This window comes from Marmota monax, unplaced genomic scaffold (assembly GCF_021218885.2).
Source record: "Marmota monax isolate L192 unplaced genomic scaffold, Marmota_monax_Labrador192_F-V1.1 WCK01_AAM20220418_F8-fsc00022, whole genome shotgun sequence".
Taxonomy (NCBI): Eukaryota; Metazoa; Chordata; class Mammalia; order Rodentia; family Sciuridae; genus Marmota; species Marmota monax.
Genome location: NW_026695215.1, coordinates 6,530,725 through 6,790,474, shown reverse-complemented (window position 1 = coordinate 6,790,474; position 259,750 = coordinate 6,530,725). Strand labels below are relative to the sequence as shown.

The window sequence follows — 259,750 nt, the reverse complement described above, 5'->3', positions numbered from 1 at the left end:
CCTTGAGGGTGAACCCACCACACTGCTTTCTTTATGTGACACAATGAAATTTTGGCATATTAAGCAAATTGACTTGAACCCCCCAGAAGTTTACCAAAAATTTCTGGCGAGAGGAAGACACTCAGACCTGCAGAAGCAAGGAGGCTGCAGATGAAGATCAGGCCTCTGATGGGAGAGCCACCCACATAATCCCAGGGTCACTGCCTCTACTAGAGCTCACTCGGGCTGTGACCTGGCCACGCACCAGCCTCTGTGGAGGCTTCAGCCCCTAAGAGACTTCAGTTTTCCACCAGCATGTGCCCAAAGCCTCAGGGGTTCCCTACCCTCCCATGTCCAAAACACAATTGCACCTATTCCCAGGTGGCTGTGACAGAGCTACAGATAATTGACTGACAACCAGACATTGATCTCCAAGATGTGTCTGGTGGTGTGCCCCGGAGCTCTGCTGCACACATTTTAATCAACAGTCTGGGTGAGGACACAAGGTGCATTTGCTAGATGTTCAGAAGCCACATACCTGAGTGAGACCACCAGTAAGAGGGTCACAGGTTCACAGTTCACCTCACCAGTGATGTAGATTGATGATGGCTAAGCCCAAGCCACTATCACATAGAAAACATTAGAATGAAATGCTATTAGGCCAGGAAGGACCAACAGTAGAAGAAGGGCTGGAGGGGGACTTGAAGGAAATTCAAGAGAACAGTCCTGTGATTGTCACCGGCCACACATGCAATCACAGCCAATGCCTTGGCACAGTCGGTTAAAAGTTGAACGCACCTATAGGAGGTCCAACACCGAGTGTCCCCTTCTGTTCTAGACACTTGTGTTGAGTGACACTGACAGATTGCAGTGTGAGCCCCCAGGGCATCAGGACGCGGGAGGGTGGCACCTGGGACTGCTACAAACACTTCAGGAAACCGCACCATTTCACCCGCAAAGAGAAGACAATTACAGGTCCGGTGACAGCGCCCTGCTGGGCCCAGGACCTCCAGCTTTGAATCCAAAATAATCTGTGGCAAGACAGGATGAGCTGGCGGCCCCAGGACAAGGTGAGAGTGGGTCAGAGGCACCAGGACACACTGAATCGGGTCACAGACTGGTTTCCAAGCCTGGGAGGGATGGTTCTCAGCTCCACTGCATTGGGCCAGGGCGTCTTCAGCAGCTGCCCAGGGGTAGAGTGGACCCAAGAAAGGGACAGCCCTGAGGCTCCAAGGAGCTTCCCCAGGTGAATGGGCATTGAGGCAGGAGCTCCTGACACCCAGAATCCAAGGACTTTGAAAACACACACACATCCACACACTCTCATCATGTGCTCTTAGAGGGGTCTGGTGTACTGTGCACAGCAGTGTCTTGTTGCATCTGACCAGGCCCCTGAGAGCCATGACTCATTCCTCCTGTAGGGAACCCCGGGCCCCGTCCCCTTGCCGGCACTCTGACCCCTTCATGCCCAGCCCACCTGGAAGCTGCAGTTCTGGGGAGGGGCAAAACTGGATGATGCCCAGATTCCTGCCACTCCTGGGTTCTGTATTCAGTGGACACTGTGGATGGGTTTCCTAGTAGTGGGAGCTGTTCCCTTGGGCACTCACCTGTCCATACTAGTGTCTCAGGAGACCTAGAAACCCACCTCAAACAAAATGAGGAGACACAGGTGAGGAGCAGACCTGTTTGCAGCTCCAAAGACTCAAGACTTTAAGAAGGAGCACCACGGAGCAGCTCTCCCTGCTGGGCACAAATGACCTGTCGAGGTCCAGGCATCCTGCCTGCCCTGGGGCGGGTGCTCAGGACATAGTGGTGGTGGGGACACTCATGTGCCGCTCCCTGTCCAGTGAATGTTTGTTTTCCACATGAGAGCAGTTCTGGAGCAGCTGCTGCTAGGGTGGCTATAAAGAGGCAGAAAACCCACTGGGCCTTGGCAGGAGCCCTGTCACTTAGCATGGGGCCCCAGGACATTTTTGTTTATGAGAAACAGCACAGTAGGATATAGAGACTTTTTTTCCCTCAAGACTTTGGTGGAATTAGCATAACTGTTGCAAAATAATGTTCTGCCAGGACCCTCTGTCCTAAAAACAAAAACAAAACAATTGCCGATGGTGCCAAGAGGAGGCAGTACATGGTCAGCTTTTTCATCATTGTGACCAAAAGGCCTGACAAGAACCATTTCAGAGGAGGAAAAGGTTATTTGATGCTCATAGTGTCAGAGATCTCAGTCGGTTGACAGCCAACTCCGTTGCTCTGAGGTGAGGCAGAGCATCATCTCAAAAGTGTGTGGAAGAGAAAGGCAGCTCAGGACATGGAACCAGGAAGCAGAGTGAGCACTCCACTCACGGGGTCAGAATATAAACCCCACGGCATGCCCCCAGTGACCGACCTCTTCCAGCCACACCCTGCCCACCTACACTCACTACCCAGTTAGTCCATCTAAGTGGAGGAGTGGCCTGATGAGGTCAAGGCTCTCATAACAATCATTTCACCTCTGCTCCTGTTTGCATGGTCTCACACATGAGCTTCTGGGAAATCACCTCACATCTAGACCATAACTCATGGGCTGCATAGGGGTTGAGAGAAGCTCAGAGCCAGTCCTGCTTGCAGGCTCTCTGTCTCCTGGAGCTGAAAGATGCCCATGATGTACCTTCCCACACCTCCCACAAAAGCACCAGAGGTGAAGAAACACAGGAAGATGATTTTCAGCATCTTGCCCATAGATGCTGAAGTCTGCTCCCCTGCATCAGCATCCCTGGGAACCTTGCCAGAAAGGCAGCTCCTTCAGCCTCCAGAGCCTATTGACTCCAAGTCTCTGGGGTGGAACCAAGGAGTGTGCCTTACCAAACCCTCCAGGGGAAGTTGATGCAGGCTCATATTGGAGGACCAGTGGCCAAGATCAAGGTCAGCAACAGGGGAATGTTCAGGAAAAGCCACCGGTCTATGGCTTGCTAACTTATCACAAAACAAATACTAGAACCAGTAGAAAGCAGACTCCGTCCCCTGGATCCTGTACTACCTGAAGTGCTTGGAGAGAGTTCAGGATATGAGATGAACTGGGAAAGTCTTCTATGTGCCTGCAATGACAGTTTTATGTTTTTGTTTTAATAGGAGCATCTCTGTATGTCTGTCCTGAATGTTGTAGCAAGAAATGACTTCCGGCAGCTGTGGTCTGAAGAGGAAACCTCACTTCCCAGCCCTGCCTCCCCTCCCCTCTGTCAGGCTCTGGACTTGTGCTGGCAGTACCTGGAGCTGTGCAGGGACAATCCCACACCTGAGAGCAGGACAGGCACCAGTGACTCTGCCTCCCTGAGGAAGGGCAGCTGGGGGGGCATGGGGGGGCAGCAGAGGCCTAAGGGAGTTCCAGGGAGGGGTCCTGTGTGCGAGGCATCTCCTGGAGAAGCCCCTATGACTGAGTCAGTCTCGGGGAAGGTGGGGACCTGGTCCGCCAGGAGAAAGGGGAGTGAGAAGACACGCAGAGAAGGAGGAGTGGAAACGCAGAAGTGCCCCCAGGAGGCCTCCTGCGTCCTCCGGGTCCCCAGTGTCGCCCCAGATCAAAGCTGAGCCTGGCCTGTGCCTGGAGCCCCTCCCAGGGAACCTGGCAGCGCTGTGGAAGGACAGTGTGGAGGGAAGTGGGGACAGGAGCTGCTGGAGGCCAGCCCACTGGGCATGAAGGCCAGAAGGAGAAGGGGGAGGAGGGAGGCCGGAGGGGGCAGGGAGATGGTGATGGAGGAGGGAGAGGACTCAGCGGTTCCCACAGGGTTTTCCTCTCTGTAGAGTGCTGAGCCCTGGACACTGAAGAATGGAAATGCAGGCTGGGTGCCATCTGCCGCAGGCTGTGCGGTGTCCTTTCCATGGGGCTAACCCACACGAACGTGTCTCCAGACAGCCCGTCCTTGGACTTCCAGGGGCCACTAGCCTTGCTGGTCCAGCTAGGGCTGCAAACTGGCCTGGAGGGTGAGGGCTGGCTCTGGGTGCTCAGCACAAGTGGTCACGTGTCATGGTTCCCTCACCTCCAGTGGTGTCCCATGCAGCTTCTGTGTGAAATCATTGTTCTGCTGAGTGCCTCTCTTTAATTGCAAAAAATAAACTGTAGATGAAGTTTTGTTGACATTCTGAATGGTTCTGAAACATTTTTAATTTAAAAATAAGAAATGAGGGGCTGGGATTGTGGCTCACCGGTAGAGCGCTCACCCAGCAGGGTGGGATCCGGATTCGATCCCCAGCACCACATAAAAAAATAAAGACATTGTATTGTGTCCATCTACACCTAAAAAATAAATTAAAAAAGGAATGATTTATTTGCAAATATAAATCTTGTCCAACTTTTTGGCACTAAATATAGGTACAAGATTTATTGAAAAGTTTTGGTGATTACTATCATTGTTATGGCCTCAGTTAATGAGGCAAGGCTCTAATTTTAGCATGGTCTATGTTAGGGGCAAAATAGTGTCCTCCAGAATTGATGTTCTGAATTCCTAATTCCTAGTACCTCAGAATGTGACTATTTGAAGACAGCATCTTTGGAGAGTAATTATGTTAGAACAAGGTCGTTAGGGTAGTCCCTAATCCAAGTAGCCTGGTGCCGCAGTCTGGCTGGGCACAAAATCACGAGCCACTCAAGCAGGAACAAACTTTATTTTTGAAACTGCTGCCAATGCCCCGTACGCTCCTGGGAAGATTGCCAACGGACCCCCGAAGCATTCTCCCGGACCCCCACAGGAAGTCCCTCCTCTGGAATTCCTTCCTACCGCATTTCCCCAACCAATGGGAACTCTCCAGGAGTCCCGTAGCAGGCCCAGGAATCTAATATCCATAAGAATGCAGATCTTAACATAATCATATCATCTCAATGGCTTGCTGGCGTCACCTTTCAACCAAAAATGCCATGCATCATATTACTTGGCTGTGGCTCTTAGCATCTCCCCGCTTCTGTTTAATTAAGCAACAAGCAATGTGGCTAGGGACCGTGCCTGTTAGGTTTGTCCAATTCAACATATGGTTCTTACCCGTCATCGGATGAACTGACCTCTAGGCGTCAGCCTCCTGTCTTAGGTTGATACCACTGCAATTGGGTCATACCTGTCACTGACTACCAGTCCAGCATATAGCCATACTTGTGGATAGGCCTATGCACCAGTGGGGGGGTGAGGTTCTTAGCCTCACCTCTGTTGGCCCCCAAATTTGGCCTTGGTGCTAGTGGGGGGGTGAGGTTCTTTGCCTCACCTCTGTTGGCCCCCAAATTTAGACCATCACTAGTAGAAGGGAGGAGGATACAGAAATGCCACGACACCAAGCCAATTGATGGCTCCTTAGGAAAAATTGCATCACTGGTGACACATCAGCAAAGATACGCCAGCACTACCATAATTCGCTGCATTAACAGATAGTTCACAATGCATACAAGTGATATATAGTCCAGGCAAGTTCTGTAAGCAGTTCAAAGCGGAGGAATCTATCAATATGTCCATTTCCTCCCAAAATAAATCGACTCATTGATTGAGCATTACTTGTTGAGTTATTATTCATTGATGCATCAGTTTATATAGTTTGTTGTGATAACTATCGAAGAAGTTGTAGTTTGGTTTCATCTTTGTCTTCACCGGCACTGGGATGAAGATAGGAATTCTGACAATGATGCTAAAAAAAAATTATGTAACATTACAACAGGTACTAAGAAAACAATTTTCTGAACAATTTACATTATCCTGAACAGAATTATTAAATATAATGAAAAGGAAAGGTGAAAGTAAACAAACAGATCTGTTAACCTCCTATTTGTTCACATATTAAAACAATCCTCAACAGCTGTTTACCCAATTTAAGTTAAACCATTAAAATCACGTGAATAATAAAAAAAAATTTGGATCCATTTATTCATGAGCACTCCTCATATATGATATATGGACATACGCACATACAGACATACAACACAAAACAGAAGTGTGCACACATAACATACAACACATAAGACAATAGTAAAGGCCTTGTAGCTTTACACAGGTGAAATCTCCATTGCAATGTTTAAAAACTCCAGTCAAAAAATAAAACTGATCAGAAAAACATTAATTTAGGTCTGTATGAGCTCAAAAATAAAATAGAACTTTATGATGTGGGAAAAAGCAATAATAAAATAGATATTGAAAAAAGCATCCTGGTTAATCACTGTAGCAGATGTAAGAATAGCCAAGCTGGAGCTCTGGATATCAGCTGTTATGGATTTGAGTCAAATCATCTTCTTTTTGGTCTGTAGAAATTGTTTTGGTTAGTTTCTCTGGAATCCAAATCAGCTGCTGTTCTCCCTGTGGAAACACACAAACAGAACCCCAACTCCAGACAATCACTGGGTCAGGACCTTTCCATTGTCCTGTTAGAATATCCTTCCAAAGTACCTTAGGCTTATGTACATTTTTTGGATAAAAATGTTTTTCTGCAGCACTAAGCCCTGATGAATCCAAATTTAAAAAGTTTAGAGTAAAAAGGGTTATTTTAAGTTTATCTTTGGGGGATATATACCCCTTTCCAATTCCCTCCTTTTGTTTTAATAAGTACATTTTAATAGTTTGATGAACTCTTTCAACTATGCCTTGTCCCTGTGGATTGTATGGAATTCCTGTTATGTGAGTAATGCCAAATGATGATCAAAATTGTTTAAAAGAGGTAGAAGTATAACCAGGACCATTATCTGTTTTTAACTGTTTTGGAACGCCCACAGTGGCAAAATTTTGTAAGCAATGAGCTATAACATCTTTAGTTTTTTCTCCAGCATGAAGGGAGCCCATCAAAAATCCGGAAGAAGTATCAACTGTAATATGCAAATATTTTAATTTTCTAAATTCTGGCAAGTGTGTGACGTCCATCTGCCAAATATGGTTAGTTATCAATCCTCTAGGATTGACTCCAAGATTAACTTGTGGTAAAAATGTCACACAATTTTGACATTGTTTTATTATATGTCTGGCTTGTTCCTTAGTTATTTTAAAACACTTTTGTAAAGTATTAGCATTGACATGGAACCTTTTATGAAAATTTATAGCTTCTTCTATTGTGGAGAAAATATGTATGTCATGTGTAGATTTATCTGCTAATTCATTGCCCAAACTAAGGGCTCCAGGCAATCCTGTATGTGCCCTGATATGTCCTATAAAGAATGGATCTTTTCTGTCCCAGATTAGACTTTGTATAGTGGAAAACAAAGAGAAAACAGTAGAAGAAGGGGAAATCCTACCTGCATCTTCAAGGGATACTATAGCATACTGACTATCAGAAAATAAATTAAATACAGAATCTTTAAACATCACAAAAGCTTGTAATACTGCATTAAGCTCTACCTTTTGAGCTGATTGTTTGGGTACTAAAAATGTAAAAGTTTGATCAGGGGTAACTACTGCTGCTGTACCATTATTTGACCCATCAGTGAATATATTTGGAGCATTCATGATAGGGGTTTTTCTTGTCATTTTTGGAAAAACTACAGGATACTTAGACCAAAAAGACAACAAAGGATTAGATGGTAAGTGATTATCAAATGAAACATTAGATTTGCACATGATTATTGCCCAGGTATTTAACTCATTAGCTAACTCATCAATTTGATCCATAGTATATGGAGTAATAATTTTATTGGGAGAAATCCCAAACACTCCCTTTGCTGCTCTTATTCCTTTGAGTATTAATTGTCCTACAGCCTCAGGATACCTAGTAAGAATAGTGTTAGGAGAATAAGATAAATGTATCCACAATAATGGACCTTCTTGCCAAAATACTCCTGTAGGAATATTTTTTTTTGGTAGTACAATAAATAATAAAGGCAAACTTATATCAATTCTATCCAAATGCATATTTTCCATATATGTTTCAATGATTTTTAATGCCTTTCTTGCTTCAGGCGTTAACATGCGGGGTGAATTTGGATCTGATGGACCTTTTAGGATATCAAATAAAGGTCCTAGCTCTCCTGTTGGTATGCCTAGATAAGGCCTTATCCAATTTATGTCTCCCAATAACTTTTGAAAGTCGTTAAGTGATTTGAGTTGATCTACTCGTATTTGAATTTTTGGTGGACAGACCATGGTTGAGGATAATAGAACTCCTAAATAATTAATTGGAAGATTTAATTGTACTTTATCTATTGCTATCTCTAGATTATAATTTTTTAATAAATTTGTAAGTGTGGCATAACATTCTAGCAATGTGTTTTTATCTTTATGTGCCAATAACACATCATCCATATAGTGAAATATTTGTAGTGTAGGATTTTGATTTCTAAGTGGCTGGATTGCTTTGTTAACATAAATTTGACACATAGTTGGACTATTAGTCATCCCTTGAGGGAGTACTTTCTATTCATATCTCTGATCAGGACCTTCATGATTTAGTGCAGGGATAGTAAATGCAAAACGTGGACTATCCTCAGGATGAATTGGAATTGAAAAAAAACAATCTTTAATATCTATAGTTAAAACATACCAGGTTTTTGGCAAAGCAGACAACAATTGGGGAATCCCTGATTGAGCAGGTCCCATAATAACCATCTCATTATTAATGGCTCTTAAATCTTGCAATAATCTCCATTTACCAGATTTCTTTTTAATGACAAAAATGGGAGTATTATGGGGAAATACGGAAGGTTGTATATGTCCCTCCGCTAATTGTTGTTTGACCAGGTCATGGGCTACTTGTATCTTTTCTTTAGTCAGGGGCCACTGAGGAACCCACACTGGTCTGATTTCCAAGTAATTTTGATTGTCTCAGTGGCCCTTTCTGAAAACCCAATCCATGTGTATTTATTCCTTGATCTATTTGAATTGGTGCTGTCATACCTTGTTCTTGTTCTGTTAATCTTTTTTCTTTCCTAAAGTCTTGTCTAGCCCTAGTAGTGGGCGCGTTAGGATTGATGTTAATTGTTAATGTCAAACCTAATTGATCTAGGACATCTCGTCCCCATAAATTTATAGGAATATGATCCAATACATAGGGCTGTATAGTTCCTTCACATACTTCAGGATACTTCCAATCTAATACCATCGCACTTCTATGGGGATTAGTTGCCACTCCTAGGCCTCGAAGCGTTTGAGTGGCTTGTTGTAATGGCCAATGTTTTGGCCATTCTTGACGAGATATGATGCTAAGTTCAGCTCCTGTGTTCAGTAGCCCATTAAATTCATGTCCTTGAATATTTAGTTTTAGCATTGGGCGAGAATCAAAATTTAAAGACAGCATAGCCCAATCCACACCTGTGGAGCCTAATCCCCTGGAACCTCTTTCTACAGAACGACTGGAAAATTTATCATGCAGGCTGGGTATTATTAATAACTGTGCTATTCTATCTCCTGGTGAAATTACTGATATACCTCTTGGAGAACTAGCTATAATTTTTATTTCACCTTCATAATCAGGATCAATTACCCCAGGACTTATCATAAGTCCTTTTAGTGTAGAAGAACTGCATCCCAATAATAAGCCTACTGTTCCTTGGGGAAGAGGTCCTTTTACTCCTGTGGGAATGATTTGAACTCCCATCTCTAGAGTTAGTACTGCTCTGGCAGAGGTGCAGATGTCCAACCCTGCGCTCCCTCTAGTTTGTCTGATGAGGGATTTAATGGATAATGTGTCCTGGGCACTACCCTGATGGTGTTGCTGGGTTCCTCCATTGCTCCATATATTTGTGGTTGTGGGCCCTGGAGCATTGGGCCCCCCAGTCCATTTTTTGGCAATGGAGCCTGATGCCTTTCTCCACGATATCGTGGGTAAACACTTGGTCCTTGTCCGTTTTTTGATAACAGAATACCCTCTATGGTGGTTTGAGAACGGCATTCATTAGCCCAATGTCTCTCTCTACGGCATCGTGGGCAAATACCCGGTATTCTATTCCTTTGATACCTAGCTTTGTTAAATCCTCCTCCTATGGGGCAACTCCTTTTAAAATGTCCTGTTTGTTCACAATTGTAGCATGTTTTTGGCCTAGCATCTAAAGCCTGTTGTACTGCTGCCAAACTTGCCCTTGTTCATTAATGTCTCTACATAATTTAATATATGTGTTTAAATCTTCATGTCTCCATGGTCTAATGACCTCTCTGCACCAATGATTTGCTTGGTCATAAGCCAGTTGTTTTATTAATGGCATTGCTTGTTCTGTATCCCCAAAAATTCTGGAAGCTGTTTGAATAAGCCTATCTACAAATTCAGCGTAAGGTTCATTAGTTCCTTGTATTACCTTAGATAATTGTCCTTGTAAATCTCCATGCCCCTGTAAAGTTTTCCATGCCCTAACCGCATCTACAGCAATTTGTGCGTATACGCCAGGATCATATTCAATTTGTTGCCGTTGACCCTCATAAGGTCCTTTTCCTAACAACATATCTAGATTTCTTTGAGGGTAACTGGCTGCTGCATTTCGCCTAGCTGTCTCCGTGCAAAATTCCTCATTGGCAACCTTCCATAACAAATATTGTCCTCCATTTAGCACAGATCGACACATGTTAGCCCAATCTGCTGGCGTCATGTCCAAGTTGGTAATGGATTCGACCATGCTCACAGTGAAGGGTGCTTGCGGACCATAGGTTGTTACAGCCTCCTTTAATTGCTTCACTGTTTTGAAATCTAAAGCGTGGTGAATTCGTTGCCTTCCTGCCTGCTCAAGTATAGGGCATGCTAATCTTTGGGGTCCTGCCTCAGGATTCCGTCCATCAACTATGGGAGTTGAGGGCCACTCAGCTGTAGATGGAGCAGTTGGTTGAATTACGCCCTCTGGTGATAGAACGGAGTTAGTAGCAGCCTCCTGTTGTAGTTCCCCCCCTGATGGTTGTTTGTCCTTTAAGCTTTCTTCCTTTAAATTTTCCTCTGACTAGCTCGAGAGACCTTCTCTTTTGCTTGACCTCACATGTTTTCTACCATAGTCTGGACCTCTAACAATTTACTTAACAGTCTTTCGGTTTGTTTTTTACTAATTTCTAATCTACTATAAAGGTAACGCAACCCAATAAGATAATATAAAACAAAACCGAAACAGAATGAAACAAAAACAGAAGAAAAAATCATTGTATCAATTTTCTCTTTCTCAGGGCCCAACAACTTCAAACCTTGAGCCACCCATTTTTCCCAGTTTGCCTGAGAAAGTTCTAAGGATAGGCAGCTTGAAACAAAAACAAAATAAATCAAAACAATAACACATAGTTTTTTGAAATGGTCACCCATTCTCTCGCCTTCCCTCAGGGGCGAGCAATTTTACTCACCTCCAAGCTTCAGGCGTCACGGGCCACCAATTGCCGCATTCTGGCTGGGCACAAAATCACGAGCCACTCAAGCAGGAACAAACTTTATTTTTGAAACTGCTGCCAATGCCCCGTACGCTCCCTGGAAGATTGCCAACCGACCCACGAAGCATTCTCCCGGACCCCCACAGGAAGTCCCTCCTCTGGAATTCCTTCCTACCGCATTTCCCCAACCAATGGGAACTCTCCAGGAGTCCCTTAGCAGGCCGAGGTGGACAGCAGGAATCTAATATCCATAAGAATGCAGATCTTAACATAATCATATCATCTCAATGGCTTGCTGGCGTCACCTTTCAACCAAAAATGCCATGCATCATATTACTTGGCTGTGGCTCTTAGCAGCCTGGTCTTCTCATAAGAAGAGGAAGTCAGGACACAGATGCAGAGGGACAACCATGGGAAGACACAGAGGGAAGGCAGCCGTCTGCAAGCCCAGCTCACAGGTTTCGCAGGAACATAAGGATGCCTACACCAGATGTTGGACTTCCAGCCTCCAGAACTTTGGGGAAATAAATTTCTGGTATTTTAGCCACCCAACCTGTGGCGTTTTGCTATGACAACCTGAGCTGACTAATACCCTGTACAAAAGACTGCCACGTTGGCCTCACCTGCATTGCCCTGGGGTAGGTGTGTGTACTATCCAAAATATTTCCAGCTGTGTGCCTTCTGGAGCACATACTGATACTGCACCATCCCACCCACTGGAGAACATAGGCCTGGGCCTATCACATACTGCAATAAAAGGTGAGCAGAAGCAATGGGGGTCACTCCTGGAAAGGGACTTTGAGACTTAGCATGATTTGCCCCATTCTCTTTTCCCCTTGGTCTTAGGAATAAGGAGTACTCAAGAAAAGGATGCTCCATCAGCCTGGCTCATGAAACAAGGACAAGGAGGTGCGGTGGAGGCCCAGTGACAGCACAGACAAGCCTTTGTCATGAGCCCCGGGATGCAGGTGTTGTACCCCAGCTACCACAATTAAAGCATGATTCATATAATTTATCAAATTTCAAACATACAGTTGCTTTATTTAATTCAAACAATGGGCATATCAATTAAAGTATTGTTCTTTTCAAGTGTGGAATTTTAAAAACAAATTATCTGCTGGTCAGGCCATGTGTGGGCCCTGCAGGATGGTATGATGGCAGTGCAGAAGGTAGGAAGGTGTTTCCAAGATTAAAGAAAGGGTGGTTATAGTACATACCTGTAATACCAGTGGCTGGGGAGGCTAAGGCAGGAGGATCGCAGACTCAAAGCCAGCCTTAGTAACTTAGCAAGGCCTTAAGCAACTTAGTGAGATCCTGTCTCAAAATTAAAAGGTCTGGGTAAAAACAATAAATAAAAATAAAAATTTCAGTGGTAGAGCACCCTTGGATTCAGACCCCAATACCAAAGAAAGAAAGAAAAAAAGGATTCTTAGCAAGGCTGTCGGCCCTAGGTACACATAGCCAGAAGCCAGTAAAACCACTGTGCTTCAAGCCACAAGTTCCCTCTGATTAACATGCAGTCCACCTCATATCCAGCATGCTACCCAGAGGAGATGAAGCCAGATTGGGTATCTGAGCTGGGACTAGACCTCACTCCTTCTGACCCAGATCAGAACGCTTTGCACTGTGCTGTCCTAGTCAGTCCTTTAAGAGTCAAAAGCTAAGATACATCTTAGCCAATAGTGCCTCCTTATCCTGAAGCCTGATCCATTATTTATCTGTGAAAATATTTTCATGCCAGCATTCATTTAGAAAATAATTTGCACGCAGTTTGACTCATCCTGTGCCCTTTGGGCACTTCTCAGCCCAGGTATGCATAACTTCCAAGACCACCCCAAGAGTAGGTGCTATGGCTGGTCTTCGAGGTCCTCCTCCTTTCTCTTCTGCCTAAGGAAACTTCCGGATGGCAGCATCCAGCCAACTGCTGCCCTGTCTGGTCTTCCCCCCAGTTGTCCCCTCGAGGCCCCTGTGCCTTCCTGGAACAGATGCCCCTTGCTGGCCTCACAACTTGCTGATAATTTCAAATCCCCGCAAGTCCAGCTTTTCTTGATTAGCTCCAATTTGAAGATCCACCCACAGCATGGTTGCATTCCGAGGAACTTGACCGACCACATCTGTATATATTTACATGTCCTAAGTCACCTAGGTGATGTGTAATGTGTGTACTGTCAGTGCTCCTGTTTGTCCTCATCATCACGTGCATGCCCTGTCAAGCTCCCTGTGGAAGGAATGGCGAGGAGGAGACAAACAATGTGGGCCTTCTAGTCCCTGGTCCTGTTATTAGGCCACCACATGTGGGTAGAGGCCGGCTGTGTGGCATGAAAAGTTGGTTTGAGTTTGCCCTGATAACAAACTATGCAAATTTGACCTGCAAACACTAATGTCATAAACAGTTTCATCACTCACTCCCTCCTGGAAGCTCATGGCATACCAGCATTAGCACTGTTAATAGATTTTTTTGTTACAATTTTCCTTGAAGAATGCAAAATTCCAAGTATTGTTGCCAGAAAAAAATAACTTCAACATTCCTTATTTCATTCTGATGAATACAGAATCTCCTTAACCAGGAAAGAATGGAGTTTATTATTTTGAGATTTATTTAAATGCCCTATGACTGGAACATTAAAGGTTCCATTTTATAATCTATTTGTCATCTCAATTTGTAGCTCACCAAGGAGGATGTTAGTTCATCCTTGGAAGGGCAAATGTCCTGTCTCAAGCGACTGATCAAAAACAAAATACCTTTCCAAATTCACCAGAAAACGCATGATTGAGCTATGAAGACATTGTGTTCTTAAGGAGTGTGACATACCAAGGATGAGGACTCACTTTGGAAAACTGCAAGATCTAACACAAGCTGCTGGCCATTTTCATTTCATTACATTTAAAAAACCATCTGTTGGCCATTACATGTCCAAATGGATTTGTCAAATCCTTACAGCAGAAGCAATGCTCCTCGAATCCATCTGGCCTAAATCACTGTTTCAAATGTGAACGCCCTGCCCACCTGGTGGGTTTTAGGAGGATCATTTTGTGCCCACAGATTAGAGATTTTTGAAACTGCTTCAGCTGAGCAGCATCTCACTGAAGAGCACTGGAGCAAGAGGGCCCTGCTGTGTGCTGTTGCCAACAGCCAGTGTGGACCCCCCAGAGCACCCTGAATGCAGGACCTAGCAGCTCTCACCTTCCCCTCTCACAGGGTGCAGGGGCCAGGCTGCCCAGTCCTCCTGGACCACGCACCAGCCCCATATGGCCTGCTGACAACTCACGCACATTGGCATGTGAATAGAGGTCTTGGAATCAGGACTGCATCACATGCTCTGGGTCCCCCACCTCAGCCAAAGAAGCTTTCATGGATGGTGACAGTGACAATCAGCCACTCTCCTCTGCAAATGAACTTTTAGTTGGGTACTAAAGGTTGTGTGCCCCCTTCAGTATCCCTTTCTTGAAATCATCCAACTCCCTTGGACTCTCTTGGCTTCTTAATCTCACCCTTCAAGCCCACCTTGCTCCAAGACCATCCCAGAGGGCCAGACTGAGTCTAAATCCCTCCCTTAACCCCCACTGGGAACACAACACTAGGCAAGTTAGTTAACCCCTCTCTGATCTCCAGCTTACTAAGCTGTGGAGACTTATCAGATCATTCTCGGGGTAAGCACCTAGCACCAAGACTGAAACATAGGGCCCCAAACTCACTTTCCCTTTCTTCAAAAGAATCATGCCATGAAAATCATTTGTTTACAACTGCACTGTAGAATATAGTGGTCACCAGCCACAAATGAGTGTGTATATTTCAATCAGCTGAAATAAAATTATAGTAAAAATTTTTTAACCACCCTTGTCACACTTGAAGGACTTGGTGACCGCATGTGGCTTTCATTTCAAAGTCCTGCTGGACGTTGCCAGCTGCCTTATCTGATTAGATTCTGAGGCTTCCTGACACATCGAAGCCAGTCTCTTCTCAATCTATGGCATGTGAAATCCTTCCTGATGACAGGAGTAAACACTGCCACCGTATTTTCTGTGACACTACTAAAAAGAGCCTTGTCTCCAGTTCTGCATCCCCAAAGAATTTGGTCCCTCTGGATTCAGGTGGAAAGGTTCCTCCTTAACCTCGTGGGTCCAGAAAACGTTCCTGAGCTGTTCCACCAGGGCCCAGGTCTTCCAAGGCCTATCCAGGGGGTGGGGGTTGAGCATGGTGCTGGAGGCTCCAAGCCCTGGCTCTAGGCAAAGCACCACCTCCCTGCAGCATGAGTCTCAGGAAGGTTACAGGCACCATATTTAGGACACTGGATCCCCCATGATTCCCAAGCACCTCACAGGAGAGAACAGGAAGTCAAACATGGCTTAACAGCTGGCTCCACTAAGGGGGCCTCTGCCCTACTGTGGCAGTCAAGCCTTCCTATGGGGTGCAGGGGAGGCTCCATGCAACTGGAAACATGCCCTGGGAGTGTGCAGGCTCACAGGGCCTATCCTAGAGAAGCCAAGGTCCCCAGAGAGACTGTGTCATGCAGGCGAGGACCCAGGCAAGCTGCCTTTTCTCCAGTGTTCTGGGTTCCAGGGCTCTGAAATAGAATCATCCTCAACTGAGCTCCGGCTAATGGCCTTGCAGTAGTCAGGGATGGGGTGTCCATATCTGCCAACCTCCCCTACCTTCACCTCAGCCAGGGAGAAGAATCCAAAGGACACAGAGCCTCATCTTTTTTAATTGCTAAGAACTGTGTAGCCCAGCAGTTTCCAGTCCCTGCTATACCTTCATCTGTGAAAAGAAATCCACAGGGGGTGACACTCTTTTTCAAGATAATCTGTTTTTTAAGTTAATGGCAATAACAATGGGGCCATGGATATGGCCATTATTGTGTACCAGGCACAGTCCTGATACTTTACCTGAGTATGGAGAGGGCACACCTGACCCTCACCACCCACTCAGTGAGCCATGGGCAGGCCAAGCACCCCTCAGCCCACAGGAGGGGCCTGGGCGCCTGGCTCCTGTGCCCTGAGCTGCAGCACTACCTCCAATGGTAACAGGAAGGACCCAGAGTTAGAGTCAGCCCTTCCCTCCTGTCCCCTCATTCCCCTCTCTTGGGCAGCCACAGTCAGCTGGCTCTCCTCTGCTCCTCCAGAGACATCACCCAGGCACCAGCCTCACTCAGGTACCACAGACATGCTGTCTCCTAGCAACTGACAACTTTGCTTTTCAGCCCCCAGGCAGGTGCTTACACTGGTGAGAAAAGTGGAGAAAACTCCAAAGTGTCAACTGAGGGTCCTAGACCTTTGTGAAATGTCCATTCTATTGTCTTCTCTGGAGATGGCTCCCAATCATGGCCCAGGCTACAGTCTCTCACGGGAATTCCTCTTCTTTCCCCAGGGTCCTCTTTCCTCTCTCACCCCTGTGTCGGTCTTCTCTCAATCTTAGAGTCAGGCAGCAGGGTCTGCAGAGCTAAGCAATGGTGCTAAATGGAGACAGACACTTGCCAGCCAGAAGCCTCCGGTGCTCAGCCAGGGTCACAGCTTGGGCCAGCCCTACCCCTAGTGAGGCTCTACAGCCAGGCCAAGATGCTGGGGAAAGGAATGGAACCTCCAGTTGGTGGAGTCTGAAGATGGTGGGCCCAGCTGTGATTTCCAGAGCTGCACTTGGCTTCCCCCAACCCCCCAGCTCCTAGCACAAACAGACTCCCAAGGGCAACTTTGAATCTGTGGTTCCTGCCAATAGTAACTACATCAGCAATGCACTGGGAACTTCCCAACCATGTTACAGGCAAGTTGGCTTAAACAATATAGCTGGCTTACTGGTTCCTACCAATGTCCACAAATAGAGTGGGCTTCAGAGGGGTTGGATCCAGTGGGTCCGTAACATCCCCCAATGACCCGCCTTCCTTCCATGCCTCTCTCTGCCTCCAGTAGGCCTGCTGCATCCAGGTGTCAAGAGAGGAAAGATGGCACCAGAGGCTCTGGGGACACAGGCTTGCTCTCATGGGAGAGAAAGGAGGGGGAAGCACCTGCTCTGGGGAGGGCAGAGCTTCTCTCCCAGCCACTTTGAAAAGTCCTGGTTCACACACCAGGGCACAATCCTAACCTATCCCTGAGCCCCCAGTGAACAGGAAATGAAAGTCAGAGACCACGGGGGCGGGGGGTGGGGGGAAGGTCGGGTGGAGAGCATTGGAGAGAGGTTGAAAAATGGAAATCAGCGCACCATCTCCAGGAGGAAGGGGGACAGCTGGCCACACCTGCTCTTGGAGGATTCTGAGGGCCTGAGGCTCATGGGAGCTGGCTCCTGGTCCCCTTACTCACTGCCCATGAGCCAGGAATACTGGGAAACTAGGCCCTTCTCCCAGAACACCACGGCTGGGACTGGGTCTCCTGGCAAGAGTACTTGCCCAAGCACCTGCGGGGTGCACTGGGGTGAGCCCAGCAATCAGAGAACAGGCAAATCCAGTCCTACTTTCCTTTGCTAGAAGCTATACTGTAGGGAAGGGAGACTGGACCTGAGGCAAAGAAGTGTGTGGACAGCACGGCTCAGAGGGAGGAAGAGGAGCCAGACTGTGGCGATGTGTCACAACCCAGGTCCTCCCGTGTTTCTGTGCTGCCATCCTTGGAATGACTTCTCCCTCCGGCTGCTGGGAAGACAGGAGAATGTTCAGATGTGACCAGGCCATAACCCATGGGCTATGCTCTCTCCATTTTTTCCTCCCTCCAGCCAGACCTCCTGGCTCTTCTTCAAGCAGGCCCAGGGGACTCCTGCTCTAAGCCTCGGCACTTTTAGTTCCTGCCACCTCCTTGGTCTTCCTGCCTGCATCCTCCTGGCTCTCACCTTCTCCAGGTGTCCACACTAAGATGATAACCATCTGACTCCACCTGGCCTTTCCGCAGCCATTCGTCTCCACAGCTTGCAGCTGCATCTAACATGGCCCCTCCTGCCCAGATGTGCTCCAGGAGAGCAGAGGTGTGTGTCTATCTGCTTGCTCACCCTCATTTTCCCAGAGCCCAGGGGAGTTGGTGTTCCACGAAGACCTTCAGAAGGAAGGAAAGACATGATGGACAGACAACATCCAGCGGAAGGCAGGGTGTGGGATGTTTCCAGAGGCTTCCCCTCTCATCCAGAAATGGCACACCTGGCCTCAACCACAGCAGTGCTGGTGGGGGCGGAGAACCCTGAGTGCCCTTTAGTACCCCTTCTACCCGATCCCTCTAGTCTGTGGTTTAGAAACAGGAGCTACCTCATCCCTGCACCGCCTAGGGCCTGAGCCAACCCACACCCCACTGGAACCCGGCTTACCCCTGCCTTTGAATCAGCCTCACGCCGGGTTATCAAGACTGTTCTAAAGGCCTTGACCACCTCCCTGCTGCCCACTCCTCCCTCTGCGCCTCTCCCCCTCACTCCAGCTCCAGCCTCTGGCCGCTTCCTACACTACTGCTCTTCCAGTCCCGCTGCAGCCGCGCTTTCCTCCGCCGGCCTCCTTCCCCCCACCCCACCCCCCACCCCCCCGCCGCAGGGAAGTCCCAGCCCCACCCTGGGAGAGTCCCAGCAGGCCCAGAGACCCAGGATCGGGAAATCGCGGCAACTCCGGGCAGAAATCAGGCCCGCCCCCTACCCCTCGTCTGTCCGCTCGCTTGTCCGGGCACACGCTGGGCCCGCGCCGTGGAGGCGCCACCGGGCCGCACCGGGCGGGGCGCGGGAGAAGGGAGGGGCCGCCGCCGCCTTATTTCTGCTAGCGCAGCCCGCCAGGCTACGAGCCGGGTCGGTCCGCGTCTGTAGAGCCCCGCCAGCCCGCGTCCATGAAGCCCCGCGGGCAACCCCCTTCCGCGCCCGGGCCCGCGCGCCCCTACGCCCAGCCGCAGGCGCTGCTCTTGCTGCTGCTGCTGCTCACACTGCCGGGCGCGGCGGTGCCTCTCCAGGACCCCGCGGTGCCGCTCCAGGGCCCCAGGGGCACAGACGGCCCCGCGCCACCCTCGTGGGCGATGCTGCAGCAGGCGGCGCGCGTCGCGCTGCACTTCTTCAACTTCCACTCCGGCTCGCCCAGCGAGCTCCGAGTGCTGGCCGATGTGCAGACAGGCGGCTGGCAGGTGAGTGGCGGCGCCGAGCGGGAGGCGCTGGGAGGGAGCGCGATCTCGCGGAGTACCGTCGGGCTCCGGGCGTGGAGCGGTTGTTGGCGCGCAGAGACCGCGGAAAGCTGGCGCGTCCTCAAGGTGTTTGGCTCTTTCCCAGGTCCCGGCTTTTGACAGCAGTCACACCTGGGTGAGAGATGCACTAGGGAAACTGAGGAAGAGGCCCAAGCCCAGCACTGACCTTTTCGGGACGCACTGAGGGCACGACCCACCAGTGGCTCCCCGCCAAACTCTGATTTCCAAAATCTGAGTCAGTTCCCATGCAGGACCGCGAAACTCTTGATAATTTCAAGCCACCAGCAGGGCTTCGGGATGATTTGGTTGGAATTCACACATCCATCTGGGCAGGAACCTTCCAGCGCTGGGATCCGCTAAATCTGATGGGAGGGACTGACCCCGGCAGGGCGTACTTTTCTACGTGAATGAAAGATTGGGAATTTCTCCTGGTTGGTTGCTTCCGTTTCAAGGAGCAGGCTCCAGGTATTTTCTGTGTGGAGCTAGTGGCTTTCTTCACCAAACAAGATTACAGAAGTTAAGCAAAGTGGCCCTATCTAGCAAACCGCAAATATTCCATGAATCCTGAAGACACACAAACAGCCTCAACCTAGAATTAAGTGTTGGATTTAAACAGGTGGGTTTCAAATTGAGTGGCAGCAGGATCTTCGTTTAATTGCCCCTGGCCTGGCATCAGAGGGTAGGAAATGGCTTTTTGGAAGCCTAGCCTTGGTTCTTTAAAGACTTCCTCCTGCACCCAGTTGGGCTAACTTTATTGAATGACAGAATCAACTTGCTGCTAGGAAAGGGCACCCTATTTTTGTTACCTATTTTTAACCATCTTCTCTGCCTCTGGGACACAGAAGTCTGGTTTTTCTAGTCCAGCAAAGACAGGGGGAAAAAAAACTTTGAGCTCTTCATCAGGGTGGGAGAGATGCTGCCCCCACCCAAAGGCCCAGAGGGACCCTAAAAATGTGCTCTATGGATATCAATGGGGGTGATTCCCTACAGAAAACCAAGCTCATATTTCTAGAGTACACCAGCCTTCAAGTTTCAGGGATTTAAAAATAATAATTTCGTGCATTTAGTCATCCCCTTGAAAATAACATTCTTGGCACCTTTCATAAAATAATTAAACTAACTCTCAGCACCTGAGTGAGTTAAGTAACAATGCACTCCCTTTCTCTTCCATACAAGACTGCACTACTGCTTTTCATCTGTAGTAGTGTAATGGTTCTGAATTTTAAAGGTTCTCCTCAGAGGGGGCGCTGGGGAAGAAAGGAAGGAAATCAATGGATTAGGGCAGGCAGGTGTGCAGTAAAATCTTTGAGAAATGGCCGCTTCTTATTGTCATCAGTTTACCTACCATTTCTTCCCTGGTGTAAAATATTTGCGTGGCTATGGCCACCAAGGAAAAGAGGTCAGTCAGGAATCTCGGGGTGCTGTAGGGAGCCCTGCTCGGCCGCCACACAACCTAGAGACAGTCGTGTCAGTTTTCTCTGGCCATTTCCCCATTTGGAATGGAAATAATTCGTGCTCTGCCATCCTGCAGGGTGGTTTTAAGAGTCACGACAGAGGATGTGTGTACACTGCCCAGGGTCTAGGAATGTGAGTTATCACCACAGGGGCAGCGCTCAACCCACAGTTGTTTCTTGACACCAACAGTGTACTAGGCTAGACATGGTGGCCCTGACTCAGACTTGGGGCAGTGTCCTTAGGGAAGGCCTCTGAGGTCCGATTAGTTCTGAAGCACTGAGGTGCCTGTGTGAGGAGCAAAGACAAGTCCCGTGCAGCACCCAGCACGGTGGCTCGAGGAATCTCTGCCTTAGTAAGGACAGCAGTTGTGGCACGAGCATGAGGGATAAAGATGCCCCTTCATCCCATCTGTGCATCAACTGAGAGCTCAGTGCTGCAGTCAGGACCCACCAGAGCAAGCAGGTGGCCACATGCCACTACAAGATGAGAGGCTGAGGCTAAGTCAGGGTTTTTCAAACTCAGGGCCCACTAGTGAGTGATAAACTCAATTTACTAGGTCCAGGTGTTTGGGTTTTGGTTCAGGGATTGAGCCAAGGGCCTTCTATGTGCTAGATACATACTGCACTACTGAGCTACCCCCCCCCCCAGCCTTGTTTCATTATTTTTTTATTGAAATGATTAGAAATACAAATACCTTGTGAGTGCATTGCAAAAGCAAGGGCGAGTGTTGTCTCGGAACATTTTGGAATGTGGATGTGTGTGTGTGTGTGAACGAGGTCATGACGACGATGTCCTGGGCAAAGTTGAACAGCCGCATACCAAAGGGTTTCAGTCCCTCCAGCAGCCCTGGAATCACTCCCCTCTGGGATCCTGCGGCAAGCAAGGGCCCTCATTTTAGAAACGCCGTGGACCTCTAGTGGTGAAAGGCGGTACAGCACTAACCCTTTAGAAAAGTCAGAAAGCCGCTCAAGTAACAATTGCCCGAGGCCCTCTCCTAGCCTCAGGCCACCTTTCTTGTGCCAGTGAAGCTTCACGTGGCACAGGCTCAGGCCCACAGGTAGGGCGGTGGGAGGCTCTGGGTGGAGCTGGGGTGGATCTGCACATCCTGGCCAGCTGGGTCCCCTTCTACCTCCAGGGAGTTCTAGAACCAACACACACACACACACACACACACCCCGTGTGCTCTCCCTCTCATTAGAGGCTGACCCAAGTTTTCCTTGGTGACCTCCTGAGGAAGTCCGCTGGCTGTGGAATCAGATGCTATGTGTGAACTGGTGTTGGAGGGGACCAGGACCAGTAGTTGGAGACTTTGAAACAGCTGGCCAAAGTGTGTGGGTAGCATGTGTCACACCCAGGCCTTGTTTCCATTTCAATTATAATTGCTAAGGGTAAATTTATGGTCTGTTTTTTTTTTTTTTTTTTTTTGATAATAGGGCCTTGGCCTTTAATTGGAGCTCCTAGCAAGGAAACGTCCCACAGGGGATCATCTGCGATGTCCATTTTTGTTGACAGTGGAGTGAACACTTGCAGATAATAAAATGGCATAATCTTCTACTTATTCTTCCCTAGCTGTGACTCACACATTCCTGATTCAACAGCTAAGTTTAGACTCTTGCCTCTATCTATTCTTTCTAAAGCACTGAACTTGGACTTTGTGGACATGACTTTGTGGACTCTTACCAATTTATGTCGCATTTAATCAAGTGATTAGGTGATACGTTCGGCAGGCTGAGCAGGTCTGGAGGAAGGTCAGCCACCCGAGAGGCCAGGAGTCTAAGCCCTGGCCCTTCCAGGGTCAGCTACCCTGGATCTGACAGCAGAAACCCAGGGTCACAGGCAGGAGAACACCAACTTTAAGAAAGGCTTTATCCTGGCGAGTCGCTGTTGGCAATGAACCACCCCAGTCCTGTTCTCTTTAAAAGTCCTCTCAACTTTTAAAGCTCTTCAATACATAATCATCAGATCACAGCTTCCCTTGAACTCTTTGCTCCATTAATGTCAATAATTCAGAGGTGATCATTCAGGATAGGAAAGCTATACATTATGTAGGCCACATAAGCAAGAACTGGAGCATTAGAGGCTTCAACCCTGATGGAGGAGAAAAGACAAATTCAAACACATAAAGTGAGATGATCGTCTATTTTCTGTAAGAACAGCTCTTCCTTGCTTTTAGAGAGCCCTTGGGAGAGAACAATGGGAAGTGGAGGCAGTCATGAGAGGAACCATTCTCTTCAGGCCCCAGGATCTTCTCAGGAGTGCTGGGCACAGCCCAGAGGCCCCTTCTACCCAAGCCCTGGGGCAGGACATGGAAGCACCCTCCTGCCAAGGCCCTGGGGCACAGCACACAGGGGCCCCCTCCTGCCCAGGCCCTGCTTATGCTGAAAGGCATAGGTGCATCCAGTTCCTCCACCACCTGCCCTCCTGGTCTGCAGCTCTGCTGGCAGGGGTGGGAGAGACCAGCAGGCCCTAGGGTGAAGAAGCTTTGGCTTCCCTGGCATTTTGCCGGTCACCCAATCCAGATGCACCAGATGAGCTAGTTTGTAGGAATGTTTTAACCTCTTCTAACCATCTTCTAATAAACTTTTTAAACCACATTTTTTTTTAAACCAGTCTACATTTTCCACTTGGCTTTCCAGCTGTGGAGCTAGGAATGGTGCAACCACAGGGCATCAGTAGCCCCCAAGGACAGACCAGGTGGCGATTGTAACCACCAAGAGTCTGGTGGGGCTCCAGATTCTTCTGCCCCCAAATGACTACCATAAAGAGGCTTGAGGCTCGGGATGTTAAATATGCAACTCTCTCCCCTCTCCCAAATCCAGCCTGATCCTTGCTCAGTCACTGTTGGCAATGAACCACCCCAGTCCTGTTCTCTTATGCAGCCAGGACACTTAACAGCCCTTGTAATGGTGCCTCAGTTGAATGCTTTAGAGCCAGTCCCGTCGTGTCTGAGGACAGCAGCCATAACAAGGGTCCACTCTAGGCTGTGTGCTGTGGTTGTTCAGGATGTCTCCAGCCAGGGAAGTCCAGCATGCATGCGACTCTAGGAGCACACCAAGTGTAAGGACCCAGTGGTGCTGACCTGCAGTGCTCCCCATGATACTTGGGAGACTCTTGAATTTTCCCCAAAGTTAAAACCCATCTTTTAAATAATTTCCTGGGGCTTGAACCTTTCCAGGTCTGACCTGGGATGTGGGTGTTTTGGTTTTTTTGTTTTTTTTTTAATCCAACCTGGATAGTTCCCTGGTAGGAGAAATGGGTATGATCAAGTAGGGTGGTGGCGATATCTTAGCTTGATGGAGTCATGAAGACATGGGTCACAGGTGAGAGGTTCAAGTCCACAGATAGGAGCCAGATTAGAAACCAATAGTAACAAAGCACCTTGTTAAAAGGAGGAAAAGACCTGCCAATGGAAGCTGTTAACCTCATGCCAACCAGCTGGAGCAATTCTTGTTAATCTACAGCAAAAGCCAAGGCTAAGAAAACTGAGAAAGGTAAAGGGTGGCAGTGCCAAAGTGTCACAGTACATAGATCAACATAGAAAATAAGAGCCATTGATCAGCCAGTGGTTGGTTCCTCAAGCTTGGCTGTGTGCAGATTAGTCAGCTGAGACTCCTCAGGGAGTTACCCTTGGGGATTAGTGAGAAGCCTCTCCACTCCTTTTATTTGAATTAGCCTCCATCTTTCTGACCTGATCATTTATTATATACACTGACTACTACCTGTCCTTTGCTCCAGTTTGAAGGGTTTTGTTGACCCTGTGTGGCTTCCCTTAGAAACATTAGGGACATTTTGTGTGTGTGTGTGTGTGTGTGTGTGTGTATGCTGTTGTTTTTACCAATTTATAAAAACATATAATACTCAAATATGTTACCTATGGAATTTAAGAAGTCATAAGTACTTGAATTTATGTTTAGCAGTTGATATTTTAGTGTCTTAACTTTGTAAATTAACTAAATGTCTTTTCTAGGCAATTTAAATTGAACTTTCTTTTAAAAATGTAAGCTGGGGCTCAGTGGTAAAGCGATTGCTTAGTATAGGCGAGGCCCTGGATTCAATCCCCAACACCACCTAAAAATAAATAAAGATATTGTGTCCAACTACAACTAAAAAATAAATATTTAAAAAAGTGTAAGCTATGTGGACTAAAAAGCATTTTATCCATTTATTAAATATATGAGTATTATCTATAATCCAATTTTTGATACCATGCACATGATATATATGTAGATATAGCATACAATATACAGATGTATACAAATATAGAAAAACCATCAGGAAACAGATTTTGCAGCTTTTTTCTTGAATAAATGACCTCTGAACAAAGACAGTAGAATAAACAGAGGATTAAAAACTCAAGTTGGACAAAATAAGACTGGAACAAAATGTATTAATTTATGTGCCCAAGACCAAATGTGAATTTATCTTAGAAACCACAGGCTTAAATGAGACAGGGGTTTGAATTTTAAAAAACGACATGGCCATAATTACTCCCAAGCTGTTATTGTTGTCTTTCAAACCATTCCTTGTTCTTCCCCCCAAATGACATCTGAATATCTGTTGGCTTTGCCCTAATTCCTTCCTTAACCTGGCTCATGAAGGACAAGGGCAGGAGGAACAGTCGGAGCCGCTGAGGCTGGCTGCGATTTTCTCCCCCGTCATTGCTGGCATGATTCCCTGAGGTACAGTCAGGGAGTTTTGACCTTGAAGAGGCCTAAAGTTGGAGTCAGAACACTGAAGGCTTTGGATAGCTTCCTGAGTCCAAATAAAACAACACTATTTTATCATCTCTTGGATTCTTTTTTCCTGGAATTTTAAAAATATTTTAACACAAGACCCAGAGTGTATCTGGAGAAATTTCTGGGTTTTTTCCCCTGCCAGCACCCTTTCTCTAGACTAGAGGTTTTGAAGCTGAGCTTCCCATATGTGACAGTTCCCACCCTGAGGTGGAATTGCTCAGTGAGGAGGGGACACATGCACACTTTTGTGCACCTGGCCACTCTCTTCGCAGAGATTTAGGTGCCTCTTAGCATCAATGGTAGGTCAGTAGAAGCCCCTGACTCGGGCCAACCCTGAAGAGACGGACTTTTGATCTCCTAGTAGCTATCTTAAAGCTTATGAGGTCACCTTGGAGCTATCTTAAAGCTTATGAGGTCACCATGGATCTGCAGTCACACACACCCCAGAATTGACAGGCCCCCTAGTAAGCAAATCCTATACTGAGTGACACTGTGGTCCCTGGGAAGTGGTCAGTTTCCCCTTCTGCCATAGGGTAGAATCTGGCAGATGCCCCCAGGATGTACCAGTTTGGTGGCCTTCCTTCTGAGTCATTTAATAAGGTAATGAGAGCCAGGGCCAGCTGGAGTGAGAGTCAGGATCTGGCAAGTTGTCAGGTGGCACCTTTCTGTCTGTCACTAGGCTGGTGTCATGGCCTTCTCTAGTTCCCCGACAATGTTGACACAAATGGCCAGCTTGGTTGTCAGTTTCCCTGCCAATGCACCAAAATATGTTACTGAAGATTATGGCACTGGAAAGGAGATGTAGGAGAGCGAGGTTTACTCAGCACAGGTGCAGACTCAGGGAATCTTCCCCAGAAGCTGAGCATTGCCTCTTTGTTTTCAGGATCTTTTACACAGGACAGACATCTGGGTTCTCATGCAAGTAACCTTGATGTCGCCCTCTTTCTCCAAGCAGCTCTGGTTCCTGCCACAGCTGCTGAGCAAGCATGAATACAGCAGCAGAAATGAGCAGGTCGTAGCTATTAATGAGATAAAAAGAAACAGGAAGGAGTTGCCACTTGACCATCACTGCTACAGCAAATTGCCACAAACCCAGGGGATTAAAGTCGTACAAGTTTATTCACTTGTAGTCCTGGACATCAGAGATTGGCAATGGATGTCCCTGGGCTACAGATAAGGTATCTATGGGGTTTCTAAGGGCCACCTTCCTCTCCTGGGTTCATGGTTCTGCCCCATCTCCTGATTGTGCCCTGTCTTCTTCTGAGGACCCTGTGATGGCCCTGGACCTGTCCATTTCCCGGTCACTAACTTAATTGCATTGGCAAATCCCTTCTGCAGTGTAAAACCTGGGGATTAGAACAGGGATGTGTGTGAACATTTTTTATTGGTGCGTTATAGTTGTACATAACGGTGGGGTTTGTTGTTACATATTGGTTCTTGCACACAATATGGCAATATAATTTGGCCAGTATCACTCCCCTGCTCTTCCCCTCCCCCATCCCTGCCTCCCAACCCCTGGTCCCTTTCCTCTATTCTGATCTCCCCTTGATTTTTTTCATGACATTGTTCCCACCCTTTTTTTAAAAAATTTTTCCTCTCTAGCTTCCACATATGAGAAAACACAGGCCCTTGCCCTTCTGAATTTGGCTTTTTCAAGTTCAATTCATTTTCCTGCAAATAATTTCATTTTTCTTTATGGCTAATTAAACTTACTGGTGTACCTGTACCTGATTTTCTGTATCCATTCATCAGTTGATGGACATCTAGGCTGGTTTCATAGTTTGGCTATTGTGAATTGAGCTGCTATAAACATGGGTATTCATGTATCATTATAGTATGATAACTTTATTTCTTTGGGATAAATAAAGTCACATGGTCGTTCCATTCCTGGTCTTTCTGAGGAACCTCCATACTGATTTCCACTGTGGTTGTACTAATTTACAACAACCAACAGTGAGTGTAAAAGTGTTCCTTTTTCTCCACGTTCTCTCCAGCATTTGTTATTATTTGTATTCTTGATCACTGCCATTCTGACTGGTTTAAGATGAAATCCATGTACTTTTGATTTCCATTTCCTTAATTGCTAATGATGTTGAGCATTTTTCATAAACATTTGTTGGTCATTTATATTTTGAGAAGTACCTGTTTAATTAATTTGCCCATTTATTAATTGGATTTTTTGTTTTTGCTTTTTTTTTTTGGTGTAAAGATTTTGTTCTTTAGTTATACATGATAGAGTATAATGGAGTGGACCTTATTCTAATTAGGATCCCAGTCTTGTGGATACATGATGGTGAGATTCACTGTGGTGTATTTGTATATGTACATAGGAATTTCCTTTTTGAGTTCTTTACATATTCTAGATATTAACCCTCTGTCAGAAGAGCAGTTAGCAGTTTTCTCCCATTCTGTTGTAATTTTCTTCATATTCCTAATTGTTTCCTTTGCTGTGCAGAAGCTTTTTAGTTTGATGCCGTCCCATTTATTAACTCTTGGCATTATTCCCTGGGTTTTAGGGGTCCTATTGAGAAGGACATTGCCTGTGCCTGTGTGTTGCAATACCTGTGTTTTCCTTTAGGAGCTGCATGGTTTCTGGTCTAATTCCCAGGTCTTTGATCCGTGTGAGTTGATTTTTATGTAGAATGAGAGTGAAGGGTCTAGTCTCATTCTCCTACCTATGGATAATCCATTTTTCCAGCACCATTAGTATTTTTTTCAAGACTGTCTTTTCTCCAGTGTGTGATTTCGGCTCTTTTGCAGGATATGGCCATCTGTAGGGGCCTTATTCACCCAACGAGGGCTCTGACCTCTGCCTTGGGAAGCGACTTCCCAAGCTGCCGACCATGGCTTCTGCTGCTCCCACTCTTGCTGGCTGGTCTCTGAGGCTTTGGTACCCTCACATCCAAGGCTGCCCTCTACCTGTGCCTTGTTACCTGGCCCCTGGCTGCTTTGACCTAGCTCTTGACTGAATTTCCACTCTGTGGGTGTGGCTGCCTCTCCCAGACTGGGTGGTGCCAGTCCTCACATCTGTCTCCTCCCTTGCACTAGCCTGGTCCCTGCTAGAGATGCATGTTAAATATTTGTTAGATGCAGGAACAGTAGTGGAAGGGTGTTGCTACCATGGGGCACAAAGAGAAGGAGATGCGACAGGTCCCCTCACTCCCCGTAGGAGAGGAGGTGGCAGGTCACCTGTCTTATTGCAGCTCTTTCCACAGTTGCCCCCGGCCAGCTCCCTTCTGGAGCCCAAGAACTCACCCCAGACTTGGCCAGGCAGGGTTCACACAGTATTCATTCTCTCCACAGCTCTTCAGCTGGTAGGAAGTGTCCACATGCAGAGATATCCCTGGGCCCAATGGATCAGGCCTGGCCTGACTTTTGTAGCAAAAGCTGTATTTACTTTTCTGGCCTTGCCTGAAAGAAGGAAAACTAATAAGGTAATTCCAGGGTCTAATGCAATAAACTGAATGCTCTATCTGTACAGAACCTAAGAACAGAACAGTAATTTTTATTCACAAATGAGTTGTTTGTCTCCAACTGAGCCTGACTCATATAGTAACCTTATAAAATGAAAAAGTTTGCCTTTACTGGAATAGCATGATATTTGTTCTTTTACCAAATATGTAGGCTGGAGGGGACATTTAGAAGCTGTGTTTGACCCCTGGGTTTCAGGGTGTGTGTGGGGGAGATTAGAATCCCTTGTGGGCTCTTAACATAGACTGGCCCTCACTACCCACCCTTCAGCATGGAAATGTGAAGTTTAAAGTTGTCACAAGACAACGGGAAGGGACCAGCACAGGGAGGAAAAAGAAGGAATGTTTCCCCAAAGCATGGGGCTCCCTCCTTTCTGAAGATGAGCTTCCAGGGGACCCTGACTCTGGAGACTGGGGGTCAGTGATGTTTTATGGCCCCCAAGGGAAGGCCCACCCTGGCTTCCCTAGCACATCATTCAAGTGTCTGTGTTCTGAGTGAGTTGAAAGGGGGAGCTGGGTTGTAAAGTGTGGTCTTAGGGGAGAATAGGTATTTATTCATCCTATCTTGGATAGTGTCTAATGTAAAGATAGTTCAGACACATGGTGGAGAAAAATCTTTGATCCATAAGAATGAAGACAGTTTTGTGTTTTATGATAAACATTTAAAAAAAGACGAATTTGTAGGGCTGCTATTAGAACATGCAGTTTTGACTCCTTGATGTACACACAGGCATCATTATGCAGCAGGTTCTCCCACTCCGTGGTTTGTCTTCCTGTGGTTTATTATCCATACAATTGCAAAAACGTTAAATGGAAAATTCCAGAAATGAACAGTTCACAAGTTTTAAATCGTGTCACTCATCTGGAAGAGCATAATGAAATCTCGTGCTGTCTTTCTCTGTATGGACCATCCTGTTGGGCAGCATGTCCACACTGTGTATGTGACCACCTGTGAGTCATGTCACTCTCCCAGCTATCAGATCAGCTGTCACAGTGATGTATTCAAGTTATTACTTAATGACGCCAAAGTGCAAACTCTTAGTACAGTATATTGTTACAATTGTTCTATTATTAGTTATTCAGCATTTTCCCAAGTCACAGAAACAATATATTATATTTATAATGGGCAAATTTTAGATGGTGCCCACAGTCAGAGGCTCTCAAAGTCCCTCAAAGGCTGTCTGCCAGGCTGGGAGAAACCAGCTGTGTTTGGTCCAAAGATGTGGTACCTCTGAAGAAGGGGGAGCCATGGATGCAGCCCCAGCCAGAGGCTGAAGGCTTAGGAGCTACTCACCTCATTGGTGAGAGGCTGTGTCCCAGGCGGAAGAATCTGGAGTGGATGTCCATGGGCGATGGTAGCAGTAAACACCTATTCCTTCAAAGAGAATCTGACATGTGCGTGTGTGAGCGTCCCCTCCTTTGCTCTTTGTTCTAACTGAGCCCCCAGCCCTTAGATGGTGCCACTCACATTCACGGTGGGCCTTCCCAACTCTGTTTGCTGACCCACATGCCAGTCATCTCTAGAAAGACCCACAGAGACACACCTAGGGATGTACTGCTCAATATAGTCAACAACTAAGATCAACCACCAGGTATTAATCTCTTACTGTGCCTAATTTATAAATTAAAGTTTCACAGATAGGCAATATTTACTTGTCTATCTATTCATTTATCTTTGTGGTGCTGAGGACTGAACCCAGGGCCTTGTGCATGTGAGGCAAGCACTCTACCAACTGAGCTATATCCCCAGCCCGGCATTTATTAATAGGAGAAAATGTAGTAAATAAAGGATTTGTTACTATTCACCATTTCAGGCATCTACTGGGGGTCTTGGAATGTGCCCTGCAGATAAAGAGGGCCCGATGTGTAGCAAAGTACCCGTTTGTGCAACAAGAAGCAAGGAGTAACGTTCTTTCAAAAATTATTTTAGCCCAGACTGCTTTCTTCAAATGTTTCTTCTCAAAAAAGCCCACGTGCCAAGTGGCCAGGGGCCCATCAGCAGTGCTGCTGAAGCCAAGGGCAGCCCTACCTGCTGCCCTTCTGAGGGTTGTACCCGACTGCCAGAAGCTCCAGGCGCCTGTGTCAACCAACTTTGGGCTGCTTTTCCTTTCACAGGGTGCTGATGGCACCTCAGCCTTTGGAGAGGACGGACCCTCTTGTCCTCAGTTTCCCACTTAGTGGCTCAGCTGTGTTCTAGTGATGTTCTGGGAGCTGCTCCACTTCCCGTCGTCCCCGGGATGTCAGGCTCCACTCAGCAGTTAGAGAGATGTTCTCATGCCATCCCTGGGGCCGCAGCCTCCCCTGGAGCTTAATGAAATGCAGGCTGTGCACCCGACCCCAGACCCCTGAATCGGCACTCTGGGGGAGGGCCCGCGCTGCTTTAGCAGGCCCTCTAGCGCATTCTGCTGCACACCCTAGTTTGAGACCCTCTGGTCCCCACTCCCACTGTCATCTCAAACCAGGTTTGCCTGCACTCACCTGCTGATGTCCCCAAGCTGGGCTGTCACCCCTATTCCTCACACATGCTCTCTGCCTTTCCTGGCTTGTCTCATCCTGGTCCTTTCTGGAGACTCCCCACAGCACAGGGTCTTGCTTCCATTTGTAACCTGTCTGAAAGGGTCTGTGCCCAGGGGCTCCTTCTCTAGCCTCAGGGCATCTTACTTCCATCTCTAATGGATTGTGTCTTCCAAAAAGAAACTTTAAAGTGGCAACCTCAGTGCTTGTGGGCACAAAGAGAGTCTCTGCAATGAAATCAAGTTACACGAGGTCACTGCATTAGTGTGGGCTCTAAATCCGATGACTGGCTTCCTTACGAAAAGGCCATGTGAAGATACAGACACAGAGGGAAGAACAACACTTACAGGCTGACGCAGAGATCAGAGAGATGCAGCTGCAGCCCAAAGAACACCAGGATTAGGAGCCACCGTCCGAAACCAGAAGAGGCAGGAGTCCAGTGGGAGTCTCAGAGGGAGCCAGGCCCTGTGACCCTGGATACTGGAAGCCTGGCCTCCAGAACTTGGAGAACATGTGTGTTGTTTTAAGCCATCTGTTTGTGGTACTTTGTTATGACAGCCCTAGTAAACGGATACACAGCCCTTCCTGACTGTGGTGTTCCCAGAAGGCGGTGGGGGTCTTGTCCAAGGAGCCTGGTTCTAAGCACAGCCCTAACCCACGGGGGCAAGCAGCAGCTTTCTTTCTGCCTTTCCTTAGGCTGGGATTGCTGGGCCATATGCACAGTCTCTGCTGTAGGCAGGAAGGGCTGCCGCTCTGAAGACAGTCTTGGCTACGGACTAGCTCTGGGCCTTTGGGCAGTTCCGTATTTTGGGGCAAGAATCTCATTTTCTTCACCCTTAAAAGGGGGTTAACAGTAATACCTACCTCAAAGGGCTTTATAGGAACGAATACATGGGCACCACACCATGTCAGGTGAGGCATGGGACAGCAGAACATGTCCGTGTAGCCACAGATCCCTCTACACGTAGAGCCATGCATGCCCTTCCCCTGCATGGAGAGGTTCTCAGGATGGTCGTTCATGATGACTCTGCAGTGGCTGGTGGGGTGCTTGCTACTGACTTGATAAGGACATGAGGAGCATTTCTCTTTTACCAAGAAATAGCACCAACCCTGAGTAATGAACCCCGTCCTTGGAGGCCAAGTTCCATAGACACTTTCTCAAACAGGGTTTTGAAAGGGGCCTGGCTCCTCCCAGCGGACCTGATGGCAGGTCCAGCCAAACCTGGCCTGCAGCACCTGTGTGGGGGAGGGGTGTGGAAGGACTGCCAGGGGGTTGAGGGTGCTCGCCCTGGGGGTGTGCTGTGGAGCACTCCTCTTGTTGGCCAATGGGACCCCAAATTGAGGAATCTAAAGTAAACAAAACACAACCTGGGTTAAAATCCTGAACCTTGTCAGTGTGGTCCGTGACTGAGGGCACTTAGCACTGGGCTACTGCACACAATCCTTTGCACACAATGACAGAGAAGCCTGCTAACGCTCTCCTCCAGGTCATGCCGTCACATGGCCACTTGCTTTGTGTGCAGACTTTTTCTCAAGTGGAGGATCATTCTGGAAAAGACTAGAAACAGTGTGCCTGGCTTCTGGCTTGCTCACCTGTGTGCAGGTGGACCCACTGGGTGGTGTAGGTGCCAGGTGTCACAGTTGTGTTTCCTGCCATAGCCATTCCCTCAAGACTGTGGGGGCTGGTCTCTCCACTGCCCTGTGGGGATCCAGCTCCTCAAAAATGCTTCTTCTAAAAGATGGCCTTGAACATAATAGGCTCACTTTGCACCGTGCGACTGTTGTAAACTGATTCAGGTCACAGTGGATGGCCACCAGGTGAGGCGAAGGTCAGCTGGCTCCACCTGGGAGACCCCTTCCGGGTTCAAAACCCCACATGGCAAGGAGATAGTCATGCCCTCAAAACTAGTCACAATTAAGAGGGAAAACAGGAGAACCCTTGGAAGTTCTGGCAGGTCAGCCACGCCAAGTTATTCTGGACTGGATTCACAGTTCTCAAGTGACTTTGCAGCTTTCTAAAGGTCTGGGTCTGAGCTTGGTGGTGCCAGAAGCTAAATCCTGGGTTCAGGGCCCATCACCATTTTTGGCCCGTGGAGGATCCTCTCCCGCGTGGGAGTTTGCTCCCTTGCACGTGCGTCCTCTGCCCCCAGCTGGCAACACAGCCTCCTGCCATGTTGCCGGGTACCATGCTACGCGTGCGCTTTGCTTAGTAGTTTTGGTTCCGTGGCATGTGCACAAACTTTGCTGTTTTCAGGACTGACTTGAGTCACTGTGCACATGCTGGTTTGTTGCCTCAGCTGCTCAGCTCTTCATTTTAGCGGCTCAGGCCCCAGGGTGGATGCAGGCGGGCCCTGCTGCTAGCAGAACGCTTTGGGGAGCATCCTCATGGGAGACAGGCCCTGTTTTTAGTCAGCTTTTCTGCTGCTGTGACTAAAAGACCTGACTAGAACAACTTTAAAGAAAGAAAGGTTTATTTAGGGGCTCACGGTTTCAGAGGTCTCAGTCCATAGAAGGCCAGCTCCATTCCTTGGGGCTTGAGGTGAAGTAGATCATGGCAGAAGAATGTGGCAGAGGGAAGCGGCTCACATGATGATCAGGAAGCAGAGAGAGACTCCACTCTCCAGATACAAAATGTATGCCTTACATCATCTCACACATGAGCTTTTGGGGGATACCTCACATCCAAACCATACACCCTGGCATGCTGGCATCCTAATTCTCTGGATGTGGCCTAGAGTGGGAGTTCTGTATTGCAGGTGTGCCCACGTAGGCTCTACCTGGCCAGGTGTGCAGACAGCCCCAGCAGCGGGTGAGGGCCGGGAGCCCTGAGGCCCGGCCTCTCTGCCAGTCCAGTAGTTGCACAGCGACACTACACTGCTGCTCTGATCTGTGTCCCTATCATCTCTGTTTCAGCAGCATTTCTGAGCATTGAAGGCAAGCACCCCTCATGTGGAGTTTGGGACAGGCCTTGGCATTGGCCCGGGAGGGTGCTTGCTATTGCTCTGCCCCGGATATTAATGACGTCTTAATCACTGACATAGCACTTTGTTATTTCTGATCTTGATTGGGGATATGTTCTGAGCACTGGGCCACTTTGTCACTGTGTGAACATCACAGTATCCTGGCGCAGACTTAGATGGTGTAAGGTGATGGCTCCGTGTGTCTTCTTGATGTGATCGAGAGATGCATAAGCAGGAGTCGTGGAGGCTGTGGCTGTGACACGGCTGACTTTCATGAGTGGGAGCAGCACATTTTGAGATGATGAAGAACAGCAGGCACTAAACCAGCAGGTTGGGCATCCCCACCATGCGCTGCCACAGAGTGGGTCTGTCACACCACGTCACCACAAACACCTGGGTATCATGTCCCAGTCGGAGGGATTTTTCAGCTCCACGATCACTCTGCAGCACCATCCCTGCATGTGTGATGCTCGCTGGCCAGAATGTTGCTACACGGTGCACAACTGCATATAACTTCACTTTTGACCTCCTCCTTTTGTATGTGCGTGCAAGGTGCTGGGAATGGGGCTCGGGGCCCTGCATGTGCTAGGCAAGTGCTCCACCACCAAGCCATACCCCAGCCCTCACTGTTTACCTGCTAATGGGTCCCATCTGTCTGCCACGCACTCTGTCCATTTCTACCATCCCACCTTGGCTCACGGTCCTGCCCCTCACCTGCCCCCCACCTAGCCTTCTAATCTATCCACACCCCCTCTGGACACCTCTTCACTCCAGCATCACTCCTCCATGCTCCAGCAAGATAATCTATTCAAAGTCCTTCTTTCTAGGCCACGGCCTTCCTTTTCCTTCAGGACACAATCCATCCCACCTGGTCAGCCTCTCCCCACCTTCTGGCCACTGGCCCCACTGCGGCTCCTCAGGGACATCAGCCCTGTTCCTTCAGTGTGGAATGGTTTACCAGCTGCCCCAGCCCCAAAATCAACTCCTTAGAGTTCAACTCCATTGGCACCTCCCTGGTCCCTGCCCTAATCAATTCTCTGGTTATCCCTTCATGGCCCATGGCCAGCCACAGTCAGCTCTGCAGTGGCCACTCATGGCCTTCCCTAGATCACAGGACAGGTGCTACTGCTCTGCCCGCTGTACTTCCTGCACCTGGCACAGTGCTTGGAGTAGGGGGCACAGTGCTTGGAGTAGGGGGCACAGTGCTTGGAGTAGGGTGTATACTGGTAAACCCTGGGGTGCACGGAGTATTTTGAATAAGGGCAAAGAGACACCCAGCCTTAAAGCCAAGGAGCATGAGACACCATGTGCAGACAAAGGTGGCCCTGACTGGCGCTGAGTCCTTGCAGGCCCCAGGGAACTTGTAACTCTGAGGAAGGGAGGGGAGGCCTTTGGGGGAGACAAAAGAACTGCATCTGAATAAAGTAGAACCAAAAAATACAAAAATCCTATTTTGGATGAAATGTGGACACTTTTTAGAGTGTTGAACTAAAACAAGGAAATCAGCCAAGAAAATAGCTTTTCAAAAGAACAGAGTTCGATCCTCAGCACCACATTAAAAAAAATAACAAAAGGTATTGTGTCCATCTACAATTTAAAACAGACAGACTCCATACTGCCTCCGCCCAGGTTAACCCAATTGCTTCTTTCCCTACAAATTGGTCCCAGAGACCCCACTTTGCCTCCATGGGTTTCAAAAGAACTGCCAAGCTACATGACATCTTCAGTTCTCTTTCCAATATGAACAACTATCTTGAGAATGAGGAGACACTGGTGAGCACCCTTGTGTGAAGTCTGGGCCAACTCCTCCCATCCCAAGCACCTTCCCTAGGGAACCACGTGCCACCCCAGCCCCGTGCCACCCTCCTAGTTCTGCTGCTTTTACATACACTGCATCCTCCCGCACATTCTCATGCATAAGCGACCCCACACCAGAGAGAAACTGTCCAATGTCTCCAGCAGCATGGTCTCACTCCCAGCTGGAACAGGAATGTAGAGCCCCTCCCATGCAGAGACAAGGCAGGGCTGGGAAAGCCTGGGTGTGCAGCAAGCCTCTGGGGCCCAGGAGCTGAGGACGAGCCTGAGAACTGCCAGCTGTGAGCACCGGTGCGTGTAGGACCAGTGTGGCTGGGCATCAGGCTCAAACCCACTGTTCTGGGTTCTTCCCCTTTGGTGGGCGCTGAGGCATCTTCCCTGCAGAGGCCCTGCGGCTTGGTCCAGCAGCTGCCCTGCAGGCCTGCCCTGCTCATGGGGTGTTGCAGGGGCAGGCAAAGTAAAGCAACCCCGGGGGAGTCTCTCACTGCTCCTCTTGTCCCCAAGCTTGGACCACTCAGGGGTCCAGCACGGTTCTCCTAGTGTCTCAGGACCACAGATTTTAATAAAAATAGAGACCACACATTGACCTACCTTGGCCGACGTTTATGCCTCATCCCACTGGTCACAACACCCTGTTTACTGTGGCTATTCAATGCAGCTCCCATGGGCTTGGGATCCAGTTCCAAGTCCTCATTAAAAAGTGAGGCTCCAAGGGCTGGGGTTGTGGCCCAGAGGTAGAGCGCTCGCCTAGCATGCATGAGGCACTGGCTTCGATCCTCAGCTACCACATATTTCCACCTATAACTAAAAAATAAATTAAAAATAAAAGCCTCAAAGGCCCTTTCCAGCCTCACCATCTCAAGTGCCACCTTGCCCTCCGTACCCGTGCCTGGCATTCTCCAGCCTCCTTGTCCAGGTGCCAGCCCAGTCCTCCCTCCCTCCCCTGCTTGACCATGGCCAGCCAGACGCTTCCTGAGCGCACCCACTGCACCAGGCAGGGCCTTGCCCCACTCATCAGCCACACTGCCAGCCTGGCCTGCTGCTATCCACCTGCCTGTGTCCACTCTAGCTGCAGGCCTACTAGGGAAGGCTGACAGGAGGCTTGGTTTCTCTGCATCTCCTCAGTGCCTGGCACAGCGGGGGGATTGGGGCGAGTGAAGAGACTAGAACGTGTGTTTTGTGAACCAAGGTCAGTGCTTCACCTCATACCAACATGAGTGAAGATGGGAATGAGCCCAGGCACCCTGCTCTAGTGCCCAGCTCTTGGGTCCTGTCCTCCCTCCCAGCAACTGCAGTGGTATACATACACGTTTGAATATTTTCTATGTGAATAGCTGCCAACAAACCTTATCCCTCCCTTCTCTACCGTTTCCCAGTGTTTTAAAACAATCTTTAGGTAGAAGTCATGATACCTGTTCTATTTATAAGACAACCCTGTTTGGTTATTGTGTTCCTGGGTCAGATTTAAAAAAAAAAAAATGATGTTTACAGAATCTAATTTAATCAAGACTGCATGAAATAACTGCAGCTCCATGGAGCACAGAGTTTCCTTCTATAGGAAAAAAAAAAAAAAAACACTTAGCTGAATGACCACTTTGCTCTCTTAAATAAAAAATAATGGCAGATAATATAGGTTTTAAGTAGCTGAAACTGCCCCAACAATATGGGGATGGATACTACCAAAAAGTTGGCATTGGACTCAATATTCAGAAGTTTAAAAAGGCTAAAGATGCATTTCAAAAGCTCAGACACGTACCTGCCTGTAAGAACACTGGCTCGCAGCTTTCTGTGGCTATGACAAATGCCCGAGATGATCACCTTATGGAGAAGGAAGGTTTATTTGGGCTCATGGTTTGGAAGATTCTAGTCTACGATCCGCTGGCCCTGTTGCTTTATAGCCTGTGCTGGGGCAGCACATAGTAGGAATGAAAATGGCCAGGGATCAGAGAGGAAGAGAGCACCCCATAACCAGAAGACCTCCCACTAGGCCCTAACCTCCCAATGGCACCTCTCTGGGGACCAACCCTTCAATATATGGATCTTTGGGAGACATGCGAGATCCAAACTACAGCAGAGACATAGTCACATGAGGCCATTCCCAGTGTTGTCCAGGCCATCTCGCCCCCAGCCATGGACCTTCCTTGCCCACAGGTGCCCTTGCCTTTCTTTAGGAGGTGCTTGAAGGCACCTCCTAAGTGGCTTCTAGACTACCCATCTCTTCACCTGTCACCTCCTGAAAACATGTCCTTACACGTTTACTGTGTCCATGTGACTGAGACTGGCTCGAGGGAGAGTCCTAGTCTTTCTGTGGCCCCAGCAGCCCGGCCAGGGAGCTCTAACTATCAGGGTGTGGAGGAATTCAGCACAGCTCCCTGTACCCGTCAGTGCCTGTCTAGTTGCTCTTACAAAGTCAGCTTCCAGAAGAACATACTGCGTCCCTTTTCTGCCTCTCACTGTGTGTCAAACTAGCAAACTGGGTAGCAAAAAGAGTTTGTAAAAAAATTCAGCAATAAAAATGTTTTCTTCAGGTATAATTGTCACCATCTGCACGCCATGCCACCCTGAGAGTGCAGTTCTTGGTCATGCGGCTCAGCGGAGCCCCCACAATGCTAAGATGATTTCTGTATTTCAGGTGGATCCACAGAGGGGCTATCACATCAACCTGGTGTTTAGCACAGAGTCCTACCACCTGCAGGTAAGCGGCCAGATCAGTGAAGGGCCCTGCTGGAGACTCCCGTGTACAGCCTGGGAGCTCTGTGCCACTTTCCTCCTGCCTTATTATAAAGACGACAAATGATGAAGAACAGCGCCAAGCAGGAGGGAAGGATCCAACTACTTCAACTTCATGGCCCTATGCACGCACATCAGATCACACTGCTCACTCCCCCTTCCCTGGGACCCCCTCCCACACCTCAGAGCCCTGGGGATGACTCACTCTAAACATCAACTTGTCCTTTTTTGTAGTGTCTGCTGGTGACATTTCTGGTTGCCAGGCCGGCACAGCCTGAGGCCGATTCCAGGATTTACGCAGAGGCATCCTATGAAACACGGTGGTCCCTGTGTGCGACAGACACTAGCCTGCTGCAGTTCCCACCAAGCAGCTAACATTTGCCAAGTTTCCTCTGCCCTGTTTTCAGGAAGAGAGTAAACAGAAAATTTAAGTGGAGATTAGAGCCAGATGAACTTCATGTGCTGGGCAGGCTGGGAGGCAGCAAGGGACATGGGGGAGACCAGCCCTGACTTCTCCAGTGGTGCTCTGAGCCAGGCAGCCTGGGAAGGACAGGCAGTGCCTGGCATCAAAGTATCGCAGGGAGGCAGAGCTTCAGAGTAAAGGCATGATTCTATACTCCAGGCTTCTGGATAAAGGCTCACCAGAACCAAGTATGCCCTGACTTTATTGACTGCAGGACTCAAACTGTACAAGGATTAGGAGGAAGCATGTGAGCTCTCTATTGCAAAATGGTTAAAGCTGAAGGGAAACCAGTTACTAGATTTCAAGGAGCAATAGCATGCCACCACTGCACCCTGTTGTGCATCAAGGGAAGAGGTCTTCCATCTTCACCAGGTGCTTTGTTCCCTGAAGGTTTGTGTGGGGGGGAGGGGGAGTGAACAAAGCAAAGGAGGAAAAGCAATGCCTATTCTTTTTCTCCTTTCTGAAAGGACAACAGAGGAGCCTCAGAGAGCCCTGTGGCACCTATCACACCCTCCTCCTGAAAGCCCTGCACTATCTTCTCTGTCTGCACCTGTAATTAGCATCTTAATGCACCCAAGATGCTCTCTCAAAGCTGGTACTCACAGGGGAAAGCAGCCCACTGGAAAGCCCACCATGATGTTTTGAGTTGGTTCTGGAAATAGGCTTTCTTAGTAGATCCACCTCTGATCTTCCTGTGGGCTTTGTTTTGGTAGTGGTTTTAACTGGGATTCTTCCCTGTTTAAACTTTAGAATTGAAGAAGTCATTGCATCCACTTTTTAAGGAGAGATTCTGACTAGGGGCCCATGGCTGGTATGAGGCCCACAGAGTGCCTCAAACTCTAGGCCTGGTGCTGACGGTATGATCAAGTGCATTTTCTGGGAACAGGGTCCCTGGCTTTTATTATCAGGTTAAGGAATCTGTGACCTGAAAGGGTGAAGAATGACTGACTGCCCTAGAAATGAATCATACCTAATGTTTAACTGAAACTGTGATGTCTCTGAGCTGGATAATTGAGAGTGCTCCCAGGACACCCAGTAATCGCCACTTACACATGAATGTGGATCAGCGCAGTCCAGGCAATTGGTCAGCCCAGGCAGAGGACCAGTGCCTCCACCTCTCGACTAGATCTAGAGCAGCACAGAGGGGTTAGTTCAACCTCAGTAAGTTGAACTAAATTAGAAGTGCGCTCAAATCCTGGCTTACCACTTACTAGCTGGGAGACAGAAGACTTCTCTTTAAAATTTAGCATCTTAGTCTTTAAAACTAGAATGAAAGGAGCTAATTCATAAGACAGCATGACGTTTTTTGTTCAGAGGAACAGTCTCAACATCCAGCTAAGCATTACGCTGGTCCACAGAAGAGGGCAAGGTATTTGCTACCGTACAGCTGGGTCAAGCAGTGCTCCACAGACAGCACTAGGCCAAAATTATTATAAAGATGTCAAGTTTAGATGAATGCAAAGTGTGAAAGTTCACTTTCTGTAAAGCCAGGGCACTCCTGGTGTCACGAGGGGTTGTCAGTCTTGTGAGGGTGGGGCGGTAAGTGACCATCCTGCTTAATGTCACCATCTCTACTTCAGGACGGTAAGCCACGCTTGGGGAAATGTTTTGCTCAAGTGTTTTTCCAGAATCAGAAACCCAGACCAGCCATCACCATGACCTGCACAGGGCTCAGTGAGAGAAACAGAACACTACAAGAGGATCACCTGCTGTACGAGCAGCTGAAGCAAATGAAGGATGCCTTGACCGTGGGCGGCATACCTGGTACGAACCAGTCTTTACTGTCCAGTGTTCCTGACTGTGTAGTCACTGAATCTTAGAGAGCGCTCATTTAAATGTATCCCTAAAGTGACTCTTCAACTGAGCTCCAGATCATGACACGCCTCCTCAATTAGAATTCCGAGGTATCTTTTTCTGTTCTTCATCTCAGTACAACAGAGTAACTACTCCAGAAGCTGGGAGGCCTCCGCCCGCCAGCTCCTGTGAAGCAGGGCCCAGGAAGAACTGAGCCCCAGGTAGGGGGTAAAGGAATCTTTTCCACAGAATGTGACCTGGGGTGGTTTTCAGGGTACAGTTCAGAACTTGAGGGGCCCTTCCAGAGATCTTTGGTGGCAGCCTTGGAAACTAGGTGAGAAGCCACCCTCCTGTCTCCTCTCTGCCCTGTGCAGCAGGCAGGCAAGTGGCTGTCTCTGGGGTGCTGGATGAAGCCCTGATTATTTAATTTCAGGGCAGTGGCTAATGGCAGTGGTGCCGTCTCTAATGGCTGAGCCCCGCTCTCCACAGTGACTCAGCTGAAGCGTAGCAGAGCTCATTTGTCCAAGTACTCAGTGTGTGGGCAGCAGCTGAGACTTGGCACTTACTGGCAAATCCAATTTCTAAAACCACGAAAGTCGTCTCTCGACTCACACTTGGGCATCAAGCTTGCCATCTGACCCCTACTCCCTACCACACACACCCTCCCCCTTGATTTGCTCATTTGCCCAGACACCCCAGGCTGGCTCCAGAGGACTGCAGGCTCCAGGCCCAAGGTGTCTGTCCGCATTGGCTGGCTGGTACTGACCAGATGCTCTTGAGAGCTAGATGAGGAACACTGCTTGTGTTCTGAGATTCAGAGCCATGGATGATTCTCACACAACAGTTTCCTGACAATGTGGATTGAATGCTGTGTCAAAAAATTATGAGGAGCAATTCCAAACCCAAGAATGTGTTTCTACTTGGTGTCCCTGAAATAACTGAGCTAATGACTAACATTTAGCACTTAGTTGTTAAGGGATATTTTCCCCTTCAGTTTGGGAAACGGGGCTTATCTGGTTTCCTTAAGACACAAATTCAAAAATTATACAGGCCTTTTTCTTTGAATATTTGCACAGGATCACTACATTTGGGTTACTTTTCAATAGCACATGCTACTGGCTCTTGTTCAGTTAGTGAGTCCTGTACACACATAAGAGCTTCCATAACTTTCTAACAATGTGCTACTACGAACCTTCAGGAAAATCCTAAGAAGGCGCCTGCTCATCAACAGTACTTGCAAGCTCTGCACTCAAGACGCTTATGTGCTATGTATAGCCTGTCCATGGACCTACAATTATCTACTTTAAAACCACAAAGGTTAGATAAAGTGAATAGAGTATGGTGATATCCCTGGAATGTCTAGTTCAGACCCTAACAGATTCTGTTCAGTATTAATCAGTCCATGATACTGGGCTACTGTGCATAATTTTTAGCTATGAGGATCTAACTTTGCTCCACATTGTTTTTCCCTTTAAAAGGCAGTTATCTTATTTTTATTATAAGTGAAATTGTCACTTTCTCTAACGAATGGGTAGACTCCCCATAGGTGATCCCAAGCACACAGGAAGAACCTACAGAGCCAAAGCCCCTCTGTGTGGGGAGCAGTTACCTTCTCCACATCCTCGCTGGCCCCAGTGTCCAGTGAGACTTCTCTATCTCCAAGGGGAATGGATGTGATGTCCCCAATCTAAATTCATAGCATTGTAAGATGAACCTGAGAGGGTGAGCTGTGAGGGGGAGGTATCAGTCAACGAAGATGAGGGGGAAGGGACCTTAATAAAGCAAGGGAACAGCATCACCAACAGTGCTGTCCTGAAATCCCAGTTGGTCAGCCACTCAACATGGGGCGAACAGAAGTCCCTTCATGAAGGTGTGTGCAGCCAGGAAGCACCGTCTAGAACTTCCTTTCTGCAACAGCCTTCATCAGGTCACATCACAGCTCCTGGCATCTGGAGTTCGCTTCTGCTGGCTAGCCTGAGATGCCTGCACATCCAGACACCCCATCGTGGTCTCTCCCAGTTCCCTCCTTTAATTGATAAATTCTTGATTCCAATTTTTCTGCTGCTTCCGTGACTATGCCCATCAATATCCTCCTTATCTCTGAAGCCTCCTTATCTCCTTATCTTGCAATGCCAAGACTGACCAAGGGCTTCACCTCCTTCCACACACACTGCCTCTTCCTGGCCAGTTTCTGAGCTATGTACATAACAGAAGCTGCTCTCTCTTGGGTCGCTGGAGACCACCAGATCACCAAACCAGTGGGCGTCCTTCTCCTTGATCTGGCTGTGGCATTTTATGTCATCTACTCCCACAGCTCATCTCACACTGTATTTAATAAGCCTAACACTCAGCTTGTTTCCACCCAGAAGGTTTGCACTTCTGGTCATTTATTTGAATATTACTCCTTTCCTGGAGTTTGGCGACTGGACTCTTTGGTCACCTTTTAACATTTAATACCTGGCCACCATTTCTGATAAAGCCTACCTCCAGGAAGTACCCTGGACCCACCATCAGCATCCTTCATGCCCACAGGGCTTCCTCCAGGACCACAGCAGGAGCCTCCTGTCCAGTCTGTAGATTTCAGTCACCCCTATCTGTCCTGTGACAGAACCAAGTTATCATCCCATGCCTACAACTCAGTGCACACCCCTGGTACTGCATGTGCGGTCAGCGCGTTTTATATTCTTGACCCTGCCCATGCCCTCCTAGCTTGGGGTACTCACTAGCTTGTGCTCTTCCCACCTACATAGGTGACAGGAATCCACAGCCTGGTGAAATCTCATTTCTGTAAAGCCTCCCCCAAACCTCTCCAGTCCAGAGAAACTTCCCTCAGAGCACTGCTCCTGCCTGTCTTAAGGAATACATGACTGCATCTCTGTGCCACCTGAGTGGAGGCAGAGACCCATCTTGTCTCACACAAAGATAAAAGGAGTAATCCTGGAGTTGCCTATCATTTTAAGCCAGCCAAGCCAAGGACTGTCAATAAATGGAATTTACACAAAAATTATTCAGCCAAGAAGAATGAGTTTCCAAATCAGCTTATAGGCATCCCTCACATATTGTGCTATGACTATCTTAATAGACTGTCTCCACATACAATGATGATTCATGAAAGTTATCTTCTAAGTTACTGAGATTTGAGTTTCTAAAAGTCATGAAAGGTAATAATTGTTTTAGTCAGCTTTTTTGCTGCTCTGACTTAAAGACCCATCCAGCACAATTGTAGAGGAAGAAGAGTTTATTTGGGGGCTCACAGTTTCAGAGGTCTTAGTTCATAGAAGGCCAGCTCCACTCCTCAGGGTTCGAGGTGAGGCTGAATGTCATGGTGGGAAAGGGTGGCACAGGAAAGTAGCTCACATCACAGTGATCAGGAAAACAGATTCCACCTGCCAGATACAAATATATATACCCCAAAGCCACACCCCAGTTCCCACCTCTGTCAGGAACACCCACCACTTTAGCCACCACTCAGTTAATCCCATCAGGGGATCAAATCTCTGATTGGGTTGACTCTCACAACCCAATCACTTCTCCTATGAACCTCTGGCATTGTCTCACATGTGAGCTTTTGGGGTACACCTCATGTGCAAACCAAATCAATAATCATAGCAGTCTCATATCAAGTAGGTTTAAAAAATGTCTTCCAAATTATAGATTTTTGGGTGCAAAACCAATGCCACAGGAAAAACCCATCTGATTTCTTCAAGTGTTCAAAAGAAGTGGCAGAGATGCTGCCAATCACTGATTAGATTTAAAGCCAATGGTGAGAGAAAGCCATTCAGCAGACGAGGAAGCAATGAGTTTGGAAAGACCCAACCACCAGGTCATAAGGAGATCACCAGCCTTTTTTGATCCAATGAATAATGCTGCTCCCCTAACAGCTTTAGGTCAACTTTCAGCATCATTACAGCCACCGAGTTGTTTCCCAGTGGATGTCCGTGGCTAGGTGAGGCCCAAGTCTCCAAGTCAACACAGATGCCAGCAATCGCAGGTCTGCCCCAAGGTCTTGCTGTGAGAGATGACCTGATATGACCAAATCTGAACCTTAATCATGACTGAAATTCTGAATTTTATCTAAAAAAAATGCCTTAATATGCTTTTTCCCCCCTCTTAGATGATTACGGAAATATCGATCCCTCAGTGAGACCCATCTGGGACTTGGCTGTTCTTGGCAGCTCTTACGTGATGTGGGAAAGGACCACCCAGTTTTCATACTACTACCCGTTACAGCTCAGCAGGGTGAAGCAGTGGGTAAGGACTCTGAGGCTCCCTGGCACCCGAGACCCAACAATTCGGTGTCCTTGGACCGAAGTTGTGTGAATCATCTGCATCTCATTCACTCAACAGTACATGAATGCCTGCAGCAGGCCAGGTATTATTTAAGGGACTGAAGATGTGACAGTGAGTAGGAACAATGCTGTTGCCCTCACTGAGAAGAATTCAGGGAGAGAAGACAGTGAACTCATAAGTATGCTTCACATGTATAAGTGCTACATAGAGAAGGCAGACAGAGGTTCTGGGTCTTAATAGGAGACTTACTTCAGCCTGAAGTGAGGCTGAGCTGAGCAGAGGCCCGAGGGAGCCCAGGGGTTTCAGGCAGAGGTGTGGCTGCTGGGATGGAGAGGCAGCGGTGAGGTTGGTAGGGATGGAGTGAGAAGGAGACTGTGCAGGGGACAAGAGCATGGGGAGGGCAGCTGTTCTTGCAAGGCCTTGGAGGTCATTAGAAGAGTCTGGAACTTTGCTCTTTCTCCTATTAGCAGAAGAGTGACACAACCCCATTCATAAAGGACCATTCTGGCCACTACATTGAGGGGCTGTAGGGAGGCCAGAGAGAAGCAAAGACCAGTGCCTACTGCACTGATGGAGGCGAGGCCAGCGTGCAGTGGAGATGGTGTGGAAGACTGCTGGGATCTGCTCCTGGGCTGGACCCGAGAGTCAGAAAATGATCAGCTTCAGGATGAGCTTAGAACTTGGGCCTAATTCTGGAAGGATAGGGTTTACATTTTCTGATTGGGGAAGATTTGGGGGAAATGATCTTGAATTGTGGTATGCTAAATCCTGTAGACAGGTAGAGAGCCTGGGCAGTCACCTAGACCTACAGGTCTGATCGGGGAGGAATGGGCTGGAGTCACGACCACATAGGGGTATATGAAGCCACAGGGTTGGATGAGATCATGGGCAGTAGGGGAGACAAATCAGCTGCTGAAGGACTAAATCCTGGAGCCTTGTAACCTCCGATCTCAGACAGGAGTAGAGTTTGCCTAGAGACCAGAGGATGGCAGTGGGGTGCTGGCAGGAGGTAGCTGCCATGTGGGAGCCAGCTGCCCTTCAGTGCCAGCTGGTTCCGTCTCCTCACTGAGGGGCAGTCGTCAGCTGAGAGCAGGCCCAGAGGAGGTACTGAGAGTGTCGGGGCACTATGAGCCCCTCAGGTCCTGCAAGGCTTGGATTCAGAGGACCAGTTTCTTCTGGGTGGGCATGGGTGCAAAGGGAGCCCAGCACTGAATTTAACGATGCTGGGATCTTCGCCAGGCAAGATACGGCAGAAGGCGTGTATCCACAGAAAACAAAATCAACTTCCCTGAGAGGCAGGTGGAACTAATCGGAAGTACCAATTCTTAAAATTCTTTTTTTTTTTTTTAGGGGCCTGGGGATATAGTTCAGAAATAGAGTCCTACATAGCTTGTGCAAAAGACCCTGGACTCTATCCCCAGCATTATAAAAAAGTTAAAATAGTTCTCAATAATTGCTAAAAAATGAACTTTGACTTTTAACTCACATCATATACCAAAATTAAAATTCATTTTTTCATGGATTTATCCCTGGATAAGTCATCAATGAGTTCTCTGAGTACTAAGATTTGGCCAGCATGAGTCAGCATTTCAGCATCTGGAAGTTTGGTGTGCCTTCTGAAGGCCACTTTTATTTTCAACCACTGAGCCACATCCCCAGCCCTGTTTTGTATTTTATTAGAAACAGGTTCTCACTGAGTTGCTTAGTGCCTCTCCGTTGTTGCTGAGGCTGGTTTTGAACTCACAATTCTCTTGCCTCAGCCTCCCCAGCTGCTACAGGTATGTGCCACCACAACCAGCTAAAAGGCCACTTTTAACGGCCCTTCTTTACTTACTTTTTCTTCTCCTTACAGAGTGATTTTTAATAGAAATCACCATCTAGTTGATGCTATGTGACTACTCAGGATACAGTGTTAGATGTAAGTCTGACTCACTGCAAGTGCGACAGTGGAGACATACATGAAAACTACACTATTAAAAAGAAAAAAATGAGGGAGAATGGTTACTAGAAATTTTAGATTTTTTTTTAAACCCTGTGAGGTTTGAATTTTAGATAAATATTTGAGTAAGCAACTGACCTGGTCACCCAAGGCAAATCATTTCATCTCTCAGGTTCTACAATGAGGACTAACAAAGTGATTGAAGCCCTTAACATCAACCTAACCTCACCGGGCAGTGTGAAGTTGGTGTCCAGTTAGATGGGCATTTCATCTTCTTTTAGGAGTTCTCTTAATGAGAAGTACTGTCCACACACATCCACAGATTTTCAAATTCTGCTGTTCAGTGGCCACCAAGAATTCCCATATCTTTCAGCAAAAGCAGCAACATAAGTAAGAAGCAAAACAAGCAATATTTTTAAAAGCTCTAAGAAAGGTTCTAGGGGACAGAAACAGGGCAGGTAAAGCCAAAATGTAGAGGCCAGAAGTGACTAGAGGTACTCAAAACAGCACAAGAACTCTCCCCATGGGGTCATCATCTTTACACTGGGGGTTAAACTCACCTTTCAATACAACTGTGCAAGGGCATGACAAGTTATAAATGCACAACCCAGGTGAACAAGGCCTCAGTGAGAAAAGAAAGGAAGAATTCAAAAGACAGCTATAAAATGAGACCCACCTCACTAAAAATTATATCTTTAGAATTGAAGAATCCATGTTGTCCCTATACCACAAGGACTGTGTCAAGGACAAGGGAGACGCACTGGCTGGGAGACAGAGGGACTTCCCACGCACTCAGCCTTGACCTCATGCCTTCTAAGCTGCTCCACTGGCGCCAGATTGTGTAAGCATCCAACCATATAACCAGCAGCATGTGGCTGCCACCAGTGTGACTCTCCAGAAGCCACAGGCATGTTACAGCAACATCCCATCCACTAACCTGGTCTGCTGAGAAAGCTACTTGCAATGGCTGATCTGAACTTCAGCCTCCTCCCTATCAGATGGGAGGTGGAGGGGACAAACACCACATCCAGGCTGTTTCCAGGAAGATCAGAGTGCTGAGTGATTAAAAAATACCACACTAAATCACCATCAATTTGGACTACAAGGATTTGGACAGAAGCCAAAGAGATTGTTCTGAATAATATTAAAAATAATGACTTCTTGGCAGAGCTTGACCGAGCAGGGGTGGTCCCATCCTGGGTGCTCTGTGCTCTGCTGGACTGGGAAGTGCAATGTCCTCCCTGTAGTTCTCCAGGGGCTCTGCTCTGTAGACTGGGTCAAGGGTGCTTCCTCCTACAGTGTAAAAGGTGTCCCAACAACTGCGTCAAGGAATTCTCAATCAAACGCACAGGGCTTCCAAGAATCATCACCTTTTAGACTTCATCATAAACTGAGTGCCACTGAGTCAATAGCAGGATGGTGAGTCAGACGGAGTGCAGGGCTAGCATTTGTTCTAAGACCTGTCTCTTTTTTGCCTAGGATCTGGAGACTGCCACATTTTCCTTCAGAAATGCTACTTTCAAAAGCAAAACAGATACTGTCCTGAACAAACACTCTAAGTTTCTAAGCAAAACCAATTTTTAAATTATAAAAAAACACAGTGAACAGGCCTTGTGCAGACAGCACAAAAGCCCAATATATTACATGGACAGCAGCTGGTGTGAAACATCCCAGGAGAGAGCCACTTCCTTCCAAGGTCAAGACAGTCTCCAAATGAAGGTCAAACAAGGCTAAATATACCCCCAAAGAAATACCACCAGCCTGACAGTCATCTGCTGGTGTCTGTGGGGAACAGTTTCCAGGCCCTCACCACATACCAAATACCATGATGTTAAGTTATTTATATAAAATGGCTTGGCATTTGCATATAACCTACATATATAGCCTCGTATACTTTAGTCATGTCTAGATTTCTTTTGGTAGGTAATACAGTGACATGTGAATAGTGTTATACTGTAATGTTTAGAGAATAATGACCAAAAAAAGCCCACATGTGTTTGGTGCAGACACAACTTCAAAAACCATTTTGACCCTTGGTTGGCTGCATGCCTGGATACAGAACACCTGGATGTGAAGGGCCGACTCTATCTGGAACTTCCTGTAGCTTGTTCTCTCCTGAAAGACATGGAACTTTCTCTGATGAGTTCCCAGACTTGTTGCTCCGTGTCAGACACCTGCTGTGAACACTAGTGGGCACGATGCCAGGCAGGGGAGGAGCCACCACGCAACACAAAGCAGCACTACATGAAAAGCAGTCTACCTGTGATTCACTCAGGCAGGTTCTGCCCCGCAGCACCCTCCACACCTACTCACACTCCTGACTTGGAAAACTCCACCAGTGCAAAATTAACTTTTTTTGTTTTGTTTTTGCTTTTTCATAGTCTCAATAAAAACCTGGTAGGATACTAAAACTATATTCCAAATTGAAGGTTTTAAGAAATTCTTCGTGTCTTCCATTGTTACTAGTAAAGAAATAAGTACACTTGACATCAAAAAAAAGGAAATGTCAAAAAGAAAACAGAAAATTGGCTTGCTTACTAGTAAAATGCATAGAAATCACATAAATAAAAGAGGTGAGGATAAGTGCTTGTCCACTGAGAGGCCCCAATACTCTGGTTTACAAAGGGTTCCGGTACATGACGAAGGTGGTTTGGGGAGAGTCATCTGGGAGGGATGGAGAACCACACAAGAATGTGTGCGCAGTGCCCAGCACAGGACCGGGCACAGAACAGGGTCCCTGGCAGACACTCCAGAAATGCTGGCTGCCTTTCCCTGTGCTGCTGCCTGGGGTGGCAGGGCTGACCCAGCAGTTTGTAGTGCACACAGGAGCTGTGCTGCCAAGAGCCAGCCTACCCCACAGACCTCGGCCCTTATCCCAAATTACAGTATCAGAAAGAAAAGTGATAAAGACATCCGACCAGCATTTTGTGCTACTCAGTGATAAAACCAAAGGGAGAACCCACACCTTGATGCACCTTGATACAGAATACAATGAAGGAAATAGGGCTCAAATCTTAAGGCTGCAGAGAGTAAAGGTATCCCTCCAAACCAAGAATATGTGTGTCCAAGCTCCCCATTCTGTTATACTCACTCTGTTTTTTTCCTCCAGAAAACCAGTGATCACGCAATTGACTTCGATTACACTGTCCTGCTGCATGAATTCCCAACACAGGTAAAACACAAGCTTGTACAGAGAAGTATTTCTACCTTAAGTTCTGTGCGGTTTAATATTTTATAACTCTGTGTCCTAGGAAATCGTTCCCTGCCATATTCACCTGATCTGGTACCCCGGCAAGCCACTTAAAGTGAAGTACCGGTGTGAAGAGATGCAAACCCCAGTCGAAGCTTCTTCTGGAACTGAGGAAGGATCTGCTGTGGCACCAACAGAATTTAGTAATTTCTAAGAAACAAAAAGCTGATTATACCAAATTCTAGACAAAATGACTTTCCTAGCCTAAATAATTACTTTAGTTCTGGAGCCTGTGACTATCAGCAAAAACTCAAATGTATCAGCTGCTGCTCAGCTGGCCTGTGTGGTCTAGCTCTGGGCTGCAGGGGCATGCTGAGCTCTGCTCATGCTGGGCACCCACTAGCGGGCTCCTTGGAGTTTCAGCCCTGGAACGTGAAATCCAGGCAATAAGTACCTGCTGCAGAGGCTGATAATTATTAAAACAACAACAATGGTTTCAACTCTGAATTTGCATTTCTTTACTCTTCTTAATATACTGTAATTATTTTATGTTGCACAATTGCTCCTATCCTGTATGTCAACAAGTATATTTTCAGTCAAAGAAAACTGTAGGGAAAATAATAACTGTTTAAGGAATTCCACTGTTTTGTTACTTCAAGCAAGTATTCCTTTTTAACTTGGCATCTACTTTTAAATAAATGTTCATAGTTCTAAATAATAAAATGTGTTAAATGTGTTTGCAGAGATTTGTATGCATAGGCAACATTTATGCTAAGCTGAAATTAAATAAAAACCTTAATATTGCTTGATTCAAACTTTAAATAATACCATATCTCACTAGATCAAGTGGCTGCCTGCAAATACACATTAACTCAAAGTATACCAAACATTAACAATCTTCATTTACAAGGACAATCTGGATCCAGAGTTGGCCTAAGTAATTTATAAAAGCAAACAACATGTACCATAATCAAATTCAGTGGAGTACCTGCCCGAGGCAGGAAGAACTGACCCAGGAAATATTACCATCATTGCCTCTATGAATTATTATAATGTAATGGAACACTTCTATCAGTGTCTAGAACCTTAGGCCAGGTTCCTCACTCAATAATTGATTAGGAAGCATCAACCTTAAATTATAATAAAATACATACACAACTTGACTCACAATGGGGTTTTTACATTGAAAACTCCATTGTAAATTGAAAACACCACAGGTTTAAAATGTGTTTAATACACCTAACCTACCAAACACCCTGGCTTAGCAACACTATACCCTGTAGTGCCGGCTCCTGTACCACCCAGCATTTCAAGGGGGTGAGCACATGCCCACTGCCAGCTTGGGGGAAGACCAGAATTCTACGTATGGCTTCTCTCCAGGGCATATCACTTTCACACCACTATGAAGTTGAAAAACCCCAAGTCGAACCCGCTCAGTCAGAGTGGTCTATTAGTCTGCACTATTGGATAACTGGAAAAACTGATATAAAAGACAAAAAAAATAAGGACTCTCATAAAGATAAGCGGATCTAATTTATGTGTTTTTCTATTTAAAACCCCAACTTCGCATTTACCTTCCCCAGATCCAACTGTTTTAAAGCGTTCTAAGTACTCTGAAGCACTGTACTCGGTCACTTAAAGGCAACTCAGGCCCTCCCGACCTATGCAATAAAAACAAAGAAGTACTTCTTTGAAAATATAAAAACAATCTACAATGTTTAATCACGCCAAAAATCAAGAGAGAAACTTCTCTAACCAAAGTTCTTTCCCTAAATCATCTTCAAAAGTAGCTCTCAAGAGCATTATTTTGCCAGGTGTGGTGGCGCCTGCCTGTAACCCCAGCGGTCAAGGCAGTAGGATTGTGAGTTCAAAGCCAGCCTCAGCAACTTAGTGGGGCGAGACCCTGTCGCTAAAAAAAAAAAAAAAAAAAAGAGCCGGGGATATGGCTCAGTGATTAAGTGCACTTGGGTCATCCCACGGTAAAAATACAACATCATTATAGCATACTCCATGTCCTGTGATCTTCAACTTCTTTTAGTATAGCATTAGGGACTAGAAAGGGGGAAATCAGTGGTGTGTCGGCTTTCTCCAGGTCTTCACTGGCAAAGGGGAATTTCCATTAGTGAGATCAGTCTCGCAAATGTGACCATAATTCAACCAGGGAAGGATTCTAAGGTAACCCTCGAACAGACTCTGCTTTGGTGTAACAATTATGAAGGGGAATCACACAGGCAAACAACATACAAACACAATTACCTCATTTACAAAACTTATGAAAGCTAAACCAACTAAAAATTTTCTCACTATCATCATTAGACTATTCTTTCTGGCACAAACTCTAAAACTGCTGACTTGATTTTTCTAACTGATTTTACTAGCTAACTACAGAGAAAAATTACTGCATTTGGTTTGGCATAAAATGAAAACCTAAGTACCCTAAGCTGTCTTTCCTTATGAGTGTGAAGCCCTGATGCCAATGATAATACCATCCAACACCACATTCACTTGTCTGAATTCTTCATAATTTTCAAAAACTTAAAGACATGCAAAACGGAGCCAGGACTTTCCCTGTATTCTACTTTATCCCACTAGGTTTCAGTTTTCCCACCGGAAGCATCAGTCGTTACAAGTGACAACTTGCTAACAAGTTCTTCTGAAAGTCAAGGGAGGCTTTGTATTTTGCACTTAGACATCTACATCTTAGTTTATCATGCTCATTTTTCCCAGATTAGAAAATTCTGACCTGTTCTGTGACCTTTTTAGCTTTCGGAGTACAAAAATCATCTCATGCTCTCTGGCACTTATTTGAATGGATAAATGAGTAAATGCTCACCTAAGTTTCCCGAGAACACAATTAACTGATTTCAATGATGCATTATAGTGCTATTTATCTGAAATAAGTGAGCAGCAATTCAAGCTTCAACTCAACAATCTGTAGTGCCAGCAATGCAAATGGACTACATCCCAGAATGTCTCAGCTTACTCCTTTCTGGGACTGCCAAATTTAAGACTCACTCCAATTTCTAAAACATGAAAAATCCCAAACTTCAGAACTGATTCAATTTTAGTGATTTTGCAAACTACACAGTCTAAGAATAAGCAGTGAGGAAATGAGTAACAGGAAAAAAAAAAAGTCTTAAAGTTATCAAATGGTGAACCAATAGTCTAAATTCTTATATCACACAAAAGAATATTAATAATATGTCACATCTGAATTGCAAACATCTTTCATTTCCTGTCTTGGGTGTAAGTGCAGACCATTCTAGAGTTATCTTCATCATTGAATGCATTTTGGAATCATCTAGAAAAGTTTCAGAGTATTTAGCTTTAAGCTCCCCGGTGATTTTAGGGTGCAGTCAGGCCTGGGCACCCGAGCAGTACCTCCTCGTCTGTGCCTACCAGCTGACACAGCAGTGCTGTCTTTCCTTAAGTCAGGCAGCAGTTACCTTCACAAGAGTAATATAGCAGCTCTCATTTATGAATACTCTCATTAATCTTTCCCATTCTTCTCACTTTGGTTGGCATGTAGTGTTTACTAACTACCACTAAGCTAATGAGTTAGCAGGGACTGTGGGTTCTGGTCCTGGAGCTGTCTCCACAGGGTGCTGTTCAAGACATTCCCCTAAGCTGGGACGGTGTCACTGCCTATGATATGTTGGTGATACATTAGATACCTAGAGTCCTTTTTGACACTGCAACTTTATAACCAGAATATTTAACAAATTAAGGATGTATCCAAATTTACCCATCTTTCTGATATTCTTAATGGCCAGATGTACCCTGCTATAACTTGTGTATTGGCTCACGCAGAACAGTATTCAAAATCATCAAGAATGGTTCAAGGTGCTGACCAAATGCCTCAGCAACCATGTTTTCCAGGCCTGATGCCACTGAAGAAACACATGTTCGTGGGGAATGTGCTTCCTCAACAGCAACCAAAGTATACATTTTAACACTTAATGAGCTGTGTGGGCTTGCAAAAATTTACCTTCACTTTCTCTATTGCAAAAAAAACTCTCTCATGGGGTTGAGAGAATTAAATTAGGTAATTCATTTAACAAACTACTCAGCAAATGTCTTGAAAACATGTGCTCAATATTTAATCCTTTTTTTTCAACCTAGAAATCTTAAATTATACAGTCCAATCTATAAATCAAAAAAACCAAAAGCACTTAAAATCAGTTATTTCATTTCTATAATCCAGTAAGGAAAAAGACTAGGAGATGTGTATAGTATAAGATAATTTTTGGATTAAGAAATTTGGGATAGTATGGTGAACTGCCTGGGAAAACCTAACTTATTGTGGAAACCAAAGCTGAAATGTTTGTTCTCTCACAATCTCAATGAATATGTGACAAATTCTGGTAGACTCAAAATTCAACTAGCGTTTACTAGGTGAGTGAACTGACAGGGCAACAATTCTGTAAATCATACTTTATTATTTAGGGCTACAGAAACATTTAGGTGAACACAATCCAGAACAGCACATGTGAAGGTCTATTTTACTTCAGAGAGGACTGCAAGTAACATATGTACTCCTAAAACAGAGGCAGTTACAAATGTGCAGAATCCATAAACTGAAGCAATCAGCCATATATGAATCAGCTGTTCCCTAGCAGGGACATATGACATGCCCTCTTAAACAGGATGGCTTGCCCATTAATGACATTATCAAACATTATAATGTACAAAATTCACTTGCAAGTCTTCAGCAACATAACTTAAAAATTCAATGTAGGAGACACAGACAATAAAATTATTGTTTGACAAACAAACTGTTAACAAAAGTGTCCATTGCCCATTGCTGAATCTAGATGGAAGGTACATGGCTGTTCCAATTCCAACTTTTCCATATGTTGAAAATTCTCATGAAAAAGCAAATATGGAAAGGAGGTTTATACACCTATTCTAAGTTTAGGAGCATAATTGAAATTAATCCCTTTCTCCCTTAAATAAATATTAAGTATATTTCAGGAATATTTTATTTGATTTTTCAATGAACTACAAAACCAACCAACAGAGTTGAGACATACATAGAATTATCTTAGAATATATGTAATAGAAGCTCCTGAATGTAAAATAGGAAGTGCTTCTAAAACTTGTTTCAACAACCTGATTTCACTCTGCTGGAATTCATCATATCTAAGTCTTGCATATTCACTTAAAGTTACTAAACTCACAACAAGGAAAGTCAGTTCTTGGCTTTTCCTTTTTTTACAGGAAGTTGACCTGTTGCTTCCAAGTGCTTATTAATGAGGTCTTCCTGTGTGGAAGGTAAACATGGCTGGTATCTGCAATATTCCATGGTGTATTCTCCTTTTCCCTAGGAATTTAAAAGGCAGAGAGACAGAACAGAGAGACTTTTTTTTTACAACTATGGAATCATGTAAAGCCAGAATCTCATAAATCTCATCACTGTGTAGGATGATCTTTTGAAGAGCACTGTGGTAAAGATAAACACTTGCTTACCTCTGTGCAAGACCTAAGTTCAGTGGAATAACCAAACATATCATTCAGAGGGACCTAAAAACAAACGATAGATGTTATTAGCATTGCTTGCTAAAAAATACCTGAGAAAAATACAGAGACATATTGGCTACTTAATACCTTAAATTTGGATTTCAACTCACTTCTTTTGGTTTAAAAGACTTAAAAGCCAAAAGAAAACCCTTTTGCCTTATTCCAGGCGGAAACCCTATTTGAAAATTGTTTCACTTGCTGGTCACAGCTGGAAGCCAATTTCTAGTTTCACAGAACAGACACCACTGATGGCCTTTCCTTCCTCATCTCACTCCACCCTGTCCCCGGCTCAATCACTAAGAAGTGATCCTTCTGTGGAAATGTTAATGTAAATTTCCGCTGGATGCTGGCTGTGTTTCTTCTGTGGTGCTGGGGAGTGGATGAGGCCTCATCTGTGCTGGGCAAGCCCCAGCACTGAGCCACACTCAGCCCTGGGTTGGCTCCTGGTATGTCGTGTGCTGGTGGCAGTATAATACAGGGGCTTTGGAAATATGACAAGTATTCCTCTCCAGACTTAAATCAAGACAGAGAGGCAAGGGAATTAATGTTACCCCAACAAGCTAGAGAGCACATCATAAAGCAGCTATTCAAATAAAGCTAAAAGGAGGGAAAAAATCTACACCTAAAAACCAGGCATATGCACAACAGGCCAAGGTGAATGCATCTTATTTTTGCTTCTGCACTTAAGAATTTCTCTAGCAACAGATTACAGAAATTCCCAGATATATATAGGCAAGATTTCAATACAGAAATGTGTAAATTTGCTCTATAATCTCAAAAAACCAAAGCTAAATGACTTCTTTCTGTGGGTAAAAAAGGCAAGACTATCAATAATCAATAGTACTTACATCCGCATACAGTGTAAAATAGTCCTCAATTCCGTCTTGCCCTGTGATTACTCCATGCCGCCGGTTAATTCCTGCAATTACTGGTCCCTGAAATTCATTTGGGGCTATAACTTCCACAGACATAACAGGTTCAAGAATACACAATGTTGCATTTGCCAAGGCTGTTAAACAAACAAACAAAATCAAGTGTATTAGCAATTAAACAAACTGGACACTCTTCCCTTTCCAGCTTCACGAAAGAGGAGGGACACATACACAAATGATGTGCTTCAAGTATCTGGTCTGGACTCATTTTTCTGGTAGCAATAAGTCATTTTTCTGTGTGGAAATTCCAATAAGACAACGTTTAATTCTAGTATTAGAGTTTCCATTACAGTATTTTTATTCTTAAAACTCATTTATCAAATGCTTTATATCAGGTAAATTATCCCGTTGCTCATTTCTCTGGAGATCTTCAGGGATAAAGACATGAATTGGTAAGTCTCTAACCAAAGAAAACCCAAGCCTTCTTGTTTGTTCCTGGCAGACATTATTTTTTACTGTAAGAAAAGAGCAGTTGGGGCTGGGGTTGTGGCTCAGCGGTAGAGCACTCGCCTCGCACTCTGGAGACCCTGGGTTCGATCCTCAGCACCACATAAAAATAAATAAGTGAAATGAAGGTATTATGTCCAACTACAACTAAAAAACAAACAAACAAAAAACCATTAAAAAAAAAAAAAGAAAAGAGTAGTTATCGCAGGGTGGGAGAGGGTGCAGACTGTGCCCCCCATATGCTTAGGATAACAATCAAGTCAAGCCTCACCTCTTTCTTTTTCTAGGCTAAATGATTCCACCACCTGATTGAGAATCAGAAGTACACGTTTACAGCTTCTGCTCTACCTCAAACAAGTCTATATGCCTTCTGTAAAAATAGTCTGCTCGGGTCTTAAGCTTCTTCACAGACAAAATAAAGATCCTAGGCTAGATGTTAAGAACCATTCCAGTAGTAAAAATGTGTATTTGTTTTTTATCCCATTAGATAGATAATCAGAATACTTCTTACAGTTACAAATGCTGACTGATGTTTAAATATAATATGGAAAAAAGTATAATAAAACTTCAAATATTTATACTTACTTTGGAAGTTATGCTAGTGCAGAATAATGTTGTAGCCTGATTGGCTACATGACGTCCAAATAAGGCTTTAAGCAAGATAGAAAAGTTGACAAAGAAAGTGTTTTGTTTTAAAATTAAAGTTTTAAAAACTTTTCCACAAGAATTGATTTAACTAGCAAATCATTCTTGTAAATTCATTAACACAGGACCACCAGAGACCAAGATCGATGTAAGCAGCAAAGAGGCGTTTATTGCGAGCTAGCTCGGTCCTCCATGCGCACACAGCAACTGGTGATGCTGAGAGGCCCCGAGCCCAGGGTTTGCAACAGTTTTATACACTCTTTGGGGAAGGCAGGGACTTCACATACATCATAGCATCTCTTAGCAAATCATCACACACCGCGGGAAAATCATAAAACAACTCTAAAACATGATTAGCACATTCACTGGTGGGAACAAGTTGGGTAAGGGTGATTGGTTAGTACAAGAGGGGGATTCGTTTGAACTGATAGGTTTAAGCCACGAGGGGAGTACATGCTGAACTACACAGTTTCCCAACATGTTATCAACCACCATAAACTACTGGGAGGGTCACCTGGCATCCCAGGTATTTCCCTGTCTCATGCTAATTGGTGGTTGCTATGGGTCCTCATCTAGCCTGACTGAGTCAGGGACACCTGGCTCCACAGATCTCTCCTGTTATTTGTAGATAAACAACTCGGCAAGGTGGGTATGTGCCTAGGAGTGCTCTGTCAGTTTTTCTAAGGACAAAGGTCATGCCCCCTTCTTTGAACAGGCTTTGCTCTGAGGTAGAGGCTGGTTTCTCATTAGTGCTCCTTCCCCCATTTGTCTTAGGGACAGGATGTGGCTCTGGTAGAACACTTGCCTAGCATGACCAAGGTCCTGGATTCCAAACAATCCGAGCACCGCAAAAAAAATAAAACAAAGACACCCCTGGTTTAAGTGCAGTAACCACAAGAACAGAATGCAACACACAGCTCTCCTTGGTGTTGGGGGGGTACTGACACCCTGACCCCAACGATTCGCGAATCCACAGATGGCTGGTATCTGCACGCCACCGGAGCACATCCTCTCACTATTGCTCAATCACCTCTACATGACTTACAACACCCAGCACATACCGCTAAACCACGGTACCGTGTAGGAAGCAGACAGGGAAAGCGTGTACCTTTGTTCAGAGCAGCTCGAGCATCCCAGGCCTGGCTGCATAGTACAGGAACAAAACCTGGGACAAATGATGCTGGAGCTGCGAGGCTGAGGGCTGTCAAACAGTGGGAGCACACAGCCCACCTGGGACTCACCCACCTGGATCCGGCACAGTACTAAAACTAAACACAAAGCAAACTCAAGTTGTCCTTTTTCAGCTTTCTAGAATTTTTTTCTGAAAAGTTTTTTTCAATCTGTGGTTTGTTGACTCCACAGATACAGAACCCATGGATACAGGTGGCTGGCAGATTTCATATTTCTTAGAAATATTAACTTAAAATCATTTTCTAGCTCAAAACTACCTTTGACTAATAGTCTCAATTAGTGAATTTTCTTGTGAAAAGAGGAATGCCTGAACTCACAAAAATATTACCAACTGACAAGTTACACTAGCTTGGCTCCGACAAACCCCACAGACACCTGAATCAGACGGAGAACCCCAGGCTGCAGGCACAGCTTCATTTTTATATTTTCTTTGGTTAGCAAAACAGTAGCGTCTCCCTGGCTCTGAAGACACATAATTAATACAGAAAAGGCGCTCAGAACAAGAGCAGTGAGCAGCTGTCCAGACTGAATTACACACTGCCCTCCATTTCAACAGGTCAGTAATGTAGAAAGAATAGACTGTCAAGGGTTACATTTTGAAGGAAAGGGCCATGTTCAGTGCCCATCACCCAACTGTTGAGGGTGGCCTGTCCAGTTCTGCTCGTATTCTTTCACCCTGTTCCTTCCATTTAACTTCCTGTTGTGTCCCAAATCCATCTCCTGATTCATTTCCAACTGAACCTTGCCCTTCTGCCTTCCTTTAGCCCTGTATCAAAAGACTCCAGAGCTAATATCACCCTATCAGTTTTCAAAAGCCACATGGCAGTGAAGTCCTAAAAGCAGGTTCACGTGGTCTGCAGCTTCTTACAGTATGGGGTCAAAATACTAATGTCATCATAGGACCTTTTAAACCAAAGTGGTGGATAGAGATGGTCATGTCTCCACTTCAACCCACTTGTGATCATCCATAATGCCAGACCAGTGCTAATGCAGCTGTGTGAGCAGGCAGTGTGGCCCGGGTTTAACTTTAAGCTCCACCACTAACCAGCATGTAAGCCTGGGTCTTCAACTAACTGCTCTGAGTCGCAGCCTTCTCAGCTATGAGATCACTGTGATATGTGGCCATTCACCTTCCTAATTCATGTACTTCACATAATCCACAGCACAGTAAGCTAAGCAAGCTATCACTGTTATTATGGCCACTCTGGAGACAACTAGTTGGGGAATGGGTGGCAAGGCACAATACTAGGTCAAAAGCAGTATGACAGGGAAAGGACCTGGCATTCACTATGCCCAAATATGTACATTGATATTTTTAAGTTCATCCCATTTAATATTTGGGAATTTTCACCACCCAGCAGGCTGGCGAAGCTCACATGATGTGCCCAATGCCACACAGTAGATAAGATTCAAACTCACAGCTGGTGAGCAATGGACAAGAGCAGGACACCGTGGTATCAAATGAGCTGGCAATGTGACTTGGCTGGGCCTTTATTTCTCTTGCAAAGTAGCTACAGGTTCAGAGCTTCTTTTAGAGAAGGAAAAAAACACTGGCCACAAAATGATGGCAATGGTCACATCAATAGGGAGAAATAGGGCCAAACTGAACATCCCATTTCACACTTCAGATTTCAGTTACATCATTGCTTAATCTCAGGATGAAGTTTAAAATCTGAGTCAGACCAGAATACGTGAAAATCCAAACTGTTTTTCTTCTAATCTTAATACATAAAATGTATTACACTTTGCCATCATATAACAATAACTTATAAGAAAACACTATTCTTATATTAAGCTCACTTACTAATGTTTTCACATGGAAACTCTGATATGGCATTCAACAGAGGTATGTGTTAAAAAGTTGGTTTCTGTTACAAAATTTGGGAAGAATTTCCTCATAACTGATATTTTACATTTTTATCTCTTTTAGGAATGTAAGTCTATTTTAATTTTTATTCTATGCCAATGTTTAAATTTTATTTAACTTTAGTTGACAAATAATAATTATGGGGTAAAATGTGATGTTTCAAACACTTTTATCTTTCAATCATGGAGAAACAGGGTCAGATGAAGAAACACCAAAGCCATTTGTTTATCATGCTGGCCCCTGCTCACCTGCACAACCTGGGAGGAAATAAAGCCTCTCAAAGCATCTGTAATTCAGTGTTTTCCTCTGCACCTCTACTAGATGGCAATCATGTTTAATGTCAAGGTTTTCCATAGATATACATGCATATCATGACATAAACACGTACTTATTATATTTAAACATAGAAGCAGGTAACAAGAATGGTGTTCTTAACTACCATCTGGCTTTCTGAAGCTACTCCTACCAGGAAAGCCACCATGACCCAGTAAGAGCCTCCACAGTACACGTGTTTGTTTTCACTGTATTTCTAAAACATATAAAAGTTTTAACTAACTTGTCAGTTGAAGGCTTATTAAAGTGGTCAAGACTTAGAGGCATTTTAATAGGAGTCATACTTAATAAATCCAATTTTTTGTGATTTTTCCTGTTTCCATCTGACACAATCTTGAGATTGTACCAAATTTCTATAATACAGACTGCAGAGGCATTTTTAATAGAGAGCTTATATGAAGGAAATGGAGAGCCCTTTTTCAATTTTACAATGGGACACTGGAACATAAATTTCTAAAGGCTCCTATATAAGTGAAGAACAATAAGAAATGAGCAACCTTCTCCAGCCTCAGCCCCACACCTGATCACAGATGCAAACTGAGCCAAAGGCATCATACAATCCAAAATTCATACAGAACCAATCAGATCCTGACTTACAGACTGTTTAGGGAATGGGACTGTGACTAACTCTCTATTGTCCATTTCAATCATCTTTGATGAAAATATTTGACATTTTGTGAATCACAATTTTCCTGTGTGAAGACACATCGGGACATTACTAATGAATTACCAAATAATGGCAATGGAAGAAACAGAACAGAGAATGAATTTTCTGGCTCAAGGACATAATTTCAAAGTTCCTTTGTTGACACTCTGGAAAGCAGTATAGAGATTCCGCAGAAAACTTGGAATGGAACCAGCATTTGACCCAGTGAACCCTCTCTTTGGCACATACCCAGAGGACTTAAAATCAGCATGCTATAGTGATGCAGCCACATCAATGTTTAGAGCAGCTCAATTCACAATAGCTAAGCTATTGAACCAACCTAGATGCCCTTCAACAGATGAATGGATAAAAAAAAAATGGTATGTATATACAATGGAATATTACTCAGCCATAAAGAAGAATGAAATTATGGCATTTGCTAGTAACTGGATGGAACTGGAGACTATCATGCTAAGTGAAATAACAATCCCAAGAAAACCCAAAGGCCAAAAGTTCTCTCTGATATGTGGATGCTAACACACAGTAAAGAGGGGAGAGGGAAGAACAGAAGTTCACTGGATTAGATAAAGGAGAATGAAGGGAAGGAAGGGAAGGGAAGGGAGAAGGTATGGAATTAGTAAAGACAGTGGAACAAACTGGACATAACTTTCCTATGTTCATATATGAATACACGACCAGTGAAACTCCACATCATGTACAACTATAAGAATGAGAAATTATACCTCCTGTATGTATGTCAAAATATACTCTATTGTCATGTATATCTAAGGAGAACAAAAACTTTTTTTTTTTTTTTAAAGTTCCTTTGTTGAATAACCTTGATAACAAACTGCTATGTTATCATTTGCTTTCTTCTTGCTGAGGATTCTAGTTCATCAGTTTTAATACATGTATTATTCTCTGGAAAAGGTGGATAATTTTAGCAGTTTAACAAGAAGTTTGCATTGTGAATAAGGTTTACTGAGTTCTTTCAAAATCTTCTGCTATCCTTAAAATGCCTAAAAGCCTTGCTTGCAATGTGATATAAGAAAAATAAACTTACAAACTTATGAACTTCTTGACAATTAAATAAATCAACAAAAATAGTCTATAATTAAAATATTTTTAAAACATTTCTTAGAATTGTGAGCACTTGTCTTCTCTATTAAAAATAGAACTTGATTATTGATGAATTCAAACGTGGAAAAAACCCAGATGATTTAGAAGAATTAGGTAGGCTTTGAATGCGGTAATCAACCCTCACGTCAACTCAATTCTATAAATATTTGTCCATTACCTACCGCATCCCTTGGTTGTGGTATGTAGTGTCTGGGTGGAAAGACTAAGGATAGCATTGCTTCCTGCAGGTCTACCAGAGGGGACAGACTCGGCACGGTTGTGGGCGCTGGAAGGCAGCTTACCTTGTTTCAGAGCACCTTCTCCAGCTCTGATGAAAGAGATTTCGTTGGAATCGACCATGTGGTGTGCTCCATCCTGCAGAACAAACCGGAGCCCAGAGAGCTTGTGACCAGAAAGAGGGCCCTTCTCACAGGCATCCAAAAACCCCTGTCAATGAATGAAAACAACTTTTGGAAGGAGTGGATTTCACTTCAAGATGCATTACCAAAAATGTCAAATGAAAAGATGCACTAGTCTGTTCAGAAGTGCACTGTTCTTAGGACGTATGCCATGTTTCATCCCTCAAGAATGTTAAATCAAAATATTTACTCATTAAGTGTCTGTACTATGGCATCTAGATGAGCAAGCCCTTGGAAAAGTATATGACTTCCAGGTGTGAGCTAGCTGGAGAGGATGCTAACAATCACTTTCTCACAGCCCCGCCTTCCAGAATCCCTCAACCCACAACCCATGGAGAGGCAACAGCATGATCCTTGATTTTATACAGAGGAAACAGAGGAAGAGCAAATCTAAGGAACCTCCTAAGAGAAACCTTGCATCAGCTTTGGTGTTTACCTCACAGCTGTGTCTGAAGCCCCTACTCACCCTATCTCTGCTATGCCTTGAGGGCGCTTCACTATGTTGTAAAGACACAAAGTGTAAAGTCAGACCATGCCAGTAAGAAGTGGCCTTAAAAGGTTATTTTACTTTTCCAAATGCAACCTTTTAAAAAGCCAGTTTCATTGATATATATAATGGATACACAATAAGCTACACGTATTTAAGAGTAAAATTTGGTAAGCTGGCAATTCTTTTTTACCTAGTCACATAAAACTCCTATAATTGAATTAGTTTTCCCTGTCAAGCCAATCACATGGCTGCACATACGTATATTTCTGACATTTTAAAACTGTGAATTGTGTTTGATAAAAAATACCTAAGCTCTCCTTCACCTATGTTAGAGACAATGTATCTTGAAGTGTGTGAACAGTCTTGAAGTAAGAGTGCAGTGCACAGTACACACCACCCACCAAAACACCACCACCATCACTAAAGCTAAAAGAATGGCCCATTAATAAGGATTTTTAAGTTAAAAGGTTAAAAAACAAACAAGCAAAACCACTCAGAACCCATCTGGCGATCTGGACAGCAGAACACCTCATGATTCCCCAGGATGCGAGAGTCTAACATCTCAGTTTTGTGAAGGGGGGCAGGTTCAAGTATTTTTACTCTCAGTTTACAAATTAGAAAACTGGTTCTAACACTGAGCCCAGGGGCTCACTGATATGCAAGCAGCAAAGATGACCCAGTGCCCAGGTGTTCAGCATCTTAATGTCATTCCACTACAACAGGACGTGAACATTCCATAAATCCCTAACGACCAGAACAAATGTCAACTGCTGATGTCAAGCAACATAGCAGCTTCCGTTTATGAAGAAAAATATGATAACTACGATTAAGAAACAAATGATTTCCCATCATTGCCACAGCACATATCCATATTGTTTGAGCTCAGTGAGCTAAAAGTTTCACATCAGAAGTAAAGCTGAACAGTCAGTCAGAGAAGCAGGCCTGCAGCCAAAATGAACAGGGTGGACAATATACCAAAAGAGAAGTATGATTCCATGCTCACTGAACTGATTTTAATAAATGAAAACACAACACAATTTTGTGAAACGCACCTTTTCTACAGCAGGCACAAACTGCTTTGGAACATTTGACCCAAATGTTTCATCTGAAAACTCCAACTTGGTGTAGTTCTCTGGGTCTAGAGGCTCCAGCACACCTATCACTTTTCCAAACTGGCCTGCACCGCCTGATTGCCTCTTATGGGTAAACTCGAACCTGGAAGAGATTTAAGAGGCAGAAAACCAACAGAGCATTACATGATTACCAAAATGGAGTTAACTCCTACTAATTCAAATGGAAAAAAAAAACATATTTTTCTGTATACAATCAATGCACACTAAAAAAAAAAAAAGGTAATTAAGAGTCCAGCTGGAGGCGCTTGTTCTAATAGCCTGCATTCCAGGGAGCTGCCCACTCTGGAACCCCTCCTTCCCTGGAACACAGCCTTTTCTGCGTCTCTCACTGTGGACAGCTGATTTACTCAGGTCATTCCTATCTGACTTTGCTATTTAGGCATATAGATTATAAGGGTATTCATTCCAGATGGAATAATCAACACCTGAAAATGATTAATGGCTAAATGACAGCAACCAACATAAATAAGTTATGAAAGTCACTTCAGACACAAATCTGCGTCTGCTGCAAATACAGCATCACAAATACGGTAGAACAAGCATTTTATATACATATTAAAATATGTAAACACAGGCTATTTCACAGGAAAAACACTTCATGAGTATGCCTGCAAATAATTTATTGCCTTAACCTGAAGCCCTCCTCAAGACCATGGATGGAAAAGGTCACTTTCAAGAGTATCTGCAGGTAAGTGGACACGAATGGGGAAGTACTCTGGGTACAGGTGGAATAAATATCAGCCTGGCTAGGAGATGCCAGCTTGGAACAGGCCACTTTCCTAAACAGTCCACATATGAAGAACCCGGACTAGCCGCCTCTCAATGATCTTCCAGCAGTCAGGGCCTTCAGGATGGCTGAAGGGAAAGTGGGAAAACAACTGCCAAATCACCATAGAACAGCTTCGAGGGGATTTCCAAATCCACAGCAAATTGACACACAGACATAAAGTTTACTATGTGACATTTTAAGCCTTATCTTCAATTTTACATGATAGGACATCAACACACACTCTCCATCTGTACTGTCGGCACAGTGATCACTACCCCTAGCTACTTACACATCACAATTAAATAAAACAAAAAAACTCAGCTTCTCAGTTGCACCAGTCACAACCCAAGCCCTCCACAGCCCCACATGGAGGGTGGCCACTGTCAGGGACACAGAACACTTCCAGAGATCTACTGGGCAGCAACGCTCTGGAGGACCAACTTGCAAATGAGGAGTCCCACAGTTTCAGGGACCATGTCTGAACTTGTGATTGAGAGGCTGCGGAGCCATGCAACATTGCAGGACTGTGCTAAGCACTGCACATGGACGGTCCCCCTTGTTCTTCACTACATACATACCCATGAAGCAGGTGCTCTTTAATCATCACTCTACAGATAAGAAACCCAAGGATCAGAGAGGCTAAGCTACTAAGAGGCACAGCCAGGGCCTTTGAACCCAAAACCGATGCTCTTAACCAAGTACTCTTCTAGAAGGCTAATGATATAAACTGATAACCACTCATCTTAAAACATACGAGGAGGCACTGCATGAAGGAAGATTTTGCAGCAGTTTAGGTAAAGATACTGAAGAACAGAAACACTCTAAACAGACATGGTGACAGCAAAAGAGCCCTGCCCGCAGTCAGACCATTGCACGCTGTGAAAGGCAAGGTAGTTTTGACAAAACTTCAGTCTCACACTTAAATTAATGTTAAATTAGAACTATGTTGGTTTTGCTGTTTATCTCTAACCTATAGACTTGTTTTGACTTTACAGTCATAATAAAGCTGCAAGCCACAGCCATTTTTACTTAGTTTTATGCTTATATAGTCACATAAGATTATAGTATAATCTACCTGATCCCAGAGAATCATAAATCTTACTTTGAATCATAAATCTACACATTATTCAAGTCTGAGGATGGACTCAGTACTAACCATTAATGAAGCTATAAAACTTCAAAAACCCATTTTTAAGTAAAAGAGAAAAGAATCTCTATTTCCATTTCAACCAATTAAGGTGAAGTTCTAACCATAGGCCTGATGAAAAGGAACCTTACTTCCTGATCTTCAGCAAACCCAGAGAAATGCCTAAGGTGCAAATCTTTTAAGGTGGCAAAAGGAATAATTTCAAAAAACTGGATAGTGGAAATTCACTGCCTTCTAAAAGCTCTCCTGTTGAAGCAGCTGTGAAACCTCACTTTTGTCAGAGCTACTTCAATGCAGTCTGTTGTGTTCAGTTTTTAGGTATGTTTCAGAGCAAAATTTTCAAAGTGATTAGAGTCAGATGCATGGTGTTGTATCGAAAACCTCATCTAAGATCAGCAAAGGAGGAGTGGAGTGCAGGTGCATCTCCCCCTCCCCCATCCAAATTACTTAGTCCCCAGTTTAATTCTATAATTTGTAGTCTCTCATACTTGAATTTGGTTAGACCTGATCCAACCCCACAGAAAACTGAGAAAGAAGGCGCAAATCACACTACCTGTGACACCTCTGCAACCTGCCCTATGTAAGGCCCTGCTGTATTAAGAAAGTTGTGCTCTAATCTGAAAGAAAAGCAGGCAGACAGTCTCTTTTTTTAGTCTAATTCTTACGAGTTGCAGACTAATAAGGAAATTCATTAAATGGTATTTGAGTGCTAGACAAAGACAGCTTTTCAGAGCATAATTCAGTGCTGCAATCTTTTAATTTTATATCTAGACGCAGACTACTTAAGAGGCCCCAGCAACGCAAAGGCCAGAGAGCCCTGTTTGCCTAAGGGTTTAGGAGAGACCAAGTCCCCGCAGCCCTTAGCGCCCCAACTCCCTTCCTCCCGCCTGCAGGCGGCGCAGGCCTGGCAGCCGCTGGGCGGGCGAGGCCAAGGGGCGGGGCCACGGCAGCCTCCTAAGCGGGGAGGAAGTAGAGGGCAGCGCCCGCGCCGCGCGCCCAGCCCAGCCAAGGCAGAACCTTGCAGCACAGAGCTGGGTCCAGGCAGCTGCTTTAACATGGAGATTCCGCCAGAACACTACGCGGCCTCCAGGGCGGTCTCGGTGGCCGAGAGCTGCATCAACTACCAGCACGGAACCCCCCACCAGGTGTTTCTGGTGCAGAAGGTGGAGGAGGCCCGCTTGGAGGTGAGTCCAACAGGACCCAGCCAGATGTCGGGTGGGCAAGGTGGGACCCGCTGGAGTGGTAGTGAGGAGCGAGTCCCGAGAGGGGTGAGTTGCGCAGGAACCGCCAGGTGTCCCTGGGGCAGACCCAGGATGAGGGAGCCTGGAGGTGGGTACTGCGGGGGTGCAGGCCTGGGCCCTCTAGCCCCCAAGTTAACGTTCCTGGGGTAGTCTAAGCTCCAGTCCCTTCGTTCGTTCTCTTCCTGGTAAGGGAGAAACGCCAATACCATTTCAGTGCCCACCCTGACAAGGAAATAGGGAATTACAGCTGACTTTAACACTTTCCCTAGGGGACACCATAGAAATCATTCAAAAAAAAATCTTAAAACTGCTACTGTTTCTTATCTGCTAATCTACCTTCCAAAGGACTCCACTGCCTAAACTGTAAGACCAATCCTTATTAGACCCTTTGACCAAAATGAAGGGGAACACCAAGAGCAAAAGAAGCTGACCTCCAAAGTCAGAAAAGAAAAGCCTCTGAGCTGAGCTTGGAGGTAACCACCATCACATTACATGGCTGCCTTTGGGCTGCTCCGGGCTGAAGGGTGCAACTGGAGGATGCTCGAAGCTGCAGCATGCCCACCTTACTATATTTGGGTAGTCCCTCATTTTTATTTATCAGATATAATTTTTAACCACTGATGGTTTTCAGAGCTGACAGGGAATAGATTCTACTCCAAAACTGCAACAGATAGTACAAGTAGGGTAAACTCCTAATCTGTCTCTTGACTGACAAGTATCTAAATGTTTGTCTTACTCCTGTAAAAAACTGTTGAAGTACCATTTTGCAGGGCCACTAATACACAAGTTAAAACAGTACTTAAGTACAGCGAGTCTCCAAACACTGCAGTAATCTGCCTCAACATGGAATCCATGTTCACTGACTCGGAGGGCACCATGGGCTTTATGAAAAGTCTTTTAAAAGGTATATCCTATTTGTCATCTTTAGATTAAAAGCTCTTTGAAAATTATTTATGTAGAGAATTAAATTTTACAGATCTAGGGGTTGGAGTCTGATGATGATTAAAAAGTGAGCTGTGCCCTTTTTATTTGTATACTTCTCTTCTACCCTTGTCCTAATCCAAACAGACTGGACAGAGAATCTGCTCAATTAAATGTTAACTGGTGACATGCCTCTCTCAAGATGCATGGCTTTAATCATGCCCCTCACCAGCCAGCCCTCCTCTCCCCATTAAAGAAGAATGCATTTCCTAAAAATGTGACTATTTGACTTATTTTCTTTTTTACACATTTTCTTAAATTTAGGATATTCCAGGAAGAGGACACAAGTACCACCTTAAATTTTCTGTGGAAGAAATGACACAAAAAGTAAGTGAAGGGGCTGGGATGGTGGCTCAGTTGACAGAGCATTTGCTTAGTATGTGTGAGGCACTGGGTTCAATCCTCAGCACCACATAAAAATAAAATAAAGGCTTTGTGTCTACAACAAAAAAAAAGTTTTAAAAAGTGAAATATCCTTTTGTATAAATGTTATTCTGAATATTTAAAATCATCTGTGTTGATCAAATCTATAGCATTTTAGATTTTTACTTTTTTTAAATTGTTGTGAGATCCTTGACTCCTTTTGTAAACACTGACCATCTAGTCATATGGTCAAAGCTTACAAGGGCCAGCTTTGTAAGCTTACTCCAAAATTTACTATCTTTGTGTATTCTGATATACATCCTGAATTATTTCTACTGAACTATTTAGAAAACAGACTATACTTCAGTTCAAATATATTAAGAAGTTACATGCTCACAGGCAGCCTGAGTTTATGTCCAACATGGCTGAGTGAAGTCATTTACTTTCCAGTCCTTTTGCCAGCATTTAGAGAAGGCAGGCAAGTGCTTTCAGGTATCCACGAGCAACACAGTGACCAACTGATACCACTGCTAAGGCCCTTTGTGGGGCAGAGAAATTTTAAATAATTATACATGTGTCGAATTATTTTAGAAAATTTAAAAGAAACTGCAATTTGCACCATAACCATCTTGGAATTTTTAAAACCCTGCTCTTTTTTGAGTCTAATTATGAAGAGATACAGACTAATAAGGAAATTCATTAAACAGTATTTGAGCTACTAGACAAAGACAGCTTTTCAAAGCATAATTCAGTGCTGCAATCTTTTAATTTTATATCTAGACACACACTGCTTTATCTGTGTTTGAAAGGAAATTATTTCAGGAGCAGGATGTTAAGAGTAGTGGAAAAACTTAAAAAGTAACCAGTGTTGGGTTGGTATATAAATCCAGATTAAAATCTGATCTCACAAATGGATACTCCATTAATACTGAAATATACTCAAAGCTTTAGGTTTAGGATTTGTAAGATTGTGATACTTAAAAGTTGTAATTAAAAAATCCACTTTAGGGTACTTGCCTGTTAACTTTAGAAAAGGAATAGGATAGGCCCAATTAGATGTCTCTGAAATCAGGCACTCTGGGTCAAGTCTGAAACCCCTTTAGGGTTGATGCTCTAAAGCCATCTCACAGAATAATCAGTAATTTATGCCATCTCTACATCCGGATCTTTTGCAAACATGTTTCCAACAGCAAGTCACAGTGAACTGCACAGCTGAAGTACTTTACCCTCCAGTGGGACATGGCACTGCACCAGAAGTCTCCTTCACATTTGAAGGAGAAACTGGGAAGAGTCCAGATGAAGAGGATAATACATTCTATCAAAGACTCAAGTCCACAAAGGAACCACTAGAAGCACAAAATATCCCAGGTATATATAGGACATAGAAAAAAATGTTAAGATTAACCTCTATGCTCAAAATTGTCAGATGTTAACCATGTTGGAAATATCCTGGCTTTGACAACAAGATTAATTTCCAATGAAGCCAACAAAAAAAAGAAGCCTTGGAACTTTAGAGATCCATGGCTTAATTATTTTCTGCACAAATTTGAAGAAAACTAAGACTTAAAAAATCTAGATTTTTTCAAAGGTTAGAACTGTATATATGATATAATTACATTTCTCATGTCTCCCCACCAGACAGTTTCGGAAATGTATCTCCACAAATGAATCCAGTTCGGCACTTAGCCTGGGTTGCCTGTGGTTATATAATATGGCAGAATTCTACTGAAAACACATGTTATAAAATGGCCAAAATTCAAACTGTCAAGCAAGTGGTAAGTACTCTCTATAAAGCACATTATTGGCAGGATGAATGCTGACTAAAAGTATTGCAATTCACAGTTGGACAGTATTCTAGTCATTTTGCATTTAACATAGTGAAGCTGATGTTTTGAAGAAGTCAATCCTGACTAGAGAATATAAAGAGTTGTAGGAAGAATCCAAAGAACAGCAACCGAACCAGTCACGTGGTTGGGTTGGCCAACAGACGCAAACCACAGGCCCCCTTTGCCTCCAAAGTTGGGCTCCTCTTCCCAGTGCCAGGTTAGTCTGCATTCCCTGGGCACATGCTGACAAGGAAGCATAACAGCAGCAAGGCAAAGTCAAGGGTCTCGTAATGAGCAGTACTTAGACTGCACCTTCCCAAGGCACCGCAGTCGTGATGGTTCTTCACCTTTCATGTTGGCTTGAAATATAGCTCTGATGCTTCACTCAAACCCTCTTCTTGAGCAAAAAGGTCTGTAGAGTTTTATTAGTAGAAGCAAGACAGAACCCCAGGCACCCAAATCCTTGCAATGACTGTCTTTAACGTGCTATGCACAGGTTCTCAGAACCACCTTCTATGGCAGTCACGTGAAGCTGAGCTCTCAAGAACAGTTTGGCACCCAATACACGTTATTCCCTTTAGCAACCAAAATTCATGTTCCCATCACTTGTGCACTATCCTGGACTCTGCTTTTGTTCTCTGCTGAATGCTGGTGCCACTGGTACTTAAGAGATATGTCTGGCCTTTTCCCCAAGGCTCAGCTTGAAGAGCAGAAGCACTGCAGTCTCTGTGAAGCCTGCTGTACTGCCTCTCAAATAATTCCACTACTTGCTCCTGAGCTTGCTGCAGTTTTCTTTCATAACCCACTTAGTCACACTTTACAACCTCACATCCTGTTGCTAGCCTTATGTTTCCTTACGTGTGATATGACATCTATTAAGAAGTACATCTTTCTAGATCTTAAAAAAATCTATGAATAAATTCTTTGATTTTAGCTTTATTAAGTGGTTAAGAAGAGAAAAATTTCAACTAGAACCTAATGGGAATCAAGAAACACAGAATGCAAAGAAGCCACAACAGTTTGAGTCAGCTCTATGAGAGAAAAGGACTTCCCTGCTGACTTGTTTCAGCTTGCTGGCAACAAACTGTGAGGCAGCTGGAGCACCTTTTCTCTGCAGGCTTTTGTAACCACTTTAGGCAACTATGGGCACTGGAGGGCAAGATGCCCAATTACAGTACTCAGAGTCAATGCCAAAAGCCCAGCCTACATAGCACAACATTTTGAGAAACAGATTTCACAGACATCAACCCTGCTTACAACATTCCCATAAGGGTACCTAAGCTTCAGTAACTGACTCCAGGTACAGAGAGTCCTAAAATCATTACTGTGATTTTTCAAGCCAAGTCTTTAGTAATATGTGTACAAGACAATGTTGGTAGTTTGACAAAAAACAAAAACAACAAACTCCTGAAACCCTTCACCAAATGATGATTTTTAAAGTATTAATGAAAATCTCAACAGAGGGGTTTAATCACAGCTTTACTTTCTATATATTATCTATCTTTACTTATTAAGATCCAACATATAAAAACCCTTATGTATGCACTATTCTTTGCTGATACTGTCAAAGGAAGGATTACTTGAAGACACTACGAAGAGAGAAGAGTATGCTCTTATCTGACCCTAGGCCACACTGACAACCACATTTAAACAAAGGAGCCCCAGGAGCTGTGCTGCACCTTGGACTCTAGGGCTTGGCTCAGCACGTCACTCCTAAGCCTTACAGAGACATGTATGGCACAGCAAATCTCTGGTGATGGTTTTAAACTGTGCAAGCACAGCAGTTCTGTGTGGCTGATAAATACTTTTTATTCCCAAAATAATAAAGAGTATGGAACAAAAGTTTAATTATAAAATGAGATGACCACACTGATTATATATTACAATTTCCCATTTTCTAGAAGAGAATCTCTATCGTAAAAATTGGCTTCTTAATGTGAACATTCATTGCTATGGTTTCTCTTAAGTGATAATTTTATCAACAACAGAAACACTAAAGGTTCTTAAGTAATAAGCTACACAGAATAAGGCTAAGTGGCTACCATAACATGGAAGGTAAAAACATACAAACAACTTTTAGAGTAACAAATAGAATAATCATGACTTTAAAATATAGTTTGACAGAATGCTTATTTAGAAGACTACTTTTTGTCAGGCTCAACTGAAATAAATCATGACACCTTTTTTTTTTAACCTAAGTGGGAATATTATAATCATCTAATAATCAAAGCTCATTTTAAAATTAAAGCTGCAGTTTTAAACACCAGGCTTTTGTTTATCACAGCAAAGGAACGATGACTTCATTGAACTAGACTACATCATCCTGCTTCATGACATCGTATCGCAGGTACAATATCACTTGTCTGTTCCATGTCTTTCAGAGCCACAGTAGGTTTTATTAATTCTATATCTAACTCAGAATCTGTGTAGACTCAGACAGGGACTAGGCTGAAACAGATTATATTTGTAGCAATCTAGCCTGCTTTTTGCTATTCCTCATGAAGACTGTGTTGTCACCAACAAAGTCTAAACCCACTGTATCTTCTGAATTGTTCTCTAAAATTTATCATACCACTACTTTTCCTTACTTCTAGGAGATTATCCCCTGGCAAATGCAAGTTCTCTGGCACCCACAATATGGGACAAAAGTAAAACATGACAATCGTCTCCCAAAGGAAGCACAGCTGGAATAAAAAGACCCTTCCATTGAGATGGAGTGCAGACATGTCTATTAATGATGTGCAAGTCAGTCCTCACTAGAATCTGGCCTGGGGGAGCCAAACAAATCCTGAAGTACCATTCTATATAATGTCATGCTTACAGTATAGAACTGTACCGATTCCATAATAAAAAATACTACTACATAAAAATGTCTTTATACCAATAATGATTTTGTACATCTCATAATTAAGTTACAGTTTCACTCTCACAGTGTATGATTACATTGCATACTTACGGGACAGGGGCAGTAATGGTCTCTCGAAAGGCAACTTTTGGCTTTCCTGTGATACAAGGGCAGCCATATTCTCTTTCCATTCTCTTTTTTAAAAAAAAAAAAAAAAGGGAGGGGGAAGATTATTTTTTTTGGCATAATGAAATTTTTAAAATGAACTGAAGAAAAATCCTAAGCAGCTTAAACATCCGAGTAGCATTCACTTAAATATAACAGATCTTAAATCACTGCAGTGTCTCATTAAGGATTAAATATGTGATATTTAATGCTTAATTTATACTTACTGCCAATTAATTTATCTGCTAAAATCTCACCACTATTCCATATTTTTCTGTCAGAATTTTCTACCTCAGCTTCAAAGAAATGGTCACTCCATAATTTCCAGTGACATATCTTTTGCTTTCATTTACATGTACATGTATGACCTTTCCCAGGAACATTCTTTAACTATCCTACAATGGTCTTTAAGCACGGACTTGAGAAGAAATGGCCTAAAGAGTGGGTACAACTGCCAGTAGTCTCCCAAGGCTAGGACCAGAAATTTTTTGACCTAGATGGATAATCTTGTTGCAAATCCTCTCAGCCCCAATTCTAGAACTCCACAATACTGAACAACTGAAAGCAAAAAAATAACTGATACACAGTGGAAGAAACTGTACACCACATGTGGATACAAACCAGAGTGAAACTTGGAGAAGCATGGAGTTTACAGTCATTATACTGAGCATTACTGACTTAACAGTAATTACATTACCCCACTTAACTTCCTGGTTAGTCATACCTGAGCATAGATTTCCAGGTGTAATTCTCCCATTCCAGATACAATAGTCTCTTTGCTCTCATTATCAAAGTGCACTTTAAATGTGGGATCTTCTCTTGTAAACCTGCCAATACCTTTTGAAAATTTTTCCAGATCATTCTTTAAAAGAAGGAAGAAAAGTCATGTGTTTTACAGAGCACAATGAGCAATGGTATTTTTTGAAAGAACATTACTGAATGAAATCAAATATGCCAGCAGTTAAGAAATAAAGATAACCCTTACCTAGCTCTATTCCATGCCTTTTTTAAAAAATATGAGATTGAACACCACACAGCCAGACATCAGTGAATAACCAGCTAATAGGATTCTCTCTTCATGCCAAGACAGAGAACAGGAGTCCAAGACTTAACTCTATGCCCTTTCCTATTACACTGCAAAAACTTCACATGTGTAAAGCTACTCATTAAGTGGAAAGAGACTTCTGTTACATTTTAGAAATGCTACACATCAAAAGAAAACACTCAGCATATCTACCAAGACTCTCTCATAGATTCAGGAGGACTGACTGACTGTTAAGGCCAATAGTAAGGTGAACGGCACACTGAGACTCCCCCTTTCAAAATAGTCTGCTTGGATACAGTAAAATGCACCTTTAGTCCCTGATGTAATTCCACATGGTGAGCAGAATAACAGATCTGCAAAGATGCCCTAATCCTCCCAACCTGTAAATATGTTACTTCACATGGCAAAGAGGATTTTGAAGATGTGATCAAGGTTGCAGAACTTACAATAGGGAAATTGTTGTGAATTACCTGGGTGGAGTAAAGTAATCATGAAGACCTTTAAAAATGGAAGAGGAAGGCAGAAAGGAGGTTGGGTAAGATGAAGTATGGAAGAAGAGGCAGAAAGCTAAACACAAGAGGGACTCAACCCACTGCTGCAGGCATTAAAGATGAAAGAAAGCCATGTGTCAAGGAAGGTAGGCAGTCACTAGAAGCTAAGAATGGTCCTCAGATGACAGAGGAAATGGGGACCCCAATAATATACCCACAGGAACTGGATTCTGCCCACAACCTGAGTAAGCAAGGCAAGATACTCTACCCTAGAAACTCCAAAAAGAACACAGCCCTGTTTGGTTAACTTAGCCCACTGAGAACGTGTCAGTCTCTGACCTAGAGGACTGTAAAGAGTACATTTGTGTTACTTTAAGCTACTAAGCTTGTGGCAACCTCTTATGACAGCAACAGAAAACACGCGCCACACTGCCAGTATTCACAGCCACTGTTTCCCACATGCCTGGAGCTGAAGCATGCATTCTGCACATTATCTTAAACCTATCCTTGATGCTGAAAGACAGAACTATTCATCTTTTACAGAGGAGGGAACTATGTACAGAGAGGTCAGGTTCGTGGCAAGACTGGGACTAAATCCCAGGTTAGGGATCAGGTTGGTCTCTTGCCTTTCCCTGCACCAGCCAAATACTCTCAGCACAGTGGAAGCATCTTTGCTGCACTATCTGTGCCCCCTACCCACTTCCTACCGACGATGTCTCATGGCTTAATGCAGACACTTCATTATTTGGTTTGAAATAATTTACTCCAGCAAGCAGACACTTTTCCAACTTTTAAACATATAAACAACTCCAAAAAAATTTGGATTATGGATGCATTTGAATTATCCGGTCAAATGTTTTACATAAACTCTGGACTTTGGGATGAAAACGCATAATATGTTTCATTTCTAACCTCACTTTTCCAAAGGGAAATTTTGACAATCTCAGCAAAACACCTGGAACAAATTATGACATTTACTAGGAAGGAGGAAAGGCTGCACCTCCTGGAGTCTCTGGGAATAGGCAACCATTTCATGTTTCTTGCCTCCTCTACTTTCTCTTTTCTACACTGAGAAAAGAACTAGAAAACCTCATGATTTCTCAAACAGGTGAAGTATGGTCTCAGTCTATGTACTGAGACCTATGAAACCTTGAGCCCCCAAATAACATTTCCTCCTTTAACTGTTCTTTTTAGTTCTTTTGGTCACAGCAGTGAAAAAGCTGACTAAAACATCTACCCAACATGCACACGTACTTTACAATGGGTTTCACTAAAACTCAGGACAAATATTCTTATTTCCCATTTTTCCATATTTTAAGAATGCAAGAAGGAACATCAACCACTATGACATAATAAAGAGCTATAAAATAGTCTGGTGAGTATTAAAATACCACCATTTTCTTAAAAAATACTGAGGAATTATTGCCATCACACTGATAAATTTAAAAAGAAAATCTTAATATCAAAAGAGGAAACAGACCATTAGGACTGCTGTTTATCACAAGATACAATGTGTATTCCAGTACAAATTAAAAAAAGATCTCAAGTTTTTATTGTGATATAATGAACTTTAAATCAAACTCCTACCTTGTTAGAAGGCTTCATTGCTATTGAAATGACAGGATCAGGAACATGAATTGACTCCTAAAATATTTTTTAATAGAACAGAGAAAAATTCAAAAACTGTATTAAACAGTACAGGATGGATTCATTTAATGTGCTACATTACAAAAGGACAAACACCAGACAACATCTTTAGCCAGACAATTTATATCTTGGTTGGTTTTTATGCTAAAAAGGGAAATATATTAATGTAATATATTAATAAAGCTATTCACTAATATGATGAAACCATGAGCCCCCAAATAAGCATTTCCTCCTTTAACAGGGGCTGGGGCTCAGTGGTAGAGCACCTGTCTTGCACGTGTGAGGCAACGGGTTCGATCCTTAGCACCACATAAAAATAAATAAAGATATTGTGTCCATCTACAACTAAAAAAAATTTTAAAAAACACAGACTTCTGGCATGCAAATGATAAAAAGCTTTGAAATGGAAGAGCTTACCATAGAAAGGTCACTGTTCTCTTTGGTTGTGAACGTGTCTCCACTAGCACAGTCAATGCCAAACAAGGCAAAGATGTCTCCAGCATACACTTCCTCAACATCCTGAGAAAAGAAGCAATACAAATCAAGACACAACTACAAAGTAACTGCACAAGAAAAACTACAGAAAAACAAAGCAGAACTTCCTTCTGCAGAGAGTAACCCATGCAGCACCAACCACCAATCATGCCAAGACAGCTTCTACAGGGTCTTTACTTAAGTACACCTCAACAGACAAGATTTTCCCCCTAATGGAAAACTCAGAGCTATGGCTTCATCACCTGAAGGATCTGAAGTATTCAATTAGTGACTGTGCCTCACAATTCTAAAGTTATTTTTAAAAAACAACTGGGGTTGTGGCTCAGTGGTACAGCACTTGCCTAGCATGCATGTGGCACTGGGTTTGATCCCCAGCACCACATAAAAAAACTAAATAAGCAAAATAATAATACTGTGTTCATCTACAACTAACAATATTAAAAAAAAAAAAGTTAAAAAGCATGTACTATCTGTGCTACCAAAGTTAGACAATGAGATCATAAAAACAGGCATGTACAAGGAAAAACTGCAAAGGAAGTTTTGCAAACAAAGGAAGCGAATGGAGCACACTATACTAAAAATACATTAAATTTCTCACAGAGGCGATCAGTCAAAAACACAGGAAGGCTAAGAACCAAGTCCAGCTGCCACGCTTCCTAGCAATTTCCTCTGAGATTGACAGTCATACACAACAGCTATGGAGTGGTGATGCAGCCTTGCGTCTTGCTTTGATGACTACAGAGGGGTATGTATTTTCTTGAAAAGGCTATGACAAGCACTCATCCTCCCAGCCTGCCCCCTGCTGCCTATCTCACAAAGCAGCAGAGATTTCCGACTTCAAGTCAGCCTATTCCTCTTCCCAAGAGAGATAAAAGTCATGGCCCCTCCCCCAAAATTCCTAAGATTTTGCTTAGACTGAAGAATTTCTCCAGGAACACAGGGCTGGACGGTGGAAGAGTGGGAGTGGGTGCAACCTCATGTACTCGGGGTTTCTGCCAAGCCCTAACCAGAAGGACTAAGAAGACTAGGACAGATTCAGAGCCAACTCAAGCCCAAAGTCAATGACCCAGACTCGACCCTGAGCAGATTTGACCACATGGCCCTGCAAGGGGATCTACAACAAGACTGAAAGCTCTAAGGTTAAACAGGTCTTTCATACCACCACATTTCAGAAAGTGAACATACTGAACCATGTGGAAAATCACATGAATGTGCAACCCTCACTGATCTATAGGAACTACATTCTGCTGTCCTAAATGCCTACCTAGTACCCTCACTGCTGCTCATGAGGAGAGTGCTGCACCTTGTGTGGAGTCCTAGGGAACAACCTGTCCTTTCACTGCAACCTGGCCATGGAAGAAACTCACAACCAGTGGCAGGCAACAAGCCCCACACCTGCCTATCTGGCTTACAGCAGCACACTCCTTCAGAGACAGCACATGCAAGGAAGACGCGTGTATTCAACCAGAGGTTGTTTCCTAACAGGGCGGGGGCGCCAGCATAATTGACTGCTTCCACATGGATGGTGCACACCCCTCACTTGCCTCCATCATGTCAGCGTGCATGCGCACTAGCCGCTGCACCCGCACTCTCTTTCTGGTTCTCGTGTTGTAGATGGTGTCACCCTTCTGTAGCAACCCCTGGTAATTGCGGACGTAAGTTAACTGTCCAAATCGACCCGCCTAGAAGTCAAGATGGGGTGTGGTAGAAGAATAAAGAGAAACGTAAGAGTCAAAATCAAGAGAAAAACTTCTCAGCTACCTGCAAATACTTTCAATTTTAGTAGCCCATCTTACATACATATCAGTTTATCATCTCAAATTACATGACACTGGCTTGGAAAACAAAAGATATTAAATGGTTGCTGCTGATCCACCTTTTGGTATCATAACCCAGAATACTTTTTATATTTCCTCTGAAATAAAGGTTATTAGCAAAGAAATTTGTTTATGTAAGGAAGTACACCTTTGCCTTCTAATATTATTTCTTAAGTTCAGTTTAATACTCTAAGACAGGAAACAGAAATGAGGCATAATTACTGAAAAAACAATTAAAAAAACCATAAATGGCAGGAGCATACTACATATCTAAAGACACCTTTGGTAACCACATGGAAAAAACACAAGAATTCTGTGAAAGGACTGAGTACACTAACACTGACCAAGTAAATATATATTTAAAAGCTGCCAGTTTTTACTAAGTTAATTTACAGGCTTAATACTATAGCAATAAAATCCAAACAGATCTTTAAAATTTAGTTTATTATTTAGATTTTTGGTACTAGGAACTGTATCAAGAGTGCTCTACTACTGAGCTATAGCTCCAGCCATTTTTAAATTTTGAAACAATCTAAGTTGCCCAGGCTGGCTTTGAACTTGTTATCCTCCTGATTCGCCTCCTTAGTTGCTGGGATTACAGGTGTACACCACTGTAGATTTTTAAAATTTGAGTAATGATTTAAAAATTCACTCAGTTAAAAACAAATTTTTCAAAACTATGGTAAAAAGAAAATAACCTTCACTAATATAAAAATGCTAAGTGCTCAAAAAGTACAGAATCAGAACAATTAGACTTAACAGTCCATAAGGTACAATATAAATATTTAAATATTAAATGTTTGTCAATAGATGATAAAGGAAACATGATGAATCAGTGGAAAAGAAAGAACAGAATTGTTCATAAACTGGCAACTAGACAACTGGTTTCTATTTGGAGTCAGAAGAGATACATTAAAATCTAACTCACAACATACACCAGAACCAAATTCTAGCAGGATCAACAATGGAAAAACAAAACCATAAGAAAGCAAAGGAAACAAAAGTAAACACTGACAAAATATATACAAAGAAGAGGGTTTCTAATGTTAAAAATGATAGAATGACTAAAGAAAAAGACTGATATATTTGACTATAAATTTTAAACTGCTAATTATTTTTTAAAAAATCAACTTCATTAGAGAAAGCTGGTATAAATAACACATGTGACTCCAATAAGAAAAAAATAGACAAAACAAAAAGACAATTAGAAAAGAGAAAATCTAACTGCATTGTAAATATACCATTGAGAGTTCTTTGTCAGTGGGAAGTAGCGCAAGATGAACACTACATGATTTTTCATTAATTAAATCAATAAAATCATAATACTCTGTACTATAGTCACTGAAATAACCATAAATTCTGAGAGTGTGAAAGCAATCTGAAGCAATCTGGTAATATAAACTAATACATTAAATATTAAGATTTTTTTGTAAGTTGAATTCAGTAATTACTCTTCTAGGAAAACTTCTCACTGCAATGTTACATTTTAATTTAAAATTACTTAAACTATTTTTAACACTTGCAGCCTATCCAGTATTTTCCCCATTAAAAATATTAAGAACAGAAGCAATACCCCAACAAAAACACATTTAGCACTGAGCCTTGGATTCTAATACTGCTATCCAGAAAAAGGAAACAGGACTCCTTGGAGAAATGGCTGCTTTTAGGGCTGGGCATGGAATATACAAGACAAGCCTGAAGCACCCTGCAGTGACAGGAAGTCAGGAAGTGTTCAACACAACAAAACACTGGAAGGGGACACTGGAGCCAAGTGCAAGAGCTCCCTATGGCCAAGCCTGGCCAATCTGAGCAACAAAAATAACATATTAGGGATTATAACTTCAAGTACAAAGTAAATATCCATTAAGTTCATACCAATAAAAATAAGTGACCAACTGAATAAATAAATAAATGGGGGAGAAGAGCAAGTCTCCCATACCGAATTCCAACCACCCTATGTAGATTCTATTCTCTTAAAGATGTAGAGGGTAATTTCCACCCCAAAGTGTGAACGGAGAGGGACTTCTTCTAAAGAGTGCAGTAAGAAGAGCAAAGAATCAACTGGTAGCAGAGAAACCTGATAAACCCTACCCCAGCTAACATAGACAATGACAAGCCATGGTGACAGTCTGTGCCCTTAATGTGATGTGACAAGAATGACACTCTATCTTTGCAGTCATCCTCCTATAAACATATGACCCCCATCTAATCACTAAAGAAACTCAGGGGGCAGTCTACAAAGCATTTGACTAGCACGTCTCAGAAATAGCAAGGTCATAAATAAGAGAAGTCTAAGAAGCTGTTACAGTCTAGAGAAGCCTAAGGAGACGTAGGACACATGATGGGACACTGAGATAGAAATAGGACATAGGCAAAACCCAAGGACATTTGAATAAAGCATGGATTTTATTTAAGAACAATATATAAAATACTGGTCCATCAGTGGTGACATCTTTCCATGTCAAAAAATATGCATCTAAACACAATTTTTAAAGTCTGAGTAATATTCACAGTAAAGATATACCTCAATTTATTAGTTGAACTAGAATTCCTGCATTTTCAATTACTTCTAAGAGTTCTATTTTATCAACAAAGATGTGAGCAAACTAGAGCTAATATTAGCACATGACCCTTCATGAGTTCCTGAGGACAGATTCCCAAAAGCAAACCCACTGTTATTTACAACAATGAAAGCCTGGAAACAAAAATGTGCAATAATTACAAAATTTTAAGCAAATGATAGTATATCTAAGAGTATTAAGTTGCCATTTAAATGTTTAAACTCTTTTTTTTATATTTATTTTTTTAGTTGCAGTTGGGTGCAATATCTTTATTCTATTTATTTATTTTTATGTGGTGCTGAGGATCAAACCCAGGGCCTCGCATATACTAGGTGAGTGCTCTACCGCTAAGCCACAATCCCAGCCCCAGTGTTTAAACTTTTAAGGGCTGGGGTTGTTACTCAGTGGTAGAGCCTAGCATGTTTGAGGCACTGGGTTCAATCCTCAGCACCACATAAAAATAAAGTCATTCTGTCCATCTACAAAACAAAAAAAAAAAATTTAAATGTTTAAACTATTTATAGAAACATGGGTCATATGTATTATGATGTTAAATGAAAACAAAAGTTATAAAGTAGTATGATACATAAAAAATCTATTATTTTAAACCACAACGAGAGGAAATGCTTCTAAAAACACGGGACTGTCAACCCAAGAACTTCTGAAATTCCTTATTTGTTCTTTCTACTTTTCCTGTTTTCCAAATCTTTCATATGAGGTATAGAGTCATTTTGTGATAGGAATAGAGCCTAAAAGAAAATAAAATTCCTACTGACAGAAGTTAAATACACTAGAAAGCAACTTACCTCAAGTTTAAAAGCCAGGCCTACAAATGGGTGGGAGTTATCCCTTTGGGAGTTCATTAAGATTTTGGTTTTCTCTTTTGAGTCACTGAAAATAAAATAAATATAAATCTATGGAGTAAAATATTTCAAATTTATTTTATCAGCGTATTATCCAAGAAAAAAGCACACATGACATTTCTGACCTCACCCACAATAAAATTTTACTGAAAGAGATCAGTAAGAATTAAGTACTTAGGGCTCAGTTTCTACATAGAGATAGGACCGGAGTACACTAAAAAACTGAAAAGGTTTGATACAGAAAGAAAAATAATAAATAAGAGCTTAAAAAAAGTTTATTTCTTAAAAATATTTCTTAAAATTAGTTCTGACTGGGATAGGGATGTAGTTCAGAGGCACAGCGCAAGCCTAGCATGCATGAGGCCCTGGCTTTGTTTCCTAGCAGGACAACAAAAAAGAGTGTGTGTGTGTGTGTGTGTGAGTGAGTGAGAGAGAGAGAGAGAGAGAGAGAGAGAAAGAGAGAAGAGCTAAAAGGAGCTGGTCTCAAATGAGAAAATCTTCTAATAATATAAAGCTTGAGAGACAGACGGTACTTCTAACTCACAAACATGATAGGAACTTGAATAGCAAACATCTTTCTATATCCCAAAATTGTTACCCAACTAGAACTGTGATCAATTTTTGCAAATTATGAAACAAAGTTATAAATGTGACTAGAAGACTCATTCTTAGGGTCTGAAGTTTTTGCATAAATTAAGATCCAAGTGCCAAGACTTACTTCTCCTGATTGAGAACAGCATAATTCGGGACCTCCGATGGATCTGGGAGATATTCTAGAACCGCATCTAGAAGAGGTTGGACTCCTTTGTTCTTTAAGGCACTTCCCAAGAAGACAGGAGTAAATGATCTATTTAGAGTAGCCCTTCGGATTGCAAGCTTCAAAAAATGAAAGAAAATTAATGATTCATTCATGTTAACATTTCATTTTGTGCTTCAGGGCAATTACAAACCAATAAATGAATAAAGTGAACTGACACTCTTCAGAAGAGTGTTGACTCTAGTGGAGACCAAAACCAGGCCCCAATAACTTATAACTTAAGGTCAAAATACAATAATAATAATTCCCTTTTTCACACTTAACATTCCTGAAATCACTAATTTTTTTAATCAACTTGTGATTTGGCAAAAAAGTATGTACACATAGAAATTAGATCAATGCAAACTGTATACTAATAAATGTGTAAAACAGAGGAAAAGGCAATACATATGCAAAAAAAAAAAAAAAGATCTATTCGCAGGTAACCTATTTTAAGGAGGCACAGAGAACTGGGCAAATCGGAGAAGACAGAAGGGCTTTTACTAAAAGCCTTTGAATATACTTTTTTAATTAAACTGTATGAAAGTAATATCTATTTTTAAAAAATTGAATATGCACAGAAAACAAAACTGTACAAACCACTCATAAATGAACAGGATAGTAGCAGACTCTAGAAAAAGGACTCCTCCCCCACCCCTTGTGCAAGCCCAATAAAGGTGTTCTGCAGGCTGAGCGAGGGCTGCTCTAAGGCGACGTGGTGGAGTGTTAGCTCTAGCAGCTGGAAGAGGCCAAGAGTGCAGCGGTTGCAAATCGCCATGGCAGAAATATGGCAGCATGCAATCATTTCTTAGTCGTCACAAAAAAAACACAGAACTGGTTACCCCAAGACACTTCAAGGAGAACATGTACAGACATGATTTCTAAACATTACTACAAGGAAAAGCAGCACAAGAGCTGAGCACAATAAAAGAGGGTATAAAAAGAGGCAATTATGGCTGAAAACTGTCTGAAAGCCTCACTTCTGCTCTTGTTAGGAACCAGAAATTGTTAGGTCACTAACTACTTAGGCTACATTAGCTACCATGAGCTACCAGGTCACATCTTTGACTCCCCACTTGCCCCAAATATACAAGTACGGACATAAGGCCATCTTACCATACTTACTTTACATCTACAGAACAAAGAAACACATGAGAGTGGTAGGTAAATAGAAACAAAGAGACTGAAACATGCCCAACAAAGTCTGTTTTCCCCAGTGCTTGTTTTCTTAAGAATCACTGCTGCCTCTCCATGTTCTTGGTAGCACATCCTACCACAATCTGGAAACAGAGGACACCATGTACACTGTGCAGCAGAGTCAACAGGACCACAGCCTTCCCGGCAAAGGCTGCCTGCAAGGCTGGCCTATGCCTGCTCTCTGGGAACTCGGATTTCAGGAGGGTCCTCACCATTCTCAGAACTGGCAAGAATGATTTGCTGTGCACAACATGGTGTGTGCTAAACACTTGTTTTCTTTATGGAAATTTGAGTTATGGGTATGAGCTAGGTAGAAGGTGTTTATGCAAGGCACCCTGTCTCTAACGAGCTTCCCTAATGGCCACACCCGTGCCAGAGGACCTCAGCAGTCCTGGGTAATTCCACTGGGAGAGGACACTGTTGGCTACCCATGGCTTCATCTCATGTGCCATTTTCCTGGGCTGAATTTGCTATGTACCCTTTCACAGGAAAAGTCACAGTAATGATGACTATGTGCTGAGTCCTGTAAGTCCTAGTGAATCACTGACCCTGGGAGTGGTCCCAGAGAGCCCTTTAATAGACTTTAATAGTTTTGGGGAAAACTAACTTCAGTCTTTTTAAAAGTTGTAGTAAAACCTACATAAGATGAAATTTACCACTTTTACCATATTCAAGTGTATAGCTTAGCAGCATTACATACACTCACCAGGTCATACATCCATCCCTACCATCCATCTTCAGAACTTTTTCATTATCCCAAACTGAAACTATATCTATGAAACAGTAACTCCCCACTAACCCTCCCACCAGCCCTGCTGTGATAGAGGTGGAATGACAACCTATCTGTTCTTTTGCAACTTGGCTTATTTCATTTAGAATGTTTTCAAGACTCATCCATGTGGCAGCATGTACCAAAATTTCTTTCTTTTGTGTGTGTGTGTGTGTGTGTGTGTGTGTGTCTGGGGATTGAACCTAGGGCCTTGTGCATGCGAGGCAAGCAGTCTACCAACTGAGCTATATCCCCAACCTCCAGAATTTCACTCTTTTTAGATCTAAAAAAATACCACATTTTGTTTATCACTCATTCACTAAAGGACATATGGAATATTTTGCCTTTTGGCACTTCAGGAGTGCAGCTACAGTGACTGAATATAACTGCTTGAGACCCTTCTATTTCGGATATACCCCCAGAAGGAAAACTGTTGGATCAAATAGTAATTGTCTTTCATTTCTGAGGAACCGCCATGCCATTTTCCGCAGTGGTGCACAAGGGTTCTAACCTCCACATCCTTGCCAGCAGCTCTTATTTAGTTTGTACTGCTTGGAATAAGACCCATCCTAATGGGTATTAAGTGGAATCTCATTGCTGTTTGATTTCCATTTCCCTAATGATCAGTAACGTTTAGCATCCTTTCTTGTACTGACCATTTATATATCTGCTTTGGAGAATGTTTATTCAAAAAATGATTATCGGTCATAGACAAGAATCTCCCTATTTTTATAGAGCTAACAATCAAGTGAAGGAAATAATAAGGCTTCATGCAATGTTTCCCAATATTACAGCAGTGTTACTACCAAGAATGACCTGTTAATACTTAGCAACCTCATATCTTAACCTGTCTTACTGCTATAACTTTTTAAAAAAATATATTTACTTTTTAGTTGTAGGTGGACACAATATCTTTATTTCATTTTTATATGGTTCTGAGGATCGAACCCAGTGCTTCACGTGTGCTAGGAGAGCACCCTACCTCTGAGCCACAATCCCAGCCCCTGCTGCTATAACTTTTTTATATTTATTTTCTCTTTTTAATAAGGACATAGCCAAGAGGTTGACTGTTTCAGTATCTTTTTTCTAGAACAAATTATGACCCCTTTCTCATTTGAAGACATTACACAACTAGCTACTTTCAAAAAAAGTAATATGACATGCCAAATACTGTTCAAGGAAGCAGATATGTTAAATAAATTTCACTCATATCTTGTTAATAAAACCTGTGCATAAAAGCATCATGTGCCCTCCCCCCAAAAAAGAAGGAAAAAACCCTATCTGCTAGTATAAGAATTATATTGATCCTTTCTTTCTTTTTGGAACCATGAATTGAACCTAGTGGCACTTAACCACTGAGCCACATCCCCAGCCCTTTTCACCAAGTTGCTGAGGCTGACTTTGAACTTGCAGTCCTCTTGCCTCAGTCTCCTGAGTTGCTGGGATTACAGATGAGGGCCACCACACCTGGCTAAGAATTATTTTGAGAGAACTTGCCTTTAAGTCAGAGATGGAGGGGACTTTCTCCTCTAGGAACAGCTCCCCAAGCTGCTCATCTGAGTTGGCAACACATTCGATCAGCTCCTGCCGGTGGTCTGCTGCAGCAACCCTCAATTCAGCAGGAATTTCACCATATCGAACAGTCTGACTGAGAAAAGAAACGTTTCACTTAGTACTTTAATGGTATTCAGTTAAACATACAAAGCACCATTGAGAAGATATAATTAATGGCTAATACATTTTTTATAGGTAAGGAAAAGCATGATATATTTGTATTCAATCAGCAAATATGACTAATATGTCTTTAAAATTCATTCAGAATAGTGGGCAAAGGTACTTTAAACAGCAAAGCAACTTGCTCAGGGTTGCACAACTAGCACATAGAGGAGCCAACATTTAAAATAGTCCACTATAATGACGGAAAAAACCCTTCATTTTTTAATAGAGATCAATTCTACTTTTATGTCAGCAAAATTTTACAGAAGATTATGCTAAATGATATAACGCAAAATCCTTCCCAATTTAATACAAACTAGTCTGACCTCATTCTAGAAATCCAAAATGAGTATATACTATAAAATCAAAACAATCACTTGGAAATGTATCAACTAAAGCAAACATTAAACTTCTTTTCAATGTAGTTACAGAACCCATTTTATTGCATCCTAACTGGAAAGTACATAATCTTGATTTTTATGTTTGAAGTCCATCTGAGCTCTTGAAAATCCTACAAACCATAAACTTGTTTATCAGAACATCACATTCTCTAGCAAGCAGGATTAGAGATCTCACTCTACTCCTTTTTTAAAAATAACAACCCTGACTACAGTTTGTAGTAAGTAAGGTGGGACAACATGGCATATTTCCATCTTGAGACCTGTCTCCACTCTAGGCGCAAAGCAGATAAAATCACCAAAAAAAAACAAAAAAAAAACTTGCAAAGTCACCGTATTTGCTTATTTAACAACAGTCTGAAAGTTTTTCAAGGTGTTTATAAAAAATATAAAAATTAATGCAAAAATAATTAGCTTTTAAGAAAACACATTCTTTAAGACAAAAGATAACTACAGTTAGAAAATAATCCTTAACATCCTGAAGAACACCCTTCACAGCCTTGGATCTTGACTCCTTCATCCAGGCAGGCTCCACAGACTTCAGCCTTCCCTGCACCTTCTGACAGACAGACACCCCATGCACATTGAGAAGCCCCACCTGTCATTCTGATGTAAAAGAACACAAAAGGACCTCTACCTGAGAAACAGCTACCTGATAATTCCTTGCAAACTCTAGGAAGTGGACTCCTTCACTCATTCAAAAACGCCTTTCTGAGTCCCTGCCATGAAAAAAGCTGGACTGTAAAGCAATAGCAACAGAACCTTGGGCCTTATGTTAAGGATGACAGGTCAATGCAGCCATCCTCACTTAGCTGTCACATAGGGAGAGGAACCTTCTTTTCTGGGCAGCCTGTATCCTCTTCCTGCCTACAAGCTGGCTGATGAGGACAGAGTTCACAGTTCAGGATCGCAGTGTCACTCCCCTACCTGTCAGACCTGTGATTCTAACTTCACAGCAGAAGGAGGAGGTCCCTCAAGCAGCAGCAGCTCTGGAGAAGCTACCCCCTACCGGGCTTGCTCCCCAGAACACATGACTCTCCATATCACCAGATCTGTATCCTCAAAGTGTGATCTGTAGCAATACAGTAGTGCATTGCCTGAGAACTTTCCAAAAATACAAATTCTAACCCCAACACCAGAGCTACTAAATCAGAATCTCTGGAGGTGAACCCAGGCTACCTGTTTTAATGAGTTCTTGATTTGTATGAATACTAGGATGTGATAACCACTGGAAAATGACAGTAGTGTGCAGGCAGAAGTCACTGAAATGTTGACTAAACAAATACAACATGGAAAAGCTACCAAGCTGGGCAGAGTGGCACACACATTCAGTACTTCCAATTACTTGGGAAGCTGAGGCAGGAGGGTCCCAAGTTCAAGACCAGCCTGGGTGACTTGGTGAGACCCTGCCTTAAATAAAATAAAAAGGGCTGGGATATAGCTCAGTGGCATAGGGCCTCCCCAGCATCCATGAAGCCCTGGGTTCCATCTCCAGCACCACATGAAGGAAAAAAAGTTATAAACTTGCTTCTTGCATTTCCTAAACCACATTCACACAATTGTAAGTTTTCACATATGAACTGTTTTACCTTTGTAATACCATGAAGCAGGTACAGCAAATACTTAACAATCCTTATCTCTCCCTATTTTTACCACAACACCCAAGACACAGCAATGCTGCCTTTTAAGTCCACAGCATGAGTGAATGAAGGGACCAATGAACTAGAGGGAAAGAGACACTAGCAGTTCAACCCAGAAGCGCTCACCCTGAAAGCACCCACATGTAGCAACATGATTGGAGCAGTTGCCCGAAACCTAACATGCTCTCTGTCAGAATGCACACCGAGAAAACCAGGACCAAAGGAACTAAAATATAGTCCCTCTGGAGAATATTCTTCCAGCCACGTTTCTAAAATATGTTTACTGTACGTTTAAAGAGCATACTCTTGCCACTTTGGTGTTTTCTAAAGTATACATAAGGATATATTTTTAGTTAGGCACGGAGGCGCACGCCTGCAATCCCAGTGGCTCAAAGGGCTGAGGCAAGAGGATCATAAGTTTAAGGACAGCCTCAGTTACTCAGTGAGGCCCCAAGCAACTTCACAAGACCCTGTCTCAAAAACAAACAAAAAAAAAGGGGCTAGGGATGTGGCTCAGTGGCTGAATGCCCAGGGGTTAAATCTTCAGTATCAAAAAAAAAAAAAAACAAAGAGTGTCTTTTTAGCACTTACCCAAAGTCTCCATCAAAAAAGATGGCGCGTTCCTCGATGAGATCTATAATTCCTCGAAAATTACCCTCCAAACCAATGGGTATTTGCACAAATGCTGCATTATGACTTAGTTTAGACCTGAAAGATAAAAATACCCTACTTACTTTTCTTCTCTTAAAATCTCTTTCAAGTAACAAATGTAAAAATAAATCAATGGCAGACACTGTAGAAACGAGAAGGGTAACATCAGCATTTTAGAAGAGACAAACAGTGAGAGAGGACTGGCAGCCAGCCTCCAAGAGCTCAGGAAGCCCACAGCCCTGCTAAGGCAACAAAAAGAACTCCAGAGCAAGAGGCTTCCCACCGCATCTCCTGAGCATGCAAAATCAGAAACACAGGGAAGAAGAAAAACAAGGGGCTGGCAAGGAAATTGAAGGATGGTGGAATAGCTGAGCCACCTCTCATTCTTAGATCCTGACAGCAAAACTAAGTGCAGCTATCTGCAGAGAGAATTTTCATAGGACACACTCATCATAAGTCTGTCCCCCAACCAGGCACAGTCACTGATAGGAACTGCACTGACCTGGCAGGATTCCCAGGGGAGAAGAAACGTCTAGCTGCATTATGGAGCCTGGACTCTAGACTTGGATGGGTAACTATGGGAGAGAATCTGAGGATTGCTACCTGAAGGAAACTAAGAACTTGTGAGAGAAATACAAACTCAAGAAACAGCACTAACCTCCAAAGTTACCAGAATAATGAAAACTAAAAATTTGTGAATTACCTCTATTAAAAGTGTTCCAATAAACAAGAAAGCTTATAAAAATTAACTACATAATTGCTGAAATATTTTCAAAAGATAGGCTAAATACCCAGCAACTTGGGAGGCTGAGGCAAGAGGATGGCAAGTTCAAAGCCAGCCTCAGCAGTTGAGCGAGGCCCTGTCGCTGGGAATGTGGCTCAGTGGTTAAGTGCCCCTGGGTTAACCAGTACCAAAAAGGGGGCGGGGGGCTAAATACTCAGAGGGACACAGATTAGTATCAAATTCACAAGCTAGAATATTAACCTTAATAATTCTCACATGTTGCTGGGTATGGTGGTGAATGCCTGTAATCCCAGCGGCTCAGAAGGCTAAAGCAGGAGGATCACAAGTTCAAAGCCAGCCTCAACAACTTAAGGGAGGCCCTAAGCAACTTAAGGAGACCCTGTCTCTAACTAAAATATAAAAAAGAGCTGGGGATGTGGTCCAGGGGTTAAGTGCCCCTTGGTTCAATCCCCAGAACCAAAAAAAAAAAAAAAAAAAAATTCTCTCATGATCCAGCACAAAATAACAAAAAGCTTGATAGAAAAGTGAAGACACAGAGGCCAAATCTAGACATTCCAAAATCAGCTTAATGAGTTACAAAATGAGAAAGTAGATAAATAGGAGTGGAGCAAAGAAAGAACCAAAGTAATCAAAAAATGATGAAAGACAATTTTCTTGGGAATTCAGGAAGACTTGGTAGGAAAAAAATCCATGTGCAGCTCAGCCCAAGAAAGTCAGGACAAAAAGTAAGAACATTTAGTTTTTACCAAGAAAACATTACAAACAGCCCCCAAAAGAAAAACATGACTTTCACTTTCTCAAATACGTCACTCCCATTCAATTTTCTGTTTCAGATACATCACTCTTAGCCTATCCACACATTTACCACCTGCACCCATTAGCTGTGCTGTGAAACTTGAGCAGGACACTACGGCTGCACTCACATGTCCACAAAAGTGAAAAGCAAGCCCTTCACTTGAAAAGCCAGGTGAAACACACCATAGGAAACATGAAAAGCCAGGAAACGTGAAAGGCCATAAGCACCACTGGCCACAGCTTGTGCGGGATGCCTCACTGTTGTCTTGCACATGCCTTATCATCAGAAAGCAAGGGGACTGCGTCTCTGTGCACACTATGTAAACACATTCACTAAAATCTATCAAAACCCCCCAAAATTAAAACAGAAAGTGACCCTTCAGGTTGTCTTAATAGAATGCAAACTACTTCTAGAACCTAGATTACACCTTCACTAATTACAGCAAAGCAATATCAACTGCCAGATATCTTCTGAAGTCATCTTTAACCTCCCCAGAGTTCATCATTTTTCCCCCATTTCACAGAGAAAGTGGCTGATAAAATTACACCATAACCCAAACTAATGAATTCAGTGCTTCATTTACTAAGTTACTTACAGACATGTTTTTAATCAAGGAAAGCATAAAGACAGAGCTTAGCAACACGCTATGAACGGACCTTCTGGAAGCAAAGCTAGCTGTCCAGATCAGGACACCCTCTCTTCTGAGGCTCAGTACCTCATTTGCTGCAGGGCCCTGGCCGGGTTGGAGCCCATCCGGTCCAGTTTGTTAATGAAAGTTAAAAAAGGAACACTGTAGCGTTTCATCTGACGATGGACAGTCAAGGTCTGGCACTGTACCCCTCCGACGGCACAGAGAACAAGGATGGCGCCATCCAGCACTCTCAGAGCCCTTTCGACCTCTATCGTGAAGTCCACATGGCCTGGTGAGACAAAGCAGCATGTAAGACGGTGAAAGAGTGGTCTGAAGTTTTAATCCAGGCACTATTAAAAGGCTCTGTAGCACTGTCGGCTATGTAAGTCTTCTAATTAGAATGCAGTTTCCTCTGTTCACCAATGCCATTCACCCCCATCAGGTCCAGAGAGATCACTCCTACAAAATATAAGGGCCTGGGCAACTGTGGAGTCAGCTACAATCTGTAAAAGGCAAGAACTTAATACTCACATGTATGTGCACTATTTTTCAAGGAAATCAACAAGTGCTTCAGGTCCCACATCTATTTTCTCTAATAAGAAATCATTAGTAATATTGATTTAATTTGATACTCAAAATTAAACTGGGTCAGAGTAGAAGAAGGAACCAAATGTGCTTCTGCAACAGAGCTACAATAAAGGCAAGACCCTAACTCACCAGGAGTATCTATGATGTTGATGTTGACATCTTTCCACATGGTATATGTAGCTGCTGACTGAATCGTGATTCCTCGCTGTCTCTCTAGTTCCATGGAATCCATGACTGCACCAACTCCATCTTTACCTTTCACCTAAACACAAGTATAACAATTCAGACTTCTGTCTTTGCATCCCAACAAGGAAAGCGATCTCTACTGAAATGGAAACAATATACAGTTAACTTGGACAATTTTCAGACATCTAACAGTTAAACTACAGCATCTCAAAAAGTAGATAATAGTCAGCATGTCTTAACAGCCACAAAGCTGTCCTCCTTACTGCTAGGACAGACCAGGGGAACATGCCAGTCTTAGAAATATCCTTGCTTGGGCTGGGGATGTGGCTCAAGCGGTAGCGCGCTCGCCTGGCATGCATGCGGCCCGGGTTCAATCCTCAGCACCACATACAAACAAAGATGTTGTGTCCGCCAATAACAAAAAAAATAAATATTAAAAAATTCTCTCTCAAAAAAAAAAAAAAAAAAATTCTACACAATGTGAAATCATAAAAAAAAAAAAAAAGAAATATCCTTGCTCCCTCTGCACAGCTCCTTCCCACCAGCCCTACCTCAGTTCATCAACAGGTGTTAATCCTTCCCAGTTCTGCCTCAGGTGGACAGAGGCATTCATAGGAAGGATTCTGCTCTTGAGAGTATGTAATTTAACAAGATACTCTTCACCTGAAGAAATAGTTCAGGATGGAGAGTTAAGTTACTCCATGCTACATGTGTTCAGGAGTCTCAATTTTTTTTTAAATACATTTTTTCCAACATTTATTTTTTTAAGCTCAAACTATATGTCATTTTAAACCCATGTGTCCATTTAACATTATAAATGTCTACCCATTATTAAAAACTATATAAGAACTATTTTAACAGTTGCTTAAGAATAGATTTTATTGGTTTAACATTCTTAAAAGATAATCTGCTCAGGATACTAACAGTGACAGTCTCTGGAGCCAACATGGGCTCTCGCCTCTGTGTATGTGACTGTGGTTAAAAAGCCAATGTTACTGCTCTTCTTATTCTCTCAGGTTTTATGAAGTTCACTAAATCATAAATATAAGACAACTAAAACCAAGCTCTAATTATCTGGCATCAACTGTGAACCACATACCTCATGCATCTTTGCGATCCTGCCAGTATAGTACAGCACCCGCTCTGTTAACGTGGTCTTCCCAGAGTCAATGTGAGCGGAGATTCCGATGTTTCGGATTTTTTCATTAGGAATTATCCCTGATGAACACCATCGGCAGGCCTTCCAATTAACCTGAAGAAATGAAAGGGCTCAATTCAATGCACTTTTTAGAAGGATAATAGGCAATTAAAATGAAAGAATGGTGGGCATCTTTCCTCCAAAGAATTGCAATGAATACAAGAAATCCTGGAAAGGCAGAAGGGGAAATGTTTAAACCTGCAACACCAAAGAAGTAGCCACAAAAAAAGGCAAAGAACATATACTCTTTAGAATTAGCTAAATTAAAACAGAAAAATACCTTTGCCAAATGTTAGCTTGGAAATACATTGGAGCTGCTTAAAATAAAATCAGAAAATAGCTCCTAAAACTATTTAAATACGAAATAAAGAATTTAATTTAAATTTTCCATTAATTTTCTCTCCTTCCTCTTCACTGTGGCTCACAGCAAGGGCGTTTTGAGGATTTACAATTCCAAGCAGTAGCTTCAAGGCAGCCCGGCAAAGGCTCCAGATTTTCTCTACAAAAAAATAATGAAATATTTTTAAAACTACACTAGCAAGGGGCGGGACACTGGACTTCATGGCCAAAACAAACTTCTTCCTACAGAACTGCACATCCAAAGTGCACAGCAGTCACTTCTGCAAAGGAGGCGGCAAAAGGACTTGGAAAAGGTGACAGCCTTGCTGATCCACAGAGAGCGAGTGACCCGAGGCGCAAGGACAGGGCCGGCTGCGCCCGGGCCCGCCCGGCCCCACAAGCTTTAGCGTATCAACCTGAACCTTGGCGGACACGGACCACGGAGAAGCGCCTGCAGCGGAGCGCAAGTCAATAACCCAGGCAGACGACCGGGTCAGGCGCGGGGCTTGGGCAGCTCCTGGGGACCGAGGGGTCGCAGCCCGGGCTCCTCCTGAGGACCGAGGCTGACACCCCGCCGCACGTACCTGCCTCCCTCGCCGGCACAGAGCCGAGGCGGCACGCACCAGCAGCATGCTTAGCGAACCTAAGCCCGGTCCTTCAGCACCGGCTCCCGCAGGAAGTCACCACCGGCGGCTCGGCAGAGCACTTCCGGGGCGAAAGCACGGAGGCGCTAGGTGCGGAGCCTCCGGCAGACAGGCGGCTGCGCCCTCTGCCGCCTGGAGGAGGAAGTGCACCGCCCGGCGCAGAGCCTAGTGCCCGGGGAGAGAGGTTTAATCCTGTAGAACTAGGACGGGTGCGAAAGACAAAGACTTTAAACTGGGCTGTTTGTATTCCCGCGTGGGGAGGTGTTCATAACAGAATTTAAGTGAAAAGAATGTCAAATTGCCCACGAGGTTCGCGCAGTGTTATAGATTCGCGCGCGCCTGAAACGTGCCTGTGGTCGAGCCCCAAGAACCTGGAGCAAGAGGTCGACTACCGACTGCAGATTACTGCTCTTATCTCACAACGTTGCATTGCTCCCAGTTGTCAGCTGCCTGCCAGACCAGGTGGAAGGCGGCGACCTGCAGTTCAGGTGCCACCTTGCGTCTCCAAGGACGTGGCCTGATAGGTCCAAAATTCTGTCTCAAACCCTCCCAGCAGCCTTCCTGGTGCAGAAGGAAATCCTCCTGAGGCTCCCTCCACACTGCCCCCCTCCCTCCTCCTGCTGCTCCCAGCCCTGACCGTCCCCTCTCTCTCCTCCTTGTACTCCAACCCTGTCTCCTCTCCCTCCTCCTTGTGGACCAGCCCTGTTTGTGGACCAGCCCTGTTTGTCCCCTCTTGCGGCAGTCTGGCTAGGCACAATTCAGGAGCCACTTGTCAAAAGAAACAAACTTTATTTTTAGAACCACACATGCCAAACCACACAGCTCCTCAGGAAAAACCTTCAGAGCCCAACTGCCACCACTGGCTTCCCACAAGCCTCTCAACCTCCCCCACTCCTCCTGCTCTTGAGGCTGATTGGCTGGGTCGGGTGGGCAGAGCCAAAAACAGTCCCCCAATGAGCAGCTCCATGGTCTGAAAGGGTGGGGAAACAGCCCAATGAGCATCACCGCAGAGGAGCCAATCAGTTGGCAGCTAGAAGTTTGCTGGGGCCTCTGTGAGCCAATCATCAGCTGGCAGCTGGAAGTTTGCTGGCAGCTGGAAGTTTGCTGGGGCCCCTTCGGCTGTGGCTCTCAACACCCTCTCCTTCCTCCTGGCGCTCCTGTGGCTCTGAGTGCCCGCCTCTGCCCTGGCTAAGGCCCAGTGACTGATGGCCCTCTTAAGTGGGCAGAGGCCTCTCTGCTGAAACTGCTCAGCCCAGTGAATGCAGGGTTGCTCTTTGCTCTGCTTTGGTGCAAGTTCAGTGTTTTCCTTAACAAGTAGATTTTTTAAAACCTGGAGAGGCTTCCTGGAGACTGGACAGCTCCCCGCTGGCACCTTCCCAACACCTCACACAGGCTAGGCAAGTACTCTTTATCACTGAGCCACAGCCCCAGTCCTGAATCTGACCCTTAAATCAGTAGTGGTTCCCGGGTTTTGTTTTCCTTTTGCATTTTGTCAATCATCGACTGGGTGCTGAAAGAGTCCTTTAATCCAGAAGTGCCACAAAAGCACCCCCTCCCCAGGGGGCAGAAGCAGGGAAAGGCTTCTGGCTCAGCCCTATGGGAATCAGAGGGCTTCCCCCAGTGAGGTGCCATCTCTGGTCTCTACAGCTGCAGTCCTCCTAGTGTTTCCTGACCCCATGGTCTTCAGGCACACTAGTCAGGTGTTTTGTAGAATGTCCCCACATACATTTTATAATTTCAACTTGCACAGAATAAACAATAGCCTCTGTAGAATAGGCAGAATCTTGTGTTTCTCGTTTATGCTGCGGTCCAGTGATTTAGAGGATGATTTTGAAGTCTCAAGGTTCATCAAAAATTAATACAATTCTGTATCTAGCAATGTAGAAACAAGTCTTTTTTTTTTTAAATAAAATCAAGAATGTCTTTTTTTAATTCTATTAAAACCAAGGGAACAGTTTACCTCCGTGGCTGTCTCTGCCATTGATCACAAAGGGATGGAGAGTGGCTTTGGGACATCTGCTTTTGGGAACTGAGGCTGTGGCTTTTTGTTATTGTAATTGTAGATGGACAGCATGCCTTTATTTTATGTTGTGGTGCATGAGGATCGAACACAGTGCCTCATGCATGCTAGGCAAGAGCTCTACCACTGAGCTACAGCCCCAGCCCTGTGTGTCTGCATTTTTAAAGCAAACTTCTGCCTCTACTTTCAGCAATTTAAGCTAGCATACAATGCATATAAATTAACTCAAAAAGTTAGCTTAAATAAAATATTACTCAAGTGCTATGGCTTTTATAAAAAGACATTTTACATTTATGATTTACACTAGACAAAAATGAGTGTTAAGGGCCTGGGGTTGGGGCTCATAGGAAGAGCACTTGCCTAGCACGCATGAGGCCCTGGGTTCAATCTTCAGCATCACATAAAAATAAGATAAAAGTACTGTGTCCACCTATAACTACCAAATATTTTTTTAAAAATTAGAAAGGAGAAAGATCAGTTTATATTAGTTCAAATGTTAGTGGTCAAAGACAATTTCTATAAAAAATAATTATGCACCTGTCGCATACTGTTGAATACTTTGTTAGCAAGTCTCATGTTTGAACAAGTGTAAATACATCAGGTGATCATTCTCTCTCTTTTGTCTATGAGAAATTTTCCACAGTTGGGTTCTTTTTAGGGCCCAAGTAGGACCATTGAAAAAAATCTTATATACCTGAGGCCACATACAGAACATTGATGATTTCTAAATGTCACATTTTATAAATGTCCTCTAAGAAAACATTGTGGCTTAAGAAGAAATATAGGTTTACTTCAATTTTTATTTTCATAGCAAGTAATTTGTGTTTTAGTCAGCTTTTTGCTATTGTGACTAAAGGATCTGACCAGCACACCTGCAAGGGAAGAAAAGGTTTTTTGAGGGCTCATGGTTTCAGAGGTCTGATTCCAGAGAAGGCCAGCTCCATTCCTCAGGGCTTGAGGTGAGGCTGAACATCATGGCAGAAGAGCGTGGCAAAGGGAAGCTGCTCACATGACAGTGATGTGGAAGCAGACAGAGAACTCCACTTGCCAGATACAAATATATACCTCAGGGTCACGCCCTAATTCCCACCACCTCCAGCCACACCCCACCACTTCAATTATCACTCAGTTAATCCCTATCAGGGGATTAATTCACTGATTCAGTTTAGACTCTCACAACCCAATCATTTCTCCTCTGAACCTTCTTGCATTGTCTCATATGTGAGCTTTTGGGAGACACCTCACATCCAAACCATAGCAGTGGGGAACAAAGTTCTGTGAATTCTCTGCCATGTAATGGGAAGAAATTATACTATTAAGCATAGTTTATTAAAATGTGTTTTCAGATTTGAACATAATTGTTCAAGTTATCAATGTAATGATTTAGGCAAAAGGAGAACAATGAAAGTGTCTATTGAGATTCTGTTGTTAAGTCAATTTAGCAAGAGTGTTACTTGAAAAGTTATGGCTTTTGACAACTTCCCAGTATGTTCTAGAATATTATTATAATATGTCAGTATAATAGAGTATGTGTAAGATTATGCCAATTAATTTCAGCTATAAAAATGAATTAACACATTTGAATTTTAGTGACTAAAGGCCTAAAACAGATGAGTAAAACAGTCAACTGTTTGTGGGAAAGAGCAGAAATGTCAAGGGTAAGCATACAACAAAGCAAAGAATATAATGTCTGAATACAATACTCATGTACATTAGTAATTTAAATTTTAAAATTTTCTTTATTTTTTTGTATACTTAGGACTAAACCAGGGACACTTTACCACTAAACTATGTCCCCAGTCCTTCTGTATTTTAAAAAAAATTTTGAGACATGATGGCTTCACTAAGTGGCTAAGGCTAGCCTTGAACCTGCAAGCCTCCTAAGCCTCCCAAGCCTCTGAGATTACATATATGTGTCACTACAATCAGCCAAAATAGTTTTTTTTAATGAACTATTTATTCTTTCCCTTTGTCAAAATAAGAGCTGATTTCTTATATAGCAGCACTACTAGTTTATATTATTCTTTTTAAAGCCTTATGCTAGCTGGCATTATAAAATTAGCTGATATTATGAAATTTGAGATAAATTATTTAAATCTTTATTAACATCACTCAAGCACAGATGTCAGAAGACAGTGGCAAAGTATGGTGCTGGTTTCACAAGAGGAGACTGGCCCACGTTTACTGCCCGGCACCACGACGTCATTAAAACAACCAACACAAAATGAGTCAAGAGCATGGCTGTTTATTTTTTGTTCATTTTCACAGGTGATCCTTTGATGTTGAGTTTGTCTCCAAAAACTTTTGGTTTTCTTCCACTTTCAAGGGCTGGACTATGATGAGATTTATCCCTGAGAAATGAATACATGCATGTTGATACCACTTTTAAAATGCTCATTGTTTTTTGAGTCATTGCAAACATGTTTAAAAACCACTGTAACTTAAGAAAGCACTACTTCATTGAACAGTTAAGAAAGCAATAGCTGTTTACCTAAGATCTAAGTGTTTGCAATTTAACAGTACTGTTCAATATGCAGCCACTAGCCACATTTATATTTAATTAAAAATAACTCCTCCGTTGTGCCAGCTATATTCCAGTGTGACTTAATAGACACATGTGTTTAATAGTTATAATATTGCACAGTATAAATATGTAACATTTTCATCACTGTAGAAAAACATTTTAGACAATGCTATTGGGCAGTACTGGTTAAAATGCTGCTGATTAGGGCCACAGATCTATAAATCATCCATAAAGAGTATATCTTCTCTAATTGGGACCTGGATTTCATATTCAAACTTAGCACTACTCGATTTTTAACCATCAAATTTTAAAGTGGGACAGATATTATCTAAAATTAAGATGAGAGCAAGTATTTAAGCATTTAATAGAAAATACTAGTGCTCTGAATTCCTGAGCAAGTACTTTACGAGGTCTGGTACCTGACATTCTGCACAAGGTTCTGGTTGGCTGGACACCACTTGTCCTGTGGCATAGGAAACCTCTGCCTTCTACACAGCCCTCAACAGTGTTCTGCTTGAAGGCCTGGGGAGGCCGTGCTCTCTACAGGGTAATTTCAACTAGGAATTGGGTATCATTTCAGTTTCCTCCAGAGAACCAACTTCCATGGTAACTCCAGAATATGTACTAAAACCTATAACTTTTAATATATGCTTTATGAAATTTGAGATAAATTATTTAAATCTTTATTAACATCACTCAAGCACAGATGTCAGAAGACAGTGGCAAAGTATGGTGCTGGTTTCACAAAGGATAATTTTTTCCCAGCTATTCCAAAGGATAATTCAAAGAAAGGCTAAATTTTTTGCAACATTCTTCCAAATTATCTAATACACATAAAATGTGGTATTTCATATACTGTCATTACATATTATACGTCTCTAAAAATTCATTTACCATAAATACTAAATTTTGAACTTTTAGGGAAGTTAATCTTCCCTAAAATAGCTCTCCCTCTCCTTTTATCATCCCTCTAGATGCAAATATCTTTAGCTCCTGTGACATATAGGACTTTATCCACATCTAGATTAGAATTCATTTTGCAAGAAGAACTGCATTATAGTATATCAATTTTCCTTAGGAGGATTTTGGCCTCTGTCTTCTGAAGTGTAGATTGCTGGTGAATTACTAACCATACAATGCTAAAACAGTAGGTTTTTTAAATACAAAGTTAAACTTGTAATGAAAACTCAGACATAATGTGAAATTTTTACATATTTTAGGAACAATACCGTGCATACAACTTGGATGTCAGAACTTTCTGGTAAGAGGTACAGCTGCCTAACTTTCCCTTAAAAATGCACTGGGAAAATGGCCTTTACCTTCTTTTCACCTCCCGGGGTCCTGCATTCTCGTGACCGACGCTGCGCATCCTGGTGTTCTCCACTTTGTGTGGCCGCCCCCCAGGGTTGTACTTCAGGACCTCAGTTTGCCACTCATCATCAAAGGCATGTGCATCACCTGCATTGAAACCAGAGCACAGGACAGTACTTGTGTGCAGCAGGGGCAGTGGGCTCCAGGAGGCCAGGGCTGCGCCAGGTATGTGGCCTCAGTCAGGGAGTCCCCGCCCTCTCCCCTTAGCTGAAGGCTGGCTTCCCTGGACATCCAGCCCTGGCCTGCCGCCTCTGGGGTAGCTTTCTGTTTATCATCTTCCTATCCAAGGGCCTCTCTGCTCTGCTGTCCTTCCCCTAAGAGGCTCCTCCCTTGGCTCTTAGCTTCTGGTGTGAGCAGGTGACCCAGTCTCCACAACCTCCAGCAGAGGCCACAGCTCCTGTTCTTCCAGGGTAGTGTTTTCCTGAACTATAGTTTCTCCAGCATGTTGATTATGTGAAATTCTCTGTGTATTTAAATGGTAAAATTACAAAGATTACAATTTCAAAAAGGTCAAGATATGGAGGCTTCCCTCTTATTGCATAATAATGGCTTTATCAAACTATCTCAAAAGAATTTTTTCTAAAATGACTTAATTATTTAAACCCTATACTATAAAACATTCAGAATACTTTCTGAAAATAGGAGATGAATACAATTAAGTTTAAGTAGTTTCACATTTAAAATGCAAAAGCTGGATTATTAATATTGACTAAAATAAAATTAAAATTTGTTAGCCGGGCACAGTGGGGCACAGTGGTGCAGGCCTGTAATCCCAGTGGTTCAGGAGGCTGAGGCAGGAGGACTGTGAGTTTAAAGCCAATTTCAGCAGAAAAGCTAGGTGTTAAGCAACTCAATAAGACCCTGTCTCTAAATTAAAGACAATATAGGGCTGGGGATGTGGTTCAGTGGTTAAGTGCCCTAAGTTCAATCCCCAGTACCCCCCCCAAAATCAAAATTTGTTTATTAAGATTGCTAATACATTTAAATATAATAAAAACTTTAATAAGAAAGGGTAGGATACTGGAAAGGCTTAAATGCACTGAAGAATGAATATAAAATCAAGAAAATGAAAATATCTACTTCATATATATGCATAATATTTTATATGGCATATACCAGGAATTGAAATCTTTAGATCTAACTGCTCAAAATGCAGAATGGTTTAAGTAAATGATGGTGAATTTGTGATTAACACTTAGGTAACTACGGAGATGTTTTTTGAAAAAAAACACGATGGGTGGGTGAGTTCAGATACACACACATAAGCTAGGTGGTAAAATGTAACCTGAAAAATGTGTGTGCATTTGTGTACATAAAATTGCTGGAAGGAATTCATTAAAGCATAGCTGACACTTATATGGGGTTGGGTTGTAGATGATTTTTATTTTTACGTCATCCTTTTCAAATGTATTTCCTTGATAATAAAACATATCTAAAAACTAGTTTTGCCTACTGATATTATTAAAACATAATTCAAAAAGTCCATTTTATAAGACAAGAAAAATAAATGAGACTCCGCATTGCCAAGAATCCCTGTAAAAGAGATGTGCCGTTGACGGCTGAGACATAGTCCTATTGTATTCGCTCCACATTGGTCATGAAGCACAGCTCAGGATGTGCTGTTCAGAGAAAGCCAAGTCTGCACATGCAGCGCTGCTTCCCTGTGGGAGGCGGAAGCGGCCTGGCCACTCACTCTCGCACATGTTGAAGAACTCCTGGTTGACCTCTTCATCCCCAGTCTTGGTGTTCTTGCACTTTTTGATGACGTGAGCCCGGTCCTGGATATGATGGCCAACAGCCATCTTTTCTAGTCCCCTGTCAGTATCTCTCATTGCTCTCCTGGTTTCCTTTATCTGCAAAAAATGAGGGGGAAAAAGTGATTTTGTTATTACTTAAATAAATACAGAAGAGACGGCTTTGACATAAATCTCCAGAGGCACATAGCTTATGGAGATGGGGCCACAGAGTCATACTCCAGAAGTTCCCAGTAACCACTCAGTTCTGGCCCTCCCACCAGGGGGGCAATAAAACTGGCATCTGGTTTCTGATATTTCCTGAACTGCTGAAAATGAAGACCCCAGAACAGTCAGAACCAATGCAATTTAACCTTTTTCCAAACTGTAACCAAATGTTGAAACAGAGGATGCTCCAATTCTGTAAGTACAATGCCTTCAAGGGCCTAATCTTTGGCAGTATAACAGAAGTTAGTTCACTGCCCACCTAAATAAGGCTGCTACTCACTCCCCAGGCGGGCTGACAGGCTTGAATCTCATGGTGATGATGCTCTCAGCTCTATGGAAGGGTCAGCACACTATTTATGACAGCCAGTGACAGCAACATGATTGCTGTGAGACAGCCACGATTCTACTGTTAACATTGAAGATGTTGCTGCTTTCAGCAATTGAAGACCAAAATGTGCACAAAGCATATGCTGAACCCAGCAAGGGCAGCACAAAAGGGCGGGGTGTGTGTAAGAACTACAGAATGAATCACCTCACTTCCAGTAGAGTCTGGTGAACCTCAAGTTTTATTACCAGTACCAATAAGGACACAAAGAAATGGGAATTCCCATGCCAAAGTTTGTAGAACCCAACAGTTTTGGTCACTGTGGGATAGCAACATGGTCATTTCTAAGATAAGGAACACACAGAAGTTGAAATTTAAAAAGCAAGGCTACGGGTATCAACTTAATAACCTCAGAAGCTGCAGAGCACACATGTAGCGATGATGCCACATGCAGGAAGTACAGGAACCTGAAAAAATAACCCATTGTATTCTATGATGCCTCCATAAATAAGAAAATTGTAAAACACCTATGTGAATGACAAGCCAGAAAACAGATATCTCTTGGAGGAAGAAAGAGGAAAGGGACCTCTGGAGGACTACATTGGAAGCTTTACTTAGACAACTTGAGGCAAATGAGAGAAACATTGTGGTTTGACTAAGTGGGGTGGCAGGAATAAGGTAACCATCTTATGTCCTTTCTGTAACTTAAAATATTTCATTAGTTAAATTCATTTACTTCAAATAAACTGAAAGTAGGTAATTCATGACACAAAGGCTTCTTTTAGTGTCCCTCGTCAATATGCAAAGGTAATAAACATCAGCAGACACTCAGGAGAAGGGAGTCACCATCATGGGGCGCCAACAAAGCACCAATAACTGAATGCAGCCAAGCTTCACTGGCTCCCAGCGCCACCACAGCCCCAGCCCGCAAGCCCACTGCACACAGCTCTGAGAAGGCGAGTCAATACGTACTCCTCCCGGAGCCATACGGGTCTGAGTGGAGGCCTGGAAAACCTTGGGAGGCTCATCTCCTACTTTGGAGTATGTCATCACTGAAGAAGAACAAAATGAATGTCCATTTGGATCCATTGAAAGCTGACCCTAGAGGCAAAAAGAAATATTAAATTCAGAGTCTAGTCAAATTGAAAGAATTAATGCCAAAGGGTCCAAATAAGTAACAAGACTAGCTCTCAACTCTACCAAGGTTTCTACAATACCAATATGGTTTATCCAGAGGGCACCCAGGGGTCCTAACATCCTTCACTTTTTGATACCAGTTCCCTTTCTCCTTGCAAAGAACAAGTGGTCCACTTGAGTCTTTGGGTCTCTCCGGCTCAGATTTAAGTAAAGATGCTGTGCCCTTGAAGCTCGAAACACATCCCAGTCAGTGGCTGACCCTCCATGCACTCCTGCCCACATGGGCAACCATACATAGGCCAGGAAGTTTGACGCCCTGCATGGGTACCAGTGTGAGACTCTAGGAAAGGACTGATGATGCCTGGCTCCAGGGCACCCTGAAACAACCCAAAGATCGTGTGCCTCAAGTCTTCTTCAGAAGGAGTTACTTCTTTTCCACATAATATATGGGAGAAGGGCAGGTGCCCTCGAACAGGTTTATGAGCACCTGGACTGCCCGACTCCAGCCCCTAAAATCAAGCCTGAAGTTTCTGTTCTCAGTTTTTTAATATAACAAAGTTTATTTCTTAGATGCTATGGATACTTTTAAGTAGACAGGTTATAAATTAGACAAATAAATTCAAATAAAAGGTTTAATTATATTAGTTACTCAGCAGAATAATGTTTAGAGGTTGATTTTTTTTAATTATGAACGTTATCTAATGTTACTTTTCCCACTTGTAGGTTGTGAAATAAATTTAGTGGAATATGACCAGGAATTTTAAAACATGGAATAAAATGGAAAATATCAATACACACTATGAATATTATGATCATTTTCTCATGAAACTTTTTAAAATTTTCTTTTTAGTTGTAGATGGACACAATACCTTTATTTTATTTTTACGCAGTGCTAAGGATCAAACGCAGTGTCTTCCACATGTGAGGCGAGCACTCTACCACTGACCTACAACCCTAGCCCTCATGAAACTTTTGTTTCAGGTATATTTATAAAGTATATAAGTACTGTGTATGGATTAATCATGTAAGATATTTTTGGCTACTGCAGACTAAGAGTTAAAAATGTTTAAAAGCTACTATGAAGACTATAAGTTCAAAGGCAGCCTCAGCAACTTAGACCCTGTCTTGAAATAAAAAGTAAGGAGAGTGGAAAGTGTCTCAGTGGTACAGCACTCCGTGTTCAATCCCTGGTACTAGATAAATAAACAGCCACTCTAATATAGGGTGCCGATGACTGAAACCATGTTCTTTTATCACTATTTTTAGTACTTACAAAATTTCTTTGTAACTCCTGCATATTGTTTCCCATATTTTGCATCATTCGGTTCATTGCCTGGAAAGGGTTGCCATCGGCGTGCTGCAGGACATCAGGAAGCATGTTATTCACCCCAAGTACCACACAAAACAGCAAACCAATCTTCCCCAAATAGCTGAAAAACTTCTCCCCAGTTCACTTAATGGGATCTCACGCAGCAATCAGGCAAAAATAATTTTAAAACTATAAAATGAGAGCGGTTTGTTAAGGAAGCAATTAAAGCATATGCAAAAATGCCAAACAATGGTAAATGATTAGGGAACTGTAATGCTATATACATGCGCATAGAGGTCATATGTGCCATGATGGCTCAAATCTAGCACAAAGGAATAAAAAACACTTTTCAAGAGAAAACAGATACAAACGTTCCACATTTGAGGTACTCTATGCTACTCCTTGGAATGCTTTTAGGTATGCTGGAAACTAGCAACAGACTCAGAACCAAAGCCCAAAGAATCAGGCATGGAGAAATGACAAAGGCAGAGCATCCATATGTGTGCCTGGGCAAGAAAAAGCAGCTTGGACATGCTGGCCACAAACTCCTAAAGAGGGTAGCCAATCTGAGCTCTTCCAAACACCTTCCCCATCTTCTAGAAAGTCACCACAAGCATGTCAAGACCTGCGACTCTCCAACACAAGTGAGGAGCCAAAGCAAGTGAATCTTAAGTCTATCAAAATCTATGTTTTATTTCCAAAGACTGACTTTATGTATTTTTATGTGACACATGCCTAAACACTATGACAAATTTAAAATTTGAAAGGAAAGGTTTCAGTACAAATACTAAAAAGCATTATGAAAAAGCATTAGTAGTGAGATGCATGCCAATTCAGTCTAAGTTCATGAAAAATAAATATGTCAAAAAAATTGCTAAAATGATTTATGTCTCATGATACGAACCAAACCACCAAAACTGCCGAAAGGCATGAGAAAACTCCTTGCCTAGAAAGATAATGTCATATTAATTTTGGTTATGATATTTATAGTAGTCCCTGAAAAATATAAAAACACACTAAACAACCACATTACTCACAGCTGCAAATATTACAGAAACTTTTAATAAAAAAGACTCAAATGTATTTCTAAATTGTCTGTCATATTCATCACAGAGCCCGACAGGAGCCTGGCGGACAAACAGAGAGGCCATATGTCACTTGAAGTATGACTACTCTATGGTAGGGCAGTTGAAAGAAAATTTATGTGCTATAGATTAAGGTACACATTTCTCAAAGGAAATGCAACTTTATACCAGACTTAATTAAAACATAAGGTATAATAATTATGATTAAGTTATCTTTCCTTTGCTCAATTATTCTATACTTTTAAATAAAGATCTGTTAATTTTGCCTGTAACCAATTACCAGTGAGATCGGGTGGTTATTTGTTTCCTGGGTCTAGTTTCTTTCATTTAGCATAATGTCCTCCAGATTCACCCATGTTCTCACAAATGACAGGATTTCCCCTCTTTCTGAAGGCTGAATTATATTCCATTGTGTATATACACCACATTTTCTTTATGCATGGACCTGTTGACAGACAATCCTTTCCTTCTCTTGGCTACTGTGCATAATGCTACAACAAACACACAGTGCAGACATCTCCTAGACACCTGATTTCATTTCCTCTGGATACTCAAAAGTGGGATCATTGAGTCACATGGGGGCTCTCTTTTTAGTTTTTTGAGGATGCTCCACCCCATTTTCTGTAGTAATTACATTCCCACCAACAAGCATTCCCTTTTCTCTGCATCCTCGTCAACATTAACTATCTTTCATCTTTTTTCTTTTAAATACTTTTTTAGTTATACATGGACACAATATATTTTGTTTATTTATTTTCATGTGATATTGAAGATCAAACCCAGTGCCTTACAAGTTCAAGGCAAGTGCTCTGCCACTGAGCCACAAACCCAGCCTTATCTTTCATCTTTTTAAAAAACCATTCTAATAGATGAGGCACTCTCTCACTGTGGTTGTTTTTCTTTCTTTCTTTCTTTCTTTTTTTTTTTTTTTGGTACTGAGGACTGAACACAGAAACACTCAACCACTGAGTCACAACCCCAGCTCTTGTTTTGATTTAGAGACAGGGGTCTAGCTGAGTTGCTTAGGGCCTACCTAAATTGCTGAAGCTGGCCTTGAACTCATGATCCTCCTGCCTCAGCCTCCTGAGCTGATGGGATTACAGGCATGTGCCAACCACACCTGGCTCATTGTGGTTTTAATTTGTACTTCTCTAATTATTAGCGCGGCTGAAAATTTCTTCAGGTACCTATTGGTCATTTGCCTATCTTCTTTTTTTAATATTTTTTAGTTGTCAATGGACCTTTATTGTATTAATGTAGTGCCAGAAAATTAAACCCAGTGCCTCACACATACTAGGAAAGTGCTCTTCCACTGAGCTACAAAACCCAGCCCTGCCTGTCTTCTTTTCAGAAATGTCTGTTCGGATCCTTTGTCCATTTTTAATTAGGGTTATTTGTTTTCTTGCTACTGAGTTGTTTGAGTTCCTGATATATTTTAATTTTTTTTTTCAAATATATGGTTTGCAAATATTTTCTTCCATTCTCTGGGCTCTCTCACCACTTTGTTACTCGTTGGCTTTGCTATACAGAAGGCTTTTTAGTTTGATACCACCCCTTTATCTAATTTTGTTTAATATTTATTTTTTAGTTGTAGTTGGACACATTTAATTAATTAATTAATTAATGTGGTGCTGAGGATCGAACCCAGGGCCTTGCATGTGCTAGGCAAGTGCTCTACCACTGAGCCACAACCCCAGCCCCCGTTATTTAATTTTGATTCTGCTTGAACACGAGGCACATTTCAAGTGGTCAGGAGATGTGAGGCTAGGGGCTGCCATATTGCACCGTGCACATTCACAACGCTGCCATTGAGAAGGAGAATGGAGATTTACAGAAGAGGCCTGAGGGTTTGCCATTCTTCCACTGTGTCTACGAAGCAGAGTGCTTGCTCATCAGAGATTCTGCTCACACCTCGATCCCGCAATTCCCAGTCTTGGGAACTGTGAGAAGTAAATTTCTGTTGTTTGTAAGCTGCCCAGTTCAAAGGATTTTGTTATGTTAGCCCAACTATGAGAATAAGGGAGCGGTTATTTTAGTTTTTATTCAAATATTGATCTTGACTCTCCTTTTTCCACTTGACTTTTATTATTTGATCATCACAATTATGCAATCATATACCTTTGCTGTTTTTTCTTGACTTAAAGCCACTTTCTCAAGGCAAATGTAACGTGAAATATGAAACATGGTAAAATGATAATAGGCTAAATTATAAAACTCATAAACTGTAGTTTCACAAAATTTTTCTACTTGATTATATATTTCTGACTCTACTTCCTATTAAACATTCAGTGCTTTAAGCACAATGTCCAGGAAAGAAATGCTCACCTCTGCTTTCAATGGATGACCAGCAGAGCCATAGTTTCAACAGGAAATTTCCTGTCTTCAACAGGAAATCTCAACTGAATTAGACAGGTCTCCTCTCTATGCTTACAAAGCAGGGCAATGAAACTGCCACCTCCTGCTTCCTGAACAAAAACTGCAAGTAGCCAGTTTATGCACATAAATATAAAGTGCTATATGTAGCCTATTTATTCCTTGCCATGGTTAGAGCAGGCATAAAAAAATCGTTTAATGCTCTGATGATTTTTCATGTCCATAATTCATTTTTATGTCCTCTTAGAAAATTTTTCCTCTGATGTTAAACTTTTAAGTAAACTGACTAGCACTAATATATATATTATATATATATATATATATATATATACATATATATATATAGTCATATATGCTTATATATATAATGTGTCATATATGTTTTATATATATAATGATAATACCACTCACTAAATAAAAGAAAATAAATTTGTGAGTTGTTGCTTGGCAATAATATTGATGAAAGAGAATGTAAAGGCTATTTTCATTTTAAGTGGCAAATGTAATGTTCTTAGGACTGTCTAAAATATTTTGCTCTACATAAGCTTACTGCAAAGAGAAAATTAAAAAAATGTTTTTCTGGAAGATTCTGGAGGTTTCCCATTAGCCAATTCAATGTTCCTTGAGTTTCAGAGATCCACACTGTAACAGCAGAGAATCCCTTATGGATTTGTTACTCTAGAACTGCCATTCCCAAGGCTGAAAATACAACAGAAGCAGAATCAGCAAAAGAGAAAACAGTGAAGCCATGAATGTCCTTGAACTTTTTGAGCAGAGGATGTTTTAGCCTTCAGCCCTACTCACAGATGAGACGTGGGAACATGCTGCGTTGGGCAAGGTTTCCGAGATGTGGCTAAAGGCTAACCATGCCCTGTAGAACAGGCATCCTGCAGAAGGTCACTGTTCCCTGGTCCAATAAGATAAAACTTATACTACAGGTTTCACCATGTGTCAAAAGATTTTTTATAGAGTATACAGAGGAAATTTTCCTGGTTTGCTCTAATTTAAGACATAGGAGGAGGTTTTGAGGTGAGAAGTATGTCTATGAAAAGTAAGAAGTTCAACTCTGGCTTACGACCACAACCCTGTGGTCCTTGAGGCTCTGATGGCATGGTGGGCCCCTGCAGTTGGCAGCTGTGCCAGACACATGGCCTCAACACTTCCCATAGCCAGTGCAAGGAACTCACAGTAAAGGAGTCTTCGTTGTCGTCCCATCCCCGGTGGCCACAAGCTCTCCCTCCACACTCAGAGACATTGAGCATGTCTCTCCCAAATGGAACAGAGAAACTCCTCATCATCTGCCGCATATTTTCTCGGTGTGCATGAAAAGAATCACTGAAAAGACAGAGAAGAGGTAAGACTTGGGATTTAAATAACAAGTGGGCTAAATACTACAAAGAATTATTTGGGGCTAATATGCTTGTTAAAGGGGCAAAAAAAAAAGTAGAATTATTTCATTAAAAAACTTACACTTATCAATACAATTTATGCAAACCTGTTCTTCTACTATTACCTACTATAATTCCCTTAATACATTAACATAATTATATAATTCACTTATTATATTAACATAATTACACCTTCATTTATTCCATAAAAAGTCACCAATCCACTGGTCCCTTATTTATCTCCTTCTGTATAAAAACAGTAAATATGAAGTAACATACCTCAGGGAGAGAGGACCAAAAAAAAAAAGGCAAGAAAACTGAGAGAATGGCAAAACCAGAAACCTGAAAAATATTGCTGCCAGGCAGGGGCCACCTTGGCAATCAGCAGTTTAGATTCTAATGAGGAGTAATAAGGAAGATTGGCCTATATTTAACTCTTATTTATGAAATATGAGCATTGAGAGCCACTGTTATGTTGGGAACACTATGAAGATGCCATGTTGTAACAGACAAAGCTACAGACAATCCAAGGCTGAGTTCTGTTCTAAGAGCTTAGACATGAGAATCATCACACAGCTAAAGTCTCTCTATATCTTTTTTTTTAAATGAGTATTTTTTAATATATGTATTTTTTATAACTTTATTTTTTTATGTGGTGTTGAGGATCAAACCCAGTGCCTCAACCCATGCTAGGCAAGCACTGAGCTACAGTCTCAGCCTTCTGCTACATCTTTTTTGTTGTTGGTGGGGTTCTTTTGATCTTTCTGCCAAACAACTTGTGGGTTAGTTTGTAATCTCAAAAAGTTTGAGAAACACTATTAAGATTTAATGGGGTTGGGGAAAAGGTAGAGAATCCATCAAAATAGAAGATAGATCAGTGGTCTAGATAAAGGAGATGGGCGGGGGTGGTAAGGGAAGAATAGCGGAATGAACCTGAACTGACTTTCCTATATGTACATATATGACTCTACCACAGGGAATCTCACCATCGTGCACATCCACCAGACACTGATTTTAAAAATTAAGTAAATACCAGAAAGATCAATAGAGTAGAGGGGAAGGGATGGGGAAATACTGGGGAATGAATTAGAGCAAATTATATTCCATGCTTTTTTAATTAAGTAAAAATGAATCCCAATGTTATGTATAACTAAAAAGAACCATTTATTTATTTTTATTTTCATGTGGTGCTGAGGATCGAACCCAGTGCCTCATGTGTTAGGCACGTGCTCTGCCACTGAGCCGCAGTCCCAGTGCCTGTCATGGTAATCCTCAAGCGTGTTCTGAATTTCCTGTCTGAAAGCTCAAAGGCTTCCGTTTTCACTTCATGTCATTTAAAATGGAAGGCCTGTTTGTGGCATGCTGCACAAGCCCTGTTATTGAACTTAGTTTCAGGTGGGAAAGTTATAAGTTGATGCACTGTGGACTAGGTCAGCTCCCATGGCCCCCGCCCTGATGCTGGTGCCCTGATGTCAGCTCCCCTAAATGTGGGCTGGACTCCCTGATGTGCTTCTAACGAAGAGGACCCAAGTGACGGGGTGTGGCTTCTGAAATTAAGCAGCCCTTGGCTCCGTGGTGAGTGTCCACACTCAGCATGTTGGCTCCCCTGCCACCTACCAGCAGCCTGTGGACAGGCCTCCTAAGGGACCAAGGGGCAGCTTGTCCGGACCAGCCAACAGCCATGCGACTCGCACTTAGGAGTGGTTTCTGTACCAATCAAGACCCAAGAAGGCCGCAGACTCCTGAGATGGCTCTGGGCAGAGCCACCCAGCCCAATTGCTCTGGTTCTTAACCAATGCGAGCTGTGTCCTGATACACGCTTGCTTTCAGCTGCTCTAAGTTACAGCAGCAAAGGGCCCAGCACACGCCACATCCCACATACAGCATGTTTAAAACTGCCATCATCCTATTGATTTTGTTAGTTTCATCCAAAGACAGAAGAAAATTGAACACAAATCTACAAAACTAAATAGTTTACAGATTGGCTTATGTATCATAAGTAGTTTTATAGATTTTTGCCACAAGCCAAGTCTATTTTGGGATGATCTGTATTACAACACAAGCTTCAAGGACTTGAAAGTTGAGGGTGGAGTCCTCAGGCAGTCAAGTGGTCTGGCTCCAGAGCAGCTGCAGCTGAGGCCTAAGAAGCCACAGAACCCACGTCCCACTTACTAACACTGGGCCAGAGAAAACCAACTCAGTTTAAATGAGTTTGTCCCCTAAATCAAAAGTCACTAAGGGAGAAGACCCACAGGTATTGACTGCAATGGATATGAGATGCTTTTTTGGGTAGTGAGCATCAAAGAAAACACATCCTTCACTGAAGAACGGTCAAACACTTTCCCAAAAAATGGTGGGAGACCATCTGCTACAGGAAATGATTAGAATTCGGTAAATGTTTATTATGCACCCTGAGTGTCAAGCAGAGACTTGCAGTAAGACTGAATAATGGGATAGTTCTTGGTACAATAACAGTCTAACAGAGAATGAGACTTTTATATATTTTTAAATTAAGGCTATAATACTCGGATATTTTATTAGATTCCTATTGCTGCTCTAACAAAATGCCATTAATTCAGTGACTTCCAGAGTCATAAACCTATTATCTTCTCTCGTCCCGCTCAGACGAGTCAAACTGGGTTTAAATGGGCTGGCTGCAACATTAAGCTAAGAAGGCAGAGAAAAATCACACAGCACAGATATAAATTTTTCAAATCGAGAGTGGGACCTGAAGGGTCAGCTTCCACACTGGAGAGAGCATGCACCTGGAATCCCTTTATTTATAGGGAAATTAACAAAGGAGTTTCGATAGGATGTTCTTCACCAAATAAGGCAAAGATGAAGTTACCTAGCCACAATGGTAATTCCCAGGTCCAGAGCCAGAGGAGAGCAGACTCTTTGCCAAATGAAAGTAGAGGCCACCTGCATTGCACATCCCAGTCCGAGTGCAATGCCAGACCAACACCCCTTGGCTCAAGGCTGAGAGAGAATGCTTAATACAGCTCATGGGTGGCCCCACACCATCTTCCTTCCAGCAGAGGACGGTAGTCCACAGTGGGCTAAGTCAAGATGTGGCAGGGCTGCAGCACCTCTGGAGGCAGAGGAGGCCAGTTCCCCCACCTCTTCCAGCTCCTGAAGACTATTCCTCAGCTTCTGGACCCTTCCTCCATCTTTGAAGTCAGCAGTACAGCAACCCCACATCTCTGACTCTTCTGCCTCCTTCTTACACATTTAAAGGATCCCAGTGATTCAAGTGAGCCCTCCTGAATCCCAGGGTCCCCTCTTTAAGGTCAGCCAACTAACAACCTAGTTCTCTCGGAGAACACAGTTCTCCTTGCCCATGTACATTCGAAGGTTCCAGGAATTAGCATCTGAACGACATTAGAGGACCCATGACTCCACTCACCAGGTATGTTTCTAAAATAATGTCATTTAAGCAATTTTAAGAACAACCATCTGACTGTTTTCAGACATCTGAGGATTGAGATGCTGCAAAATGCAGCTTGAGACTAACATGGCACTGAGGGGATCTACATGGCTGGAGAGGGTATCTACAGATGGTGACCAAGAGAGCAGTATATTAAAAACATACCAAGTTAGGATGAGCTAAAGAGACCCTGAAAACATCAGCTTTTGAAGGAACACCCTTCCCCAGGGCATCGTCTCCTCACTAAGTGGCTTGATCTGTGACTATTATTTCCTGTTACAACTCAAGGGGACAGTTGAGATCCTAAGACTACTAAACAATTAGTTTCTTAAAAGCAGAGTGAGCAGAATTGATGAAATCCACGACCATGAGAACTGTTTGTTTTAATCTAGCAAGCAAAGCCTTCTCCATTCTTTCCTTCCTTCTTGCCCTTCCCAGACACTCTTTGAGCTCTTCTCTTCCTTCCTTTGGCACGTGCCTTTGGTACGTGCCTCCTACTTCCTTGTGGCTTCTTTACCCTGTTTTTCACAAACACCTCTTGCTTCCTGCACCTGTGCACTGTAACTGCAAGGACTCCCTTGCCCACCCAGATATGGAAACCCAAAAGTCATTTCTCTTTCTCCTTGAATATCAGCAATGGGAACAGTGTACTGTTTTGAGCCTTGATGGATAAAACACAGAAGTTCTTCTTCGACTGTTTTTTCTAACTTCTTGTGCTTCTAGAGCTTCTGAGTGTCACAGATAGGTTACTGGATATCAAAACACTGATACTCAGCCTTGGGTAACCAGTGAGGCCAAGTGGAGCTGGTAACATCTAGCTCCCATCTTCTCCCAGGTACACATGCACATGTTTTCTAAGTGCAAATGGCATTGAAATGTTGAAAAGCTTTGTCCCCTCTAAAGATATGCTTTTTTCCTCTGGGTTTGATCTTCTTTTCCCTGCCCTCTAAAGACTATTTCTTTTAACTTGAACACATTGAAACCCACTAGAGGCACTTCATGAAATAACATGCTGAGACTGACACCCAGGATTTTAATTTGCTATATCTAGAACATGGCCTAGCAGCTTGCATTTTAGCAAGTAATTCGAACAATCCTAATGCAGAGGTTCTAAGGGCTGCACATGAAGAACCATGAACCTATTCAACTGTTTTGTCAGAGTCCTCTTGTTCAGTTTTTGCTTACTTCAATGCAAACAGCCTCCTTTTATTTAACAAATATTTACTGACTACCTATGTCAAAGGTACTGGGTTGGGCAGTGGGGTAGATAGAGCCCTGACTTCTGGAGAGCTAAAGCCAGTTTTCAACTTCCTGTTGGCTGGAATACTTTCTAAATAATTCAGGAAATTGAAAAATACTGATGAAGTGATAATTAAACATTTGTCTCTTTGTATCAAAACAACTGCAACCTCACAGTGGCAACCCTGACTTGCTCCTTGGCCATCTTTTCTTCTTCCTGTGTCTGTTCTCCTAGAGGTGCAGCCATCCTGCTCCAAGTCATCCAGGTTCAGAACTTCAGGTGTGGGCTGGATGGTGGCTGCACTCCCTGCCTTCTGTGCTCTCTCCAAGTGAGGGAAAGGAAAAACAATGCCACTGCAAGAATATGGGAAAGGAGGGTGCTAGTTTTGTCTGTCAAAGTTCAGTTGACTTCTGAATTGACGTTGCTTTTGTATTCTCTCTCCTTCCTGGATTCCAACATTAGTAATCTGAGCATAGTAATCTCATATCATCTAATTTTTTTTTTTTTTTTGTACCAGGGATTGAATCCAGGGACACTCGGCCACAGAGACACATCCCCAGCCCTTTTAAAATGTTTAGAGACAGGGTCTCGCTGAGTTGCTAAGTGCCTTGCTAAGTTGCTGAGGCTGGCTTTGAACTTATGATCCTCCTGCCTCAGCCTCTCAAGCTCCTGAGATTACAGGCATGCACCACCATGCCTAGCTAAATTTTTTAAAGTTAAACAATGGCCTACCTGGGCATAGAAATCAACAAAACCTCCTCTCTGTATTCCGAGGACACTGCTCAATTATCTTCTTGCATCTAGTGATGCTAAGAGAAATCAATGGCTGTTTTTCATATTTTAAAAAAAATCTATTACATGAGTCTTGTGATTCTTTATATATATTTTAACATACTAAAGTCACATAATCATGGGATCAAATGTGGATTTAGAAAACAACAAGTATCCTTATAAGTGTGAAATTGACCTTTTCAATCTGGATCCCAAAGACTTCAGCCTTTCATCAGTCCTAGCAGTGACCTTCAGACTGTCCTTTGGGTGTGCACTATACTGCCTACCTGCGCCTTCCTTGTCACATCTTCTCAGAACCAATCTTTCTTGCTCCCTTAAGTCTGTGTTACATATTGGAGGAAAATTCTAGTATTTCCCAGTGTACTAATTCACTTTTCGGTGATGAACATTCTTGCTTCTGAACTCACTTTTATTTATTTATTTATTTTAATATTATTTCTTTTGAGAGAGAGAGAGATAGGATTTTTTTAATATTTATTTTTTTAGTTTTCAGTGGACACAACATCTTCATTTTATTTTTTATGTGGTGCTGAGGATCGAACCCATTCCCCCCCTGCATGCCAGGCGAGTGCGCTACCGCTTGAGCCACATCCACAGCCCCTCACTTTTATTTTTTAAATTTAAAATAAAATTTTAATTCCTGGAATTCTGGTTCTTATTAAATGTCTACAGTATCGTCTGACATCTCTGAAGATACTCCACATTTATCCACAAGTTTAACCCTCTGGGGATCTTTTCTCCTCCACTAACATCCAGGTTGCCATCTGTCTTCATGTCCTTCACTAAAGAGCTGACTTCACGATTCCTGTCCCCTGGGTATGCGTTTTACAAGTTCTTGGTTTTCTTTTATCTGAAAATATTCATTTCACCATTTTTTCTTCTTCTATTTTATTTATTTACTTCTGGTACTGAACCTAGGGGTACTCTACTACTGAGCTGCATCACCAATCCTCTTTATATTTTGTTTTGAGACAGGATCTAGGTGAGTTGCTAAGGCTGGCCTGGAACCTGGGATCCTCCTGTCTCAGCCTCCCAAGGTGATGGAATTATAGGCACCATTTCCTCTTGAAAGATATTTTCATGAGGCAAGTGGACTTTTTTTCCATTCCACACTTTGAAGACTACTTCACCCTCTGCTATCTTGCTGTTTCTGGTAAGGTATCAAAAGTGCCTGATACCTTACATTTCAAAATGTCTTTCTGCTATATCCAATTGATGTATTGTTTTCCAGATTTTTTTCTACATAACTTCCTTTTAGAAGTCTGAGAATAATGGACCTACACCTGGTTTCCTTATGTTTGTCTTGTTTCAAGTTCTCTTACAGCTTCTCAACTCTCTAATCTAGTCATTTCCACTATTATTGCAACTACTTTTTATACCCTATTCTCTCTCCTCCGGTAACATCTAATGTTAGACAACATTCCAGTATTCTGCTAGAGATTCTTAAGGATCATCATGTTCTCCCCAACCCCAAGTTTTCTTTTTCTGGCTTTCAGGTTAATTCACATTTAGATTAACTACATATCTTCAAGTTTACTGACTTTTCTTGTCATCTCCTTTCTGTTTAGCCCATCTAGAGGATTTTTTCTTATATTTTCACTTCTACAATTTTTATTTAGTGTGTATGTATCAATTATTTTATATGTATATAATTTCACTTCTTTTACTGAGATTTTGTATCTTTTCACTCATTGCAAGCATATATTCCTTTACATCATTAAGCAAAATTATAATAAATGCTTTAAAATTCTTGTCTGTTGATTCTAATATATGAGTCACTTCAGGTAAGTCTCTATTGATTATTTCTTATATGGAGAATATCTTTTATCTGTTTCTTTGCTAAGTAATTTTGAACTTTACCTATACATTGTGGCTACTATTTTGTAGAAGATCTAGATTTTGTTATGTTCTTCATAAGTGTTGAATTTTATTTTAAGCAGACAATTAATCTGGTTAGCCCTAAAAGTTCTGTATTAAATGACAGCAAAAATCACTCAGAGTGCTCTTTTGAGTCTGTTCCATACGCAGGTGGTTTAGCTTAAGATTTTATTCATATTATTTGGTGTTTACCCTCTCTGGTTCTTTCTTTCCTTTCCTTTCCCCTTTTCCCTTCCCCTTTCCCCCTTCCTTCCTTTCTTTCTTTTTTTTTACTAATCTGTTCAGCAAATTTATATCTTTATTTTTTTAATGTGGTGCTGAGGATTGAACCAGTGCTCACACGTTAGGCAAGTGCTCTACTACTGGAGCCACAGTTGCAACCCTTGGTTCTTTCCTTTTTGGGATCCCCTCCTCTACTTTTCAGTGACTGTGTTATACTGAACTCTGCTCTTGATTTTTGAACCAGACTGAGTCTTCCAGTAGAGTTCCAGCCATTCTCCGTGGAGGAGATGGGGTACACCTCAGGCTAGAGTTGTCTTATCCTTTTTCTAACTATGCAGATCTCTACAGTATGTCTCTGCTTTTGGTCATTTTCTAGCACATTCTTTAGAAAATTTTTTATATTGTAAGCTGGGATTATTGTGTTAAATTCACAAGAACACTGATCTAACTGAAACTTTCAGAGCCACATTAGAAACAAAATTCACTTGAGAACTATCCCTTTGCATAGCCTTGTTCTGCTAATTGACTTCTTGGGGCTGAGGCTGTGGCTCAGTGGCAGAACACTTGCCTAGCATGTGTGAAGCACTGGGTTCAAACTTTAGCACCGAATATAAAAATAAATAAAATAAAGGCATGGTGCCTGTCTACAACTACAAATTTTTTTTTAAGTGTTACTTCTTCTAATTAGTATAGCTCATCTTTCAAGGCATGTTAGGTAAAACTCAGCTGAGAATCCATCTGGTTCTAGGCTTTTCTTTGTTGGAATAAGTAGTTTTAATAGTTGCATCAATTTCATCAATTTATATTAAGTTTTCTATATCCTCATAGTTCAATTTGTCATGTCTCCAGAAATCTGTTGATATCTTTGAGAGTTTTTAGTTTATTATAGTATAAATTCTCAAAAGAGTTTCTAATGATCTTTTGGATTTCAGTAGTGTCTGTGATATCTCCTTTTTCATCTCTAATTTTATTAATTTGGGTCTTCATTTTATTAATCGGCTAAGGGTTTATCAATCTTGCTTATGCATTCAACTAACCCTTTTTTTACTGATCATTCATATTTTTTCTTCTGACTTTAACTATTTCCTATCTACTGATTTTGGTGTGAGTTTGTTTGTTTGTTCCTAGGGCTTTGGGGTGTAATGTTAGATTATTTGACATTTTTTTTAATGTAGGAACTCAGTGCTATAAATTTTTCTTTTAAAACTGCCTTTATACTGCCCTGAGATTTTAATGTGTTGTATCTGTATTCTCATTTTGTTTCTTTTTTTAAATTATATTGTTGGTTGTTCAAAACATTACATAGTTCTTGATATATCATATTTCACACTTTGATTCAAGTGGGTTATGAACTCCCATTTTTACCCCGTATACAGATTGCAGAATCACATCAGTTACACATCCATTGATTTACACGTTGCCATACTAGTGTCTGTTGTATTCTGCTGCCTTTCCTATCCTCTACTATCCCCTCTCACCTCCCCTCCCCTCCTCTCTTCTCTCGCTACCCGCTCTACTGTCATTCATTTCTCCCCCTTGTATTTTTTTCCCTTTCCCCTCACTTCCTCTTGTATCTAATTTTGTATAACGCTGAGGGTCTCCTTCCATTTCCATGCAATTTCCCTTCTCTCTCCCTTTCCCTCCCACCTCTCATCCCTGTTTAATGTTAATCTTCTTCTCATGCTCTTCGTCCCTACTCTGTTCTTAGTTACTCTCCTTATATCAAAGAAGACATTTGGCATTTGTTTTTTAGGGATTAGCTAGCTTCACTTAGCATAATCTGCTCTAATGCCATCCATTTCCCTGCAAATTCTATGATTTTGTCATTTGTTAATGCAGAGTAATACTCCATTGTGTATAAATGCCACATTTTTTTTTATCCATTCGTCTATTGAAGGGCATCTAGGTTGGTTCCAGTTTTGCTATTGTGAATTGTGCTGCTATGAACATCGATGTAGCAGTGTCCCTGTAGCATGCTCTTTTTAGGTCTTTAGGGAATAGACCGAGAAGGGGAATAGCTGGGTCAAATGGTGGTTCCATTCCCAGCTTTCCAAGAAATCTCCATACTGCTTTCCAAATTGGCTGCACCAATTTGCAGTCCCACCAGCAATGTACAAGTGTACCCTTTTCCCCACATCCTCGCCAGCACTTGTTGTTGTTTGACTTCATAATGGCTGCCAATCTTACTGGAGTGAGATGGTATCTTAGGGTGGTTTTGATTTGCATTTCTCTGACTGCGAGAGATGGTGAGCATTTTTTCATGTACTTGTTGATTGATTGTATGTCCTCCTCTGAGAAGTGTCTGTTCAGGTCCTTGGCCCATTTGTTGATTGGGTTATTTGTTATCGTCTAATTTTTTGAGTTCTTTGTATACTCTGGACATTAGGGCTCTATCTGAAGTGTGAGGAGTAAAGATTTGTTCCCAGGATGTAGGCTCCCTATTTACCTCTCTTATTGTTTCTTTTGCTGAGAAAAAACTTTTTAGTTTGAGTAAGTCCCATTTGTTGATTCTAGTTATTAACTCTTGTGCTATGGGTGTCCTATTGAGGAATTTGGAGCCCGACCCCACCGACTGTAGATCGTAGCCAACTTTTTGTTCTATCAGACGCCGTGTCTCTGATTTGATATCAAGCTCCTGATTTGATATCAAGCTCCTTGATCCATTTTGAGTTAACTTTTGTACATGGCGAGAGAAAGGGATTCAGTTTCATTTTGTTGCATATGGATTTCCAGTTTTCCCAGCACCATTTGTTGAAGATGCTATCCTTCCTCCATTGCATGCTTTTAGCCCCATTATCAAACATAAGATAGTTGTAGTTTTGTGGATTGGTTTCTGTGTCCTCTATTCTGTACCATTGGTCCACCCGCCTGTTTTGGTACCAGTACCATGCTGTTTTTGTTACTATTGCTCTGTAGTATAGTTTGAAGTCTGGTATCGCTATACCGCCTGATTCACACTTCCTGCTTAGCATTGTTTTTGCTATTCTGGGTCTTTTATTTTTCCATATGAATTTCATGATTGCTTTCTCTATTTCTACAAGAAATGCCATTGGGATTTTGATTGGCATTGCATTAAACCTATAGAAAACTTTTGGTAATATCGCCATTTTGATGATATTAGTTCTGCCTATCCATGAACAGGGTATATTTTTCCATCTTCTAAGATCTTCTTCTATTTCTCTCTTTAGGGTTCTGTAGTTTTCATTGTATAAGTCTTTCACCTCTTTTGTTAGGTTGATTCCCAAGTATTTTATTTTATTTTTTTTTTTGAGGATATTGTGAATGGAGTGGTTGTCCTCATTTCCATTTCAGAGGATTTGTCGCTGATATACAGGAATGCCTTTGATTTATGCGTGTTGATTTTATATCCTGCCACTTTGCTGAATTCATTTATTAGCTCTAATAGTTTCTTTGTAGACCCTTTTGGGTCTGCTAGGTATAGAATCATGTCACCTGAAAATAGTGATAATTTAAGTTCTTCTTTTCCTACTTTGATGCCTTTAATTTCTTTCGTCTAATTGCTCTGGCCAGTGTTTCGAGAACTATGTTGAACAGAAGTGGTGAGAGAGGGCATCCCTGTCTTGTTCCAGATTTTAGAGGGAATGTCTTCAATTTTTCTCCATTCAGAATGATGCTAGCCTGAGGCTTAGCATAGACTGCTTTTACAATATTGAGGTATGTTCCTGTTATCCCTAGTTTTTTTAGAGTTTTGAACATAAAGGGATGCTGTACTTTGTCGAATGCTTTTTCCGCATCTATCGAGATGATCATATGGTTCTTATTTTTCAGTCTATTGATGTGGTGAATAACATTTATTGATTTCCGTATATTGAACCAGCCTTGCATCCCAGGGATGAATCCTACTTGATCATGGTGCACAATTTTTTTGATGTTTTTGTATCCGATTCGCCAGAATTTTATTGAGGATTTTTGCATCTAGGTTCATTAGAGATATTGGTCCGTAGTTTTCTTTCTTTGAAGTGTCTTTGTCTGGTTTAGGAATCAGGGTGATGTTGGCCTCGTAGAATGAATTTGGAAGTTCTCCCTCCTTTTCTATTTCCTGAAATAGCTTGAAAAGTATTGGTATTAGTTCCTCTTTAAAGGTTTTGTAAAACTCTCCTGTATACCCATCCGGTCCTGGGCTTTTCTTACTTGGTAGTCTTTTGATGGTTTCTTCTATTTCCTCAATTGATATTGGTCTATTTAGGTTGCCTATATCCTCCTGACTCAATCTGGGCAGATCATATGACTTAAGAAATTTATCAATGCCTTCACTATCTTCTATTTTATTGGAGTATAAGGATTCAAAATAATTTCTGATTATCTTCTGTATTTCTGAAGTGTCTGTTGTGATATTGCCTTTTTCATCCCGTATGCTAGTAATTTGAGTTCTCTCTCTTCTTCTCTTCATTAGCATGGCTAAGGGTCTGTCGATTTTATTTATTTTTTCAAAGAACCAACTTTTAGTTTTGTCAATTTTTTCAATTGTATCTTTTGTTTCGATTTTATCAATTTCAGCTCTGATTTTAATTATTCCTTGCCTTCTACTTCTTTTGCTGTTGTTTTGCTCTTCTTTTTCTAGGATTTTGAGATGAAGTATGAGATCATTTATTTGTTAGTTTTTTCTTTTTTTTAAGGAATGAACTCCAAGCAATGAATTTTCCTCTTAGAACTGCTTTCAATGTGTCCCATAGATTCCGATATGTTGTGTCTGTGTTTTCATTTATCTCTAAGAACTTTTTAATTTCCTCCTTGATGTCTTCTATAACCCATTGATCATTCAGTAACCTATTGTTCATTCTCCAAGTGATGCATGATTTTTCCTTCCTTCTTTTATTGTTGATTTTCAGTTTCATTCCATTATGATCAGATAAGATGCATTGTATTATCTCTACTCCTTTATATTGTCTAAGAGTTGCCCTGTGACATAATATATGATCTATTTTTGAGAAGGATCCATGTACTGCTGAGAAAAAAGTGTAACTGCTTGATGTTCGGTGGTATATTCTATATATGCAATTAAGTCTAGGTTATTAATTGTGTTATTGAGCTCTATAGTTTCCTTATTCAACTTTTGTTTGGAAGATCTGTCCAGTGGCGAGAGAGGTGTGTTGAAGTCTCCCATGATTATTATATGGTGGTCTATTAGACTCTTGAACTTGAGAAGAGTTTGTTTGATGAACATAGCTGCACCATTGTTTGGGGCATATATATTTATGATTGTTATGTCTTGTTGGTGTATGGTTCCCTTGAGCAGTATATAGTGTCCCTCTTTATCCCTTTTGATTAACTTTGGCTTGAAATCTATTTTATTTGATATGAGTATGGACACTCCTGCTTGTTTCCAAAGTCCATATGAGTGATATGATTTTTCTCAACCTTTCACCTTCAGCCTATGTATGTCTTTTCCTATCAAATGCGTCTCCTGTAGGCAGCATATTGTTGGGTCTTGTTTTGTGATCCATTCTACTAGCCTGTGTCTCTTAATTGGTGAGTTTAAGCCATTAACATTTAGGGTTATTATTGAGATATGGGTTGTTCTTCCAGCCATATTTGTTTATTTATATTACTAAACATGGTTTGTTTTCCTCTCTGATTATTTTTCCCTCCTTTACTATACTACCTCCCACTGTTGGTTTTCATTGTTATTTTCCATTTCCTCTTCCTGTAATGTTTTGCCAAGGATGTTTTGAAGAGATGGTTTTCTAGCTGCAAATTCTTTTAACTTTTGTTTATCGTGGAAGGTTTTAATTTCATCTTCCATCCTGAAGCTTAATTTCGCTGGATACACAATTCTTGGTTGGAACCCATTTTCTTTCAGTGTTTGAAATATGTTATTCCAGGATCTTCTAGCTTTCAGAGTCTGTGTTGAAAGATCAGCTGTTATCCTGATTGGTTTACCCCTAAATGTAATCTGCTTCCTTTCTCTTGTAGCTTTTAAAATTCTCTCCTTATTCTGTATGTTGGGCATCTTCATTATAATGTGTCTAGGTGTGGAACTCATTATTTTGCACATTCGGCGTCCTGGAGGCTTCTAGGATTTGGGATTCTGTCTCATTCTTCAAGTCTGGGAAGTTTTCTCGTATTATTTCATTGAATAGATTGCTCATTCCTTTGGTTTGGACCTCTATACCTTCCTGTATCCCAATGACTCTTAAGTTTGGTCTCTTTATGTTATCCCATATTTCTTGGATGTTCTGCTCATGGTTTCTTAACAGTCTTGCTGAGCTGTCTATGTACTTTTCAAGTTGAAATACTTTGTCTTCATTGTCTGATGTTCTATCTTCTAAGTGTTCTACTCTGCTGGTAGTATTATCAATTGAGTTTTTAAGTTGGTTTATTGCTTCCTGCATTTCTAGGATTTGTTTGTTTTTTATAACCTCTATCTCCCTGTATAGTTGATCTTTTGCTTCTTGGATTTGTTTATGTAATTCATTGTCGAAGTGATCTTTCATTGTCTGATTTTGCTGTCTAATGTCTTCCTTGAGACTCCAGATCATCTGAAGCATGTATATCCTGAATTTTTTATCTGACATTCCATCTGCTGCAGCTATTACCTCTTCTAAAGTTGAGTTGACCTGCATTGCTTGTGGTCCTTTCTTTCCTTGTCTTTTCAAACTGCTCGCGTTTCTTTCTGCTTGGTGAAACTGTTGTGTTATTGAAATTTCCCCCCTATATATTTATATTGCTCTTGTATAGTTGAAAAGTCTCCCTTGCAGGGGCGGGCGGCGGCTGTGCTCCTCCTCCAATTGGGGTGATCTGTCTACCACGCCCGCGGGCCGCTGGGCCTGTTCTTCCGGTTGTCGCAGGTATGCCTACCTTGCAGGCGCGGGCGGCAGCTCTGCTCTGCCCTCACTCCAATTGGGGTGACGTGTCTCCCACGCCGGCGGGTCGCTGGGCCTGTTCCGGGCGCGGGCGGCGGCTCTGCTCTGCCCCTACTCCAATTGGGGTGACGTGTCTGCCACATTGGCAGGCCGCTGGGCCTTTTCCGCCGGTCAGTCGCAGGTCTGCCTACCTTGCGGGCACGGGCAGCGGCTCTGCTCTGCCCCTACTCCAATTGGGGTGATGTGTCTGCCACAATGGCAGGCCCCTGGGCCTGTTCCGTCGGTCAGTCGCAGGTCTGCCTACCTTGCGGGCGCGGGTGGCGGCTCTGCTCTGCCCCTACTCCAATTGGGGTGACGTGACTACCACACCAGTGGGTCGCTGGGCCTGTTCCAGGTGCAGGCGGCGGCTCTGCTCTGCCCCTACTCCAATTGGGGTGACATGACTACCACGCCTGCGGGTCTCTGGGCCTGTTCTGGGCGCGGGCCGTGGCTCTGCTCTGCCCCTACTCCAATTGGGGTGACGTGACTACCACACCGGCGGGTCGCTGGGCCTGTTCCGGGTTCGGGCGGTGGCTCTGCTCTGCCCCTACTCCAATTGGGGTGACGTGAATACCACGCCGGCGGGTCGCTGGGCCTGTTGCGGGCGTGGGCGGCAGCTCTGCTCTGCCCCTACTCCAATTGGGGTGACGTGTCTACCATGCCAGCAGGCCGCTGGGCCTGTTTTGCCGGTTGGTCGCAGGTCTGCCTACCTTGCGGGCGCGGGCAGCGGCTCTGCTCTGCCCCTACTCCAATTGGGGTGACGTGACTACCACGCCAGCGGGTTGCTGGGCCTGTCTCTCATTTTGTTTCTAAGAATTGTTTTAAAATTTCTTCTGATTTCCTATTGCTACTCACTTATCATTCAAAAGAGTATTTATTTAATCTCCAGGCATTAGAGATTTGTATTTTTATCTTGTCATTGATTTCTCATTTTATTCCATTATTATCTGATAGGATGTATGAAATCATGTCTAATTTTTTTGCATTTACTAAGATTTGCTTTGTACACTGAAGTATTACCTATTTTAAAGAACATTCCATATTCGGCTAAAAAGAAAGTAAATTCAGTTGTCAATGGATGAAATAGTCGATAGATGTCTGTTAGGTCCATCTGATTAATAATATTTTTTAGTTCTCAAGAGTCTTTACTTAGATTATGTCTAGATGATCTATCTACTAGAGAGTTGTGTTGAAATCATCCAGTATACCATGTTGGGGTCTATTTGATTTATTATATTGAGAAGGATTTGTTTTGTGTATGTATAATATTCACTGTTGCTTGGGGAATATTTACAATCATTGAATCTTGTTGGATGATTCCATTAACCAGTATTAAGTGACCTTCTTAGTCTCTTCTAATTAATTCTAGCTTGAAGTCTACTTTGTTAGGAGAATAGCCACTCCTGATTGTTTAGGGTATCATTTGCATGTATATCTTTTCCCACTCATTCACCTTCAGTTTGGGGATATCTTTGTAAGGCAAGTCTCTTGCAAACAACACATGGTTGGATCTTGCTTTTTTAATCCAATCTGCCAATCTATATCTTATGACTGAAGTGTTTAGACTATTTACAGTAAATATTATCTAGAGATTATTTTTATTTCCTGCCATTTTGACTTATTTCTAATGCTTAATTCAGACTTGATTCTCCTTTAATAGACTATGCAATTCATCCCTATGCTGGCTTTCATTTTTCTTTTTCATTCCTTCTGCATGAAATATTTCATTGAGTATGTTTTTGTAGTGAAAGCTTAGTGGTTATGATTTTTTACTTTCCACTCAACATTAAAAGTTTTTATTTCATCTTCAATTCTGAAGGATAGTTTTTCTGGATTTTATAATCTTGAAGATACCTGCTTTCTTTCAGGTCTTGGTAGATATTATTCCAAGCCCTTCTGGCTTTTAGGGTCTGGGTTGAGGAATCGATTAAAATCAGAATTTGCTTACCTCTAAATGTGACCTGTCATTTTTCTCTTGCAGCTTTTAAAAATCTATCCTCCTTCTATATATTAGGCATTATCATTGTAATGTGTCTGGGAGAGGATTTCTTTTGATCTTGTATATTTGGAATTCTTTATATATCTTGAATTTGAATTTCCATATTCTTTCCTAATACTTGGAAAGTGAAGATTGAGGATTCCTTTAGTTTGCACTTCAGAGTCTTTTTGTGCCCTAATCATTCTTAAATTTGGTCTCTTGATGTTATCCTAGATTTCTTAAGTATTCTGGTCATGATCAACTTTTTTATTGTTGACATTATAGTTAAGATTATGTACTTTTTCTTCAAGGCCTGAAAATCTATCTTCAAAGTGGTCTAATCTATTTATGATGCTTCCTATTAAATTAATTCTTAATAACTTGATTTATTGAGTCTTTCATTTCCAGGATTTCCATTTAGTTCTTTTTAGAATCTCTACTTTTTACTAAAGTGATCTTATTACACTTCCTATATTTTTTCTTTAATTTCACTCTTTATATCATCTTTTAGCTCTTTGAATAGTTCAAGTATGAACTTCCTGAATTCTTTCTCTGACATTTCCTCCATTGTGGTGTTAATGTGGTTAATTATTGACATATTGTGGGCTGTTTGGGGTGGTTTGTTCCCTTGCTTTTTCATACTGTTTGTAGGTTTATCCATCTATTGGAATGATTATCACACTTCTTTTATCCAAGGGCCTAACTGTTTGTTTCTTTCTCTTTTGAGACCCAGGCTGGGCAAATATCCAGGTATTGATTGATACTTTCACTCAATGTGTATTTTCTGCTGTTCCCAATATTAGCACCATTTTGAGGTAAGTTACTGAACCCTATTTACTAAAATCACTTCAGAGAAAAGACATTCAATCTTAGGAAAATAACAAAAACTTGTTGATACTATTCTTCCCAGTTCCTCTAATCCAGATAGGAATTTGTAGTAAAGCTCTTTCCTGTCAGCTGTTCTTTTACCATCTCCCTTCTGTGCTGTGGAGGAGTTGGGGATCACCACCTAGCTCCACTCTGCCATCTTCTGGAGTGATAGCTAGTATTTTTACATAGATTACATCAGTAAGCAGTACAGTTTCAATAATTATTATTATACTTATTATCTAATGTTATGCCCTTAGAAAAAGCATTTCCTGGCTTTCAGGGTGCCTGGCATTTCCCCTATTGATCTTTTTGCACCTGCGTAGGAGAGAAATCTGGGCCTCCTCAACACAGGAGAGGAAGCATATAAATGGCTCAAAGTTTTATGCTCCTGGTAAGATGCTAGCAATTTTTGTGTTTCAACAAATTAACACTTTCCAGTTGTTATTACTTGGGAATTTAATTTTTTAAATATGCTAAGGCCAAAACTATATTCCAAAAATTAAAACTTAAACTCAATTTGAGATTTTTTAAAGATGAATGTAGAAATTTGTTAAATAAAATGTTTCAAATGAACCAGTTTCTGTAGTTGAAGGCGGGTTATTAACAAGATAAAAATTATAGTTCTACTAAATTAATTTGTTTATGAATTTATTTAAATGAAGACATCAGAGTATTAGGTTTATTGAGATTATTATACATTTCACCCTTTCCCACTAAAACAGACCAATGTAATAAAGAATAAATTCTCTCTCTCTCTCTCACACACACACATACACACACTCACACACATATACATGCACATACATACAAAGATGGAGATAATATGCATACAAGAATCATAAGGTCATTTTTCATACTAGCTCTGTGACAGCTTACTTCTGGAGGTTGTCCTGAAGTTACAATATGAATTTACAACTCTTCAAGTCCACCGTCAAATAACGTCACACTGATTCAAGGAGCAAGTACATTCGAATAACCCCTTCCCTTGCTTGCATCACTGCTATCATTCAGCACATCATCAAACACATGTCATTACTCTGGAAAAACTTCCCTGTTAGATTAAGAAAAGACTTTTACTTCCCTCACCTGTTCCCTAATGCTCTTCCTTTGTGTATGTAGAGAAGAGTGTCTGACCTGTTTCATTTTCCTTCTCTCTGAAGATCTTCTATTGATATTTCTTGCTGGGCCAGTCTACGGGCAATAAACTCCATTTTTTTTTATTTTAATTTTTTGTGGTACTAAGGATGGAACCCAGGGCCTCTCAAATGCTAGACAAGCACCCCACCACTCAGCTACACCCCTAATCAAACTCCAGTTTTTGCTTGTCTAAAAAAAATCTTTATTTCCCCCTCATTTTTGAAGAAAAATTTTGCATGATACAGAATTCTAGGTTTGTGGGTCTTTTCTCCTGACATCAAATATTTCATGCCACCCTCTTCTTGTTTACATGGTTTCTGAGAAGTCAGGTAAAATTCATGTTCTAATCTTCTTCAGGTAGGATGTTTTCCCTTAGGATGTTTTCCCTCTGGCCTCTTTCACCATGTTCTGTCTTTGATTTTCTGAGGGTCAAATATGATAACCTAGGTTCAGCATTTGGCATTTATCCTGCTTGGTGTTTGCCGAGCTTCCTGGACCTGTGGTTTGATGTCTTTCATCAATCTGGAGAAATTCTTGGCTCTTGTTGTTTCAAGTATTGCACCTGCTCCTTTCTCTTTTTCTTTGGCTTCTGCAGTTTCACTACACATAATACACCTTCTGTAGTTGCACCAACCAGTCTTTGGATATTGCTTTCTTCAGTCTCTGCTCAGTCTCTGCTTCAGTCTCCTCAAGCTCAGTGACTCTTTCCTCAGCTGTGTTTGATCCACCAGTAAGCCCAGCAGAGGCATTCTTCTTTCTGTTAGTGTTTTTTTTTTTTTAATCTCTAACATTTCTCTTACTCTTATCCCCCTTCAGAATTTCCATCTCTCTGCTTTTGTCTGTTCTTGTTTGTTGCCTGCTTTTCCTACTAAGGCCTTTAGCATATTACTCATAGTTTTTTAACTTCCTGGTCTGAGCACACCAATATCCATGCCACAGCCAATTCAGTTCAGAAGCTTGTTCAGCCTCTTCAAACCAATTAGTGACTCTTTGCTGAAGGGTGTACATGATACACTGAATGAAGGACCATGGTGCACAGCCCTTCGCTAAAGTATTGGTGAGGTGGGGAGGCAGCAGTCATAAGACTGGGTCTCAGGCTTCTGTGAATCTGTGCCCTGGACACTGAATGCCACCAATGGGTCTTGGTCCTCCTTCAATGGGATAGGATGGCTGGAGAAGCTGGAGTTGGGTACCCCCACCATCCCATGGTTTAAAACTCTTTCTCCTGATCACAGGCCTCATTAAAAACAGAATGAGGGGCTGGGGTTGTGGCTCAGAGGTAGAGCGCTGGCTAGCATGCGTCAGGCACTGGGTTCCATCCTCAGTACTGCATAAATATAAAGACATCGTGTCCACCTATAACTAAAAAAAATTAAAAAAAAAACAGAATAAGGGGGCTGGGGCTAAGGCTCAGCAGCAGAGTGCTTGCCTAGCATGCATGAGGCACTGGGTTCAATCCTCAGTACTACATAAAAATAAATAAAAAAAGGCATTCTGTCCAACTACAACTACCAAAATAATAATAATAATAATAATAAAAACAACCAGAATGAGGTGGCCAATTTTAAGATGACTACTTTCCCAAACACCCTACCAGAACCAAGAGATTGTCCCCAATATTTACCAGAGCTCTAATGCATAAAACTCACAAAAGTGAGGGTCCAACACCCCACGATCCAGTCCTTCTCCAGCTTTCAACTCACCCTTGTTCACACTGAGCCCCCAACAAAGAAGACACAGGTGTTCCTGAGATGGTTTCTCGTTGTGGATTTCTGTTTAGGTGAGTTGTGAGCCTCCGTATTCACCTGTGTCCACTTGCTGGGGCAGGTGGTCATCCTGTGATTGCACTTTGACAATCTAAGAAAAGCTGTTGTCTTCAGTGTGTGCAACTTTCAAGTTGCTGCCAGGATCAAGTGTTGACCTCCCAGCTCCTCACGTCCTGAGCCCCCCATAGTAGTTTAACAGATTGCCATCCCCAGACTTTCCACCAGTTAAAAATTAAAGAATCATTATTTGCTTTAGTCAGCTTTTTTGCTGCTGTGACTAAAGGACCCAACCAGCACAATTGTAGAGGAGGAAAACTTTATTTGAGGGCTCATGGTTTCAGAGGTCTTAGTTCATAGAAGGCCGGCTCCATTGGTCTGGGCTCAAGGTGAGGCTGAACATCATGGTGAGTGTGTGGCAGAGGGAAGCAGCTCAAATCATGGTGATCAGTAAGCAGAGAGTGTCTCCATTTTTGAGATACAAAATATATACCCCATAGCCACACCCTCAATTCCCACCTCCTTCAGCCATACCCGACCACTTCAGTTACCACTCAATTCCTATCAAGGATTGTGTTAAGACTTTTACAACCCAATCATTTCTCCTCTAAACTTCTTGCATTGTCTTATATGTGAGCTTTTGGGGACACCTGACATCCAAACCTTAATACTATTCTAGCAGAATCATAGGCAACTAGTGCTAAGAGAAAGTTGTGCCAACTTGCAAATGGAGTGGATCAACAGCACACAATGAAGAGCTCATGTTTCAGCATACTAGAGGGCAGAGAGGAAGCTGATTTGTGTTTCTGAAATCAAGACCTAAAGATCAAAAAGTTATGTTAAAATTAAGAAATCAAAATTTTGTCTATCTACCTACTTTTTATTTGAAGGAAGGTTCAAGTAGCTCTAAAAGTCATAAATGACTTGCTAAAGAACAATTTCTAATTCCCACCTCAAAAATAAGATTGCTAACAGTATTTGTTATACCTTTGTTGAACATGGGGTTAAGGGATTTCAGACCACTAATGTTTTAAGATGGCAATTAAAACGGGGTCCTTCTGTGCAGAGCTTTACTCACTGAACACGCAGAGCTTAGAGTTCGTAACTAATATAAAGGCTGTATTACTACTCTGCAGTTACTTAGGAAAACAGCCAACTTTTCCTTTAGATATGTGGATGAGATTCAACTGCAATGAAGAAAAATTCTTCAGGGAACACCAGATTTTGTTCTGTGAATAAGTGAGAATTAAACAGCTATTACTTTCCCACAGAATCATAAAATGTACTGAGTATTTCTCACTGCATTATAATTGGGCCACACATTCATCAACTAAATGTGACTAATTTAAAATGCTATCCAGGTTTTTGTTTATTTAATAGGAGTAGACAAACTCACACATACACTAAATATGTAAAATCATGTGAATTTGTGAGCACTATGAACAGAAGAGCCATAAAAGTGGGTCAGGCCATTCTGGAAGAACCAGTGGGCCTTCTAGAAGCTTCAGCTTGTGTCTACCAGAAGAGCTGCTGCTCATAGGTATGGTCATAAGGTTCTCTGCTCAAATTTAAATTCACTTTTCTCAAAGTAAAAATAGAACTTTTAAAAGCAAGAGTTTGATTTAATATTTTAAAATTTTAATCATTTGTTTTCTCAAATGAGAAATAGTATTTTATGTATTTCTCCCCCATTCACGTTATTTTTTGCACATAAATATTTCATTATCCTAGGGCAGCCAATTGAAAATATCATGAGGCTTTAAGAAGTTCATATCTTAAAACAGTTGTTTCATGTACATGAGCTAGTCTAAGGTAATAATTTGAAATTGGTTAGATTAATGTGAAAAATATTCTTTGTGTATCCAAATATTTTGCAGACTCTAAAGTCACACTTGAAAAAATAGCTAAAGATGAGGGAAGTGCTCATGGTATATATTGAGTAAACAGATATTTAACCTTAAAGTCGGATCTCAATGGGGAAGAATTCATATATGGAAAATAGAAACAAAATACACCTAGATAATGGGGTTGCATTATTTTCTTTACCAAACTTCCTATGGTTTTCAGACTTTCCATAAGCAAAGTCAGCACAAACTTACTTTTCCTATCACCATGGCCAACCAAGTCTTTCAGGACTGGTGACACAAACTAAAACCAAGCTCAAAGAAATCTGGTCCCAAATGTTCTTTCTACTCCATATTGTTTAACATCCAGATTATCTCACAAAGCAGGAAAATAAATTGTTGCCTCCCCCAAAATAAAAACCCTTTTTTTTTTTTTTTTTGCAAATTATTAAAACACAAAAGTTACTGAGTTGTTGTTCTTTTTAAGGACTGGTAATGTTTCATTTAAGAATAAGTTTCTGTTTTAAAGATTCTATCTCACACACACACACACACACACACACAAAAAAAAAAAATACATATTTTACCCAAGTTACAATTTTCTTTAGTCTGTATATAGCTATCTGTGCTTCTAAGTAAGAAAGCATTACTTCATTCCATAGGTTCTCAGATCACAGACATGATACTTCCATTTACTAAGGAGATTCCCTCCCTTCTACTGTACATAGTCCTGGTAAAAAGCTTGGCCAGAAGATTATAGCAGCTCTTGATCATAAAGAAATGTTCCCTAGTTTGAAGTAGACTGATCCCTTAAAAAAAAAAAAAACTTGGATAATCCAAGTTTTGACATTAGAAATAATGCCCCAAATGAATAGTTTACCTGAAATATTACTTGAATTAAAGACTAAGGATTATAGAGCTTCATTCTATGAAATAGAATATTTTTTAAACATTTTTTTAAGTTGTAGCTGGACACAATATCTTTATTAATTTATTTGTATGTGGTGCTGAGGATCAAACCCAATGTCTCACACATGCTGGGCAAGCTCTCTATGCTGGGCAAGCACTCTACCACTGAGCCACAACCCCAGCCCTCAAATAGGACTTGAAATTTACAAAATTTACTTACAAAAAATTTCCATATCAAAATATTTCTGAAAAAAATTACTGTAGATGTTGAAAGTCACAATAGCTACTGAGATATTAGCATAAAGCTGGACTTTGAAAATCACAGCCCTGTATTTTAGCTGAGTATTCTCCTTGCCTTTATTAAGCAATAGAATGAAAGGTGTCAAAATACTAATTAGAACCCAACTATAACATCATTTTCGGGGGGAGGGATACTGGGGATTGAACTCAGGGCACTCGACCACTGAGCAACATCCCCAGCCCTATTTTGTATTTTACTTAGAGACAGGATTTCAGTGAGTTGCTTAATGCCTCACTTTTGCTGGGGGCTGGCTTTGAACACATGATCCTCCTGAGGCTTTGGGATTACAGGCATGTGCCACCGCACCAGGCCCAACTGTGACATCTTGGGGAAGGGCCCTCCTCAGACTGACTGGGAAAACAAGGAAGCAAGCAGCCCTGAAAGCTGTGACTCCTTTATTTCCTGCTGTGAGAATGCTCCCAGCCACCAGAACAGTCCATGCACCCTTGCACAAGTTGTGCACTCACTCTCAGCACCATCAGTGCACAGGTTCTCCAATCAACAGTGTTCTCCAATCAATCCAATCATCTCTATGGTGCACAAGAAATAGTGGAGGCTGGGAGTATGTGTATCTTAGCTCCTGTCAACCCAAAGACAACAGAAGCAACTCCTGAGAAAACCTGTAGGGAACTTGGACCAAAGGCTGGTCAGATCTCAATGTTATGCTTATATCAAGAGTTGGCTGGCTCAGTACCACAGTAACTGATTCCTAAAATAAGGCAGATCCACTAGCCTGCTCTTTGCCTTCCATCTCTAACCAATATAAGTAGTAACACAGCTATTCTTTGTAGATTTTCCTGTTCAGGAACTCATTTTTTGTAGCTCATAAGATTCAAAGTTCATGTTTCTATACCAAGTAGAAAAGTCTGGCTTATGCTAAATATATCTGAAGTTTTATAATCCACATTCTTGAGGGTATCATGATGCCAAAATCATTTTATCCTCAGATTAATTTTCCTGTCTATACATACTTAAACACACACACACACACACACAGTTGTTAAAATTAAGCAAATACAAGTTTGATAGAAAGTAGTATTCTTGAGAGAAAATTACATGGCAGGAAGTGCTTAACACTTGTGCTTTTAACCAAATTACAATAGAAAGCATTTAAGAAAGCATATTTGAAAATAAGGAAATTTTCTCATTGAAGTAAATTCGGCTCCTGACATAATTAGATACACAAGTTTTTTTTTTTTCTAAGTACCAAATACACAGTAAAACATTAAACATCAAATTTTAAACTATTACTTTAAAAGTTTCTCTTTTTTCTTCTTTCTTTCTTTCTTCTTTAGTTGTTGATGGACAGTATGCCTTTATTTTATTTGCTTATTTTTGAAAGTGGGGCTAAGGATCAAACCCAGTGCCTCACACATGCAAGGCAAGCACTCTAACACTGAGACCAGCCCTGGCTCAAAAGTTTTCCTTTAATTTTCTGATAAACAAATTGTTTAATATATACTATTATGAGAAGGTAAACACTGAAACTGGATATATTTGAATTCAAAAGTACAGTTTTTTTTATTCAAATCTTTTAAACATTTAATAATCTGACTATTATCTATCATATTTTATTAATCTATCTCTATTTTGTTAGAAATTAATAATTCTAATTTTATTTCCAAGAAGTTTATGTATTTTTGTCTGTCTACTTTTAAATAATTAGTAAGTGAGTAGAATGTGCTTGACTAGGCTCAACTGTGAACTAATGGATTACGTAGAAAATGGTAGTAGAAAATTTACGTAGAAAATTTCTCATTAGAAAATGCCAACATTAATGGCATTTTTGAATGCAAATACTAATTACTTTCAGCAACCAACAAAATACTACAAATTAACTACAAGACAGAGAGTGAAGGACACCAGATCACCACTGAGCAGCTTTTATTAAATACTCTCCCTGTTAAGTTCTCCACTAGCAAATCAAAAGGTCACTACAATGCTCACAACCCAGGCAGTATCTATATGAAAATGGTGGACACAGGCTATGCGTTCCACTTCTCTTGTATATTCTTAAGGTCAGTGGATTATTTAACATGTTTGCCATGTCTGAATTCCTTGTGTTTTAACTCATCAAAGTAATGGATACTCATTTCATTTGGGGTTAGGATAAAAGGGGTGAGTCAAATGAAAGATTATCTGAAATAAAATATAAATTCATTCTTTTTCCTGTATCCCCAAGTGTGTTTACTTTATGTATAATTAAAGAAAAGAAATTACAAGCATGAAATTGCTTTTGTAAAGTCAATCACAATCCTGTTATCCTACTTTCTGATATGGCTGCCTGCTTTTGAAGGCAGCTACAGAAAGTGAAGAAAGCCTCACTCAAGGTAGTTGATAGCTTTCTCTGTGCTCAGCATAGAGAAGAGTGTTCTTTGATGCATGCCTACTATTTGTGGTCTGTTACTATTCCTGACTCTGAATCTCAACCATGGCTTTGCCCTGAAGGACTCACCCAACACTTAAATTACACTTCTGCTAGACATTTGAAAGGAGACACTAATTACATTCATGGCTTAATTAAGGTCATTGCTCTTTTTCTTACAATCAGGGATACAATACAACTCAGAAACTGGTCACTGAACTGATGTCACATTTGCATAAGAATTATTGAATGGCTGAATTAATAATCTACGGATAGTTTTTTCTTTAAAAACAAATTTTAAAAACCTGTGCAGTAAGCTGTAATATTTTAACCTTAAAAAAATGGTCCCTAAGCTAGACAAAATTCAATAATCAAAATAAATTAGGACAGAAAGTCAAAATTCAAACTGGCAAAACACTTGGGCAAAAAAGCATCACAAAGCTAGTTATCTTGAGTATCCAATTAGCGGATGTTATGGCCAAAGGAAGAATTTTAAAAAACAAAACAAAAAAAAAATTGGATCCTAGTGAAACTTAACTCCAGATGCCTTCTTCCTGGGGCATGCCATTACTCCCCTGGAAACCACTCACAAGGTAATCGCTCTAGTTCACCCAGGTGTTGGATGTCCACTTATGTGTCCTACTGGGACATTTGAAAAGGGTCCCTTTTCCAAACTGGGCTAGCTTTATGAGCAAGGCGACCAAAGAAACAAACAGTGCACCTAGCAACCTGCACCTAGCACCTGAGGCTCTCTGGTCACAACCTACTCACACCAAGCACGCAGCCATAAAACGTCCCCAATTTAAGAGCTCTTCGGGTCCTAAGAGATGTTCCCAGCCAGGATTCGCAGAAAAAGCGGTCGCGAAAAGGTGCAGAGAGCCTAGTTCTCGCCAGCAGCTGGGCCCGCGTCACCTACTGGGTCCCGCACCTGCTGAAGCAAATCTGCGCGAGGTCAGGGCAGTCTGGTGGCCAGTCCGAGCGCAGTCCGCACCCACGAGTGCTCCCGCCCGGCCGCGTGCCTCGGACCCTGCGGTCCCCACGCCCCCGAGTCCTCCTCTCCCCTCGCCCCAAGACCCTGCGGTCTCCAGCCCTCTCGCCCCGCTCCCCGGACCCTCCCCGCTCCGCGCCCAGACCCTCATGGCTCCCGCATTCTCCGGTCCCGTTCCGCGCCCCAAGGTCCCCCCTTCCTCGTCCCACTCCCCAACGTCCTCCCGTCCCGCTCGGGGACCCTAGAGCCTGAGGTCTTCGGCCCTCTTGGCCCTCGCGTCCGCTTATCCCGCCCAGCGCCCCCACGTCCTCCAGTCCCTCTCTGCGACCCAGGACCTTGCGGTCCTCAGCCTCCTGGCTCCCGAGTCCCCGGACCCTCCCCGCCCCGCGCCCAGACCCTCCAGGTCCCCGCGTCCTTTCTTCCCCGAGCCCCGATTCCCTCCCTTCTTTCCAGGTCCGACACTCACGAGAAAAAGGGGTCGTCCTCGAAGCCGTTGTTCAGCATCCTGAACATCCTGGCAGCCGCCGGCGCGGCGGAAGGGGACGCGGACTGGCTGAAAAACGGCGACCCCGCCGCGCCAGCGCGCAGCTCCCAGCCACCGACGCTCTGAGCTACCTGGGCCCCCAGCCTGGGAGAGCTCGAGCCGGGCTGCCCTCCCATTGGACGCGGCCAGTGGCGTCACAAAGAGGGCGTGGCAAGCGCGCTGCCTTGGCAACCAGAGCCGCACTCGTGCGGGAGATGTGGGACAAGGCGGCCTATCATTGGACGATGTCCGTGACATCATAAGGGGCGGGCCCCGCGCCGCCATGGCAACTGAGGCCGCTTTCCAGGCCGGTAGCTGCCAAGCTCCGTGGCTCTGTGCCCCGATGCCCTCAGGGTGCCCGCTTCGCGCCCTCGTAGACCGCCAAAGCCTCTTCGGCCGTGGGGGCGGGCACGCTTGGGACTGGCTGGCAGTTGAGGTCAACCACCGACCGCGCTCCGTGCCCGCTGAGGAAACACGTGCTCGGAGCCCTGGAGCTCAGTCTGAAAGGGGTGCGCTCGCTGCCGAAGAAAACGGGAAGGTGCCAGTCACATTTCACAAATTTGCCCTTAGTGAGTCTGATCCCAGAGCATATTTCCCAGGGAGCGAACCGCTTGAGCCATGTTGCAGACGTGGGATCAAAAAGCAAAAAAGAAAGGTGCCCTCTTTTGGTCTTCTTAGTTCTGTTCCAAGGACCCTATGTCATTTTGAAGCCGTTAAAAAGTCTCTGGAGTTAAAATAAAGAAAAGTAAGAAAGAAAAGAAAAAGAAAAAAAGAAAGAAATTATGGTATTTACCGGTAAATGGATGGAGCTGAAGAATATCATGCTAAGAAAATAAGCTAGTCCCCAAAAACAAAGGCCAAATGTTTTCTCTGATATGCAGATGCTAATTCACGATGATGGGAGGTGGGGCTAGGGAAGAATAGTTACTTTGGATTAGATAGAGGGGAGGGGGAGTATGGAGGTAGGAAGGATATGAATGAATCGGACATTATTACCCTATGTACATGTATGATTACATCACCGATGTGATTCTACATGTACAACCAAAGAATGAGAAATCATTATACTCCATTTATGTAGGATGTGTCAAAGTGCATTCTACTGTTATATATAACTAATTAGAATGAAAACAACAACAACAAAAAAGTCTCCAGCATTCCTTAACCTAACAGCAGGATTAAGAAACAAGGGCTTGCAGGGCAGGAAGCCCTATCTAACTGAAATTCCATTACTATGTATTTTTGTTTTCATTGTTTTTATGAAGGAGACTTCATTTATGTCTAGAAAACTCATTTTGATTTTGAAGCAGTAGTATTCAAAAATTGATATTGCATTTGAGGCTAGGCTTTAAAAATTTTAATGAAAAAGTGATCTAACTTAAATAATACAGGTGGTGGCTGGGATGTAGCTCAGTGCTTGCCTGGCATACTCAAGGCCTGGAGTATAATCCTCAGCACAGCAAAAAAGAAAAGTCAGAAGGAAGAGAGGGAAATAAAAGAAATAGTACTGGTGGGATTTGAATATGGTAGTAGATTTGGATATGGTGGTGGTGGGGGTGCCATGACAGTGAGGCTCAAATAACTGAGTTTTAGAAAGCATTACTGTGTGCCTACCAGGACCCTGGAGGCAGGCGAGGGAAATTAGATGAGAAGAATGGTACAGGTGCAAAGAGAATGTTTCTTTCATGTGCACCCATTAATCTAGTGTGGTCTCCAGACTCTGAAGGGCTGAGAAGAGGAGGAACATCTGTGGCTTATCAGGCTAGAGAGATGGCACTCTGCCAGTGTGAATAAGCAGCAGACTCTGACTTGGATGTGGCAGGAGTACTTGAGTTATTTTGGGAGCTGGAAATTTAATCCTCTGGACCTCTTACCCCCACCTTAGCCAAGTTCTCTGTCAACCTCTTCCTGCTAAAGCTGGTGGCATGAGGCAAGGCTGACTTCACATGCTAAGATAAGATGGAACAGCCCCTTCCAGGGAATAGGATATTTTCTTTTTCTTTGGCCTTGGAATGAAGCCCCAAAGCATATACATTAGGGAAATTCTGAATTGATATTAAGGCAAACAAATTATTTTATAACACCCTGAAATAACTATCTGCCCCCACCCCCAGTACTGGGGATTGAACACAGGGCTTTAGTCTTGCTCAGGCAAACATTCCACACTGAGCTACATCCCTAGTCCCTTTAAAAAAATTTTTTTCTTAGTTGTAGTTGGACACAATACCTTTATTTATTTTTATGTGGTGCTGAGGATCGAACTACAGTGCCTCACACGTGGTAGGCAAGCGCTCTACCACTGAGCCACAACCCCAGCCCCATCCGTAGTCCTTTTTATCTTTTGAATTTTGACAGTCTGGCTAAGCTAACTAAGCTGAAATGAATCAAATCAAATCAAAATGAATTGGTGAAAAAACCAAAATGGGGTAAGCTATGTGATAGTTAATAGTATTAAAATAGTTTTGGATTAAGGCCGAACAAAGAAACTTGTGAAAATAATTTCCTTTTTGTTTCATGGAAATTTTTCTCAGAATCACATTGTTAAAACATGAAAGCTTTATTCTAGGCATAGGTTAGTCTGGGAGTTACCTGGCGCTTCTGAAGTTTGGACCTAATGGCAAATGCTTAAATTTTAAAAAAGTGGGGGAGGGCTTGTTGAAGAGAGCTTGACATCTGTTTTTGATTTGATAAGTAAGAGGCAGGAAACAAAAAAGAAAGGGTGGGTCAGGAGAATGAACATCTGAGCAAGCAAGCAGCAGAGATGTGGAGTAGGACGAGAGGACAGGGTCCTAGGCTAGGCTCCAATATGTCATAACAGCCAGTGTTACTGAGCATGCCAGGTGCTGTGTGTACATACCCTGTCAGATGCTCACTAGTTTCCTGGAGTAGAGATGCTCTTATCCCCACATATAGATGATGCCACTGAGACATGGGCCAGTTGCCAAGGTTCACACCATAGCAATTAAAATACAGTGCAGACCTTACTGAGTGTAGGATAAAAGCAGGTAATCACTTCTCAGAATCAGTCCAACAAGTTAAGTAGAACCTAACCACAAAGCATGAAATCCAGTGAGAATTCCTCCAAAGAAAGTCCATTCAGTTCCACAAATAATTAAGTGCCTCTCCTGTATGGGATAGACAGATGGAGGCATCCATGAACAAAACACGCCCAAATCTCTGCCCTCCTGAGGTTTCTGTTACTATGACAAAATGAACAACAATCAAAGTAGTATATTAAAAGGCAATGAGTGCTAAGGGGAAAATTGTTCAGGGAAAGGGGTGGAGGTTTACAGCTGTGGAAAATACAGTGTATATTACTGAATGTGAATTTGAGCAAAAACTTATAGGAAGGAGTCGATATCAGAAGAACATTCTAGATCAGTACAGAGGTATAAAGTGGCATGTGTCTGGTGCATATGATGCACAGTTCCATTCCTATGTCTTGAAGCTCACCTTCAGAGACAGCAGGGAGATGAACCATGTGAAATGGAAATCACCCATTAGGATGGTATGTCCCATGACACTTCTGGTGCTCAAAGCACAGTTCTAAGTGCTTTGGTACCTATTCTCATTTAACCCTCATGCTAACTATGCATGCTGAGAAGTTTAGCCCTGGGTTACATATGAAGACAACAACATGCAAAGTTGATGACTGTCTATCCATTTCAAACCTAGACTTGTGAAACTGGGGTTTGAGAGGAAACTTGATTCTGCTTCTGCAGGTAGGTGGTCTGTATGAACTGTAGCCTTTGGTGCCAAGAAAGCCTGTTTTAGTGTTAGCAGCTCATCACAGCAGGGATACTGCCTGCATGAGCTCTGAAGGTCAAGGGTTTTACTGTAGGCAAAGTTCAAATCATCCCCACTACCACTGAGTGGCGTGTGGCAGCTTTCAGTATCACAGCTCTTAATGGTGGCCATGCCCTCAGGTGTTGTGACAGACCCCACAGATCACTGCCAACTTCTTTCCTGGTTCTTTTCTCACAAATCCAAAGCATGAAATCCATGGGGATGGTGGAATACAAGAAAAGGATTTATTCACACCCGAAGAATACAAACAGAATTCCCTCGTCAGGGGAAGGGGGGGACCCCATAGAGGTGCTGCCTAAGTGTACTTTTCTGGGGCTTATATAGCACTTGAGTCAGCACAACTGGTCCAAATTTATGCCAATCAGGGTTTGGGAAAGTACCAATGCTGTTAGGTAGTCCTGCAATCTCATTCAGATCTGTCCCACTCCTGATTTCCCACCCCTTGTCAGGAAGCAGGAGGTCGAGGTCGTGGACTGTGGATCTGGGTTGCGGGCGTCCTCATCAGGCCAGGCTGTGCTGCTGTAGTGGGACAGGGGGATGCACCCTGACTCACCTTGGCTCATGCTTGCCTTCCACACTCCAGCCCACCTAGGACACAACTGGCAGCTCTAGAACTTGTCCTACTTCAAAGCCTATATTCTCGCTACCATTTACTTTGCCTCCCTATTTTGAAAAAGTAAATGCATCACTTACTGAGCACATCTGCATGGCAGGCCTTTATACATGTGTAATCTCCAGTTACACCATTGCTCATGTTTAATTTGGAAGTACACTGACCAGGAACATCCAAAGGATTGAGTGAAACCCAAGCCAACTTCACAATTCCACTTAAGACGTTGAGAGTTCAGAGTAGCATTGACCTGTTGGATAGTGGTTAAGACCAGCTACATCCAGACACCATTGCACACACTCAGGCTACAAAGCTCACCTTCAGAGACGGTAGGGAGATGAGCCATGTGAAATGGAAATCACCCATAGGTGGGCTGGAGTGTGGAAGGCAAGCACCTTGGACTTTTCAGACTATTTCTGATGACATTATCTCAAGTGCCACAAAAGAATCAGGCAGGCTTGTGAGTATTGGACCTTGACTTAATTGTTACTCTCCAGAGCCAAGGTATTAGGCCTCTAAACATTTTTCCATGGTTAATTTCAGTGTAGCTAGGGTTCCTTTATTGGATCCCTCTGTCTTAAACAATGTTCAGAAGCGCTCTGGGATGGATGCCACAACAAATTCACAGGTGATGGGGAAATTTTTGCGGGAACAGAACTCTGGCGTGTGTTGGTCATGGAGCCAGGTAGCAGCTGGGGTTAGTTACACATTTCAATATTAGATTGACTGCATTACTTTTATATGCCTTACTTTTAAAAGTTAGCAAGTTTTTAGGATAGAAAACATAAGTTGCTTAAGCCTTACCACATGATAAACAGACCTGTTCAGCATTTCTCTAGATGCACGGGGTACCAGGAAAAAATTATTGAGGCGCTGCAGGCTTAGGAACTAAGATAGTTTGGGAATCCCATAATCTTTCTTTCCTTCAAATTAAAATAATTTGTATTATGCATCCATTTTCTCTAAAAAGGCGTGGTTTGTTTCTGGTGTTTATCTTCTTGTGAGCCAGCTGTCTTGCTCTAACAGATTTGCTTTATAACCTTCTAAAGATGTGGAAATGGTGTGGGCGGTTTAGAGACTTATCTAATGAGATCACAGGTCCCAAGGTCTTTGGACTGCTAGTATGGGCGACTCTAGTCCACATGTCATCTTTGCTCAAATTAGGAAAAACTTCCTCTTTCTCAAGCTACTTCCATTAATGGGAAAAATGATCTTAACACACAAGTCTGTGCCATCCCTGGCAGGACTGGTGCTCTCTGCATACTTCAGGCCACTCCTCATGTGAAATTCTCCTCCTAGACAGAGTTAATGAGTGCCAAGTTCCATCCACAAACTTATGTGCAAGAAATGTAATTTTACTTCCCTGCAACTGAACATAATTAATCATCTGGGCTCCACTACACTGATCAACCCCTTTTCTGGAACCTCTGTGCTGTGCCCTTGAGGCATCTTCATCCCCTCCCTGGGTAGGGCTAAGGAGGTTACACATTTTAACAGGTGTGGCTCAGTCTGAAACAATGAGGAATTATTTTGACCAAATAGCAGTAACATCCCTCTCCCTTAGTGCAGGTTCTTCCACTAAATCCAAAGGAAAAAAAAAAAGTGAAAATCCAAAGAAAATTCGAGTTCACAAAGGGAGCTTTCCAATGTCAACTTCTCCTTGGTGCCTGCTATTGATGGTAAGGGCCAGGAGGGAGCAAAGCTGGGAACCTGACAGAGTCCAGTCTATTTGCTGTTTCCACTTGCTTTCCGTGGACATGTGGACTCATGGCCCAGCATTCATTGTGCATAAGTTACAATTGAGTCCTATTTTATTTTGAAAAATACAGAGTGAATGTCACCTTCTGGGTGGTCTGCCTTTTTGGAAAGATGCTCCAGGCAGGCTTGTGGGCAGAGCTGAGGAGGCAGGTCTTGCCATGGGTCCCCGCACTGCTGTGCAGGGAGAACTGAGAGAGGCAGTGGGATGCTCCAGAGAGGCGGGGTGCTGGAAAAGCCAGAGAAGTCAAGAACTGCAGCAGGGTTGGCTGAGCAAAGATTTTCCTGCTGTTAATAAGCACAGACATTTCCTTGATGCAAATCTTTAAGGGTGGGTGCTTAGGAGGATGTGTCATCTTTTAAAATAATGATTTAGAGGAGTCTAATAGTCCTCCCTTACAAAGTACCTACCTAGGTAAATACTATCCAGTTGAAGAGATGAGGCATTTCCAGGCCCCTAGAAAATTCCCTGTGTTTCTTCCCTGCCTATATCCTCAAGGTCACGGAATTCCAAGGTTGCTTCTTCCTTCATCTGTTTGTCTGCAAACTAATCCACTTTGCTGCCCGTGGTGGCCGCTTGTTCCTTTCCATCGCTGTGACGTATTCTGGAGGGTGATTCTTCCGTGTACCACTGACAGACTTTTGGAGTATTTTCTTCCTTCTGACTTTTAAAAATCAGGATGATATAACCATGCCTGTATGTTTCTTGATTAGTTTTTAAAAATCAACTTAATGTTCAGCAATGCTTGACTTTATTGTCATTGAGAGTCTGAAGCCTTTCTTCTCAGACAGCAATTTCCTAAGGAGGACTCTGCTATAAAGCTTGCTACTGTCTTTCCAGCACAGGACAGGAGCACTTTGTTGCTTCTAGAAAAGGAAAAGTGTTAGAATTACAGGGCCTAAAATAACTGCCTAGTATAGAGTATTCTTCAGAAAATGCTGTTCAGGCCCTCTGTTCTCAGGCATGGTTTAATGTGGCTGTTTGAAGGGCTATATTTAAAGTTATTTTTAAATCCTTGATAAGAAGTGGAGAGAGACCAAGTTGCAGCTAGAGGCCCCAATTACAGGGCAACCAAGTGATGTCTGTCCAAGGTATGAGAAGATCATTTTGGAAAAGGATGAGTACTGGTAATGTCCTCAGGCCCACCTATGCTACCCTTCACTACTGAATGGTGGGAATATCAGACTCCCAGATATTTCAGTCTCCAGGCCATGCCAGTTTCAATGGCATTCCTGTGTATACCATGAGGGTAACAAGGTACTGGGGAACTAGGAGTTAAGAATGAATGGCAACACACTCCATGGAACTGCCTAAGCCTCATCCCCTCATATCTAGCACCCTCCCTGGGACATGACCTCCAGTGAGGTCATGCCTCTGAGCAGCATGGCTACCCATGGGGAGACAGACACCTGGAGGCCAGATTTATCCTGCAGGCTACCCACCTGTGATCTGGCTACTGAGAGTGTCCAAGGCAGGAAAGAGACATGGAAGCCTGGAACCATTCATATACCAGTTTCCGAGTGTAACTCTACCCACACTGATGGCACGCTGTGAGTTAAGAGGCTGAGACACGCCATGACCCAAGCAGCAGGACTTTGTCCATGACTAGTTCCAACCACGTCTCTGCAGTTCGTATTTTAAAAACTCAGGGCCATGAAGCAGTAGCTACATTTCTGCAGGGTGTTTAGATTACAAACTAATTTTTTGTCGGGCTGAAAAAGTTTAGTGCAAGTTTCTCAGGTCTGAGTACAAAACTACTTTTTATGTTCTCTTTAATCCATCTTAAAGTGGGTTGAAATCATCTTGGCTTCTGCCTTAAAAATTTTGATTTGTTTGTTGAAGACTATCTTCTCTGGAGAGCTTTGGCAAAAATAACTCTAACAATGCATGTGGTCAAACAGCCAAAGCCTATGCATCCACACAAGAACGAGATGGTAAGCTACATGCAGCCTGCGGCTCCTGACGTGCTTCTCTCAATAGTAGCCATCTATCTGTCCATTACCTGCTTTGCCACTGGTCAGAAAATATAGGTGTCATAGGTGTTAAACAAAAGCTTACCAGCTAGTATTTTTTTTTAGTTGTCAATGGATTGTATTTTATTTATTTTTGTGTGGTGCTGAGGATGGAACCCAGTGCCTCACACATGCTAGACAAGCGCTCTCCCACTGAGCCCCAGCCCCAGCCCACCAGACAGTATTTTTAGGACATTATTTCTTTCACTTTATTTTTCCCCTTCAAACTTTTATACTGAGTCTGAACTCGAGAATCTTAGAGGGTAAATCTTTAGGTATTTTATTAATTTCTCAGGTTGCTGCTATAACAGTACCCCAACCTGGGTGGCTTAAAAGGACAAGAATTGATTCTTCCATAGTTCTGAAGGCTGAAAGTCTCAAGTTGAGTGGTTGTGGTGTTCTGTGCCCTCCGAGATTCCTAGGGCATAATCCTTTCTTGCCTCATTCTGCCTTGTCCTGGTTGCTGATACTTTCAGTGTTCCCTGGCTTGCCCAGTCAATCCAGGCTCTGCCTCTGTGATCACATGGCCTTCTCTGCTGTCTCTGAATCCAAATCCCTCTCCTTAAAAGAACATCAGGCACCCGATTTAGGGCTTCCTCTGATCCAATAAGATCTCATCTTAACTTGATTACATCTGCAAAGATCCTACTTCCAAATGAGGTCACATTCACCAGTTACAGGTGGACATGCTTGGGGGACACTAACCTAGTACACCTATCTATTAGGGACTTTCATAAAAATAATTGGAATGGGTGCAAAACAAAGCTTTCTGAGTGAGACTTGAAATATAACCCAAACATCAGCTGGCAAACTTGAAAGTGTATCTTTCTACAGAACTTTACATTGTATGTTTTCCATATTAACCTCTTTCTAACTTACCTTTATCTACTCTCATTTTCTCCAGTGACTTACTGAATTTTTATTTTACCTGACCATATTTTATGCATTTTGATAGAACACCTGATGCTTTTTTGGAACAAAGAATGGTAGCTGTGAATAAAATTGGGAAAGTAACCATCATTTAACTTGAAGGCACTTTTGAGACGCTGGCCTCCTCTGGAGAACAAACTCATCAGGAGACACTAGCTGGCATGCCGGAAGTGCCAGAGCGGATCCCTAATTGCCCAAGCCTTCCTGCATTAGGTATCTGCATGAGCTGTAACTCTTTTGGGAAGATAAAAAGGCTTCTGCAAGAGAGTGCACTGTGCTGTAAGGGCTGTCAGACTGGAGGGCATCTCAAATGAGATTAATGGTGTCTGCCTCAACAGAATGTAGTATAACTGAGATTACAGATTCTGCAGAAAGCTGCCAGCACTCATTTATTTTGAATAAATATTTTTTTTAATTAAAGTCCTAAGGTGGGTTATTTCTGAAATAATGAGATCTAGAGTGATTTCTTTTGGGAATTAATTTTCCTTCCTAACTCTCCGTCATTTTGATGATTATGGCTCATTCCATCTTATTCAGGCAGTCCTCTCGTTGGACCTGCTTGAGTCCATCCAGAGGCACTGAATGTCCCTGTTTGTCTCCACGCCTGCTCTCTTGTTCTCTAATTGCACTTATGTTTAATCCAAGCACTCTCACAGGTGTATCTGGCCCGTAGCTATGCATGGGAGCATGCCTCAGAGTAAGGTGACAGCTCATGAGCATGAAGACGTCCCTCACCAGGGAGCAGGGCAGGGAACACAGAAGCAGAAATCACTCTATGGCCATTTTGAACTCTTTGCTATGGGCTCTGCTTTTTCGCTAGGCCTTGTGTTATTTCACACATTCACACAGCAACTGGGCTTGGCAGAAATCATGACTGCTGTTTCCTGGATCCTGAAATGTGCTTGAGAGGCAGCTGCCAAGCTGAAGGTCAAACCACCCCGGACTTTGTGGTCTCTAAAGCCACTGCATGATGTGCACAGATCCTGTGGGTGAGGGACCTAGACCAGGCTGTAAATGTATTCCCTGACCCATGGGATTTTCACAGTCATGCTGGCTTCTGGCTAAACACTCCGTTGGGACTGTGAAGTGACACCCATAGGCCACTCCAGAGGGGCCTGGCTTCCTCACAACACAGTGGCTCCTGCCACATGGCCAGGGACCTTCATGGCAGCTCTGGGTGTAGGGGTGTGTTTCAAGAAGGCCAGGCAGACACCGTTCATGAACAAGGGGGTAAGGCAGCTAGGCCATGTTCCCAGGCCATCTGTTGGTTATAAACAGGTCCCTGAGACTGATACAGTCAAATAACTGAAGAATGTTCAGAGGGTTCAAAGCCTTCACAGAAGGCCACAGATACCATACTATAATTGTTCCTTGTGGCTTAGTGTTGGAGTTGTCCTCTGTCACCATGGTTAGGTCCACTCTCCGTCCAGTCACTTCCTGTCATCCATTTGTTCCCCAGAAACATGAGCACAGGGTGGCTGCAGGCACTGATACCTCCATAACTGACCAGAACTGGACCCCTAATGCTAGTTGGTCTGCTACCTTGATACTTGGCCAAGGAAGAAGTGAAGCATTAAATCCTTCTGTCTTTTTAAATCCTTTCAATCTTTCTTCCAAAGCAGAAAAGCCATGCCTCCTGATTCCCTCACACAATTTCTTTTGGCTTTTCAGGACCAAGTGCAGGCCAGAAAAAATTGAATTTATTGTTTCACTCATATCAATTCACTTACCCCATTAATTCAATCCTCAGCAAATTAAAATACTTGTTGACAGAAAGACATTCCTGGTGGAGACAAAAATCATAGAGTGAAGATGGGCTGGTAAATGTAGGGTTAGAATGGAATTGCACATGTTCCATGCGTCTAGAATACAAGATGAATGAAAACTTTCTCTGAATAGAGACATTAGCTAAGTCACAGAAACTCCTTAAATGAGCAAGGAGGCAAACAAGCACCAGCTCAACTGCTGACTGGGTGCCTCCAGTGTCTAGATCCTCCCCCCATGAACTCACACCATATGACACAAAGTCAAGTGGGAACATTCCTGCTGCATCTCTCAGTTGGACAGGATCAGCTCACTGTCCAGCACATGCCTGAGTGAGGGCTGAGGGCAGAGGTGCTCAGGAATTCAGGGCCCAAATGTCACCTGCTCCATGTCCAGATGTCATGGCATGTAGCTTTTGGAGAAAGAATGGGTAGGGGTTATGCTACCCAGCAACAGCCGTGAAACCTTCATTAGTGGACATTCGAATGGGTAGATGTGCCACATAGCTAGGTTCTTTTTCAGGAATTTACTATATTTTTAAAGAAAACATTTTCTTATGATTCATAATTATGGGATATGTTCTGCTATGAATGAGCTGAAATATTATATTCCCAATCTCTCCTGTAACAAGTCATTGACTCTATTCTAGTCAATGAAGTATATATTTATAAGCTTCTTTGACTTTAAACTCCTCAGTCCCTTAAGTAGGAAGGAGTCATCCTTCATGCCACCAGAGGGCAGGCACAATGGTTAGAGCTTCAGTAACTTCCGTATCACACAGAGGGAGCTGGGTCCCTGACACAAAGCCACCATAGATATTGTGATACCTTCTCACTTGAGAAACATTTCTTATTTAAAGCCTCCTTATGTTGTTGGTGCTGTTATTATGGAACCACAATTAATTGTACTTAATCCTAAATGATACATTGTATCAGCTTAGTCTGAGTAGGAAATACTCTTGAAATACACTTGAAAGGGCACAGGGAAGTCACTAAATACAGGGCTCAGGGAACCATCAGGGTTAATGCAACACTGTGAGGGCTAGCCAACAAGAGGTGTGGCCTTAGCATCAGCCGCACTGAAACATGGCCCGGAAGGGGGACAGACACTAGTTCTCCTGCTCCTGTCCCTTGTCATCCTGCCAGGGCCTCCTACTGGCTGAAGGCACCTAGGAGGCAGAGGGCCCAGCAAGCTGGGCATGCAGAATGTGGAGGCTCCTGGAACAGGGCAGGGGAGAAGGGTGAATGAAGGATGATCCTGAGGGCACACTCAGAGGACCAGGGCTCATGTTGTTGATCCTAACTGCAAAGTGACCTTTTAGTTCTCAAGTGCTTTGAAGAAGTGACTGATATAACTGTTACTTCAATGAAATCACCCGAGGAGTGTTGAGAGCCACAGCGGAAGGGGCCCCAGAAAACTTTCAGACTGCCAGCTGATGATTGGCTCACAGCAGCCCCAGCAACATCTAGCTGATTGGCTCCTCTGTGGTGATGCTCATTGGGCTGTTTCCCCACCCTTTCAGACTACGGAGCTGCTCATTGGGGGACTTTTTTGGCTCTGCCCACGAGACCCAGCCAATCAGCCTCAAGAGCAGGGGGAGTAGGGGGAGGTTGAGGAGGCTTGTGGGAAGCCGGTGGTGGCAGTTGGGCTCTGAGGGTTTTTCCTGAGGAGCTGTTTTGTTTGGCGTGTGTGGTTCTAAAAATAAAGTTCGTTTCTTTTGACAAGTGGCTCCTGAATTGTGCCCAGCCAGACTGCGGCATTTGGTGGCTCGCACGGGGAACGACTGAGGGTAAGTGATAAGGTAAACTGCTCGCCCCTGAGGGCAGGGCGAGAGGATGGGTAGCCATTTTAAGATTCTTCTTTTGTTTTGCTTCACTTTTGTTTTAAGTTGCCTGTCCCTGGAGATGAGTGAGACGGAAGAAAAACCGCTCACATCTGAGGAAAAACTATTTACGTCTGAGGAACAGATAGGGAGAAAGGACGGATGCACATGTCAGGAGGATAGAAAGGCTATAATGATTTTTTGTTGTTCCCTTTTTATTTCATTCTGTCTTGGTTTTGTTTGGCGTCATCTTGTTGAGTTGTATTATAGTAGAAATACGGGATCAGAAATTCGTAAAAAACAAACTGAAAGAGTGTTAAGTAAATTGTTAGAGGAAAGAGGCATCTCAGTAAAATCAAGAACAGTCAGGGCATACGTTGATACAATACAAAAATGTAGCCCATGGCTTTTTAAGGAGGAGTTGTTAAATATATCACAATGGAACCATCATGGTGAAGATTTAAAAAGAATAGAAAAGAAAAGCCCAGGAACTCTGCCAGTTGGCACATTGACATTGTGGGCGTTGGTATTTGGTTTGCTTAGTCCAAAGCCTTCAGTTCAGACAAAGATAGAGGAAGAAAGCTTAGAGCAGAAAAAGCCATTAGGGGGAAAGTTACAAAAGGAGACTGCTACTAACAACTTTCTATCACCAGAGGGCGTAAGTGTCCAACCAACAGCGCCACCTCTACAGGACACTGCTATTAACACCTTTCTATCACCAACTAACAAGGCCACCTCCATATACTGGGAGGCCCCCAAACCCCGCAGTTGATAGTTGGGATCCTGAGACAGGATCTCAAGTATTAACATGCCCTGTATTTGAGGTAGGAGGGCAGCGAATTCACCATACTTTAAATTTCAAAACAGTGAAGCAGCTAAAAGAGGCTGTAACAACCTATGGTCCTCAAGCACCCTTCACTGTAAGCTTGGTCGGATCCATTAACAACTTGAACATGACGCCAGCAGATTGGGCTAATATGTGTAAAGCTGTGCTAAATGGAGGACCTGTTATGAAAGGTTGCCAATGAGGAATTTTGCAAGGAGACGGCTAGGCAAAATGCAGCAGCTGGTTATCCTTAGAGAAATTTAGATATGTTGTTAGGAAAGGGACCTTATGAGGGTCAGCAGCAACAAATTGCATATGATCCTGGCGTATACGCACAAATTGCTGCAGAGGCGGTTAGGGCATGGAAGACTTTACAAGGACATGGAGGTTTACAAGGTCAATTATCTAAGGTAATACAAGGAGCTAATGAACCTTATGCTGAATTTGTAGATAGGCTTATTCAAACAGCTACCAGAGTTTTTGGGAATACAGAACAAGCAATGCCATTGATGAAACACCTGGCTTATGACCAAGTGAATCGTTGGTGCAGAGAAATCATTAGACCATGGAAACATGAAGATTTAAACACATATATTAAATTATGTAGAGACATTAATGAACAAGAGCAAGTCGTGGCAGCTGCAGTAAAACAGGCTTTAGATGCCAGAGGCATTAATGAACAAGGGCAAATTGTGGCAGCTGCAGTAAAGCAGGCTTTAGATGCCAGGCCAAGAACATGCTACAATTGTGAACAAACAGGACATTTTAAAAGGAACTGCCCCATAGGAGGAGGGTTTAACAAAACCTAGGTATCAAAGGAGTAGAATACCGGGTATTTGCCCACGATGCCGTAGAGGGAGACATTGGGCTAATGAATGCCATTCTCAAACCACCATAGAGGGTACTCCATTATCAAAAAACGAACAAGGACCAGGTGTTTATCCACAATATCGTGGAGAAAGGCATTGGGCTCCATTGCCAAAAAATGGACAGGGGGGCCCAATGCTCCGGGGCCCAAAACCACAAATATACAGAGCACTGGAGGAACCCAGCAACCCCATCAGGGTAGTGCCCAGGACACATTGTCCATCAGATCCCTCATCAGACAAACCAGAGGGAGCGCAGGGTTGGACATCTGCGCCTCTGCCAGAGCAGTACTAACTCCAGAGATGGGAGTTCAAATCATTCCCACAGGGGTAAAAGGACCTCTTCCCAAAGGAACAGTAGGCTTATTATTGGGATGCAGCTCTTCTACTCTAAAAGGACTTATGATAAGTCCTGGGGTAATTGATCCCAATTATGAAGGTGAAATAAAAATAAAAATTATAGCCAGTTCTCCAAAGGGTATATCAGTAATTTCACCCGGAGATAGAATAGCACAGTTACTAATACCCAGTTTTTTTCAATATCTATTTTATTATTGCCCTTTCCCATATCATGAAGTTCTATTTTGTTTTTTGAGCTCATACAGACCTAGGTTAATGTTTTGCTGATCAGTTCTATTTTTTTGACTATAGAGTTTTTAAACATTGCAATGGAGATTTCACCTGTAAAAAGTTATAAGGCCTTTACTATTATGTTATGTGTTGTATGTATTATGTGTGCACACTTGTGTTTTGTGTTATATGTTTGAATGTACGTATGTCCATATATCATATATGATGAGCGCTCATGAAAAAATGGATCCAAATATTTTTTTTTATTCATGTGATTTAAATGGTTTAATTTAAATTGGGTAAACAGCTGTTGAGGATTGTTTTAAAATGTGAACAAAAAAGGAGGTTAACAGATCTGTTTGTTTACTTTCACCTTTCCTTTTCATTATATCTAATAATTCTCTTCAAGACAATGTAAATTGTTAAGAAAATTGTTTTCTTTTAGTGCCTTCTGGAATGTTACATAATTTTTTCTTTAGCCATTATTGCCAGAATTCCTATCTTCATCCCAGTGCCGGTGAAGACAAAGATAAAACCAATCTACAGCTTCTGCAATAGCCATCACTGAACTGCTTGCAGAACTTGCCTGGACTAAGTATCACTTGTATGCATTGTGAACTCACCTGCATGCATTGTGAACTATCTGTTGGTGCAGCGACTTGTGGTAGTGTTGGGGTATTTTTGCTGATGATGTCATCGGTGGTACAATTTTTCCAAAAGGAGCCGTCAACTGGCTTGGTGTATCTTCCTCCCTTCTGCTTGTCATGGCCGTTCAGCTAAAATTTGGGGGCCAACAGAGGTGAGGCAAAGAACCTCACCCCCCCGCTGGTACAAAGGCCTCTCCACAGGTGTGGCTGTATACTGGACCAGTAGTCAGTGACGGGTAAGATCCAATTGCAATGGTACCAACCTAAGACAGGAGGCTAACGCCTTGAGGTCAGCTCATCCGATAACGGGTAAGAACCATATGTACTATTGGACAACCTAAGGCAGGCACGGCCCCTAAGCCATATGCTTGTTGTTTAAACAGAGAGGGGGAGATGTTGAGAGCCACAGCCGAAGGGGCCCCAGCAAACTTTCAGACTGCCAGCTGATGATTGGCTCACAGCAGCCCCAGCAACATCTAGCTGATTGGCTCCTCTGCGGTGATGCTCATTGGGCTGTTTCCCCGCCCTTTCAGACTACGAAGCTGCTCATTGTGGGACTTTTTTGGCTCCGCCCACGCGACCCAGCCAATCGGCCTCAAGAGCAGGAGGAGTGGGGGGAGGTTGAGGAGGCTTGTGGGAAGCTGGTGGTGGCAGTTGGGCTCTGAGGGTTTTTCCTGAGGAGCTGTTTTGTTTGGCGTGTGTGGTTCTAAAAATAAAGTTCATTTCTTTTGACAAGTGGCTCCTGAATTGTGCCCAGCCAGACTGCGGCAGAGGAGCGTTTACTCCCTGCTGTTGATCACGTGTTCACTAGTTAGCAGTGAGAGGTGTGGGCCCCAAGGCTCAGCAGAGCTCTTTAGGGACCTACTCAGACATCAGACCGAGCACACAGATGAGGTGCTCTGCAGTTGTGAGATGGAGTTGGGGAGCAGTCAGCGCAGACAATGCTTCTCACAGCCTGCAGGGTTCCATGGTCTGGGGAGCAAGCCCACGTGTCTCTACGCACATGACTTTCTCCAGGAGGGCGGGAGAGGAAATTGCCAGTCAAAGGCACTTTCTTCACATTGAAGCTGGCTGCACATGGATGATTGTCTTTTCCTTTTGTGTTCTGGTATTTCTCAATGAAAAAAAAATCACAAAACGTGGAAGATATCATAAAAATCCCAGTTCGGATTTAAGGAACTGCATGTGGCCACCCACCACCTGGAGCACTAAGATTTCAGGATGTGAGCCCCAGGCCTTCACTGCCTCTGCTAGTAAAGACAGGGAAAGAGCATGTTTTTATGGCATTTGCTTTCCCAGATTTCCAGTGTCTTCATAAACCCCCTTCCAAGGCAGTCAGGAATTAAATAAATGACTCTTAGAAATGACTTGCGGCTACTACATACAGCAAGTTGGTTTCTTTCTGGGTGGAGCAGCTATTCCATGATACAGGGCAAGGGCTGCTACTTACACTCTAGGCAGGCATGCAAAAACTGTTTTTATTAAATACTTAAAAAATGGGGACTAGCATGCTTATTGAAGATCATAATTTTAGATGACCTTCCATTTTCTCATGTGATTAGACTGTAACTGACTCAAATACACAGGACTTTAACAACCCTGTTTTGTCATATTGTTAAGTTCGTTATTAACTTGTCTGCTCCATCAATTATACTGATCAAAGCAGAAGGAGGAAAGAGAAAAGTTATTATATGGCTAAATAATCAAATTACAAAATGTTTAAAAAATAAATCCAATTTTAATATAGTTATTCAATCTATTGTGCTTGTGTTTATTTCCCAGTTGCTTTTAAAAAAAAATTTTAGTTGTTGATGGACCTTCATTTTATTTATTTATATGCGATGCTGAGAATCAAACCTAATGCCTCACACTTGCTAGGCAAGTGCACTACCACTGAGCCACAACCCCAGTCCGTTTTTATACTTTTTATTCCATTTTAGGTTTATTATAATTTTCTTAGAATATGTACAGGTAGATAGACTGAAGTTGTGGATATTACTGAAAACCTGGGATTTTGGAGACTCATTTTTAAAAAGATTATAAAGGGAGTTATACCAGGTTTTATGCTGTGGGATTTTCCTGAGTGCCATGTAACAAGATGCCAAGAAGAGGTCAGTTCAGTTCCTCATGCTTTGAGACTGCAGGGGGATCATTTTACCATCTCTCCTCAAGACCTAAAAATAAACCGTTACATTGTGGAGTTGGAGTGTTGTCCTATTATGCTGGGAGGCTTTATTTCTTAAAAACTGACCTAGTGCCTTGGAAATAGAGAAATCATAGGAAACAGAGGGTGGACCCTGAAAGATCACATCCATATTATTTGAAATATTTATATAATAAACAATTAGACTAGAATGAAGGTCTGGGACAAGTATAGGACTGGCAAGATCCTGGCTTTGACACCAGCCTTTGCCCCTAATCCCTAAGGCAGTAAGAGTGACAGCATATCAGTCTCTAAGGCAGTAAAGGTGGTAGTTCAAGATGTCCAAAGGCCTCTGTTAGAGATACTGGAGAAAGAGATCAGAGAAATCAACTAATGTGGTTATAAAATTCACTTGTTTATTTTATTATTTTGTGGTACTGAGAATTGAACCAAGGGTGCTCTACCACTGCATCCCCAGTCCTTTTTGGAGACATGGTCTTGCTAAATTGCCCAGGTTGGCCTCAAAACTTGGTGATCCTCCTGCCTCAGCCTTCCGACTCACTGGGATCACAGGCATGCACCACCGTGCCCAGATCATTTATTTATTTTTATATAGGTTCCAAATGGCTTGAGTAAATTATTTTTATGTTTGGTGTAGGAATTGAGCACCTGGTCTCATGCATGATGGCCAAGTGTTCTAACTGAGCTATATACCCACAGCCCTGCTTGAACAACTTAAATAACAAACTGTTAAATAGATTTCCCGTGTGAGATTGGCAAATTAATTCTTTCTTCATAAAAAAGTACTTATTAAGACCTCTGTGTCAGGCATTGGGCCAAATTCTGGGGATAAAAATGATTGCAAAAATATCATCAAAATATATTGTTAGGGCATTTTCTTTTGATTAAGAAAACGCCCTCACAAATGGTGAAAGTGTATCAATGTCCATTTGCATTATTCATGGTTAAGATGATTACAGAATTTGAAGTGCTCCTTTTTACCTCCATTTTTGCTCTGCTGCAAAGACTTAGATGTTTTCTGATGAAGAGGACCCACTCTTCCACTTTCCCATCAAGAGTTCCACACAGAAAGGCCTGTAGGACAGCAATCAAAAGTTGTTGAAACTATCCAAGGCTTGTGTCAACTGAAAATGGCCAGGAACCCTGTAGGCTCTTCTGGAATGCGAGGAATTTTTAGGTAGGGAAAGGAAGAAAAAGCCAACAGGAGCCAAGTATCCTGGATCAACTCATTTGGAGTGCAGAGCAGAACTTTCAGCTAGGAGTGTCAGGGAGCACAAAGGGGTCACACAGCTGAGCCAGGCCAGGCAGATGCGATTCTTCCTTAGAGGCTCTGGAATCCCTTTGGCTACCATGGCTGCCCTGCAGTGTCATGCACCACTGTGATGCTGGCAGCCACACCAGGTCTTGCTTTGTCCAGCCAGTTCTCCACTGGACTCTGCCATGAGAGCGCTGTCCCTGGCTTACAGCCTCCTGGAGTAGCCTCAGCAAGAGGCACGGAGGCACCCGAGTTCTGGGGCTACAGCCTTCTCACCCGTCCAGTCTTAGTTCCGTTATCTCTCTCCTATGAAGCCTGCTTTGATTTTTTGACTAAGTTTTCTCCCTTCACAACTAGCCCTCTCCTCTGCCACTGAGTACTCTCCCCCATTATTTGTGTGTCTGGGCTTCATAGCTAAGCCTCTGGAGGGTGGGCTCCCCATTGGATTCACCTGTGAGTCCCCTGAAGATCACATACTCACCCAGCAGACACCAGGCACTCAGAATGACGTAAACGCACTATCGGACAATCTGATGGTGAAGGCTGTGCTTTCTAAAATGGGTAAGTGGTAGGTCCCTACCGGTCCCTAATGTGGAAGAGCAGGGCTGCTCATGGCCTAGGAAGGTAGGTAGGGAGGGAGGGCAGGCATGGCTGGGGACAAGGCTGGGATGGGGGCTGTGACTGCAGCAGGTCAAGAGTCCGAATACTGAGCGTGCTGGATGGAGTGTAGCTCTTCATGTCATCACCAAGCAACTCGAAACTCTTTGTTCCACATTTCATTAAGATGCCAAACCATTTCCTTAGCACAAACAGCAAATTCTCTATGAAGGACTTTCTTTAATGTCATTTTACTGAGAAAACAAAGCAGGCAGGTCAGCAACTTGTACCCTCATTTCACATGCTGAGCCATGAGCCAGGTGGGCAAGGGACCTAGCCCTGTCCTTTTTTCTTCAGGTGTTGGCCTCCTTGGATCTAGGGAGCACCAGAAATGGTTTCTTTTATAACTTTATTTTATCCATTTTTTAATGTGGTGCTGAGGATCGAACCCGGTGTCTCACATATGCTAGGTGAGTGCTTTACCACTGAGACACAAGCCCAGCCCAGAAACAGTTTCTTCCTCCATCTTCCTGAGAGCACACTTGGTGGCCATAAGAAAGAAGCCAGTTGCATTATCAGCACCTGTCATTTCATAGGAAATCAGTGTTTCAAAGAACACTTTTGGTCTCCTGTAAGTGCAAACTGCTGTCATTACTCAAGCAGCTTGACTGGGACTGTTGTGTTTCACAGCTCATTACGCTGGTGCAGGAGGAGGCCAGGAAGCATCACCTCGCTGACTTTGGCTGGCTGGCAGCCGTCTGTGAAGTCTCTCACTGAACTTCGCTTGTGTGGTTTTATATAGAAATGCAGGTGAATGAAGTTAATAAGATATCAAATGACAGAGGGATTTGAGTTCCTGCAGGGACCAAGTTTAGTTCATTTAAAATTAAAAAAAATTTGAATTTCTATTCTTCATGAAAACTTAGCTTTAAAATATAAATCTACTGCAGATTAAGCTACCGTATCTGGGGTTCTTGTCACAGGAACAACACTGGTATTTTCACTATTTTATAGATGAGGAACATCTGGCATACTGAGAAAAGCATCTATCCCAGTTGTTGGAGACTCACTAGGGAACCAAGAGATGGTCCATATTCTTGCCCAGACAACCAAATTACACTTGCCAAGACTTTTACAATTTACAAATTGTGCAAAGAATGAAATACAAAATACCTCAGAAACTATAACCTCTTTAGGAACTAAACATTTTTGTGTCTGTATTAAAACCCACACACACCTGGCATCACATCGGACACTTTTTCATTTTCAATAGATGACAATTTTAGTAGTTTTAGAAATACCAAAAAGATGGTATCAAAATGTTCCACACATTGGATACCCTCCCGCAAGTAATCTCCATGCTTGCCCAGTGCAGATGCTAGTCATCACAGAGACCGAATGAGAGTGGGACTAGAATTCTGAGCCCAGTGGGGAAGGAAGACCACTCTGCAAGGCCAGGCCAGAAGCACTTCCTCTGGTACTGGCACTTTGCAGAGTCAGAGCCTCGCCCAAGCAGCACTCAGCCTGTCTCCTCCACGGGGAACAGCAGTGGTCAGGGAGGACCGGAGTGGGAGCTTTTGCTTAGTTTTCTCAGAAACGCTTTCCCTGCAGAGGCCTGTAGCCAAGTGGTTAGGTCCACATAAGCAAAGGGCTTCTGTAAGGCTGAGCTGGGGTCTGCTCTAGGGTAAAAAGGGGCACCAATAGAAGCTGATATTTAGCCCCAAACCATCACTTCATTTAATTGTCAAGAAACTCTTAAAAATAAACATGTTATTCCTTTAAGTTTAACATGTTTATTTTGCTCAGGCTGTTTAGGGTGCATTTTGTTGTGTCTAAAAATTTTCAGTAGGGGATAAGAAGAGATTCACAGATGGAATCTCAAATTTACAGCATATAATTTGATTCTTATATACACATAATCAATCAATATTGGGTCATTGCACACACAACATTTTTCACACTGCATTAACAAACACTACTGAGCATGAGTTATTTTAATACTGATGTTTTTATGATTAGTTTTATTAACAGTACAACATTTTCATGCATTATGAAATTTCACAATATTTGATTTAGTTGAAATCAACAAATATTCAAACCCACATGAGAAAGAATGAAATGAGATTACCTTTTCATATAAACAGTTAAATTCTAAGAGTAAAAGTTAATATTGGGATTTAAAAACATAAATTTCCAATGCTACTGTCAATTCAATCATAGGTGTACTGCTCAGGCCACAGGACTGCCCATTAGTCGTTCCTGTCGGAGAGCAATTAATCTCTTGAACCACTTTTCCTCAGCTTCTGCTTTCTCTATAAATAACTGAAATAGAAAAGGGAAAGGAAAGTGTTACTGCCTACCAATTACTTTGACCACACATGAACCTTTGTGGAAGACCTCTCTCAGCACAGGTCTGAATACTGTTTAGCCCCAGAACTACTTCATTAAAGTCCATCTGTTGGGAATGAATAACGTTCAGAAGGTCTTGAGAGGACTAATGCTGGCTAACAAGTTGTACCTACAGTGTGAGTTCCTCTGTCACAGAGATAGCCACACACCACACCTGTGACTCGCTCACAGCCAAAGGAGGAACTGCGGCTCAGCCAGAACTAGGAACTTCAGCCTCTTTATTAAAAAGCTCTTCTTTTCACCTGTTTCTTAAGTACAACATACTTCCAGAAGTGGGGCCACATGAGCTGGGCCATGCCAGATTCAAATCCGTACCACAAGTCTCAGGGCTGGAGACTACATGCCTACGCTTAGCAAAGACGACTCAGGAACCCATGTCCTCCAATGGCTATCTTGGTGAAGAATAAAAGGACACCAGTCTGGACTGACTTCAGCTAACTAGACTTCAATGGACACCCCCAGGCTCTAGGGTCTTACATTTGGATGAGCCAGAGAGTTGTCGTCTTGGTACTTGATAGCAGTGGGGATGGCAGGGTCTACTTCCCGTTCAGCACTGGGTGGGTCAGCAACTACTGATGCTGGGCCTGCTGTTGAAGTCTCATGTGTCACTTCACTAGGCTCCACCACCTGGAAGATGCAGCACATGTTGATTTAGACAAGAGCTTTAACAATATTTCCAATGGTGAGTAACTGCTGTCTCCTTTAAGATGCTATTCATGCCCAAAAGGTCCTACATTACTGAAGGAGAAGCAATTATTCCTTAAACAAATTATTCCTTAAAACAAATACAAAAATGTGGAAGAAATGCTTACTATTTCTGATGATCAGCATATTTAAAAAAACTGGTGCTTATCAGCCTATGCTACTGAAATATCTGTCTATGTATCTATCTATCCTGTGTCTAAATTCTAATAAATAAGCAGGCAACAAACTGCCAGTATTACTTGACCTCTTTAGCCATAAATATGCAAAACCAAAGGTTCTCTCTAAAACACAAATTTAACCTATTCAGACATGATTCCATATCACAAAATTCACCCATCTAAAGTGCATAACGGGATGGCTTTTGGCATATCCATACTATTATCACACACAACTTGACAGAATTTTCACCATACCCTTCCGCCCGACATGTTAACAACCATCCCCCTCCTTCCACCTTCTCATTCCTCTGTAGCCAAATAATCTACCTTCTCTATTGATCTGTATTCTGGATATTCCATCTTCCATTGTATGGATCTATCAGATTTTATTTATTCATTCATATCTTGATAGACTCATAGCCTGTCTTTTAAGGTTACTTAAGATGTTTAAAATATAAAAAGGTTTTGAAGAAAAGTACATCATATCTTGGTAAGAAATAAAGCCATAATCTATTACATCATCTTGCAAACTAAAGACAATTCTTTCCACACTGACTGATTGTTCACCAAGTGCCATATACTATGCCATGTGCAGCAGACACAAATTCTAGTGAATCAGCGTTCCTGCCTTGAGGGAATCAGTCATGTGGTGCTTAGTCAGTAAGCTCCAACTCCGTCCTCCCTGGAAAGGCGGTGACCAGGGAGGTGACTGGTCAGCATCAGGTAGCAAGAATAATATTCAATCAGAATCGCCTATTGTTTCCAATTTCCATTTTCTTCTGGCTTTTTGTTTTTGGTACTGGGGATTGAACCTTAAAATATTTTACCAGTGAGCCTTTTTTTTTTTAAATCTTGAGATAGGGTTTTGCTAAGTTGCTTAGCTAAGTTGCAAAGTGCCCAGGCTGTCCTTGAATGTGCGATCCTCCTTCCTCAGCCTCCCAAGTCCCTGGGATTACAGTCATGTGCTACTACACCCGACTTTTTTTGACTTACCTACTTTTAATCATTCACTTTTCTGAATGAAGCATAAAGTAGATGTCACTGGGAAACATGTCCAGGGAATGGACTGTGTATGAAGTAGCTAATCCTTTCTCAGATATTATTTACCTTAGGATTAGAGACCTGTCTACTTACCTGCACTGGGGAGCACTGACAACTGGGAAGCACTGGGCACACAGAGAGAACAAGATAGATATGCCCCTGGCCTGACTGCAGGTTACATGCTGTGTGGAGTTGGCAGATTACAAACATATACACCAGCATAAAGACATATTCCAGAGTGCAGTGCTTCCTGTCAGGGTATCATCAAGGGGTTGGCACTGAGAATGGGGACCAGGGAGGGCTTCTACTTTAGACTGGGGAACAGGGGATGCCATTTCTTAGGAGGCACAGTTCAAGACCTGAGAGTGAGATGGAACCAGGCATGGGAGGAGGGAGTGCTTTGGCCAGAGGAAATAGTGAGTGCCCTGTGAGAAGGAGACAGAAAGGAGTCTTGAGGGCAGTACACAGTGGGAAAAGAGACAGTGAACACTGTAGTCAGGATGAGGGATATGCCACCACTCCACAGGGTGTTGCTTCCAGGGCCACAGCAGGAAACTGGTTCTAGGCGGAGAGCTGGGCTTTCCTCTGGTTCCTTCCCTCAGGGTCGCCAGGTTGTGCAGCCTGCCATGTGATGCCCGAGCACTGAGCTTCATGCATCTGCTCAAACTGCTGCTAGTGATGGGAGGGCACGCCTGACAGCAGTTGTTCTGTGGCAGCCAGGGACAGAAGTCAACTCCTGATGCCAAGATCCTCATAAAGTATTTTACTCAATTAAAAACAGGGCATTTACTTTTATGATAGTGGAAGCTGGGCCATGTTCACCAGAGAGATTAACGCTCTAGAAGACAAAAGGACCCTGACAGCAGATCTCTGGGCAGTCATGAAGGTGTCCAGGAACCCTTACTTTTCAAATCTGGAGGTGTTTATGAATACTACATCAAACAATGAATGATACTATGTTTATCACAATGTTGCTTACAGATATTTTAAGGACATGTTTATTAAATCTGACTTAGTTAAAAGTACACTGAAGGGGCTGGCGATATAGCTCAATCGGTGGAGTGCTTGCCTTGCATGCACAGGCCCTGGGTTCAATCCCTAGCACCACAAAAAAAAAAAAAAGTACACTGAAGCTGGGACAGTGGTGCACTCCTGTAATCCCAAGGGCTTAGGAGGCTGAAGCAGGAGGATATCGAGTTCTAAGCTAGCCTCAGCAATTTAGCGAGGCCCTAAGCAACTGAAAGTGACTCTGTCTAAATAAAATTTAAAAAGGAGTTAAGGATGTGGCTCAGTGGTTAAGAACCCCTGCATTCAATCCCTGTTATGGGGAGGAGCACAGGGTGGGGGTGGAGGGGTGGTTAGAACCAGCATAGGTGTCCATCAACAGATGAATGGATAAAGAAAAAATGTATACATGCACAATGGAATTTTACACAGCCACAAAGAAGAATAAAATTATGTCATTTTCAGGAAAACAAATGAACCTAGAGATCATAATTTTGAATAAAATAAGTCAATCAGAAAAGTTGTATGTTTTCTCTCATATGTGAAAGCTAGAAGGAAAAAAAAGTGGGGGAGGGAGGAAGGCCATGAAATTAGGAGACCAATAATTCTATCTGTAGGATAGAATTCAGGCTTTGGGGAGGGGAGATACTGGGGAGTAAAACTGGATCAATGAATATGACATGCAGGAATGAATATGCCACAATGAAACCCACCATTCTGCAAAATAAATATGCACAAATAAAAAAAATAGAGACAAGCTGGGCACAGTGGAGCATGTCTGTAATCACAGTGACTCTGCAGGCTGAGGCAGGAGGATCTAAAGTTGAAAACTAGCCTTAGCAACTTAGTGAGCCCTGAGAAATTTGGACTGCATCTCAAAATAAAAAATAAAAAGGGCTGGGGATGAGGCTCAGTATTTAAGTGTACTGGATTCAATCCCTAGTACAAAAAACAACAACAAAAAAGACAACTTCAGAGAAACATGGAAAATATAGATGCCATCAGCACCCCAACACTCACATGATATTACCAGAGGACTGCAGAGAAGGCACAAGGAAAAATATTCAAAGAAATAATAACTGCAACTTTCCAGAATTTACTGAAGAATAATAAATTCAGGTATGTTATAGTGCAAATTTATAATTAATTCTAGGTATGTCTACATATTCAAATTAGGGTAACCACAAAGAGACCCACCAACATGTTATAGTAAAAATACTGGAAGTTGAAAACAAGAAGAAAATCTTGAGAGCAGCAGGAGGAAAGTGTCACTTACAAAGGATCCCCACAACAGTAAGGCAGACTTCTCAACTGAATTAGTAGGTACCGAAGTAATCAGACAGTGTGTCCAAAGTACCCAGCCAGGAGCGATGACCAAGAGCTCTGTATCTAACATCACTACTATTCAACAGCAGAGGTAGAAAATAAAGGCATTCTCAGAATAAAATTGAGAGTCTTCCAGCAGACCCAACATACAAAAAATATAAAGGAACTTCTTTAGGCTGAAAGCAAGTGACCACAGGTGACCATCTGAGTCCACATGAGAGCAAAAACATACAAAGCTATACTATAGGGGACTCATGCAATGAGCAGATTTTAGGCCCCAGAGCAAGTACACAGGAGAGGTGACCGTGAAGTGACAGTGTGTCCACTTTCTACCACTGTGTGCACACCGCAGCATCATATATATCTGAAACATTCACAGTAAGGTTCTTTAGAAGTCTTGGTTTGGCAGCTCTTACAGTTTGGAATGAACACCTGCACTCCCAACTCCAGGTTTCAAACATTTTTTATTCTTCCAAACACTGCGTCCAGGAGTTCATGGCCTTAATGATATCTTGACCCTCATACCACTGGGGATATCTAACCACAAAGCTCAGAGTTGTGCTTGGGGAAGGAAGTGTGGCAACCCAGCAAGGTGGGAGGTCAGCGCTTAGCCGTCTGTGTGGTCTGCGAGCTACAGAGTCTCCATGTAACATGGCTCAGCAATGCTCCCACCGCTGAGCTAATAGCTTCCATGCTGAACAGCCTAGATAAGAGGTGGAGTGCTGCTATTCTAGATGCCAAATCCATGGAGCCCTGCTCTTCAAATGGAGAGACAACAGCCTATCGTATGTCAGGTTCATCTCATTCTGTTTGCCTGTGGGGTACATCAACAATTATTTCTGAGAAGTACATATAAACATACAAAGTGAAGCTCTCAAAGGCTAGAATCAGAACGTGGACATTATTATTTAACAACATGCAGTTTAAAAATGTGGGGATAATCATGAATAGCCTTTTTATTTAAGTGAAGAAAAATGTAGAAGAAAATTTTGCCTTGATTATAAAACCTCAAAATGGGGCCCAGGAAACTTCTGGATTTGGGTGACACTGCCACCTGGTGGTTCAGTTTGAAAAATTCGGCTTTACAAGGTACTTCAAGCTGAGGACAGAAGCTCACAGGGCCTCGGCTCTTGAGCCCCCTCTAGCGCACAGATGGGCTATCTGCCAGAGATAGGACCTGAGGCTTGAATAACTGACACCAAACAGCAGTTTGCAAACAAGCTGTATCCTGGCTCCTAAAGTTAAGGATACATCAGGAACTATCAGATCCCCTGTCTACTCAGGCCAAAGAAATGCTTTCAGAAAGTTAAACTAGTTAGATAAACATGTCACAGGAGACACAGTGTCTGGAACGCTTTTGGTATCAGCTCCCTAGCTTGATTAGTGGAATTTGCCCAGCTTTAGAATGACTGTGCCAGCTGAGGGGCAGCCAGCACAGAGCAGCCTTCTTCAGAGACACGGACCTCACACCCATGAATGAACTGTCCACAAGAGGAATGAGTGGACAGCAGTCCTCAAAGTTATCTTGCCATGCACTAGGGACAGCCTGACATGTTCCCCATGATCTGCATCCATCCTTGAGGTCCTCACTTCTCTTTGCTAATCATCTCCTGATACACAATTCACCTTCTTGGGCACCTTGAATCCTTGGTAAACACTGCAGACATGAGCATTTCAGCTCTTTTTTAGATGCTACTGTTTGCCTATCACTGGTCTTCTGGTCATTTGGAAGTGTGGGCACTCAGCCGGATGGCTGAGACTCCAGACTGTACCTCCACCAAGGCAAATGCCATTCTGAGGCTTTCTGGTGTGTTCTCCTGTTGACACCACTTCTTACCTTTCAAAGCACACTTTCCTGAAGGAGAGGCACTGAATTAAAAATAAGTTTAAAGTGAAATATTATTGGGTCAAATAGGAAAAAGTCATTTAGAAGAAAAGACAGTATATTAAATATAGAGGAGTAAACATTTCCATGAAGAGAAAATGCTAGCTGATTAGAACAGAGTCCAGTATGAACTGAGAAGTCAAGGGAGTTTCAGGAAACAGATACCAGAAGAGCAAATTTAAAAATAAATTACAGTAATTCTATTAGGACAGATGAAGGTCCTTACAATATGCAAAAGTAATGTGTTAAGTAAGATGGGTGACTGTAGCTATGAGTGCCCATTTCACAGTTGCAGGTTTAGGAGGTGCAACAGTTAATCACCAGAAGCCAAAGATGATCCACCCCTCGACAGCATGGGGACTGTGGCTCTGCAGCACCTGGCCCTGTGGGGGCACGCATGCCCAACTCACATCTTCTGGAGGGATGACTTCAAGAGTGTGTGGAAATAAAAACTTCCACCTCACCTGTGATGGCAAAGGTGCCCACCAGGTCAGAAAGAGTGAGATGGGAGCGCCTGACAGCCTGCAGACCAGCACAGAAGCAGAGGCACCTTGCACTTTGGGTGGAATTTGAGTTGGCACAATGGTTTTGGCAGATAACTTTGGAAACATATTAAACAATATAATCTTAAATAAATAACTTCATCTTGAAAAAAATGTATTTTGAGGGGATAATAATGGATATTTGCAAACATGTATGTCATCTCTCTCTAAACATCACTAGTTAATTTCTAATATCAGAGGAAAAAATGAATTATTACATTCGTCATCAAGGTATTATACAGCTGTTAGTACATCTGCACACATGCACTATTTTAGAATAGGGGGTAGCCATATCTTCTTTATATTAACATTATTAAATACTATTTGTTTTTTCCAGAATCTTTTTCTAGTAAAGGATTGTAAATTTCTAAATCTATCCTTACTGATGAGAGAATGAATATATGGAAAACTCAACAGAAGCAAAATATAGTTCAAAAGTCCTTTAACTGGAGCTGAGTGAAGTACCTCAGGACAAAAAACAGATACGGGCTACTGTTGGGGTAATAGTTTCATGATTTAAAGTCCTTTCCTAACTTTTTCTGGGAATGTCAATTTAAAAAAAAGATGTATACATTTGAAAAGAAAACTGCTATGTTCATGAAATGCATATGACTGTTTCAGAACCATCTTCTAACATCTTTGTCTTCTTTGGTAAATTTAAAATACACATCAGATCCATTTGTGCTCTCTGCTTCTGCATGGGCTAATCTTGCCCTGAATTCAGTGATTTACTCTGGCCCTCCTTAACCTGCAATAAGCAGCACTCACAGCCAAGACTGAGGCCCTCCTGGGCTGGAGTCAGGCCAACTCAATGCTTGTGTGGGCTTACCTTTCTGATTTCCTTACTTGATCTGAATGTCTGCTGGATGAAAGAATCACTTTCGATGGCTTCAATTTCTTTCACTCGTTTTACTTGTTCTCCCAAGGTGGCTTGGTCTAGAAGAAAGGATGTAATATTAGTGTATTTTGGTGTAAGCTTGTCAATACTATACTTAAGCAATGCTCTTTCTTTCTATGAAGTAACTCTATTGGAAATTAATTTAACAAAGAAGGTGGAAGACATTTATAATGAAAACTATAGAACACTGAAGAAAGAAACTGAAGAAACACAAGATGAAAAGACCTCTCACATTCATGGATGGGCAGAACTACTATTGTCAAAATGGCCAGACTACCAAAAGCAATATACAGATTTCTCATCAAAATACTAATGACATTCTTCACAGAACTATAAAAATCAGTTCCAAAATTCATTTGGAAAAATAAGAGACCTAGAAAGTCAAAGCAATCCTGATCAAGAAGAGTGATATAGGAGGCATCCCAATACCTGATCTCAAATTATACTACAGAGCTGTAATTACAAAAACAGCATGGTATTGGCCACCAAAACAGGCATGAAGACTAGTGGAACAGAAGTCGCAAACACACACAGAGATAGCCACCTGGTACTTGACAAAGGTGCCAAAAATATATGTTAGAGAAAATATAGCCTTTTAAACAAATGATGCTGGGAAACCTGGATATCCATATGTAGAAAAATGAAACTAGATCCCTATCTCTTACCTCACACAAAAGTCAAATGAAAGTCTACCAAAGATTTAGGAATTAGAGAAGAAATTCTGCAACTGCTAGAAGAAAACATGAGCTAAACAATTCAACATAGTGGCACAGGTGTTGATTTCCTTAGCAAGACCCCTAATGCTTAAGAAATAAAAACAAGAATTTAATTGAGTGGGACAGTATCAAATTAAAAGCTTCTGCACAGTAAAGGAAATGATAAATAATTTTGAAGAGAGAGCCTACAGAATGGGAGAAGATTTTTGCAAGCTACTCTTCAGTTAGGGGATCAATGACCAGAATATATAAAACTTGAAGACTTAAAACACACACACACACTCAAAATACCCACAATAATAAAATGGGCAAAAGAAGTAAACAGACACTTCTCAAAAGGAGAAACACAAATGGCCAACAAATGCATGAAAAAATGTTCAACATTCTTTTTTTTTTTAAGATGGACACAATATCTTTATTTATTTTATTTATTTTTATGTGGTACTGAGGATCAAACCCAGAGCCTCACATGTACAAGGTAAGCGCTCTACAACTGAGCTATAACCCCAGCCCTCAACATTCTTACCAGTTAGGGAAATGTATATCAAAACTACATTGAGATTTCATCTCACTCTAGTCATTTGTGGCAGCCATAATATAAATGCTGACAAGGATGTGGGGGAAGGGACACTCATACATTATTAGTGGGACTGCAGACTAGTACAGCCACTCTGGAAAGCACATGGAAATTCCTAAAAAAAAAAAAAAAAAAACAACTTAGAAATGGAACCACTGTATGACCCAGATATCCCACTCTTTCGTACTTCTCTAAAAGAACTAAAATTAGCATACTATAGTGATAAGGGCATATCAATATTTATAGTAGTGCAATTCACAACACCCAAGTTATGTAACCAGCCCAGGTGCCTGTCAGTGGATGAATGGATAAAGAAAATGAGGTATACATACACAATGGAGTTCTATTCGGCCATAAAGTAGGATGAAATTATGGCATTTTTTGGTAAATGAATGGAACTGGAGAACATCATGCTAAGAAAAAAAAAAAAAAACATTTGAGAAAATCAAGGGTCAGATGTTCTCTCATATGTGGAAGCTAGATCAAAATAAAAAAACAGAAAGTGGTGTTGGTGGTGGTGGGTTCATAAAGATAGAAGGAAGATCAGTGGATTAGGAGGAGATGGAGGGTGAAGGGACAGGAAAGAGAAAAAAATATGCTATGTGCGTGTATAAATATACCACTGTGAATTCCATCTTTATGTATGGCTATAAAGCATCAATTAAAAACATACTGATCATTGTAATGTTTTGAGCAACTAATAAAAAAATTAAAAGAGAAAAAAACATACTAATGAGTGCAAGGTAGATCAGTAGAATAGAGGAGGAGGAGGAGGGGGGGACAGAGGAGGGGAGGGACATACATAATTATGTCAAAATGAACCCAATTTTTATGTACAACTATAATGCACCAGTAAGAGCAAACAAATGAACAAGCAAAATAAACAGAAAGAAAAGAAAAAAATTAACTGGATGAAAAGACATTATATTATAGTTAAGCTATAATAAGAACTTTTTCTCTTGAGACTCATGTCATGCTGTTACCCTTAAGTACCTTGGTTGGTATTGCTAACAGATAAGGACTTTGACAACCTATCTGTAGTATCATTTTCACATTTGGACATACTATAACACATCCATGCAAAATGTGAATGACTGTCTAGCAGAGTCTTCACTCAGCTCATGTGAACTGGGGTACAAACAAGGAGTATGCCCCTCACACCTTCAGTTCCTTTCTACTATATACAGTGTACCATGCTTCTCTTTCACAGCCATATACTGGTCCAAGGAACCGGATTGTTCCACACAATGTCCTGTATTGTGGATCTGATTGACTTTATCTCAAAGGATCATTTAACCTATTATGGAAAGCATTCAGGTTCAATTTCCTTTGGTCAAAAACATACGGTGGGAGCCACAGCTTAAGTCCCCACATGTCCCACTAGCTGGTGCTTCTCCCACTCTTAGTGATGTTAAGATTGACCAGAGTTCGTCTAATCTTCTAGTGCTTCCCCTCCCTACTCCACTATGAATCAGACTCCTTATATCAGAGAAAACATTAGGCATTTGTTTTTTTGAGTTTGGCTAACTTCACTTAGAATTATATTCTCCAACTCCATCCATTTACCTGCAAATGTCATGATTTTATTCTTTTGTTGCTGAGTAATATTCCATTGTGTATATATACCACAATTTCTTTATCCATTCATCTACTGAAAGGCATCTAGGTTGGTTCCACGCTTTAGCTGTTGTGAATTGTGGGGCAATAAACATTGATGTGGCTGTGTCCCTGTAGTATGCTGTTTTTAAGTCCTTTGGGTATAGACTAAGGAGTGGGATAGCCAGGTCAAATGTAGTTCTATTCCAAGTTTTCCAAGGAATCTCCATACTGCTTTCCATATTGGCTGCACCATTTTGTAGTCCTACCAGCAATGTATGAGTGTACCTTTTCCCCCACATCCTCACCAACACTTATTGTTGTTTGTATTCTTAATAGCTGCCTTTCTGACTGAAGTGAGATGAAATCTTACAGTAGTCTGATTTGCATTTCTCTAATAGCTAGAGATGTTGAACACTTTTTCATATATTTGTTGGTTGATTGATTGTATATCACTTCTGAGAAGTGTCTGCTTAGTTCCTTTGCCCATTTATTGATTGGGTTATTTGTTATTCTAGATAGGGCAAAGGGGAGGGAGGGGAAGGGAGAGAGCAAGGGGTGTAAAAAAGATGGTGGAATGAGATGGACATAATTACCCTAAGTACATGTATGAAGACATGAATGGTGTGAATATACTTTGTGTACAATCAGAGATATGAAAAACGTGCTCTCTATGTGTAATATGAATTGTAACACATTCTGTCGTCATATATAGCAAATTAGAATAAAAATAAAATTAAAAAAAAAGATTGACCAGCCTGAGCCTCCACCATAAAATTCATCAAAATTTCACTTAATGGTTCCAGTAATGTCGATGTTTGGTTCTCAGATCAATTATTTCATTAGAGGCTGTAAAATGGTAGCTTTCTAATTCTAGTATTGTTCCTGCCTTTATCAGCTCTGACTCTTCTGTAATGAAGAGCTTATCCTATTTGGTGGCCCTGAAATACAGCCTATATAGAAAAGTCATAAAAGTCATAAGAAAGGCTTGATTCTTTCCCTTTTTTAAAAATCAATTTTGGTCTGGACATGATCAAAAACAACCACTATGAATTCAGAATATTTATAGGCCCACTATATTTCAGTCCTCAGTAAGTAGTTCCCCATGTTGGTGCTTGAAATGCTCCAAGTGGTGCCTGATCCCTGGTAGTTACAAGGTGTGGCAACACAACCCAGAATCCTCTTAATTTCTTGCCCCAGCCCTGAAATGAGCCATTGCTCTGAAGAGCCTGGACTCCTTTTGATGGGGAATGACATTCAGACCTGGCATGGAGGGTGTCACTGCTACTGAACCGCCATTGCTCCTGAGTCTTCCTAGGGGTGGGATAAGATATATACTTTCAAAGCAGAAGAATAAATATGAGTTCATGCTGATACTGCCAACCAACCAAAGATCAGAGGATTCATAGTCTTTTAAATTTACATATTTTTCTGCTACTCTAAAAATCTTAGGTCTTAATAACACAATCGAAAGTACTCATTTGTTTTTCCTTGTGAATATGTATTAGTTTCAAATAACAAGATAATCATTGATACTGGCAACAGATTTATTAACACGGTATAATTTTCTTTGGAAATACTAGGGACTGAATCCAGGGCACTTCACCACTGGGCTACATCCCCAGCCTTTTTCTTTTTTATTTGGAGACAGGGTCTCATTAAGTTGCTTAGGACCTTGCTAAGTTGCTGAGGCTGGCCTTGAACTTGTGATCCTTCTGCCTTAGCCCTCCCAATTCTCGCAATTATGCTAGAAATTTGATATAGGTTCGTTTGTTTAATTTGTTTTGATTTTTTAGGTCTTGCTTGGTGATAATGATTTTTTTAAAAGTATTTTTTAGTTGTAGTTGGACACAATGCCTTTATTTTATTTACTTATTTTTTATGTGGTGCTGAGGATCGAAACCAGGGCCTCCCCTGTGCTAGGTGAGTGCTCTACCGCTGAGCTACAACCCCAGCCCCTAATGTTTGTTTTTTAATTGAAAAAAACAATAATGTTTAGTTCAAACTTTTTTTTTTTTTTTTTGAAGTTAACATTTTATTTAACCCATTAAACCAAAAATATTTTAATTTTACTAATATAAAAATAGATATAGTTTATATCCCAATTTTGATGATATATATTTGATACTGACAATGTATTTCAATTTGGATTAGTCACATTTCAAGGGCTAATGCATCTCAACATTGTCTTGCACCTTTCCATTGTCTGGCACATCTACTTGTAGACAACATATTGTGAGCTGTCTGTTACTTGCCAAACTCCATCTTATTCTTATAGATTAGACAGTTCAGTAGCAGAATTTACTCATTATCAGATATTAAATTGATAATTGTGAGCCTAGCACTATGTCCGGTACTAGAAGAATGGCAACAAAATGACTGACATGGAGGAGTCAACTGAACCATTTGACTGTTTGCAGATACTAACACAAGTAATAGGAGTGGTCAAGTTTTTGCTTCATAGCATTTGACACAATTAGTAATGTTCTGTATTTCCTTACTAATACTGTTTGTGTGCGTCTGTTTCTCCTATGACATTCCATGAGGGAAGGAACTACATTTATTTACCTTGTTTTCCATTACAGCACTGGTAAAATAAATGCACAGACACATACTGATTATCAGCCTCAAACAGTTCTCATTTCATTACTGTTTTCCAGTAAGTCACAAAACATCAACATCTTCTTAATCTCCTCTTTAAAACAATTCTTATGGCCTACTTCAACAAATAAAAAGTAATCAAGAAATTTGCCACTGGTCAGTATTGTATTTATCCTATCTTCATCTACTTTCTTCCTTCAACACAAGTGAGGCACAAATAAACAAGTACAAGGTAAGAGCACTTTCCATCAATTTTCAGAATTTAAAACACACACACACCTCAAAGGAGAGTATAGTAAATACTGTTATGTACCAGTCGACAGTGGCATGGTACTCAAGGGTTCTAGACATTTCAGAAGCTCCTTTGGCAAATAATTTTTTTAAGTTAAACAACAGAAACACTAACCGCTGTGATTAAAGAAAACAAAATAAGCAAAACAGCATAAAATGACTAAAGGTGACACCTATTATCAGAGCAGGGGGAAATCCCAAACTTGTTCCTTAATGATAGCAATAACATTGTACTATAGAGTATGTCTGCTAATCTTCAGCATGCAAAGAAAATTTTATGTGGAAAGTTAACATCTGGAAGAATGCAAGCGTTGAGAATGAGAGTAGCTCTTACCATTTTATTTTGTCTACAATAAAATGGCAATTTAATAACATGGGTCCTATCCAAATTAGCCAGTTAGCACAAAAACCCTCCAATTCCTAATCAAGTGTTCCCTGTTTTATAAATTACTGGTATCCATATGCCTTTTTATTTTATAGTGCTGGGGATTAAACCCAGGAGCACTATCTAGCACTGAGCTACATCCCCAGCTCTTTTTGAGACAAAGTCTCACTAAGTTGCCCAGACTGACCTCTCAGCTTCCTGGGTAGTTGGGATTACAAATGTGTAACACCACACCCAGCACAACATAAACATTTTTCAAAACTCCTTTATCAACTATCCTATTTAAAATGCACTAATTACTTTTTTGTTTCTTCTTAGGTGAGCATTCCAGAACTGGTGTAAGTTCAGCCTCTTCACTATGTTTTCTTTTCTTTTTTTTTCTTTTTATGGTCACTTTGGTAACCACTGGAGTCACTGCACTGAAAAATAGGATCCTGATCTTCCTGGTGCTTCTTCTTCTTCTTCTTTTTCTTTGGCTCTTCCTCACAGAGGCCATTCATGTCATTACTAACCTGTAGCTCTTCCTCTTCCTTTGGAGTGATACCTGTAAAATCTGCTGGCTCTGTGACACCATCATTTACTTCATAAATTTCTGGATCTTTCTTTTTCTTTTTCTTTGGAATTTTTTCAACAGATTCTTCAGTTAGAGTTTCTGTTACTTCTTCAGAAACATTAGGGTGCTTGGACTGCAAACAGGCAATATTTATTTTTCCTCGAATGCAAAATACTCCAGCAGCATCTGAGTCTAAACGAAATACTTCAAATTCTAATTCATCACCCACGTTTATCTCCAGGGTTTGCCACTGCTCAACTGACATCTGTTCAGGTTTAGGGATTGAAGCATTAAAACACCCATGTACCAAACAGCCAATGTGGCTAGAAGACACTTTATTAACTGTACCCATAAGCTTTTGCCCAGGTTCAGGGCTGAAAATAACAAAATCAGCTTCAATGTTAAGATGAATGTGTCCTTGATCATCATATATATCTCCCAGTTCACCCACAACTTTGATGTTATCATATGCAATAGGGACACCTAAAAGACTCTCGGAATAGCACAGGAGCTCCCCATCCAGCTGCTCTCGGATACCGGTGCGTTTCCGGTTAAGGTAGCGGGGCGACAGGGCGATGTGCCGTCGGTGCGGCGCGGCCACCAGACAGGAGTAGCGGCTGTTCACCAGAGCACAAGCAGCTGCATAGGTGGGCAGCTCTAAGCAAGGCAGGACGCCGACTGTTCCTACCACCGGCGCCTCGGAGGCCGCCTTCGGCTGCGGAGACTCTGAGCAACCAGCAGCCATGCGGCAGGTTAGGTCTCTCCTAGTTCAAACTTAAAATATCATCATGCAGAGATCTAGGTTTCTTTTCATATTCCATGGCTCCAGCTCTCTCTCCAATCCATAGGTAATCATTATTATTAAGTTTAAAATTATCTTTCCATTGTTTATTTCTGAAAATATAAGTATACTTTCTCTTCTTACTATACAAAATTTGTTTACCACACTCTTATATGTATAACTTTTTTCACTATAACTCTCTAGCAGCTTAGAGATGTCATCATTGTATTTTGCATCTGCGTAGCAATGTATTTTTATGGTAGTTTTTGCTACTAATGCCCAATTAACTGAGTCATTTCAAGTCTTTTGCTATCACAGTGCTTAATCAGCAGCCATGTGCATACATCATTTTCTATTTTTGAATCTTCTTGTTCATGTTAGCTGGGCAGAAAAACTGCTAACACTCTCTCTGAGCTGATACGAATACATAGGAGCCATCGTATGCACGGCTAAATCACCTACCAATTTTGGGATTTAGGCTGCAAAGCAATACTTACATCTCAGTAGCTCTAAGCTGAGAAGGTTAAATGCTGCTATAGAGATCAACATAAAAAATAATAAATTTGATAATCTAGGTTCAATAAGAATTAATATTTTCTTAAAAGTCTTTGTCTTAACTTCTGTCCAATCACAAATCATGATTTAGGCAGCTCCTTTGCAGTTGTGTCTGGTCTCTCCTCAGGTGGGGAGTTGTGCATGGCATGCTGGGATGTGGCTGCTGCAACCAATGCACCACCACTAAAAGACAGTGTTGTCTACACAACTGCAAGCTGGGCAAAGTGCCCAGAGGGCCAATGCTCCACACACTCAGGGCCTTCCCTGTGCACATGCTGAGCATGGGGACGAGGGCTCTGCCCGGCTCTGATCACTGCCAACACTCCCTTACCAGTGGGTGGTTTTAAAATTTACCACACGGGTAGTGCTGTTGATATGACAGACAGGGCACCATTCCATCTGATGCTACTTCCTCGTCAGTGTGAAAAAAAGCTTTGCTTGGCTAGGTTCCGATTAGCTGTGCCAGCAGGATTACTTCCCCATCACTGATTCCCAACCAAAAGACATTATTTCTGATCTCAGGATGATGTCTATGTATCAATTCAGATGTGGACATCTTGGATTTTTTCTCTAGCATGCTCCCATCTGGATGTGCAAAGCAACATCATTAGTATTTAATGTCAGAGGTGAACTCACAAAACTGTACTGATGTCTAAAGTTTGTAGTGTTTATGGCTTTAAATTTGGAAATACGACCATCTCCTAATAAATGTGTTGCTACAGAAGCTGTCCAAATGGCCAGTGTGCTTATTAAAACAGTAGTGCAGAAATCAGAGGGAAGAAGGGGAAAGATTAGAGAGCACAGCATTATCTCTGGGCTTCTCTGAAAATCACCTCAGGACTAAGTGACAGGGCAGAGAAGAGTAAGCGGGTCTGCCTGACTGCATGTGGAAATAAGCCAGCACAGCTTTTATCTCTCAGTGTGGGGACTGTCTTCCTGGTGGTAAGAGTAACGTTTGAATTAGAATTTGAAAGACTCAAGGGAGATTCACATTTTTGGCCTTATAACAGCTTAGCAATATGTTGTCTGAAAACAACAGACATTGGTTGCTTTGTACTCAAAGTCCTCGTATCAATGTCTGCAATCGTGTGTCCTGAGTATGGCCCGTCACTGTAGGAGGCAGAAAACACACATCAATAACATGCATTGTGTTGTTTTAAGTTCAGTCTCTTAAGTTACACACACAGGTTTGTTTAGAAGTATTGTACCAATGCCAGGATGCTCTGCACACACACTCAGCCTACAAAAGTATTTTTAAGCCCCAGCCATGAAGTAAATAAAGACACATACCCAAGTTTGGGGGCGAATCAAGACTACCGGTTGGTTTACGACGTTGACATGTAAAAAGGGAGGAAACACATTCATTTGCACTTAACAACTTTTTACAAACATATTACTGGTAAATAAAAGGACTTTTGTATGCTGTTTGTCAGATGTCAGAAGAGATACGCATTTCACAATAAAAAAAAAAAAATCAGAAAGCCTTGTCATTTGAGACCAAAATAAAAAATCAATACTAACTCACTGAATAAAAAATAATTTTGTTTTTTTTGTGATAAAAAATTAAAGTCAAGTGTCTTATTAGTTACTATTGATGTTATATCACTAATGACGAGGCTTTCCTGCTACTTCAAGTTATATTTGACAATCAATTTCGTGTTATAACACTTACAGGGTTTGTTTTAAAATACTATCAACTAGCGTACAAATTTAAAATTACTAAGTAAAGATGATGTGGCCTAATGTAAACTTTTCATTTGAAAAGACATTTTCATCTGTAGTGCATGGGCGGCCTGTGAACATAAACCAGCCCCCTCTCATAGCAATTCTGTGTTCATGAAAGCAGATGGCGCTACTGCACAAGATGCAATGTCCAGGAGTTTAATGAAAGATAACTTGAACACAAAGGTCTCATACTCAACTGACTCCTCTCAAATATTAATATTTTATGAATTTCCCCAAAGTTAAAATGCATTTTATGTTAGAGAATTTGGGTCAGTTGGCCCCAGTTATTGAGTTTCTTATGATATACTCTTCCAGGAAAAAAAATTATATACTAATAATATTGCTACGAATACATGAATAATACAAAAGATTATCTTATTTTCAGATTAACTTGACTCAAATTTTTGTCAAGAATGGAAACACCTATTAAATTCCTTTTGGTCATACAACATATATACTTAAAAAAATCCTTTGAAATGTAAAGCATTTTCAATTGCTTTACAAGAAGTGTAAAGTGCCAGTAACAAGCGACTTGTATGCTACTTAATAACATTTACATGCAAACAAAATATCTCATAAATCTTACCTGAATTCTAAAGTTATCAGAACAATTTCTCATGGACACAAATTGTAAGAAAACACAACTATTTCTTTCCTTTTAAAAAATAACATTTTCAATATTTCTTTTGAAAGTTCTACAAAGTGTGCATTATATATCTATCCAATCCCAACTTCTAAGGTTATTCACAGGACCAATACCCTGGGAACCGATTTCTAGAACAGATACCACAAATAAATTGAAAGACTAGGAAACTCCTTAGGTGGAACAGGTCTAGCTTGTTAGTCATGCAGAAACTCAGCTACAGGGCTATTGTGTTATAACAGATGCTGAGACTCTCAGGCGTCTCTCCTAATAGCCCCCTCGGATGGGTCCAAGACCAACTCACCTTGAATAGTTTACTATGTCAGATTAAGTGACAGGAATAATCTGAGGTGACTGTGCCACTGAAAGAATTTTGGCCACCCATTCCAATAAGTGCAAGTGAGCTAGGCATCCAGGCCAAGCAAACTCGTAACCCAGCACCCTGCCTTGCTGAAGCATCCCTAGGCCCGCTTCTGATGATGCCCTCCTTGCCTCTTCCCTACACCAGTGGCCTTGGTATGCCTCTCACCCTGGCAGTAACTTCCTCCTGGTTTAACCTCCAGAATTTAGCCAAGGGTGCTGTGACTTAGCAAGCAGCCCATATTCATTTGTCAACTACATGAAAGTTAAAGGACACTAACAAGGTAAGGTGCCCAGGAAAGAGCTCCCTGACACTGTGGCTCCTCTGCAGCTGCCCTGTGAAACTCTGAGGTGAGACTCGAGCTCAGTGCAGGGCCAACTATTAAAAGCACTTAACAAGCAATAGCTATTTAGTACTATGAAGCCAGCTAAGAAGTGTGAATATACAACTTTCGGACAGGTTGGTGTAAAGCTGGTAGCCAGGCTAGTGGCTAGCTTTGGCTCACACATCTCTTGTGTACCATGACATGGTCAGCATGGGGACAGGGAGTGGAGGACATGGGACAGGCCATGCACATCTCTGAGAAGACACGAAAGGCCCATTCCAGGCCTCTTGGCCACTGAGACATGAAGCCCCCCAACTCCACTAAATGCCATGGGCTGAGGAGAGTGGTGTTCAGCCGATAGGTGACAGTGGCCCGAGAGAGAGGTTCTGCCACTTCCTCATGGATGTCTGCAACAAACTGCTCACAGTAACAGAGACCGCAATTCATAGCCAATGTGTTTCTGCCCAGTGTTGGCAGGTCCACAGAAATTTGCTTTTTTCTGGTACTGGGAATTGAACCCAGTGGTGCTTTACAATTGAGCTACACCCCTAGCCATTTTTTTTTTTTTTTTTTTTAAGGCAGGGTCTCACTAGCTGTATGAGGCTGCTTCAGCCTCCAAAGCAGCTGGGATGACAGGTGTGTACCACCATGCTCAATCAGTCCACAGAAATTTTCATTTTGTTCATTATTTTTAATGCCTTTCTAATGGGGAAGGTCAGAGGCCAATTTTTCATTTAAATGGTTGTTTAAAAAAAAGCCAGGTAAGCTGTTCTGGTAGAAGAAGCAATAAAAGGAGCAGAAAGAGGGAGTTACCGGGCTGGGGCTGGGGCTCAGTGGTACAGTGCTCACCTAGCACACGCAAGGCCCTGGGTTGGATCCGCAGCACCACATAAAAATAAATAAATAAATAAAGGTATTGTGTCCAACTACAACTAAAAAATAAATATTAAAAAAAATAAAGAGGGACTTACCCTTGGACACTTGCTAAGCATTTCCAGGGAACTGCCTAGTTTCTCTATCGTAAGGGCAAGAGGTGAACCGATTGTTCTCCCCATGAAGATGAGAAACTGAGGCTGCTAAGCAACTTGGCCAAGGCCATATGGCTGGCTGGTGGCAGAACTGGGACCCAGTCTCTGAATTGTGATCCAGTCATCATTTCCTAGTCAAATAAATTCTCTGCTTACTCTCTCCAAGCAACAAATTATTCTCCCATCCCATTCATTTACTAGAAATAGCAGTGTTCTTAGTGCTGTTTTGCATCTGCATTTTAATGCCTCTCCATTCAGCATAGCATAACGGAGCAAGTGTCATGTGGAGAGAAGTCTTGTGTTCTCTTGCATTATCTTGAGCTAGATCACAGACCTATATTTTCAGAATCATGTTTGAAAAAAATTTTAAATATATTACATTCTAGGGTTGGGGATTTAGCTCAGTTGGTAGAGTGCTTGCCTCAAATACACAAGGACCTTGGTTCAATCCCCAGCACCCCCCCCCAAATATACATATATATAAACCCTTAAAAATAAATTTAAAAAATACAGTTTCTAGAAAACTAGCAAACAACCAAAGTAGGGTATTTTCAAAGCCAAGTAGTTGGTTATTTGCTATGTAGCAACTGCAATTACAAAAGCTAGAATATCTGTGAATTGGGCTGAACCAACAACCACTATGCAGAACAACCCTATAGACCACTGCCTTACATTTTGTTTCAGACACAATAAAGCTAGGCAGTGAAATCCACTGTAACAGAGTGGGAAGAAATAACAATTCCAGCAAAACTAGAGCGGCTGGAAGTTTGCTTATTTTAACAGAGGGAAAGAAAGGAAGATACTTTGAGATATTCTAGATTAGTAGGTCTGAACACAGAATCTGCAGTTGCTGTTTGCTGTCCACTTTAATTCTAGAATTCTTACTGACTCTAATTAAAATTCTGTAAATGGAAGAGTTGTGTGTTTCTAAGGAGCTCACAGCGAATGCTGTCTGCCAACCATCTCCAAACACCCCATAACCACACACAACTCGCCTGTCAGGAGAGCTAATGCAGACATTGCGGGGCACACCACATTTGTCACTGTGGCTAATATCAGAGATACGCAGCTCTTTTTTCTTAGCACACAAAAGCAAGATATGTAATTCAATGCTCAATTTACCCTTGTCTCGCAGGAGATTTTTCCCCGCTAATTGATAGAAATTAAGCCATTAATCAAGCCACTAGCCATCATTCAAACCAGGAAAGATGAATACAAACTTTCATCATACCCACCTTCCCCATTTTAGTGTTCATTAGCATTAATTTTTAATGCAATTATGCTATTCTTTTACGCTGAGCTCATAAATTACTGCTCTTTTGTTGCTGGCTGGCCTTGTAAAATCCAAACTAATGCTTTGTGCTCTGATCTTAAAGGCAATTACTAGGTTCTTCTATCTTTTATATCGTTGCATCCTCAATAACCTTTATATATAACTAACTGACTATGCCTGTTTTTTAATGCCTCTCTATAAATCTCTGTGAATATATAAATGAAGTCAAATGCATCTATGACAAACATATATAAAACATATCACATACATTACAAAATATAGGTATTAATAGAAAAATAAGACCTCACAAATTTATATTGACATTAGGTTCAAATATAGAGATATCTTCATGATTTTTCATGAAAAATGTAATACATCATTGTACTAAAGTTACACTTTTTTTTAACAAATTAGAGAAAATAAAATTTTCACAGCGGCTATTATAAATATTTCATAAACATTTGCAAGGGTAGAAAAACTAGTAAAAACAGAGTAACTGAAATTTCACACTTGGTTCTTTATCTAGGATAATTGTCTCAAGTTTTAATTCTTATTTGTCTATTTATTTTTGTGGTGCTGAGGATGAACCCAGGGCCTCATGCCTGCTAAGCAAGTACTCTGCCACTGAGCTACTTCCCCAGCCCTTAAATCCTTATTTCTTTGAAAAAAAAAAGTATTGAAACTTGAAAACCAACAAGGTGGAAATGAGAAGTAATAAAAAGCCTGGGACACTTTTCTTGAATGCATATAAGTGCATATGCCGACTCTAGTCTTCTCTTTGGCACAGTGGAAGGAAGCATCAGGAATGAGTTGAAATAAGTGATTAATAAAATGAGGTGATCTCCAAATGTATTTGGAGTATAATAATTAAAATATAATACTTAAAATAAAAAAAACACTGTTTATTACTTAAGTCAACTTTATAAAGTTTTTGGGAACTGATCAAGTTGTAAAGATGTTATTTATCACAAAGAGATGCTGCTACTGCAAATTTTAATTCTGGTTTCAGAACCAACAACTGAGCCATATTTCCACTGTGTTATAAAGGAACTGCCATGCAAGATGATAATGGTCTAAATGACTAAAACATGGTGATGATAAGTGTTTTTAAATTTTTTTTTCTGGTGGGGAGTGGAGAGTAAATTTATTCAGGTGTCACTGATGATAGAAAAAGTCAGACAGGCTGGTAGAGAAGGCATACTAGAGGGACTCTAAAGAACCAAAGGTGAATGAATGCACAGATTCATACATTTTAAAAATATTTTAGTTGTAGAAATTTACTAGGTACACTGTGAAAAATCTGATACATATACAGAGAGTATAATAATCAAATCAGGGTGGTTAACATTTCTATCTCTTTAAACATTAAAAAAATGTCTTTGATTGACACATAATAATATGTATTAATAGGGTACAGTGTGATATTTCAATACATATATACAGCCAGGCACAGTAGTACATGCTTGCTTGTAATCCCAGTAACTTGGGAGGCTGAGGCAGAAGACGGCAAGTTTGAGGCCAGCCTCTGCAACTTAGCAAGGCCATTCCAAAATAAAAACTATAAAGGACTGGGAATGTAGCTCCATGATATAGTACCGCTGGGCTCAATACCCAACACCCAAAGAAACAAACAACAAAATACATGTCTATCACATGCACTGATCCAATCAGGGAAGTTAAGGTCCCACCTCTGCATTGTTACTTTGTGTGTAGAGACTCTAAGCCCCTTCTTCTAGCTGTTCATATGTGGAGCAGGCAGGCTATTGTGAACCACAGTCCTCCCTCTGTTCTGCAGAGTACTAGAACTTGTTACTTTGGTCTCCCCATGCTGGACACCCTTCTCCAGCCTCCGCACTTCTTCCCCACCACCTCTAGGCATCACGGGGAGCATGCACTGGAGAAATTCTTGACCAGGGCACACAGCTGGGCACAGAGACCCCAAGTAAAATAGACAAAAATCTCCATTTTTCAAATTCTCATTTGAGAAGTCGCACCCACACATCCTAAATTAAATCCTGAAATCTGCGGTTAGAGTCTCTCCTCATCTGTCAGTCATTTTTCCAATCATCTGTTCTCATTTCAGCTTTTTCCTTCAAAGAAATGCAAATAAGATTGTTGCTTTTACTCAAGAAAAACCCCAAACACTGCATGATCTTTGTTATTAAGGTAGGGCAGACCCTGTGTTTCTGTATGAGGAAATACAGTTGATCAGGTGGAATCACGGAATATGAAGGATTCTTATTGGGTCTAATTTATTTTTGCTAACTTTTGATAAGCTTCACATCTCTTGGACAATGTTATGAATATTAAATGATAATAAGAGCTATAAACTGTATGCATAGCTGTATAATTATTAAATTAAAATATTTTGGTGAGATAACCTAATGATTTCATTTGAACAATTCTACTCTAAGAAAAAAAGGACAGCCAACTTTTCAACTGGAAATCTACATTGAGATAATCAGACCCTTTCCAAAAATGGAAAAAAATTTCCATATTTTAACCAATTTTGAATATAATATGGTATCAGTAAAGCAAACCATACCCAATCCTCACTTTTGCTGGATTAAACTGAGACACACAGAGCCCTTCAGGTAAGATAAGGAGCAGAGTAGAGTATACACAAAGAAATGAAGGAATTAACAAATGGGAAATGGACGTATTTCAGTCCATCCCTCAGCAACTTTGAGGGAAATCAATTATAGGAGCCAAACAATATTAATATTAATCACTAGTTTCCTTCTGCTAATAGTGTTCTTTGATGAAAAAATAGCAATGCTTTAAGTCATGAACTTGCAAAATAATAGGCAAGCCCAGTTCTGTTTACAGGTGGGAGGACTGACAATTATGCTCTAGATTCTAGCTTCACCATGAATTGAATCATCCTGGGCAGATCTTGCATGATGCTCTGTTCTTCAGAGGAAGGTAACAGGGACAGGCTAAGTGCAGATATGATTTCCAGTCAGGGGTGCTCTTCAGGAAGGAAGAGAACAGGATCTTATAGGACTGACAGGAAGGAAAGACCTAGGATATGGGAACTGATATGATAGAAAGATCAGGACTGGTGAGTGCTAAAACCTGGGAGAAGGTAGGACAAGAGCTCTGAAACTGGAGGCAAAGGAGGCAGTCCAAGAAGGCAAAGTGGCAAGATGGCAGATTGAACAAGTCTGTCAGTGATGGGGTGGGGGAGGGGAGGACAGCAGCCCAAGGCATGAGGTTCTATCAACACTTCACACATTTCAATTCTTAGGACTCCATGCCAACCGACAACAGGCAACTAGTGTTCTGAGGACGGGGAACGGAGATTGGGCAGTGCTAGTGGCAACCATTCCATAATGTCATGAAACCTGAGCAGAAATTGACAACGGGCCATATAAGTGGAAAAAGCTAAAATCTCTTAAAAATATTCACGAGCTTGTAGCACCTATAGCTGAACAGCCAGGAACACGACTTTTGTTGGATAAAATGCCACTTTAATCCAAGTAAAGAATGAAGGAACACAACCCCACCCTGCAACTGACTGGCTGTCAATATGAATTTCACTCATATATACTTGTGTATGAATGTACAGCACACTTTCAGGCCTACCTGGACTTATTCAATATCAAAAACTATCACCTAACAATGTTGGCACTGAGAATATACCCATGAAAATGAAACCACAGCAAACTCACAATTAATTTTCAGCACTTCATCAGGTGTCATAGGATGACCCAGGGCTGGAGCTGCAGCCAGGTGGATCTGAGGTCAATACCCAGAAGCACTTAGATGGCAAACAGGCAGCAAAACAAGTGCCTGAAGCAGTTACTATCACACACATCAAAAGGCCATCTGACCCCAATACTCAGAAAGTGGATTTATTTTATTTTTTTAAATTTTGTTTTTAGTTTTAGTTAGACACAATACCTTAATTTATTTGTTTTTATGTGGTGCTGAGGCTCGAACCCAGCGCCTCACACATGCTAGGCAAATTCTCTACCACTGAGCCCCAGCCCCAGCCCCCTCAGAAAGTGAATTTAGAAGAAAAGTTTCAGTGTCTTTTGCTGCCTATGGCAAATCCATGTAGTAAATACACTTACTGAGCTAGTACCCACTGCAAATGACTGCTGACTGCAAAGTCTGCGAAGTCAGACTTTGACTCTCATGTCAAATTCCTCATTTTCCTATACTGGCTAGTGAACCCCAGGCTCAATCTTGGCCCTTTCCTCCTCTTTATATGCATTCTCTCTCTAGGTGACCTACAGCTATACACACCAGATTTCCAAGTGGGGAGTTCACGTGAGATCTGGGCCAAGAACAAATTTGGAAGTATCAAGTGTCTATAAGGCATTATACCAGTGCAAAATAGTAGATTCACCTAAGAAGAATATACAGAGACAGAAGAGGACTGAGTTCTCAAAGGATCTCAAGACTGAGTAGAGAAAACAGAGGACTATCAGAAAATCAGCTGGGTGGTCAGCTGGGTTGAGCAAGCTGAGAGGTGGAAAAGGAGGAGCCACGCCCTGAGGTGCAGACTAGCTCGCAGTGGCGGTCAGGGCCAAAGCCGTGTTAATGGAGTGATGCCGATGTGCAGGTGCCCTAGAGAGGGAGGTGGGAGAGCAAAAACTTCAGGTTCTGGACTCGAGGATGAGGTTCTCTAGTACACTGCTGAGCTGAACAGAGATTACAGTGGGATCACAGGGAGTAAGTGCCACTGAGATGAAGAATGGAGTGAGCAGTGCTAGCAGTCCCTTAATACATACAGAAATCGAATCATTTGCAAAAAAATCTTTTTATAAATACCAAACTGAGAAGCTTTTACAGAATTCCATCAAAATTTCAAGGAAAAAAAAAATTTGGTGTTACAAAATCAACTTCCTATCTCATTTAACTATCATAATATTCCTTCTAAACCCAGGAAGGAATAGTCCAGAAAAAGTTACAGAAGCAAGTTGCAAGTCATGAATGCAGATGCAAAAAGAGTGAGAGTGCCCATGTGCACAAACATACAGGATCTGTTTGTGAACAATGGAGCCAGGAGTGTGATGACTGGGCCTGTCGTAGGGCGGCAGTTCAGCTTGTGAGGGTGAAGCAGTGGACTTCATGACACTTTCTGACCAAAAGAGAACAATGAGCTGAAAACACTGAAGCCGGGACAAAATGCAGCATTTATTTGATTAAGACAAACTAGAAAACACCTCTGGTCTTAAAAAAAGGAAATCTATCAAAAACAAAAAAACCCAACTAAACCCAAAACAAATAAGCCAAATATGACACTTAATGGAGATATGTGAAACCTCCTTTTTGACCACCATTTCTATTAGGCATTGGCAATTCTAGCCACTGTAGTAATAAGAAAAAAAAGACACCAAAAAAGAAGGAAAAAATTAAAAAACAAAACAACCCCCCCTCGAAACAATGGGGAAGAAAGAAACAAAAACTCAACAAAAAGAAACTAACAGTTTGTTGGTTATGAGATCAATATTCAAAATTCAACTGCATTTCTGCATATCAGCCACGAACAGAAAGTGTGATTGTGAAAAGGATACCCATCTTAATGGCATAAAGACCTAAGGCATAAAGGAATGAGCCCAACAAATGATGTGCCAATCTCCTAGGAGGAAAATTGTAAAAGTTTACTAATAGGCCCTAAAGAAGATTTAAAAATGTATGCACAGCTATATCATGCTCAAGGGTAAAAAGACCCCACATCATTAAGAGATAATTTTTTTTTTTACCAAATCAATCTATAGAATCAATGTAATTTTTATTAAAGTCCTGCTCTTTCAGTTGGTCAGTCTATTTAATTATTTATTTAGCAACACTTGAAAAACTCATTATCAAATTTATATGAAAGAGCAAGTATTTAAAATAACCAACATATAGAAGAAAAATGGGGTGTGGGACTTGCCACCTGTGTGAGACAGGCCAGCTACCAGAGACAGGGAGGCCAGTGTCCACCTACGGCTGGGGGAGACACAGGGTTTCCTCTGAAGGTGGTGAAGATGTTCTACAATTCATTGTGGTGATGGCCACACATCTATTTAAGCGTGTTAAACCACTATATCACAGACTTTCAGTGGGTGAATTCCATAGTATATCTATAGTATATCTCAATAAGCTGTATATTTTTAAAAAGTGAATGAAAGGCAGTAAAAACCTTGGAGAAGGAAGAAGCAGGCTGGAAGGGTATCAGAAACATGGAACAATGACTGCAGGCCTGAGAGTTTTCTAGAGATGGCAGACGCTAGAGCATGCTTGTCCTGTTGCTGAGAGAGACAGGCAAGCACCAACAATGTTAAAGTGAATGGAGAGCAGGAGGGGGGAAGAGGGCAGGAGCAAGTCCCTCCCAATCCACCAGCTAATAGAAGTACAGGTGGTGGAGATGAAGATGCTCCTGTCAGATGGATGGACTCCCAGCAGTCAATGAAGATGGGGAAGGTCAGCAGCGAGTGCAAGCAGAGAGATGGTGCAGAAAGGAGGAAGTCTAAGGAGAAAGAGGGCTCAACAGCAGGCACGGGGCCTCCTGGGGAGAGAAAAGGGATGGGCATGGATCCTAATATGTCTCCTGGAGGTCTGTGATGAAGAGAATAAAGAGAAACAGGCAGGCAGGGGGTGGCAGAGTTAGAAAGCCAAGACAGATACCTTTTACTTTCAGGCTGTGTTCTACCTGCTGTAATACCCGCTGGGACAGTGAGTCCATGTTATGGTAAATAATCAACTTTGAGTTGTATGGCATGGAGTAATCAAAATCACTTTTCTCTAAGCACTTATTAAAGAATCTGACAGGCATGTTGATTTGGTGGTGAAAAACAACATTCAAAATCGAGCAATTCTTGTGTTTTTATTCAGTGCATTGGTATCAGATTATTGTTCTCCAACTCTAATTTTGCAAAACGAAGCTTTCTTAACGAATCATGAGAGGGAGTGCTGCAGTGCAGCATGAAGGAGGTGACTGAGGTGAGAACAGGGCAGCCAGGTGAACATGGCTGAGGTGGGTGCGCGCTCACAGACATGCCTCTATCCAGGAAATGTTCCAGAGCTGCAGACCAACTAGCAGTCTGTCACCACTAACTTCCTCCACAAAACCTTCCTGGACTACTTCAGTAACACCTTCCACGTCACAGGGACTGCAGGAAAGTATTCCAATCCCATTTCTGCTAAAGGCAGATACAAGCTCTGAGAGCAACTAAAGGTGACTTCTCACAGCTGCCTCCTCCCCTGCTGTGGGTGGTCAGTGAGGTAGATAATCAGTCTTCTTCAGTTAAATGTCATTCACCCACAAAAAAAAAAAGCAGAACATGAACATAATAAAATAATTTATGTCATGCCCTACACTAGAAACTGAGATAAGATAAAGATTCTTATCCAATATTTAGTTAAAATTTGGAAAGCTAGCTAGGGAGGCTGGTGCCTGTCATTCCAGCTACTTGGGAGGCTGAGGCAGAAGGATCTCTTGAGCCCACAAGTTTGAGTTCAGGGCCAGTCTGGGCAAAACAGTAAGATCCCATCTCAAGGCGGGAGAGGGGACCAAGAAAACTCGAGAACTTTTGAAGAATGTCCCTCTTCTTTTTAAATCAAACTAGAACAATCCTAATTCTGCTATAAAACAATTACTGCCCCACTTATTTCAAATACAAAAAGCCCCCTGATTTCATCAAGCACATCTCTGTCTCAATCAAAACATCATCTCTGAAAGCTGGTGTGGGCAGACCTCTGGCAACAGCACACTTCTCTGGGATTTCTCCTTGTCCTGCACTCATGGAACACCTGACTTCCCTATCATTTCTTGGGATATCACATTCCTTTGTCTGTAGGTGGCAGAAATTCCATTCTCTCTACCTGGGACACTTTCTATTTTTCTTCCACATCATTCTTTGTTCTTGAATCCTCAGCCTGCAATCTACCTTCTCCAAGAAACCCTCCCTTGAACCTAAGGTCTGACCAGAACCCTCTATAAACGTCTGTTGCTAACTCATCTTTGGGAGGCTGAAGCAGGAGGATCTCTTGAGCCCACAAGTTTGAGTTCAGGGCTTTTTTCTTTTCTCCTAGGCTGCAATGCTGTCACCTGGTCTCCTGAAATGAACTTATTTCTGCAAGATTCAGTTCAAGTGCCACCCCTAGAAAGCCTTCTCAAATTCCTTCTGATCAGACTTGTTTGTTTAACTCTGAAAATGACATTGATTTTTAGGCTCCTTATGTAATGGTTTTAGATATTTCTTCACCCACTAGATGACAATGAAACTCAGATGTGTGTTTCCGCAGCATTTAGCACACAGCAAAGACTCAGTGACCACAGGTTGCTGAGAGCATGTATGAAGTGAAACAGATCCCAGGAAGGAGCCTGCAACTTGGCAAGACGGCTAACCTCGGAAGCCTTCCCATGTGCCAGGGGCTTCCAGCAGGGAGGCTGGCCACCACAGTAAGCAATTTGAACCCCATGAGACAAAGATTGCCTCATAAAAAGTGCTGCAGTCGCTACACAGAGTCATAAATAAAATAGCATATTATAAGAAATCCTGGCAGTGATCTCGTAATAGATTTTGACTGAATCGATTATTCACTGACAGTACTCGACGTAGTCCTACAAATGCATCAACTATGTAATGAACGGCTATTAAGTTTATTGATTTTCTGATTTCCATTGATAGCTAACAGGCCAAAGCTACACATCAATATTTGTGTTAGTAATACCCAAGAGCTAACAATTTTGACAAACGAAAACCTCAAATGTCTAAACAGTCCATATTAATGGAAATTTGAAGGCCAAACCTCAGAATTTAAATGAAATGCCTAAAGTATGAATCTAATACACCTAGTAACTCGTGAAGACAGCACCATCGTCTCCTTCCTTTAACAAACTTGAAAGGTTTCCATTACCCAAACAATGAGGGCCTCCTGATGAGGTGCCCATTTTCTCCTTTCTTCCACAATCGAGACATTCACTTGGCCTCCACTAGTGCTTGGAGGCATTTTACAAGGTGCTTCTGCGCAGGGTCCCTCTAAACTTTTGGGCATTGCTTTCCTCACCTGAGCTGAAGAACTGAAGTTTGGTGAGGTTGTGACATGGTCAGGCTCACTAACCTGGAAGTGGAAGGGCCAGTATGTGAACTCAGGCCTCTTAATTTTAAAAGTGATGTGGAATAACAAAGGACCAGACTGTCCTCCCTCCTCGATGGCTCCACCGTAGGCGCCTCATATTCACTGGCTATCCCACCACAATTTTTATAGCAGATATTCTATTTTGTATTCCAGTTTTTTATCTCCACTTAACAAGTCCTTTCTTTTGTCCCACAAATGATTTTTTTCATCTGTTCATTTCTTACATATGACCTCAACTGCTACACCACTGTAACCAGCCACTTCAGTGTCAGAGGCCCGCCCCTTCCCCTAGGTTCTTGTCAACCCCAACTAGGTTGATGGGCTGCTCAGAACAAAGGGTCTCCACCCACTTGACATACAAGGCTCATGGCCCTTGTGTACAAGCACTCAGAGGTGGTCTGGCACTTGAGGAAGGCTCTGGCAGTGTTGAGTTGGTTGTGCAGGGCCATCACCTGTGAGGGCAGCCTTCAGGACCTTTCACAGGCAGAGCTAACGCCCACAGTACAGCGCCCTTTCCAGAGAGAGTGGTGCACGGCCAGAAGTCTCAGCTATCTCACTGAGTGCTCTCAAGGGTCCCTGTGGCACTTCATTGCGCTCGAGGTCTATTCTGGTAGTTCTAACAGTGTGACTCCCAGATCAACGGTGGCAATACACCTGGTGGCAGTTAGAAACAGTGCTGGTCTGTCCTGTTTAAAGAGAACCCTGAAATCCCAAGTATGTGAACATGGGACAAACACATAAAATCAACCCTGAGTTCTTACTCAGAGAAAGACGATTCATAAAATAAATTTTAAGTTCCAAATGGATTTCTAGATATATGTTATCAGTAACATGACACTAATATTTAATATCAAGGTCAAAGAAGGTAGGCAAGAGATTGTACAGATACCATGAAAGAACAGATAAATGTAAATCACTGTTCTGTTATGTCTACCTTTACCCACTGACCTGCGCCATGCACGTTGTGAGTCTCTAATCATAGTTTGCAATTAGAATTGCTTTCTGATGTTGCAGGGTTAAGCCAGGGTTGGCAAACTTTTTCTGTAAGGGAAAGGCAGTAAATATTTAGGCTCTGCAGGCCACGTGGCCTCTGTCACAGAAGCTTGATTCTGCTGTGGGTGCCCAAGAGCACCCATAGGCAGTATGTGAACAAACAAGCCTGGCTCCCGCTTGAAGTGCTTTGCTTACACCCTGAATGGTGGGATGGGTCAGGCTGGCAGGCAGGCGCTTGTGCTCCTGGCGTAGCTGTCACTAGAACACATACCCTGTTACCAAGCCTCCTGATGGACTGAGGGCAGTGTGCATAATCAGGAGCCAAGTGCTGCATGAATAATGCACAGCGGACAGACTGCCTTCTATGAAAAAAATACACACTGTGATTAACTAGGATCATGCGTGCTGCTGAAGGCATCCACGGAGTTCAAATTTAAATATGGAAGCTTTTGAAAGGATCACAAAAGCATTCGTTTATACCTAATAAGGTGATATATATTTAATAAGTATTTATTCACTTAATGAGTGAGCTTTGTGCTAATGGAAATACTCACTTTGTCAACTATTGTTTAAACCAAGTTTATTCTTTTTTAAAAAATGGGCACTAAAATTCTACATTAAGAAAAGCAGGCACATAGAATACATAAACTGAGTTTGAATCCTGGTTCTGATACATACTAAAAATGTAAATACAGCCAAGCCATTCTTCCCTTGAAGCCTCTGTCTCCTGATGTGTATTTATCACAAGACTCGCGTGAGCCTGAGAACAGGCACCGTGTTGGCGCATGGCAGGTCTCCTTGCCCTGACCAGGCCAGGTTTGCCTCCAGATCACCAAACACTTACATTTTCCCTAAAAGCATCTGATGAAAAAGGGAGAAACACTGTAATACTGAAATGATAAAAATAATTTCAAAAGCTGGGTGGCTCAAGTCGTTTAAACCACCCCCCTACCCTTTCACAATCTATCACAAGCAGGATTTTAATTCTTAAATCTTTCTTGATATTTTTTACTTTTTGGGACACATAAAAAAAATCTATTTTCTGTAGTGTGGTCCTCATTAGCAGCACATCTTTAAGAAAAAAAAAGCTAATTTTGAACTCTATAAAATTGGCTGGGAACAAAAAAATATTGCCTGCATTCTCTGCTCAGTCTCCCTTTCCCTTCTCACCCATTCCCCCATCTAGAAAACAAATCGAAAGTACTAACTTCACAATGTCAGTACAGAACCTGACAAACCTGCTCCGAAATTTCTACAGGGTCAGAACTCATGTCACTGGTGACTCCAGCGTGAGGTGCCAGGTAGGTGGCAGCTCCTTCCTGTAATCAGGGGGTGAGGATGAGGCCTCCTGAAGCACCTGTGAGAAGGCGTGCCAGGCTCACCTTACTTCCGTCCCCCACTCTCCACATCTGCTGAAGATCAGTGAGCATACCTGCAAAGCCCCTGGGTTCCTGAGAACATCTAGCAGAGAAGTCAGAGGACCACTGAGGCCTGCCGCAGAGCCAAGCCTCCAGCCTGCTTCCAGAACAAGCTTCCCAGAAGACAGAACCTTTTTCCCAGGCTCCATAGTCTTGGAGCACTCTCCTCCTCCTGACCTTGTATTGGTTTCCCTTCAATATGGTACATTTCTGGCAAAGGTGGTCTGTGTCTAACAAGTGGAGGAGTTAGGGAGGCAGGAGAGGGGGAAAAGGAATTTTCAGCTGTAAACAGCCATGGAACAGCAGAACTAAACATGTCCTTGACGATTCCTTATGATTCTAACACTTTATAATGTAAATGGCACTGAGAAGAAAAAAAATAAAACATTAACTTGAAAAGTGACTTCGATTAACCAGAACCAACTGGCTTTTTCTTCCTAGGAAAAAAGAACCATACAAGAAGACCTCTGCACCTCCCGGCCCATCCTGTGCCATTCTTTCCTGTAGGGAAAACGACCTCATAGGAGCTTTGGCAGGATCTTTGTAAAACCTCTCCACCACCCAGGATTACTGCTTGAAATATTATAAGGCTTGAAACACCATCTTGGGCAAGTATTTAATACTGGGGAGGCTTGTAGTAAATGTATGCAACTTAGATTTAAGAAAAACCTAAAATGCTACCGATATCTGAAAAATCCTTCAAAACATAACCCATCTCTTCATATTCTGCAAAGAAGGAAAAGCTCTGGTCTAGAACCCAAGAGCAGTCAGCATGCTCCAGCCAATACCACCAGGCACCAAGAGCACTGCAGCTTTCACGGTGGGTGTGTTCTGTGATCACATGTGAAAATCACAGCAGTTAGCTATGATTCCATTATTTCAGCATGTAACAAAAGATGCCAATGCTCGTCCCAAAAATTAAACTGTGAAGCATTCAAAATGGTTACCCTAATTTAACTAAAAATTTCAGGTAAAGCCCCCTTTCAGGATAGCCCATCATTTAAAACACAATTTTAACAAGGCCAATTATATTGAAGGATGTCAACATCTTTCACTTAATATCTAAGAAGTCATACCTACTTGGGCAAAAAACACCCAAACCTCAAAACATGGCCACTCCTAGATAGTTTTCGAATGGACTGAATTAGCTGGCTTTGAAAGTAAGATTAAATTTATATCATTCCAAATATAGGGCATGGTATACAATTTCTGAACAGTATGGGCCTACATTAGGAACACTTCTCATTTTTACATTAGTCAAATTAAAAATAATCTCAAATGGTCAAAGATGTTTTCAGTGAAAAGCATTCCTATAGCTATTATTTTATTTCCCTAAAGGCTCTTTTTTCTGTGCTATTTCCTAGCAGACAACAGGAAATGAGACATCTTCCTTATAAACCAAATAAACATGAAAACCATGATGAAATTATCAGTTTCAGTTGACCTCAAAATAGGGCAGCGAAATAATTGAAAAGCAAAGCTTTATATAATTTAGTGTACTGACCTCTTAAGTATCAGAATAATAAATGAAGTCTCCACTCACCCCACAAGTTATTAGAGGCTTGTCTTCAACGCTAAAGTCACACCTAGTGGATCTGTTACATTAAATTAGTGTTCAGTGCTGCTGTTAATCTTTGTCCCATTAAGTTATAACAGCAATGTGTCTAATAGCTTCACAATCTTCCCTGTCCTGGCTGGACGTGCATAATATGAGCACTAATCAAGATCACTCAGCAGGTCAGCAGATTAAGATCAGAGTCAGTTTCCATCTCACAGGCTCCCAGCAGAAATTTCTCTCCATTCACCTGCAGATCTATTTCGCATGATCTCAGCAGCATCCCATACCACAAGTGAACATATGCACTATGAAATCTAATGTCTTCTTTACCCAAATTAAACAGGTACAGATGATAGATACACCTTGTGTATAATTCATGTGAAAATTCATTCTCAATTTGCTTCTAATAATAATATTAAATAATATTACATAAAATGACTGCATCTATAAATATATAAGCAAAAGAATGATATTTCACATCATCACATACTAATTTTATTTTCTGCATGGTACTAATTTTGCTTCATTTTAAATACGTAAGATAATTTAAAGAATTACATTAAAATAATTTCACTTGTTGATTTTTTTTTTTTTTTGTGGTGCTGGGGATTGAACCCAGGGTCTTGTGCATGTGAGGCAACCGCTTTACCAACTGGGCCATATCCCCAGCCCTAATTTCACTTTTTAAAATTCTTATTTTGAAAAAAAAAATTAAGATAGCAAACAACAGATATTCATAGAGAAGCACTTGGGTCCTCCCTATAACTAATTCAGGTATTTCTCCCGAGACATTTTTCAGCACATAAAGAATGGATAACATTCTTTATTTCTTCTTTGATAGAAAAACATTCACTTTCTCACATTATCTCAATATTCCCTGACTCAGAAACTCAACTGTTATCTTTCAAAAGGTCAATAATATACTGGATCCCCTCTTTTGTTTTATTATCAAATCATCCTAAAGTTTGAATCTATTATGGTAATATTAAGAAGTAACAAACACTTTATGTAGCAGTAGAGCGGAATATATAATTTTTTCAAGAATGGAGTTTGACCCTGGATTAATAACCCAACAGCCAAATTAGGCATAAAAGAAGTAAATATACAGCTGATATCATATGCTTCAAGCTGTTTTAAAATAAACTAATGTGAGATACTTGTATTTCAAATCCTCTACTACTGGTTTATTTCTTGTTCATTCTGTAAAATATATGACATTATCAGACGAATAACAGCTTTATTTTGCATTGTTCCACACATTTTCCTAATTTGTCCCACATTCTTTTCCTTGATGTCAATAAAAGATGAAGCCCACATGGGCAGAGATCACAGCCATGCCAGATGCTGAGAGTCTCCTGAGACCACAGTCTCCTGTCCAGGTGGCTGAGGCAGCCTAATAAAGCAGCACATGCTCACGAGGTACATGAGGGTGGACCTGCAGGCCTGCTTTCCTCTGTACAGTTAGGAATATACAGAAGGATTTGAAATCAAAGCAAAAATGGGAGGAAATCAAAGCTTTCCCACTTACACAGCATATTTTTTTGCCAAGTTTCAAAATTTGTGTTCAGAATTAGAGCTTAAGAAAAAAAATCTTTAATGTAACTCTTTATTGACATCAACTCTTCTATAAGTGGTAAACATGGAAAGTTAACTTTTCAAAAAAGTAGATTAAAATACAAACATATTTCCAAAAACTTACTATGTTCCTTACATTGAAAGACTTTAAAAATGTGATTTCAGTTTAGTGCTATCACAAATTCAGAAAATGGACTGACCATACAGCATGACCTTAGGCAATAACTAATGAACCTGAGAGCATTTTAATATATTTTCTTATCACCAAGTGAGGCACTTTAAGTTATTACAGCTAGGCTGCATGACCTCATACAATTGAATCATGCTACAGCCAAGTGGGCTAATGTCTTTGATAGCAATTAGATAAAGGCAGGATGTTAACTTTTACTTTAAGAAGTGTTAAACAAAGGGACTCATCTCCTGGTTTAACTTGGTTAGAAACAAGCTACTCATTTAACAGCAGAGGTTAATATGGGAATGGCCTCTTTCATCTGTCAAAAAGGAAATTAATTTTATTTTAAAAATTATCAGGTAATTTTATTTTTATAATGGACACTTTGCTAGAGTTTCTAAAAACATATTCACACACTCTAGTATCTAAGAAGTTCCTTTTTAATATCTAAAATTTCCAGTGTGCTTAGAACTGGTTGAGCAACAGCCCCATCAGACATAATCACAAGGAATCATTTATCTGCTGAATACAGCAGGTCACAACAGAGAGATTAAATGACAAAGAGTACAATAAAATAATGTCATATAGGTACTAAAATCATATTTCATCAAATCTAAGATGCCAGTGATCATAATTTACAATTCTTTTATGTAAGAAAATTCTTTTATGTAAGAAAGAAGCAGCTGTCAATTAGACTGTGGTACAATGATCTAATTATTAGAATTTTTTTACACTTATTAATAAAGATTTCTTTCCAGCTTAAAACAGATATTTTGGCCAGGTGTGATGGTGCATGCCTGTATTTCCAGTGTCTCAGGAAGCTGAAGCAGGAAGATCGTGAGATCAAAGCAAGCCTTAGTGAGGCCCAAAGTAACTTAGTGAGATACTGTCTCTAAATAAAATAGAAAAAAAGGGCTAGGGATGTGGCTCAGTAGTTAAGTGCTCCTGGGTCCAATTCCTGGTATCAAAACCAAACCAAAAACAAAAAAAACCAAAAACCCACAAAACACCCAGATATTTTATTATATATTATTTTTGTACATACACAAGAAGACGAAGATAAGGAAAACAAGGTGGCTAGGGCATTTCTAAAGCTTCTTCATATTTGGAAAATGATTCTTTTAAATCTTAACCTTGTCGCTATATCTTGGCTCAGAGTAATGTTCTCTTTGTTGGGAGTGCTTGTATGGCACTCAAACACCCATTACACAATGTGAATATGTGTATGTGTGTGTACACATCACATTGTACTCTATAAATATGGACATCAGGAGACAAAGTAATATTTATAGGGCCTGGGGTTGTGGCTCAGCAGTAGAGAGCTCGTTTAGCATGTATGTGCGAGGCCCTGGGTTCGATCCTCAGCACCACATAAAAATAAATAAATGAAATAAAAGTATTGTGTCCAACTACAACTAAAAAATAAATATCTTAAAAAACAAAAACAAACAAAAAAACCCCCACTAAGTTAAATTTATAAAGAGAATATATCTGAGGCAGCCCTATTTGAAATGGTGTTTCTATTGTTTCTTGGGGTTTCTTTCAAGCTACTGACACTCAGAAATTTTTTTTTTTTGTATTATTCCAATTATTTGGGGATTGAACCCAGGGCCTTGCACATGCTAGGCAAGTGCTCTACCACTGAGCTACATCCTCAGTCCTTTTTATTTTAACACAGAGCCTTGGCTAAATTGCCCAGGCTGGCCTCAAAGTTGAGATCTTCCTGCTTCCACCAGTGTAGTAGCTTGAATCATGGGCATGAGCCATGACAAATTTTAGGCAGGTACTATCTTGATTCCTCTGAAGGAGTCGGTGGAAGGTTTTGGACCACAAGCAGGGGCTCATATTCTATTTTCAAGTGGTCCCTAAATGTTTTCTTCACAGCCAGTTGAGGGCTAGCACACCTTCATGTGACTAGTGAATAAGAACCAAGTTCACCAAAGAATAGATACATCATGACATAGAGGCACAATTGCTGTCTGGCTGGCAGTGGTTTTAAGACAACATTAACTGCAAGGTGCATCCTGATTTCAGAGTTATTAAAAAATGTTTTAGGAAAAGTGTGCCTTAGTATCAAAGAAATACAGTTTGCTACTTTTCAGGGACTCACAAATATTCTGTTTGGAAACCAGGGCATTTTCACAGTTATACACCGACCATATAAATGCCAGGGACTAGTCAAAATGAGCCAAGTCAGTGTAAACACACAGCTGCATGCTCCCTCCAGAGGCACCAGACACATCACGTGGGTGCCGCCTCAGCTCAGTCACTTACTTACAGCAGTTCTTTCCAAGGGCTCCTCTATGCAGTGATGGTGATGAGAACTGGAGCCGCCTGAGAAACTTCAAGCATACACAGGCTCTTGGGCTGTCTCCCCACAAACATCCCCCTGTCATTCCGATGTTTGCCATATTTGGGAAGCACTGGTGCAGTCTAGCAGGTGCTGCTCTGAAGATCAAGGTCCAGATCTAATTGCCATATAGGCAAGCTAGTTGAAACATGCCCCAAGAAACAACAAGACATAAACCTCTAAATATATAGTCACGGTAAGAATTTTCAAGTTTGGGCTTGATGAGCTGGTAGCTGTAGGGCCTTGAGTAGGTCACTTAACTTGTCCAGTTTCTCCATTTGCAAAATAAGAATAATACAAAATTGGGAGGCTTGTTTTGAGACCCAAATCTGGTGGCCCAGTTAGGCACAGGCACTCAGCATCAACTCAAATGATGTTCTCTCCCTGGCCCACCACCACATCTGTTTCCCCCAGGCTTGTTCAAACTGACAGATTTGAAAAATGTCAGCAATTTCCAAAGGCGTTCCCCAATTCTCTCAGCTGCAAGCAATCTCCCCTCTCACCAGCAGTCTACCTGCATTTCTTTACTGGGGCTCATTTCTACACTGTTTCATGCTCGTTTATGCACATGACACACCCCTCTAATAGGGTGCAGACTTTTTAAGCAGTAGCAGCTTGCCTAATTTACCTTCATGGCACCAGCATTTGACACAGTGCCTGGGAAAGATAGGGTGCTGCTCATGGAAGGTGTAGATGAAACAGCAGCAAGGCAGTAGCCGGTTCCACACTAACCTCCCCTCTGAGCACCCAACGAATGTGAAGAGGTCACCAGTTCTGTTACAACAGAAGCCAAGTAAGGTCATTAGAAGGTCTCAGACCACCAAGGCCTGGTTCAAGGCTGGTGGGGAAGGACATTCAAGAGTGATATGATGTTATTTTCTTAGACTGAAAACATCCGCTGTGGTCCTGGAGCAGGGGCTAGGGTTGGATGTATTACTGCTGAAAACCTAGAGGAATGATGATCAGGGAGGCTGCTGAAGAGCTAGTAAATACTTTTCATAAAATAAACATTTAAGTTTTTTCTTTGACGCTTATAAATAAGTCTTGAATATCATGTCCTAACTAATTTCTTTTAAGTACTACATAGTTTATATTAACATGGACTTCACATCAAACTAAACAGAAAACTTTTTCCTAATTAAGGTTAGATTTTTTCTGCTTTAGAGGAAGATTAAAATTTATGTCAGTGAAAACCAAACCATTGAATTTAGGAAAATAAATTTTTCTGTATTGGAAAATGATATGCTTTATGTACATTTATCACACGACAAAACATAATCCACAAATCCTTTCAAACATAACTTTGAGGGCAGATTCATCAATTTAAAAAATGGACACAGATGGTTACTGTTGGATGTGAGGAAAAAAAATAAAACTCACAAAACTTCAGGGCTCAGACACTGATAAACGAAGGGAAGGAGGCTCCTGCAGGGGGTGTAGCTCTGTGCTAGGCACACAGTTAACCCACAGGAAGACCCATCAGAGGCCCAGGGAGCTGAAGGATGGGCTCTATTTAAGACTGGGTTAATTTTTTTTTTCAAAATTTTATAAAATATTTGGTTTTATATAAATAGATTAAGAAAAACTATGATATTGAGAATTTGCATCTCCTATTTTATGACCTAGCAAATACATCTGCTTGTGGAACTGAACATTTAAAACTAAAACTCTTCCATTCTACAGAAGAACTATGGCAAATATTCAATCAAGTTATTGATGTGCTGTCTGCCATTCTCTCCACAATTATGTCTCTTTATCTATACTACTATTTCATTTAGAAATCAGTAACTTTCTTGAAATAATATTATTTTTGAAAACTGTTCAAGATATTTTACAAATCATATTGAAATCAAGCATTGACTATTTTCACCTGCAAAAAACATGACAGTATACTCTGCAAGAGAAATGCCTGAAGAGATGAGAATGTGTATATATTAGAACTAGTATGCAGAGCTTAATCATGATTTTCTTATATGATAGGTTATTTTTGCATTTTACAAACCAGCAAATCTTCACAACAGCTATGTGAATTTCACTCCAAGTTTTGAACATCTTATTTACCAATGGTCTGCTTATTTTCATTTAAAAATGATAGTGAAATTCCCTTAATAACCAATAACATCTTTCTTGTTCATACTCACTCTTCCTGCCCATGTGGGCCTCACTTCTAAGACCATTCAAAATGCTGTTTTCCAAGCATGTGCCACATGACTTGTTCATATAAATGGAGCAAATTAAACTGTCTCCACACATATCCTATCACATTTGTAGCCCTGATTTCTCTCTTTAGCATGTGGCCAAGACACCGTATTATCTTCCTGCAGAGGGTGACCTCAGGATATTAGATTCTGCCACACAGCTCTCTTGTACTAACCGAAGGGAAACACTTAATCACCCCTGCCTTTTCAGGAAAAAATCAACTTTAAATTTGCCATGATGAAAAATCAATAAACCAGTAATTGCTTGGCTTATCATTGCATGGAGGAACAAATTGGGAAGCGAAGCTTAGCGTCCACACAGATTTCAGTGAGACACATGGAGTTTCAGGATCACTAAGCTAGAAAAGGAAAAGGTCTCAGAGTGATAATTAAATCTACTCGTGCTGACTTGCTGCCAAAATTATTTCCCAAGAGTATATAAAAATGTTGCACTGCGTACTAGCCAGGCATAACTAATCAAAACAACATCACACCAACATACATAAGAAACAAAAAATGCAAATTCAAGAGTATAGGCTTCAGAACATGTTCTGGACAATAAATATGAACCCAAAGTTACTTTTAAAATGAAAAAAAAACTTAGCTTTTTGCCTTTTTAAAAATTAAGTTTATTCTTGTGCTATGTAAATGCCCACAGACATACTAATTACATCAGCCAATAACATTCTAATTACTTCATAGCCTTTTCTTCCCTCCGATTGTAAACTTTCAATTAAGCAACATTATTTACTAATAAACTGGCAAACTATAGTGCACTAAATATTTTGTTTCCATGATGCCTTTTCTAGCTCATCCCCTGGCTTCCCAATTCTCTGCCAAACGCGTGCCGTCACAGCTCAGCCAGTCCATGATTCCTATGTGTGTTCTCCATGCCCAGAGTGAACTACGGGATCTGTTGCCTAAACCAGCCTTAGCATAAACCCAGATCCACTGTCTGAAATAAAATGAGAAATTGACATCATTCTTCCAACAAGGCAAACGCAGACCAACTGGAAATTTTACTGAAAATATTTAACTGCTTAAAAAATTACTACTACTAACAGACCTAATTTAATACAGCAAATTAGCACAGTTCCAAAGGAAGTGCACATGTAGGCCTACTCAAACATGCACACCAAGAGGAGGAAGGAGGATGAGCATCCTCCTTCTCTTTTGTTAAAAATGATATTATGTGTGTCCTTCAACCGGCTACGGGGACTATGATAATTAAAACATTTAAAGCAGCACAAGCCCCCCAGTCTCTAATCTGAAGCTCAGGTCAGCTGTCTGTAGATTCTAATTTGTCCTCCATTTGTATTCATGACAAGAAAATACTGAATATTTAACAGTAGACCAGCAGGAGGGGGTACTGTGGGCTTAGAGGTTAAATAATTTGATTTCTGTGCAGATTACACGTAACATCCAACAACTAATCTCACAGCTGATTTGGCAATACAATTACAATAAAAATAACGAAGGGGCACCATAGCCAGAAAGAGAAAAAAGAACTTTTTTCCATGGGCTGAGAAACATGATTCTATTTAAAGTCTGTTTTGTTTATTGTTCTTCATAGCCTACCCTTTCTGTAATACAGATGACAATGCTTATAAATCATGATAGTTGAGGAGAAGAGTGTGGAATTTCTATTTTTTTTTATGGTACTAGAGGTTCCATCTATTTTAGTCCCCTCTGCCCCCTACCAAAAGTCAGGAGACTTAAAAAAACAGGGCTACAGAAGGGGATCATAGAGTCTCCCAGCCCATCCCCTTGCCTTTAGGCAGGACTACATTGAAACAGAAGCTTTGTTTTGATCTAAGATAAACTTCCATCTGTTGTAAAATCTAAGAGCTGTTTTAAGGAAAAAGGACTGAGGTTAAATAAGAGAATAAAAATTAAACAGAAAACTAGAAGGTGAAAACTCAACTTCCTTATAAATCCAGTTTTGACATAAACGTTTCAAAACCAAGGCTAAAGTATATAATTAAACTAAGACTTCTGTTGCAAAGGGGAAACAGATCATTTGATTTAATCAGATTGAAATATGCAGAAATACAAATATATTTCGATTTCACAATTTTCAGTTTTGTATTATTTTATTTTTTGGATATGACCCTAGGCAACCATATCAACCTGTTTTTCCCCTCTATTGAAAGGTGGCTTCCTCTTTGTAAATGTGCATTTTACCAAACCAATTTATCAACTCAACTACTGAAAAGAATTCAAAAACTTTAATAATAAATAGGGCAAAAACTAAGACAGCCACATCCTGACAGGAGAGGAAACCTAACAGTAGGGCATGCCATTACCCATTCCTTCTAGACTGGGAGACCAACACAGGCTCCTAGCCTGAGCCTGAGACTTCCCAACCCCACCCCACATTGTTTCTTTGAACTGTTACACTCATCACCTTGCGCTGGACACTACGCATACGAAAGACAGCACCTGGGCATGGTCTCTGCTCTCTGTAGCGCTCATCTAGTGGATCACACGTTGTTAGCACTACTGACTGCTAAAAATCAGAGGAATTGATTCAGTTACATAACAGGATACAGAAAAAAGACGAACATTGCCCATACTTTGTGAAGCTTTCAACACTTGTTTACAGATTCACATTTTAAATAATCTCCATTGGTCTTCTCAACACTTTTCTTTTTGCCTGTGATAAGGCTGTTCTGGAGGGTTGCTCTGAGCTACCTCTTTCAGGGTCTGGTGGTTTCAATGCTGTTGACTGAATGATGTTCCAAACTCACAAGCATGTGACACAGTTTCTGTTCTCTCATATGACTTGGGAAAATAACCAACCTGAGATTCAGTTTCCCAATTTGTGAGCCAAGAAGACCATACTTGAGAATGACTGATGTTTACTCAATGAGCAAGCGTGTGAGGAGTGTCTATAACTTGCCTTTCAGTCCCAGGACATGGGTAGAGCACCATGGCCTATTCCAGCCTGTGGGGACCAGAGTGGTGAAATCCAACACAAAGCTTTGCCTGGACCCCAATGTGACTCACATTAAACAACACTCATGCTGAGCAAGGGCTATGGAAACTTCCTCCAGGGCCCAGTCAAAGAAGATACAAATAATACTACTTCCCCCCAACCTATAAACTGGCTCACTAGAATAAGGGTCAAGCTCTCCTTCCCCAAACAGCAGGGAGGTCTTCTGCTCCTGTAGGCCCCTTCTGAAAGTTCCGGCTGTCCTCTGCTGTAAATTATTGTCAGACCAACAGTTGCAAGGGCTTTATTCCTTTCCCCCAGGGTTCACAGGGTTTCCGTGTGAACAGATCTGTGAGGGTACACTCTGCAATACGCAGACCACAACCCTCTGGAGAGTTACTTCATGACACTGAGTCAAACCATCCCCAAAGGCAGACTGGCAATGCTCTGTCACCAGTCACTGCATTTAACTTAAGAGGCTTTGGAAAAGTGCATAGGTTTTGTTTGTTTTTCAGCAGCAGTGGGATTACCGTAGTATTCTCCATTTATACTTTTTGTAATCGTCACTTTGAAGGTAACACACATCATGGGTAAGTTCATATAAAATATACCACTGAATGTAGTTTCAGTACCGTGCTGTCATGCCCAGTGTCAGCTACTGAAAAGAAAGTATAATTTACTTTATTTCCATCAAGGGGCTGCAATAAAAAAAAATTAAAAAGGGGGGTTGGGGTTACGGCTCAGTGGTAAAATGTTTGCCTAGCATGCATGAGGCACTGGGTTCAATTCCCAGCACTGCATAAAAATACATAAAATAAATAAAATAAAAGTATTTAAAAAAGACACTATGTTTAAAAAAAATTTAAAAGAGCCATTTCTCATTCAGAGAGCTTTCAAAGTCAGGTTTTCTTTCAACTATCTCCATAGGCTGTTCAATACATCAAAGAAAGGCCTGCAAAATATCCTTGTGACTTCAAATATAATAAACTATGGCTTAACTAAATAATCAGAGAAAGACAATATTAATAATTTGAAAAAGAATAAAATAACTTAAAAATGTACACTTGGTTCGGCTTCTGAATTTTAGGACTTTTTATTTTTTGAAAGTAACCCAAAATAATTTCTATAATTTATAATACAGTAATATTCTCCCAAAATAATCCATTCCAAAATTTCTGACCTAGCAAATTTCTTTAAACTATAGGTAGGATTTTACTATATCCAGATATATTATGGATGGAGAACTTTCAATTTTAGAGAGGAAACCCTCATTTCCTACATATAATTTCAAATGCTTTTGTCCCTGTGAAGTTCTGCATGCTACAGGAAGTCTGCCTAATTCCAGAAGTGAACATCGACCAAACACATGTAAAAGATGAACCCAGAGCATCTAAATGGTTACCCTGGAGTTTTGCTAAAACAGAACAAAACAAAATCGTTCTGAATAAAAATATTGAAAATATAAAACGAGGATCTGTAGTTTTAATAATGAAGAAAAAATGAGGGGTAATCATGATTTCTGAAATACTATTTGATAAAAATTGGCTCAAAATCTGCTAATTGGGCTAGGGATATGGCTCAGCAGTACAGCACTTGCCTAGCATGTGCAAGACCCAGGATTCAATTTCCAGCACCATGAAAAAAATCTGCTAATCAATAAAGCCAATGACAAGGGTGTGATGGATTAGTCAAATCAGCCACTTAATAGCTACAGGCAATATCACAAACATGACCCCCCAAACAAGCTTGTGATTTTTTTTTTTAATTAAAAAAATTTTTTTTGGTGGTACTAGGGATTGAACCCAGAGGCTCGCACATGCTGGACACTGCTCCACCATTGAGCTACACCCCCAACCCTTTCTAACAAGGTTTTTTATTTTGAGACAGGTTATCAGTTAAGATGCTAAGACTGGCCTTGAACTGTGATCCTCCTGCCATAACCAAGTGGGAGAAAATGATAATTAAAAAAAAAAAAATGCCAAAGTGGTTAGAGTAGAAACATCTATATGACACAATGAGGTAACGGCAGCTGGCCAGAGGTCATAACTCTACTATTTATAAGCTATGTATATCTTATTTGTAATAGTATCAAATAGATAAAAACAGTTCAAATTTTAAGAATACGGGTTTATAGCAACAGGATTTACCGAGAAAGATAGGAAACCGTACAGAAAAGCGTGAACCATGAAAGATGGATGTAGTGCTCACTGCCACTTGTCATAGGCCTTCCCTGAAGGTCCTGCACAGAAACCTCCTCTCCCACCTGCCCATCCTGCCCTGCTGCTCTCTCCAACACTGTAGTCTTCTCCTGCTGCATACTTGTTTATCTGTGTATATTTATTGCTCACCACTGGAGTGCACATTCCATATTTTGTTTCCTACTGTAGCCCAAGACCAGAACAGTATCTGAAAAGAAATGTAGGAGGTAGCTCAACAAATATTTGTGGGATAATGAACAATTAAATTGTGATAAATACCCCTATAAAAGGACAGCTAGAAAGGAGTACCTCAGGGAAACTGGAAGCAATTGGGAAGTGAGGATACTTCCTCAGGAAACATGTAGTAAAACTGCCCTGAAGGACTGGCATGCGGCAGCCTGGCAATGGAGAGGGAGAACGCTCCAGCTCTGCAGGGTTGTGGCAGGGCACAGGTGAAGTCCCTGTCTTCTGCTTTGTTGTGAACAATGGAAAAGGTAAACTGAAGTTGAAATAAGCTAACACTTAGATTTGATGACCAGGGAAATGAGCCCTTCTCTTGCCTGCTGCAGGATACTCCCTGGGTAGCCTACACCAGGCCAGCAAAGGAGACAGCAGCTGGCAGCCTGACCTAGAAGCAATCCTTTGCCTCCTGTGCAAAGGTGCCAGGTTCTTCAAATCAGCTGGGTACTGCTGAAACAGACATCTGCACCACACCTTCAGCCTACTGCTGTGGACTGGGTAAGTATCCCCAAAGACCCCTGTGTCAAGGGCCCTAGCTTGTAGCACTATTGGGAGGTGGAGAAATCCTTGGGGAGAGGGGCACAGAGGGAGGAAGTTTGGTCATTGGGGGGTATTGGGACCCTGGCCCTTTTGTCTTTTTCTTCACTTTCCAGCAGCCTGAGGTGAGCAGCTTCCTCAACCACATGATCCCCACTGATGTGCTGTCACAGGTCCAAAGCAACAGGCTCAAGTGACCATGAATGAAACCTCTGAAACTGTGAGCCCAAGGAAACCTTTCCTCTTTCAAACAGATCATTTCAGTTATCTTGTTACAGCAACAGAAAGCTGACTTCACGGCTACCAAAGTGGAATCCCCAGGAGCAGGATCTGCTCTAAACATGAGACAGCCCTGGAATCTGCATTTTAAAACATCCCAGGTGACTTGTGATGGGACAAGAGTGGGCAAGGAGGTGGCCTATTAAGGATGCTTTCCCTTGCTGAAGACACGCAAGCCAGTTCACTCCACCGTTAGTGAACAGAACAGCTTACCTGAACGTGGAACTGGCAAATTTAATCTCCTCAAGGAGATTGATAAAGACCAAAGAGTAATTTTGGAGGGACTCTTTTATTTAATATTAGTTAAAAACTAGCTTTACTGTGGTGTGGTTTTACATATTAATTCATCTGTTTTAATGCCACAACTCAATGATTTTTATTTTTTGCAGTGCTGAGGTTTCAACTCAGGGCCTAAGGCATTCTTGGCAAGCAGTCTCCCACGGAGTTACACCCCTACCCCAGTTCAATGATGCTCAGAAGCAATTACCACAATCCAGTTTTAGAGCATTTTCACAATCCCCCAAGAATCCTTTTAACAACCATTCTTTGTTCCTAGTCCCAGCTAATCAGTGATGGACGGAGTTTGTGGACATCCACATTTTGGGCACTTTCATAGAAATGGAGCCACATGGTATTCTTTTTTGTCTGGTTTCTTTAACTAGTATAATGTTTTTCAGGCTCTCTCATGTTGTGATGCGTGCTGGTACTTTCTTCCTTTCAACTGATGAAAAGCACTCTGTGGGCCAGCCAGGCCTGGTGATGTAGCCTGTAACCCCAGCCACTGGGGAGGCTGAGGTATGAGAATCACAAGTGGGAGGCCAGCCTGGACAATGTAGGGAGACTCTGTCTCAAAATATAAAAACAGCTGGGGGTGTATCTCAGTGTTGAAACAGTTGCCTACCATGTGTGAGGCTCTGGGTTCAACCCCTGGCACTGAGAAAAAGTCCCATTAGAGGTGTATGCCACACATTGGTCACCATTTGTGAGTGGATAGTTATTTAGATTCATCTTTTTTTAAAAAAATATTTATTTTTCAGTTGTAGATGGAAACAATACTTTTACTTATTTTTATGTGGTGCTGAGAATCGAACCCAGGGCCTTGGACGTGCTAGGCACTCTACCCCTGAGCCACAACCCCAGTCCCCAACAGATTCATCTTTTTGGCTCTTGTGAACAATGTTGCTATGAGTTTTTGTGTACACGAATTTGCATAGACATGTTTTCATTTCTCTTAGAAAAGAAATTGAGTGAAACTGCGGAGTCATAGAGTCAATTTATATTTAACTTTAAAGAAACCGGCAAACTGTCTTTCCAAATATTTAAGCCACTTTATAGCCTCACAGGCAGTGTTGCATATCGTCTCTGGTTTCCTGACATCGCCAATATTGGTTATTGTCAGTCTGATTATAGCCACGTTAGTGGATATTAAATGACATCTTACTATACTTTAAATTTGCACTGAGGTTTCAGAATAGAGCACTAAATAACTTATGAAATTATAAAATTTATGAAAAAACAGGAAAAATAACTCAGATATGCTTTCTTTCAATAAGAATTAGCTTACTTCCACAAATGCCATGTGTATATAACTGAATTCAAGTTTGTGCCATCTGCTTTTTCAATAAAATTGGTTTTCAAATAATTCTGTCTTTATACAAACCATATCAATTCTGTTTGCTGTGTCCAAATCATGTGATCATACATGAGGATTTCTTTTGAGTACTTTATTACCTTGGGGTATATGAATTCACTTTAAAAGATCTAAAAGCAAATCAGAAAGTTCTTCCATGTTCGATTTTATATCAGTAAGGCTAAGGAAGCCCAAAAACATTGTATGTATTCTAGTGAAGGGTTCCCAAATAAAATCTATATGTGGAAAATAAATCTATAACACAGACCTTCCAAACACAGACTAAATGTCTTAACAAAAATACGAACCAGGGGCCAGGATTGTGGTTCAGTGATAAAAGCGCTTGCCTAGTGCAGGTGAGGCAATGAGTTTGATCCTCAGCACCACATAAGAATAAACAAATAAAAATAAAGGCATTGTGTCCACCTACAATTAAAAAATATTTAAAAAAATATAAACCAACTAAAGAAAGACAGTGTGATCTGTAGTGAACTGTTCAGATTAATGAATTAGTACTACTTGAGGAAAATAGCTTATTTTTTTTTTTTTTGGAATATATCTAAAGGACAGATCCAAAAAATTTTAAAAGTAAAAAGAAATAGACTAGGCAATTTGATTGTTGTTAAAATATTAAAAAGCATTACATTCTTGCCCTAAACAAATCTTCTGTGGCCTAGCATTATTGCCCCATTACAGCAACTAAACAAATAAGAAAACATGTAAACAAAGAAGAAGCCTCCACTGTGGGAGAGTAACGCATGCATCACGTGCAGAGGGAGCTGCTGTCTGTCAGCAAGAACTCCCTTTGGGATGTTTACTAAAATCAGCTTCTCTTATCATAAAAATGGGACTGATACTCCTATCTTGCAGAATTGAGAAGGGTTAAATAACATATGAAAGTTCATTGAAAATTATAATTTCTATGCAAATAAAAGCCTTTACTGTTCCATCTGTGCTCCTGTTTCTGTCATGGTTTGTAGCTCTGTTAATAAAACTTTACAATGCATGGGAGCTCATGAACAGGTGAGCTGGTATTCCATACTGGAGCACCTGCCTGGCACTGAAATGAATCTAACACATGAGGTGCTTGCTATTGCCAACACAGCACTTCTACAAAACACCACTACCAGCTAAACATCAATAATAGAAATGCTTAAGTCATGGCACATCTGTAAGTATGGGATTTTGTTTCTAATTTTTTTTTTAAAAATATGGTATCTTATGTAACCATTAAAAGAACATTTGATTATCTCTAGCAATTGATAACTAATTCTAAGGAAATCTATAATCAGTTAAGAATTATTTGTTGAGTTCCTATAGGATGCTAATTTAAAGAAATTTAATTGCCTTTATATGACTAGTAAAAAATGCAGAGTGCAAAATTTACACACACATACACACACACACACACACACACACACATATATATATATAATTTCTCATTTCTCTGAGAGTACAGGTTGCAGAATTACACTGGTCATGCAGTCACATATATACCCACAGCAATAAAAATGTCTATTTTATTCTACTGTCCTTCCATTCCCCCCTTCCCCTCCCCTCCCATCACTTCTCTCTACCAAATCTAATGTGACCCACTTCTTTTTTTTTTTTTATTTTCCCCTCACATGGTCATACCTGCATTCTGTATAACGAAGGGGGACTCCTTCCTTCTTCCATGCAATTCCCATTCTCCCTCCCTTTCCCTCCCACTTCTCTTCCCTATCTAGAGGTAATTTTCTTCTCATGCTCTTCCTCCCTACCCCATTTTGAGTCACCACCCTTATATCAGAGAAGACATGAGGCATTTATTTTTTGGGGATTGGCTAACTTCACTTAGCATAATCTGCTCTAATGCTATCCATTTCCCTGCAAATGCCATGATCTTGTTATTTTTTAGTGCTGAGTAATATTCCATTGTGTATAAATGCCACATATTTTTTCCATTCATCCATTGAAGGGCATCTAGGTGGGCTCCACAGTCTAGCTATTGTGAATTGTGCTGATCTAAACATCGATGTGGCTGTTTCCTTGTAATATGCCGTTTTTAGGTCTTTTGAGTATAGTCTGAGAAGAGAAATAGCTGGGTCAAATGGTGGTTCCATTCCCAGTTTTCTAAGGAATCTCCATACTGCTTTCCAAATTGGCTAAATATTTTTTTAAAATATTTTTTTTTTTAGTTGTAGATTGACACAATATCTTTATTTATTTATTTCTCTGTGGTGCTGTGGATCGAACCCAGTGTATCACATGTTCGAGGCAGGCGCTCTACTACCGAGCTATAGCCCCAGCCCCCCTTTTTATATTTTATTTAGAGACAGGGTCTCACTAAGTTGCTCAGAGCTTTGCTAAGTTGCTGAGGCTGGCTTTGAACTCAGTAATCCTCCTGCCTCAGCTTCCCAAGCTGCTGGGATTACAAGCATGTGCCACTGCACCTGACTACAAAATTGTATACAACTGAGGACTGAAAAGAGTAAGGCGAATTTGTGGGGTGAAAGAGTATATTTACATGTCAAAGGTAACTGTACTATTTACAAATGTGGAGTCCTAGAAAAAGTGGCTTCTGTGTAGTGAGATCTTTCTTCTTTTCTCTCTTATAATAGAAAGTTAGTAAGTTAAACTGATATTTATGAATCATGCAGTGTAGGTACTGCCATGATCTCTATGCTATAAGAAAGAGGGAGAGAGGAGGAAAGGAAAGATAAGACAGGGTAAGGAGGATACACCAAAACATCAGCAGGAGGATTACGTGTATTCCTTGCTTGCTTTATAGTTTTTACAAATTGCTCACACTTTCTAAAAAATAGGCTCACACTATTTTTTTAGATAAAAAATTTAGTTATATTTAAAATAATATCTTTATAAACAAAACAAGATGCAGGATACAAAGTCTTAAGAAACAAAATTTCAAAAACAGATTCCAAGTAGCATATCAATTTTCCTATTAAAGAACTCTGACTAGATGAAGATTCTGTCATTTAGATGTTGGGATGTGCTTGCCACCTCTGAAACATATACGATAGTGTAAACAGTTCTTTGGAGGAAGGACAAATTAAAAAGAAAAGGTCCCCAGAGGCCAGGCCAGTAAAAGACATCATAGTCTCCTGGCTGAGATTCCAGGCTCTGGAACCAGGGCAGTGCTCAGACACTGGCGTCACCAACATGATGGCTTGTGTGACCTAGTATCACTGCTGTCTTCGTATGAAAATGCCATTTCTACTTCAGAGGACATACACCTTTAAAACAGGCATCTTTTTATTTTTTATTTTATTAATTCTTAAAATATACTTACTCCCAATTTGGATTTTTATTTTGAGGATAATTTTATTTAAAAAAATTTTAAATAAATCTGCATGGACAGCATTGGGTGGCTTCTAATATATAATTAGATTAACTTAGGCCATCTCCATAACTTGGATTTGGGTTATATTCTAATGACTGTTAGATCAGACTTAGCTCAATTATCATACTCACATGAACATGAATTCCATCTGCATTCCTGATTTGTATAGGGAAACTGTTAAAAGGGAAGGTACTTCTGACCTGGCTTACCAAATCCTAGCCAAGATGTGAAGAAATATACCACCTACATATATATCACTTAAAGCTGTACATCAACTGGAGAGCGATTAGATAATAACACTTAATGTCCTATAGAAGTTCACAGGTCCTCCCATTGAAATGATCTATAATTAATTAAGAATTCTTTGCTGAGTTCATACAAGATGTCAATTTAAAGAAATCTAGTTGCATCTAACTTTGAACGGCTTAACTTCATTTATATCTCTACCATATATTGATTTATTTGAAAGCTGGCTTTAAGGAAGCTCTGTGTGAAGTTGAATTGCTTTCTCAGGCCTTCATGTTTAAGGCCTGAAAGATCAGATAGGTGGGAGCAGACAGGTGGGAGAAACCTACTCCAGGGCCATGTTTTCAAACTAAAGATCAAAGCCTGTTGGTGGTTTTTGTCTTGATTTGTTTGAAGAAGGTACAGTGGAATCAGGGAAAAAAGAGGAGAGATATGTGTACATGTGTATGTGTATACTAAGTTGCAAAGTGAATTTCTTAGTAGTATATTAAAAACAGATTTATAAAAAACTTCACATTGAAAGAATGTAAAAAGGATTTTTTTCAACAAGAGACTAGTTTAAGTTATTTTATAAAGAGAAAACTTATTATTTTCAATTCTCAAAGTAGATGTTGGTCAGTGGTATTTTGACTTGAAACTTTTCAAAGAGATAATGAATAGAAAGCAATCTCAGCCTGGAATTACAAAACAACCTGGATTTAAAACCCAACTTGATTTCAAAAAATTATCTATGAACATGGTAATTAGGAACCAAGACCAGGTAAAGCTAAATGTAATAAAAAGTACTAGTGAGATCTAGAAGGCTTCTGTACATGAAACTTTTACTCTTCAGTTGTGTATGCTTTGGCATTTATTAAACAACTACAGATTGACTTATCCTTTATTTAATGAACTAGTATTTTTGTCTTTTCATGTGAACAACCACACTGTGGCATTTTCCTGGAGATTTCTCTGGGCCTAAGGAGTGGGGTTTGCCACCAGGTATCTTCCCCCGAGTCAGTGCCTCGGCAAGGAGTGCTCCAGCTCACCTGACAATGGCTACTGCACTGGACAGCATGCACTGAGGGGACCAATTCCTCTCCTTTCCTCACATTCCAGTACTTTCTTACCATCCCGACTTCTCTGCAGTTGCCTCTTTTTTTGGTACCAGGTACTAAACTCAGCGGCACTTGACCACTGAGCCACATCCCCAGCCCTATTTTGTATTTTATTTAGAGACAGGGTCTCACTGAGTTGCTTAGAGGCTCACTTTTGCTGAGGCTGGCTTTGAACTTGCGGTCCTCCTGCCTCAGCCTCCTGAGCCACTGGGATTACAGGTGTATGCCACTGCGCCCAGTTGCAGTAGTCTTTTATAGTCTAGGAGAGTCTGAGTTTCTCAACTTCTAGATTCTCAGCAAACTGGCATATGAAAAGATATGACAGGCATCCAAGTTATGTGTTATTTACAACTGTACTAGATGCATGAACACTTTTTCCTCTGGCATTAATGAGACAGCTGACAGCTACCTGTGTTGAAGCAGGGTCTGCCTGGCCATTACTAGCCACTGGCAAGCCACTGTTGCCTGTTTATTGAAGTGGCATTAGCATCCTTTCCTGGATGTTCAGGGTCTTCAGGGCTACACATCAGAGGCCTGACATAGCTCAATGCTCATCACTTCTACAGTTGAGAAAATAGAGATGCAGAAGTTATGTAACTCACCCAGAGTCATAATGTCATTCAGGTGTTGCTGATATTCACTCTACATTTCTGACTTCATTGTCTGCTTTGGACTACAGTGTTCAGCAAACTTGTCTTACCTGCAGCACCTTGCCTTAAGAAGAAAGTGCAGAGAGGCCCTGGACCCAGAGCAGGCTCCAAGACACCCCACTGTGGCAGGCCTCGTCTCAGATGGAGTCTGTTCCACTCCCCTTGCCCGCCTCGCTTGGGTGGCTCTGGCACTGTCCAGACCTCCTGCTACAGCCTCTGCTCACTTTCCCGGGTTGGATTCTGAGTCTTGTTACACAGGTTTCTTGGACTTCATCTCTCTTCTAGTACAGTCTAACTTTAGCTTTTCTACTGTAACCTCACTCTCCCTGTGATGTTTAATGTCCCATTTGATAGGGGATGACAGAAAATAATTCTTCTTTTCTTGACACTGAGGATGATTTCAATTGGACCTTGCTGGTTATCATGGCTTAAAATAGGTTGTTATAGTAAGGTGAGAATGTCCAGAATTGATCAGGTTATGATTCTACATACAAAATACAAGAATTCTGTACTCAGAACAATGGTTAGCTATCTACTAATATTAAAATTGTACAATTAGGGTTTACATATGCTTTCCATTTAATTTCTTAATTTTACACAAATAAACTATACTGGGATTAGTGTAATTTAGAAAATATTTTTATCATCTATATGTACTAATTTTCCATTTTTCCTCTATCAACCAATAACATTGTTTTAGAAAATAAGAAACCCAGAATACCACTTAATTCTAGATAACTAAAAGAAACTTACATATATTTAAGAAAGGTCAATTTCAGAAAACATGGTCACATAAATATTATTCTAATAGCAGAGAGAAATAGGCTGATTTTCTGTAAAACTTTTCAGTAATAGATTTCTTCCTGGATGCTCATTCTGAATTGCTGAGAGCCAGATGAAGTCCGTCAGTCTGCCAGTAAGGATAATAGTATACTTAGGAAAAGAAAATATCTTTGGGATAAAATGTTCTATTTAGAAACCACATTTGACTTCATTATTTACAATATGTATTGATGTGTAATCAATAATTTAATGCCCTTAGGGTATCCATTTCTGAATTTGTTATAGTCGTATATCTAATGGCCAAACACTAACTAGAAGGTATGCTGTGGGAGATCAACATTTATATACACTCAAACTGGGTGTTGGCCATTATTTCTTTTAATGGAAGCAATAATATGTTACAGTGAACATATTCTGCCATCACTAAATTACTAGTAAATTTGACTTACTAATGCTAAGTATATGTATTTCAAATAATATTTGAATCTCACCTGTGGGAGACCAACCTCACACGTGACTGAGTCACACTCCCTGGCTGAGTGCTGAGGCTCTCAGTCACAGAAATGTGGCAGAGCTTTCTCCACCCTTCTTGGGTTCCAGGATCTATGTCTCATGCATGGGTGTGTCTTGCTACAGCCCCATGGGTGGAGCTATGCTCACCTGTTCCTTTGTAATATAACCCCTTGCCCTGTTTAGGACAGAATCTTCCATGGAAGTGCCTTGTGTGTGTCCCCTTTTCTTACTGTGCCCTTGGGTGTGGCCTACCCAGATGTCAATCAACCTGCTGACAGTGGACATCATGAAGATAGACTCAGCCCCCTGAAACCTGACCCCTTGCCTCATTTGAATAGCTTCTCCTCAATAAAAGGGGTCAGCACGTGCTCTCACTCTCTCTCTTCCTTCAGACCTTTAAGGTCAGAGGAGCCATCACAGCGACCCCAAAGAAAAAGGTATTTGTGTCTCTTGTGTGGTTATTTTGCGCAGCCCAGTAAGCCAAGTTCAACTGGAGTAAACCCTGAGCCTTTTAGTTGCAAGAACAGAAACCTGGCACTCACCCTATTTCTTCTGCATGCACTTCTTATTTCCAGATCCCCTAACTCTACAGACAAGGTAGGGTGCTCTCACTCAGCCAAGTTTTCATCTTTTTTTTTTTGCACTAGGGCTTGAACCTACAGGTACTTCACTGAGCCACATCCCCAGCCACTTTTATTTTTTACTTTGAGACGGGGCCTCACTAAGTTATTATGGCTGGCCTTGAACTTGCCTCAGCCTCCCAAGCCAATGGGATGACAGGTGTGGCTGTCCTGCCCAGCTGTAATCTTGAGTGAAGACACCCTGACTCATGCACTCATTAACCTGCCTTTAGTCTGTTGTTTGATCTTTAGAAAACAATCATATCTCCTAAGTATTTCTGCTAAAAATTAAATGTAAGACAGAGCTGGGGGTTTAGCTCAGTGTTAGAGAACTCAACTAGCATGCACAAGGCCCTGGGTTTGATCCCCAGCACTGCAAACAACAATAATAATAATGAATAAATGTACAATAACTTCACAGGTAAATAAGATTCCAGCTTACTCAACTCACCATGTTTTCTTCTTAATAAACAAGTATAGAACTCTCAAATGCAATGTAGGCAGACATTAGCTACAATCTTTCTATCAATCATTACCATATTGTTTCATTTCACTGAAAAACATGGCATGGTATGAGGCTTTGTATGGTATGATTCACTGATTCCATTGACAGGAATTACATGTGCACCACAGAACCCACTTTCGAAGTACATTTTCCTATAAATGCACTCTTGCAGTGACACTTCTAAAATTAGATGTTGGAATAGACTTTTGGATGATTGGGCTAAATGTAAAAACCTTAACATTATAGTTCTTGGCCTACTTTTAAACTAATGATTAAACACATGACACAGCTTTTGGAGCAAGTGGACATGGGTCTCCTGGCTCAGCATATACTTAGGTGTCTCCCCTCATGCTGGCAGCCTGACATAATCACAACCAAGAACTGGCTCCCAGTAGCTGAGCTTGTTGGACCAGGCCCAGCAAAATGAACCTGTGGATAGAATCACTTCTGTGTGTGGTATTAGTCTTTCTTAAATGAAATTGACATGTGCAAAATGATTCACAGAAACTTCTAAAATAAAAGTTACAATATATTAAATAATTGTGAACTATATACTTTCAGATGCTTTTTTAAAATTTTGAGAAACACTTTTGTCCAAATTAATTTTAGTGAAAATTTTACCTACTATTCAACTTTTGATTAGATCTTACTGTTAGGTGGAGTTTTCCATTTTTTTAAAAAAGACTTTTTAAAAAATTATTGAGGCATAATAATTATTTACAAGAGTGGATTTCATTGTGACATATTCATACATGCATACAATGTACTTTGATTAATTTAATTCCCCTTGCTCCTCTTGCCCCATCCCTCCTCCCTCCCCTGAGCGCCACTATTGTACTGATATTTCTTTCATTTTCATGCGATTCATACCACCTGCACACCTTCTTTTTCTTTGCCCTAGTTTCCACATATGAGAAAACATGGCCTTTAACTTTCTGAATCTGGCTTATTTCACTTAAATGTAATGCTCTTAAGTTGTATCCATTCTCCTGCAAATGACATAATTTCATTCTTCTTTATGGTTGAGTAAAAGAACTCCATGGTGTACATATACCATATTTTCTTTATTCATTTACCCATTAATGGACATCTAGGCTGATTCTATAGTTTGGCTATTGTGAATTATGCTGCTATAAACATGGGTATGTATATATCATTGTTGGAATAACTTTCAGTCGCAGCTAACAGCTACAAGCAGCTCGGAGTGCTTGAAGAATCCACATTCGTTCAGGCATGACAGGACCACCTGCAGGATGGGGTGCTCTGCTCTAGCCAGCCGTCAGTGGAATCACACCCTCAGCACTTGTGGGTAGCGTTGCCAAACTACCGGGCCAGGAAACCGAGATCAGGGGCTTCAGGGCATGAAATCCCTGACTCAATAAGCCCCTTCCCTTAGGGACAAAGACCCTTCCAGATTGCTTTCCACCACGACAGCAATATTTAGAGTTTCCTCACAGTGTGGTTACATTAGGCAGAAGATGATTGGCTTATGGATATTATCTTGCTTATGTATGATTGTCAGGCACACCACACTTGAACCCTATAACAGTTGTGTGCATTCCAAAAATGAACTGAGCTACTGGACATTGACTGAGGTTTGTCACCAGCCAGTTTTCTCACCAGCTCCCGGAGGCTGTGTGTTGATTCCGTGTCTCTACCCACCGCGACTGAGGTAGCCGAGTGACTAATTGACCACTTCAGTGACATGAACATATGCATATCATTGTAATGATGACTTGACTTCTTCAGGATAAATACCAAGGAGTGGAACAGCTGGATCATAGTATGGTTTCATGCCTAGTATTTTGAGAAACCTTCATACTGATTTCCATAGTGGTTGTACTAATTTATAATCTCATCAAGAGTGTAAAAGTGTTTCTTTTTCTCCATATCCTCTCCAGCATTTATAATTTTTATTCTTGATGACTGCCATTCTGACCTGTGTGAGACGAATCTTAGTGTAGTTTTGATTTGCATTTCCCTAATTGTTAGTGATGTTGAACATTTTTTCATATATTTGTTAGCAATTTGCATTTATTGAGAAGTATCTGTTTAATTCATTTGCCTATTTATTAATTTTGTTATTTGATTTTTTTCTTTATTTATACTAGATATTAATCCTCTGTTAGAAGAGTACTTAGCAAAGATTTTCTCCCATTCTCTAGGTTCTCTCTTCACATCCTAATTGTTTTCTTTACTGTGCAAAAGCTTTTCAACTTGATGCTATCTTGTTTATTAACTCTTTGCATTATTTCCTGAGCTTTAGGAGTTCGATTGAGAAAGTCATTTCCTGAGCCTATAGGCTGGAGTATTAACCCTACATTTGTTTCTAGGAGTCACACAGTTTCTGGTCTGATTCCTAGGGCTTCACTCCATTTTGAGTTGACTTTTCTGCAGGGTGAGAGATAGGGGATCTAGTCTCATTGATCTACATATGGATTCACCACATCAATAGACTTAAAAATAAGAAACATATGATCATCTCAATAGACGCAGAAAAAGCATTCGACAAAGTACAGCATCCCTTTATGTTCAAAACATTAGAAAAACTAGGGATAACAGGAACTTACCTCGACATTGTAAAAGCTATCTATGCTAAGCCTCAGGCTAGCATCATTCTGAATGGAGAAAAACTGAAGGCATTCCCCCTAAAATCTGGAACAAGACAGGGATGCCCTCTATCACCACTTCTATTCAATATAGTTCTCGAAACACTGGCCAGAGCAATTAGACAGACGAAAGAAATTAAAGGCATAAAAATAGGAAAGGAAGAACTTAAATTATCACTATTTGCAGATGACATGATTCTATACCTAGAAGACCCAAAAGGGTCTACAAAAAAACTACTAGAACTAATAAATGAATTCAGCAAAGTGGCAGGATATAAAATCAACACGCATAAATCAAAGGCATTTCTGTATATCAGCGACAAAACTTCTGAAACGGAAATGAGGAAAAACACTCCATTCACAATATCCTCAAAAAAAATAAAATACTTGGGAATCAACCTAACAAAAGAGGTGAAAGACTTATACAATGAAAACTACAAAACCCTAAAAAGAGAAGTAGAAGAAGATCTTAGAAGATGGAAAAATATACCCTGTTCATGGATAGGCAGAACTAACATCATCAAAATGGCGATATTACCAAAAGTTCTCTATAGGTTTAATGCAATGCCAATCAAAATCCCAACGGCATTTCTTGTAGAAATAGAGAAAGCAATCATGAAATTCATATGGAAAAATAAAAGACCCAGAATAGCAAAAGCAATTCTAAGCAGGAAGTGCGAATCAGGCGGTATAGCGATACCAGACTTAAAACTATATTACAGAGCAATAGTAACAAAAACAGCATGGTACTGGTACCAAAACAGGAGGGTGGACCAATGGTACAGAATAGAGAACACAGAGACTAATCCACAAAGCTACAACTATCTTATATTTGATAAAGGAGCTAAAAGCATGCAATGGAGGGAGGATAGCATCTTCAACAAATGGTGCTGGGAAAACTGGAAATCCATATGCAACAAAATGAAACTGAATCCCCTCCTCTCGCCATGCACAAAAGTTAACTCAAAGTGGATCAAGGAGCTAGATATCAAATCAGAGACTCTGCGTCTGATAGAAGAAAAAGTTGGCTCCGATCTACATATTGTAGGGTCGGGCTCCAAATTCCTTAATAGGACACCCATAGCACAAAAGTTGATAACAAAAATCAACAAATGGGACTTACTTAAACTGAAAAGTTTTCTCTCAGCAAGAGAAACAATAAAAGAGGTAAATAGGGAGCCTACATCATGGGAACAAATTTTTACTCCTCACACTTCAGATAGAGCCCTAATATCCAGAGTATACAAAGAACTCAAAAAATTAAACAATAAGAAATTTTGTTTAGATGTTGATGGACCTTTATTTTATTCTTTTATTTATATGTCCTGAGAATTGAATGTAGTGCCTCACACATCCTAGGCAAGTACTCTACCACTAAACCACAATCCCAGCCCCGTATATCATTTTTTAAAAACATTTATTTTTTAGTTGTAGGTGGATACAATACTTTTTAATTTTATTTTTAGGTGGTGCTGAGGATTGAACCCAGTGACTCACGCATGCTAACTCATGAGCTCTAACACTGAGCCACAACCCTAGCCCCTGGATATCATTTATTTATTTATTTTGTTGATTTTTTAAAAAGTAAATGACAGCGGAATGCGTTACAATTCTATTACATATATACAGCACATTTTTTTCATATCTCTGGTTGTATATAAAGTATGTTGACACCAATTCTTGTCTTCATACATGTACTTTGGGTAATGATGTCCATCACATTCCACCATCCTTGCTAACTCCCTACCCCCTCCCTTTCCCTCTCACCCCTCAGCCCTATCTAGAGTTCGTCTATTTTTCCCATGCTCCCCATCCCTACCCTACCTATGAATCAACTTCCTTACATCAGAAAAAATATTCAGCATTTGATTTGTTGCGATTGGTTAGCTTCACTTAGCATTATCTTCTCCAACGCCATCCATTTACCTGCAAATGGCATGATTTTATTCTCTTTTACTGCTTAGTAAAATTCCATTGTGTATATATGCCACTTTTTTTTTTATCCATTCAACTACTAAAGGGCATCTAGGTTGGTTCTGCAGTTTAGCTTTTGTGAATTGTGCTGCTATAAACACTGATGTGGCTGTGTCCCTGTAGTATGTTGATTTTAAGTCCTTTGGATATTGACCGAGGAGTATAATAGCTGGGTCAAATGGTGGTTCCATTCCCAGATTTCCAAGGAATCTCCATACTGCTTTCCATATTGGCTGCACCAATTTGCAGTCCTACCAGCAATGTATGAGTGTACCTTTTCCTCCACATCCTTGCCAACACTTATTGTTGTTTGTCTTCATAATACCTGCCATTCTTACTGGAGTGAGATGATATCTTAGAGTAGTTTTGATTTGCATTTTTCTAATTGCTAGAGATGATGAACATTTTTATTCATATATTTTTTAATTGATTGTATATCCTCTTCTGAGAAGTGTCTGTTCAAGGTTCTAGGTCCATTTATTGATTGGGTTATTTGTTTTTTTGGTGTTTAGCTTTTTGAGTTCTTTATATACCCTAGAGATTAGTGCTCTATCTGATATATGAGGGGTAAAAATTTGCTCCCAGGCTGTAGGCTCTCTGCTCACCTCACAGGTTGCTTCTTTTGCTAAGAAGAAACTTTTTAGTTTGAATCCATCCCATTTATTGATTCTTGGTTTTAATTCTTGTGCTACTGGAGTCTTATTAAGGAAGATGGGGCTTAATCCCACATGATGGAGATTAGGGCCTACTTTTTCTTCTATTAGACACAGAATCTCTAGTTTAATTCCTAGGTCCTTGATCTACTTTTGAGTTTTGTGCATGGTGAGAGATAAGGGTTTAATTTAATTTTGTTGCATATGGATTTCCAGTTTTCCCAGCACTATTTGTTGAAGAGGCTATCTTTTCTCTAATGCATGTTTTTGGCACCTTTGTCTAATATAAGATAATTGTAATTTTGTGGGTTAGTCTCTGTTTCCTCTATTCTGTACCATTGGTCTACCAGTCTGTTTTGGTACCAATACAATGCTGTTTTTGTTACTATTTCTCTATAGTATAGTTCATGGTCTGGTATAGTGATGCCACCTGTTTTACTCTTCCTGCTAAGGGATTGCAGTTGGAGTAATTTTTATTTTTTATTTTATCATTGATTTCAAATTTCATTCCATTATGATCTAATAAAATTAGCTATTCTGAGTCTCTTATTTTTCCAGATGAATTTCATGAGGAATGCTGCTGGGGGAGATGTTGAGAGCCACAGCTGAAGGGGCCCCAGCAAACTTCCAGCTGCCAGCTGATGATTGGCTCACAGCGGCCCCAGCAAACTTCTAGCTGCCAACTGATTGGCTCCTCTGCGGTGATGCTCATTGGGCTGTTTCCCAGCCCTTTCAGACTACGGAGCTGCTCATTGGGGGACTTTTTTTGGCTCTGCCCACACGACCCAGCCAATCAGCCTCAAGAGCAGGAGGAGTAGGGGAGGTTGAGAGGCTTGTGGGAAGCCGGTGGTGGCAGTTGGGCTCTGAGGGTTTTTCCTGAAGAGCTGTGTGGTGCGGTGTGTGTGTTCTAAAAATAAAGTTCGTTTCTTTTGACAAGTGGCTCCTGAATTGTGCCCAGCCAGACTGCGGCAAATGCTATCGGGATTTTGATCAGAATTGCATTAAATCTGTAGAGTGCTTTTGGTAATATGGTCATTTTGAAAATATTAATTCTGCCTATTCAAGAGCAAGGTAGATCTTTTCAATCTTATAAGGTCTTCTTTGATTTCCTTTCTTTAGGGTCCTGTAGTTTTCATTGTATAGATCTTTCATCTCTTTCATTAAGTTGATTCCCAAGTTTTTGTTTTTTTTTTTTTTGAGGCTATTGTAAATGGGGTAGTTTTCCTCATTTCCTTCTCAGAGGATTTGTCACTGATATACAGAAATGCTTTTGATTTATGGGTGTTGATTTTATATCCTGCTACTTTGCTGAATTAATTTACTAGTTCTAGAAGTTTTCTGGTGGAGCTTTTTGGCTCTTCTAGGTATAAAATCATATCGTAACAAGTAGTGCTAATTTAAGTTCTTCTTTTCCTCAGGAAATAGAAAAAGAGGGAGCACTTTCAAACTCATTCTATGAGGCCAATATCACCCAGATCCCAAAATCATGGAAAGACACATCAAAGAAAGAAAACTTTAGACCAATATTTCTAATGAACATAGATGCAAAAATCCTCAATAAAATTCTGGCAAATCGAATACAGAAACATATCGAAAAGATTGTGCACCACGATCAAGTGGGAGTCATCCCAGGGATGCAAGGTTGGTTCAACATATGGAAATCAATAAATGTAATTCATCACATTAATAGACTTAAAGATAAGAATCATATGATCATCTCAACAGATGCAGAAAAAGCATTTAACAAAATACAGCACCCTTTTATGTTCAAAACACTAGAAAAACTAGGGATAACAGGAACATATCTAAACATCGTAAAGGCTATCTACGCTAAGCCTCAGGCCAACATCATTCTAAATGGAGAAAAATTAAAGGCATTCCCTCTAAAAACTGGAACAAGATAGGGATGCCCTCTTTCACCACTTCTGTTTAACATAGTTCTTGAAACCCTGGCCAGAGCATATAGACAGACAAAAGAAATTAAATGAATATTCATTTTTAAGTGTTAAAGAATACAAGGGGCTTGGGTTGTAGTTCTGTAGTACAGCACTTGCCTAGCACATGTGAGGTACTGGGTTGAATCCTCAGCACCACATAACAGTAAATAAACAAAATAAAGGTATTGCCTCCATCTACAACTAAAACACACACACACATATAAAGAAAGAATATAAGAGTATCTTATATTTTTATACTAAAATATTAGGGATGCTATGAAGGTAAAAATTAGTATAATTTTATGAAGGAAAAAAGTATGGCAGAGTACTTTATAATAGGTATTACCTGCTAGGAACTATTTGAAGTGATTTACATATATTAACTCTGGTGAGTTGATAATTTCCATAGCTTCATCACACAAATAAAGAAATTGAGTACATAGCTAGTGACAAACAAATTTAGAAAATCTGGTTCTTGAAAAATATTCTTAGTAACTATGCCAGTCTTCTTTAAAAATAACTGCATCTGAATCAAAAAGCAGGAGAGTACTCACTAATGAGTGTTCTTATGTCAGGATTATAGAATCAAGATAATGCTGCTTAACTGAGAAAATAAACCCACAAATTTTAAAGGTAAAATTGTACAGGTTTTAAAATTTGAGTTACTTAGAACTAACTTGAAAAATTATAATGTGTATTCGTAGAAAGTAATTTTTTCTCAGAGGAATAGTATGATCAAACAGAGCTGCTTCTTTGCTAGTACTTAACTGCTGCCATAAGAACACAGAAAACTTGGTAAGTGAAATGAATTTCATCCTAATGTTGGAAAGAAAAAGAGGATAAAGAACTTAGAATTTCAATGAATTCAATTCATCTAATTTTTTAAAAAAAAGATATCTTGTTATCTTGTAAACTTAGATCTAATTTAGTAATCTCCAAACATTTAATTCACAACTATGTATTGTCCTGTACTGTCTGCTACCACCTCCAGTTCCTTAGTCATGCCTGCCTAAGTTAAGTACAGGTTCCATAGAGCAAGAATGAGTCATGTCTTTCAGGTCAGCAAAGATATGTACTATGTAAGGTATACAAAAACTGTGCTAAAATGAAAAAGACGATCAAAAACAGGGCAATAACCAATACCTTACAGAGCACATGAGACAGCCTTATTTTGCTGTTATCACAACTGTATCATAAGGTAAATGGGTTGTTATCACTCATCTGCTTCCATGTGCATTTTCTGTCCACCAAGCCAAGATCGCGGGCCTGGGAGCCCCTGGCTGCAGCTGGAGAGAGCGGGGGCTGCCTGCACTGAGCACCAGGGTTCATTGGGCTGCCCTGCTTCCCTGGGGGCACATGGTGTGTGCATTGAAGTGTATGTCAGCTTCCACATCTTTAATTTATGTTGGAAATATCGGGTTGAATGGAAAGCCTGCAGCTTCGAGTTGGTCTTAAATTTGTTCGTAGAGAACAGAAAATATTTAAATTTAAGGAATAAATGTAGTTGGCCACTAGAGGCCCAACAATGGTTAAATAAATGCCAGTATGTCTGCATTTCATGTACAAGAACATCTTAACTGAAAATAAGCAAAATGGGATCTAAACTGGCTTCCAGATCCATAAGAGTATAGCTGAACATCAGTACTGAATCATTTTTGTTAAAAAACTAAAACAAACTAAAACAAAAATCAACTAAAACTAGTAAACATAAATAAATAAATAAATAAATAAATAAATAAATAAGCACATATTTCATTGAAGCATCAGAACTGAGGACAAATAGGTGCTGCTCCATAATATGACACAGATAGGAGGATATACAAGGTGGAAGTTAAAATATTTAGCAATCAGCTCTCATAGACATGGAACCAAAGGGACCATGCAGGACAAACAACTGCAGAGGGAAATAAGGCAGATGGTGGGATAAATGCCTGAGTGTTCTTGAGTGGTTTTTGACTAAAAGAACTGGAGGGAAAATATGTCATAAAGGGATGCAAACAAGCTAAGAAAATTAATTTGCTTGATTAATTTTCTTCTAAGAAGATAGTACTCTCACATAAGAGCTGATATACTAGAAGACTGCAGACATTAAAAAATACTACATTATGAAAGATGTGGAATTATCATACCTGATACATAGGAAATACTGATTTTTTTTTCTTTTTTAAAATATATTTTTAGTTGTAAATGGACACAATATCTTTATTTATTTTTATGTGATACTGAGGATCAAACCCAGTACCTCAGATATGTGAGGCAAGTGCTCTGCCACTGAGCCACAACCCCAGCCCTGGAAACACTAATTTTCTGAAGACATATTTTATTTAAATCTTGCAATGGAATCACCTAATAAAGTCAAAGTTGGAGGTGGGGACATTCTGCTGGTACTTAATATCTAAGAAAGCAATGCTGCATGACAAGGGGTAGCCAGTTCAGGACAAGAGCTAGAGAAGGCTATCTTTAATCTCTGACCATATACCAGCATGCCTGTGGAATAAACAGTGACTCCTGAATGACCCCATGTGCCTGTAACTTCTCCCTCTTAACTTCACTCTGACCTTTGCATAAAGAACCCCAGAAGAAACCCAGGATGCATAAGAATTCCAAGCATTCATCTTGTTCTCTGGGTGTTTGGTGTTAGGGAAAAGTTCACACTCTGTGAGTGGCATGAACCAAAAGGCACCAAGAGGGGATGGGCAAGGTCTTAGGGAATGGGCCCTGAGAAATCAGATGCTTAGATCTGGTGAAGCCAGGAAGAAAAGAGGAAAAGAAGAGGGAGGGAGGGAGGAGAGAAGGAGGAAGAAAAGGAAGGAAAGAAGAAAGGAATGAAAGAAAGGAGGGAGGGAAGAAGGGAGAGAGGAAGAAATTAAGACTGATCTGTTTTACTTCTTGTCAATCAGTTGTGGCAAAGAGTTGATGAATTTCAACTTAAACAAATGAGACTTGGGTATTCTCTAAGCCTTAATTTGGACTGCCTCTTGTTATGTTCACATTTCCACTGTCCACCATTTTCATGAATAATTTAGAATGGGCTGCCTAGCGCTTTTGGAAACAAAAATATTTGAAATAAAAAAATTAACAGATGGATGGAGCTATTTGAATAAACACAAGGGGGAAAAGAATTCAAAAGCTACTGTATTTATACCACAAATAAGAAATTCATATTAGAAAGAAGTTAAATACAAGGAAAGACTATTATGTTATACACAGATTTAAAACAAACTTAGCACCCTTCAAAGCATACTAAATTATATAAAAATAGCATCAAGAAAACCTAAGCAGTTATGCTAAAGCATTCCGTAATGGAGAAAGAAATCAAGAGGATAGATGTTGAGACAATTTTAATTATTTATTTTAAAAATGTAGTTAGAATATTTTCAAACATACACAAAGAAAACGAGAAAGCCAAACTCAAATATTAGATCAAAGAATAAGAAAGAAAACAGAACTCTAATATTATTTACTTTTCCTAAACTCTAATCTAGAATTAAAAAGAAAAGCATTTCCATTTAAAAATGAAAAGTATAAACCTCAACTTTAAATACTTAGTTTACTCTTTACTAAAAGGTATCCTTTATGTAACTCAACTAAAGTAATCAGAGCAACTGGTTCAAGAAAGAGGGCTGGCTCTTCACCAAACCTCAAGTGGTCTTCAATCAGTGGAAGTCAGTTGAGCTCCCCAGGACCACAAGGAGCACTCTAACTGGGCCTGACACTTACAGGGTGGAAGGAGAATCAGGTGCCTGCAGTTGGTGAGTACTTGACTCCCATCCTGGACACAATACTTGCAAACATAATTATGATATTGACTTAAGAATACTCAAAGGAAAGAACTGCATAAAAGAATGAATTTATATTTTGCTGTGCTAAAACAATAGTGTTTTTGAGATAACAGGGCCTGGATAAAAGGAGCCAGATAGACAGCATTTGTCTACATTTGAACAATGCTTTCAACCCTGTGCTGCATATCAGCATGCTGAGAAATCAAGAGATAAATTGTATAAATGATGTGACAGAGCAAATTACTAGTGGTTTTTAAATTGGAAATAAAGGATTATTATTCTTCTAAATACAGAAGTACATACACATACTGATATATCTCAAGTTTCAATTTGCAGCTACGCTAATTATATGAAATAAAATAAATGTAGCTCATACATTAATCACTTTCAGGAAAATGCTAATTTGATAACATTCAAGTATTCAGATAATCCATTAAAATCTTTTTAGAAGCAAACAGCAACAACAAATACTCTATCAAATGATTTACTTTTTCTTAAAAATAATAAGCAAAGGAAACCTCAAGAATGAAAAACATACCTTTCATCTTTTGAAATTAGTGCCGTGTAGGTTATTTAAGCAGTAGAATTTTTCCCCAACATTTGCAGTACTAATTTTCATTTTTTCTTTTGGCAGGTGGTGTTGCAGAGAAAAGTCAGCGAGTTCAGGTAAAAATAAATCCCCATTAGCAAATATTGGAGTACTTTGACCCTTCTGGTTTCATCTGCATGGCTGTCAATCCCCTGAACCACCACTTAGTAGGCAAGGTCTTGCCTTAGAGAAGGAACATGATGTCACTGGCTCATACTTTCAAGCAGATCACCTAAAATCCACTCTAAGCTCAAGGTGCGCCACTTAAGCATGGATTTAAAAGAATAAAGAGAAATTGGCTCTTCATTTATTCATTCATTCCTGTAACAATTCAAGAAACTTGAGTTTCTATTCCATGTTAAACATTGTGGGCACTAGGTCTTCTATAATCCTGGAATTTATACTCTAGTTAGGACAACAGACTTAGATACTAATTAAAACAGCTATGAATATAGGGATATACTTCTTCGACTATTCTCAGGTACTAAATTAAGTTCTCAGGTACTGAATGTATATTACATACTAAGTACAAAGATGATTTGACTTGGTTAAAAAAGCTAAATTAAAGAGTACTTTTAAAAGAATCACAAGGTAATGTTCAAGTATATGTAGTTACTTAAATTCTTAACAAAGTATCTTCTTAAAAATACTTTGAACTAATTTAATGAAAAAAACTATTAAAATGTCAATTGTCAACATATAAATGTAGGATTCTAAAGTATTTTAGAAAACGTCTTTCACTAGGACATTATACATTTTCATAATAATAAATCACCTAGAATTTTTGAAATCTGTGGCTACTATCAGTGCCCTTCTTTTTATAAAAACAGCATCAAGATGATTCTATGTAAGATATGCACTAATGGGATGAGATTAGTAATACTGCAACATCTTTTTTCTTTTTTGGGTCCCGGGGATTGAATCCAGGAGCACTTAACCACTGAGCCACATCCTCAGCCTGCTTCTTTTAAAATTTTGAGACAGGGTTTTGCTAAGTTGTTTAGGGCCTCACTAAATTGCTGAGGCTGGCTTTGAATGTGTGATCCTCCTGCCTCAGCCTCCCAAAGCTGCGAGGATTATTATAGGTGTGTGCCACCATGCCCAGCCAAAAGTCATAATTTTGGGTAATAAATAACACCCTCATTTTTAAGTTTACACCATCTGAGCCATTGCTGGGTTAACCTTGAGCTTGCAGTGGATTCTAGATGATCTTTTTGAAGGTTTAAGTCAATATCATCATGTCCCTCCTCTAAAGCAGGACCTTGCCCATTAAACTTGCAACATACTTTCACTGTTGGTTGATAGTAGTACTACTCTTGTGATCTGCAGTACCCTGGTGTTTTACAAGGGCCATTATGTTATTCATGAAACACATGGATCAGAACAACCATAATGCAAAAGTACTTAAATCTGCTTAGATTACTCTGCATCTAGGATCATAGCCACTTGTCCTGCAGGCACACCGTAAGTGTAGCTGAAACAGAATAGATTTCTTAGTAATAATGCCAATACATATGTTTTAAGAAGTCAAAAGAAGAGAAATCTATTGAGGACTTTTGCCTTTGGAATTGGTTTCTTTTTTCAGTATGACATCAAATTAGTTGATCCTGGATAAGAGAATAAGCTGGGATTTATGGGGGTCAAATAAGGTAAGATCACCATACACGTTTACTGTCTACAGGCCTAAGTCCATTGCATAGTTGGAAGGCATCTACCTGTAGAGTCCTGTCACTTAGCCTTCATGGTTCTGTATGGAGTGGCTTTGGGGACTCAAGATGAATGGAATTCTAAGCCTTCACAGGCCAACACTTCAGGTGCTCCTGGATTCTCAAGTGTCTAACCAGAAGCTGAGCATGCACATTTCTTTCCTGGTTGTTTTGGTAAAACACATGTATTATTAAGGTAAAAATTCCAACTTTTAGACTTAGATAACAGCACTCAAAGCCAGCATTTTTTCATACATCAACTCCAGCCTTTAGCTTCCCAAAAGCTCAGGGAAATAGTTTTTCTGCAAAAGTAGCATGATGGCCGGTCCAAGCACATCACTGCTCTAACTTACTGAGGAGGAGCTGCCTGGGGCTCACCCTGTAATGTTGTAACAGTGTGTGTAGAGCCTCTGTGCTACATCTACAACAATCACATACAGCAAACCAAAGTAGAGACAGAGTTGATTAGGCTTACTTGCATAACACGTGGAGAGATGGCCCACATGTTATTGAGAGGAGAGAACATTTCTTAATTTGAACCATGGCTAATTTCTCCCATTTCAGATTTCATAACTCACTCTTAAAAGCGTTTTAAAGAGTTGTATTGATAAGGGCTTTTCTTCACTGCTAAATATTCCTGAAGATGTGGGTAAATTCAATTATTTCCATGACTGATTTGGATAATGTGTTGATTATAAAGATAAAAGTCAGAAGGAAAGAAAACAATATCGGCTCTACTGTGTTAATTTTATATCCTCTAAGTTCTATCATTGGATGCATAAAGGCAGTCTTATGCCAGCAAAGAGCAGCGTCCAAGGCGGAGAAGGTACTTACAGGTAAGGCCCATGCAGGGCACAGGCACAGGCTCTGCAGGGCCAGAACCATGCCATACAGGGACCCCCCAGGGAAAGCAATGAAATGGGCCTTTACCTCCCTCCTTTCTTCTCTTTGCTTCTTCCTCGTTTCTTTCTTTGGCTTTCAATGCTTCATCAGCTTTTGCTGTACCAAAAACAAAGAAATTTCTGTATTTATTTTGTGTATATTATTTATCATACATTTTTTATTTAATTATTAATTATGCACGAAAATACTGAGAAAAGGAAATAGGAATTTGTTAATTATTTCTGTGAGGTGGTCAGAAGACACATGGCAGCTAAATATCTAAAATACATCTGTACATTTTTTTATGCAGAATAAATATCCAAAATACTTATTTAGAATCTTCGAAGCTTAGTTCAAGATAATCTCTGTACAAAAAATAAAGTGAGTATAAGCACAGGCTAGGCAAAGGCCTAGGAATAGGAAGACTGCTGGTCACCATGAGTCACCTGACTTGTGTCAGACATCTGCTGTCAACTTTGGAGGAAGTCGTAAACCACCGTTTGCATTTTAAATATAAGCAGCTTGCACTGTCTGTGGAGTGGTATCAAATCAGCCAGCATATTCTTCCTCATTGCACATCAAGCTGAGGTTCTTTAGTCTTGTATGACAGTATTTGGTAGGAAGATTCTCTCCCTCTAGAAGCCTCTTCCCTTATTACTTAATCATCTACTAGTTGCTCGACTGCAGGGTTTTCAAACACTTTACTACAGATGTTAAAGAAGATTAAAAATATACAGCACAGTAACAAGGGACTATCAATATACTCTGTAAATTAATTAAATTTCTGTTCTAGCACATCATTTATTCCAAAGCATTAATGTCTCAAAGGAGCGATTCTCCTTTATTGCTGTCTCACTGCCTGATGAGTGAACTAAGTGAAAATAAGTCTCTAATAGCATTATACTTGATGAAATATTAAGTTAAAAAAGTATTGCCTCGTCAAAAAAAAAAAAAAAAAAAAAAAGAGTCAAACCATGCCAGCATTAAAGTTTGGATGAGTCTTTATCATACTGATAATGGCAATGTAAACTGTGATTTAAAAAATAAGCATGCTTGCTCTTCAGTTTGTTCTGCATATGTTTTGCTCTTCAAAATCAACACATCCTTTAAAAGTCTAAAACCTGACTTATAGGAGGAATTTAAAGAAAATATATGCCTCGTATAAAACTATTTTTCTTCAGTCTGATTTTTCTTTACTGTCAATATTAACACTTTTCTTAAAGGATAAAACTGATATGATGGTGCTATTAAGTGCTATATCCAATTACAAGGACATCTGCTTCCCTTTACAGGCTTTTATGCACATTTAGACTGCATTTAAAGTCATGAAATATTAAAACTTTTATGCCACTTTGTATCATTGCAAGAATCTATTAAATTAGATAATAAAAACAAACCACCAGTAACTCTAAAGACTTTTACTTCATTTACACTTCATTCTCCCTAGTAGAAGGACAAGGATAATAGAAATTCCATTTAAATTCAATTTTGGTTATATGTGTAATTGTAGATATACCCCTTGAGTCATGTAAAATGCTCGGCTTATGTTTCTTTCAAATTATCCCGCTCAGATTCACATTCTACTCCTTACAACCATCTTCAATATGTATTAGCAGAGCTCATTAGGCTGAAATTTAATAATGCAAACATCAGGTGGATTTCAAGAACCTCCATTAACAACGTAAGATGGATTGCTTATATATAGCTCTTGAGCCAACTGGGCACAATTTAAATTCAATAAACTAGCCTGCCTAAATCTGATTTATCTACTTCACTATGCGGGTTTGTCCTTTCTTACTGATTTGTTGCTATACGTGGACAATTCATTAGAATATTGTTTTATTTTTTAAAACTGCAAATGGCTCTGGTGCTGTGGTTAAATATTTTATGTCATTCGGAATCCCATTGTCCATTGAGATTCCCAAGTGTGTATGTGTGTATAAATAAAAAAATCTTTTGAATTATATTGAAATAACACAGGTAATAATCTTAAAAGCACACATTTGAAAATTTCATCAATAATCAATGTCCACAAAGAATCTAAATGAATTCACTTGAAGAGAATGTTTATTCAAATTGAATCATTAGGCTAAATTTCTCATTGATTATCAAGGGACTCTGAAAGAAATGCACTTCTTTTTCTTTCTAACTGCCTTATGATTAAGATTTGAAAAGAAGCAGAACTAATGGTCATTCATACATAATTTAATTTATTCTGAAAATTTCTAAACTATCTAAAAGGTGGCAATTCCATTGCACGGATATAGACTGACTCCCATTAGATGTACCATAGAACCTGGCCCCATGGAGTGCAATGGTGAGTGGTAAGATCTGTTCTTGGGGTCTACCATCTACCTTGGACTTTACAGTAGCACCTGTTCCAAAGCACATCATGTATACAACTTCTAGTTGTCTGGATTTCCCAGATTCCTTCCAGGATTTGCACCCTGCACCACTGAACCTGGATGCAATAGCCTGTGTACCCCCCAAAAAACTCATGCTAAACTTTAATCTTCATTGTGAGGTTCCAAGAGCGCGGACTAGGGGGTCCCTTGAAGAGGTGATTAGGTCACAAGGGCTGCCCTCATGACTACACGGACCTATACATGATTTTTGGATGAACAGGTGTCACTTTATAAGTGGGTCTGTTTAAAAGTCAGGTGAGGTGTCTCTTGTATGTGATGTTCTATGCTGCCTTAGAACTCTACAGAGTGACCCCACCAGCAAGAAGGCCTTCACCAGACACAGCCCCTCTATTCCGTACCTCTCAGCTTCCAGAGCCATAAGCTAAACAAATCTTTTTAAATTTTTTTGTAGTTGTAGATGGACATGATCTCTCTCTCTCTCTCTCTCTCTCTCTCTCTCTCTCGTGGTGCTGAGGATGGAACCCAGTGCCTCACACATGCAGTTATTCTACCACTGAGTCACAACCCCAGCCCTAAATAAATCTTGATTCTTTGTAAGTTAGCCAGTCTGTAGTATTCACTCACCTCAACACAAGAATGACTGATACCCCAGACCCAAGACAACCATTTCAACTCCATGCCTATAACACCCTGACTCCCCTCATGCGTTTGCAGTTTGGCCAAGCGGTTACCAATATGTCTGACCCACCCCTGTCCTTTTTTCTTTTTCCCCCTGTCTTCACTGTAGAGGTTACTAAAAAATTAGTGTATGAACAGTATAGGTTCTACCAAAACCCAGTGAGACAGAAATTGACATGGCCATCCCAGGCGGCACATCATTCATTAGTCAGCATCCACAGCAGATGTCTGTCTCTCTCTCTCTCACTGCCTATGACCCGCTATAGCTTCTCCGCTTCAAATACCAATCATCTGAAACTAGCTTCCCTGATTCCCCTGTATTTCCTCAGCCTCGCTCCTATTCACCTTCAAGCATTTATGTTCATTAGATCTCTCTGGCCTTGTTTGAAGTCTAGTCACCCATTTGTACTTTAAACTTGTTCCTTTCCAAATCCTCCAGGTCCTTTCTGCTTCCCTCTTCCTATCCTCAGAATGAAACACCTTCAAGTATTGCAAGTCCTATACTATATTCATTCTTCTTTCAACAAAGCTACTGCCTCCACCCCCCAACCATCTTTTGCCCCCACGGGTTTGCAATGGTCGCTAAAAACTCTGCAGTAGCCAAGTCTAATGCTTAGCTTAGTTTTATCCTGTTAAAGTCTCTACATTTTAAAAAGAAGCTAACCAACTGTATCTTTTAAAAAATGCTCCAATTCAGAAACTCCATTGACCTTTTCTGACTGCTCTCTCTGTTGCCCACCTTTTGATTCCTGGAGTCCTGTTCTTGGGTGTGTGTGGATGGTCTGAACAGGATCCAAGGCATTATTAGAGCTGAGTCTATCCCCAGCCTCTCTTCTAAGTACTACAACTATTCTTCCAGTCAGTTCCTGGATATCTCTACATAGATATTTCAAAGTCATATCCAGGGTTGTACTTATGAGCTTGCCCTTAAACCTGCTTCTCTTCCGTTGGTACTTCCTAGTTTCAGCAGTTACCCAATCTCTGAATTGAAAACTTGTGAAATTTTCACTCAGCTCTTGCATTACCTCTGATTCGCTGGCAGTTCCATAAGACCCTCCTCCACAGACTGTCTCTAGTGCCCTTTCCTCCTTTCCATTCTTACTGTCGATGCTCACTTTGAGGTCCTTGCCTCTTTTACTCTGAACAAGATGGGTGCTCCTACTTCATCTCTGCAATTAATCCTGTGCTTCAGTGACCTCTTCATGTTACCACTGGGTAAGAAATGGGTTCACTGTTTTGCATCCCAGAAGCAACAGAGAAAGGCTCTAAGGCACAAGTACAACCACTCTCTGCTGAAACTCCTTCTGAAGGCACCCTGTCATACACACGGCTACGTGGATCTGTGAATCTATAGATAGATCCAGAGTACTTGGCATGCCACCCACAGCATTCAGAACCTGACCTCCATGTGGTTTCCAGCTCATGCCTCAGACTAACCAGCCCCTTCCTAGCTGCAAGGACTTGGGATTGGCCTCCTGGGGATATGCTGCCTTTGTCTGCTGCTGCCTTTGTCTCTGCTCCTGCTGTGATGGCCATTCTTTTTCCATACAGAAAGCTTTAGTTGGATATCATCCCATTCTTTGAGGCCTTCTCTGATCAACACCTTTGTGCCCATCACCTGGGGGAAAGCAGAAGGGCAGGAGAATGAGGGGGTGGCAGGGTCTGACTCCTCCTCTGATCCAGGACCATTTGCAGAGTAACTGCCACCCCCCTAGTAAAGGCATCAAGCCACTTGTGAGGGCACAGCCTTATGACTGTATCACTTGCAAAGACCCCACCTTTCAACACTACCTCGAAGGGTAAGTTTCCAACACTCAACCTCTGGGGGACACATTCAAGCTGCAGTGGTGGGTCCCAAGTGGATAAGATGGTTCCTGACCTTTCTCAGGCAATATAATGAGCCCCCATAGAAGGTGCACCCTTCTGTTCCCTTCATTGAAGGGCAGGTTACCTGGGAGCAGGTACAGAACAGGTGGGGCAAAAATTGTATATTCACTTCCTCTCAAGTCTGCAGACTGCATTCTAGCTCCTTGCAGATAAGTGTGGCCATTGCCTGACTGAGAGCTGACGCAGGGTGAGCCCATGTGGGGCCCATATCCTGTTTCCACAGCCATCGTGCCTCCCATAGAGCCCTCATTCTTCATCTTACACTACTGGATGAAGCAATGACCTACAGAGGGCAAACCACAAGACTGGAGGAACCTAGGTCACTGAATTTCAATGAGAAATGGCATTTCCTTCACGAGTTGCACGTGACCTCAGCACAAAGCACATTTATAGTTTTAGGGCACTTGGGCTGCTAGCAGTCTGCTCACCTCGCCTAATTCAGCAGGTGGGCAATGAACTTTCCCAACCAACAGGCAAGAAGGACTCAGAAAGTCAGTGTAAGTGTTGTGTCACCCTCGGAAAGTAAGATTTTTCAGAAAAGAAGCCTTGGGTGACTGCTTCATTTGAACTACAGAGACCAGAAGAGCAGCTGCAGAGGTGGCCAGAGGCCATGCAGGTTACTACTGAGGGTGGGTCTTTAGCAGCACCAATCAGAGTTTGTCTTCATCCTCACTGGCTGTACTTGTAAGACTCAATGGGAACACAGCTTTTTGGATTCAGATGCCTGTTTGCTTAGGTCAGGTTTTAAGTGATTTGGGGAAGTACTTCGTGTTCCCCAGTTGAGGAAATCAAGTGGATCAAGAACTAGAGAAGAATGACAGGGTATCTGACTCATTCCTACTTCGAGAAAGGACTGTTGCAAGTATTCCAGAGAAAACCTTCTTACAAGGAAGGGTTTTAACAACTTTAATCCAGAAATTCGTTTTTAGATGTATCCAATTTCTGACACTGCACCACCACGAATGTTGAAGAATTCTTAAAAAACAGAAAGCAGAAGGGAACAGATATGTGAAAAACAATTAAAAGAACTCAGAGTCCAACCACATTCAGAGGACTATGCAGATATGAAAGAAGTTGTAGGGACACTTTAGTCCTAGAGTCAAGGATAATGAGTGCAGGTATAAGCCTGGAACACTGTTGAACTGGGATTATGACTAGACCTCTGCGCACCTCTGTAGAACGTGGTTAGGACAAAGGCAGAAGGTGTCAGGGCCAGCAAGAAAAGGGCTGGCACTGCTGATCCCTGAAAGGGGCAACAAGCTGCTGGCTGGTCCTTCTTGGAAGGAAGCTTTCTTGCCACTGACACAATCAATGGTCTAGTAAGCAGAAATGGCAGGGTTGCCATATCCTTTGATGGCACAGGAATGTAGAGGGAAGTAACAATGGGAGATGAATTCTGCAACCTGGCCATAAAAGTTATATACCTAGGATTAACATTTAAAAGCCTTTACATAACTCCTGGACTAAAAAGGAAATGTAAATAGAAATAGAAATAATTAGCTCCCAGAAACAATATGAATTTAAATAAAGTAGGATGAGGTAACTGCAAAAGACAAGAATCAGAAATTATAACATTAACCAAATCTAAAACACCCTAAAGGATTTGGTCAATAAAACCAAACATATTATTCAAAAGAATCAATAAAATAGATAAGCTTTTGGAAAGTCTGATAAAAGAAAAAAGAAGAAAGAAGACTCTCACAAACAACTAAAGAAATGGATAAAGTGCCATAACCAGAAATACAGAAGGAACTTTAAGAAGTAAATATGCTAGATGGCGGCGAGGGGAGTGCATTGCTCCCGTGTGCTGCTTCACTGTGTGGGAGTATGACAAGTCAGGACAGCTAAAGGATATCTTGTTAGGAATTTCCAGCAATAGTGGGGTGCTCCGGAACCTGGAGGAAGGATTTCCATCGCACGAGGATCGGCTACGGGGACTAAAACGTGAGAGGTTTGTCTCACGGAGGGTAATACTGCTTATTCAGCAAATCGCCCCGCGGCTAGAGTCTGCAGCGCGCGCTGGGAAACGAGGAGATAGCGACGCAGGGATACAGCGCTGCAGTTTCTGCCAGCCGTGCAAGCACCGTACTCAGGGCTGAATTCTGTGTTCGAGACGGGGGAAGGAAGCGGTCCATCTCCGTTCTCCACACCGGTCAGACCACAGAGGAGGCCAGCAGCCACCATGTTGGAAAGATGACGTCACCATCCATGTTTTCGACTGACCGCAGCTCATTCAGCCATAGAACAGGTAATTTCAGGCTGCAATTCGCATGCGGCTTGCAGAGAGATTGCTAGGGTTCAGTGCCTGGGTGCTTCTTAGAACCTGATCTTATCTGAGCGAACACCGAGCGCGGGGCGGCCGAGTTCCGGCTCCCGGAACCGTCCCGGAACCGCCCTGACCCAGGGCTGTGGAGCCTGCGGAGGCTGCTTCTTGGACCCTGCTCCTATCAGAGCATACACTAAGCACTAAGCGGCCGAATTCCGGCTCCCGGAACTGAGCCCGTGGGGACTGCTTCTTGGAGCCTACACTTATAGGAGCTTACACCGAGCACGGAGCGGCCGAGTTCCGGCTCCCGGAACTTCCCTGGCCCGGGGCTAGGAGCCCGCAGAAACTGCTTCTCGGTCCAGGTCCTGCTGAGGGCCGGTAAGGACTCACCCGTTGCTTTGGTTGCCCACCAAGGGGAACGAAATGCTGCCATTCGCATAGGATACCAACATGGCAGAGATCTGATGTCATCAGAAAGCGGCGGAGGAGACAAATTCATCAATACCAGAGGTGACATAAACAGTTGGTCTCCTGGTAGGGGGGGTGAGGCACAGACACCCGAGTCTCCTCAATTTGTTGAGGAGCCAGAGGGGAGGAGCCGGGCCGCCGCCAGCGCCCGGAGCAGGCCCAGCGGCTCGCCAGCGTGGTGACCGCGTGACCCCAATTGGAGAGGGGGCGGAGCGGAGCTGCCACCCGCACCCGCAAGGTGGGCAGACCCGCGACCCAGTGGTACATGGGCGTGGTAGGAGGGGCAGGGCAGAGCCGCCATTCGCGCTTGCAAGGTAAACAGACCTGTGACAGCATGGCGGGTCAGGCCCAGTGGCCTGCCAGTGTGGTACACACGTCACCCCAACTGGAGTAGGGGCAGAGCAGATCCTTCTCCCACGCCCGGATCAGGCCCTGCCGGTGTGGTGGTCACGTGACCCCAATTGGAGTGGGGGCGGAGCGGAACCGCCACCCGTGCCCGCAGGGTGAGCAGACCTGTGACCAACCTGCAGATCAGGCCCAGGGGTCCGCAGGCGTGGTAGGAGGGGCAGGGCAGATCCGACGCCCGCGCCTCCAAGGTAGGCAGACCTGCAACAGACCGGCGGATCAGGCCCAGGAGCCTTCCGGCGTGGTACACACACCACCCTAATTGGAGTAGGGGCAGAGCAGAGTCGCCGCCCGTGCCAGGAACAGGCCCAGCGTCCTGCAGGCAGGGTAGTCACGACACCCCAATTGGAGTAGGGGCAGAGCAGAGCCTCCACCCATGCCCGAAAGGTGGGCAGACCTGCGACAGACCAGCGGGACAGGCCCAGTGGCCTGCCGGTACGACAGACACGTCACCCCATTTGGAGTAGGGGCAGAGTAGAGCCGCCGCCCGCGCCTGCAGGGTAGGCAAACCTGCAACCGACCGGCGGATCAGGCCCGGTGGCCTGCCGGCGTGGTACACTCGTCACCCCAATTGGAGTAGGGGCAGAACAGAGCCGCCGCCAGCGCCCAGAACAGGCCCAGTGACCTGCCGGCGTGGTAGCCACGACACCCCAATTGGAATAAGGAGAGAGCAGAGCCGCCGCCCGCGCCTGCAGGAAAGATACGCAAGCAGTATGAAAAGACAAGGAAAGAAAGGACCACAAGCAATGCAGGTCAACGCAACTTTAGAAGAGGTAACAGCTGCAGCAGATGGAATGTCAGATAAAGAATTCAGGATATACATGCTTCAGATGATCTGGAGTATCAAGGAAGACATTAGACAGCAAAATCAGACAATGAAAGATCACTTCGACAATGAATTACACAAACAAATCCAGGAAGCAAAGGATCAACTATACAGGGAGATAGAGGTTATAAAAAACAAACAAACAGAAATCCTAGAAATGCAGGAAGCAATAAACCAACTTAAAAACTCAATGGAGAATACTACCAGCAGAGTAGAACACTTAGAAGATAGAACATCGGACAATGAAGACAAAGTATTTCAACTGGAAAAGAACATAGACAGCTCAGCAAGACTGTTAAGAAACCATGAGCAGAACATCCAAGAAATATGGGATAACATTAAGAGACCAAACTTAAGAGTCATTGGGATACAGGAAGGTACAGAGCTCCAAACCAAAGGAATGAGCAGTCTATTCAATGAAATAATACGAGAAAACTTCCAGAACTTGAAGAATGAGACAGAATCCCAAATCCTAGAAGCCTACAGGACGCCGAATGTGCAAAATCATAAGAGATCCACACCTAGACATATTATAATGAAGATGCCCAACATACAGAATAAGGAGAGAATTTTAAAAGCTACAAGAGAAAGGAAGCAGATTACATCTAGGGGTAAGCCAATCAGGATAACAGCTGATCTTTCAACACAGACTCTGAAAGCTAGAAGATCCTGGAATAACATATTTCAAACACTGAAAGAAAATGGGTTCCAACCAAGAATTGTGTATCCAGCGAAATTAAGCTTCAGGATGGAAGATGAAATTAAAACCTTCCACGATAAACAAAAGTTTAAAGAATTCGCAGCTAGAAAACCATCTCTTCAAAACATCCTCGCCAAAGCATTACAGGAAGAGGAAATGGAAAATAACAATGAAAACCAACAGTGGGAGGTAGGACAGTAAAGGGGGGGAAAAATAATCAAAGAGGAAAACAAACCATGTTTAGTAACAGAAATAAACAAATATGGCTGGAAGAACAACCCATATCACAATAATAAACCTAAATGTTAATGGCTTAAACTCACCAATTAAGAGACACAGGCTAGTAGAATGGATCACAAAACAAGACCCAACAATATGCTGCCTACAGGAGACGCATTTGATAGGAAAAGACATACATAGGCTGAAGGTGAAAGGTTGGGAAAAATCATATCACTCATATGGACTTCGGAAACAAGCAGGAGTGTCCATACTCATATCAAATAAAATAGATTTCAAGCCAAAGTTAATCAAAAGGGATAAAGAAGGACACTACATACTGCTTAAGGGAACCATACATCAACAAGACTTAACAATCATAAATATTTATGCCCCAAACAATGGTGCAGCTATGTTCGTCAAACAAACTCTTCTCAAGTTCAAGAGTCTAACAGACCACCATACAATAATCATGGGAGACTTCAACACACCTCTCTCGCCACTGGACAGATCTTCCAAACAAAAGTTGAATAAGGAAACTATAGAACTCAATAACACTATTAATAACCTAGACCTAATTGACATATATAGAGTATACCACCCAACATCAAGCAGTTACACTTTTTTCTCAGCAGCACATGGATCCTTCTCAAAAATAGATCATATATTATGTCACAGGGCAACTCTTAGACAATATAAAGGAGTAGAGATAATACCATGCATCTTATCTGATCATAATGGAACGAAACTGAAAATCAACGATAAAAGAAGGAAGGAAAAAGCATACATCACTTGGAGAATGAACAATAGGTTACTGAATGATCAATGGGTTATAGAAGACATCAAGGAGGAAATTAAAAAATTCTTAGAGATTAATGAAAACACAGACACAACATATCGGAATCTATGGGACACATTGAAAGCAGTTCTAAGAGGAAAATTCATTGCTTGGAGTTCATTCCTTAAAAAAAGAAAAAACCAACAAATAAATGATCTCATACTTCATCTCAAAATCCTTGAAAAAGAAGAGCAAAACAACAGGAAAAGAAGTAGAAAGCAAGAAATACTTAAAATCAGAGCTGAAATTAATGAAATCGAAACAAAAGAAACAATTGAAAAAATTGACAAAACTAAAAGTTGGTTCTTTGAAAAAATAAACAAAATCGACAGACCCTTAGCGATGCTAGCGAAGAGAAGAAGAGAGAGAACTCAAATTACTAGCATACAGGATGAAAAAGGCAATATCACAACAGACACTTCAGAAATACAGAAGATAATCAAAAACTATTTTGAATCCTTATACTCCAATAAATTAGAAGATAGTGAAGGCATAGATAAATTTCTTAAGTCATATGATCTGCCCAGATTGAGTCAGGAGGATATAGAAAACCTAAACAGACCAATATCAATTGAGGAAATAGAAGAAACCATCAAAAGACTACCAACTAAGAAAAGCCCAGGACCGGATGGGTATACAGCAGAATTTTACAAAACCTTTAAAGAAGAACTAATACCAATACTTTTCAAGCTACTTCAGGAAATAGAAAAGGAGGGAGAACGTCCAAATTCATTCTATGAGGCCAACATCACCCTGATACCTAAGCCAGACAAAAGACACTTCAAAGAAAGAAAACTACAGACCAATATCTCTAATGATCCTAGATGAAAAAATCCTCAATAAAATTCTGGTGAATCGGATACAAAAACATATCAAAAAAATTGTACACCATGATCAAGTAGGATTCATCCCTGGGATGCAAGGCTGGTTCAATATACGGAAATCAATAAATGTTATTCACCACATCAATAGACTTAAAAATAAGAACCATATGATCATCTCGATAGATGCGGAAAAACCATTCGACAAAGTACAGTATCCCTTTATGTTCAAAACTCTAGAAAAACTAGGGATAACAGGAACATACCTCAATATTGTAAAAGCAATCTATGCTAAGCCTCAGGCTAGCATCATTCTGAATGGAGAAAAACTGAAGGCATTCCCTCTAAAATCTGGAACAAGACAGGGATGCCCTCTCTCTTCACTTCTGTTCAACACAGTTCTTGAAACACTGGCCAGAGCAATTAGACAGACGAAAGAAATTAAAGGCATAAAAATAGGAAAAAAAGAACTTAAATTATCACTATTTGCAGATGATATGATTCTATACCTAGCAGACCCAAAAGGCTCTACAAAGAAACTATTAGAGCTAATAAATGAATTCAGCAAAGTGGCAGGATATAAAATCAACACGCATAAATCAAAGGCATTCCTGTATATCAGCGACAAATCCTCTGAAATGGAAATGAGGATAACCACTCCATTCACAATATCCTCAAAAAAAATAAAATACTTGGGAATCAACCTAACAAAAGAGGTGAAAGACTTATACAATGAAAACTACAGAACCCTAAAGAGAGAAGTAGAAGAAGATCTTAGAAGATGGAAAAATATACCCTGTTCATGGATAGGCAGAACTAACATCATCAAAATGGCGATATTACCAAAAGTTCTCTATAGGTTTAATGCAATGCCAATCAAAATCCCAACGGCATTTCTTGTAGAAATAGAGAAAGCAATCATGAAATTCATATGGAAAAATAAACGACCCAGAATAGCAAAAACAATGCTAAGCAGGAAGTGTGAATCAGGCGGTATAGCGATACCAGACTTCAAACTATACTACAGAGCAATAGTAACAAAAACAGCATGGTACTGGTACCAAAACAGGCGGGTGGACCAATGGTACAGAATAGAGGACACAGAAACCAATCCACAAAACTACAACTATCTTATATTTGATAAAGTGGCTAAAAGCATGCAATGGAGGAAGGATAGCATCTTCAACAAATGGTGCTGATAAATCTGGAAATCCATATGCAACAAAATGAAACTGAATCCCTTTCTCTAGCCATGCACAAAAGTGAATTCAAAATGGATCAAGGAGCTTGATATCAAATCAGAGACGCGCCGTCTGATAGAAGAAAAAGTTGGCTACGATCTACAGTCGGTGGGGTCGGGCTACAAATTCCTCAATAGGACACCCATAGCACAAAAGTTAATAACTAGAATCAACAAATGGGACGTACTCAAACTAAAAAGTTTTTTCTCAGCAAAAGAAACAATAAGAGAGGTAAATAGGGAGCCTACACCCTGGGAACAAATCTTTACTCCTCACACTTCAGATAGAGCCCTAATATCCAGAGTATACAAAGAACTCAAAAAATTAGACAATAAGAGAACAAACAACCCAATCAACAAATGGGCCAAGGACCTGAACAGACACTTCTCAGAGGAGGACATACAGTCAATCAACAAGTACATGAAAAAATGCTCAACATCTCTAGCAGTCAGAGAAATGCAAAGCAAAACCACCCTAAGATACCATCTCACTCCAGTTAGATTGGCAGCCATTAGGAAGTCAAACAACAAGTGCTGTTGAGGATGTGGGGAAAAGGGTACACTTGTACATTGCTGGTGGGACTGCAGATTGGTGCAGCCAATTTGGAAAGCAGTATGGAGATTTCTTGGAAAGCTGGGAATGGAGCCACCATTTGACCCAGCTATTCCCCTTCTCGGTCTATTCCCTAAAGACCTAAAAAGAGCATGCTACAGGGACACTGCTACATCGATGTTCATAGCAGCACAGTTCACAATAGCAAGACTGTGGAACCAACCTAGATGCCCTTCAATAGATGAATGGATAAAAAAAATGTGGCATTTATACACAGTGGAGTATTACTCTGCATTAAAAAATGACAAAATCATAGAATTTGCAGGGAAATGGATGGCATTAGAGCAGATTATGCTAAGTGAAGCTAGCCAATCCCTAAAAAACAAATGCCAAATGTCTTCTTTGATATAAGGAGTGTAACTAAGATCAGAGTAGGGACGAAGAGCAGGAGAAGAAGATTAACATTTAACAGGGATGAGAGGTGGGAGGGAAAGGGAGAGAGAAGGGAAATTGCATGGAAATGGAAGGAGACCCTCAGGGTTATACAGTGGAGGGGGTAGAGAGAGAGGAGGGGAGGGGAGGGGAGAGGTGGGGAGGGGGGAGGGTGGAGGATGGGAAAGGCAGCGGAGCATAACAGACACTAGTATGGCAATATGTAAATCAATGGATGTGTAACTGATGTGATTCTGCAATCTGTGTATGGGGTGAAGGTGGGAGTTCATAACCCACTTGAATCAAAGTGTGCAATATGATATGTGAAGAAATTTGTAATGTTTTGAACAACCCACAATAAAAAATTTAAAGAAAAAGAAGTAAATATGCATATGCATAAACATAAACATATACATATTTTCCCATACAATGGAAAACCATAGGAGATAATAATTTTGAGAAAATAACTTAAGAAAAGGACAAGCACCTGAAAAAGCTAAAAAGATAAATTTCTATTCAACGTGGTTCCAGGCTAGACAGTTGTATGTTAAGAATAATGTCACATTTTCTATACAAGTGGCCAAAATACATATAAAAATATGCTCAGGGTTACCAGTGCTCAACCAAATACATTTAAAACAATATTATATTTTCCCCAACACACTTGTAAACAATAAAGACTAGCAATATAAAGTTAATGACAGAACAAAATAAACTGAACCCCTGGTAATGGATTATAAGCTGGTGAAGGAGGTTTCGAAGGCCACTGGCCTACCCGATGATACCCAAAGCACATATAATAACTATCCACCAGTCACTCCAACTCCAGGAACCTGTTCTGCAGAAATAACTGCACAGTGTTGAAGATGTGTATCCAGGGATAGCATTTTTGTAAAGAAAAAAGAAAGATGGAAATAATCTAAATATGGAAGTGGCTAAATAGTTACTGTGTAGGATTCTGAAATAACACAAAGCCAATGAAAGAATGAAAGCAAGCTGAATGCTCCGTTGAATGATTCTATTGACTTGACAAAACATGTGTGAGCCCACTGCACATGCACAGAGTGCGTGCAGGGAGAGCAACCAGTCAACCATCTGCCTGGAAGCGGTGGGCAGGGCATCTCCCCGGCTCCACTGCAGTATGCTTTCCACCCCGTTATATGACCTTTATTCAAAACTATACGTGTACTTGAATATTGTAGCTACAAAGATAAGAAAGTCACACTCAAGATACTGAAGATGTTTTGTGATGCCCTAATATAAAATTTGGAGCCCAGCAATAAATATTCTAATGAACTATAAATAAAAACACCTAGCAATGTGCACTTTTTAAAATTTCAGTTTACTGTAATTCTCAATGATTTCTATATTGACACTAAAAATATGATGGAGACATCTGGGCACTTCACAGGCACTACTGCAGACTGTAAAGCAGGAGGGCTTCCAATCACAACAAGCAACAGCGCCATCCCTTCCTTCCAGCACCTATAGACTGTTGATCAATCATCAAAACATATGAGAAAATTCTTTCCTACTACATTTACTACAAATGGCACATGTTTACTCAACTTAAATGCTGGATGAGTTTTTAAATATCAGTGTAAGAGAATATCAACTAACAATTGTCATTCCCCAAATTCTAAGTATAAATATTTCATCTACAACAGTTATTACTATGCTTATTTTATTGATGAACAAATGAAAGGTCAAAGAAAGTTCCGTGCTAGGGCTAAGGCAGCTTTAACGTTTCCCTAGGTCTTGGCTCAGTCCTACCAGGATCTCTTTCTAGGTATTAACAGGAGTAATAGTAAATGCCTGCAAAACATTTTAAAACTTCCTAGTTATGTCAAATGCATATAGAATTTACTTAAGGAAATAGCTACTATTTCTGCATAAAGACTATGTAACTGGGGTTATAATATTAGCTCACTAAGGAAAAAAGGAAATACTGAATCAATATTTTAAATCTACTGCCTCAGTTGATGCTAAAAAATTGTAAATTCATTGAGATGACAAATGGAAACTACAAAATGATACGGTATGTTTTGATTTTTTCCTTTTTTTTTTTGTTAGCACCAGCATGGGAGTCTATGAGTACTGGGAACATATTGAGTGTTTGGGGATTGTTTGCTTTTACGTCAAGTTCCTATTTGCATATTTCTAATGTTCCCAAACAAAGCTTTTTCTTCTATTATTTTCTCCTGTGTCATATCTTTTGGATTCTTCTCTCAATTCTTATGGAGAAGTAAAAGGCCCAGAGGGCTTTTACCCAAACTTGCAATTGTTTGCTTCTTGTGCCCCTTCTCTTCTGCTACAGAATTTTCCATGTCATGTGTTGGAAAGGCTTTGAGAGCCATCCATAAGCCTGTGTGTAGAAACACTGGACTACTGCAGCTGCATGCCACAGGGCCTAACGCTCCTGCTTATGCAGGGGTCTCTCTCCCTGACTCTTCTAGTAGAACCCATGAGTATTTCAATGGCAAGGAAAGATCATGAATAAAGACCCAGTTACAGTTAAAGACACAATCTAGATAGCTGGTAGTCAGTTTGTTTTGTTTTTTCCAATGTGTAAAAATTCCTATTGCCTCCTGAGAGTTTATATAACTCTTCTCTAATTCTGATGACTTTCTGTTCTGTAAAATGAAGAAACTGTTTAATCACAGTAGTTAAAATGTCATTTACTAAAATCTAAGAACAAATGTTGAAGTCAATAACTTTAAAGAATATAATCCAATAACAACAACATTGGTATACTACTGTGAGGAGGCTTAGATTCTTAATAAAAAGGCAACACCAGATTTTTTTTTTTTTCAGAACGCTGATACGTAAAATAAAAATAACTTCATCATTCCGTGCTCCTCTGACTTACTGCACATCCATCAACTTGATGTTGGTTAAAGTCAGCTGGCCACCGCAATAACTCCATTCCAAGAAAAATGGCTCAGCAGCTGAGGAAAACTCTGGGAACCACTGTCTTTGAGTGGAGTCATATCCTCAACTGTGATAAGTGACTGGTAATGCTTGTTCTTTTTCTCCAAACGTCCTATCAATACACATTTTTAAAAAGTAACTAAAGGTAAGCAATTTTTTAAAAAATGAGAACCGAGTTCAGAAATGGCAATTAATTATGTACTTTAGAAATCAAGAATGAGAGGCAATAGTCCTCTATATCAAAAAAGTCAAGAGCTGGGGATGGGGCTCAAGTAGTAGAGCACTTGCCTAGCACATGTGAGGCACTGGGTCTGTCCTCAGCACTGCATAAAAATAAATAAAATAAAGGTATTGTTTCCATCTACAACTATAAAAAAAGTGAGGACATATTTCTTTTTCTATTTTTTACTTTATTCTTACATTACAATGCGCATTTCTTTTTTAAAAATAGAATTACATATTTTTATGTATAGCATTTGTTTCCATGGTTTCATTTACTGAAAGAAAACAAAAGCTGTGTTAGTCACTGTGCTAAGTACCTACTTTACTTTCAGATATAGCTATTTAGTATAATCCCCAATAAGTTGCAGGAGGCTTAAAAATTTGCCTAAAGTTACCCACCTAATAAATGAGTGATCCAGTGTTATCACAAGCCTGTCTGCTCTTCTTTTCACTACTATGATAACTTCTAAAATAAATTGTGTTGAAAAACATATAAAACAAACTTAATTCTGCTGCTGTTTCTAAAATAATTTTAATTTATTGTATTTCTATAATATTACCATGATGTTATATTTATTATACTTAAAAGTTTAACTAGCAAGTCAGAAAGAGCATGAATAAAACACCATTGCAAAATAAGTATGAAAGCAAATAATTTGGGGTAAATTGCCAGGTTACTAATGAATCAATATTTTCTGAATTGACTTTTTCCCAGGAATATGAAAGGCTATGATCTTGGCTGTTGCACTTGAGAGATTAATCATTTAAGTCTGAGACCAACAGCTGAATTTGAGTGCTATAATACATACATCTCTGCACTAAAAATGCTAACACCCTGATAAAATGCGAACTTCCATGGTCGAGTCCACAAATTCTCCCCAAAGGAGCTTTATGACATGACCCGATTTAAGCCTATTAAGAGTGTGGGTTAAGTGCTCTTCTGGATGCTATCTTCTGACAGAGGAGCTACATCGTGCCTCCACTAACTGGAACATACAACTCTCATCTACAGTTCACAATCAGCTACACAAGCTTGTTGGATGACAGACTACAGTGCCCTGAAGGTGCCACCTGACTTTGGAATGATCTGAGGCTTCTACTCCCCTTGGTCTATGAAACTGGGCACATAATGAAACTCTTGCCTTTGCTTTCCAGAGTGAACTGTAAGCTGAACGAGCACAGAACCTCTTACTTATTAATGAAGATGCATGTTCTGATCTCTCACATGATCCAGATTGCACAGATATTTTGGGGATCTCTGAATCTATAATGCTTTAGTGTTTGGCTCCTCTTGTTGAATGATTGTTACAGATCACTTCTACAGTGCATCAACATGGAAATCCAACACACATTACTTGTTGACTATGAGGTTATCTTCATGATGGTATAGCAGAAGGTAAGGGCTGAGGCTGTAGCTCAGTGGCAGACACTTGCCTAGCATGTGTGAGGCACTGGGTTTGATTCTTAGCACCACATAAAAATGAAACAAATAAAGGCATGATGTCCATCTGCAACTACAAAAAAAGAAAATTTTAAGAAGTCAGTGCCAGTCAAAAACAGATATTGGGGCCTGGGGTCATAGCTCAGTAGTAGAGTACTTGCCTAGCATGTTTGAGGCACTGAGTTCAATCCTCAGCTCCGCATTAAAAAAAATATTGTGTCCATCTACAACTAAAAAACAAAAACAACACAAAAAAATAAAAATACCAGATACAATATGTTCTGAAGAAGGGACTTCACAGTTTAATGAAGTAAGCACAAGGGATAAAGCAAATTAAAAGTGAGAGGCATCCCAATGAAGGCCATGCTGAATTAGAATTCAGAAAGCCAAATTGTGGTGACAAACTCATGTCCTATTAAGTCAATCTGAAGACGTGCTTGAGTCATCCCAATTTCAAAATGTAAATAATAACACCAACATTTCTCTTCTTTTTAGGATAAATTATGAAAGGACTAGAAATTGGGAAATTTATAGAGAACAGCTTAATGATTAAAACTTAATTATTGAATGTGTTTTCTGGGTTCAGGGGACTGGATGGATGGACATACACACAAAGAGCAAGCACTCTACTGATAAGCTCCACCCCAGCCCTTGAATAACTTTGACTGGCTTGGGGAAGGCATGCTTGCCTGCACCGCTCTCTTCTAAACTCCATGGTTCCTGGAAGCTCACAAGAATGCCTGGACTATTTCTCTTGGGGAATGGCTTTGGAGCTCTACCACTGAGCCCCAGTCTAATGCCTTAGGGGATCTCTTTGGAACAGTTTTATTTTTGCAGTGCTGGATCAGCAAAAGCTATCACTTTCCTCAATAAAGCACTCTCTAGAAATGGTCAGCCTCATCTTCCCTTAGCAAGACCAATGCGATCCCTCACTAGACAGTTTGACCCATTTCCTCCAGTCAGCCATCACTCATTCCATATTCTTTATACTTCAAATCTAAGAGCTTTCTCCAATTTGATCAACACTCCATACTCTTCTAATTTTGAACCTTTTTGTATCCTAGATTTGGAAGGCATTTCTCACTCTTGAAATTCTACATTTTACAAGAGCTCTTCTAATTCTCGACAGAATTAGTTTCTTTTGTAGTACTTCTGTTTTGACCCTAATCATATTACACTGTAATTATTTGTTCAATATATTTGTTTCTTATTTGCCTTTATATCCTCAAAATTCAGCCCAATGCCAATAAATTCAAAATTAACCCTTTATCAAACCATTTTCAATTTCAAAAAGGTAAGAAAACACTGGTAAGAAAATGAACTGGAACTGCTGAGAAGATTTGTAACTTCAAAATAGCTTAACAGTAGTGGTTTACATTAATTTATGTTAAATACACTACCCTGGGAATTTGGTAGAATAGTGTATTGCATGAGATCTCCACCCAAAGGTTTTCAGACATATATAGCAAAACAATCGGAAGACATTCATCGGAACATGACATCGTCTATAGCATTATCTGTTTTTAAACTTTTTTTTTTTTTAGTTGTAGATGGACATGATACTTTTATTTTATTTATTTATTTTTATGTGGTGCTGAGGATCAAACCCAGTGTCCCACATATGCCAGGCAAGTGCTCTACCACTGAATTTCAACCCCGGCCCAGCATTATCTATTAATGAAACAGTTATCATCAGGTTACAATGAATTACTGAGAGTTATCATAGAGATTCTAAAGCCAGACTGTGTGTTTGAACCCTGGGTCTCCCCCTCCCCGTTCTTAGCTACGAGATCTGGTGCAAGTTCAATCTCTCAATGTCTTAAGCCTACTTTCTTTGAAAGTAGTACTGATGACAAAACACCTCTATGATAAGCTACAGTATTGCTGTAAAGATTGCATAAGTTAATGTGTGCCAAGTATTCAGAATAAAACAAAACCTTTAGCACATAAAAATTACCATTATATTAATAAATATCTATATACTTTTATAGACATTGGTATTTATGGTAATTATTATGCATATTAAAAGTGCACACATCTGTACTATTCACAGTATGTTTTTAAAAACCTATTTACACGTATTTAGTAGTGAATACATTCCTTGCAAAAAATTTTTATTTTTTTTAGGGAAATATCAACTAGGTGTACATAATGTGTGGTTTCTTTGACATTTCTGAGAAGTCATATGAAATATAAAATAGGTCCACTTTAAAGTGAAGTGAGGTTTCAAGAGGAAATTCAGAGTCTGGTTGTGTGTGCATACTTTTAAGTAAACCATCGTGCCAGATCCTTTCGACTTCATGGAAATGTGCCATATGTGCATGTTCGCAGGTGAGTCCTCAGTTCCAGGGCGCACCTGGCCATTCACGCTTGACTTCATGATGTTCGATGCCTGGGAACCTGCTCTGAGATGCTCTGCTCTTGGTCGATCTGCACCTCTCCCAGTAGGTATGAGAGAAATATAGAGGGGCAGGGGGCCCTGTGTCTTTTCCCCACTATACTGATAATTTCTCCAGGTCAGATATCTTACTAGTTTTAGCACAGTGTGGAATCAGAGTTGGTTCATCAGCTCCTCAATAAATGTGTATTGAACTAAATAATAAATTAACATACAAAATTATGACTGAGAATGTAATACAAATTTAATTTTGTTTATGTTACTATTTTAGGAACATCCTGACCAAAAAAGGATATCCTGAGATTATCAGTCTCAGAAAACTACATTAATTAGCACACTGCATTCTAATCATGTGAATATTAATATTCTAAAAATAAAATCTGACATAAACTCCTCAAAACTTCAAAATCTTGAAGTTGTATAAATATAACTTGATTGTGTTTATTTATGTATGCACACATATATAAATATACTCATCAATGTTTCTAAGAGTGAATCTTCTTACCAAAAAGTTAGTTTAGGGTAAGATTCAATATTGAAATCAAGAAACATATATGTATTAGAAGTTTCCATTTATAGCATATATCAGACCTAAACCTTAGGAATTCTCACAATAATCAAATGTCAAAACAAATAGACATCTTCAGAACTATGGTTGCAGCTATTATAAGTGCCATATCTCCTCACATATAAGGAACAGTTTCCTCCCACTTCAATGAATTGTCTTCCCTGATTGCTTTTTGAGACTGTGTCTGAGTGTACTGCCCAGGCTGGCCTCCAACTCTTGTGCTCATGTGACCCTCCAAGTCAGCCTCCGAGTAGCAGCGAGCACATGGGGCCTGGTCTCCGTGATTCTTTCACATTAGATACTTCTTACATCAAAACATAATGCCACTTACTATAGTATTCTTATTTTACCTTGTGCCAGTATTTCAAAAGCATGACCTAAGAATTTAATAATATTATTCAAAATTAAGACCTAGGAGTTAAGTAGCTGAACACTCACACAACATGTAAACAACATAAAACCAAGCAACAGCTGCCCTTCAGACATAGGAGACAGCGATTTTAAAAGTAAGTGAATTAACACATCTTATCTCAAAACACCTGTAAGTGTGTCTGGCATTTCTATATATAAAAGTGCTGTTTCATTTCAAATGCATTTCTGTGATACAAATTATTTTGTAATTTTTTAATGATAAAACACAAGCTCACCAAATAAAAACACTGGTATAATTTATCATAAAAGGCTCAATTAGTTTGAGCTATTTAAAATGTGTCGTATAAGGTCTGTCTGATTTCATACTATTTCTTTTTTAAAATGCTTTTCCAGATGTGTAATCATCTTACACAGTCTCAGATATACAACTGGAAGAGCATAATGTCCAAACTTCATGTGTTGTCTCTTGTTTAAGCAATGCCTTAAGAAATTGAGCAAAAAGTTTTATTAATAATAAGTCAGTATTGAAAAGTTCTTAAGCTAAAACATGATAAATAAGTCAATCTTAGTGGGCTTAGATCTTTGGATTCTCCTTTGTGAATTTCTTATGGGCAGAATGAGCAGGAGCTAAGCGAGTACAGCCTACTGCAAATTAGATATATAATGATAAGTACACAGCCCCTGGGTTCCGCTAGGTGGCGCAAGAAGAATAATTTATCTTCTTTCGCTGTCTTGGAATGTTAGTAAAGGGAATAACAGAGCACAAAGTACCCCAAATGAGTATTTTTAGATTCTACTTATAGTAGAATATTTCAATCTATTTACACTAGAATATAGTGATAATTTCATGAAAACGAAATATTTGGCACAAAGTACACTTTAGAACAATGGAAGATTTTTTGTTTTCCCCACTGGCTATTTTGAACACTGAAATAGTTGTGTGAGTGTTCCTACTTTTAGGGAAGACACGGGGTAAAAAATGAATAAATAAAATGGACACTACTTTATTGAAACCCTACCTAAAAGTATCATTTAATTTAAAAGTAAAACTGCTGCAAGTATTTCTTACCACTGTAAAAGTGCAATATGCAAATTAAAAAAAACAAGCTTGCGTAGCATGCGAGAGGGTCAATTCTCAGCAACACATATAAACAAATAAAATAAAGGTTTACCAACAACAAAAAAATATTAAAAAACCAAAACAAAACATTTTTGAAGCTTTCACATTAAGGTTTTTAAGCACCAAAGGACAGAGTTGAAAGGGAAATGGTCTAGAAATAAGAACTGGATGCTTGTTCTACCTAGCAATGACCTGATTTGTAATCTAAGCTGCAGTATGCTAAACAGTTAACTGAGAGTCGAACTGGATTCATTTTAAGGAGTTTCAGAAAAATCACTCCAGACTCCCATGAAGGAGTGACAATATATTCTTCCAAGATATTACTTTAATGTTTTTAGAGAATAACATTTAAATGTATATTCTATTTTAATGGGGTCAAGCCAAATATTATAATTTAAATAAATATAACAGCTATTAGAACCAATACTAAGTAGAAATACAATTAAGATAATTAATCCATCTAGCAAAAACTATGTTTGGATAGAGATAAGAAGATTTTAAAATTGTTTTTAAGCTACTGAAATAGATTTTATATAGATCTGAATCTCAAACTCTTATTGTTCAAGCTGTTCTATAAATAATGTCGTAACCGCAATGCAGTTGGAGCACCCCAACATTAGACTATGAATGAGTTATAGGTGTGCTAAAATCCTGATCTTGGCAGCCCTCAGGGCAGCCAGGTGGGTTCTGAGGCTCCAGCAGCCTCATCAGCTGGACCTTCTTCGAAACCAACCGGACCTACCCTCTGCAGCACCCCTGCTGACCTCATTTTCACCTGCCATAACTTACTCCAGAGACCTCTGGAAAACACCAAAATGACTCACTTCTCCAGGGTAACATGGAGATTTGCAAAGTTTTCTATAATTGAACATTCTGGCTGAAATTTATTTCATAAACAATATGAACAATGATGGCTAAATATTAAGGGAATATTTTAACACAAGGAAAATATGTAGGGTTCCTATGTCAAATAAGCTAATTTGTCTAAAACCTATTTAACAGTACACAAACACATCATTATTTATATTATATTGTATGTTTTTGGGTCATCAATTTTAATGAATTAAACTGCAATTGATGCGTCTAATATAGAAGACTAACTATAACCTGTTAAGAATAAAGGTACACAATAATTTCCAAAGTTATTAAATTAACTTGTTAAGCACCATATGGACATGCAATTATTTATGTAAAACTTTTTCTGTTGTTAATGTGAAAATATATTTTGTAAGTAACTAGTATTACAAAGACTCAGTGTGCAAACATGCACATATAATTTCTAGAAAAATATTTTTATGTTATTTAGGAGATTAAATCTGAAGTCAGTGCTACATAGGAGGTAAAAATGATGCCTGGTATTATGAAACTGAGATATGCAATATTCTGGGCTAGTTTATTTTATGGATAGTAAAAACAAATTTGGAAACACTATATGAAAAACCCATGTTAATTTAAAATCTTCACAAAAAGCCTCAGTTCTTCAAACCTATGAAAGCTCATCTCAATTCAAAATGAGTTAAATATTAACAAACTTTTCCAGAGGAAGAGACTGCAGACAGCTTTGCTGGAGCTGCTGGAAAGATCAGCATTGTGGTCACAGCTCTTGGAGGGGGAGGACGTGCAGCAAGAAGGGACCGGGCTGCTGGGAGCAAAGGTGGAAACTGGCAGGTGAAGCTCAGCGGGAGCGGGGCGACACTCCCCAGACTCCTGTCCTGGTCCTGTGTGCTGTATTAAGACTGCCTTTCTCATCACTTAATGCTTGTTTTCATCACTTTGCTTAAAATATTGATAATCAATTAGGGCTACGTCTGTTTTGCCACAGAATCTGTGTCACAGTCTATCAGACTGTCAGGGCCAATTCAATCCTCATTCAAAGTTAATTTTTTCTTCATAAATCTGCCTTTGGAGGAGTCATTAGGCGCAGAACATAGCCGGAGGTGCAATCACCTATTCTCTTTCATTAGTGGCAGGCAGAGAAGGTGAGGGAGATTATTAGAACTTTGGAATGATCACAAAGCAGCGTGCTGCTTGTCAGATCCCCCCAACATTTAATTCATCTAGCAACTCACCAGCACTCTTTGCCAACAGTTTTAAATGGACATTATTCATGAACATCTGTGACATGCTGAATATTCTGAACTGGAAATGATGAAAAAGAAATGCCCCTTTTGACTTTAAAATTAATTCTGTGGTCAAAACAATTAAGAATATAACAAACATGTTTTGTGATGCTATTTTTAGTTGTCTAAGATACATTTCAGAAGTAAAACAATTTACTGAAATTAACAATACACAAATATATAAGGAAAATTAATATGGCCACAATTCTCTGTGCTAAGAATTTTTTTAAAAGCCTATTTTACCTACATTAGGGATGGCCAGGATTTTCCCCAAAGATGTATTTAAAATTCACAATATTTAAATATTTATATAATGTGAATATCTTTTTAGCAACATACTGCAAAGTCAAAACAACTCCAAAGTATTTAATATAGGGCCAATTTATATAGGAAAACTTCCATGTGAAATTTTCATGGATATCATATTTTTTTGTACCACAAATGTCTTAGTTATAAGAGATATTGTGGAAAAGCTGATGGAAATACTTGGGCATAATTAAGAAAATAGGCAGCATAACTACAAAAAAAACTTTCTGAACAACCCATCTTCATTTGAAAAGCTATCATTGTTTTCAATTAAAAGAAAATCTGGCTGGGTGGAGTGGTGCATGTCAGGAATCCCAGTGGCTTAGGAAGCTGAGGCAGGAGGACTCTAAGTTCAAAGCTAGCCTCAGCAACTTAATGAAATTCTGTCTCAAAATAAAAGGACTAAGGATGAGACTCAGTGGTTAAGCACCCCTGGGTTCAATCCCTGGTACCAAAAAAGAAAAGAAAATATGGATCATTTAATACACTTGGTTAGTTAGAGAACCCTACCTTTTATTGTGTGGAATATAGAAATTATATCAGCTGCTAATATGGAGAATAAAGAGGCATCTTGCTACACATTTTTTTTCCATGGGGATATATCTGTAAGTTGTTTAAACATTTACTCAGAATACCAAACCGATGGCACTAAGATCTTAAATGCTATTATCAAAGTCCCAGTGTTCCAGCAGTTATTAGAAATTACCCTCAGGAAATAACTGAACCGGCATGTCCCAAGCTGCCACACACAATGAGGTGCTAAAAGGGTTCTGTGGTCAAATATTTTTTTGGGAATATACTGAGTTGGACAAAATTAAACTATTTCCTTACTGCAGAACTCATCTACAATTTAACGATGTGTGCTATCTCTTTACAAGGGAGATTCAAGGTGGTGATTCCCAGACTTCTTTGGCAATGGAACCCTGTTTTGTCTTCACCACAATACCAATGAAGGGTTTTCCTACCCTTCCCAAGTATAGTTAACATGCTTCAGTCTACACTGGACATGATATTCTACATCCATTTAGCGCGTACTAGATGAGGCGCTGCAGTAAGCAAGGTTACAAGAGTGAATAAGAACCAAGCTCGATCACGCACCATGTACAGAACAGAATTTACTTATATGTTGTCTGTTTTCCCACTGTGAGATTGTTGAGCACATGGAATGTATCTTATTCATATCAACACTTCCCCAGTGACTGGCAACTGGGAAACAGAAGCTCAGGCAGAATGTACTAAAGTTAAGTAGAAATTCTTTTTTTCTTAGATGCCTCCGTTTGGGACTAGACTTAATTCCAGTCCAAACACAAGCTTCCCTCTTTTTTCTTTTTCTCTAAGGTTAGTACCAATCAAACCAGTAATGTATTTTAGTAGTGTGACAGAAAATCAGAGAGAGGTCAATCCTAAGGAGAAACTGGCAAATCTGCTTGTTGATGTAGTTTCCTGGAGTGCCCTGCTGCCTATCGGGTCTGGGTGCGGGTGGGAGTATCCTGACACATTAACACAGTTAGAAAGAAAGACATCGAATGCAGGAGTTTCAATAACAGTTCTGCTACCATCTTTCATACTGCTACAACTCTTGCTGTCACGATCACTATTGCTGCTATTGTCACAGTTGCATGAAACAAACTTTTCTAGACATTTCAAGCAAAATGGACTTATCACAAGGAACTAGATGAGAAGGGATTTGTGGCTGGGCAACCATGATGCCCAAACCAACAATGCACAAGTGGCTTGCTGGGTCAGCTCCCTCCACCACTGGCAGGACCAGGACTGGGAGGACTCAGGAGGCTGCCACTTGAGCTGGAAGGCTGGAGGATACCCACCATGGCTACAAATCAAGTGGCTGCCAGTGCACCCCTCTCAATCCTCACATTTGGCAGCTAGACATTAGACACCACTAGAGAAAGAGCCCTGGCCTCCACGGCTGTGCTTGCCAGCAGCAACCAAGGGAGCGGCAGGGAGGGGCTTCCACACCATCTCCACTTTCAAATCACACACGAGACTGCTGCATATCAGTACCCCTAACCAGGAGGGCCTGATGCACATCCAGATTCTCAAAGGCAAATAACTGTAGCACATGTAGGTTTTGCTTTCCAGCCTCTGCTACCCAGGCAGGCAGCCTAGGAAGGTGGAAGAAATGTTAGATGCCAACTCACAGTCTACTACAGTCATTGACATTTCCCGAGCCCTAGCATGTGCCATGCACACTCTGAATGTTTTACACATACGAGCTGACTCAATGCTCACAACAATCCCGTGTGGTTTTCATGCTCACTTTACAGTAGGGAAAGCCAAGCACAGAGAGCTTCAACCATTGCTCCATAGTCACAGAGCTATTAAAGGACAGGGCCAGACACAGAATCAGGCTGTTCTGCCCAGCAGAAGCTCTGCTTCTCACCACCACTCTGTTCACAAGTAAACCAGGACTCTTTAATTAATAAAGATGATAAAATTAATTTATTTTCTACTCAGTTTTTTTTCCTTCATATTGATCAAATAGGTATGCACTACCACTAAAAATCTGTCAATGCAGTGGTTTTGAGGAAACCAGCAGGCTCCAGATGGCTGAGACAAGGAAGGACATGAGGTTTGTTGGGCTGCTTTATTTGCAACACAGCGTGGAAGCTTGATCCGTCCTGGAGGAAAGCAGAACAAGTCATGTTCATGCAGCTGGGGAGGCTTGAGCCATAATGTTTCAAATGAGAGCTGATGCGAAGGGCCTCCCTACCTGAGGCTTCATAGAGAGAAATGGAACAGTACATTCAGGAACCAAAAATAGTTTACTCTTTGATACAATAGTTTCAAATAGTATAATTTTTTAAAAAAAGCTTAAAATGAAAAATGTATGCATGAAGATATTCATTGACTATTATTTAATAGAAAAAAGTAATATAAATATTTGACAAGAGGCAAGTAACTAGTGGCATACTTTCTGGAAAAAATAGTATGTAGCCCATAGGATTCTGGCAATTAAAATTATGTAAGAAATTGGAAAAAAGGATTGTGATAGAAATGTAGATGCAGAAAAGCACAATAAAGAATGAATTTATATGATATAAACACATGAATAAAGAAACAAACACAATTATGCACATGCTAAATTTCCATGTATAATTTGATTTCTCTCTGAGCTGTCAGTGCCACAGATCTGACTGATGATCTTGGCACTGCTGACACATGTTATGATCTAGCCAAGCCAAGTCTACCTCAGACCTATGCCTTTACAGCTTTTTATCTGGGGAGTGTGGGGCTGTACTTACAGAATTATCCTTCTAAATAAACTTTAGTACCATTTTTGTTGTGTCCCTGTACACACACAAACAAAACCATATCTACAAACACCACAGTGGGGGGGGGGGGCGTTGAATAACTGCATTGAAGTATGCATTAACTTAAAGAAAATGGGACTCTTCACAACACTGAGTTCTACACCTCTACATCCCTAGAGGTGGGGAGGCATGGAGCTGACTGGCCTCTTTTGACAGATCAGATACTGTGGGAATCCAAAGATAAGTAGAAGCCACCTGCTCTCCTGATACTCCACTCTGGAAATGTGACTGTCCTGGGGGAGGTTTCCAAGAGCTGTCTTCTCTGATACCAGCCATTCTTCGGTGCTTTCCAGCATGGGTTTTAAACTTATCCTTCAGCCAGAACTGCTTGTCTGCATCACTAAACTCATCAGACCAACCCATTTTTTTATAACAGGATTAAGTAATGAAATATTTCAAGCATACTGAAGACACTGAGAGTATCATCATACCATTAAATCCAGAGCTGTTTCCACTTCATTGCACCTGTCTCCCATATTCTGGTGGCGTTGGGCTTCTTAACTTTTGACTATCCAGTTAATGTGAAACAATGTGTACATGCGTGTACAAGCAAGCAGTTCCCTGAGCAGTTCAGTAGTTCTGAAATTTAC

General features: G+C 41.4%; 6 protein-coding genes across 9 annotated transcripts in view; 2 read left to right on the top strand and 4 right to left on the bottom strand.

The window, feature by feature from the left end:
* The first annotated feature begins 18,795 nt into the window (after positions 1-18,795).
* On the top strand, positions 18,796-51,523 carry Rarres1 (retinoic acid receptor responder 1). Its single transcript, XM_046431642.2, has 6 exons — positions 18,796-19,301; positions 38,941-39,003; positions 41,082-41,265; positions 45,410-45,546; positions 50,634-50,696; positions 50,776-51,523. The coding sequence occupies exons 1-6, from the start codon at positions 19,014-19,016 to the stop codon at positions 50,926-50,928; spliced, it is 888 nt and encodes a 295-aa protein (XP_046287598.1). The 5' UTR covers positions 18,796-19,013; the 3' UTR covers positions 50,929-51,523.
* Positions 51,524-55,133: 3,610 nt separating this feature from the next.
* On the bottom strand, positions 55,134-96,076 carry Gfm1 (G elongation factor mitochondrial 1). The gene is made up of 18 exons (XM_046431808.2): positions 95,947-96,076; positions 94,925-95,077; positions 93,769-93,901; positions 93,136-93,340; positions 90,820-90,936; positions 87,972-88,122; positions 84,431-84,588; positions 83,656-83,740; positions 80,016-80,153; positions 78,394-78,495; positions 77,917-77,973; positions 75,518-75,655; positions 74,740-74,822; positions 65,376-65,538; positions 63,717-63,861; positions 57,083-57,243; positions 56,184-56,237; positions 55,134-56,037 (listed from the first exon to the last, which is right to left on the bottom strand). The coding sequence occupies exons 1-18, from the start codon at positions 95,992-95,994 to the stop codon at positions 55,906-55,908; spliced, it is 2,223 nt and encodes a 740-aa protein (XP_046287764.1). The 5' UTR covers positions 95,995-96,076; the 3' UTR covers positions 55,134-55,905.
* Lxn (latexin) lies at positions 68,328-74,670 on the top strand. Its single transcript, XM_046431809.2, has 6 exons — positions 68,328-68,556; positions 69,859-69,921; positions 71,148-71,325; positions 71,596-71,732; positions 74,068-74,130; positions 74,378-74,670. The coding sequence occupies exons 1-6, from the start codon at positions 68,428-68,430 to the stop codon at positions 74,474-74,476; spliced, it is 669 nt and encodes a 222-aa protein (XP_046287765.1). The 5' UTR covers positions 68,328-68,427; the 3' UTR covers positions 74,477-74,670.
* A 4,179-nt stretch (positions 96,077-100,255) lies between the features above and the next one.
* Positions 100,256-138,704, bottom strand: Mlf1 (myeloid leukemia factor 1). 4 transcript variants are annotated; one of them, XM_046431964.2, is made up of 8 exons: positions 138,543-138,702; positions 111,299-111,446; positions 107,558-107,599; positions 106,618-106,701; positions 105,180-105,308; positions 103,615-103,774; positions 101,870-102,008; positions 100,256-100,377 (listed from the first exon to the last, which is right to left on the bottom strand). In XM_046431964.2, the coding sequence occupies exons 1-8, from the start codon at positions 138,587-138,589 to the stop codon at positions 100,272-100,274; spliced, it is 855 nt and encodes a 284-aa protein (XP_046287920.1). In that variant the 5' UTR covers positions 138,590-138,702; the 3' UTR covers positions 100,256-100,271. The 4 variants fall into 4 exon arrangements, with proteins under 4 accessions (XP_046287920.1, XP_046287923.1, XP_046287921.1 ...); XM_046431967.1 differs by lacking the exon at positions 107,558-107,599 and having other exon boundaries at positions 100,256-100,373; positions 138,543-138,704; XM_046431965.2 differs by lacking the exon at positions 107,558-107,599 and having other exon boundaries at positions 138,543-138,703.
* Positions 138,705-160,214: 21,510 nt separating this feature from the next.
* Rsrc1 (arginine and serine rich coiled-coil 1) overlaps positions 160,215-259,750 on the bottom strand; it is a 393,370-nt gene continuing 293,834 nt past the window's right edge. The window contains exons 7-10 of the mRNA XM_046431492.1: positions 230,703-230,771; positions 168,126-168,232; positions 161,112-161,261; positions 160,215-160,547 (exon numbers count right to left, since the gene is read on the bottom strand). Coding sequence (XP_046287448.1) covers positions 160,455-160,547; positions 161,112-161,261; positions 168,126-168,232; positions 230,703-230,771 — 419 coding nt within the window. The 3' untranslated portion in view covers positions 160,215-160,454. The remainder of the gene's footprint in view (positions 160,548-161,111; positions 161,262-168,125; positions 168,233-230,702; positions 230,772-259,750) is intronic.
* Positions 173,626-180,783, bottom strand: LOC124084329 (DNA-directed RNA polymerase I subunit RPA43). The gene has a single exon (XM_046431495.2). The coding sequence runs from the start codon at positions 175,656-175,658 to the stop codon at positions 174,717-174,719; it is 942 nt and encodes a 313-aa protein (XP_046287451.1). The 5' UTR covers positions 175,659-180,783; the 3' UTR covers positions 173,626-174,716.

Bases quoted from the DNA above. Each gene is read 5' to 3' on its own strand.
- Rarres1 (XM_046431642.2), top strand. From the start codon at position 19,014: ATGAAGCCCCGCGGGCAACCCCCTTCCGCGCCCGGGCCCGCGCGCCCC. The intron at 39,004-41,081 runs GTAAGCGGCCAG...TCTCTACTTCAG, and splicing joins CAGAGTCCTACCACCTGCAG to GACGGTAAGCCACGCTTGGG. The intron at 41,266-45,409 runs GTACGAACCAGT...CCCCCCTCTTAG, and splicing joins GACCGTGGGCGGCATACCTG to ATGATTACGGAAATATCGAT.
- Lxn (XM_046431809.2), top strand. From the start codon at position 68,428: ATGGAGATTCCGCCAGAACACTACGCGGCCTCCAGGGCGGTCTCGGTG. The intron at 69,922-71,147 runs GTAAGTGAAGGG...TGTTTCCAACAG, and splicing joins TGGAAGAAATGACACAAAAA to CAAGTCACAGTGAACTGCAC. The intron at 71,733-74,067 runs GTAAGTACTCTC...TGTTTATCACAG, and splicing joins TTCAAACTGTCAAGCAAGTG to CAAAGGAACGATGACTTCAT.
- Gfm1 (XM_046431808.2), bottom strand. From the start codon at position 95,994: ATGCTGCTGGTGCGTGCCGCCTCGGCTCTGTGCCGGCGAGGGAGGCAG. The intron at 80,154-83,655 runs GTAAGTTGCTTT...CTTGACTTCTAG, and splicing joins GCCTGGCTTTTAAACTTGAG to GCGGGTCGATTTGGACAGTT. The intron at 78,496-80,015 runs GCAAGTGAGGGG...TTCTTTTCTCAG, and splicing joins TGCACGCTGACATGATGGAG to GATGTTGAGGAAGTGTATGC.
- Mlf1 (XM_046431964.2), bottom strand. From the start codon at position 138,589: ATGTTCAGGATGCTGAACAACGGCTTCGAGGACGACCCCTTTTTCTC. The intron at 107,600-111,298 runs GTGAGTTCCTTG...TTATCTTTCTAG, and splicing joins ACAACGAAGACTCCTTTACT to GCAAGGAGTTTTCTCATGCC. The intron at 102,009-103,614 runs GTGAGTGGCCAG...GTTTCAATGCAG, and splicing joins GTTCTTCAACATGTGCGAGA to GTGATGCACATGCCTTTGAT.
- LOC124084329 (XM_046431495.2), bottom strand. From the start codon at position 175,658: ATGGCTGCTGGTTGCTCAGAGTCTCCGCAGCCGAAGGCGGCCTCCGAG.